The sequence below is a fragment of the Bubalus bubalis genome, chromosome 22 (genome assembly GCF_019923935.1).
Source record: "Bubalus bubalis isolate 160015118507 breed Murrah chromosome 22, NDDB_SH_1, whole genome shotgun sequence".
Classification (NCBI taxonomy): Eukaryota; Metazoa; Chordata; class Mammalia; order Artiodactyla; family Bovidae; genus Bubalus; species Bubalus bubalis.
Window position 1 is genome coordinate 40,005,664 of NC_059178.1, and position 285,594 is coordinate 40,291,257.

The 285,594-nt window shown below is 42.6% G+C and overlaps 3 protein-coding genes and 1 long non-coding RNA gene across 12 annotated transcripts; 3 read left to right on the forward strand and 1 right to left on the reverse strand.

Annotated features, from left to right (window-relative positions):
- The first annotated feature begins 337 nt into the window (after positions 1 to 337).
- MAPRE2 (microtubule associated protein RP/EB family member 2) lies at positions 338 to 189,063 on the forward strand. Of its 4 annotated transcripts, none has more exons than XM_006059136.4 (8): positions 338 to 390; positions 31,346 to 31,407; positions 106,624 to 106,751; positions 141,932 to 142,077; positions 144,836 to 145,049; positions 169,664 to 169,803; positions 177,809 to 177,967; positions 186,028 to 189,063. In XM_006059136.4, the coding sequence occupies exons 3-8, from the start codon at positions 106,631 to 106,633 to the stop codon at positions 186,100 to 186,102; spliced, it is 855 nt and encodes a 284-aa protein (XP_006059198.1). In that variant the 5' UTR covers positions 338 to 390; positions 31,346 to 31,407; positions 106,624 to 106,630; the 3' UTR covers positions 186,103 to 189,063. The 4 variants fall into 4 exon arrangements, with proteins under 4 accessions (XP_006059198.1, XP_006059197.1, XP_044790611.1 ...); XM_006059135.4 differs by lacking the exon at positions 338 to 390 and adding an exon at positions 1,754 to 1,925; XM_044934676.2 differs by lacking the exon at positions 338 to 390 and adding an exon at positions 13,185 to 13,515.
- A 54,791-nt stretch (positions 189,064 to 243,854) lies between these two features.
- LOC102391753 (high mobility group protein B3-like) lies at positions 243,855 to 246,726 on the forward strand. Its single transcript, XM_044934677.2, has one exon. It carries the CDS (start codon positions 245,078 to 245,080, stop codon positions 245,756 to 245,758), a length of 681 nt encoding a protein of 226 aa, XP_044790612.2. The 5' UTR covers positions 243,855 to 245,077; the 3' UTR covers positions 245,759 to 246,726.
- Positions 246,727 to 268,255: 21,529 nt separating this feature from the next.
- Positions 268,256 to 275,522, reverse strand: LOC123331226. The gene is made up of 3 exons (XR_006547764.2): positions 275,364 to 275,522; positions 273,931 to 274,013; positions 268,256 to 268,412 (listed from the first exon to the last, which is right to left on the reverse strand). It is a non-coding gene; the product is annotated as an uncharacterized LOC123331226 (long non-coding RNA).
- Positions 275,523 to 277,316: 1,794 nt separating this feature from the next.
- ZNF397 (zinc finger protein 397) lies at positions 277,317 to 284,160 on the forward strand. Of its 6 annotated transcripts, none has more exons than XM_044934678.2 (6): positions 277,319 to 277,454; positions 278,538 to 278,582; positions 278,737 to 279,309; positions 279,500 to 279,641; positions 280,896 to 280,961; positions 282,127 to 284,160. In XM_044934678.2, exons 3-6 carry the CDS (start codon positions 278,818 to 278,820, stop codon positions 283,176 to 283,178), a joined length of 1,752 nt encoding a protein of 583 aa, XP_044790613.2. In that variant the 5' UTR covers positions 277,319 to 277,454; positions 278,538 to 278,582; positions 278,737 to 278,817; the 3' UTR covers positions 283,179 to 284,160. The 6 variants fall into 6 exon arrangements, with proteins under 6 accessions (XP_006059208.3, XP_044790616.2, XP_044790615.2 ...); XM_044934679.2 differs by lacking the exon at positions 277,319 to 277,454 and adding an exon at positions 277,566 to 277,699; XM_006059146.4 differs by lacking the exon at positions 278,538 to 278,582 and having other exon boundaries at positions 277,317 to 277,454.
- Positions 284,161 to 285,594: the final 1,434 nt, after the last annotated feature.

Sequence of the window (285,594 nt, forward strand, 5' to 3'; positions counted from 1 at the left end):
CGGCGTCGCCTCTTAAACCGCCCTTCGGAGCCGCGCCGGCCTCCGCCCTCTTGGGTGCGGCCCAAAGCTCTGCGCGTTTCACCCGCTGCCACTTTATTCCTTGTCACCAACTCACCCTGGCCCTAACCCGCATGCCACCTTCCAACTGACAAACCGGCGAGTGGCCTCCGGCCTGCCCGGGGCCTCTCGAGGGCGGCGGTCCCCAACTGCACCCCGCACCCCGGGAAGGGGTGGCCCAGGCCGGGGTGCCCCGGGTGGCCCCGCCGGCGGCCGCAGTGGCAGACGGCGAGTCACGTGTGGCGGTGGGGGCGGAGCGCGGCCGCCTGGGTGGGTGGAGAAAACAAAGCCCCCAGCTGTCAGTAGAGGAAGGAGGCGACAGCGCCGGAGCAGGTGAGTCAAGTGCATTTAAAGCGGTACCGCCCTGGCGCACCCCGACACCCCCAGTCCTGGCTCAGTCCTTCCCCGGCCGGGTGCTGGCCGCGCATCCTCCCGCCTCCGGGGGGCTGCAGTCCGCCCGTCGCGCAGCCTGCGGGACCCGGGGTCTCTGAGCCCGGCAAGAAGTTGTGCTGGTGTCGGCGTCGCGCCCCCTAAGTGTGCACCCGCCGCTCTCCCGCGGGCCACATCCCTCCTTCGGGGCCCCAGAGCCGCGCACCCCGGGAAAGGGGGGGTGAATCAGGGCTGCCACGCTGGCAGAGGCAAAGTGGACCGGCTCGAGGCTGAGGGCCGGGCTGGCTAGGACAGGGACACTTGGCGCTGGTGAAGGAGGGTGTCTTGGGACTACGCGCCAGAGCGCGCGGACCTCTAGGAGCCAGAGTTGGGGGGAAGCAGGGACCGAAACTAGGGGCGCTGGCAGGGACTGCGCGCTACGGGGCAGACCTGGAAGTGGAGCGCGCAGGGTCCCGCCCGCTGGGGACCAAACACTGGACCCCCGGCCCAGCTGCCGCCCGCCACCTCCCCGCCCCCCCACCGGGGCTTCTCCTCCCGCGGAGACCAGCCCCATCTCTCTCCACTCCCACTCCGGCTCCCGCTGGGGTTCCCGGGCCCCCAGGATGCGGGAACTGGATGGATGCGAAAGAGAGCGGGTTATTATTATGATCCCAAGAGGTTTTCTGCAAGGAGCACCCTGAGCGCAAGGCGGGGGCTACTCAGCGACTCCTCACTCTGTTTGCTTAAAAAATTCTTCAGTCCACTCTTCGAAGGGCCGGGCCGTGACCAGAAATCCCACAAAGGGCGGGCAGGGTGGAGTGGCACAGAAAGACCCTTCCCTCTGAAGCCGGAGCGCTCGGTCACGCAGACTTTCAGACCCCGAAAGGCCCAGTGGACTCAGTCACCCCCTTGAGTCACTTTGCCAGTCCCGTGCCAAGAGCCGCCCAGTGCAGACAGAAGGCCGAGCTGTAACCTCGGAGGCAGGGGAGCTGCAGCCGTTTGATCAGGAGGAGTCTTTGTCTTAACCCCCGGTCCCCTTCTGCTAGTCCTCGCCGGGTCAGCAGCGCGTAGAGTAATTAATATTCCGAGCATTAGCCGTCCCTTCACCCGGGCGCCAGCCAACGCTGCTGTCCCCTCCCTGCGGGCTTTCTCCATCACTTGCGCACGTCTTCTCCTTTTCCAAAAACATGGAACATGGTCCAGACCCGCCAAGCAAAAGGCGGTCACTAAACACACTATAGCGCAGTCACGTAAGACCAAGGGTTAAGTGTTCAAACCTGCACCCGCCCGCCCGCGAGGAGACGGAAGAACTTTCTTGATTAGCATAGTATCTGCCCTGCGGCCTCACTGCAAGGCGGCCGGTCCCGGCGAGGTGAAGCGTGCAGTCGCGTCTCGATTGAGGTTTGACTCAGCAGTACCAGCTTCTAATCCGAAGGACCCGAGCCTTCCAGCTTTGCCGAACAAGACACTGTGGAATGAAACAGAACAGAGATCAAAAGGTAACAGAAAGAATAACAGCGTTTGAGATACTTCGGGGAACCGCCAAATTTAGCTAAGTTTTTAGCAAGGAAAGGAGCGGGGAGGGGGTCGTCTAGCCAGCGTCCCTTCTGAAAATGCTCCTTGGTTTGCCAGCCTTCTTTGCTGCCAAATTGAGATACTGGTTAGGGGCTGTTAGAAGATCACCAAGATAGGAGGTTTGGGGAGCCCAGCCGGTGGTCGTTGGGTAAGCCTAACTGACAGGTTTCACTTGCATAGGAAGAGCAATGCTCCCAAAATTTGCGCTTGAGGAGCTCTGAAAAATCCTCATGCAAGTATCTCATCCTAACCCACTTGAATTAGGCAAGTTTGGAGATGACAGCAAGGCATCGGTTTGGGGTTTGTTGATGTGGGGGGTGTGTGTATGTGTGTCCACATGTGTTTATCTCCAAGTGATTCCATTGTGCAGCCAAACCTGAGAACCAGTGAGGCAAGGGCAGAGTTCAGTGATCTGGCAGCTGGTAGCTGCCAGACAAGATACGAGTTTAACTACCTGGGTGGGAGAAACCAAGCTGAAACTGAGGGGCTAGTGACAAGGAGTGGGGGGGCGGTCTGTCATCTGGCGGCTTGGCTAGCGTTGGTACCTGCCACATCATTTTTCACCCTCTTAGCCCAGAGTCTGGCTCTTACTGGAAAGATTGAAGTTCACTGTCGGTGCCTGGTTTGTGCACGGTTGTTAAGGATACGGTAGAAACTTCATTCCAGCGTGATTCACGTGTAGCAGGCAGTGGGAAAACCCAGCAGAAACTAACTCGGAGCAGCTTCGTGAGTCAGCAGGCTGTACTCCAAGGCGGAGCCCAGAGTAGGAAGTAGTTACATCCAGTAGCTTATTGACACGCACTATTCCACTCCTTCGAAAGCTCATTTGAATGTCTGATCAGGATCTGTCTGCTTGTACCAGGCTCTCGCTTTTCCATCACCTTGTTCCACCTGCTTCCTATAATGCCGTCTTCTGTTAGAAGAGGAAACATATAGCCAACTAGATAGAAGTCTTGTAATTTTCTTGGTGGGAGGCATTAAAAAAAAAGTTGCAAAGTGGTTTGGGTTATTTCAATTATGCAAAACAGAGAGGATGAATTTGCAGTACATACATTTTGAATACAAAAAAAATCAAATAACTGATGACACATTCAGGAGTACATTAAAGGGTCTGTTTAAATAGAAATGATTACATCTAACATTTTATGTCATGCTAGATTACGTTAGATTTTATGTTACTATCCAAAAGTTTCTTGTTTTTTAAAAAATCATCCTCAAAGCATGATCCTAGTAAGATAGCCTATTTAAAGATGTACACGGTTTATGAAATACTTATTTTTATTACTATTAACTTCAATTTTTATACCTCTCTTTTCCTCATTATTCTTTATATCATATCATCATAACTCTTGCCTAAATGCTTTCTTCCCCATTCTCAGCTTCTTTATGGGGGAACAACCATGCCTAGCATGTAGCAACCATTCAATATCATCAGCTATTGAACTTTTTTTGACCCTATGTACCCTGCTTGGTATTCTATTAACTGGAAGGGGCCTTTAATGTCTACAACTCCTATAGCACAGAACACAGACCTTTTGTAAATATTCATACTGAACATTATCAGACTGTGTGGAAGATATTTTTAAGCAAAGCATCCTGAGTACATTCATTTTTATTTTTTTTCCAAGACAGATATTCTGGATATGTAGGAGCCAAAGTTCTGTTACGGTTCTTAAGAACCTTAAGATGGTAGCGCTTTGTTCACTTACATCTTTATATAAAGCAATTTCACATCAGGACTTCCCTAGTGATCCAGTGGTTAAGACTGTGCTTCCACTACAGGGGGCGTGAGTTTGATCCCTGGTCGAGGAACTAAGATCCCTCATGCCCCGTGGTGTGGCCAAAAACTGAAAATAAAATTAATGCCCTAAGTATACCTAATAATTGTCCTGTTACTTAACTATACATTCACGGATCAAAGATTCACTTCACAAAAATTTCACTCTCTACCACTTATTATCAGAAACACACACACACACACACACACACACACACACACACACACACATTTAACCATGTGGATGCCAAAAGGAACTAATTAAGTTAGGAGAGTTATTTCAGAGTAGGATAAATGGTAGGTTAATAGTTAGACAGCTTTAATAAAAACCTTCTAGGCTTCCACCTACATTAAAAAGAGTACAAAAACATCTATATAGCCAGAATATTTAAAAGTGGAAATTTGGGTGTATTCCTTGCTGGATGCCAGCAACATAAATGTTAATAAGAATTTCCAAAGGTCAGATGACATAAATGCACCCATTCTCATTCCAGCGTAGTGGAGAAAAGTCACTGAGAATACACTTCTGTTATTTCAATTCCTTTGGGGGAAGCTGTAAGATACTGAAAGGCTGAAATGCAATCTAGAAAAATGAAACTAATCCAGATTTGTCAGAAACTGCTCATCAGAGAATGCTAAAAACCTAGCTCTGTGATAGTCACAAGTAGGCCAAAGAGGGTGAGGTGCAAAGAAAGGGTGTCACTTCAACTTCAGAAGCTCTGAAGTTTCTGAGAACAGATGAGAACCACCCAGTCTTATTATCTTAAATATACACAGCCCATTGATCTTATTAACCTAAACACAATTGGGTAGATAGTTTTCCCATGTGCCAAATAGCACAGGTTGTTAAATGATCTGGCAAAGTGGGGAGAAACCTGGAATCCTGACTTCTTTCCGAGGGTCTATTCTACCACCCTGCTGTTTCTTGACTAGGGATTTTTGTTTTGTTTTGTTTTAATATTTATTTATTTGGCTGCACCAGGTCTTAGTTGCAGCACACAGGATCTTTAGTTGTGCAAACTCTTAATTGAGGCCGGTGGGATCTAGTTCCCTGACCAGGGATTGAACCCGGACACCCTGCATTGGAAGCACAGAGTCTTCCACTGGACCACCGGGAAGTCCCTTGACTAGGTTTTGATGTAATCTTGCCTGGAGGTTCTGGGTAGGCAAGCTCAATTCTAATTATCTCCTCCCTCCTAGAAAAAGGAGAGACTCTCACATATATCATGCTCTCATTTATTCTCATATTATCCACCTTTGGCCTAGGCCAACTTGAAACAGTTGGAGCCATCGTTAGCTTCTTATCCAGATAAGCAAAGCAAGAATGTTTAACTTGTATGGTGATGGTAGTGGTTTAGTTGGTAAATTGTGTCCAACTCTTTGCGACCCCATGGACTGTAGCCTGTCAGGCTCCTCTGTCCATGGGATTTTCCAGGCAAGAATATGGAGTGGGTTGCCATTTCCTTCTCTATTTAACTTGTATAAGGGCCCTTAAATGTTAGTCACATCATTCAGCAAATGTTAAATGCACTGGGACTTCCCTGGTGGTCCAGTGGCTCCAAAATCACTGTGGATGGTGATAACAGCCAGGAAATTAAAAGACACTTGCTCCTTTGGAAGGAAAGCTATGACAAACCTGGACAGCATATTGAAAAGCAGAGACATCACTTTGCTGACAAAGGTCCATGTAGTCAAAACTATGATTTTTCCAGTAGTCATGTACAGATGTGAGAGCTAGACCATAAAGAAGGCACAGTGCCAAAGAACTGATGCTTTTGAATGGTGATGCTCGAGAAGACTCTTGAGAGTCTCTTGGGCTGCCAGGAGATCAAACCAGTCAATCCTAAAGGAAATCAACCCTGAATATTCTTTGGAAGGACTGTTGCTGAAGCAGAAGCTCCAGCTCCAATAGTTTAACCACCTGACTTGAAGAGCCCTCTCATTGGAAAAGACCCTGATGCCAGGAAAGATTGAAGGCAAAAGGAGAATAGGGTGGAAAAAGATGAGATGATTAGATGGAATCACCAACTCAATGGATGTGAATTTGAGCAAACTCTGGGAGATAATGGAAGACGGAGGAGGCTAGAAGACAGAGGATCCCATCCATGGGATCACAAAGAGTCAGACATGACTTATCGACTGACCAATGAACAATTCCCCTATTGAGAGTATTTTCAGAAGCAGGAAAATTTTTTAAAAAGGAATTTTAGTGATGTGGTAAACCATAAAACTTCTGACCCTAAACCATCCAAACAGTGAAATACTAACTTAGATTGAGCTGTCACTGTTTCCAGAGGTCTAGAAAATGCAAACATACACCCTTGACAGCAAGTCCAGGGTCACACTTGCTTCAGCTCTTTAGCCATAGAAACTTTGCTATGCCACCCTATGAGGGCATTTCCAGTCTTACTTGTTTTAGTATATGAATGCATAATTTGAGGATCTATACAGATTTTGACATTTTTCATTGGCTGTCACGTCATACACTTAAAGCTTGATGCAGAAACTTGCTTCTTTGGGAAACTGCACCACTCTTCTAAAGTATACATTTAAGATATTAATAAATTGCTTGCTACTTACCAAGGCAATGGTCATTAGATAATAAGCAAATATACATATAATCAGGCTACCCTGGTGGCTCAGACAGTAAAGAATCTGCCAGCAATGCAGGAGATGCAGGTTCGATCCCTGGGTCGGGAAGACCCCCTAGAGAAGAGAATGACTACTCCCTCCAGTACTCTTGCCTGGAGAATACCGTGGACAGAGAAGCCTGATGGGCTACAATCCATGGGGTTGCAAAGAGTTGGACATGACTGAGGGACTAACACTTCACTCCCACTTCATACATATAATCACTTATATCACTAATGACTGACAGTATGCTGTGAACAATTTAGTTTGAAATTTCCAAATTGAAAAATAGAACAGATTAGGATCCAGAAATTCAAATTATATGCCTTCTTCTCAAAGTTGAATAGATTACTCCTGAGTCCAGAAGAAATATTTGAAAGGACAGCTACGTTGATAGGAACTTGCTGTAATTTTTTACTGTAAATGTTACCTCTCATAAAATTTCCTTCAGTTAAGAGAACTTCCTCTTTCTGATGACTTGTTCATACCACAGACCATTTCCAAGTGAGTTTCACTTAGATTACTAGAGCAACCTTAAAGGTTATGTGTAATAACTCTTGTCCTCTTCATCTCTTGCAGAATCAGTACACCTGAAATTTAGAGATAAAAAATCGAACACTGCACTATAAATAATGTGTATTTTGAAGTATCTGAAATCAGCTAAATCATTTCTAAAAACAAAAACAAGTTGTAAATGTATTTAATCCCATCCTAGGACTATGGGTAGTAATGGCTTGTTGATAACTAACTTCCAAGGTAACTTAACCCACTAGTGTTCCTGATGGAATAATTGGGGAAGAGGAGGAGGGGACAATGGAAGATATTAATAGATTGTATAACTCCTATGCTGACTGGGTGAGGAACTAGTTCAAGTGAAATTAGCTTTCCTACCTTATCATACTTTAGCTTTCACTAATTTTTTTTTTTACTAAATACATTTTGTTTGATAAGTATCTGCCATACATATATATATATATATGGGCTTCCCAGGTGGTGCTAGCAATAAAGAACCCACCTGCCAATGCAGGAGGCATTGGAGACTTGGGTTCAGTCCCTGGGTCGGGAAGATCCCCTGGAGGAGGGCATGGCAACCCACTCCTGTATTCTTGACTGGAGAATCCCTTGGATAGAGGAGCCTGGCAGACTGCAATCCACACAGAGTTGACCACGACTGAAGTGACTTAGCATGCATACATATATCACTAGTAGTTCTCTCCATGGAGAAGGCAATGGCACCCCACTCCAGTACTCTTGCCTGGAAAATCCCACGGACGGAGGAGCCTGGTAGGCTGCAGTCCATGGGCTCACGAAGAGTCGGACACGACTGAGCGTCTTCACTTTCACTTTTCACTTTCATGCATTGGAGAAGGAAATGGCAACCCACTCCAGTGTTCTTGCCTGGAGAATCCCAGGAATGGGGGAGCCTGGTGGGCTGCCGTCTATGGGGTTGCACAGAGTCGGACACGACTGAAGCGACTTAGCAGCAGCAGCAGCAGCAGCAGCAGTTCTCTCCAAAGTAATTCCTAAAAGTAGGAATTAATTGGATTTACTGTATTTTTACCAGAATAGGGAATTCATAATTGTCAAATGCTTAAGCAGGATCAAAACTGATACCTTGCCAGGGCCCTGTGGGGCTCCTGAGCCCAAGGCCCTTCTGTGTCCCCATCTCTTTGATTATAGGAAGCAACTTTCATTCAGCTTCTGTAACCTCCCCTGAGTTCAATGGGTGAATTCAAGTAGTTGTTAATTAGAGAAGGGAGGGGATGTGAGACCAGGGAGAAACAGTCAAGGGCAGCCTTGGGGCAAGATCCTGTTTCCCCATCAATGGATACACACAATATGTTTGAGCTGTTTTGCAGATACTGAAACCCCTCCAGGTGGAGAAGTTAACAATTAACAATGATATGCTGCCCACAAGCATGTAGACCCCAGACCAGTTGGACCTGAAGGTTGCCAACTTACCTCACCACCAACCCATTAGAAGAATGTCTAGAAGCTGATCACACCCTCCTTTGAGCAATTACTATAAAACCTCCCACTACCTTCCCCAAGTTGGGACACACAGCTTGGAAGACATTAGCTCTCTGTGGCCCCCTTTGCCTGACTAAGCAATAGAGCTGTTCTTCTCTACTTCACTGAAACCTATCTCCAAGATTCGATTTGGCACCAGTGTACGGAGAAGCTGAGCTTTCAGCATCAAAACACTCAAAAATATTCTGGTGATGGGCAGACCTTGGTTCTTAGAGATGATTATAAACATCATGGCAGGAATGACTGTTGGTATTTGAAGTCAGTAGAAGGGAAAATAAGCAAGAAAAAGCAACTGGAAAATGAGGCAATTCCTGGGTTTTTTGCTAAAATTGTTGAGACTTTTTATTGGCTTGCATACACAAAAGTGAAATCAGAAGACTAAATTACCCTCTTTAAAAGCTAGTCGAGTCAGCTTTCACCAACCAATAAGCAAGAGTGTCGAGAGTGCCTGCAACCACCTTATACCTCCTTCCTTCAAAGATAATCTTAAATCCAATCAACCTGCCAAAATGTGGTGTATTAAGAATCACCTCTCATGAGTCTAAGGAACCACAATTTTCACTTTCCCACTGAACATCTCCACAAAAAGAAAAGATCGGGAACTAGAAGAAAAACCTTCCTGCTTTGTGCCACCTCGTTCTTCTCCAGAAAGGAAGCTATTGATACAAGACTCCTGTTAGCTTTACTTCCAACTTACCCTATATCATAATTTTTTTAAAGGGTGGTCTTCGGGGCACAAATCTCCCAGAAGAAGTTTCCATAAATCAAGGCAGTAATAGCCAAGTGCTCCATCTGGTACTGGCAAGTCCAGAAAGCAATTCCGTGTGCAGCTGGGATGTTTAAACAACACTGTCAGTGGGTCTGTTAATTCTCCACCCCAGCATCTGCTCTCCTAGCACTTACGTGTAAGTTAAAATCTAGGGTATGGTTTTAGCAATGGTTGCCAGATAAAATACAGGAACCCCAGTTAGGTCTGATTTTCAGATGAACAAGGTTGTCTTTTGTTTTTAGCCTAAGTATATATATTGTATGGGATATACTCATACTGAAAACATTAATCTTTTATGTAAAATTCAGATTTAACTGGGTATCCCATCTTTTTGATGGTGGTTGATTGAAGTTTTGTTTTATTTCTTTTCTTTTTTGCTAAATTTTACAATCTTACTTTTATCCCATAATCTCAATATCATTAGCTTTCCTGGTCTGTAAAATATGTGATCTGCAACTATATTTCTGAGGATAATAAAATATCTGAGTTGCCTTCACCTACTAAAGAGAAAAATCAAGCCACTATCAGAAGTTTTGTGCACATTTTGCTTACTTAAGAAGGGAAATAAAAAGGAAAGCCAGGTCTAGAAAATTAGAAACTTTTTAATAATTTTATTCATTTCTTTAATGTTTGGCTGTGCTGGATCTTCACTGCAGTGCCCGTGCTTCTCACTGTGGTGGCGTCTCTTGCTGCAGAGCGCCAGCTCTCGGTGCTTGGGCTTTTGTGGTTGCAGCATGCGGGGTAGAACGCAGGCTCAGTAGCTGTGGCTCCTGGGCTCCGTTGCTCCTTGGCTTGTGGGATCTTCCCAGGCCAGGAATCAAACCAGTGTCCCCAGCATTAGTAGGTGAACTCCTATTTACTTTGCCACCAGGAAAGTCAGCAACATTTTTTATTTGTAAAATATCTTATGGTACATTCTATTCTTTCACAAACCTCTTAATAGATACTTTAACAGGTACATGCGGTAACGTGAAAAAACCCATCAACCACGTCCACAGGACACTGCTGGTCGAAGTTTACCCTTGGGTGATTCCAATGATGCCTTGCTAAAGTGAGGGCCCAGGTCCTGTATCATCAGCATCACCTGGGATATCTTGAAAGGCCGAGTTTTGGGCTCCACCCCAGACATTCTCAATCAGAATCTTCACTTTAACAAGAGCCATAAGTGATTCATATACATATTAAAGTTTGAGAAGTCCTAAAGGATACATTTTTTCACCATAATTGATCTTTATGTTTAATATCCCGTTGCAGTAATCCTTAACAAACTGTCTCTTTTAACACATTAGGAATAGTTTCCTTTGATCCAGTATCTTCAAGATAGGGAACTACTGTATTTCTATTTTATTCATATGAAAACCCTAAATGACCATTTCTAATATTGTTTTATAATGAGCAGATGTAACAAAATAAGATAAATGTAAGTTTAAAAAAGTCTCTCACTAAAACTAATTCAACAACCTATTATAACATTCTGGGTTGTCCTTAAGAACCTACAAATCACCAGCAAATCTTTTTGTGCCTTTTTACTTCATATATTACAACTTACATAAGAATATTTCAGTTCAGTTTGGTGCTCGGTGATAAACTAGGCGGGTGAGATGGGGATAAGGTGGGAGGCAGGTTCGAGAGGGAGGGGATATATGTATACATATTGCTGATTCACTTTTACTTTAGTGAAACTAACACAACAGTATAAAACAATTATACTCCGATTTAAAATTTTTTAAGAATATTTATATGCCAATACCATACATTCATAGTATTCCTGCTGCTGCTAAGTCGCTTTAGTCGTGTCCAACTCTGTGTGACCCCATAGCCGGCAGCCCACCAGGCTCCCCCGTCCCTGGGATTCTCCACGCAAGAACACTGGAGTGGGTTGCCATTTCCTTCTCCAATGCATTAAAGTGAAAGTGAAAGTGAAGTCGCTCAGTCATGTCCGACTCTTAGCGACCCCATGGACTGCAGCCTACCAGTTTCCTCCATCCATGGGATTTTCCAGGCAAGAGTACTGGAGTGGGGTGCCATTGCCTTCTCCAACAGTATTCCTAGGTTCCTCTAAAACTGAACAAAGGACATGCAGTTTGGGCCTATGGCAAATTCCAAACTACTCTCATGAAAATCTAAGTTTTAAAAAGTTATTTAAAAGGTTTCATAGATCTTAATGCCTCTTGAGTTCAAAAACCTCCCTTTATAGTTGCCTGCTTGTTTTTTAGAAGTTACAGGGTTGTATGCTAGAAGGAATTCTGGAATTGGGGTGAGAACATCAGAAGGCCTGATGCGTACAACCAGTTCTGCAGCTGACCGACTAGGTGATTCGGGAGACTTTAACATCCTTCATCACCATCCCTGAAGTGGAGTTTTCTCAGCTGCCAGATAGAGAGAGTGGAGTCTGAGATTGTCTCACAAGATTCTTATAAGAATCTTGAAAGATATCTTATTTGTAAGATATCTTAAGGTACTTTCTATTCTTTCACAGACCTTTCAATAAAATAGATACTTTAACAGGTAAACTGTTAGCTCAAGTATAGTAACGGGAGAAACCCATCAACCAAGTCCACAGGACACTGATGATATGATTGAAGTTCAGTCTCAGGTGGTTCCAGTGATGCCTTGTTGGTCAAGTGAGGGCCAAGACCTGTAGCATTAGCATCACCTGGGATGTGTGTTTACCCCAGTAATGTGTGGGGGGAGGGTCTCTGTGATGACTGTGTTGTGTATGGCGATGTGGTCTTAAGATTTGTTTTGTGTCCTGCTTCAGCTAGGGCTGGCAGTTGACTGACGATTACATGATGTGGTTTCCCACAACATGCCTGATTTGGAATAAAGTGAAAGTTGCTCAGTCATGTCCGACTCTTTGCAACCCCATGGACTATGCAGCATGTGGAATTTTCCAGGCCAGCATACTGGAGTGGGTAGCCATTCTCTTCTCCAGGGGATCTTCCCAACCTAGGGATCAAACCAGGTCTCCCGCATTGCAGGCAGATTTACCCGCTGAGCCACAAGGGAAGCCCATTTGATTTGGAACAAAGATGACGGTAATTTTAACAGTCCCGTCTACGGAGCCATTGCACACACACCTCATAGACATGCAACCTGAGGCTCTATGACCTTGACAACCATAACTTTCCCCTCTGCATCAGAAACTAAAAGGTTTCCTCCTGGCTGGGGTCAGCAATGTGTCCTGGGGGCACCGAACAAAGAATTCCTCATCAGGTTACCACTCGCGGCTCTGTGAAGTCAAATGATCTGAGGCTTTTTCCTGCCTGAATTCTATACAATCCTCTTGCACTTTTTCCCAGGAAAAATTTATTAATGGGTTATAAAAGACGTGCTTTAATATTTTTAGTTTTTTAAATAAAATGCTATTCCTTCAAAAACATGTTTTTATGTCATTATTAGCACATTCATTCTATAATTGGGGTTATCAGTTATTAAGTAGCTTTGTATCTGGAACAATCACATAATCCCAGATAGAAAGAAGCTTCACGGTCATTTTGTTAAGACACCCCAGGGCAGAATTCTCCCCTCTACCCAGCCCATGGAGGAGAAATTCAGTTGTTTTGTTGTTTTAATAAATTCATTACTGAGAGTCTGAAAAAGATGAGGGAGGGGCGTTAGGGAAAACACTCCTCATCTAACCACCTTCATGCAACTCTCACAAATCTATTTGTATGTTTGCATGGAGCTCTTACTGTCTGCATTTGCATTTAACAATATTTCACATAAAAATTTCCCTTAGCATGTTGAATGCCACTTCCCATATTCAACAGTGTTTCTAGCTTCAGTATCTTTGCACTGCCCTCTGCCTAGGATGACAGTTATTTATGCTTAGCCTTTGTCTTAGCTCAGCTGTTAATCCTTTTAGGGCCCCACCCCTCCAAGTGTGCTCCACGGACCAGTGAAACATCTTATAAGTGGAGCTCAAGCTCCACCCCGGACATTCTCCATCAAAATCTGTCCTTTAATGAGATCCACAGGTGTCAGTTGTTATGAGTGAGCATTGTTCAAGAAAGGCCTTTCCTAATCTGCTAACCACCCCTTCCCACCACCTCCCACTGGCCCACCCATCCAGGATAGGATAGGATAGGTGGATCCTTGTGATTGCCTTTTCGTTCCCCCCACATCGTCTCTGGTTGGAGATGGTGGTGGGCTTGTAGTCATCACCAGTCCCTGGGTCCTCAAGCAGCTCTTGATACATAAGAGCTTTCTATTTGGAATTTTCATCGTTTTCCAGCCCCCTGCTTTCATAGATGAAGAAATGCAGAAGACAAGTTTTTTTCCTGCTGGGAAACGGGGTGCTCAGGTAGGACTCTCTCGTTCATTGACTTGCAGTTCAGTTTTTTGATTGTTTCTGCTGCAAGTTTTTATGATGGAAAACTCATGGGGCAGGTGATGCTTCTCTGCAAGTACTTTCTAAAAGTCTACTGCTGGAACTTTCTTTTGCCTAAAATATTGATATCTTTTAAACACCAACATCTCTGAAAGGAATTGTGCTTTACACTCTGTGTGAAGGTGGAGCAGCCAGCAGGTTTGGGTCAGTGTTTAGTGCGAGACAGAAATAGTCATTATCTGCTGGAAGGAGATACAAAACACTTGTAGGTGATGTGCTCTGTGTGTGTGCGCTAAGTCACTTCAGTCATGCTTGACTCTCTGCAACCCTGTGGACCATAGCCCGCCAGGCTCCTCTGTGGGATTTTCGAGCAAGAATACTAGAGTGGGTTGCTATTTCCTTCTCCAGGGGACCTTCCCAACCCTGGGATCGAACCCGTATCTTTTATGTCTCCTGCATTAGCAAGCATGTTCTTTACCAATGGCACCCCACACCAGTACTCTTGCCTGGAAAATCCCATGGATGGAGGAGCCTGGTAGGCTGCAGTCCATGGGGTCACTAAGAGTCGGACACGACTGAGCGACTTCCCTTTCACTTCCACTTTCTTTACCACTAGCGCCATCTGGGAAGCCCACAGTATGTGATAGGAAAGACAAATAGTGGAACGCTGCAAACCTGCTTCTGGTTCTGACTGGGTTCTGTTACAATAGCTTAGTCTTGACTCATACCATGGGTCATTTTTCCATTTAAAAAACATTCACATTTTTTTGATCTGTAAGAATCTCAGGATGGGGCTTCCCTGGTTGCCCAGTGGTTAAGACTCGACGTTTCCACTGCAGGGGCGGGGTTTCTATCCCTGGTCAGGGAACTAGTTACACATACTGCAAGGTGTGGCCAAAAAAAAAAAACCTCAGGATGGACTTTTCTCCCCCATCCTGCGTCTCATCTGTGACAAATTTCATCCACCTGCTACTGATTTTTCTTTTCAAATATGTGTTTTTAAATTGTAGACAAAGTGCAGGTACATCAATACTGATGTTTTTAAACTCACCTTAAAACTAAGCAACACCTGAACCACGGGGAACTTCCACTGTATTCAAGAACCACCAAGTCTTTTCACTGTGAAAGGAGTGTTTTGTAAACTCGGGGACAGACTATCTGCTGGAGGGAGGCTGAGCCCTGGAGGCTGCTGTTTTGCAGTCGTGGGAGATTGATTCAGGCTTTGGAATCAGATTGTACCCAGAAACAAGAAACATCTGTCCTGCAGGGCTATTGTTCCTCATATCTGAAAAGAACAAGAGGCTCCTGGTACTGCTTACCAACAGCTCCTACAATTAGCTACACAGATCACAAGAGTATAATTATATTCAAGAGCGTGTGGCTCCCCGGCCCCGGGAGTGTACCACTGTACTTCCCCGTCACCATGGACACCAACTCCAGAGGAATCCTAAGTCTAAGTCAGGTCTGTCCCTTGGGGAAGCGTGTACAAGGCTGTCCTAAACTGCTTATCTGAGTGTCTGTGATACGATTCATGGTAGTTTGCCCAGACTTTGGACCTTGGGTGGAGTTTGCAAGTCATTTGACGCCTTCAGAGTGTACCCTGTTGAGCAGCCTGACGCAGGTGAGGTTGACTAGAATGATGGTGTGCTCTGCATGCTGTGACATCAAGCTTTAAGTCCATTTGAGTCATACTTTCCCTTGGGGTTGTGGCCCATCCCAGTGAAAAGAGATTTTTCACAATATATTCTTAGGAGACTTAGGGGTGTTCTAAGAGTTGTTCTTAGAATCTGAAAGCATTTTTGTGGTTTGTTTTTCACATTTGGGGTGTTTGTTTTAAAAAGTTTAAAAAAAAAAAAACTTTGTTACTAGCCTTGGATACTTTTTTTCCTACCATATTAATAATTTTGTAGGAATTTGGTTGAGTTTTACACCTTGATTTCTCCATCAGGAAGAACTATGCAGATGTTTGTTACTAATGCTCATGGGTAGAGGTTCTAGAGACGAAAATGTTAAAATAGTCAGTTAAAATTATTCCAGATGTGATGAGTTGGAGAGATGATAAAGAGTCTGCAGCAACATCTCCCAAAACATTCAAAAGAAAAGTAAATGAGTTAAGACAAAAAAAAAAAAAAAGGTGAAACTGTTAGTTGCTCAGTCATGTCTGACTCTTTGCGACCCCATGGACTGTACCCCACCAGGATTGTCTGTCTATGGGATTCTCCAGGCAAGAATACTGGAGTGGGTAACCATTCCTTTCTCTAGGGGATATTCCTGACCCAGGGATCAAAGCCGGGTCTTGTGCATTGCAGGCAGATTCTTTACAATCTGAGCCACCAGGCAAAAAAAAAAATTGTCTCTAATTAGCCTCCTATTCAAATAAGGATCTTCTCTTAAAACTTTGCAAGTTAGGCATGCTGCTGCTGCTGCTGCTAAGTCGCTTCCGTCGTGTCTGACTCTGTGCGACCCCATAGACGGCAGCCCACCGGGCTCCCCCGTCCCTGGGATTCTCCAGGCAAGAACACTGGAGTGGGTTGCCATTTCCTCCTCCAATGCATGAAAGTGAAAAAATAAAGTGAAGTCGCTCAGTCGTGTCAGACTCCTAGCGACCCCATGGACTGCAGTCCACCAGGCCCCTCCGTCCACGGGATTTTCCAGGCAAGAGTACTGGAGTGGGTTGCCATTTAACTTCATCCTTATTGTTTTTATTAATAATAAGTCATTTACTTTTAAATTTTTGTTTATTTATCTACTTCTGGGCAAGCATTGGGTCTTCGTTGCTGCGTGCAGACTCTCTAGTTTCAGTGAGCAGGAGTTGGAGTTAGTCTCTAGTTGCGGCGCTCAGGTTTCTCTTGTTGTGGAGCACGGGCTCTCGGCACATGGGCTTTTGTTACTGTGGCTCCCGGGCTTAGTTGCCCTGTGGCCTGTGGAATCCTCCCAAATCAGAAATCAAACCTGTGCCCCCTACATTGGCAGGCAAACACCCAACTAATGGACCACCAGAGAAGTCCCAATGATCAGTCATGTGAAATATTATCCAGGGAGCAGGTTCTCATCCCAGTTCTGCTCAAGGAACGATTGAAACGGTTCCACTCACCTGTGGCCCCTACTCATCAATAAAGAAGGGATTTTTATTTTTAACTTATCCTTTTCCCACAGGACATCCTAGTGTGCTGAAAAGTGGTTGTTAATCCAGCTTTCTCAGAATAAAGTACAATAGAAAATGCACTGAGAACTGTATTTCTCCTCCTCTGGAGAATTCACACATTCTTTAAAACATGAGGAAAATATATAGTTTTGATGACCCACTAGCACATCAAATTAATTGAGTTAGATTGTAAGACAGAAGCGGTGGTAAGATTCACACTTCCAGTTAATATGTGGAGAATGCCATTGCAGCTGGTCAAAATAGGAAAGCAGAGGGATTTCTAGCAGAGCAGATGCATTTTATAAAGGATGCACTCAGAAACCCTTCTCACTTTCCCCTGTGCCTGTGGTTGGCGCTGAGTCATCTCTCCACCAATCAGCTCGGGCTGAGACGCAGAGATGTCATATACTGCATCCTGTTAGAAGCGAAGACATGGGAAAAGCAGAACCTCTGACCCAGTCCAGCAGTGAGTTGTACTGTGCTGCCCATACAGACAGTACAGGCAAGACAAGCAAGCCTGCATCCCATGGTGCAAAGGGCGTTCCCTTTTACAAGACGAGCTGAGTGCTAGAAAACGCGAAAAGGCCAAACATCAACACTTGTGTCCAGGGCTAAGAATCATTGCTGTTTTTATCATGTGGCCCTGGTAACATCGTTAATGCAGATGGTGCTTGCAGAGGGGCTTATGATGAACAGAGCCTTCCCCTGACTGGGCCATAGTGTCACTGCATCTGGACTCTGGAGACAGGGCCCTGAGATGCCTTCCTGCTCCTGGTGGGAGCAAACACAGGCAGGTGTGTTCTACACATCCTTCAGTCTGGCGTCATCCGTGTGTTCTAGCAGAGATCGTCTCACAAAATTAGTGCCTAACTACTTGCTGTATGCTTTTCTTTACGCCAAGTAGTATCATAGTGCAATTGATCCTCGATCAATGTAGGTTTGAACTGCATGGGTCCACTTGCTCTTGCAGATTTTTTAATAGTAAATACTGCAGTACTGCATGGGCCCTGGTTGGTTGAATCCTTGAATGCAGAAGAACCTTGGCTGTGGAGGGCCAACTGTCAATTTTACTTGGATTAACCTCCACCTTGTTCAAGGGTCAACTGTGTTTTTAGAGCCACATGCAGCCTTGGAGGTCATCTCATTGAATCCCATTTTTTCTAGATGAAAAACTGAGGCCTGGAAACTTTTCCTACTAAAACCATAGTAATTTTAGAGTCCTAAAGGGTTTTTTTTTTCCAGCTCATTGTTTGCATTTGGCAGTGCTTGTTGGGTCATCTAAGCAACCTCCTGGTTTTCAAGCACCTGGTGCTCCTGTGTGCTCAGCTGACAGCTCAACCTTGGCTGTCCCCTCGAGCAGAAAGGAAGGACTCTGTGGGATGGGGAGGAAGATGGCAGAAAAATAAGTGTCTCTAGGACTCAAAAGACTTGAAAGACTTCAGACTGTTACACACTGCATTAAATGAAGTGATATCTACAAAGCCTGAAATCCCTCCACCTCCTGTGACGGTGAGGGTTCTACGCTAACAGGAGAAGTTCCACTTGTGGTCAAAAGAGTAAGATTATTTTTTGCGTTTTTCCCCTTGGCCGCCAACTTTAGGTGGTGGTCAAAATGTGGGGTTTGTTGAAATCACAGACTACAGCCCCTCCCCCAAAAGGCAGTGGAATAGTTTCAGAAGGGCCAGCAAGTGCCCTGCTCAAAGGATTCCGTCACATCCCTTTCATGGAGACCACATCGACAAGATCCCTTTCATTCAGTCATGCTCCTCCATTCCATTTAAGCTACTGAGTTTCCCTAGAGTTGATTTTATTTTTATATTTCCTGGCTATCTCATTAATACTCAGACCTAGTTGATGAGGGATATGTGTTCAAATTCAGTTATTTAATAGTGATAAATGATAAACATAAGTATTTTCCATTCACCTAGAAATTTACAGTTGGTAAAGAATTTTTACACATAGCAGTCGCACTCTAAGTAGCTGCTGCTGCTGCTAAGTCACTTCAGTCGTGTCCGACTCTGTGCGACCCCAGAGACGGAAGCCCATCAGGCTCCCCCGTCCCTGGGATTCTCCAGGCAAGAACACTGGAGTGTGTTGCCATTTCTCTCTCCAATGCAGGAAAGTGAAAAGTTAAAGTGAGGTCACTCAGTCGTGTCTGACTCTTAGCTACCCCAGTGGCACCCCACTCCAGTACTCTTGCCGGGAAAACCCCATGGACGGAGGAGCCTGGTAGGCTGCAGTTCATGGGGTCGCTAAGAGTCGGGAACGACTGAGCGACTTCACTTTCACTTTTCACTTTCATGCATTGGAGAAGGAAATGGCAACCCACTCCAGTGTTCTTGCCTGGAGAATCCCAGGGACGGGGGAGCCTGGTGGGCTGCCGTCTATGGGGTTGCACAGAGTTGGACACGACTGAAGCGACTTAGCAGCAGCAGCAGCAGGACTGCAGTCTACCAGGCTCCTCCATCCATGGGATTTTCCAGGCAAGAGTACTGGAGTGGGGTGCCATTGCCTTCTCCCTAAGTAGCTGCAGTTTACAGAAAACCATAAAATTAGGGCCCAAGTTTAAATGTCATGCCCAAAGTCACTCTACCGGGAAAACCTCAAGCTCAGAAGTGGAGAGACCACCTGCGTTGCAACTCAGAGTGTGGTCCCCGAATTGGCAGCATCAGCATCACCTAGTGTTTGTTTACTTATTTTGGTTGCACTGGGTCTCCGTTGCTGCACATGGTGTTGCTCTAGTTGCAGTGAGTGCGGGCTGTTCTTTGTTGCAGTGCACGAGCTTCTCATTGCAAGTGGCTTCTCTTGTTGTGGAGCATGGGCTCTAGGGTGCACGGGCTTCAGTAGTCGCAGCACGTAGGTTTGGTAGATGTGGCACATGGGCTTAGTTGCTCCCCCGCCTATGGACTCTTCCTGGACCCGGGATCGAACCCTGCATTGGCAGGAGGATTCTTATCCACTGAACCACCAGGAAAGACCATCTAGAAGTTTTAGAAAGATAGACTCTCAGACCTTACCCAAGATCTATCAAAGCATAGTCTGAATTTTAACAAGATTCCAAGGTGACTCTTGAAAAACTCTTTCAAACTCCACATAGTATCCAAGAGGACAGCAGTCATAAGATTTTCCCATTTGCATTCACAGCTCCATGATATTAATTTGTGTGTCTGTAAGCAGGGGGCTGCACTGTGTATTAGAGCCCCCTTGATGCCTGGGATTAAATAGATGTACAGTGGCACTCAAGAGGTCCAGCTTTGAAGTCCAAACATCTGAGTTTGAACTCCAGCCCTGCCCAAACCTCAGTTCATATACCTATAAGATAGGAATAAAAAGAGCCCTCCTCATAGTGTTATTGGGAATAAATGACCTGATACATGTAATAAACGTGGCCAGCACCTGATGCCCAGAATAGCATGCCTTAGCTGCGTGTAAGTGGTAGATGTTAGGGGCTCAATAAATGTTGAGCAAATGAATGAATAGAAACTTTTAAAAAAACTTTTACAAATTTCAAAACTTGGTGCCCTATTGCTCCAAATATATGAAAATGAATTTTAAAATAATATGCAGAGGAAGCCTGATATAAGAGAAGAAAAAGTAGAATGGGTCATAATGGATCCACAGGAAAGCAAAAGATTCAGAATCAGGAGACCAGAGTTTGGATACCAGCTCTGTCCTTTGCTACCTGTGTGTTAGCACAGGAGCCTATAACACACAAGTTCCTAAGCCTCAGTTTCTTCACCTGGAGAATGGGATCAATGATCCTTTTTTTTTTCTCAAGTTCTGGAAAAAAAAAAAGGTTTTGTAACTGACAGAGTATCCCTACTACTCAGCACAGCCCTGGCACCTAGGAGATACTCCATAATAGATGTTTCCTCAATTGAAGTAGAGTGTACCATGTCATGGAGAAGGCAATGGCACCCCACTCCAGTACTCTTGCCTGGAAACTCCCATGGATGGAAGAGCCTGGTTGGCTGCAGTCCATGGGGTGGCTAAGGGTCGGACACGACTGAGCGACTTCACTTTCACTTTTCACTTTCATGCATTGGAGAAGGAAATGGCAACCCACTCCAGTGTTCTTGCCTGGAGAATCCCAGGGATAGGGGAGCCTGGTGGGCTGCCGTCTATGGGGTCACACAGAGTCGGACACGACTGAAGCAACTTAGCAGCAGCAGCAGAATCATGTCAACAGGATGAAAACTGGACGTTAGAATGGTCTGTGGCCCTCCAAAACACAACCCTAACAAAATCCTGTTCCTTAGTATTTCATTTGACATCATTTTGCCAATGAAGGTCCGTATAGTCAAAGCTATGGTTTTTCCAGTAATCATGTACAATTGTGAGAGCTGGACCATAAAGAAGACTGGGCGCCGAGGAATTGATGCCTTTGAATTGTGGCACTATAGAAGACTCTTGAGAGTCCCTTGAACTACAAGGAGATCAAACCAGTCAATCCTAAAGGAAATCAACCCTGAATATTCATTGGAAGGACTGATGCTAAAGCTGAAGCTCCAATCCTTTGGCCACCTGATGAGAAGAGCTGACTCATTAGAAAAGACCCTGATCCTGGGAAAGATTGAGGGCAGAAGGAGAAGGGGGTGACAGAGGATGAGATGGTTGTATGGCATCATTGATTCAATGGACATGAGTTTGAGCAAACTCTGGGAGACAGTGAAGGACAGGGAAGCCTGGTGTGCTGCAGCCCATGGGGTTGCAAAGAATCAAACACAACCTAGTGACTGAACAACAGCAATAAGTATTTAGTTTCTTGAGGGTAGAAAACGTCTTTAAAAGCTCCCTGTGGGCAGGTATTGAGGGAGGGAGGTGACAATGAAAAAACTCTGAATTAGAAGTTTGGCTCTGCGACTCAGTACCAGGTGGGAGTACCAGGGAAGATATAAAGGAGAGAAAAGCAAAGGCAAGCAGAGAGAACCTCTAGTTGTAAGAGAACTATTTCAAGATCTAGGTGTGATGTCATATGTGAAAGAACATTGCAAAATTAAGAGCTGTAGACACATATAATTATGGAAAGAAAAGACTCTAAGGAACAGTCCTCTAGATCAAATTCATTCCGCAGATCATTGGATCCATGGATGCCGAACTCGATGATACAGAAGGCTGACTGTGCCATTTTATATAAGGGACTTGAGCACCTGTGGATTTTTTGGTATCCATGGATGATCCTGGAACTGTGTGGTAAATATTTTCAAGCTGCATATTTTACCTGGATTTATTTCCCATAATAGATTGATTAGGGGAAAAAACAATTATGAAGAAAATTAGCTTCTTCTCTAGAATTTCACTAGGTTATTTTCCAGGTGAGTGGAATTCAGCATGAATTTCTCCATCAAGGAATCTCTTTACTAATACAACCCCGAAACTTTTCGTAAGTAGCTGCTGCTGCTAAGTCGCTTCAGTCATGTCCGACTCGGTGTGACCCCATAGACGGCAGCCCACCAGGCTCCCCCATCCCTGGGATTCTCCAGGCAAGAACACTGGAGTGGGTTGCCATTTCCTTCTCCAATGCATGAAAGTGAAAAGTGAAAGTGAAGTCGCTCAGTCGTGTCCAACTCTTAGCGACCCCATGGACTCCAGCTTACCAGGCTCCTCCGTCCATGGGATTTTCCAGGCAAGAGTACTGGAGTGGGGTGCCATTCTCCTTAGTAAATCAAACCCCATGAGCAGTGTTGGTTGGTGCCACATCACGTTCTAGGGTCCACATGACCCCAACAGAAAACTTACAGGCAGAGGCCATACAAACATACCTACACTTGTTTCTTTTTTTCAGAAATCTAGTTTATTTTCCCCACCTCTTTCAGAAATATTCCTCTTACATCAAAAACAATGCAGTGACTTAAGAAGTACACATGGGGTTTGGAGTCAAAGAGAACTGCATTCAAATCTTACCTCCCTTACTTATTAACTATGTGACTCAGAGTAATAGTGTTACTAGTGTCTGTTTTCCCACTTGTAAAATGGGGGGGAGGGGCGGATAACAAAACTGGATCATTGTAAAACTGAAGATAATGCTTACAAGGTTCTTAATCGATTGGCTGGTTCAGTTCAGTGGCTCAGTCGTGTCTGACTCTTTGCAACCCTATGGACTGCAGCACGCCAGACCTCCCTGTCTGTACTTGCGCATTTTAAAAAGTTCTGTCCACTTACCAACACTTCTAACAGACTCTGCTGGAAATGTCAGAGTTTGAAAAGATTTCCACATAGCGCAAGTTGGACAATGGTTATTCATCTTTTGAGAGAGATCATAGCAACCCTCTTGCTATTGCCAAAGTCTTAGATTTCACATCATCTTTCTTACACTGTTAATATGTTAGTGGGTTCCTTCTCTGGGTGGTCGAAGGAATGACAAGCTATAGATAGGATACATGTAAAGCAGGGTTCTAGTTTTCACTATGATCTGAGCCATAAACTTGAACCCTGGACTGTAAGTGAACCTGATGCTGTTCTCTGTGCTGCTTTTCTGCTTTTCGAACATTCTGCTACATTTCCTTATTAATCACACTTACGAGCAAAGAGGCTGTTCTATTCCAACCCCTCTTTTAAAAGGATGAGTGAAAGATAATTATTAATATTCACAGAAATACAGTGAAGGTGGTATTTCTCATACTTAGTTTGTCTCATCATTTTTACAGATTTCTTGTATACATTAGTGGTTTAGTTGCTAAGTCATAATCCAACTCTTGTGACCCCTTGGACTGTAGCCCACCAGGCTCCTCTGTCCATGGGATTTCCTGGGCAAGAATACTGGAGTGGGTAGCCAATCCCTCCTCCAGGGAATCTTTCCAACCCAGGAATTAAACCCAAGTCTCCTGCATTACAGGCAGATTCTTTACAGACTGAGCTACAAGGGAAGCCCCCTTTTATATATTGGCACGTGAATATTCTAGAATAAAAAGGTCAATCTGTCTACTTCTAGGGCTAGTAGCAGATGGATAAAGGAGGATTCTAGAAGAGGGGGTCAGTCTCAGTTTGTATAAAAGAACTGAATTTTTTATTTAATTATAAAATGGTCTCTTCAGATTATCTTTTATTTTTACAGAAGCCCAGATCACATGACCATAAGAAGTTTATAGCATCATTACCATGCTTAATCCCTCCCACTCAAATCCCTTTATCAACCAGCTACAATTTTTCAAAAGCCTTTTAATATGCAATATGGGATATTTGCGGTCTGCTTTTCTTAAGGAGAAGAATGCATTGTACCAAACTCAATACCAAAAATTCAGTGTAATTTGACCCTTTCTTGCCAGATAACTTCATTTGGGTTTGGTTTCCCAAAGAGCTCAGCTCTTTGCTTCCCGGCAGTCATGCCTCTGGTCCCCTGAGAGAGCTGAACTGGGCAGTCTCTGGGCTTCCTCCTGGTGCCCTGGGAGGGCCCTGAGCCCAACTGGAGGCCACTAACTGAGGCAGTGGTCAGTGGAGACACGGCGCTCAGAAAGGCTGACATGAAGGAGGCTCTGAGGATCTGTGACCTTTCGCTCATGCTTACAAACTGCATGATTCCTAGAAAGCCATGGGCCTCCCACACTAAAGAATGTAATCTACAACTGCAGTATCTCCAAGCAGCTTCGGGGAATTTGGAATTCAGGATACAGCTCATTCTGAAGATGCAGATAGCTGAGTCAAGTCCTGGGAAGAAAACCTGGGTTCAGGTCCCAGCAGTGTTCTGTTCTCGGAAAAGCTGGGAGCAGCTGGGGAGGCAGGAATAACTGCTTATTTGTAGGAGGAGGGTGCTTTAACTTTGCCTTGAGCAGAAGCCTCGCCGGCTAGATATGTATTGTGTATGTAGTCACTTCAGTCATATCTGATTCTGCAACTCTGTGGACTGTAGCCCGCCAGGCTCCTATGTCCATGGGATTCTCCAGGCAAGAATACTGGAGTGGGTTGCCCTGCCCTCCTCCAAGGAATCTTCCTGACCCAGGGTTTGAACCCAAGTCACTTATGTCCCCTGCCAACCCTAGGGGTTAGGTGGGCAGGTGGGTTATTTACTGCTGAGCCACCAGGAAAGCCCCCACTGGCATGGGTAGCCATTCCCTTCTCCCGGGATCTTCCCGACTCAGAGATTGAACCCATATCTCTCTGTCTCCTGCATTGGTAGGCAGATTCTTTACCATTAGCACCACCTGAGAAGCCACAGGTATATTGGGTTAGCCAAAAAGTTCATTGGGTTTTCCCATAACATCTTATAAAAAACTTGAAGTTTTTGGCCAACCCAATAGCACTGAAAAAAAGAACTCCTCCTTTCAATATGGCACACTTGGCAATATTTTTACAACCCTTTTTCATTCTGACATATCGCTTATGTACCTGTGGTTTTATGGTTAGACAAGGAAGCAGTGTTTTGGACGGATTTGGAACAAGGATGGAAGTTGTGCTGTGCCCCACCCAAGAGATGCCAGAATTCTGAGTTTGTTCAAAGAAAGAGGATTTGAAATTTCCAGAGGTTGGGGGAAAACAAAATGTGCTTTGTTAAGAGTTTGACCGTGTCATGACTCTCTTCCGAACAAAGACATTTGGTCTTTTCAAGTAAAACAAATCCAACAGACAGACCAGGAGAAAGTAACTGGTTTACAGCCACTCATTTCTGGGGTGGCTGATAGTGCTCAAAATGAGAAGAGTCAACAGGGTTTCTCCTAAGGTGAAGAGAAAGCCCACCAGCTCCTCTCTGTGGGGTGATTACATGTGTGTGTGCTAAGTCACTTCAGTCGTGTCCTGCTGTTTGTGACCTTGTGGACTGTAGCCCTCCAGGCTCCTCTGCCCATGGGATTCTCCAGGCAAGAATACTGCAGTGGGTTGCCATGCCCTCCTCCAAGGGATCTTCCCAACCCAGGGATCGAACCCACGTCTCTTATGCCTCCTGCATTGGCAGGTGGGTGCTTTACCCCTAGTGCCATCTGGGAAGCCCAGGGCAATTACAGTTAGATCCTTATTTAGTGTGTGGTGCAGGTTAGAACACAGAACACCGGCCTTGTCATCAACAAACCACAAAGGATGAAATTCTATTCCTGTGCAAATAAGATGTGGGAAGTTTGGAACTTTGTGGAAAGCATGAACTCGAAAGTATGAGAGATCGTTTCTAAAATGCAGAGTGTATCACACTGTCATTTACAAGTCATTTGTTTTATACATCAACTTCCCATTAGCTATCTATTTTACATATAGTAATGTATGATGTTTCAATGCTACTCTCTCAATTCCTCCCAACACAGGGAGCTCAACCCAGTGCTCTGTGACAACCTAGAGGGGTGGGCTGGGGTGGAGGGTGGCAGGGAGGTTCCGGAGGGAGGGCACACATGTAAATTTATGGTTGATTCATGTAGTTGTACGGCAGAAATCAGTACATCATGAAGCAATTATCCTCCAATTAAAAATAAATTTTTAAAAAGTCATTTCTGGTTTGCGGTGTGTGTATTTGTGTCAGCATTTTGGCTGGGAAGGTAAATGTAAGAGAAAGAGGAGATAACAGCAGAGAAAATTCCAAGACAGGCAAGATTGGACAGTGAATGCTTGGCAGTGGGTTCTGAATGCTAAAACTGTGGGTGAAGATTATTTTTCTTGGATCTGCGCAACATGGAGCAAATTCCTGACCCCATCTGGCCTGCTGCCTTGGGGCTTTTGTTCTTCTCTGAAAAGGTGGGGGGAGAAAAAAAGAAGAGGTATCTTGCTCGATTCTACTTGCTGTCCAAGCTCCTGATTTTGTTAAGTTAAACTTTATTTTGAGACAATTGTACATTAATATGTAGCTGTAACAAACAATATAGAGAGATCTGCTCAGTTTCCCCATCAGTGGTAACATCTTGAAGTTCTGTGTACAAGGTTACAACCAGGTTATGGACATGGATACATGTTTAAGGTACATAACATTTCCGTTCCCACAAAGGTACCTAATTTTGCCCTTTTATAATCATACCCTTATGGCAGAAAGTGAAGACGAACTAAAAAGCCTCTTGATGAAAGTGAAACTGGAGAGTGAAAAAGTTGGCTTAAAGCTCAACATTCAGAAAACTAAATCATGGCATCCAGTCCCATCACTACATGGCAAATAGATGGGGAAACAGTGGAAACAGTGTCAGACTTTATTTTTCGGGGCTCCAAAATCACTGCAGATGGTGACTGCAGCCATGAAATTAAGAGACGCTTACTCCTTGGAAGGAAAGTTATGACCAACCTAGATAGCATATTCAAAAGCAGAGACATTACTTTGCTAACAAAGGTCTGTCTAGCCAAGGCTATGATTTTTCCTGTGGTCATGTATGGATGTGAGAGTTGGACTGTGAAGAAGGCTGAGTGCTGAAGAATTGATGCTTCTGAACTGTGGTGTTGGAGAAGACTCTTGAGAGTCCCTTGGACTGCAAGGAGATCCAACCAGTCCATTCTGAAGGAGATCAGCCCTGGGATTTCTTTGGAAGGAATGATGCTAAAGCTGAAACTCCAGTACTTGGGCCACCTCATGTGAAGAGTTGACTCATTGGAAAAGTCTCTGATGCTGGGAGGGATTGGGGGAAGGAGGAGAAGGGGACGACAGAGGATGAGATGGCTGGATGGCATCACTGACTTGATGGACATGAGTCTGAGTGAACTCCGGGAGTTGGTGTTGGACAGGGAAGGCCTGGCAAGCTGTGATTCATGGGGTTGCAAAGAGTCAGATATGAGTGAGCGACTGAACTGAACTGAATCATACCCTCTTCCCTCCAGCCCTCACTTTTTCCTCAACCCCTGACAACTGCTAACCTGTGCTCTCTTTTTGTAGTCTTCTAATTTTAAAAATATTAGATAAATGGAATCATCCAGTATCTAACTTATGGATTGACTTCTTTCACTCAGCATAATTCTCTATAGATCCAACCAAGTTTTGCAGTAGTCTTTTTTTTTTTCTTGATGTGTAATATTCCATGGAATGGGTATATCAGTTTGTTTAACTGCTAACCTGTCAAAGGACATCTGGGTTGTCTTGATTTTGGCTACTATGAATAAATCCACTAATAAAAAGTTTTAACTTTCCTGGAAAAATGCCAGGAGTACCTTGGGTGGGTTGTGTGGTGGCTGCATGTTTCATTTTTGGTTTGGTTTCGTTTCTTATGACAGTCGAATATTTTCTAGAGTAGCTGAGCCATTTTACATTCTCATAGGCAATATATGAGTGATCTAGTTTCTTCTCATCTTCATCAGAATTTCAGTCAGTTCAGTCACTCATTCATGTCTCTTTGTGACCCCATGGACTGCACCACGCCAGGTTTCTCTATCCATCACCAATTCCTGCTCAAACTCATGTGCATCAAGTTGGAGATGCCATCCAACCATCTCATCCTCTGTCATCCCCTCTCTCCCTGCCTTCAATCTTTCCCAGCATCAGGGTCTTTTCCAGGGAGTCAGTTCTTCACGTCAGGTGGCCAAAGTATTGGAGTTTCAGCATCAGTCCTTCTAATGAATATTCAGGACTGATTTCCTTTAGGATTGACTGGTTTGATCTCCTTTAAGTCCAAGGCAAGTTCAGTTCAGCTCAAGTTGCTCAGTCATGTCCGACTCTTTGTGACCCCATGGACTGCAACACACCAGGCTTCCCTGTCCATCACCAACTCCTGGAGCTTGCTCAAACTCATGTCTGTCGAATCAGTGATGCCGTCCAACCATCTCATCCTCTGTTGTCCCCTTCTCCTCCTGCTTTCAATCTGGGAAATATTGAAGTAAAGGCAAACCACTTTAGTATTCTTGCCTTGAGAACCCCATGAACAGTGTCAGAATTTCAGAATGTTACTATTTCTTATTCTGGTCATTCTGATACGCGTCTGGTGATATCACATTACAGCTTTCTTCTTTTCACAGGCCTCGTGGCTGACAATGTTCACGTTTCACGTGCTCGTCTGTATATCCTCCCCAGTGAACTGTCTGTCAGTGTCTTTTGCCCTTTTCCTAATTGTTTTCTGAGTTTGGAGAGTTCTTATTCTAGATACATGTCCTCTGTCAGATGAGTGGTCTGCAAATACTTTCTCCCCTTATATTTGTATCTGCTTCACATGAACAACAGTTCTTAATTTTGGTGAAGTCCGGTTTGTCAATTTTTCTCTTGTGTGGATCATGTTTTCCATTGTCAAAAACATAAAACTCTTCGTCAGGCGCTAGATCCCAAAGCTTTTCTCTTATTTTAGGGTTTGTCTGAAAGTTTGATAGTTCTGCATTTCACATTTACACAGTGATCTATTTTGAGATCATCTTTTTAAAAATGTGAAATTTATAGGCAATAACTTGTCTACATGTGCCAGACAGCCCAGAGAAAAACATTCACCTGACCAGCCATGCCCACCTAGATCTCCACCCTCACAAGGCCATATCTTACTGAGCATCTTCTATATCCTAGGAGTGTACCAGGCGCTCTCCAGGAGTTTCGCATCAGTGGCAAAGCCTGGCTTTTACAATGATGCCATGTGGACTTAACAGCAGAGTCTGTCAGACTCAATTAGGACTTGTTACTCTAGTTGCGTCATACTGAGAGACTGCTCCGCTGCTCCTAGCCTCAGTCTTTCCATTTTAATAATATGGATTTGAGGTTTGAATTAGATAAAATATGTCCAATGACTTGTGCAGGGGTATTCAATAAATGGTCTCATTCTTCCCCAAACTGATCCATTGCAGCTGTTGAAAAATTCGCAATGGGCTATTGTAGTCAGAACAGAAAAAGGCCAATTGTGTACAGCTGACCTTGACTTTTCTAAGGGCTAATTATCTGGTTTATAGAAAAACTAGGAATCTTACACTCTTGCTTCCTAGCTTCATAGCCAGCATTTTGCCTAGTAACATAGCTACTGGTACTAGCTAAATAAAGATAGCAACTGAAAAATTTTTTTCTGATTCAGTTAAAATATCTTAAAGATGGGAGGACTTAGGAAAAGGAACTGATGTGGATGGGAACAGATTTTTTTAAACCAGACTTTTTTAGTTTTATTAACTCTTGTTAAATTATGGGAAAGATATGAAACACTCATAAAATTAAATTCTATGAAGTATGTGAGGAATTTCTATTAAGGGGGAAAAAAGTAGCTTACCTGACGTCAGTTCTTGAAACCATTCACATTAAATTTTCTGATTTTTATGCAAGCCAAATTATATAAATGACTTTTGAACTCTCTTATTGAATGGTGTAACACGGACAATTCAGCTGTTGCCATTGCTTGTCATCTCAGCACCTACCATTTTGTTGTTTGCTTTTTTTTTTCCCCCTTTTCACCATCTACTCTTTCCCTTATTTAAAAAAAAAATTGTAAAATGTCAAATGCCTCTCTTTTTTTAAAAAAATTGATTATTTATTTCTGGCTGTGCTGGGTCTCCATTGCTACAGGCAGACTGTCTCTAGTTACGGTGGGTGTGGGCTCCTCTTTAACTCCAGTGTGCGGGCTTCTCAGGATGGTGGCTTCTCTTGATGCAGAGCTCAGGCTGTCAGGTGCACAGGCTTCAGTAGTTGTGGTTCATGGGCTCAGTAGTCTTGGTGCCCAGGCTTAGTTGCTCTGTGGCATGTGGAATCTTCCTGGACCAGAGATCGAACCCATGTCCCTTGAATCGGCAGGCACATGCCCAACCACTGAGCCACCAGGGAAGTCCCTCTTTTCTCTTGCTTAAAATCTTTCTCCCAGGGACATCTGCAGAACTATGTCTGGGATTAATCACATTGTGTTGGATCTGTCACAAATATTTTATTTTTGTACAGTTGATTTTAAACTAAACAAGCACCAAAGGCTTTTACGAAATGGCCACATACAGAAAACATAGACAAGCGATGTGCAGGGCGAAGGCTTAGGTGGCAGGTGGAGAGGGGTGATTTTTAATTGGGGGTGGCAGGAAGACCCCTGCGGCTCCCACGAATCTGTACCTCGGGTCCTTTTTAGTAGCATCTACTTAAGCCACAAGCAGCTGCCCCAGGTCCCATTCACCCCCAACTTGGGACCCCCAAAACCCAGAGCTCACAAACATTTCTCAGCCTCTGGGATCAGATCTGTCCTTCATCAATTTACTTTATCATTTAGTCAAAGCAGATTTGAATATAAATAGCAAACTCATATAAAAGAAAGTAATTCCTTGGCGGTGTGTATATATATGTGTGTGTGTGTGTATATATATACACACACACACACATACAAGTTTGATCCTGGCATTGTTTATAATGCTTATCCTGTTAAAATTAAACACATCTTTTAACTAGAAGAATAAGCCTATGTTGATACTAGATATAAAATCTGCAAATTAACCCAACTTTGGGAAAGTCAGTACTTTAATTGATATTGGTATTTGATACCTCACTGGGGGCCCTGGTTCCTCAGATTATATGCTAACACATGATTCCCATCACACCAGGCTATCAGGTTGGGGGAAGGTAAAAAAATTCCCTTTATAGGACTGTTATTATATAAATACTCTCAAACTATAATTGATCAACCCAAGGATTGATATAATAATGTAGCTGAGAAACCTAGTGTTTGGCTGACTTTCTCTCATATGATACAATCAATTGAATGTGGATATTTTGTGCACTTTTTGATTTTCTCTTCCATTGCTGGCCACACCCAATGAACTAAATTATAACTCTCTGCTCCTATGTTTTCATCAGATTAAATGCTTTTTTCTGTGTTTTTTTTTTCATTTGTTCTATGCCAGTATCCCATTTCTCAGAGGAATATTTCATCTCGACAGCCAGGGAGAGAGCCTGGATGCTCAAGGTAAGGTTTAAACATAAATTATGTTGCACGACTCCCTGTTTACAGATTAATTTGGAGTGTGTATTATTGATGCCTTTGTAACAAATTTATTTTCAAAATTCCATTATACAGTTAAAGCGAGTATTCCAGTAAACATGCTTCACTCGAACATTATTTTTCAAGCAACATTCCATTTCCCATGTGTACCAAGAGCTAATTAGCTGTTATCAGCAATTCCTCTAAAAATGCTCACGCCAGTTAAAGTTTAATTTTGGAGATTTTCCTGGTGAGAAGTGAAGTGAGAAAATACCAAGATACCTCAGGATATTTCTAATTATGAAGAAGGGATTATTTGTTAAAAATCCAGGCCACTGCTCCATTGACTTTAAAAAAGAGATGGGTGTCTTAAAGGAGACGAAAGCTCAGAAAGCATCATTTTTTTTTTTTTTTTTTTCAGTTTGGGATTTGTGTTTGAGACACAATCATTTGACCTTCTGTTATTTCCCACTGGTGAGCTATCTAATATTCCAGGAGCTCACTAGAACAAAGGAGCAATTAACTGAAATTCCACCAGATGGCAATATTTGGAAAGCCATCCTGAGAGATTTCAAAGCTGTGAGACACTTTTGTTCACACAGGGAATAGTCTCACCAAGTGTAACATCCTGGATTTCATTCAGAGTGCTCTAAAGATCTTTGGTTTTATTTATCTGCCCATAGCATTGAAACTTTTACAGCGAGTAGGGGACAGATGTACGTGTTTGGGGGTGGGAGGGGTGGAGTATGTGCTGTTTTATTTTGTATCATTCTGAAAGGATAAAATTAGCAACTTCATTCTTCAGTAATTTTCCAAACAGTATTGGTGAGTACTAAAAGCTCAAATCAATGGGTAATATACCGTGTTTGTCTTGGGATCTCTTTGGGATAAAATGCTATGGTTGATGGTCATTTTAAAATAAATTATTTGATAAGAGAAACTGAAAATTCTTAACAGTAGAATTTTAAGGAGTTGCCTAGATATTAAACCAAGTGATTACAGGTACAAAATTCTTATTTGCAATGATTAAGGCTTATTTAAATAGGATGAGTAAATTTGCCCTTTTACTCTAATGAAAATAGAGATGCTGTGTGTACCCTGAGTGGTGCCCAAACAGCTAGACTCTTCAAGAACCAGAGCTGAACCTTGGACAGAGCTGAGACGGAGGGAAGTAGAAAGGCATCTGAGAGCAACTGAAATAGAAGAACCACTAAGAGGAGCCACCTGAGCTTTCTGTATGCACGTACAAGCAGCCCCTAACACAACCCTTCTCTACTGTTGGTGGGAATGTAAGTGGCTACACTATGGAAAACAGTACGAAGGTTCCTCAGAAAACTAAAAATAGAATTACCATGCAATCCATCAATTCCATTTCTGGCATATATCCAGACCAAACTATAATTCAAAAAGATATATGCACCTCCATGTTCATAGCAGCACTGTTGACCATAGCCAAGACATGGAAGCAACCTAAGTGACCATCAGCAGAGAAATGGATAAAGATGATGGGGTAGACAACAGAATAATACTCAGCCGTGAAAAGAATGAAATAATGCCATTCGCAGTAACATGGATGCAACTAGAGATTACCAAACTAAGGGAAATAAGTCATGAAGAGAAAGATAAATACTATATGATATCACTTATGTGTGGAATCTAAAATATGACACAAATGAACCTATCTGTGAAACGGAAACAGGCTCATGAAGATAGGGAGCAGACCTGTGGATGCCGAGGAGGAGGCGGGTGACGAGGACTGGAATGAGAGGCTGGGGTTGGCAGATGTAAGCTATTATACAGAGAATGGATAAACAAGGTGCTGCTGGATAGCACAAGGGACTACATCCAATATCCTATGATAAACCATAATAGAAAATAATATTTTTTAAAAAGAACGTATAGATAGGTGGAAAACTGAATCACTTTGCTGTACAGCATTATAAATCAACTATCAGTTCAGTTCAGTCACTCAGTTGTGCCCAACTCTTTGTGACCCCATGGACTGTAGCACGCCAGGCTTCTCTGTCCATCATCAACTCCCAGAGCTTGCTCAAACTCATGTCCATCGAATCGGTGATAACAACCATCTCATCCTCTGTTGTCCCCTTCTCCTCCTGCCTTCAATCTTTCCCAGCATCAGGGTCATTTCCAAAGAGTCAGTTCTTCCCATCAGGTGGCCAAAGTACTGGAGTTTCAGCTTCAGCATCAGTCCTGCCAATGAATATTCAGGACTGATCTCCTTTAAGATGGACTGGCTGGATCTCCTTGCAGTCCAAGGGACTCTCGAGTCTTCTCCAACACTACAGTTCAAAAGCATCAGTTCTTCAGCACTCAGCTTTCTTTATGGTCCAACTCTCACATCCATACATGACTACTGGAAAAACTGTAGCTTTGACTAGATGGACTTTTGTTGGCAAAGTAAATGTCTCTGCTTTTTAATATGCTATCTAGGTTGGTCATAGCTTTTCTTCCAAGGAGCAAGCATCTTTTAATTTCATGGCTGCAGTCACCATCTGCAGTGATTTTGGAGCCCCAAAAAATAAAGTCTGTCACTGTTTCCATTGTTTCCCCATCTATTTGCCATGAAGTGATGGGACCGGATGCCATGATCTTCGTTTTCTGAATGTTGAGTTTTAAGCCAGCTTTTTCACTCTCCTCTTTCACTTTCATCAAGAGGCTCTTCAGTTCCTCTTCACTTTCTGCCATAAGGGTGGTATCATCTGCTTATCTGAGGTTATTGATATTTCTCCCTGCAATCTTGATTCCAGCTTGTGCTTCATCCAGTCTGGCATTTCGCATGATGTACTTTGCACATAAGTTAAATAAGCAGGATGACAATATACAGCCTTGACGTACTCCTTTCCCAACTTGGAACCAGTCCGTTGTTCCACGTCCAGTTCTAACTGTTGTTTCTTGACCTGCATAGATTTCTTAGGAGGCAGGTAAGGTGGTCTGGCTATACTTCATTCAAAAAAAAGAAAAGTAGTCTCTGGACAGGCATTGAATACCCTTTGAAATCTGCTCTTCGCTCAATGGATAAAGAATCAGCCTGCAATGCAGGAGGCATGGAGACTTGGGTTCAACCCCTGCATCAGGAAGTTTCCCTGGAGGAAGAAAATGGCAACTCACTCCAGTATTTTGCCAGGAAAATCCTATGGACAGAGGAACGTGGCAGGCTATAGTCCAAAGTGTCACAAAAGGGTCAAAGATGACTAAGCAACCAAGAACACACATACACTTATGCCCCGGGAGGGTGCCCATAGATCTGGTGTCCCGGACTGTCCTACGTAATTTCTGTTGTCCTGGAATAGTATCCACTTAGCACTCCCTTTCACCCTCAAAATTCTGCTTGGTTAATAAGGTGATTGTATAATTTATCTTCTAAGCTGGCATGTTTGAAGAAGAAAGTAATAGAAAAAGTTGACCCTAAACTGGGCATCTGTGTATAAACCTCCTTATATAGCTTATATAACAAATTATTTTTCTGTAAAGAACTACATTGTAAATACTTTCCTGCTTTGTGGGTTGATCATACAGTCTCGGTCACAAGTATCCAACTCGTTGTAGAATGAAAACATAATGAACGTAAGTGAATGGACCTGGTTGGGTTCCAATAAAACTTTATTGGCAAACACAGGCAGACGGTGGCATTAGGCTGGCAGGTTTACAGCTTTAATGTGAGATAATACATGGTCAGGGGACAGGAGATGGTGGTGATTCAAGCAGACAGCCATCCTTCACGCCTCTGCCTTCTCTTCATACCCCTGCTGGGTGGCAGCCTCCTCAGTTAACCCCCTGACAAACCAGTATGAATAGTTTCCTTGAGTGAGTGGTCTCGTCCTCATTTGTGTGGTTCCTGAGATTCCCGTTCCGGGTCTAATTTCTTGCTTCTCATCCAAACTTGTTTCTGTGTCTGCACACCATGCCTATGCTTTGTATTCATGACACAGAATAGCATCCTTACTCAGGACCACTTGAGTACTAGAGTTAAATACGGGAGTGATAGCTATTAGCAGACATTTTAATTTATGCTTTGATGATGTCTGCTCAGTCGCTCACTCATGTTCTAGTCTTTGAGACCCCATGGACTGTAGCCTGCCAGTCTCCTCTGTGCATGGAATTCTCCAGGCAATAATACTGGAGTGGCTTGCCACTTTGACCCTCACTAAATAGCTGTCTATGAGAAATATAGCCACATTAGAGATGGGTTAATGTTGACTCTACCAAAATTTTTTTTTATTATAAAAACAATAAATTTAAAGGAAACTTTGAGTAAAAAATATATCTACCAACACCATTCTAAAATAATTATTTTTCTTTTTTGTGCATATTTGCTATTCCCATAAGTATTTCTGTTTTTCTACAGTGGGTAACAGTGCATGTGAACTCTGTGTTTTATTTAGCCTTAGTCACAAGAATCTTTCATGAGTAATCGGAAAGGTCATTAGGACAAAATAGTATTATATTGCATCAATGTCCCATAATAGTTGCTAATTTTTCACTAAAAAATGCTGTACTAACATTTTTTTGTACATTTTGTTATTGTTTTGGTTGGTTTGGTTTGTTTTTTTCCTTAGGACAATATCCCAGAAGTAATATTATACAAGGATGTGACCAGTTTTATAACTTTTAGTCTAGTTTACAATATCTTTTCTTAAAAGTTTTGGAGTATTCTACAAGTGTTTGCAATTTGAGGGTATTAGCCTCACCACAACTTTATAAGAAACAGTACTTAATAGTAATTAATGTCTTCTATATTTAAAGAACTGGGACAGTTACTTTGTGTATGTGAATGTATGTTTGTATGTATATATATGACATTCTACTTCCACAAGTATTTATTGAGTGCCTACTATGAACTATCACTGGGAAAGACTGAAGGCAGCTGGATGGCATCACTGATACAAAGGACATGAAATCAGGCAAACTCCAGGAGATGGTGGGGGACAGGGAGGCCTGGCATGCGGCAGTCCATGGGGTCGCTAAGAGTCAGACATAACTAGGCAACTGAAGAACAGCAAATATGAACTATGTATTACAAGGTTTTAATGGTGAGCAGAGGATAGCTTCTGTGTGACTTTGATCTTACTAGGGAGTTATGATATACACATAAAGAATTAATAAAATTTAGAAGATGAGACACATCATGGAAGAAACATAGAGACAATACAATGGGCATTTGGGAGGGATGAGGGGAGGTTGAGATGGTGTCTGAGCTGAACTTTGAACATGAGTTGCATTGGGATGCTTGGAGGTGGTAAGATTTGCCTTTCATTCCATAAGCATGTCTTGATTGCCAACTACATGCCAAGTCCCCTGCTACAAGCTAGGAATATAAAGGGGAAAAGACAGAGCTCTTAAAGTTTACTCTCTAGTGGGATAAACAGCCTTTAAAAAAAAAAAAGTTGTATGCTCAGGGGGCATGGAGGGATGGGATGAGGTAGGAGACGGAATTGACATATACACTATTGATGCTGTGTATAAAATACGTATATATATGTATTTATATAATATATATTATATATATATAATATATTATATATATATATAAAATAGATACCTAAGGAGAACCCACTGTGTAGCACAGGGAACTCTACTCAGTTCTCTGTGATGACCTAAATGAGAAGGAAATCCAAAAAAGAGGGTATATATGTAAACATGTAGCCAATTCACTTTGCTGTACAGCAGAAACTAACATAACATTGTAAAGCAAGTATACTTCAATAAAAATGAATAAAAAATAAATACATAAAATTTTCTGTACCCCCCCCCAAATAAGTGTAATCAGTGGATTGGCTCAACTAGCAGAGGGTACAAGTGGTAGGGATGAAACTAGGGTTTTTCTGGCACCGTCTTCATCTGCAGGTATCATGTTAGAATCTGTGGGGGATATGCTTCTGGAAGTCTGAAGTTATTCTGCCTGTACTGACCAACATTCAAGCTGACACTGGCCTCCATTTACAGTTCATTGCCCCAGGGAGCACATTCACTGAGTGTACAAAACCTGGGGCTGGGATCAGGAAGACCTCCAAACAACCCTCACCAGCTGATGACTGAGGCAAAGCACTAAGAAGCACAGAGTTTCCTGTGTGTTTTGTTTTGTAACAGCTGGAAGGAACCTCATCCAGCTCAATCGTTTGGCAGGTGAACATTGTTGGGTGCACAGAGCTGGGTGACTAGCCTAGTGTCAGACATTTGGTGACAAAGCCAGGGCACCAGGTCCCTGGCTTCTGATCTCACATGCTGCTTGTTCTAGTTCACCGTTGTCGTTTTCTCTGACTCATCTATACCACGAAGGGGTGTGTATGTGTGTGCTCAGTCACATCCAACTCTTTGCAACTGCATAAATGATAGCCTGTCAGGCTCCTCTGTCCATGGGATTTTCCAGGCAAGAATACTGGAGTAGGTTGCCATTTCCTCCTCCAGGGGATCTTCCTGACCCAGGAATCAAACCTGTGTCTCCTATGTCTCCTGTATGGGAGGCAGATTCTTTACCACTGAGCCACCTGGGAAGCCCACTATACCACAGGGCTAGAAAGAACTAAAAAGTTAGCCTAGGCATTCCTTGTGCCTGTAGAAGCAATAATAGGTATTTTAGTCATCTTGGACCACAGCAAAAAAATAAATATATATATATATATATATTTCATATATTTTAAATTGTAATTTAAATAGTAATGAATAGTGGTGGAAAGAGAGGGAAACCTGGAACAAATTCCTACATCTGCCATTTTCCTCCTTTAGGTTCTGGGCCAATAACTTGACCTCACTGAATTTTTACATCTTGAGTTTGTTGTGAGAGTAATTGGCAGTAACGTAAGTGTTGGATACATCATGGGCGCTCAGCAAATGTTTATTTTCTTTCTCCTTCCCTCCTAGAGCTACAGGGTCTTGACAGAGTTCCTTTTGTTTATTAATGAGGTGACCTTGTAAGGCTCATGAGAATTAAATGATGGAGTCAGAGTACATTTATAAAAGTATCTGATGCACGGCTTAACATTCTCATTTCTGAATTTCACTTAGCTGCAGTTAGGTAGAGATTTAAAGGTTTCTATTCCTATTTCTTTATCCTTTTCTTCAGTAGTTTATTTTCTATGGTCTGTGGACATGTTGGTAAGACTGAAGAATTCATTCATTTTCTCTATGATTTGCTTTAAAATGATTTGTCAAATAGAGTAAGATGATTAGATGAAGAAAATATGGTTAAATGTTAACTACAGAATATAGCTTGTGAATATGGTGTATGTTATTGCTGTTATACAATTTTTTTCTACTTTCCTGGATGTTTGAAATGTCCCAGGCTGAATTATTTTTGGAGGATTTCATGTTAAATATTAAGCTTCTACCATGGCCCCATCTCTGTGCAAGGTGCAGAGGGTATGTTCGGGTAAGAAAGAGTCTCAGCTCTGATGGAGCTATGGCTCACCATCAGTTCAGTTCAGTTCAGCCGCTCAGTTGTGTCCAACTCTTTGTGACCCCATGAATCACAGCACGCCAGGCCTCCCTGTCCATCACCAGCTCCCAGAGTTCACTCAGACTCACGTCCATCGAGTCAGTGATGCCATCCAGCCATCTCATCCTCTGTCGTCCCCTTCTCCTCCTGCCCCCAATCCCTCCCAGCATCAGAGTCTTTTCCAATGAGTCAACTCTTCACATGAGGTGGCCAAAGCACTGGAGTTTCAGCTTTAGCATCATTCCTTCCAAAGAAATCCCAGGGCTGATCTCCTTCAGAATGGACTGGTTGGATCTCCTTGCAGTCCAAGGGACTCTCAAGAGTCTTCTCCAACACCACAGTTCAGAAGCATCAATTCCTCGGCGCTCAGCCTTCTTCACAGTCCAACTCTCACATCCATACATGACCACTGGAAAAACCATAGCCTTGACTAGACGGACCTTTGTTGGCAAAGTAATGTCTCTGCTTTTCAATATGCTATCTAGGTTGGTCATAACTTTCCTTTCAATGAGTAAGTGGCTGCAGTCACCATCTGCAGTGATTTTGGAGCCCAAAAAAATAAAGTCTGACACTGTGTCCACTGTTTTCCCCATCTATTTCCCATGAAGTGATGGGACCGGATGCCGTGATCTTCGTTTTCTAAATGTTGAGCTTTAAGCCAACTTTTTCACTCTCCTCTTTCACTTTCATCAAGAGGCTTTTTAGTTCCTCTTCACTTTCTGCCATAAGGGTGGTGTCATCTGCATATCTGAGGTTATTGATATTTCTCCCGGCAATCTTGATTCCAGCTTGTGCTTCTTCCAGCCCAGCATTTCTCATGATGTACTCTGCATATAAGTTAAATAAGCAGGGTGACAGTATACAGCCTTGATGCACTCCTTTTCCTATTTAGAACCAGTCTGTTGTTCCATGTCCGGGGACACTAATAAAACGGGCAGCTTCTTCTTCAGGGTGCTGAGTACTATGGTAGGGGTCCCCATGGCATCCTGTGATCCTCCTAGCAGTGACAGCAAAGCCACGACTGGAACAGGGAGGTTGGATGAGACTTCCAAGAGGCAGTGACATCTTATCTAAGACCTGAAGGAAAAGGAGGAGCTAGCAGGTGTTGATCAGAGGGGGACTGTGGAGAACGAGGGATTGTTTGGGCAGAAAGAGTAGCATCTTCAAAGACCTGGAAAGAAAATATGAGAAGCATATGGTGTGTTAGTGAAATTGAAAGAAGTTCAGTAATGAGCTGCAGCATCAGAGTGATAGTGAGAGGGAGGGCTGGATGGACAAGCAGATCAGGAAGGGCCTTGGGAGGCCAATGATGAACTTTGGGTTGTATCCTCAAAGGGATGGTTGAGGTGTTTAAGTAGAGGAGTAAAACTTCTATCATTTTTATCTAAGGATGGTCACTCTGTATGGAAAGTGATCAGGAGAGGATGAGATTAGAAGTAGAGACATAAAGTGAAAGATGTTGATGAGCATCTGGATTAGGTGACGGTGACAGTGGGGGTTCCCAGGTGGCTCTAGTGGTAAAGAACCCACCTGCCAATTCAGGAGACATAAGAGCCAAGGATTCGATCCCCAGGCCAGGAAGATGCCCTGGCAGAGGGCATGGCAACCCACTCCAGTATTCTTGCCTGAAAAATCCCCATGGAGAGAGGAGCCTGGGGGTTAGAGTCAGACACCACTGAAGCGACTTAGCACGCAGAAGGTAGAGAGAAGTTTGAGCACAGTTTAGGAAGCAAAATAGACAGGGTTGGGTAAGTGAGAGGTCAAGGTCTAATTCATTCATTCAGCACATCTATTGAGTGCTTGCCATGTGGTAACCCTATTTCAGTGTTGAGAAGAAAAAGTCAAGTAAGGGCTATAGGGAATACAAGGTGTATCAAGATGGGATTAATGGAGAAGCATCTTCTGCAGGAGCACAAATTGATCCTTGGGGACCCCCTTCAGGGATGCCAAAGTAAAAAGTAGTCATCCAAGAGGATATATGTTCCTATTAGGACCTGAATCCCAAAACAGAAAAATTGAACCAGGGTATAGTTTTGAGAGTCACTAGTCGGACACGACTGAGCAACTTCACTTTCAATTTTCACTTTCATGCATTGGAGAAAGAAATGGCAACCCACTCCAGTATTCTTGCCTGGAGAATCCCAGGGATGGGGGAGCCTGGTTGGCTGCCATCTATAGGATCGCACCGAGTCGGACATGACTGAAGCGACTTAGCAGCAGCATGTAAACAATAAACCATGAATACAGGTAAAACTGCCCAAGGAGGATACAACCTTGAAGATCACCAATATTTAAAAGGTAGATTAAGGGGAAAAAAGAGTACACTCATGTTTATAGTAGTATTATTCACAATACCCAAAGGCAACCAAAGTGCCCATCAGCAGGTGAATGGATAAACAAAATACGGTATATACATACAATGGAATGTTATTCAGCCTAAATAAGGAAGGTAATTCTATTACATGCTACAGCATAGATGAACCTCAAGGATGGTAAGTGAAATATCTGTCACAGAAAAGCTCCATTTACATGAGAATACAATTCCACTTACGTGAGATACCTAGAGCAGCCAAATTCATAAAGCAGAAACAAGCATCATGCTTGTCAAGGTTCTTGGGAGGAGGAGAAACTGAGAAGTTATTGTTTTTTTTGTTTTTTGAATCTTTATTGGAGTATAGTTGCTTTACAATGTTGTGCTAGTTTCTGCTGGACAGCAAAGTGAATCAGGTATACATATATATGGGCTTCCCTGGTGACTCAGTGGTAAAGACTCTGCCTGCCAGTGTGGGAGATGTGAGCTCAGTCCCTGGGTTGGGAAGATCCCCTGGAGGAGGGCATGGCAACCCACTCCAGTATTCTTGCCTGAGAATCCCATGGACAGAGGAGCGTGGCAGGCTACAGTTCATGGGGTCGCAAAAGAGTTGAACACAACTTAGCAACTAAACAACAGAAACACGTATACATATATCCCCTCTTTTTTAGATTTCCTTCCTATTTAGGTCGCCACAGAGCATTAAGTAGAGTTCCCTGTGCTATCCAGTAGGTTCTCATTAGTTATCTATTTTATACATAGCAATGTATATTTGTCAATTGCAATCTCCCAATTCATTCCACCCGCTCTTTCCTCCTTGGTACCCATAAGTTTGTTCTCTACTTCTGTGTATCTATTTCTGCTTTGTAAATAAGTTCATCTGTATAAGTTTTCTAGATTCCACATATAAGCAATATTACTATATTTGTTTTTTGAAAGTTGTTGTTTAATGGGTATAGCGTTCTGGTTTTGTGAGATGAAAAGAGTTCTAGAGAAGGATGCTGATGATGGCTGCACGGCAGTGTGAATGTACTGCTGGCTTAAATGGTTAAAATGGTAAGTTCTCTGTGTGTTTCATTACAATGAGAGAGAGAGATTGATAGTGAGTAACCAGAAACATGGGAGAGAGACCAGCTGTGTATGCTCTCATGGAAGCCAGGGGAAGATAACATTTGAGACTGAGTAAGTCTACAGCCACCCCACCATGAATGCACGTGGTCTTGCTGATCTCGGAAGCTAAGCAGGAGGCCTGGTTAGCAGTTGGATGGGAGACTAAGCAAAAAGCCAAGGATTGATAAACCCAAATGCCTCACAGAGGTTAAGGGAGATAATGCCTAAAAAGTGCCTACTGATTCAGCAGCAGAACGGTTGCTGGTAATCTTGATGATGATTTCAATCTCATGGTGGAAGTGGGATCCAGCATGGAAGTTGAGGAGAGGGGGGGACATGGAGAGGGCAGCTTTAGATAAGCCTTGAGATATTTGGCTCTAAGGATGAGGAGAGAAAGAGGGACCTATAGGGCAGAAGGGTTGATTGAGAGTGAATGGAAGAGACTTGACCACTTCAAATACCGCTGGGAATGAGCCAGTAGAAGCGGCATGTAAGGGTCTGGAGGAAGGAAGGAAGGGTCTGGTAGAAGGTTACAGAGCAGGAGGCAGCTAGCCAGGACATGCCTCTTCATTGCAACAAACAAGAAACAGAATAAGATGGCTGCCTTGCAGGTAAATGTGCAGGTTTGGGGGCAGGAAGTTAAATGCTGGTCTAGTGGCTTCAATTACCCTCTGAAGTCCCAGACAAGACCATCTGCTGAGGGAGGAAAGGTGGAAGGGTCAGAGATCTAAAGAAACTGGCAAAGTATTGAAATGACTGGTTCACGAATAATGACAGACCTCCGCCTAGGAAGCGGAGGGCGCTCTGGAAGCACTAACATCCACTGGGGTTTGGAGGCCATGAACTTACAGCTGTGCTCATCTTCTAGGCAGAGCGCCTACCCCCCACCCCCGCACCCCAAAAGGGTTCAGAAGTTCAAATGAAGCGTATGTACCTGGGTAGATGAAAACTTCATAAGGGCTCCTTTTGAGGGAAACATGAAATTGATCTCAAGGACAGTAGGGTTACGTTAAGTGGGGCAAATGCTGTATTCTTTTGAAAATGTTGCAGGCGCCCGGTGACTGGGTTAAGAGCTGCAGATACGGTTCGGTTTATGAGTTTGACCTTTGTACAGTGATTGTAACTAACTCACCAGGGCCCCCTGTTGACAGAATAGGTTATTGGGTGCCACCCTTAATTAGCAATTGATTCAGAATGAAACTTTGGACTGTGTACCAAGTCGTTGGGTGTCTCATCTCCCATTCACAAACTTGTGTTGCCTTTGTGTGAAAAAATAAAACTTCCGAACTGCTTGGCAAGCCTTTAACAAATTGTATATCCCTATAGATTTCTGCCTTATGCACAGACTACCAGGATCTGCTTAAGAGTGCTCATTTCTGCTAGCAAAAATGTCACTTAAGTTACTGAAGTTGACGTATCTTATCACAGTTTTTTTGCAAGTGGCTTGTGGTATGTGGAGAGAATGCTATTGATGTCTCTCATGGGCTCGTGCCTAGAATGCTTGTGTATATTGACTCCCCCTAATCAAGAAATGTGTTTTTCTTCTACCCTGCTTCACTATCTGAGTTTATCTTCTTGGGCTGAACGTCATTAAAAAACAAGGTGAAAAAACAACCCTCAGAATGGGAGAAGATAGTAGCAAATGAAACAACTGACAAAGGATTCATTTCCAAAATATACAAGCCTATGACATTTCTTATTCCCACTGATACCCCCAGAACCCAGAGTGGAGTTATAATTGTTCTTCAGTGATCAAAATGTTCTCTCTATGCCAGATAATTCGGTAGCCACTAGCCATATGTGCCCAATGATTATTTGAGATGTTTGATGGAGGAACATTTTTATGCATTTTTAACTTTATTTCATTTTAATTCAGTGTAAGTAGCCACATGCAGCCAGTGGCTACTGTATTGGACAGTTCAGTTTCAGTTCAGTCGCTCTGTCGTGTCCAACTCTTTGTGACCCCATGAATAGCAGCACGCCAGGCCTCCCTGTCCATCACCAACTCCCGGAGTTCACTCAGACTCATGTCCATCGAGTGAGTGATGCCATCCAGCCATCTCATCCTCTGTTGTCCCCTTCTCCTCCTGCCCCCAATCTCTCCCAGCATCAGAGTCTTTTCCAATGAGTCAACTCTTCACATGAGGTGGCCAAAGTACTGGAGTTTCAGCTTTAGCATCATTCCTTCCAAAGAATACCCAGGACTGATCTCTTTAGGGAGGACTGGTTGGATCTCCCTGCAGTCAAAGGGACTCTCAAGAGTCTTCTCCAACACCACTGTTTAAAAGCATCAATTCTTTGGCACTCAGCCTTCTTCACAGTCCAACTCTCATATCCATACATGGCTACTGGAAAAACCATAGCCTTGACTAGACGGACCTTTGTTGGCAAAGTAATGTCTCTGCTTTTGAATATGCTATCTAGGTTGGTCATAACTTTCCTTGCAAGGAGTAAGCATCTTTTATTTCATGGCTGCAGTCACCATCTGCAGTGATTTTGGAGCCCCAAAAAAATAAAGTCTGACACTGTTTCCACTGTTTCCCCATCTATTTGCCATGAAGTGATGGGACCAGATGCCATGATCTTTGTTTTCTGAATGTTGAGCTTTAAGCCAATTTTTTCACTCTCCTCTTTCACTTTCATCAAGAGGCTTTTTAGTTCGTCTTCACTTTCTGCCATAAGGGTGGTGCCATCTGTATATCCGATGTTATTGATATTTCTCCCGGCAATCTTGATTCCAGCTTGTGCTTCCTCCAGCCCAGCATTTCTCATGATGTACTCTGCATATAAGTTAAATAAGCAGGGTGACAATATACAGCCTTGACGTACTCCTTTTCCTATTTGGAACCAGTCTGTTGTTCCATGTCCAGTTCTAACTGTTGCTTCCTGACCTGCATATAGGTTTCTCAAGAGGCAGGTCAGGTGGTCTGGTATTCCCATCTCTTTCAGAATTTTCCCCAGTTTATTGTGATCCACACAGTCAAAGGCTTTGGCATAGTCAATAAAGCAGAAATAGATGTTTTTCTGGAACTCTCTTGCTTTTTCCATGATCCAGCGGATGTTGGCCATTTGATCTCTGGTTCCTCTGCCTTTTCTAAAACCAGCTTGAACACCTGGAAATTCACGGTTCACATATTGCTGAAGCCTGGCTTGGAGAATTTTGAGCATTACTTTACTAGCATGTGAGATGAGTGCAATTGTGTGGTAGTTTGAGCATTCTTTGGCATTGCCTTTCTTTGGGATTGGAATGAAAACTGACCTGTTCCAGTCCTGTGGCCACTGCTGAGTTTTCCAAATTTGCTGGCATTATTGAGTGCAGCACTTTCACAGCATCATCTTTCAGGATTTGAAAGAGCTCAACTGGAATTCCATCACCTCCACTAGCTTTGTTCATAGTGATGCTTTCTAAGGCCCACTTGACTTCACATTCCAGGATGTCTGGCTCTAAGTGAGTGATCACAGCATCGTGATTATCTGGGTCATGAAGATCTTTTTTGTACAGTTCTTCTGTGTATTCTTGCCACCTCTTCTTAATATTTTCTGTTTCTGTTAGGTCCATACCATTTCTGTCCTTTATCAAGCCCATCTTTGCATGAAATGTTCCCTTGGTATCTCTAATTTTCTTGAAGAGATCTGCTGCTAAGTCACTTCAGTAGTGTCCAACTCTGTGTGACCCCATAGATGGCAGCCCACTAGGCTCTTCTGTCCCTGGGATTCTCCAGGCAAGAATACTGGAGTGGGTTGCCATTTCCTTCTCCAGTGCATGAAAGTGAAAAGTGAAAGTGAAGTCGCTCAGTCACGTCCAACTCTTAGCGACCCCATGGACTGCAGCCCACCAGGCTCCTCTGTCCATGGGATTTTCCAGGCAAGAGTACTGGAGTGGGTTGCCATTGCCTTCTCCGTGAAGAGATCTAGCCAGTTCTAAAAGGCAGATTAGGGACTTGCCTGGTGGCCCAGTGGTTAAGACTGTGTGCCTCCAACACAGAAAACCCAACACAGAGGATGTGGGTTCTATCCCTGGCCAGGAAACTAAGATCCCACATGCCTCATGGCAAAACAAACAAATAAATAAAAGCCAGATTAGACAGGACCAAAGTTTTAAATACAGTTTATAAATAGAGCCAACCCAGGAAATTCACTCTGATCTTTAATGTCCAAGCAAGTCTGGCCTAATCTCATCCTGCCATCAAGTCGGGATGCTAATGCATGGGAGGCGAAGCATAGGGGAGGGAGCAAGCTCTGCAAACAACCTACTGCTAAGGGGGAGTCACCTTCATTTCTGCCTGAATTCTGCCTCTGATACCTGAACACCAGAGTCCTGTGTACAAAGGAAAATGGTGGGGAGAGAACAAACTTAATGCCAAGTGGGTACAAATACTCTGCCAGCAGCTTCACACTCATTACCATCTTGTTCATCTTTAGATGTCTGCCATGAAACTTGCTTATGCTTTTTTAGAAAGGAGGAAATGGAGTTTCAAAGTGATGACGAGCTTGTTCAAGGCACAGAGCTGGTCAGTGGTAGAGGCAAGATGAGAATCCCGGCAGGTGTGAATCCAAAGTCATTTCCACAAGCAGTACTCACAGCCGGATGCTCATGCTAAGAACTACCCCAGCAGCAGAACACCTCAGGGTGGGACTGGAAGTAGAGTGGAGGCAATAGGAGGCAAATGACTTTAAGTGTGTGTGTGTGGTCCGATTATCTCAGAAGTTGTACCTGTATTCCACCTCTCTTGCCCAGCTTGCACCCTGCCACTTCAGTTGTGTTAATTGTAGGTACCTCGCCATGGAAATACAACTATTAGTGTCATAGATGTACGATCATCTGGACAAAAATGACAAGAAATAAAGACAGGTCCCAGCATCTTGGTCACCATCGTGGCAAAGTCTCAAACTTCCTGATACTTGCATAACTTAAGATGTATCTTGGGCTTCCCTGGTGGCTCAGATGGTAAAGAAGCCACCTGCAATGTGGGAGACCTGGGTTCAATCCCTGGTTTGGGAACATGCCCTGGAGAAGGGAATGGCAACCCACGCCAGTATTCTGGCCTTGAGAATTCCATGGACAGAGGAGCCTGGCAAGCTACCGTCCATGGTGTTGCAAAGAGTCAGACACAACTGAGCAACTTTCACTTTCTTTCATGATATGTTTTATGAGACGTATGTTAGATCACTTACTATCATCTAATCAAACATTTCCTGGAGTTCAAATGCTGCCTGCCTGCTAACCTGTCTATTTGTATATTTTCTTCTATAGCATTTCTAAAATTTCTGCTATTGAAAATAATAATAATAGTGGAAATCATAAAAAGCAAACACCTATAATCCTACCTATATCCTACAAATGCCCTCCTTCATGTAATTTGACATAGTTGTAAGCATACCTTGTGCAGTACTTTTGTTTGTTTTGTTTAGTCACTAAATCATGTCTGACTCTTTTGAGATCCATGGACTGTAGCCCGCCAGGCTCCTATGTCCATGGAATTCTCCAGGCAAGAATACTGGAGTAGGTTGCCATTTCCTTCTCCAGGGAATCTTCCTGATCCAGGGACCAAACTTGCATCTCCTGCACTGATCAGGTGGATTCTTGATGGCTGAGCCACCAGGGAACCCCTATGCATACTTTGGGATACTGCCTTTTATTTCACTTTGTCATGATCAGTTTCCATGCTGCCACACATCCTCTCATGATTGCAGTATTAATATCTATGCAAGTCTTTAAAGTCAGCTTACCATTATTATTCCAACCCTCCTGTTTGATGTGTGGAGTCTGTTTCAAAACTAACTTTAGAAGGTTTTACACTTGTAGATCATAACTGGTTGGTTGATACCCCTAACTGGAAGTCTCATTCTTCTGTGTTTTCACATCCCTTGTGAATACTAGTTATAATACTATGGAATTTCTGATTGGATAGTATCTTGGATTTTAAATAAATGTTTCATGTATGGGCTTCCCTTGTGGCTCAGCTGGTAAAGAATCTGCCTGCAGTGTGGGAGACTGGGTTTGATCCCTGGTTTGGGAAGATCCCCTGGAGAAGGGAAAGGCTACCCACTCCAGTATTCTGGCCTGGAGGATTCCATGGACTGTATAGTCATTGGGGTCGCAGAGAGTCGGACATGACTGAGTGACTTTCACCTCACATATGTATTTTTAACTTCCAAACATTATATTCTCAAGAGCAGTAGACAATGCATTATATCTTAACTATCATCCCCTCTCCCAGACTTTGGGGGCTTCCCAGGTGGTACAGTGGTAAAGAATCCGCCTGCCAATGCAGGAGATGCATTCTGCTGGGTTGGGAAGATTCCCTGGAGTAGGAAGTGGCAACCTGCTCCAGTATTCTTGCCTGGAAAATTCCATAGATAGAGGAGCCTGGTGGATTAGAGTCCACAAGGTCACAAAGAGTCAAGACATGACTGAGCAGACTCCTAGACATTACTTACTTAATATATGCTTCTTGTGGAGAAGAGCACAGCAACCCATTCCAGTATTCTTGCCTGGAGAATCCCATGGACAGAGGAGCCTTGCGGGTTACAGTCCATGGGGTCACAAGGAGTTGGATATGACTGAAACGACTTAGCATGCATGCATATGCTTCTTGAATTCTGTACAGACTATAAAACTGGCTTGGGATCAGGCTGCCCAGTGACTTGTAGATGACAAATTTTCAGCATATCTTACTTCAAATATCATTCTGCTTAAAATGCATGCACTGACGTGTTTGTCTCTGTTCTCAAGTTAGTCACGTTTGAGTCTTCAAGAAAGCCATTCAAATGAATCACAGATTATCAGGTTGATGTCAACCATATTAGGGAACATGAACAGCCAAGGTAGTAATAAGCCTCAGAGTGCCTGCCTAAAGGACTTAACCCTGGGACATGAGGATATTTTATTTTCCAATACTTCATACGTCTGCTTTGGGATATGGTGTCAAGCCTTAACTGGACCATGATGTTTCCAAATACTGATGTGTCATTCTGTTATTTCTCAAGGCAATGACTAAGCTATAGAATATCTGCCTGGTAGAGTTTCTCTCATGGGATTCTGGTCGCTAATTTTATTTTCGCTCTTGGGGAGAGAGATCTTTCAGATCTGTGTGAGGTAATGCTACTCACGAAACATTACTTTGGCTTCTAAGTTGGACTGAACCATAAGCACATCTTTTTCCAGTGTCTGGCTTAGAAACTTTGCTTGGTCTGTCAAAAAATATGAATTGAGCGCTTGGAACATTGTGTAATGATATTGTTGCCTCCATCCAGGCATAACAATTCTACACAGCTTTCTTGAAATAAGAATGTCTAACCACTCTTGTGTCCTGATCAAGACAATCTATAATGAAAATTGCCTAACTCAGGCAGACTATTTTTTTAAGCTGCATCTCATCAACAGTTTGATATGTTTATTGTTTAGTAGGGCTTGCCAGGTGGCACTAGCGGTAAAGAATCTACCTCCCAATGCAGGAGACTTGAGATTACTCTGGTATTCTTGCTTGGAGAATCCCGTGGACAGAGGAGCCTGACAGGCTATGGTCCATAGGGTTGCAGAGTAGGACACAACTGAAGCAGCTTAGCATGAATTGTTTAGTAAGATATCAAAACATGAAACATTTGCCTTTAAAAGTTTATCCTACTTGAAAGTGAACATTAAAGTGAAAGTCGCTCATTCGTGTCCAACTCTTTGTAACCCCATGGACTATCCAGTCCATGGAATTCTCCAGGCCAGAATACTTGGTGGGCAGCCTTTCCTTTCTCCAGGGGATCTTCCAAACCCAGGGATCAAACCCAGGTCTCCCACATCGTAGGCAGATTCTTTACCAGCTGAGCCACAAGGGAAGCCCAAGAATACTGGAATGGGTAGCCTATCCCTTCTCCAGGGGATCTTCTTGACCCAGGAATTGAACTGGGATCCCCTGCCTTGCAGGCGGATTCACTTAGGTAAAATTATTTTTGGTTTCAGAATAAATATGGCAGATAAAATTTTGGTTGAAAAAAACTGACATTGCTGACTCAAAAAACAATCATTTACACAGAACTCAAATGTTTTTAAGTAATGCAGATTTTGGCCATCTTAGGATGCTCATAAAGACTTCAGAAAGGCAACTTTGAGCCCAACCTACCTTTGTAAAATGTGAGTAGATTTAAAAAAAAGGAAAAGGACATTACAGGCACGAGTCAGAAGATGCAGGGAAACAGAGCATAACCCCGCTCAGTGGGGCAGGGGAATGACTGATTCTTAAATATGATAAATGGAGGATTAAGAAGAAAGACAAGCTGAGATCTAACTGCATCCAGTCCCAAATACCAGACTAAATTATGTAAGTTTGACATTTTAGATAGTAGGAAATATTGAAGACAATGCAAATACTCTATAAGAAAGTGAGTTTTTAAGATGGTAGTCTCTATAGTTGTTTCTCCTCTCTCCACATCTTCAACTGAAATATTAAGTAGGCAAAAAAAGTTTGTTTGCGTTCTTCCATACCATCTTACAGAAAAACCCGAACAAATTTTTGGCTAACTGAATACAATTTTGAAAGAATAAAGGCATGCCCATTCTGGAAACATGAATGAGGACCAGAAATTGACAAACATCTACAAGATGAAAAGAAATAGGATTATATTGCTTGCTAATTTTTTTAATCTAAATAAAAATAAAAAACAGATGAAATGATTCACAGAATTATTATAATCCAAATAAAATAATTCTGAGAATAGAAGAAGACAATGAAAAAATCTAATTACTCTCCTTAGACACTATGAAAAGTATTGCATCCATTAAACTTCACTACCATCTTTTCAAAAGAAGAGCAGTTATGGACACAAAGCAGTTAGAAAACATGAGTTCTTACAAACTGAAAGTCAAGAGAAAGACTTCCTAAATGTAGCTAAAGACTATTCCAGAGTATAGAGCCAAACATGAGAAGATAGAAAAGGTAAAAAACAGTATTGGTGATATGGAAAGATGATCCTAAAGTTCCACCATTGTTTAAAAAGAGTCCTTAAAGGAAAAATAAAGACATTGGAGAGGAAAAAAGACATAACAATTCAGATTAGGAGAGGCCACTGACTGTTGAGTAAAATAAAAATCCCAAACCCACATTGGTGAAATTTCAGGATAAAAGAGACTTAGAGCATCTGAGTTTAGACACTGAGAATGTCAGACCTTGAGAGGATTACCCACAGAAGAGTGATCGCCTATATGGCATGAACTCTGATACCTGATACTACAGGTTGGGAGACAGTGGACCCATGCATTCAATGTTCAGAGGGGACTGAGTTTGGAACTATGGTTCTGTACTCAGCCCAACTATGAATAAAGTATGAAAGCAAATAGACATTTTCTTACTTTAAAACTTCTCTTAGCCTCTCAACAAAACAACTTGAAGATGTAGTCTAGGAAAATAAGAGAATAAAATAAAGACTACATTAACAGCCAAAAAACTATGGAACTAATATTGGAAGAGTCCAGTTACAAGAAATGTCAAGATGCCAGCAGTAATATTAAAGCAATTGGTGCAAATTAGATAGTGGATTCCATGATGAATGTCTTGCAGGAAAAAAAAAAGGTCATTCTATTATATGTATTTAGGCTTAGAATCTGAGTATTTTTTTTATAAGATATATGTTTATTCTGATCCCCAAAAATAGTTAAAATCTCTAGGAAAAACAACTATATAGGTATAGAAATATAGAGATATAGAGAACATATCTACATATTTAACTTATCTGTTAAAAATTCAAGTTCACTCTCAATATGAGGCATATTTTGGAATAATTAATAGCCTGTAGAAAGAAAAGATTCATTTGATCTTGATATTATATTATTATTGTGATTGCAAGATATAATGACATTTATTTCTCTACGAAAGGTAATACCACTTGAGTTTGGAGAGAATAAGAAATTGCATAATCATAAATGCCATTTCCTAGATTTCAAATTTAAAAGCAAATCTATAGTCAAAACAAGGGAGCCTTAACTACAGTCATAGAACATAATGCAAATATAAAGGACAAAGGAGACATAATGGTAAAACGATGCAAATTAAAAGAGGAAAGCTGAGAAGAAATGTAAAACGAAGAATCAATAGGTGACATTCCTTAGAGTGAGTCAAGAAATTTCAAGACTAGGGCTTGAAGTTATAAAGGTAACCACTGGAATAACTAAATATTAACAGTAATTGAGAGAAGAAAATTAATAGAAGTATGTTGAATTTCTTTTATAGTAGAAAATAGATACTATGTTGATATAATTGTGACCTTACAAGAATTAAGTATAGTTTTTAAAAAATTAACTGCACATTTAATATTATATATTCTGTAGTCCTCAGATTCTAAACATGTATATACTACTTTTATAAACTACAATTACCTACATATATATATAGAGAGAGAGAGAGAGAGAGAGAGAGAGAATGGTTTGGAAAGAAAGTACTTAGCCAGGAAGACTCCCAGAAGCTATTACTTTTCTCTACCTCTCAGGTGATATGAATTTGGTGGAAACAACAACAACAAAAAAAAACCCAAACAAACAAAAAGTTGAGGCAATCTGAGAAGAATTGATAGGATTTGATGGTTGGGTGGTTATTTGAACAGGACAGGTTTTTAAAAAGGAGTTGAAGCAAAGATATATAATATTTTCACCCTTCACAAGGTAATATATACTGAAGCTACTAACAAAATGGTACCCAGGATAATATACTTATTTTAAACTTACTGTTACCTTGCTGTTTCTCACCCAGTTGTATGTCTCCAGGCTAGCTGAAAAGTGAAAATGTAGCATTTTGTTTGGTGATATTTATAATCTGGTGAAATATTTATCATAAGAATATAACTCAAATATTTTTATTTAATCATAAATGTCAAATATATTATACTAAAGAGCCAAAATAGGCTGCAGTAGTGAATAATAACATCACTTTTTGGTCAAAACTTTCCTATGGACAACCAAGAATTGATGTGTCAGGTGGAGTGTGTACTGGCTCTATCATATTTCTTTCAGTGATTTGATTTGTGGCAGAAAGAAAGTGCTCGCATTTTGTTACATTAGAAGCTCTCAGAGTCCCAGGACTCAGAATATTTGTTCAGTTTTCAACAAGTTTCTAATCCTGCTCTGCTATCATGAACTGGGATTTTAGCATCTGCCTGGGCTTGGTCCTATTTACTAAAGGTTTTTAAACCCTTACTTAATGTCAAGCTGGGAAGGACAGAGATCTTTTCAAATCACTTTGTAAATTATGAACTCTCCAGGTCTCTCTTTCTTCATTCACATTCTGACCTCACCCCTCACGTGTGGAGTATCCACTGCAATTATTTACTGAAAGCTTTTGACTATAATTGCCACATTTTTCAGACTGCAGTAGAACAAAGCATTGTATACAAATAAACATACTTCAGTTCTACCGATAACCACGTAACTTGCTTTTCTTTAGCAAATGGAAACAAGAAGCTCGAGATTAATGAAATTTACTAAGTAAGATCTGTGAGGCAGGATCCAAAAGTTCACTTAACCTCCATTTCCCGTTTTAGAGAGAATTATAATCATGTGCAAAACCATGCAGAAAATCTGGCTCTTACATTTGCCTGACTGACACTCGAAAGGAATCAGGAAAAGGTCTCTTCAGCAAGTTTTGTATCTTTCTTTATATTGTTGTTAGTCGCTAAGTCATGTCTTTTGCAACCCCATGGACTATTGCCTGTCAGGCTCCTCTGTCCATGGGTTTTCTCAGGCAAGAATACTGGAGTGGGTTGCCATTCCTTCTCCAGGGGATCTTCCCAACCCAGGGATCCAACCCTCATCTCTTGCATTGCAGGCAGACTCTTTACCACTGAGTCACCTAGGAAGGCCAAGGTGGTGTATTGCTTTATACGACAGGCAATATTATGGACAGCAGCATCACTTACCACTATCAGGCACTGTCTTTTTCCAGATAAAATCAGTGTGAAGAAGCTCTGAGAGTTTGGACAGCTTCTTTTTGTTTTGGGTTGCAGTTGGGTTTTTTCACTCCATCTTGTAAATGGCTAAGGTGATGAATTTAAAGGATGGAAGGAAATGATTCTTTGGCTTGGAGGAGGGAAAATGGAGAAAATAAAAGTAATCCAGATTAATAATACATTTTAGAACCACATAATTAGGAGACATTGGAGGTTATTCTTAAAAGCCTTCTGAGTTGAAATCAAGCATCTCGCTTTAACACTAGCAAAGCCATATTTCTTCTCTTGATCTGAGTGTCCTTAATGTAGTATTTGTACAAAGCATGACATAAGCATGGATTTGCAGCTGTTTCATAACCGCTGTGAAGTTTACTGGCTCTGCTCCACAACTCTCTGTCCAAACTTCAGGAACTCTCCCCAAGTATTGCAAATGTGGGAGGAGGCCATTTGTGGAAGGATTTACTTCGCCCTGAGTTGAATGTTTTGCGTGCAGAATATGAGACTGCTATTCAACAGGTTGTGTCCAAATGTAAGTGACCAGCCAGAGAGACCTTTTTTGGACCTGTCATCTAGCCTCAGAACTTATCCTCCGAGGAACTGAAACTGTTCTCACCAGTGGTAGGAAACAGCAACGCCACGATTCTTTATTTCTTCTCAGCAATAATGGCCTCATGAATTTTTTAAGCTGATATTTTGATTTGCTGAAAGCCATGATTTGGATGTTGGTGATGTAATCTGAATAGTCAGAGCAGTTGTGAGGGTGAGATGGCGGTAGCTGAATGTTCCTGGCTCTCTCTCCTTGCCTTGGATGGATAGGGACTCTGCAAGGACAGCTCAGATATGGTTACATTGACATCATAATTCATCTGACCAAGCTTCTCTCCTCTTCTGAGCTCTGTGATGAAGCCAGCTGAGTTGTTTTAAAGTGGTAGCTTCAAGGTCTCGCAGTCGCACTGAACCTAGTCCAATACGATAATCAGATGGAAAAATCTGTTTCTATAGGAACATTTGTAAAGGATTCACCATCAGAACATTTACATGCTTCTATGCTAATTTCATGCAGAGGAAGTCTTTTTTCTGCTGATACCAGAAGGCAGAACTAGCATTTCCAGTTAAAGTTAACCAGGTTAAATTCCACTCTCATCGTATGTGGTGGTGGACATATTTCCAAGGATAACAGTCAGAGCCTTAAGTAATAAAAGTAAAACGTGGAATTTTCATCCTGAAAGCGATAAGGAGCCACTGAAGGTTTTTGAAAAAGAAGGGCGGAAAGATAGATCTCATGGCGATTTGTCAGAAGCACGGAGAGGAGCATCAGGAAGCAAGACAACGTGTACAGAGTCTCGAGCCAGGCGTGATGTCTGCAGTAGGGTGTCAGGAGTGGGAGAGGAGAGGGAGGGGCACATGCAACATGTTGTGAAATGAACAGGTAAATGACTACATCCGAGAGACGGGGCAAGAAGGTGGGCAGATGCTGAGAACTCAGAACTCAGTGTTAGATTTGGGTCCAGTTCAAGCAGAAGATGTGGAAAGAGAGGGAGCGCAGTAGGGGAGAATCTTCCTGGTTAAACGCGCTGTAAATTGTCCAAACCAGTGGCACCAACCTAATTTCTGCTTCTGCCTTCTGGAGTAAGTGAGAGAATGCAGCGAGGACTGTAGACACCACACCACAGTTTTACGAGGTTCTTCTGGAAACCTGAGGGGAGATTTGATGTTTTTTGAGTTGTTCTCATGGCAGCTGTCCTCAGGGAAACTGGCTGGTCAGTACACAGGCCTGTTCTTTTCTGCTGATCTTTCCGTCCCTACCCGCATGGGGTCAGATATGTTCTCCCTTCCTCCCCAGAAATATTTGGCAGCTGTGCAGAAATATTGGTGTCACCCCAAACCCTTCACCGGCATCTGTCCCCTCCTGTCCTTGTGTTGTAGTGAGTCAGGAACCTCTGTGTGGCTTTGTCATCCCTCAAGCCTCCGGGTATGAAAAAGGACAGTTTGGGAACTTCCCTGGAGGTACAGTGGATATGACTCCTCATGTCTGATGCAAGAGGCATGTGTTCAATCCCTGATCAGGGAACTAAGATACCACATGCCTTGTTCAGTTCAGTTCAGTGCATTTCAGTCGCTCAGTCATGTCTGACTCTTTGCAACCCCATGAGCCACAGCACACCAGTCCTCCCTATCTATCACCAACTGCCGGAGTCTACCCAAACCCATGTCCATCGAGTTGGTGATGCCATCCAACCATCTCATCCTCCGTCATCCCCTTCTCCTCCTGCCCTCAATCTTTCCCAGCATCAGGGTCTTTTCAAATGAGTCAGCTCTTAGTATTAGGTGGCCAAAGTATTGGAGTTTCAGCTTCAACATCAGTCTTTCCAATAAACACCCAGGACTGGTCTCCTTTAGGATGGACTGGTTGGATCTCTTGCAGTCCAAGGGACTCTCAAAGAGTCTTCTGCAACATCACAGTTTAAAAGCATCAATTCTTCGGTGCTCAGCTTTCTTTATAGTCCAACTCTCACATCCATACATGACCACTGAAAAAACCATAGCCTTGACTAGATGGACCTTTGTTGGCAAAGTAATGTCTCTGCTTTTTAATATGCTGTCTAGGTTGGTCATAACTTTCCTTCCAAGGAGTAAGCGTCTTTTAATTTCATGGCTGCAGTCACCATCTGCAGTGATTTTGGAGCCCCAAAAAATCAAGTCAGCCACTGTTTCCGCATCCATTTGCCATGAAATGATGGGACCGGATGCCATGATCTTAGTTTTCTGAATGCTGAGCTTTAAGCCAATTTTTTCATTTTCCTCTTTCACTTTCATCAAGAGGCTCTTTAGTTCTTCACTTTCTGCCATAAGGGTGGTGTCACCTGAATATCTGAGGTTATTGATATTTCTCCCGGCAATCTTGATTCCAGCTTGTGCTTCTTCTAGCCCAGCATTTCTCATGATGTACTCTGCATATAAGTTAAATACACAGGGTGACAATATACAGCCTTGATGTACTCCTTTTCCTATTTGGAACCAGTCTGTTGTTCCATGTCCAGTTCTAACTGTTGTTTCCTGACCTGCATATAGGTTTCTCAAGAGGCAGGTCAGGTGGTCTGGTATTCCCATCTCTTTCAGAATTTTGCAGTTTATTGTGACCCACACAGTCAAAGGCTTTGACATAGTCAATAAAGCAGAAATAGATGTTTTTCTGAAACTCTCATGCCTTGTGGTGTAGCCAAAAAAATTTTTTTAACTTAAAAAAACATTTTTTTTTTAAGGAAATGGATAATTTCCCTCTATTTATAAATCCCCAACCTGGCTTGGGGTAAGGCTGGGGAAAGGAGAGAGGACAGGATTTCTCTTAGGGATGCTCACCAGCCTCCACCTCAGATGTTTCCAACTAGTCACAGGGTCTGATGGCTAATGGCATGAACTTTAGGCTCTGAGTTATTCAAGGGTCTTGAAATTTTGATCGTTGAAAATCAGACTTTTGTGCTTCATGAACTTCTTCAGTTTGTGTTATCCTGTCTGCCATAGGATTAAAAGTCTATTTTGAAACTGAGTACTTGAGCCCTGATTCTTTTCTTCCCTGGAATTTCTGCTGTAACAACCCCATACTGAGGAAACAGGGGGTAAGAAAGTGAAGCACGGTCTGTGTGGCCGAACGCCTTTCCCAAGGCTGGCTGCCACACTATATCCACGTGTTTCCCTATGGTGTGATATTGACATTTCTCCCATTGAGTGTATCAGTGAAATCAACATCCCTTCTTCTTGAATCTTGATTGACTTAACTGGTTGCCTTGACCAGAGAAGTCTGACCAAGTTATGGTCTGTGACAAGACGAAAAACTGCCATCACCTTCTGCCTTGCTGCCGTGTTGTGAGGGAGCCCAGCCCACATGAAGAGTCTGTGTGGGTATTCAGCCAGACCTCCAGCTGAGGTCCCAACCAAAACAAAGCTCCAGCTGAGGTCCCAACTGAAACATCAACCTCCAATCGTGAGACCGAGGAAGTACTAAGATGACTTCAGTAGTCAGCCACTTCTAATTACAACTGTATGAGAGAGACTGGAAACCACCTAGCTGAGCCCAGTCCATCTCCAGAATAACAGGAGATAATAAAATGATTGCTGTTGTTTTAACCAGCTGAGTTTTGGGGTGACTCCTTATGCAGAAATAGAGAATCAACAGGATGGTGTTAGCTATTACTTTGTAACAGACTACCCCCAAACTTCATTAACTTAACCATTTTTGTTACAGCTCATGGTTTTATGAATCAGGAATTAAGGAAGGTCTTGCTGGGCAGCTTATCTCTGATCCACATAGTGGATCAGCCTTAGCTGACGTGGCTGGATCTGAAGGAGGCATGGGACTCTGCAGGTTCACTGTCACTCTCCTCCCTCCTCCCCATGGTCTCTTCTGGGGCCTCTCCACAGGGCTTGTCCTTCCCACAGCATGGTAGTCCCAGTGTAGCCAAACTTCCTTCCTACAGGGCATCTGGCTTCCAAGAGACCAAGACAGCAGCTGCCTGTCATTATAAGGTCTAGACTATGAACTGGTTGGCATAATTTTTACCAAAATCTATTGCTCAAAGCTGCCACAGGGCCTGTCCAGATTCAAGGGGAAAAGAAATAGATCCAACCTCTGGAAGGGAAGAATGTCAAAAATTATAGTCCCAGCGGACAAAGTGGGAACTTTTAGAGCTTTATATCTCAAAATATTGCTTTGTAAATCTTAGTACCCCAATTTATGGATGAAGAAACTGAGGCTAGGAAAAGTGATTGTTCAAGGCTACTCAACTTGTAACTGGATCAACCTGATCTGATTTCAAATCCAGGTCTATATTAATCCAAACCATGACTACTTTTCACTTCTGTGCAAAATCTAGTAAATGTAAAATTTATGCTACACTTTATTTTAAAATTGAGATATAGTTGATATAACATACTAGTTTCAAGTGTACAACATAGCAGTTCAATATTTGTACATATTATGACATGATTTAGTTAGCATTCATCACCACACAGTTGCAAACTTTTTTAGTGTGATGAGAACTTTTAAGATATACTCCCTTAGCAACTTTCAAATATACAATGCAGTATTATTAACTATGTGCATCGTTATTACACATAAAATAAGTCCTATATTACATCCCCAGGACTTATTTATTTTGCAACTGAAAGTTTGTGCCTTTTGACACCCTACACCCATTTTACAGACCCCTTACCCCCCACCTCTGGCAACCACTAATCTGTTCTTTGTGTCTATGAGTTTGGATTTGTGGTTGTTATTTTTTGATTCCATAGATAATTGAGATTAAATGGCATTTGTCTTTCTGTGTCTGACTTATTTCACTTAGCATAATGCCCACAGGTCTATCCATGTTGTAGATGGCAAAGTTTCCTCCTCCTTTATGGCTAATGTGTGTGTGTGTGCATGCCAGTTTTCTTTATCCATTCATCTGTTGATGAGTCCTTAGGTTACTTCCATATTTTGGCAACTGTAAATAATGCTTCAGTAAACATGGAGATGCACATATCTTTGGGGTTAGTTTTTTTGTGTCCTTCAGATAAATATCCAGAGTGTAATTGCTAGATCACATGGTGGTTCTGGGGCTTTCCCAGTGGTTCAGCAGTAAAGAATCTGTCTGTGAGGCAGGAGCGGAAAGAGATGTGGGTTCTGTCCCTGCTTCAGGAAGATCCCCTGGAGGAGGGCATGGCAAACCACTCCAGTATTCTTGCCTGGAGAACCCCATGGACAGAGGATTCCAGTGGGCTATGGTCCAAGGGGTGACAAAGAGTAGGACACAACTGAAGCGACTTAGCATGCACGAAATATGGTGGTTCTATTTTGAACTTTTTGAGGAAACTCCATACTGTCTATAATAGCGGCTGCACCAGTTTTACTTTTCCCCCAGTAGTGCACGTGGGTTCCCATTTCTCCAAATTCTCACCAACACTTTCTTATTTTTATGACAGCCATTCTAACAAGAGTGAGGTGATATCTTATTGTGGTTTTGATTTGCACTCTCTAATGATTAGTGATGTCAAGCATTGTGTCATGTACCTCTTGGTCATCTGTATGTCTTCTTTGGAAAAATGTCTTTTCCGATCCTCTGCCCATTTTTTAAACCCATACTGCTTGTTTTTTTCCTGTTGAGCTGTGTGAGTTCTGTATACATTTTGGATATTGATTTATAAGTGTTTTCTCCCATTCGGTAGGTTGCCTTTCCATTTTGTTGATGGTTTCCTCGCCTGTGCAGAAGTCTTTTAGGTTGATGCAGTCTCACTTACTTGTACTTTTGTTGCCATTGTTTTTGGAGTCAAATTCAAAAAAATCACCGCCAAGAATAATGTCACGGAGCTTACTGCCTATGTTTTCTTCTAAGAGTTTTATAGTTTCAGGCCTTAGGTTCAAGTCTTTAATTCATTTTAAGTTAATTTTAATTTATAGCATAAGATAATGATGTAGTTCCATTCTCTTGCATGTAGCTACTTAGTTTCCCCAAGACTGTTCATTGAAGAGAGTCTGTCTTTCCCTATTGTGTATTTTTGGCTCCTTTGTGTAAGTTAATTGACTGTATATGTATGTGTTTATTTCTGGGCTATATGTTCTCTTCCACTGATCTTTGAATCTGTTTTTATGCCAATACTGTACTGTCTTGATTACTATTTGTTGTTGTTCAGTATCTAAGTCATGTCTGACTCTTAGCAACCCCATGGACTGTAGCATGCCATGATTATTATAGCTTTGGGATATTATTTGAAGTTGGGAAGCATGTCTCCAGCTTTGTTCTTCTTTCTCAAGATTGCTTTGGTTATTTTGAATCTTTTGTGGTTTCATACAAATTTTAGGATTGTTTATTTCTGTGAAAAATGTCACTGGAATTTTGACAGGGATTGCATTGCATCTGCAGATTGCTTTGGGTAGTATGGACATTTTAATATACTCTTCCAATCCATGAGCCTGGAATATCTTTACATTTATTTGTGTATTCTTTAATTCTTTCTATTTCTTTTATCATACTTTTTGATGTACACATCTTTCACTTCCCTGACTAAATGTATTCATTTATTTATTATTTTTGATGCAATTATAGTAGGCTTGTATTTTTAAACAGTTTGTTATTAATGTATAGAAATGCAGCAGGCTTTTGTATATTGATTTTACATCCTGCAACTTTACTGAATTTATTAGTTCTAACAGTTTTTTGGTGGTCAAGTATCATGCTATCATGCAGATAACAATATCATGCTATCTGCAAATAGTGACAATTTTACTTCTTCCCTTCTGATTTGGATGCCTGTTATTTTTATTGCCTAACAATATACCGTATTAATTCTCAAGTGCTCTCTTCAGTAAGGAAGATACCATCTCTTAACTCCTCCTCAAACGCATACACACTGCAGCTCTAATTTTTTTTAAATCCTAGAGATCTATTCAGTGGCCTGGCTTGGGTCACAGACCTAATTCTGAACCAATCTTTAGGTCCAGGAGGATGGAATATTATAATTGGCAAGCTCTACTAGAATCACAAGGTTTGAAGGAGTAGTTCCCAGAAGAAGGAGAGGAAGACAGAAATAATAAAAATGCACTAGACATGCTTTTTGCACACCGTACCATTATGTCTCATTCACATTGATTCCATTGCCGCCTCTTTGAAGGCTGATACCATCCTCACCGGACAGACTGGAGATGCGGCTTTGGGGGAGGGTGTGAAAAGTAGGCTATGTGAGCAATTAATTGCAAGAATCGATCTAGCTCTCTCAGCTGACTGTTAACTCATTGTGGCTCCCTGTCTGTTAAGAGTAGGACCCGTTTGGATTTGCTAAGGGTCTGGGTCCTTCACATAGAAATTAAATAGACTCTACTTGAAGGCGATCCTTTATGCTTTCATGTACTATCTTCTGTCACTTGACCCCTCATGCTCATATCCAATAGTGAGCGTGAATTGAGGATATGAAGATATGTGGCATTATGAGCTCTGGAGTAAACAGAACGTAAGTGCTAATTAAAACATTTCTGATGGAACCTTAATTATTTTTTCATGATTTCCAGTTGCATTCTCTCTCTGTCTTTTAATGAAGCAAGCTTCTTTAATTTTCTTTTTAAAAATTTTACTTGGATGAGGTCAGAAATGGGGAAATTTCTCTTCCATTACTCACACTGCTTCCCAGCTGTTGGCCTCATGTTCCCTTGACACGCTGTTGAGGAGCCACCCGTAAGCCATGGTTCGCCCCCGTGTGCACCCGCCTTGATGGAGAAGGCCCAGACTCAGGAAGACCCTCCCTCCCCATGCCCCTGTCATTGGTGGCCTGGGTCCCGAGTGGCTGTGAAATTCTGTAGGCCAATGGTTTGAACTCCTGTCTTCCCATCCTTCCAACTTGGCTTTGTATTTATATTAAGGAGTCTCTTTATTCTGTTGCTGCTTGTTAATATCAAAGTCAGAAATAAAGCCCTGTGGGTCCATTGACTTTTGAGAGCCCTAAGCAAATCATCTCTTGAAAGCTCGTGACCCTTCTGGAAGATAATTTATTTGCTAAATGACTGCCTTTCCTTTGCCACTCAACTGAGCCCGAGAAGGTTTTTATCCCTTTTCAGTTGTGCTACCCAGTCAGTTCAACAAGATGTGTTTTGTTCAAACGTGGAAATAAAATAGGGGCAGGAAATAAAGGAATTGCATGAACTTGAGCATAGACACATTTCAGTGAGAACATTCAAAGAGGCTTGTCTAGAGCTGGACCGTTGAATTATCACAGTCTTAGCCTAATGAAAATGAAAACAGATTTTAGCTTTGGAAACAAAAGCAAAAAATGCCTATGGTCTCCTCTCCCATCCAAAGATATGAGAGAAGTGTATATTGATAGCTGAGGCTTACTCAGGAAAAAAAAGTTAGTTGCTATAAAAAAGGGGAAGAAAATTCATTTCCCCTATTAATCACACACACTGTTAACCCCTAATCTTCAGGTCTCTCTCCCTCCCCTTCCCTCTTCCTTTTCCTAACCATAATTTACAACTCCTTTCCTTCCACATGTCTCAACCCATGAATACTGCTCTCCAGTCCTGTCTCTCATCCCGGCCCCACCCCCCGAGCTGTTTTCTCTGCCTCTGCACTTTTCCACCATTACCTCCTTGCTCCCTAGACTGAACTGCCTTCAGCACAGCTATCTACCTTCTCTTGCTTCTACATCCTTCTGCTGCCTCATCCCTAGATGCTGCATTTTTGCACCCAGATTTTATCAGACCCTAGTGGAAGGCAGCCTGAGTTCGTGAATAAGAATGCTGGCTTGGACACCTGGCAGGTGGGTCCACGTCCAGCTTTGCCACTTCCTAGCTGATGATCTGGATAAATTATTTAACTGGCTGCCTCCTCCAACAAACGAGATGTACAATTGCCCCTTCTTCATAAGTTTCTGTGAGGATTGCACTTGGTCCTTAAAAAGTACCCAATAAACATTAGATATTGCTGTTTTTGTTGTGATTGTTGTTGGAGAGAATTCCAGGTCTGTGTCAATAGACATTGCGAACCTTACTACTAAGTAATGGCTTCTAAATTTGGTGTTTAAGCCAAAGTCTTCACAATGGCTGTTCAAAGCTCTGTACAAGCTAGTCCCTCTGTGATCTTTCTGACCTCATCTACAACTACCCTCCCACCCCACAAAATACACTCAAGTATAAGATTCACAAGGGCAGAGAATTTTGCTAACTTTTGTTAATTTCTGTCTCTCAAGCACCTGTCATTCTTAGCGCACAGTAGGTTCTCAGTAAATGTGTTGACTGACTGACTGAGCCCCAATACCAATATCACTACCTTGGTGAAGCTTGCCCTGTCTCTCTAGGCAAGGTTGCTTTCTTTTCTATATTCTGGTGATACTTAATACATTCTTCAATTATAACATTTCTCACATTGTATTTTTATATAAAACATATTTAAAGCTCTTAAATTTAACCAGATGGTATAATTCAAAAGCACATTTTTATTTAATAGACTGAAACCTCACATTGCACAGATTTGATTGATTGATTACAGAAATCATAATGTTCTGCAAGTTTGTAAATTGAGTTCCCATCATGTTCTATGAGTTATTCTGTAAAAATTAAGTCCAACCTTGAGAAAATCCAAGGAAAAGCAAATTAGAAAGCAATTCCAACACACAGAAAATCTTCTCTTAAGCAGCAGCACCTTCTGTGTTTTGACATTACAGAAACCGCACTATTTTACTAGCAAAGAGGAAAGAGACTTGTAAAATTCTGCCTTGTGAGCACATTGGCATAGCTATCAGTGTGGCTGATAAATAACCTGCAAAGACACGTAACTTCCACGGTCAGTCCTGGAGGAGCCTACCTGTTCAGGTTTGTGTTGAAGGAGGACTTTCTTCATCTGGGGGGGTGGGAAACAGTTACCAACTTTTCTTAAAATGCTATGTATGACTAAAAGTCAGGAGGCATAGGCATATTATAGAATTCTCATCAGATCTAAAGGAAGAATGAATAAAATCTTCTATGCTTCAGGGTTAAAGTAACAAGCAAGAACCACTCTCTATGCCACCAATGTAATTCAGGGCCAGCACCACTGGCTAGCCAATCATGTATTTACTCACTACTGCCATTTGGGTGTGGAATATGTTTTAAGCTACCGATTGATAACCTGTCCCTGCCATTCCCTACTGGAAAATCCCAAGACATACACATAGGAGAAATTACTTGTCCCAGGGCAGCAGTGGTGACTGCTAAGTGGAATCTTCTGTCTGTATTCAGGGGTGATAACAATCTAAGGAAGCCCCCCCATCGAAGGTGGTGTGACATCTGTGAATGCCTTTGACAGCAGTGATTATCAGCTTCAGTGAACACATTTGAACTTAGAAAAGGCATTTGTGATGAGTAGGGGATGGAATTGGGATTCCTGGTTAATGATTTCATATCTTCTCTCCTGGTGGATTTCTCAAAACCAAGGCAATGCAAAGTCCCTGTTTTAGATGAATCTCACATGTTGGAGAAGTAGAGAGACAATGATTTCTGCCAAGATGCAATTATTGGGGCTTGCTGGCCTAACTCTCAAGAGAAATGGGGCTGTGCTATAACCCAGGAGCTCGGAAAATTAAAATCTGGGTTGGTGCCCAGCTCCATCTTCCTTGATTGGGCCTGTGGACTGGGACAGCGGCTGGTTTCCTTTTTTGCTCATTGCTCTGGCTCTGTGTCTGCTGGATCCGCCTTAGTAATCCTGCTCTCCAAACATGCATCTGAAATATTTGTTTGCCTTTTGGAGGGGAGGGTGCGTCAAGGCAGGATCGGTTCATCTGGTGCCTAACAAGTGCTCATTAATGAACACATCAGCCCCTCTAATATTAATGAGAGCTTTTTAGTGCAAATACTTGCTGATGCTAGTTAGTTGCTGATATTATGATCCTTAATGTAATATCACCTCATTATCGATCTTGCTAACAATGAAGGTTTCTCTATTTGTTGAAGATTTCTTTATTTTCTTCAGTAATCCTTGATGGGTCTGATCTGAAATTCAACCTCTTTAAAAAAATTACCTGAGAATGCCTTATCAGATCCAGTCAACACTTCTCTGCTCTTATCTGATTCAAACTTCCTGTGATGTTCAGCCCTAGAGTCACCTCCTTATCTCTGATACCCACTTCTCCCCTAGGCTCAGTGAAACCACTGCCTCTTAGGATTGGCTCCATCAGGCAAAACCCTTTCCCATCTCTTTGCAGGCTGCTTCTTCACCACTCAGCTTTTATAGAGTGCCATCCGAGGCCTTGTCTCTCTCCCTGAGTGAAGGGCATCCACATCTTCAGCTTCAGTGATCACCCATAAGATCATTTCCTGCAGATCATCTGTATCTCCAAGTCGAACATATACATCAAAGGCCCACATGTTCCCTTGTTCAAGAATATGTAGTGTACCCTGAGGAAACCAGGATTGAAAAAGATACATGTATCCCATTGTTCATTGTAGCACTATTTACAATAGCTAGAACATGGAAGCAACCTAGATGCCCATCGACAGATGAATGGATAAAGAAGCTATGGTACATATACACAATGGAGTATTACTCAGCCATAAAAAGGAACATATTTGAGTTGGTTCTAATAGGTGGATGAACCTAAAACCTATTATACAGAGTGAAGTGAGTCAGAAAGAGGAAGATAAATATTGTATTATAATGCACATATATGGAATCTAGAAAAATGGTTCTGAAGAAATTATTTACAGGGCAGCAATGGAGAAGCAGACATAGAGAATAGACTTAACAGACATTGGGAAAGGGGAAGAGAAGGTAAGATGTATGGAAAGAGTAACATGGAAACTTACATTACCATATGTAAAATAGATAGCCAATGGGCATTTGCTGTATAGCTAAGGAAACTCAGGGAGAAGGCAATGGCACCCCACTCCAGTACTCTTGCCTGGAAAATCCCATGGACGGAGGAGCCTGATAGGCTGCAGTCCATGGGGTTGCTAGGAGTCGGACACGACTGAGCGACTTCACTTTCACTTTTTACTTTCATGCATTGGAAAAGGAAATGGCAACCCACTCCAGTGTTCTTGCCTAGAGAATCCCAGGGACGGGGGAGCCTGGTGGGCTGCCATCTATGGGGTTGCACAGAGTCGGACACGACTGACGCGACTTAGCAGTAGCAGCAGCAAGGAAACTCAAACAGGGGCTCTGTATCAGCCTACAGTGGTGGGATGGGGAGTGGGGTGGGAAGGAGGGTCAAAAGGGAGGGGATATATGTATACCTATGGCTGATTCATGTTGAGGTTTGACAGAAGACAACAAAATTCTGTAAAGCAATTATCCTTCAATAAAAATTTAAAAAAGAATACATAGTGAACACCCGCTGTGTGTGAAGCCGGGTGACCCCTCGTTGTCACCACTCAGATGTCCTGTCGGCACTTCTCTAGGTCCAAAACACACTAGGAGACTCTTTCTTCCAGAGGACAATTCAATCTGTTATTTTCCATCTTGGTGAATGGTAACCATTATCCACTTGGTCACCTAAGCCATTAGCTTAGGATTCACTTGAAATATCTTTCTCCTTCACAGCCCACCCTTAATCCTTATCAACATCCATGCCTGCAATCAGTTAGTCCGGCAAATCATGGCAGTTATTCCCTCTGAATATCTCAAATCTGGGCTTGGTTCTGCAGCCCCTTGGCTCCTAAGTTTAGGCCTTGGTCACTGTTTGAGGCATTTTCATCTCCAATGTGTCTTCTGTACTACTGTAACATCAGACTTTCTTGATATGCAAATATCACCATGAAGTTCCTTCCTCAAGCACTTTTTTGTTCCAAAACATCTTCAAAGTGAAGGTCAAGCTTCTTAGCTTGGCCACAGCCCCTCCTGCATCCCACCTTGGCCCCTGCCACCGTATACTCTGTTCTCCATCCCCACTAAACAACTTGCTGTCTCCCTGAGACATCACACCCTTTCCTACCTGTGAATCTAACCATATCTGCTTGAGGAGCCCTTAGTCTCCCCCTCTACACTACCAGTCCTCTTTTAATTTTTAAAAATTAAAAAAAAAAATTTTTTTTTTGGCTGTGCTGGGTCTTCGTTGCAGTGCATGGGCTCTTCTCGTGGCTCATGGGTTTAGTTGCCCCTAGGCATGTGGGATCTTAGTTCCTTGACCAGGGATTGAACCTGCATCCCCCACATTGGAAGGTGGATTCTTAACCACTGGACCACCAGGGAAGTCCTGCCATTCCTGTTTTAAGTGACAGTACAGCCTAGTGGAGAAGCATGTCAACTTTGGGGCCAAGATATCCTGGATAAGTTGCATTTACTATTTGAGCCTCAACTTTACCTCTAGGGTTATTGTGAGAATCAAATCAGATGTTTGTTGAATAAATGAATTATGTATTCATGTAGTGTCTACTGCATGCTAGGCCTTATTCTAAGCACTGAAGATATAGTAGTGAACAAAACAGTTGAAGAACGCTCCCTAAGGGATCTTATATTCTGTTTTGGAAAAAGAAATGGCAAGCCACTCCAGTATTCTTGCCTGGGAAATCCCATGGACAGAGGAGTCTGGCAGGCTACAGTCTTTGGGGTCGCAAAGAGTTGGACACAACTGAGCACATATATGTATTCTGTCTAGCACAGAGAAAGTGAACAAAAAAGGCCATGATTATTACTCATCCAAGGCTTAGGTAATAGCTCCTTGGGGAAACTTTTTGGGCCTATTTCAATTTCCATTCTGAATGGAATGGAATTCCATTCCCTCATCTTCTGTGGCCCTTTATCAGCCTGTCTGATACCATTATCAGGGCATCATGTTGTATCATAATTGTAAATATTTTTATCTTGCTCCCCCACAACTCTGAGTTCCCTGAGTACAGAGCCTGGGACTTTTCTTTTTGTTTTACCAGCTTCTAGTACGCAAGAAATCCAGTCATAAGTGTTAAGTGAATGAACATTTTAGAGTATGCTTAACTTATTATTTAAAAATAGCATCTACCACTAAAGAGCATTTGTTACAGGCCCAACACTGTGTCCGTTGCTTCAGATATAATGTATTATGTAATGTAACCTTCACAGCAACACTGTGAAACCAGTATTATTACACCTACTTCACAGATGAGGAAACTAAACCTTAGAGATGCAGAGTAACTTGTTAGTGTCAAATAGCCAGCAGGTGGTGAAACCAAGCTGGGGACCCAGGTCTGTCAAAGCCCCAGCTTCAGTCCACAGGGCTTGGTAAGAGGAGCCATTTCTCCATGGGGCAGCTGGAGATTTAGGTCTGCACATACTTTATTTTTGGTATACCTGTGTTCCTAAAACCTCAACCACAGTTAGATGCACACAGACATTTTAGTTTACTTTTTTCTATAATCTGTATGACTCTCTTTTCCCTGCTGAGGGAGACGGGAAACGAAAGGTTTTACTTAAAATTGTCAGTTCACAGTATAGCCTCTTCCGGTTCAGTCCATCTTTGGAGCACTCCATCTCTTGGGTGGCTATTCCGTCTTCTAGATGTCCTCCTCTTTCCTAGGTCCTACCTCACCATACCAAACCACTGACTTTTCTAGTGTGATGAGGCTGCAGCTTGATTGGGAAGGAAGGTGTTGGGGAGACCCTCTTTAAAAGCCATCTCTTCCCAGGGTCCCAAATGGGACGTTTGCCTCTTTAGGCACAAGAAAGTCCCTTAGGCTGAGAACAAAGCCAAAAGCTCTCTAACACTCCCTTCAGGGAGCTGCAAATGGGAGATGCTGCTTTTGCTCACTTTCACCTGCTGCTTTTCAGCCTTGGGGTGGGGGTACTCTCCCCTCCCTCTTCCTGCCGAGTCTGTGCTTCCCGTGTATCCTAGCATTCTCCCTCCCAAAGTGGAATGTGCCCTCCCCTTCTTCCTGGGGCTAAACAAGAGGATGGCTGCCAGGTAACCTGATTTATGGGGAGGGGAATGAAAACACATCTGTTCAATATTTTCAAATTATTACCCCTGTTACCCCTGCATCTTGGAGGGTAATCACAAATCTCTGGGGCCTCTCTGGGGCCCTTTACAGTGCTGTGGTTCAGAGCTGCCCCGGTGGAAGAATTACAAGGGTTCTTAGGTACCTCCTCCACCTGCCTGACTACTACTCCCCATTCAGCCCATCCCCCCAAATTCCTGGTCATAGTCCTCTCCTTCAAGAACAGCCTCGGAACAGTGGGAGAGTTCTCAACATGAAATTACCTGGTGGAATGAGTAATAATAATACATTCAAATTCTGACAAACATAGTCCTTATGATAATACCAATTATGTGACCTGTTACTCAAACATGGGATCATAGAAAAGTAAGCTATCCTCTAGAGCCCCAAGTGAGAGGGCTGAAAACATTAAATATTTGATTTGTAGACTCTGCCTTTTAACTTCAGCCTGTCCCCAAAGAAAGGGGACGCTTTTGCAAAGGGGAATTAATTAGTAGGGAAATTGACAGCTGTGGGTCAAGTAACAGAAATAGGAGGAGGAAGTGTTTGTCTTTGTAGCAGTAACTACACTCTCATGCCCTTTTGGTTCATTGTGCAATGTGAGGCTTGTACTTGTATCTCTTGTACTTAGATATTTATCTGATGTACCTTGTTAAGACTTAGGTCAGAACTGGATCCTTATTATATATTAAAAAAAATAATCATGTAAGCTGAGATATGGATGAAGGAATCAACTTGTACACTGTGCATTCACTGGAAAAATTAGAAAATAAAATTATTAAAATATAGTTCAAAAGGAGACTATAGAATAGGAAAAATGCCCCCCTTATTTGAGATTATCCTTACCATCTGTGTTGTAAACCATTTGATTCTAATTCTAGAAGCTTGATGCCAGAAATAACTTATTACCAGGGAAATATGCTAGAGAATTGTCAGGAATGACAGCATTTTTACTTGTTTTAATATCTGTATCACAAAATAATAAAGCTGGTAAGTAGTACAATGATGTGAAGGCATGAGCCTAGTACTTTCTGCTACATATATTTATTTTGACTTTTACTCACCCCAGGAAACATCAGAGACCACTTCTGATAAGCAGAGAACCACTTCTGATAAGAGTTGAAGGCAAACTCTTCTTCTCTCTGAAGGAAAGCACTGGACACATCTGGAATCTGTTCAGAATTTATAATCTAATCCATAGACTTTGCACCGTACTAGCAATTCTATTCACAGTTGTCCTTTCACCGTTGAGAGTATATAAGGTACTTGATTGTTACCTTGATCTACAACATTTATGAGTTCACATTAAACAGACATCACCACTGTCCAATCACATTGATAAAAAGCATGTCAGCTTGAAGTTCCAGCTCAGTGCTTCCCGACTGTGTGACCTTGAGCCACCGCGCCAGTTACTTCATCTCACTAGTATACTCATCTCTAAATTAGGGATGATAATAACAATAGGACCTGTCTCATAGTCAATGTATGTGAAAGATGCATAGCAATGATGCAGAGCCGCTTGATGTTGAGAGTTTCCATCCAAATACTAAATTGGATGTTCACTTGTTTAATTCAAAGAAAATAAAAAACATGCAAGGATTTAATTATCTGTATCAGGAGGCAGTGTAAGAATTTGAATTGAGAGGTTTTGGGTAACCTTGATGTTCTAAAATGGTGGGTCTTTAAAAAAAAAAACCTCCCTTTGGGGATTCTTTTGTGCAGAAAATCTTTATTTGCAATTCTTGATTTTCTCATTATTAATGTAAAGGTATATTGATTAGAAGGAAATGGAGCTTCCTATTCGGTTTTCAAGTTTGGGGTTGCTTTGGGGGAGGCGGTTGCTGCTGTTTGGAGAATAGGCAGGAACCTGGAAATTTTAACCCTTTAGTCTGATAAATTTTCTTGAAGCAGGCTACCAGGTCGTCTTATATATTTCTGAAACCAGACCGAGTTTAATTTTCATGGAACAAGAACTTGGTATGGAAGGAGTTAAAGGGTCTCCCACACCCCTCTGCCTGAATCGTTCTTTTGTGTACACAGCTGCAGTGGGAGCTCGGGCTGGAAAGGAAACGGTTAGAGGAAGAGCTGGTTTTCAGACCCAGGCGAGTCAGTGAGGGGGGCCAAGGGTGGCCTGGGGTTTTACATGCCAGATGTAGGCCGGCCCGGGTGCCTGCCTGAAGCCGCCGGCGTGGTCGCGCAGCGGCCCAGCGCGATTCCAGGCGAGGAGATGAGTTAGCGGGTTGCTATGGGGACAGGCCGGGGCACGTGACCAGGGTGCTGCTGCCGGCGCTTTGACGTCAACAGCCGGGAGGGCGGGCCGCGAGAGGGCGGGGCGGGAGCCGAGCGCCGAGCTGGGAGCAGCGAGCTGCGAGCAGGCGGCAGACGCGGTCTGCGCGAGGAGCGGGCGAGCGGGAAGGCGAGACACAGCCACCTTCCTCCCCAGCCAGCCCACAGCGGTTTGTTCCCATCCTCGGGAGTGCGCCAATGCCCGGGCCGACCCAAACCCTGTCCCCAAATGGCGAGAACAACAACGACATCATCCAGGATAACGGGACCATCATTCCTTTCCGGAAGCACACAGTGCGCGGCGAGCGTTCCTACAGGTAATGGGGCTGGCCGGGGAGCGGCGGCGGACGGGCGGGCGCGCGGAAACCCGCCCGTTATATAATGGAGCAGACGCTGCCCCCGGTCCCGGCTGCAGACGGCCGTTTGTAAAGGCGGTTATGGTTATTTGCTGTTTGTTTCCATGTGTCATGTTGGGTGTGCACGGAGGCTGCCCGATTGCAGATGGAAAGCATTTTGTGAATAGGTTTGCTGCCTGCAAGGGGTCTCCCTCCATCTCTTTGCTTCCACGTTGATTTCAAAATGCAAGCAAAATTTCCCCTCCTCTCCAAAGGGAGACAAGCCGGAGCACTTCCTTTCCTCTTTCCTTTTTAGATTTTAAAGGAACCATGAGGTAGGCTGTGCCTAAAGACCAGGAGGAGGGCGAGGAAAAGGTTTGCGCTTGCCCTGGTGTGTGTGCGTGTGTGTGTGTGCATGCAGGAAAGATGGAATCCTCTAGATTAAGCTGCAGTCTGTGATGTTGAACCGCCAGATTGATGGAGCTTTGTAAGAATTCTGCTCGCTGATTGGTGCAAGGATTGACAGCAGAGGTCACGGTGTCAGACATTCACCAAAATTTTCTCCATAGAACCCAAGGTTTATTAGAAAGAGATTGGACTGCAATGGACCTGAAAGGAACTAGGTGCACTTATGCATTTTCTTAGGAGTTTATGGCCTCCGCATGGGTGGGGGAGCCCGCCCTTCTTATTTACAGTAGGAAGGTAATTCCTGGTATTTTGCTGAGGTCTGATGTGGGGATGAGACTGGTCTTGGTCATTGTATTGTGAGCTTTTTGATTAATGAGTCGGCCTGTACGGTTGGCATCGTTTTTACATTAGCATATCTGGCAATATGTTCTAGGAGATAAGCTCATTAAAATTGTTTGCATTGTTTGATAAGGATAACAATGTAATGGAGAATGCAGCTCGAGTCTAAGGCAGCTCATGGCCAGACTTGAAGGGAGACTGATAGCTTCGCTCATATTTCCTCTGAAGTTCTTTTGTACTGGGGTAGTTATTTTTAAATGCTACCTTGATAACTGCTAACAATGCTTTTGCTCTGAGGCAGAGCACACATACCCCTAAAACGCATCCTTTCAGCTAGGGAGCAACAGGAAATAACTCTTTTTTTTTTAATGCCTTCATCTAAACATTCAGATGGTGTTATGGGCAGAATAGTCTATGTATATAAATGTTGCATGTTTAAAAAATAGAGCCGAAAGTACCCCCACTTCCTCTCTCTTTGACCAAAGAAACACTATTAGCTGACTCAAAAAAAAAAAAAAAAATTATAAGCGATCTTTGCCCTGTCATCCCTGGCAGTTACATAAATACTGGGAGTTAATTTTGGCTGTGCCCATGAGGTCACTAAAATCTCATGCCTATGCTTCCAAGTGATATGTTGACATGACATCCTCAGAGATTCCAAGTGCTTGTTGTTCTCTTAATATAAACCAAAATTGGTCCACAACCTCTGGGACTCTGCTTTTGGAGACCCATGTGATTGGAACATTGGGTCCCTTCTCTCCCTTCCTCCTTCACCTTTCTCTGTGAACATTCCAAAGCTTAAAATAGAATTTAAAAACAAAAACCCGGACATGTTGGTTTTAAATCTTCACTATTTAAACTGCTGTTATAGGTAATACATTTGAAGCCCTTATTTATTTTTTTCAGTGATTTCATCTCTGCCACGTAGGTAGCAGCTGCTTTTAAGCAGAGTTCAAATTTTACCACATGGGCTGAAGGCAGTTGCCTGGTTGGGTTTTATTAGTCATGTGAACTAACTTACAATGGCAATGGAAAGATCACTTGGGGGGAAAGGTTAAATGCTACCTTTTGTTGATGAATTATTGTTTTACAGTAAAAATTTATTCACCTTTTAAATTCAGTCCAGGTTGTTTTTTCCATTTCCTGAACTATTTCCAGTTTGCTGTCCGAGTCCTGGTATGGTACCCGAAATGATGTGAGAAACAAAATTGAATTTGAATAAAGATCTGATGGAGCAAAATCTTAAGTCACTAAGAGCATCGTGGCCTTTGTATTTTATATAATAGGATTATTGGTCCCTATAGTGAGAGATGCCATAGGTTAAATGAAGAAAGAAGACTCCAAAATTGCTTTTGAATTGTGTTATAGAAAAGATGCCCAAGGAGACAGACACACTTGTTTTCCTTGGTCTGCTTTTCTTTCAAAGTGGATGACCAGTGCAGTATAACTGCCACTTATTTTGGGGGGGAAAGGAAAGGAAGGAAAGGAAAAATGTGACACATTTTTCTACCCAGTAAGTGTTCCATAATTATTTTGGCATCCTGAGGCTGGAATAATATTGCCATTTAATTGCTGAGGAAACTTGGAAGGCAGTTTGAAAGCCAGAGTAGAGATTCAACCACATAAGTTTTACTTTGACTGTAGGTTAAGTCTGGTCCCCATGATTGAGGTGTGTCAGAGAGTTCTGATGGAGTGCCATGGAGGGGCCTGGGTAAGCCCAGAGCCCTGGGGTGATCTCTTTCTGGGAATTTCCAAGGGAATCCTCTTTCTGGTTCCTTTACTGACTTCTAGGTGGTCCCAGCAGGTCCTTCAGCTTTGGCTTTGTTTTCTACATTTGCTCATTGCATATAGACTCTTTCGTTGCTTTCTTATAAAAATCTTTGTAAGGCTAACTGAAATATTTAAAACAAAAAGCATCTTCAAAGACGTATGTAAATATAAGAAGAATGCTATTGTTACTGAAAGGGGCCTATTCAGGCACTCCAGGATAAGAACACCCCTCACCTGGCTGGGAGCACAGGTGAGAAGGAAGGAACCCAGAGAACAAGGCCATTCTTTCTAGCACCGTCAGGGGGCAAGCGGTCACTCTTCCCAGCAGGAGACATTATTGTCATAACGTTTGCACCAGATTGTTTATAAATAAGGATCAAATGTGGTTCACGATCCAGATATCTTGATCCAGGTATCTCCTGGTATAAACAGAACCTGTTTTTACAGCCTGGACCAGAAGGAGTGGTAAATCATTATTGAAACAGAGTGCCCTTTGATTAGAAGAGCAAGTTTCCTTTAGAAAATTACCCTTCCATTAGCAATTTCAGTTGAAATGAGCAAGTGCAAAGATGGCTCAGCAGAGCTGTGTGGATGTGTTTGTGTGGCTCACGTCCACCACTCCTGTGTGATTGCCTTCTCAGCCCTAGCTTCCTCATTGCATTTATGAACACTAGAAATCCATATATTTTAAGAGCTGCCTAAAAAATAAATGTCGTGTGGGCCATCTGAGGTGACACTGTTTAATTCACAGAGAGAATAGTCGTGCTCTGCCCTCCCTGGAGAGGCGACTCCCTATAGCGCCGTTTCATGCAGATGCTCATAGATGAGATTTATTAACTGGCCCTCTGCCCACCGCATCGCATCTTTGTTTGCATACTCCAGGCTTTTAAGAATGAATGTATAAGTCCAGAGGACTAGTTCCACATGGGCATTTGAACATGCAACTACAGTAGCATATGTTTCTGAATTCTTAAAAAAGAAAAATTACTCGACGCGAGGCAATGGACTGTAAAGAAAAGCACAGCGAAAACTTAAGCCTAAGACCTTGACTCTGACATCCAGCTTTGCTGGTTTTGAAAAATGAGCTCGTGGTAGGGCACACAAAAAGAAATATATGTGTATGTGCCCACAAACACGTGTGCAAAAGATAGTTGCGAAAGCATGTTCTGTTTAATAGAAGCTATTGTAACATGCCTCACTTTAACCAGAATGTAGATTTCAGATCACATTCCCCAAACGGCGACTGCAGAAGTCTCCTTCATGCATCTCCATTAGGTATTTGTTAGCATCATCTGGGTTTACTCCTGTCTTAGGAGGTTTTTGAAAATACTGATTTTCGTCCTTAACGTTTTTCTTAGTATTTTTAAAGGGTTACTAGATACCTTGACTGTAGCCCACCAGGCTCCTCTATCCCTGGAATTTCCTAGGCAATACTGGAGTGGTTTGCCATTTCCTTCTTCAGGGATCTTCCCAACCCAGGGATTGAACTCAGGTCTCTTGCATTGCAGGCGGTCTCTTGCTTTGCAGGCAGATTCTTTACTGACTGAGCCACCAGGGAAACTGCCTTAATTGTTAGGTGCCCACTGTATTTATTTTCTTTTTGGCTGTGTTGAGTCTCTAGTTGCAACGAGCGTGGGGGTGGGGGTGGGGCTACTCTCTAGTTGCAGCACTCGGGCTCTCTTTGAGTTGACTTGTCTTGTTGCGCAGCACGGGCTCTAGGGCACACAGGCTTCAGTGGTTGTGGCAGGCACGGACTTAGTTGCCGAGGCATGTGGGATCTTCCCGGACCAGGAATCGAACTGGTGTCCCTTGCATTGCAAGGGGGATTCTTAACCACTGGGCCACCAGGGAAGCCCTAGGCGCCCAATTTTTGAACTTCTTTTCAGGGTCCTTTATTGGAGAGCCTGTTAAAGGAGATGGTCCTCCGGGTGCCCTGGTCAGAGGCTCACCCCTGCTCAGCAGGGGTTGCCACTGGTCTCATGTGTTTACGGGAGCATCGTCTTAGCAGAACAATGGTTTGAGATGATCCTCTGAATTTAGGAGGTTGATTTCCATATTCAGTATCTTTCCTGTATATATAGAGACCTCTTGAAGCTGCAGGGAATAATCCCTCAGATTAGTGGACTAATCTAAATATTCTGTGTGGTTTGGAGGATTAATTTGACAAATGCTTGAGAATCTCACTCTGGCCATGCTCTCTGCCAGATGCCCCTTGAAGGACCTGCAGTTGTAGCAAAGTCAGATGTCTGAGCTGCTCATTCTGTAACAGGTTTACTTTGTTGCGAATATTTGGCTGGGTCTGATAGCGGAAGTGGTTTGCGCTTTCTGAGCTCACAGTGACTCAAAGTAGAAAAAGATACCCACAAGGCCAGTAGGTTGTAGGAAGCTAAAAGACCCTGTTGGAGACCAGCTATTCGGGTGAAAGGAGTGGAGGCTGTAGAATTAGAATTTTCATTGGATAGAATTTTCCCATGGGATAGGAGCATAGGAAGGCAGGCAGGGTGACCGGAACTTGAAAATTGAAAGCATGTTGATTGAAAGACAGCATAATAAGAACGGAAGTGCATGCTGGAATCGAGCTCCTGTTTTGCAGTGAGAGTTGAAGGGAAAATGGAATCCTCCAGTGCCCCACCCTACAGCGTCCAGAATTCTTAGGGAACACTTCATTTGCTCTAATGGAGAGACCTCTCTGGCTCTGTTGTAGGGCTCAGGACAAGGGAGGTAGATGTTCCTGGCTCAAGGCATTTTCCCTCAGTAGAAGCAATCAGTGCAACTTCTTCCCATAACAGCGTTGGTACTTAGGTCAGATGGTGGCTTCTTGATATACAGATGCCAACTTCACAGTTACCAGGCCAAAAGGGTGGCTGCTGTATAGAATTTACACTCTTTGAATCCTCCCAAACTCAGAAGCAGAGTGTCTGGTGTTTCACTGTGAAGGATCCTCAGGAGTCATTTAATGCCAGCTGATGACACTGCTCAGAATGCCCCTCAGGGCTCCGGTGCCATTTCTCTTACAGCTGGAAAGTGATCCCTTCGATGGCAGGTTCTGGAAGGGGTGGACTGAGAGTGGACTGAGAGTTTAACCCAGATGGTGTGGATTGCTTTACTTTCGAATTTTGTCAATTTCACTTTAAAGGAATTGATTTACTCCTCTCCTGTGAACAGTGTCTTTTCCACAATGAAATTTGTTAGGATATGTCTGTTAGAATAATTCCATCCTTCTTGACTTGGGGCTGTCTTTCAGATACCAACCTCTGGAATTCTAAAGTGGATGTGTCATACTCATCTAGTCTCCTTTTTTATTGAAGTATATTTGCTGTACAATATTATATATGTTACAGGTAGATAATATAGTGATTCACAATTTTTTAAGGTTATACTCCATTTATAGTTATTATAAAACATTGGCTATATTTCCTGTGTTGTACAATCTATCCTTGAGCAAATTTTGTACCTAACAGATTGTGCCTCTCAGCCCCCTGCCCCTATATTGCCCCTCCTCCTCCCCTCTCCCTAGTGGCAACTACTGGTTTGTTTTCAGTATCTATTAATTTGCTTCTTTTTTATATTCACTGGTTTATTTTTTTAGAGTGCACAGATAAGTGATACCATACAGTATTTTGCACTTAGCATAATACTCTCCAAGTCCATCCATGTGGCTGCAGATGGCAAAATGCCATTCCTTTTCATGACTGAGTAGTGTTCCATTGTATGTGTATACCTCATCTTCTTTATCCATTCCTCTGTCAATGGACAGGTTGTTTCCAAGTCTTGGCAGTTGTGCATAATGCTGCTATGAAACTAGGATGCCTGTACCTTTTTGAATTAGTGTTTGTTTTTTCCTGATGCATACCCAGGAGTGTTTATGTCTCTCATCTAGTATCTTAAGCACTCTTCCAGCAACTTTTTGTCTTGGAACACTCCACGCACCCACCCTGCATTGGTATCACAGGAACCTCATTTCATAGCTCACTTTAAAATTCTGATTGTTCATCTCCTAGTTTTTGACCTTTGGAATTTATATTATGTTGAGAGAATGCAAAATGGAAGCCTACAGTTCACATAAGCAAAAACTGAAATTATGCGCTTTTGCCTTATAGCATGTATCAGAGACATGGCTCCTAAACATGTTTTTGTTAGATGCATCCCCAAGGATAACTTATTTTAATGGAAATAACTCATTACTGCGGTAAAGATGAAACAGGGTTTTATAGGCCACCAAGAAATAATTTCTTAGTAGGTTACTGAGAAGAAGAAAAAATACTTGTACATTTTCAGTGTCATGTCTCCCCAGCCTAATTAGGATCTTACTTGAACCAGGACGCGCTTATTTAAAGCATTATTTTTTTTTTCTAAAGGATCCAAAGGTGGTGATAGGTGCATAGGATGGTCAACCTGATGACTGCTTTTCGTGATAGATGCTTTTGTGTAATTATCTCATAAAGGAAATGTAATGAGAGCTCAGTCTTTTTGACTGAGACCTCATTTGCTTTGAGCAGGTAAATGTGCCAAAGAGCCAGGTTTGTGCCATGACTTGAAACAGAAGAGGAATAGGGTGAGAGGCCTGAAAATGAAGAGTACGCGTTGTAAGTATTTAGTGTACATTGGCACAAGTCTGTGAACCGTGGGATCTTGCGCACAGAGTTGGTCCTGAGGTTTATGGCCGGCGCTTGGTGTTAAGTCATTCTTAAAATGACAGTCCTCTTCCTATGAGGCACACCTTAGGTTTCTGTGATCCGTTTTATTTTTTCCTAGAAGTTGTGTTTGATTTTCTTTTTTAACATTAATTTTTCATTCTTAAGAGTCAGCCTGCCCTGGCAAAGCCCTGAGAGATAATTTGTCTAAAATCACAGCAGCAATGACATCTCAGGGAGGCGTTCTTAGTGTCACAGTTCTACTTTGATTACAAACAGTAGTATCCCCTCATCCGGGAGCCCTCCCGCGTGGTTCCTTGCAAGGTTCGAATTTGGTAGCTCTGACGGTAAAGAATCTGCCTGCAATGCAGGAGACCCAGGATCAGGAAGATCCTCTGGAGAAGGGAATGGCAACTCACTCCAGTATTCTTGCCTGGAGAAACCCATGGACAGAGGAGCCTGGTGGGCTACAGTCCATGGGGTCGCAGAGAGTCACACACAACACGACTTGGCGACTAACACTTTCGCTTTCAAATCAGGAGAAATCTCTCCCCTCCCCAGTCGACTTCCTTTTTGTCAGTTTAGAAAGCCAGAGCATGTTTTCAGATTGCCGATAATAAAATCTTTTAAATTTCCACTCTGTAAATATACAGTTGCAGCTTTATTAAAATTTAAGCCAGAATTCCAGTCATCTAAGAAACTGTTCTTTCAGCAGACTCACCAGGTTCCTCCTGTATGTCATACTCTGAGCTGAGCACTTGAATTCAAAAACAAGTCACACAGGGGACCTACCTGGTGCTCCAGTGGTCAAGACTCCATGCTTCCACTGAAGGGGGTGCAGGTTCAATCCCTGGTCAGGGAACTAAGGTCCCACATGGCGTGGCCAAAAAAAAAAATACATAAATCATGCATAGCCCTTTCTTGAAAAACCTCTAAATCTTGGGGACAGCAGGCAGGAAGGCAGTGTTTGGAGGAATCTGAGGTGGAGAGGTACCACCGACCCCAGAAAAGTAATTCTGTGACTCTTCTGCTGATAACTTAGCAAGGGCAAATTAGTTCATTTAGTAAAGAATCTGCCTGTAGTGCAGGAGACCTGGGTTTGAGTCCTGGCTCGGGAAGATCCTCTGGAGAAGGAAATAGCAACCCACTCCAGTATCCTTGCCTGGAGAATCCCATGGACAGAGGAGCCTGCAGGCTACAGTCCATGGGGTCCCAAGGAGTCAGACACGATTTAGCAACTAAACCACCACCATAGCTCTCAGGAGCTTTCAGTAATGGCACCTGTAGATAAAAACCATGTTTGAGTGTGTGTGTTCCCTACTATGACCTCTGTGTATAAGTTTTAATACAGCCCCGTGGCATAGATTTGAGCATTGTTGAATGATATACATGGTGGTGGTGGGGAGGTTACTTCTCATTTACAGAAAGTCACTTGAGGAAAAATAAAATGCTTATCTCTTTTTATCCTTCAAATTTTATGGTATTTTTATTGAGCATCACTATGTTAAAATTAGTACAGTAGACTAACTTTTATATAAAGAAAATGTATATATTCATATTTCCTTAATGGGCATGGAGAAACTGGAAGAATGTTAACACATGTGGAACCGGACACGTGTCACAATGGGACTGGACAGATGATGGGTCCCTGGGTTGAAAAAAATCGGAAAACTATGTAAAATGCACTCCCTGATCAAACGGTGGTGTTTCACTTAACCCCTTAGTGGCAGTTTGAAAATTAAATGAGTTTTGATTTTTCACAGTGAGTTTTACGTGTGGAAAGGTGTTGGGAAGCGTCTCAAAATATCTTTGCTGAAATCACATGGATGATGTTAAAGATTTGCCTGACCCAAGAACCATTCTTACAGGCGGCCCGAGGCATCCGCCTCTTGAGGTTTCACACGGAGCGAATGCACAGTCCATATTTTGTTTCGTTTTCTCCAGAGTCCATCAGAGCTGCAGTCGGTGTTTTTTGTGATGCGGCCAGCCTGCTTAGTATGCTTCATGAATCTTGCTCTGACTGCAAAATAATCCTCTGTGAAGATCGTTGTCAATATGCTCTTTGGATGTTTTCCTCCTCATTTACTGAGCACCTGGTGTGTCTCAGGTATTGTGCAGGGGCCCTAGAGTGTGCAATTGCAGGTTTTGGCCATTCTTTTTAGGCATTCTGCTGCTGTCCTCTGCACACCGCCCCCACCCTGCCCCCACTTCTGAGTCTGACTCCCCACCTTATGGAAGTTATTGAGTGATATCTGGCCTTGATGTCCGCCCCCTTCTCCAACCCTTGATGGTGCTAGATGGTGCTAGACGCCAGCCAGGAAGCAGGCCATCTGCATTCACAAGCCCTCCCTGCCCCCTGCCCCTCCCCCTCCCGTCTGGGTGAAGGCTGAGTGGATGGCAGGGAGACTGACCAATTAAGAATAAAACAAAAGGAGAGCTTTGAATACATTATCTCAGCTCTCGGGACCTGCTGCTCACCAGCAGTAACCGTGAAATAGAAAGCTTGTGGAGCCTGTGCTCTGCTAGAGAAGGAGGAAGCGGAAGAGGGCGCGATTGGTGGATGCTGTGTGGGTGGAGGAGGGGAGCGCAGGATGAGGGCTTCTTGGGGGGGACGTGTCAGCCCCTCCCCCGCCCCCTGGCCCCCTGGCTCTTTCTGTTTCTGGGGACCTAGTACATCTGTCCCTCGATCACGTCTTCTCCAGGGAGAAGGAAAGAGAGATGAGCATCATCAGCCACCCAGGCAATGAGGCTGAGGACAGGAGGAGTCAGCCTTTCCAACATCCCTTAGCGGGGCTGGCAACACAACAGTAAATGCAAAAGCAGGTTCGGTGTTTGGAAAGCTGGTATCCCTCTCCCTGGAATTTCTCACAGGCAGATAGCATTGTCGGGTCACCGACTGTAAGATGTCAGCGTGAGTAACAGTTGAACACACTCCAGCCTGTGTGATGAGGGTCATGGCCTCCTCACCTCCCGTTCAGAACGTGGTCTGCCTTCCATTAGGACCAACTGGGGCCCCCAGAGTCCCAGATAGCTGCTCAGAGAAGCAGGAAGGGGTAGCAGGCAAAGCTTGGGCTCTGGCCTCAGACTTATTCTCTATCCCAGCTCCACCCTTTTCAAACTGTGTCATCCAGGGCAAATTTTTTAGCCTCCCTAAGCCTCATTTTCCTAATGTGCAAATGGAAATAATAATAGCATCAACTTCACAGTTTTTAATGAGGACTTAAATGAGATGCAGAATATAAAGTATACCAAGCAGTTGAATGGTGCAAAGTAAAACGCCTTTCAGAATATTAGCTAGTATTGTTGCTTGTCATTTCACTCTACTCTTTTACCCTGTCTTTATAATAAACTACGGTCTTTGTGTCCTTACTACCTCTTACACTACCTGACACATAGCAGTTGTTCATTAAAAGTCCAACTTCAGTCTGGAAAAAATTCAGACAAATTATACTGTGATCTCCCCACCTTACCAACTTGATTAAGAATTAATTTTACATACAGTGAACTACATCTGTTTAAGGTATAATGATTCATTGAGTATTGGTGGTATGTATGCCCTTGAATCCATCACTCCCAAAAGATTCCTGGTATCCTTTGCAGTTCATAGTGCAGGTAACCACTGCTCTGCTTTCTTTCACGCTAGATTAGATTACCTTTTGTATAAATGGAATCATATGGATTGTACTCTTTAGTGTCTGACTTCTTTTACTTGGCATAATGATTTTGAGATTGACCAGCATGGATGAATACAACTCGGCCACAAAGCTCATTGCTCTTTGTGGCTGAGTGGTATTCTGTTGTATGGCTTTGTTGTTGTTCAGTTGCTCAGGCATGTCTGACTGTTCGCGACCCCATGGACTGCCTCACACCAGGCTTCCCTGTTTTTCACTGTCTCCTAGAGTTTACTCAAACTCTTGTCTATTGAGTCAGTGATACCATGCAACCATCTCATCTTCTGTCGTCCCCTTCTCCTCCTGACTTTAATGTTTCCCAGCATCAGGGTCTTTTCCAACGAATTGGCTCTTTGCATCAGGTCGCCAGAGTATTGGAGCTTCAGCATCAGTCCTTCCAATGAATATTCAGGGTTGATATCCTTTAGGATTGACTGGTTTGATCTCCTTGCTGTCCAAGAGACTTTCAAGAGTCTTCTCTAGCACTACAGTTCGAAAGCATCAATTCTTTGGCACTCAGCCTCTTTTATTGTCCAACTCGCATATCTGTACACGACTACTGGAAAAACCATAGCTTTGACTATACAGACCTTTGTAGGCAAAGTAATATGGCTATAACCATATTTTATCAGTTACCAGCTTGTGAACATTTAGGTTAGTTTCGGTTCTTAGCAATTATGGATACAACTTCTATGAATATTCATGTATAAATCTTTGTGGAACAAATGTTTTCATTTTTCTGAAATAAATATCTAGGAGTGGAATGGTTGGGCAATATAATTGCTGTTTAAGAGACTTAAGGAACTTAAGGAGACTTAAGGAATACTTGTCCAAAGTGGTTGTACCATTTCACATTCCTATCAGAAGTGTAGGAGAGTTCCAGTTGCTTCACATCCTTGTCAACACTTGATATTGTTAGTCTTTTAAACTTGGCCATCCTTACAGATGTGGACAAGTATCCTGCTGAGATTTTAATTTATATTTTTATTATTAATGATATTCAGTGTCTTTTATGTGTTTTATTAGTCATTTGTGTACATTCTTTAGTGGAGTGTGTGTTCAGATCTTTTGTCTATTTTAATAAAAAAGATTAGGTGGTTTATTTTACTATAATATGGTCTTAACTTAGATTTCAGTGAGTTTGAGTCCTGTGTTCTTAACCTGAATCTAAACCTCTTAAGAAAAGGAGTCAGTGTTTCTATCTGTTCTTTTTTTTTTTTTTTTTTCCACGTGAATACAACTTTAATACACTCACAGGAATAGCAGCATCAAATACATCTCCATACTGCTAAGTCACTTCAGTCATGTCCGACTCTGTGTGACCCCATAGACGGCAGCCCACCAGGCTCCCCCATCCCTGGGATTCTGGCAAGAACACTGGAGTGGGTTGCCATTTCTTTCTCCAATGCATGAAAGTGAAAAGTGAAGGTGAAGTCGCTCAGTCGTGTCTGACTCTTAGCGACCCCATGGACTGCAGCCTACTAGGCTCCTCTGTCCATGGGATTTTCCAGGCAAGAGTACTGGAGTGGCATGCCATTGCCTTCTCCGTTCTACCTGTTCTTTATCCACAACGCCTTTTCTGGAAATTAGGTCCAGTTCTCAGTAAGTACATACTAAATGATTATAGTAAAATAAACTTCAAAATAATAACTGGATCGTTATTTTTAACTCAGGGGAAAACTACTAAAGCCACTTTAAAAGTGTATATGAAAGAGTTAAATTTTGGAGCTATATTTGCTTTGAAATCTTGACATATATGAGATACTCTTTTAATTCTGTGAACACTATAGTTCTGTAGATAGTCTTTTCTTTGTACTTAACACCATATCAGATTTTACACCATTGAATTTAAAAGGAAAATGTGGGTAGAAATGTCTTCCTCTTTAAAGGTAGCAAGGAACCATTTCCATATTTCAGAAATTTTGCCCAGAATAATCGAAGTATTACATGCCATTCCCTGCCCCCTTTTTTAAATTCTTAGGCTAACATTACCCCAACTCGTGCTCACTCCTCATTCTACCTCATTTGATATTTTTTGTTCTTGTTGTCCAGACTGGCTCCTGACTTCTTAAAACCCTTAAAGAGAAGTTGGTTCAGTAAAGTCACTCAGTCGTGTCTGATTCTTTTTGACCCTATAGACTATAGCCCACCAGGTTTCTCTGTCCATGGAATTCTCCAGATAAGAATACTTGAGTGGATAGTCATTCCCTTCTCCAGGGGATCTTCCCAGCTCAGAGACTGAACCAGGGTCTTTTTCATTGCAGGTGGATTCTTTACCATCTGAGTCACCAGGTAAGCCCCATAAGCTCAGTAAGGTCCTAGATTTACCTGAAAGGATCAGCTGAGGACTCTTGTGATTTTTAAAAGGGAATGCTTGGCTTCCCGAATCTTTGCAGCCAAAAACCAAATTTCTTAACCACATATGTTTCAAAATCCGAATATACTATGAACTAAAGGTCACTTATTATTTCACAAATGCCCTAGGTCTTATAGTAAATTTTGAGTGCAACATCTTTCATCTATCACTTACTCATTTTATTGCAAAACCATGAGGCCAGATTTCAAATGAGTTACAGCTTCCATAATGGCAGTAATCTCTTGCTCTTTTGCTCATAGATAACTGTTTTCTGTGTTCTGTTTAGGACTGAGCAAGTTATAAGCCACTGGAGTATCAGTTGAGAGTTTGAGAGTGTTCTTTTTTGCTTTCATTGAGGTTGTTCCGTGAAAGGAAGCCAAATACCATTCGACAGGACATCCTGTGATTCCCTTAGTTTACGATGGCCAAGGACATGCCTTTTTTTTTTTTTTTTATTTTTAAGAGATGATTGCTTGCTTCCTTTCCTGTTAACAAGGGAACCCAGAACTGATGCTGTCCATTCGGCTTTAAGAACAATAAACTAGCAAATAGCTAAAGCTCACTCCAGAATCACCCGAAGACTTTTAGGACATGGAAGAACTTCCAGGTCTTTTTACGTGAGCCAACAATGATTTGATCATGGTTAGCATTTAACTGCCCATCAGTTCTGTTGTCTTGAAATAATAATAAACTGAAGAAGAGAGGAAACGACCAAACTAGAAGTTCAATAAATTAAATATGTTAACAGAAAATCTGAACTTAGGTATATTATGAGATATCTGAACAATGACATCTAAGTGCGGATGCTACACACAGAGAAGACATGGAAAATGCTCACAATGTGTTAAGAGAAACAAGCTGATGAGTACAAAAGTGTGTAAGTATTGTATTAATATCCTAGGGCTGCCCTAATGAAGGGCCACACACTGGTGGCTTGAAATGCATTCCCTCACAGTTGTGGAGGCTGGAAGCCTGAAATGAAGGTGCTGGCCGAGCTGTGCTCCCTTCCGAAGACCCTGGGGGGGAATCAGTCTTTGCCTATTCCTGCCAGGTTGCCTTCTGCGTTCCTTGGCTTGTAGCCGCGTGGCTTCAGTTATCACATGACCTCCTTCCCTGTGTGTCTGTGTCTTTCTGTGTCTCCACACAATGTTCTCATAAGAATACAAGTCATTGCATGCCCTTGAAGGGAGTTCGGGGTCGAGAATGACACACTTTGTACTCCAGGGAAACTGGTGGAACAGGTCTTCAGAAAGTCAGATATTTTCAGGAATTGATTTCATGTTCCCAGTCCTCCCATCTCCTCATATCTAGAAAAGGACTCATTCCCTTCATGGTGACATCAGCTCCTCTTGACTGGCAGAAAATCTTTTGTAAAATAAGTGCTTGATTACACTGACGTCCCCCTTCACCAAAGTCACATATATTAACCTTCCTCCCCTACTTCTTTGTGGCAGTTTCTCAGAGCTATCTGAGGTGCTGTCTCCCAGGCTGAAGTCCTCATTTTGCCCCGGATAAAACTTAATTCGCAAAAAGGAAAGAATGCAAGTCATTGAATTGAAGACTCTAACGTTATCTCAGCTAATTAAATCTGCAAAGTGTATTTCCTAATAAGATCATGTTCTGAGGTTTTGAGTGGGCATGATTTCTAGGGGAGAGGGTGACGCTGTTCAATCTAGTGTATATATGTGTGCTCAGTCACTCAGTTGTGTCCGACTCTTTGCAAGTCTGTGGACTATAGCCTGCCAGGCTCCTCTGTCCATGGGCAAAAATACTGGAGTGGCTTACCATTTCCTCTTCCAGGGGATCTTTCTGACCCAGGGATCAAACCTGAGTCTCATGTATTACAGGTGAATTCTTTACTGCTGAGCATATGCACACACACACATGTGCATGTGTAATCATTTTTATAAATGTACATGTATAAAATACACACTCTTTCTCTCATATAAAAGATCTTTAATTTTTATCTTAATTTTCTACTTTTTCTCTACTAAAAGCATGCTGATTTTCAATATAAAAATATTTTTAAAAATAACACGTTGACATCTACTTTTTAAAAATAGGGTTTTTTTTTAATAAGCATTCTACCTTGAATTTGTTTTCTTTGTTTCATCAAACTATTATGATTTTTTAAACTGTAATTTAAAATAGGGATTATTCCTTTGTAGTGTATATACACACAGAAATATATGGAGTCAATATTTTTATGATATTAATTATGTTTGTTGTGCTTGTTACATTATAACAATAGCTAAAACTGAAGTAATGTAAAGTAAACCAGTCTTTGAGACATTGGGTCAACCAGTATAGTATCAAGTCTTTGGTTTAAGTCTGCCATCTGCCGTGCTCGGGTGTGTCTGACTCTTTGGGACTCCATGGACTGTGGCCCACCAGGCTCTTCTGTCCATGGGATTTTCAGGCAAGAATACTGGAGTGCATTGCCATTTCCTACTCCAGGGGATCTTCCTGACCCAAGTATTGAACCTGTGTCTCCTGCATTTGCAGGTGGTTTCTGTACCGTTGAGTTGCCTGGGGAACCCCCCGCCCCCTGCAAAAGTGATAATTATACTCAATTGCTGATTCAGATTAATTTTTAAAATGTGTTTCAAAGTCTCTAAGTTAAATTAATCTTAGGAACCTAGAAACTAGGGTTTGGGACAGATGAGGAGGCACTTTGCAAATCTCACGTTGACTCATATACTGGGTAACTTTGAACACACATTCACTCTAGCATAAATGTCATCTACTTACCGAAGGCCTTTAGACTTTCCTGTCTCCAGTAACATCTCTGGTTATTTCGTCAAGTAGTTTATATGGTCTGGGAAGTAATTTCCTTTTCCTTAATTATTTCTGAATGCTCATTAATCAGCTGTTACTTTTCCATTTTTATCCCAGGTTTAACAAAACATTCCAAATTCAGCAGAGACCATAATCCCACACATTTATTAAACTACAACAGTACGTTAAATTTTGTCCTTTGCTCCCGTGAGTCCTCATAGCGTAATACTACAGAGTCAGAAAAGGCAGCTCCAGTTCAAGAGACTGCTATGCATCCTCTGTTCCCAGACCCAGACGTCTGACCATGGCTGTCCCTCTGGTATCTCTGTACCTGATTCAGTTTGAACATGGCACACTTGTTAGCCACTTTTTACCCACATGCTCAGTGTTTTGTACTTCCTTTTGAGAATTACAATGTTTCTGCACTGATGCTGGAAATGTTTTCACCTTCGACCTGGGTCAAGACAGCAGACAGGAAAGCGGAGAGATACTGCAAATGAAGTGTGTGTGTGTGTGTGTGTGTGTGTGTGTGTGCACGCGCGCGCGCACACACACGCACGAACTGATTTTTGTCAGAGGCTTCTGGGTCTTTTGATGCAAGTCTATCAACCCTTTCTTCATTCCCATAAATAAATGGTAAATGACTTTATTGCCTTAAAAAAAAAAAAGAAAAAAACCCTCTTTTACTGCATGCAGTACAAGGCAGACAGAATTGGTGTCTGGTTGCCCAGACAAGAGTAAGCAGGAAACTGGGGCGGGGGAAGAAGGATGAACGCTGACTCTGGGGTGGAATTGTGGACAGATTAGAGGGAAATCTATTCTCTGGCCTAAATGAATCATTTCACCTGGGAAGGGAAGTTTCGGGAATGATGGCTTGGGGAACTGGTGATGAAATAGTGTTCCTAGTTTTGATGGTATTTCCCCACCACTACACCAGTTTGGCTGAACTTTACTAATCTTGGACCAAAATTTCCATTTCCTGTGCTCATGACCTGCAGCCGTCTTGGACGTAATTCACAGGATGTCCTCTGGGGTTGTGGAGTGGGTTTGAGGTAGAAGCCGATTGTACCTTGTCAACCAAAGGTCATATTTAAGAAACTTAAGGAAAGAATTAAGAGTGGGTGGCGTGAAGAAGGCTGGGGTTATGTGAGTGTCCATCACCCATCTTAGAATTAAATTCACCAGGACCTATTGGAACAGTGGCCTGTGCTTCCCTCCTCCTTTTAAGCTTAATTTTATTGGTACCTCACTTCCCATTTCAGAATGTTCGCATGAGTTTAAAAACAAATGTTGCCACAGTGTAAATATAGACCTTTGGATAGGCACCAATCTCTAGGAGTGAGATACCAAGAGCTTTGTCGTTTTTGTTTCTTTTTAAGAGATTGATTTTTCTAAACACGTAGTCAGGACATCCATCTGAAGTCTTTTATTAGTTGAAAAAAATTATAAGCAGCAATCATGTATGTGGCCTCTATCCATTTTATCTAAGCTACCACAGAAAGCAAATTGAGAGACCTGAGTCCAAGATGTGCAGTAAGTAGAAATGTAAAAGATGGTGATTCCTCAAGTATTAGCATGCCTTATATGTTACAGCTGGTAGGCTTTTGAACCAAAAACTATTCCCAGCATTAAACTCAGTAAGCTAGTCACCAAATCTCTCCATTTCAAGCTCTTCTTTGGGGAAACCTATGTTAAGAAATCATCTTGGTTAAAGGGAAAATGTGATGCCTTGGTAACACTAAAAAAGGGAAAAAATGGTTTTATTCAAGGCCACAATTGCATCTGGGAAAAAGGTACTGATGAACCTATTTGTAGGGCAGGAGTAGAGATGCAGACATAGAGAATGAATTTGTGGACACAGCGGGGGAAGGAAAGGGTGGGATGAGCCGAGAGAGGAGCATTGACGTATATACGCTGCCGTGTGTGAAATAGGCAGCTGGGGGGAAGCTGCTGCATAGTGCAGGGAGCTCAGCTCGGTGCCCTGTGATGACCCAGAGGGTTGGGATGGGGGAGTGGTGGGAAAGAGGCTCCAGAGGGAAGGGGATATGTGTAAACTTACAGCTGATTCAGGTTGTTGTAAGCAGAAACCAGCACAACATTGTAAAGCAATTAACCTCCAATTAAAAATATACATAAAATCAGGAATGGCGGCGGGGAAAGACCACAATTGTGTTCTCATTTGGAGGTCTATTGTCTTCTCACCCAACTCTCGTGACATCATAAAACCCGAGAGCAGAAAGGGACTTGGTTGAGGGCAGGAATCCTAGAATCATCCCTCGGCCCAGATCCCAGCTGCTGCGTTTGATAATTGTGACCAGGGGAGTGACTGACCCTGCCTCCCCGGTCTGTGGACCTTCACATCGCGGCGTAAGCTCTGTGCCTGTCACATAGCGTTGTCGTGAAGACCAAACGAGAAGGTGAGTGTTGGCTGTGTACTCCTGGGAAGGAAAGGAGAGCCTAAGAAGTGAGGCACCTGTGCCCAAGTTCACCTGACTGGTCGGTGGCGGCTCTGGGGCTGGCAGCCAGTGCCCCTGATCAGGGCTCTCATGAAGCTGAAACGTACACATAGTGAGTGCGCAGTTCATACTGGAGACGTGAAGAATGGCACGCTTCTCTGTTGCCTTCCTTCTTTAGACATCAGACAACAGGGTCCTGTAATCCACTCAACCCTGATCTCTCCTCTCCTGACCATGTCCACACAGCACTAGAGACATGTATGAACAGTGGGTTTACCGGGTATGGTATCAGGAACCCTGTAACTTTCTCCTCCCCACGAAATCCTCCTCACGTGCATCCACTCAGGTTTTACTTCCTGTGTACCCACTATGTGCTTGGCACGCCTCGAGACATAGGAGACTATGGCTCAGATGGTGAAGAATCTGCCTGCAATGCAGGAGACGCGGGTTCAATCCCTGGGTCGGGAAGATCCCCTGGAGAAGGAAATGGCAACCCACTTCAATATTCTTGCCTGGAGAATCCCATGGACAGAGGAGCCTGGTGGGCTATGGTCCATGGGGTCACAAAGTGTTGGACTTGACTGAGCGACAAATGCTTTCACTTTCACTATGTGCCGGGCACTCCTCTAGACGTAGAAGGCACGCAGTAACAAAATAGATTCTATAAAGAACCTGCCTTCAGAAGTAACCTTATAGGGGCACGAGGTAGTGGAGAGACAGTAAACCACCAGAAGAATCAACAGATCGTGTTAGTATCGTGGAGGAAAGAGCAGTGTGGCAGAAGGGTCCCTGGAGGAGGCCACTCAGAGGAGGTCAGGGAAGGCTCACCGAGGAGGGGACGTTTGAGCTGAACCTGAAGCATGGATGCAGCCCAGCGTGCCAGGTGCTGGGAATGGCCTCTTCTTTCAAGTAAGATCTTAAGCGCAGTTATCCCAGAGGATTAGGGACGATGTGAAGCTGTCGCCCTTCATTTGTTTTTGTTTTTGTTTTTATATGAGAAGGTTTATGGAAGTCAGGCACCTGAGAATGGAAGTACCCGAGGAGGAGCCAGTACAACCAAGAACACAAAATAGTTCAGAACCAGGAGGTGGGGGTCACTTCTAACAAAATTTGCCCGACACGCGACTTTTCTTGGCATTGATGGCGTGTTCATGTGGTCACCGCACATTCTTCTGCTACGTCTTTTTTAAAAAATTTATTTATTTTGGAGGCTAATTACTTTACAATATTGTAGTGGTTTTTGCCATACATTGACATGAATCAGCCATGGGTGTACATGTGTCCCCCATCCTGAACCCCCCTCCCACCTCCTTCCCCATCCCATCCCTCAGGGTCGTCCCAGTGCACCAGCCCTGAGTACCCTGTCTCGTGCATGGAACCTGGACTGGAGATCTGTTTCACATATGATAATATACATGTTTCAGTGCTATTCTCTCAAATCATCCCACCCTCGCCTTCTCCCACAGAGTCCAAAAGTCTGTTCTTTACATCTTGTGTCTCTTCTGCTCTCTCGCATATAGGGTCATTGTTACCATCTTTCTGAATTTCATATATATGCGTTAATATACTGTATTGGTGTTTTTCTTTCTGACTTCTACTTCTTACTTACTGCTTCTACTACATCTTATGCACCCGGTTTTATGCGGGGGTTGGGGGGAGTGTTAACAGATGAACGTGACTGCCCCCCCTGCCCCATGGTGGCAGCAACTCGGGTGGACCCAGGGTCGTGCTGGGTGGGCAGGCTAGGACCTGACTGGAAATGGTTAGGATCATGGGAGAGAGCTAAGGTCAGGGGGAGAGGGAACAGGGCCAAGTAGGGCTGGGAAAGTAAACAGAAGGCATATGGTCAAGACCAAGTGGATGTACCAAGAGCCAAGTTGAGGGGGAGGCGGGGGGACTGGGCAAAAGTTGGTGCCCTGCAGAGGCCAGCCAAGCCTGTGGCATGGGAATGAGCTGCAGGTCATGGAAGTTATTTTCAGAGCAGGGACCAAGCCACCCACTGTTTGAAACAGATGGACATTTAGGCAAATGTAATCCCTTATAATCAGTTGCATTTCTGACCATATGAAGAAATATATGCTGTGTGTGTATGTGTGTGTATGTGTAAGGCCTTAGACTGTTGCAGTTATGTTTCATTCATGGCCATGAATATGAATGCCACGAAGAACTTTTTTAAGAATTCCCAAATTTCTTCATTCTTTGGGTAAGAGCCAAGTTTCCAAGTCATTTCAAGTCCATAGCTATTGACTGTTAATTATGAATTTAAAAACATGTATGTGCTTTTTAAAAAAAAAAAAAAATCAAAATTTTAGTTAGCATGCAATTTTCACACTTTGACTGAATAAAGAAACATGAATGCTTTCTGTCTTTCATCGTTCAGCATGACCTCAAAGTCTCCGTCAAGCTAAACAGTCACTCTCTGGACTTCAGGGGCTGGAGCCAAGGAGGAGTGGGTTTGGGGTTGTTTTTGTTTTAATTATTGAGCTATGGTTGATTTACAGTGTTGTGTTAGTTTCAGATACACAGCACAGTGCTTCGGTTATGCGTATATGTATATGCTATTTTGAAAGTTGCATTTCTGTTTCATTTTTTTTTTTACAGTTATTGGGGGTAGCCAAACTAAGAACCCACTTACTGAATAGTACCTGACGGGGTTCACCCAGGTAAAGACAAGGCTGTTAAAATGGAGGTTGATTTTCAAGGCTAGTAGAAAATCTCATTTTGCAGACAATTAGAGAAATCTGGGTGTTTTAATCATATCCTAGTTTTTAAAAATTGTCCTTGGAATACTTAGTGATATGGCAGGAAGGAGCTTAATCTCTGTTTTAAAAAGGAACAGTTAGCAGTAAATGGGATGGACACCCTGAAAAAAGAGTAGTATTCTCTGTTCCATTGTTGCTGAGAGAGATGGCAGTTATTAGCTGGAGTAGGACTTCCGATTGTGTGATGACATGGAGCTTTGTGCCCACGTGTAAAGCATCATCAAGCAGTGAATGATAATGAAGGGCACGTTAATAATCGCAGTGGTAGGGCATCTAACAGAACCTGACATAAAGAGCAGGCTCTTGGGCCTTCTGATAAAACTCATGTTTTTGCCAATGTTTCTCTAAGCAGCTTAGTATTAAAATTCTTTTACACTGGTTTTCTTCACTAGCTCTAAATTGTACTGAAATATACCGATTTTTCCTCAAAATTAGGCTATTCACAATTAAAAAAAAAAGCTCAAAATTGTGAATAGCCTAATTTTGAGGAAAAATCAGTATATTTCAGTATCTGTGTTTTAATACAATCTATGCATCGTATAATTGTGGGCATACCTTGATGTTTCTCCGCCATCCTTGTCTGAAGTCAGAATTGCCCTCAGGCCTCTCCCCAACTCAGGCTTCCCGGGAGGAGGCTTGGTGACTGGAGGAGTTAGTTTTGCATTCTTTGTCTTATCCCATAGACAGTCCTGTAAAAATAAAACATTTACATCCGCCCATGGTGGCTTCAGTGTGTTATTATTACCTGAAGACAATAAAATAAGAAGACAATACACGACCTCTTAAATTCCCCTCCCAGCCCTGGAATCCACGCAGCCATCAATTATTCCACAAATTAAATGGAAGCCTTAATACCCAATCTTCAACGAAACCCAGTACAGTTTCCAGAATGCCTCTTACCATGTCAAGGCTTGTCTTTCAGAGACCCTCTGTGACTCCAGCCTCCCTCCGTCCTGCTCTCCCCCCCCCCAGCCAAATACCGCCCCCGCCCCCCTTCACCATGTTCTTGGGTCACAAATAAAGAGCAAGAGATGAATCGAGAATTATCTGGAGATAGTCTTTCCTTGGTGAAATGTTTAAATCCTCCCCCCCCTGCCCCCCGTGATGGTATTGAATCTGGAGAATGAATTATGCGCAGCTCAAAGGCTGGGAAGTTTCTGGTTCAGGGGACACATTTACAAGTCACTCCTGATGGATGCCCAGTTCATTGTCTGGGGCAGCCTGGGGTGGGGTGGGGGATTCCATATCAGCCTTTTGTGAGGAGGGAGCCAGGAAGCTGGCACTCAGGCAGAGTCTAGGTCTGTTGGTACAAGGTTTTTCAGAGGAAAACACATACATTTAAGTGAATGTCTGCTGCGGGACCCAAGCTGTTCAGCCCCCCTGAGGTTGATGAACAGCTTTTGGAGTTTCTTCCTTTGTCTCAGTATTTGATCAGTGGGTATAAATATGCACTTCTGTTCTTCAGTGTATGTTTTCCGCTTACAGTAAGTCCCCTACACACGAAGGAATTCTGAGAGCGCGTTTATAAGTCCAGTTTATTTGAAAGTCCAACAGAGTTAGCCCAGGTACCATAATGCAAAGAGCCAACTCATTGGAAAAGACCCCGAGGCTGGGAAAGATTGAGGGCAAGAGAAGGAAGGGGGCGACAGAGGATGAGATGGTTGGACGGCTTCACCAAATCAATGGGCATGAGTTTGAGCAAGCTCCGGGAGATGGTGAAGAAGGACAGGGAAGCCTGGTGTGCTGTGCCCCATGGGGGGACAAAGAGTCGGACACGACTGAGCGACTGAACAACAAGTACAACAAAGTTAGCTTAGGTACCCAGCTAACACAACTGTCTATACAGTACTGTACTATAATAGGTTTATAATGCTTCTCACACAATAACATAAAAAGCAAACCAACACAAAAAACGTTTTTAATCTTACAGTACATTGAAAATTACAGCCGTACCAGCTATATATCACTGCTGTTTTTACGCTTGCTTCTGGACATCCTGGGCTTGAAATAAAGATGCTGTAGCACCGTACCCTGTACCGCACTGCACTGTAAAGTACACAAAAGCACAACCACGTGTAGGGGATGCACACACACGACAATGTAAGCCAGACACGAGGACTGACTTACATGATTGGACATGAGAACACGTGTTCGCATCTTTGAAAGTTCACAACTCGAAGGTGTACATGTCAGGAACTTACGGCATTTTAGAAACATGGCCCTTGTAGGAGAAGGAAATACTCATTTTCATATCAGCAGCTGTCTCGATCTACTTGTGGGTACGTAGAAGTGTTTGCAAAATGGCTGTTTTCTGTTAGGATGACGCCAAGAAGATTCTTAGAAAAAAGCCATGATTGATAAGCGTGTTTGAAAGAATGCACCTCCCTTTACCTGGTAGGTTGGAATAGGCCAACCTTGACCATCCTAAAAATGTGAACTAGAGAAGACCTTGTGGAATGGAAATTCAGGGTGAGACCTGAACCTTGACCAGGGTCTTAAGGCCAGTGATTAGTAAAGGAAATGTTCTTGTGACTCACAGGCACTTCTCCCACCTTGACATACATGGAGACTTCAGAGCCGTTTTTGGTCAGTGTGATGTGGCTTCCTATGAAGCATTTGTACCTTATGACTTAAGAAACCACTTGGGTTGTAGATTAGTATACGGACTTGAGAAATCCTTATGTTCCCAAGATCAAAGAAATAGTCCCTAGGTGAAAGGAAAATACCATTATTATTCATTCATCTTTTCCAGTCTGTTCTTTGTTTTGTCAGGCTTCCCTGGTAGCTCAGACTGTAAAGAGTCTGCCTGCAATGCAGGAGACCCAGATTTGATCTGTGGGTCGGGAAGATCCCCTACAGAAGGAAATGGCAACCTGCTCTAGTATTCTTGCCTGGAAAATCCCATGGACAGAGAAGCCTGGTGGGCTACAGTTCACAGCGTTGGAAAGAATCAGGCACAACTGAGCGATTAGCACTTTCACTTCCTTTGCTTTGTCCGTGGGTGAAGGGTGGGTTGTGTGTGTTGGTCTTAGGCTGGTGGAGGTGGATTACTTCCCCCAGTGATGGAGAAGCATGTTGAAAATACAGATTGTTATGAGAGAGTGAAGAAAGACGGTCACAAATATGAGTATAGTTTTCAGTGCAAAATTGTGTGAACAGAGTATATTGCCATGGCAACGGGGAGCTTAGTTTACAGAACATGTTATGTTGAACACGAAGTTTCCAGTTGGGTATAGACTCTCTCAGGGAATGAAATAAAGAAAATAACTTAAGTCAGGGTGGGAGAGGTGGGTGGTTTTTAAAGGTTCAGCTTCAGAATGCATTTGAGGTAAATCTCGGGGCTTCCCTGATGGTTCAATTCGTAAAGAATTTGCCTGCAATGCAGGAGACTGCAGTTCAATTCCTGGGTCAGGAAGATCTGCTGGTGAAGGGATAGGCTACCCACTCCAGTATTCTTGGGCTTCCCTTGTGGCTCAGCTGGTAAAGAATCCGCCTGCAATGTGGGAGACCTGGGTTTGATCCTTGGGTTGAGAAGATCCCCTGGAGAATGGAAAGGATACCCACTCCAGTATTCTGGGCTGGAGAATTCCATGGACTGTATAGTTCATGGGGTCACAAAGAGTTGTATATGACTGAGCGACTTTCACTTTCAAGCCAAACTGGGCCTTCTTACAGAGCAGCAGACAGAAGTCAACCACTTAAGGAAGGCAGTTCTTCTGCAGATGGCCGTGTCTAAACTTGGGAAGCCTGGCATACTCAGATGGTAGATGTGAAAAAAAAAAAAAAAATCAAAATAGGTTCCACATGCCTCAATCCCAAAATTAATTTCTCAAGCCCCCCTCCCTACAGCCACACACCCACAGCAGCGCTAGAGCCAGAATCTTGAGACACCTGGTCTACTGTGAGCCTTGCTGGAAAAACACCACGTTTTCCTCCAACTTGTACACAAGTGGTCTGTTAAGTGCGGGGTGCAGAGACAGAATGAATTATGTAATAAATAATTCCAGTTTTTGTTAGCTGTGACATTTTTATATGTTTGTCACATTTTGAAGAGGCCTTCCTCTGTAGTAATTCACAAACCTTGCCCAGTTTGTTCTTGGGCAGAATTGTGAACTACTTTGTCATTGGTTTGGGAGCCGATGACTGGTGAGGGGGTAGAATCCATGTTTTGGTTTCCATAGTTCGGGGCTTGCCAAATCTTTATCCAGGCTTTGTTCAGGAGGCAAACTCAAGTCCCACTTAGTCACATAAAATTCCTTTTGTTTCAGTAAGCAGAAATGCAGTCTCTGATTTGTATGGCTGAGTGACTGCTGCAGAGCGTGAACTTAGCACACTTGTCCTGCCACCCCCCCCAGTGCCGCACACACGGTGCGTGCGTGCTACGTCGCTTCCCTTGTGTCCCACTCTTTGTAACCCTAAGGACTATAGCCCGCCAGGCTCCTCTGTCCATTGGACTCTCCACCGAGAATACTGGAGTGGGTTGCCATTTCCTTCTCCAGGGGGTCTTCCTGACCCAGGGATCAAGCCCCCATCTCATTATGTGTCCTGCATTGGCAGGCGGGTTCTCGACCACTAGTGCCACCTGGGAAGCCCATGCATACAGGGCTAAGTGGGGCAAAATCAACATACTGGCCCTCAGGCTAAGGCTGGCCTTTTTCCAAAGTCACAAGTGTCGGTGATCACTATCCATGGACAGGCCAGAAATGTGACTTTACCTGCTGGAAGGGATTTTCATTTTTCTGTGTGTTTTTCTTTCTCTCACTTTCAAAATATATGTGTATATATATGTGTGTGTATATATATTATATGTATATATTAGCTACAATATAACATTATAGATGATATGTATATACTTATATATATAGTGCCAGTTTCCCAGAAAGGCATTTGGACATTTCCAGAAAGAGTATATAAACTATACACGGTGTATAAACTATGTGGTGGTTATTGGTTTATTTTCAAGAAAGAACAGTGGATGCAAATTCATTTTTTAAAAATTTATTGTATTGAAATACTGTTGGTTTACAATGTTGTGTTAATTTCTCCTGTGCAAGTTCATTTTAAAATGAAATTTTAATGCCATATCAAAATGTGTGGCCCAGAGACCAGCATGCTAGGAAATTGTCTCTTACTACTTTCAGTGCTGTTGTACTTACCAAGTTTTAAACACATAGTGATCTAGTTAAAGTACCAACTGAAAGCCGCAAATTAGAGGACGGGACTTGGACTTCCTTTTTTACAAGGGTGACACAGAGCGAAATGCACGTCCTAGAGACCAGATGTCAGGTCATCGAAGAATAAACAGTAATTTCTCTGGAACAGGCGTGCTGAAGAGCCAAACAGAATAAACCCTGCACAGTATGTTGGTTCTTTATTCTGTAGTATTCAGTGTTATCTTACCTTTCTTAGCCATTTACTTTGCTTGCCTGAGTCTTTGGAAATTACTCGGTAAAATTTTAAAAATTAATATTTTGAATTGTGCTTCAAAAACACTAGGAGTCCACATTTGTCAGCCAAGAATACAATTCCTGCCCTGCTTCCCTCATAGGATTTATTGTTTCAAGAGTCAAAATGGGAGCAGGGAACCACTTTAACTATAAAATGATAGAAAAATTCCTTTGTGGTCTATACAACATGTCTGATGAATAAGTAGAGACCAGTACTTTCACCTTTATGTTGTAACATGGATTGGCATCTAAGAAATTATAATGAAATTACAATGAAATCTTCAGATTTTAGTGGATGTTCACCTAAGAGCTAAGACTGTTAAACTCCACCAACCTTGAGTTTAACATTTGGAGAAACATAAATTCTCATTTGTGAATTGTTGAGTCAGATGAATAATTTCAGCTTGAATGTATTGAGGTTGCACCTGTAGAAAGTTTTCTTTTTCTGAAGGAATTAGGGGGAGAAAAGAGTGACTGGCAGAGCAGAAATAGAATTCTTTTTCTACTTCAGCTGCCTTCCCTACACAGAGGAAATCTGGACCTCAGGCTCTCCCTTGCAAAATCTGAAGGTGTCACACATTTGGATGGAGGACTAATAGAGGAGGTGAAAGAGAACCACAAACTGAAATGAACTTAGAAGTATCCTGGTAAAATACGGAGGAAGATAGATTATAAGAATATTCTCCTCAGCACAGATGGTAAATAGAAATGAGCTATGTTGATTCCATTGGTATTAATTTGAAGTAGGTATATTGTTGTTCAGTTGTTAAAGTCGGGTCTGACTCTTTGCAACCCCATGGACTGCAGTATGTCAGGCTTTCCTGTCCTTCACTATCTCCCTGAGTTTGCTCAGACTCATGTCCATTGAGTTAGTGATGCTATCTAAACATCTCATCCTCTGTTGCCCCTGCCTCCTCCTGCCCTCAGTCTTTCCCAGCATCAGGATCTTTTCCAGTGAGTCAGCTCTTTGCATCAGGTGACCAAAGTATTGAAGCCTCAGCTTCAGCATCAGTCCTTCCAGTGAATGTTCAGGACTGGTTGCCTTTAGGATTGACTGGTTTGATCTCCTTGCTGTCCAAGTGACTCTCAAGAGTTTTCTCCAGCACCACAGTTTGAAAGCATCAATTCTTCGGTACTCAGCCTTCTTAATGGTCTAGCTCTCACATCCGTACAAGACTATTGGAAAAACCATAGCTTTGACTGTACGGACCTTTGTCGGCAAAGTGATGCATCGTTATTGTTTTATTTTAGAAAATGTCATAAAACATTCCTAACCTTGACTGCTCCACCCTTACTCTTGCTCTGTCCTCTATCTTTGTTTGCCCACAGGTCCCTCAACACATGTATGTTCTTACTTCAGGGTTTCTGGGGACTGCAGTTGTGTCCGGTGGAGATGCGGATGTGGTTGAGGTTAGAGTGTGAGTCTAATAAATAAGCAAAAATCAGCTGCTATTCTGTTGTTTACCTGGTCATCCTAATGAGCTCCTTGAAGGCAGACAATGCTTTACTTGCTCTTGTGCACCAAATGTCTCAGTATAAAAGAATTGTTGTCCTTTGGTGAACGTTGTCAATAAAGATGCAGAAAAGAGTGTGATTCATTGACAGAACCTGCAGCAAATGACTTGCTTCTCCGTTCTTATGGATTTTTTTAAAAGCTATCATAACTCTTCAACCTGTCCTTTTGTTCTGCATTTCTTTCTACTATGTAACCACAGACCATCTTTACTCACTTACTTGTGGATAATCTTTCTAAAACACAGATCTGATTGTGTCTCCCCTGCTTTGCATTTAATTTTGTGTTTAAATCATCTAGAGCAAAAATTTCATCCCAACCTGGCTTTTCACCCTCTGGCACAATTCTGGGCCTTAGTGCCTCGTCCTCCAGTAGTACGTTGCCTCTTAAAGCAAAAGCTTCTCCCTACTGCCTGCAGGCAAAGCCATTAGAAAAATACATGGACTGCCAAGAATTATGCTGGTAAATAAAATTATACCAGACACTCCAAAACATTTTAAATTTTGAATTATTTTTACTGAAGTTTTATATAATTTACATAGTTGATTTTTTTTAATTGACTAGTAATTAAAAGCAAATGCTTTGTATGCTAAATAATAAAACAATGGAAGTTATTAAGCAAAAAATTAAAAGCATTTTTAATAATGTTGTGGAAAGGCAGTAACTGTGGTCACATTTGTGGGGATGCCAGTGTCTTAAGATTTTTCACATCTTCAGGGGAAGAAAATTTAGAGATGAGGGTGCTTCTGAGGATGGGTATATGTTTATTTTTATACTTAACTATAAATAAATAAAATTGTCACTTAGCACTTTAAGTAGAATGTTTTTTGTTGCTTTAGAGTTAATAAGAATTTCAAATACAACTGTTTAATAATGTGTATATTTTTGTGTAAAATCTCTATGTCTATATTTTTCTATTGTATATAGTTGTGCTTAAAAATATTATCTCTAGTATTTGTGACCAAAGGAATAAGGAACTCTTGGAGAAATGACTGGTTTTAGGTCTAAGGCAGCAAATGTACAAGTTAAGCCTGAAGATTTTTCTCATACCAGAAAGCAGGGAAGTTAGCAAAGAGTACTAGAACCTTGTCAGAAAAAACTCAGAAGCCAGTGATTTAAACTGTGTATCAAATGTGTTTAAATCTGTAAGTTCATAATTACAGTTCAGAAATAAAAACCTCATTGGTCATGTTTGGAGACTATTAGGAAACTTACCTCTTTGTTGTGAAAATCTGAAGATATAGGGAAAGAATCAGGCATCTATCTTGCCTTTCTTATATGATCAATATCTCGGGAAATTTGTCTTTGCATAATTATTCAGCTAATAAATCAAGAATAAATAGAATAAAAGGGAGAGAACTCAAACAAAATGAGAAATGAAAGGGAGAAATAACAACCAATACCACAGAAATATAAGAAGTCACAATAGAATACTATGAACAGTTATATGCCAACAAATTGGACAAGCTAGAGGAAATGAACGAGTTTCTAGAAACATGCAGCTCACCAAAACTGAATCAAGAAGAAATAGATAATTTGAATAGACAGAATTCACTAGAAGTGAAATAGAATCTGTAATTACAAAACAAACAAATAAACCTCCCTGCAAACACAAGTCCAGGACTAGGTGTTTTCACTGGGGAATTCTACCAAACATACAAAGAAGAACTCACACCAATCTTTGACAAACTCTTCCAAGAGATTAAAGAGGAGGGAACATTCCTAAAGTCATTCTGTGAAGCCACCATCACCCTGATACCAAAACCAGACAAAGATAGTACCAGAAAGGAAAATTACAGGCCAATATCGTGGATGAATACAGATGCAAAAGTCCTCAACAAAGGATCATACACTATGGTCAAGCTGGATTTACCCCAGGGCCACAATAATGGTAAACATATGCAAAACAATCAATATGATATATCACATCAACAAAAGAAAACACAGAAACCAAATAATCATTTCAGTAGATACAGAAAAAGTATTTGGTAAAATTCAGCATCCATTCACGATAAATACTTTCACTGAAATGAGTATAAAGAGAACAGATCTCAGCATAATAAAAACTGTCAGAAACCCACAGCCAACATAATACTCAACAGTGAAAAGCTGAACCCTTTCCTGCTGAATGCTAGAACACAACAAGGATGTCCACTCTCACTTCTATTCAACATAGTATGGGAAGCCCTAGCCACAGCAATTGGATGAGAAAAAGAAAGAAAAGGTATCCAGGTTGGACGGGAAGCAGTCATGATACTCTCTATAGAAAACCCTAATGACCCCACACAAAAACTATTAGAACCAATAAACAAATTCAGCAAGGTACAAGATTAACATACAGAAATCTGTTGCATTTTTTACACTAACAATAAAATATCAGAAGGGGAAAGTTAAAAAAACAAAACCTTTTAAAATCATGTCAAAGAAAAAACTAAGGAATACACCTGACCAAGGAGGTGAAAGAGTTACATGCTAAAAGCTATAAAACATTGATAAAGGAAATGGAAGATGATTCAAAGAAATGGAAAGATATCTCAGGCTCTTGGATTAAAAAAATTGATATCATTAAAATGACCATACTACTCAAAGCAATTTACAGGTTTAACGCTATCCCTGTCAAATTACCTATGAAAGCTTTCACAGAACTGGAATAAATAATCCTAAAACTTATGTGGAACCAAAGAAGACCCAGAATTGCCAAAGCAATCCTGAAGGGAAAGAGCAAAGCTGGAGACATAACCCTCTCAGACTTCAGACAATACTCCAAAGCTACAGTAATCAAAACAGCATGGCGTTGGCACAAAACCAGACATATGGATCAGTTCAACAGAATAGAGAGCCCAGAGATAAACTGCACACCTGTGGCTAACTAGTCTTCAACAAAGGAGGCAGGAGTACACAATGGGGGGAAGACAGTCTCTTCAGCAGGTGGTGTTGGGAAACCTAAACAGCCACCTGTGAATCAATGAAGTTAGAACACTCTTTACACTGTACACGAAAATAAATTCAAAATGGCTTAAAGACTTAAATATAAGACATGACACTTCAAAATTCCTAGAAGAGGGCATAGGCAAAACATTCTCCTAAATAACATTGTAGCAATACTTAGGTTAGTCTCCCATGGTAGTAGAAATACAAGCGAAAATAAACAGGATCTATTCAAGCTTACAAGCTTTTGTATAGCAAAGAAAATTGTAAACAATACAACCTACAGAATGGAAGAAAAGATTTGCAAACGATGCAACCAACAAGAGCTTAATTTCCTAAATATACAAAGAGTTCATGCAGCTCAATATCAAAAAATAAACAGCCCAATAATAAAAAAAAATAGGCAGAAAATCTAAATAGACATTTCTCCAGAGAAAATATATAGCTGACCAGTGGACATATGAAAAGATACTCCACATCGTTAATTATTAGAGAAATATAAGTAAAAACGATGATGAGTTATCACTTCACACCAGTCAGAATGGCCATCATCAAAAAATCTACAAATAATAAATGCTGGAGAGGCTGTGGAGAAAAGGGAACTAACTCTCCTGTACTGTTGGTGGGAATGTAAATTGGAATAGTCACTATGGAGAACAGTATGAAGGTTCCTTAAAAAAAAAAACAAAACCCAAAATAAGGACTTCTTGGTGGACCTGTGGTTAGGACCTGCTTCCACTGCAGGGGGCACAGATTTGGATCCCTGGTTGGGGGACTAAGGTCCCACAAGCCACACCACCAAAAAAAAAACAAACTAAACTGAAACTATAGTTACCATATGATCCAGCAATACCACTCCAGGGCATATATACAGGAAAGATGAAAACTCTGATTTGATTCAAAAAGGTAGCATGCACCTCATCGTTCATAGCAGCATTACTTGCAGTAGCCAAGACATGGAAGCAACCTAAGTGTCCATTGACACATGAATGGGTGAAGAAGACATGGTAGATACATTATCAGCCATTAAAAAAAAAAAAAGAAATATTGCCATTTGCAACAACGTGGATGAACCTAAAGATTGTCAGGCTAGGTGAAGTAAGTCAAACAGATAAAGACAAATATTATATAGTATCAGTTACATGTGGAATCTTAAAAGAAACAAATGAACTTATTTACAAAACAGAAACAGACTCACAGACACAGAAAACAAATTTATGGTTACCAAAGGAGAAAGTTGGAGGGATAAATCAGAAGTCTGGGATTAATATATACACACTGCTGCTGCTGCTGCTAAGTCGCTTCAGTCGTGTCCGACTCTGTGCGACCCCATAGACGGCAGCCCACCAGGCTCCCCCGCCCCTGGGATTCTCCAGGCAAGAACACTGGAGTGGGTTGCCATTTCCTTCTCCAATGCATGAAGTGAAAAGTGAAAGTGAAGTCGCTCAGTCATGCCCGACTCTTAGCGACCCCACGGAATGCAGCCTACCAGGCTCCTCCGTCCATGGGATTTTCCAGGCAAGAGTACTGGAGTGGGGTGCCATTGCCTTCTCCGTATATACGCACTAGAATATATATAATAAATAAAGACAAGGACCTATTGTATGGCACAAGAAACTATATTCTGTACCTTACAATAACCTATAATGGAAAAGAATCTGAAAAAGAATATATATATCTCTGAATCACTTTAATGTATACAACATTGTAAATCAACTATACTTGAATTTTAAAAAAGAATAATAGAATATCACTTTGAAGTCTCTAAAGAGTTGGGATTTGTTGTTGTTGTTTAGTCACTAAATCACGTTTGACTCTTTTGTGACCCCCGTGGACTACACAGCCCACCAGGCTACTCTGTCCATGGATCCCAGGCAAGAATACTGGAGTGGGTTGCCATTTTCAGTATACACCTATTAGAATGGCCAAAATCCAAAATACTGACACCACCAAGTGTTGGTGGAGACATGGAGCAATAGAAAGTTTTATTCATTGCTGTTGGGAATGCAGCCATTACCAGCCCTGTTGTGAGACAGCTTGGCAGTTTCTTATAAAATTGAACACACTCTTACCATATGACCCAGATCAGTCATGCTCTTTAGTATTTATCCTAATGAATCAAAACTTACAAAAACCTGCACGTGACTATTTATAGTAGCTTTACTCATATTTGCCGGAACTTGGAGGCCACCAAGATGTCTTTCAGTAGGTGAGTGATACACTCAGACAGTGCAGTATTATTCAGTGCAAAAAAAAGTGAGCTCACAAGTCATGAAAAGACATGGAGGAACCTTCAGTGTGCATTAGTGAAAGAAGCCAGTCTGAAAAGGCTTTGTACTGTGTGGTTCCAACTGCATGACCTTCTGGGAAAGGTAAAACTATGGAGACAGTAAGAGGGATCAGTGGTTGCCCGAAACGGTGGGAGGGAAGGATGAATCGACAGAGCAGAGAGGATTTTTTTTTTTTTTTTAGGATTCTGTGTGATACTGCAGTGATGGATACATGTCATTGTTTGTTTGTCACAGCCCAGAGAATATACAACACCAAGAGGGAACCTAATGTAGACTGTAGAACTTGATGAGAGTGCATCAGTGTAGGTTCACTGATCGTAACAAATGTCCCAGCTGGTAGGGAGATTGTTGGACGAGGGGGTATATGCGAAAACTGTACTTTCCACTCGGTTTTGCTGTGAACCTAAAACTGCTCTAAAAACATTGTTTATTAATTAAAAAGAGGAAACCAATCTTACCAAACCATAGCTATCAAAGTATTTTAAGCAAAACAAACCTTTTCTGTTCCTTTTTCTTTGGCCACTGTGTGCCCCTCTGGAGAAAAGTTAGGGGAAGTAGTAGGTGTCATGGAATGGTCAGAAGGTGAACATTAGCAGTCAGAGATGAAGGGAGGACTCATGCAGTCAGTTCCAGGTACCTTCTGTATAATTTTTTTTTTTTTTTTTTTTGCTTTATCCAAAGTTTTTAGGGATAAAGACTATCTGGTGAAGACTTTTTTTTTTCTAATGAAACATGTATGTATCCTGTTTCTGAAGGGAATTTCCTTTTCTCTAAAGCTGATTAAAAAAAAAAAAATTGTTCCCAACTCATCTTCTGAGACACTAAATTACATGAGACATGAGGAATCTCAGAGCCTGAACAACATTTGAACCAAGTTGAAGGAGACGTAAAATGATGATGCATGAACCATATGAGTTTTAACCATATAAGAGTTCTGCCAGGGTTGGATGGATGTCTGTCATCTTTCTGAGTTCATTTTTTTCCTTGTAGGTAAATAAATGTTGTTTGTTTGTTTTTTCTAGTTGGGGAATGGCGGTCAATGTGTATTCTACCTCGATAACCCAAGAGACTATGAGCAGACATGACATCATCGCTTGGGTTAATGACATAGTATCTTTAAACTACACAAAAGTGGAACAGCTTTGTTCAGGTAAGAGCATTCTTTTAAGTATTTACCTAAACGTTTACTCATGTGGAATGTGATTTTATAAACCACAGATGATATATTTGGAATAGTAATATATATATATATATACACACACACAGCTTCAATAGATAACTTAAGGAGAAAACCTCAGGTATAATTAACGAACATATGGGGGAAAATGATGATGTTCACCAAAGAGCATCAAGCTACCCCAAAACATGTTATAAGTGATCTTGCTGAAGCTCTGTAACTGATCTCCCAGCCTTTTCTCTGTCACCGCCCCCAGTAAGCCACCACACATCTCTTCCTAAAAATGCAGATTGGATCCTGCAAAACCCTTTCTTATAAACATTCCGGGCGCCGCGTTGTCCTTCCTATAGGATAAAATTCGCTGTTTTACGTGACTGATAAGGTCCTTTCCCTCTGGCTGCTGTCCATCTCCTCGGTTTCATGGTCCACATCTCCCTGCCCTGCGCCTCTGCCCCACGATACTCTTTGTTCCTAAAGACTCCTTCCCTTTTGCATTGCATGGATTTTTTTCATGCTCCCGTTGCCAAAAAGGTCTTTCCCCTTCTCTTCATTTGCAGTAAAATCGCGTTCACACTTTAAAATCCAGCTCATTGTCATCCCCTCTGAAGGGTTCCCCAGACCTCCCAGGCTTCATGGTGCTCCTGGAGCACCGTGCTCACCACCCTTCCAGAATAATGCCTACCACGCTGTGTTAGAAGGTCCAGCTTTTATTCCCCAGAAGGTTCCCAGAGCCCTTGAGGGCAGGGCTGTGTCTCATTCTTTGTCAAGTGTCTGAGGCAGCACCCTATGAAGTAGGCGGCCTACTATGAAGTAGGTGTGTAAGGAGTGCATATAGAGCTAAATTTAAAAAAAAACAAAAAACATTTGATTTCAGTGATTAAGTGGGGGCTTGTTAAAGAACATGTCACTAGTGAATTCATTCTTAGATTAGAGTATTTAGCAGAGACATAGTCTTCCTTTTGGAACAGGAAGTATTTTCTTCTTATGAACTAATAGGTGAGAGATTTTCTCTCTGCCTCTGACCCAAAATGGTATTAGGGATGAGAAAATATTCCTGAGATGGATTCGTGTGAAATCCCATGAGACATGATTGATACAGAAGCGTCTTCAGGTGTAGCTGGTGTGGCGGTGCTGGGGCCACAGCAGGACATCCTGTGAGTCATGTGTAGACAGATTTCATGCAGGGCCGTCAGCCCTCACCAGTCCAGGCCCACCAGAGAGGACACTCTCGCTTCTCTGCATCTAGGCTGGATCAGAATCAACTAGCGGACAAACTTCCCTTCTACTGACACCTCTTCTCACGTCGTCATTTTCTCGTGAGCAAGACAGTAGGGTGTCCAGAACCTAGACCTTGCCTGACCCACCGGCTCTGTGTCCAGGCTTCAGGCATCAGCCCTCTGATTTGGGAGGTCAGTAGTGGATGCAAACCGAGCAGTTCTTTACCCTTCAGTACGATCTGGAGAAAAGCCGACTTAGACTGTGATGACACCCAGGAAAAATGTGTTGTTTACCTATTGAAATGACTCGAGCAGTGACTGTCAGAAATGGCCTCTGTTGCATCCTGCTCAGCTGCAGATCTGCACTCAGGTTTTCTGGTGCTGTTCTTGCTCTGCGTTCTGGAGTGCCCTGCTATTTTATTTTATTTCTAAAAGAAAGTATTTATGTATGTATTTGGTTGTGCTGGGTCTTTGTTGCTGTGCGTGGGCTTTCTCTAGTTGCAGGGAGCGGGGTTCTGCTCTTCGTCATGCGTGGGCTTCTCGTTGCGGTGGCTTCTCTTGTTGCAGAACACGGGCTCTAAGAACTTGGACTCAGTAGTGTGGCACAGGGGCTTAGTTGCCCGGCCACCTGTGGACTCTTCCCAGACCAGAAATCGAACCCGTGTCCCCTGCGTTGGCAGGCAGGTTCCTATCCACTGTACCACCAAGGAGGGCTTAATATTTTATTTTTAATTTGCTGGAGAAAAAAAAAAAACAGTGTTTTCTGTTATCAGCCATCCCTTTTCTATTAATAACAAATATCACTTTACATTGTAATCGTGGGTTCGTTTCTCCATGGGGCCTGACACACGTTCTTCCCTCAAAAGTGCTCATTTTAGGATGAATGCAAATCAGTTTGAAACTGCTGTGGGGCAAAGACAAAACTGTGTATCTTTCCCATAAAGTGGCTGTGTGTACTTGTGGATAAGGGCCATGGGGCTGGTTATCCAGAAAAAAAGAGACACAGAGAAGGAAGGAGATAAGAAAAAACAGTCAGAGAGAAAATTGCCAGTCATGGGTCTAAAGTGTCCAAGGGGCCCATGAGGAACTTCCTGTTTAACATATTTTGGGAGTTTTTGCAGACAAATGAAATGAGAAGCAAATTAGAATTTTTAGATACAGTAGTAGTAAATGCTGGAGTGTCTGTGTGTGTATCTGTTCTTTGTATATGTATATATAATTTCTTTGCTTATCTTTTCAATTTCTCATAAGGCAAATTCAGTAAAATTTTAGCAGCATTTGTGAAGGGTTCTTGAACAGTTACCTTAAAGAAAGCGTTGGTGTGCATTTTCCAATCATATGTATCTACATTGTCATCCAGTGTGGCTTGATGAAACCTGTGGAAACCATTTTGATCATGAGAACAGGTAATTTTCATTAGGGTAACTCACTGGCTACCAAATACGTTGTATTTTTTCCCTCAAAAAGCAAATAAACAAACATGTTAATCCCCATAGTAGAGAAGCGGGTGTTTTATTTTAGACAGTCATTTCATCAAAGTCTAAACTGGGGACTAAATGCATTTCTAATCTTCTGAGAAGCTGCTTAAGAATGCCAGTTTTTGGGATCCTTGACTTTCTAAATCAGCATCTCTGGATGTGCGAAGCCTCCACTGTGCCAGCCAACAAGCACCCCAAGTACTTCTGGGCTGCAGCCAAGAACTTGCTGTGCATTTTAAAGGAACCCCAAACCACCAACAGTAAAAATATCCAGAATTTACCTGGCACAGTTTCCTAATTCATAATTTAGTCTTTGACTTTTATCTTCAACAGTGGCATTTGGCAAGAAATTCTATCATTTGATTTATTTATGAACTTATTTATTTATACCCTTCTTTGTTCTAGAAGACTTTGCAGGCAGCGAGGACAGTGCCATTAGGATAAGAACAAAACCAGATATTGGTGACCTTAGTGATTTGTCCTCAGCACACTTATAATGAGTAGTCTGATTTCTTGGATAATATCTTTTTCTTTTACTTTCATTTTAATTCCTTTAGTTTACTGTGTATAATTTTATTTTAGTCATAAGCTGTGGGAAAACACACAAAATACCTTCACATATTTAACTGATGTTTTTTTCTTGTTCAGTAAAATTGCTCCTTACTCTTTTTCCTAGACTTAGGTTCCAATACTGTCAGTCCCCCTTCGGCATGTTTTTTCCCCATTTGCATTATTTCCTATTTGTTTCTTTATTTCCAGCTAAGAACTCTCCCTCCAGCTATCATTAAAACTAACATCAGCTTTTCTTTAGCTCATGAATAGCTGACATACTGCTTCACATGTGTGCGTCTTTTTCTGCAGAATTTTCTACCTTTATATCATCTCATTTGTTTCCATCTAAGCATTTTTAAAGCTTTATAAAAGAGAATGGTATGAGGTTTAACATTTTGAAACATGTTGTAAGTTGCAAAAGGATGACAGTGACTTGTTCTTTTTCTGTTATTTCAACCCAGGAATGTAACCTTCTGAAAGTGACTTTGAACATGAAATCTGGGTTATACAGCCATATGCATCTTTAGTTTGCATCCATGTCTTGTGAGCAGCAACCTTTATGTTTCAGGTGAAAAGCTGGACTACATTAATGAAGGCCAGACTGTCAATGGGTGTGAATACTGCCTAGTAATATGACAGTATATGGCTCATCTATGTTTGATTTGAAGACGAATATTTGTGGATTTCCCATGTTGGGATGGGGGATTGAACCATGTGAAATACCAGATTAGTTTGGCCTAAAACAATTTTTTGTTTTAGTTCAACTGCTTTATAAAATTTCTAGGGTTTTTTGCAGAGTGACATGTTTTGGTTTTACTTTAGTACCAGCTCAAACCAGTTTGATAGAATTTTATAAGGGATTTAAGAGAGAATGGGCATATATTTAAGACAGAATATATATATTTTGTTAATTTAAAAAAGAGAAAGATGGATGGTATGGTGCTTAAGAAGCCATGAAATTCATTTAAGTGACTAGAAATACCATTTTGGAGAGGATGGAGGTAGTGAACTGTCTGGAGCAGAAAAGCAAAGAGAAGTGAGGCAGGGAGGTTGGGAGTGAAAAGAATGTACCTTTCCTTTTCCTCTTCACCCTCCCCATCCTCTGCTCTGATACATGAATTTCCTTTGAGGCTTTTTTCTGACAGCCATCTCTCTGTGCCCCAGTCCTGTCTCCTCAACTGGGATGCAGGCAGCCAAGCCGTTGGGTCCACGACTGAGTCACTGGCAGAGCCTGGCCAGCCAGCAGCTGACTAGCGACATCCCCTCGCCCTGGAGGCTGTTGCAGACTGTCCCCTCTTTCTCCCCCATCTCCTTTCTCCTCCCCACTCCCTCCACAGGACGAGCACGCTGCTGATGCTCAGATGCCACGCCTGTCCCCAGGCTGGTTATAACAGCTCAGTTATTTTCCTGAGCATTTTAGTATTTGAATAAATTGTAGTTTGAATTAAATCATTTTTTAGAATGAAAAAATTTTAGGTCTTCTCTTGACTAGCAATTTATTTTTAAAAAAGAGACAGAAAAATGATCAGGATTTGATTCAGTTTCATTTCATGCTCTCGCTCTAGATGGTTTCAGGCTTTGTCTTGGATCAAGTGTTTGGTGTTTACTTCTTCCAGGAAAGCTCCTGAGTCCAGCTGATTGTGTCGTAGTCATACTGACCATTCTGAGTCCTTGATGGCTCCCGGAAAGGACTAGGCTGTACAGCAAGCAGCACTGCCGGATTTAGAAGGGTGGTTGTCAGCCATGCCCAGGACCTGTGCGCTTTCTGACCGTTTTGGGCTGCAGTCTGTGCCTATGAAATAAGTCGATCCCACCCCGGTGTTTCTCCCTCTTGTCCGCAGAGACCTCTGTCAGGAGGACAGGTTGCTGATGAAATCAGCTCAGAGTCTAAATTTAGTAGCCCTCCTCTCGTTGAACCGAAACCAAGTAAGGATATTTTGTCGGTGTCTGGTAGCTCCAGAGCTTACTTAGCTTTATAAAATATCATTGCTTGTTATTTGCTTTCAGAAAGTTAAGTCATCTTGGATTGTGTTACTGTTGTTGCAGATGTCATTGTATTACAGTGGAATATTATTCATATTTGTGATGTATTACATAGAGGTGAGGGTTTAGGGGTTTTGCCCGTAGTTTTTCTCTGATTTTATTTGGCTGAAGATGGTTTTTAAAATCTATTTACTTGGTCTCAGCAAACTAACTAATTGGAGAGCAGGGGGATAAAAAGTGAGTTGAAAAATCAGGGAAAGGAGATTCAGAGTAGGGTTTAGCTGCTGCAGTGGGTAATACACTCCCGTGTCTCCACTAATGTGCCACTTGAAAGGAGTTTATTTTTTGAGTAGAATATGGAAAATAATAGTATTTTTTCCTTCTAAATGTGTTTGTTTATATATATATTTGATCCTTTGTTACCAAAAATAAACCTAAATTGCTGTTTTTGTTGGGCTTTTCTGTTCACTGCATTCTGTAATGCTAAATACCATGGTGGGAAAAAGTGTGTATGCACTCACCTTCATTTATCCAGCTGCCCCATAAGTAGATAGAGGATATATTTGTGTTTATTTGTGTACATACATGCACACATACATATGTATTGATATTGAAAGCAATCAGCCATCTCTTTGTCTCATTACTATATTCAGTTCTGACAATCAATTTTTTTCCAACACCTTTTTTTTTATAGTTGCTTTACAATGTGTGAGTTTCTGTTCTACAGCAGAATGCATCAGCCATGCATATACATGCATCCCCTCCCTTTTGGACTTCCTTTGCACTCAGGTCACCACAGTGCGTTAAGCAGAGTTCCCTGGGCTATACAATGTGACCTCATGGTGTGTGTGCCTGCATGCAGTTGCTCAGTCATGTCCGACTCTTTGTGACCCCATGGACTGTAGCCTGCCAGGCTCCTCTATCCATGGAATGCTCCAAGCAAGAATACTGGAGTGGGTCGCCATTTCCTACTCCAGGGGATCTTCCCGACCCAGGGATGGAACTCGCATCTCTTGTTCCTTCTGCATTGGCAGATGGATTCTTTACCACTGCACCACCTGAGAAGTCCTCATCAGTTATCTATTTTATATATAGTACTGGGCTTCCCTGATAGCTCAGTTGGTAAAGAATCCACCTGTAATGCAGGAGACCCCGGTTCGATTCCTGGGTTGGGAAGATCCGCTAGAGAAGGGATAGGCTACCCACTCCAGTATTCTGGCCTAGAGAATTTCATGAACTGTATAGTCCATGGGGTCACAAAGAGTAGGACACGACTGAGCGACTTTCACTTTCACTTTTATATACAGTATCAGTAGTGTATGTGTGTTAATCCCAGTCTCCCAGTTCCTTCCACTCCCCTCTCCCCCTTGGTATCCTTACATTTGTTCTTTACATCTGTCTCCATTTCTGCAGGTAAGATCCTCACTGCCATTTTTCTAGATTCCACATATGTGTTAATACACGGTATTTGTTTTTCTGTCTCTGAATTACTTCTCTCTGTATGACACTGTCTAGGTCCACTCACGTCTCCACACATGACCCAGTTTCTTTTATTTGACACACACGTTGTGAGCCCTTCTTTGGCCTAGGCCCCGGGGGCCCGGATTAATGAGACGGAATTGTGGTCCGCTAAGAGCTCAGTACCGCAGGGCACTGTCCTGAAAAAAACTAGAAAGCGCACACAGTCGTCCTGTTCTGGAAGAGCTTTGAGCCTGCCGAGGAAAGGTGGGACACAGTCTGTGGAGATGCGTCTTTCTTCAGGTTCTTTAGGAGGAAGTGCGTGCTGCCTGGATGCCTTAGAATGGCCAAACACCTCAGAAATCCTTCTTCTTGAGTCATGTGGAGTGACCAGGATGTAGGATAATGTGTGTTTTATTAGGTCCAGCCCTTAAATACATGAAGGGTGTTGTTTCTCTAAGAGGAATGTAGAGTTTTTCCTGATGATGTCATATGAGTATGTGAAAGTTGTTTTTACTCTATTTCTCTGAAGAAACTGCATACATCTGGGATTTTCTCAGGAAACCGTGGAATTGTTCATTTCTTTGGGAGAAATGCAACAAATATTTTCAGTTCTGGGAAGCCAGTGATCACTGCTCAGATCTTTAACTAGAGAGGTGTCAGGCAGCTCCGTTAGTATTTTCCAGAGGGTCATAGGTACACATATGTCCTCTTGGTTCTTGTCCCTTTCTACTGGAGGCCCTCCTTGGTAGAGATGATCATTATAAACCAGGGAAGGTAAAACAGGGCAGACAGGTCACCTGGGATGAAGGCTGGCAGTTTATATACTAACCAGAAAAACCAAGGAACATGTAAGCACTATGAACTTAATATAGTGCCTTAACTGGAACAAAGCAAAGCAGTGACATGTTATTAGAAATTTTAGCTAATGATTGTCTTCGAGAATTTTCAATAACATCACAAAATTTAATAATTGTAGGAATTTGTATAAAGCAGTACCCTTAATTAAATCCTAGACTTTCATCTCTTAACTGTTTTCCCTTATCTGAGAAAATTCCCAGATGTCAATAGATGAATACAGTCTTCTGGGTTCTTAGTAAGTGTGTTGCTAATTCGCAAACTCTTTATCATGCAATCTCCCCTTGGGTTCAGATGTTTTTCTTTAATCTACTGTAGTTAAGATTCTGCTAGGTTTCACCTGCTCAGAAACCATGAATGGGTCCACAGGTGTGAGTCTAGAGATGAGAATTGTTGTAACATGGGCAGGTGATGAAGTCGTGATACCGATGAGAGTGCTTCAGTTGAGGAATGAACCTCCAAATCCCCAGCACTGACTTCATTAGCTTTAAGCCTGGAGCCCTCAGTATTGAGACCCCAGAAATCTTGGTGAAGGCTGTGGGACTCAGTGCTAGAGCCCAAGAGATGCTGAGTTTTGTGATTCATAACTGCGATTTCAGAAACCTTCAGAGCCCCTTCTCTGATTTTTGTCTTTGCTTTACGATAAGATGCTCAGCATAATGATATGTTTATTTTGAAATCATTCACCAAGATCTATAAAACAAGTATCTTAAGGAAAAATGTATATGTTCTAACGTATTGTAAGTTATGTTGATTTTTCCTAAAGATGGTAATTACTTATATGATGGGTGTAGTCTTTATGAAAGATTATTTCATATTTATATTGCTTTTTTTTTTTCCTTTCCCTTTTCTCCTCTTCAGTTTAAATCATCTAAAGAGTTTAACAGGAAGAGTAGAAAATTGGGGGAAAATAGTCATTTCCTTTTATAAATGAATTTGTGATTACTTAAGCACCTCATATGTTTATCTGGGGAAAGACTTAAGGACTGGAGAAGCCCTTGAATGTTTTTCAGTAGATAAACTTGAGGATCTTAGGAATGTGTTCATCTCCTTACTTTGCTAGGAGGAAGCCAAGGACCTCATTTTGTTCTTTGGTTCTTTGCCCTTTGAGTCTAAAACATGCATTTTGGAGATTCATATTTCATAGCTGAAACAACTCCATTCCATCCTATTCATTTTTATAGCTCCGATTATTTATAACCAGCCACATAATGCATGGTTTTATATGTTAGGGGCAAAATGATGTCATAAGGCCTCAACTTTTATGTATCATTCTTCAGCATTTTCATTGTGCTTTTATATGTATTATCTGTTTTAATTCTTGTAACAACTGTGTGTAGAAAAACAATGGGACTTTTTTATTCCTGTCTTATATAAGAGGATAAAAGCCCAAAGAAGCCAAGTGTTTATGGCGGATGCTAGTTGGAACCTCCCTGGCTCACCGGCTTCCTCTCTTCTTGTTCATGTGTGCGGCCGCTATAGATGTGGGAGAGGGTGTGTGTGTGTGTCTGTAGATGTGGGTGAGGGGGGGGTGTGTGTGTGTGTGCATGCCCACGTTTCTGATTTTTTTTTTTTTTTACATATCCATTTATCAGATGCCCAATGAACGGCTCTAGGAACAGAGTAGCTAGAAGTCCGTATCCCCACCCTTGCAGTTACTCATTGAGAAAATGAGACACAGCTGGTATTCTGTGGGTTTTACACCGTGACCTGGCATCATTATCAAGAACTTTCTTAGCAAAGGTAGTGAGATGCTAGTAGAAACACAAGATTTTGCTCTCAATCTTAGAATTTTTTAAAAATGGTTTGGGTTTTTTTGTTGTTGTTGTTAATATTATTTATTTGGCTGCACCTGAGCTTAGTTGCAGCATATGGGATCTAGTTCCCTGCCCAGGTCCCCGGGTCCCCTGCATTGGGAGTGCAGAGTCTTAGCCACTGGACCACCAGGGAAGTCCCTCAAATTCCTTTTTGCTCTGCCTGCTGAGAGTGGGTGGGGGAGGACGTGCCCCTTTCCCCTACCTGGTCTCCTTTCTTCTCTCCTGCTCTAAACTCTCTTGCCCTCTAAGCAAGGCTAGAGGGATCTGACATGTTGCCACCTGCTCTGATTCAGGTCTCTCGGGATAATCCCTGGTCAGTGGAGCGGTAACCAGAGTCATGGCTCCTTAGAGACACACACATGCACATTTGAAGCCCAGGCATGTAGCCCTTTCCTTATGTTGGACCCAGGCTTGTTTTAATAAACTTGGAGCTGTGAAGACACTTCCTAATAACATCCTCAATTCCTCAGTGAGAAAAAGAACATCTTCTAGAATAATGTTGTTTTATATATACTGGGTCACTCAAGGAATCACTGTTTCCCATGCATTTCATTCTGTTCACCGAGCCTGTATCGCGGTAGCTGTGCTGGGCACCTCTTTCAGTCCTTCTCCAGCTCCTTTCTTATGAAAAGCTGATGTTTGCTTAGCCCTGTACAAAAGGGACATGCTGGTGCAACATTTAGGAATAGTTGTCTGAAACTGTGCCATTTGCCGAGATGTAATAAAGACCTAGAGACTGTCATCCAGGGTGAAATAAGTCAGAGAAAAGCAAATATATTAATGCATATATGCAGAATCTAGGAAAATAGACCACCCTGTTCACGAAGCAGAAATAGAGACACAGATGTAGAGAGCAAACATATGGATACCAAGGGGGGTGGGAGGGAGCAGGGAGATGAATTGGAAGATTGGGATTGACACATACACACCAATATGTATAAAATAGATAACTAATGAGAACCTCCACAGGGAACTCTACTCTGTGCTCTGCGGTGACCTAATTGGGAAGGAAATCCAAAAAAGGGGGGATATATAAAAACATACAGCTGATTCACTTCAGTGTACAGCGGAAACTAACACAACTCTGTAAAGCAACTATACTCTACTAAAAATAAAGGGAAAAAAAAAAATAGTCATCTGTCCCCACCCAGTTCTAGCCTCCTTTCGTATCTGTTTCCCAGTTCCAGCCGGGTTGCAGCCCCTAAACCTCTTCTATAAAGGAAATTCTAGAGCTGCCGGCAGTTTACAGTCACAGCGGACCCTGTGCCAACATAGTAGAAAGATGAATTGGACCCCAGCCCCCATTTTAAAGAGCTGGTAGAGAGTTACCCAGCAGTCAGCTAAGAGAGATGGCTAATTAAAATGCAAGTCCAACTTACTACTTGGCTTTCGTAGCCATTGTAGTGAAACAGCTAATTCCGTACTGGGAATAGAAAAGCTCCATAGAGAAGACGATGCTTGGGCTAAACTTAACGAAAGAGGGATTTCTGCTCAAAGGTAAAAGGTGGCAAAAGGATATTTTAGGCAGAAAATGTCTGACGCCCCTGTCTCCTGCCCTCAGTCTTTCCCAGTATTAGGGTCTTTTCCAGTGAGTTGGCTCTTCGCATCAGGTGGCCAAAGTATTGGAGCCCCAGCATCAGCATCAGTCCTTTCAGTGAATATTCAGGGTATGTCAGCCCAGAAAACCTTCTTGAGTCTTTGGCCAAACAGCCATGTGGATTTAGTGGGTGATTAATAAATGTTTCTGAAATGGAGTTTAATTGAAACGCTCTCTAAGCTAGGTTCAGCTTGAAAAGAGAAATTTGGGGGTTTTGAGTAAATGTACTATTGCTAATGCTGAAACTGAAGCTCCAATACTTTGACCACCAGATGTGAAGAGTCAACTCATTGGAAAAGACCCTGATGCTGGGAACGATTGAGGGCAGGAGGAGAAGGGGGCAACAGAGGATGAGATGGTTGGATGGCATCACCGACTTAATGGACAGGCATTAGCACAAACTCTGGAAGATGGTGAAGGACAGGGAAGCGTGACATGCTGCAGTCCATGGGGTCACAAAGGGTCAGACATGACTTAGCGACTGAACAACCATGACTATTTAGCTATTTTTTGATGTTCTAACATATCGCTTCAGGTATTCCTAAAGTCAGCAGATATTTAGTGAGCGCCTATAGTGTGTCAGACGGCAGGCTGGAATCTGGGGATACAGCCAGATACAAAAAGCAGTAGAGGGACTTACTTTCCGAGTGGTCCAGTGGTTGAGAATCTGCGTTGTAATGCCAGGGATGGGAGGTGGGTTCAATCCCTGGTCTGAGAACTAAGGTCCCATATGCTGAGGAGCACTTAGGCCCATGCACTACAGCTTCTGAATGTGTGTGCCACAACTAGAGTGTCTGTGCATCACAACAAAAGATCCCACATGATACAACTAAGTCTCAGTGCAACCGAAAAAAAAAAGGCAATACAGATGATACCTAGTAAGGACCATTCCTTTACTACCAAAGTTCTGCTTGACACATTGGATTCCAGAGCATTTAAGTTCCTTTTTTCTCAGCTTTTCCTGAGTACAAAGCAAAGGTTAAGCAAGGTCCCTGGACAGAAGTGGTGGCCTTCTGGCCCTTGTCACCATTGGATGGCCTTACAACATGAATGGGCAGTCTGTGCTCTGAATATCCAAAGCAGTGGTAGACCATCCAGTTTCTCCACAGCTGAGATGATCCAGCCATGCATCTTCAAGTTCTACTGTTCTTCAAAGGAAAATATTTTTTCTAACCTAGTTTTTCCCTGAATTGTTTTTAAAATTACAGTTTATCAGCCACGTAGACACTATTAAAAAAAAAAAAGGAGTGTCAGAAGTCATCATCAAATGTTTGGGGATGTTGGGCATGTTAGAATGATACACCTGAAAACAGAAGAATTGCTTGGCAGCTCTTAAAATAAGCATTACTCCACAGATTGGGTCAGGAGTTCCTTCTTATCCGAGTAATAACCATCACTGCCTGCACAGATTGGGTCATATCCAAGAGTTTGGTCTTATCCTAGACCAAATTATTTAACAATAAGAAGCATATAAATGCAAAACTCGTGATGGTAAAATTTCCTACAGTTTCTCCTAGCATTCTCCAAATGAAGACCACTTCTTCACTTTGATTTCTTTTAGATTATGTATTTGTTTGACAATTCATAGTGTATGTCAACTTTAAAATTACACTTAATTACAGTTAAGTGTAACATTTAAAAATTGAATGTTTTTAAAGAAAACTTCTTTCTTGCCTTTTTTGCTTTCTTTTTTTTTTTTAATTTTATTTTATTTTTAAACTTTACATAACTGTATTAGTTTTGCCAAATATCAAAATGAATCTGCCACAGGTATACATGTGTTCCCCATCCTGAACCCTCCTCCCTCCTCCCTCCTCCCTCCCCATTCCATCCCTCTGGGTCGTCCCAGTGCACCAGCCCCAAGCTGCTTTCTTTTTAAAATTAAATTTTATTCTTTCAGTTTCTTCTAGGATTGAATCTCAGAAGTAAATACTTGTACATTCCTCATACTAATTTGGGATCCTCGTAATACTAGAATTGTGCTTAGAAAAGGGTTCAGTTCAGTTCAGTCACTCAGTAGTGTCCAACTCTTTGCGACTCGATGGACTGTAGCACATCAGGCTTCCCTGTCCATCACCAACTCCCAGAGCTTGTTCAAACTCATGTTCATCAAGTTGGTGATGCCATCCAACCATCTCATCCTCTGTCGTCCCCTTCTCCTGCCTTCAATCTTTCACAGCATCAGGGTCTTTTCCAGTGAGTCAGTTCTTTACATCGTGTGGCCAAAGTATTGGAGTTTCAGTTTCAGCATCAGTCCTTCCAATGAACATTCAGGACTGATTTCCTTTAGGATGGACTGGTTGGATCTCCTTGCAGTCCAAGGGACTCTCAAGAGTCTTCTCCAACACCACAGTTCAAAAGCATCAATTCTTCGGTGCTCAGCTTTTTTTATAGTCCAACTCTCACATCCATACATGACTACTGGAAAAACCATAGCTTTGACTATATGGACCTTTGTCAGCAAAGTAATGTTTCTGCTTTTTAATATGCTGTCTAGGTTGGTCATAGCTTTTCTTCCAAGGAGCAAGCATCTTTTAATTTCTTGGCTGCAGTCACCATCTGCAGTGATTTTGGAGCCCAAGAAAATAAAATCTGTCACTGTTTCCATTGTTTCCCCATCTATTTGCCATGAAGTGATGGGACCAGATGCCGAAATCTTTGTTTTCTGAATGTTCAGTTTTAAGCTAACTTTGTCACTCTCCTCTTTCACTTTCATCAAGAGGCTCTTTAGTTTTTCTTCGCTTTCTGCCATAAGGGTGGTGTCATCTGCATATCTGAGGTTATTGATATTTCTCCCGGCAATCTTGATTCCAGCTTGTGCTTCATCCAGCCCAGCATTTCTATTCTGCATATAAGTTAAATAAGCAGGGTGACACTATATAGCCTTCACGTACTCCTTTTCCAATTTGGAACCAGTCTCTTGTTCCATGTCCAGTTCTACCTGTTGCTTCTTGACCAGCATACAGATTTCTCAGGAGGCAGGTATGGTGGTCTGGTATTCCCATCTCTTTCAGAATTTTCCACAGTTTGTTGTGATCCACACAGTCAAAGGCTTTGGCACAGTCAATAAAGCAGAAGTAGAAGTTTTTCTGGAATTCTCTTGCATTTTCTATGATCCTTGGCAATTTGATCTCTGGTTCCTCGCCTAGAAAAGTATTAACCTGGGAAATATGCAGAAAGCAGTGTATTAGAGAAAAATACTGTCTTGTGTATCACGGTCTGCATGAATGTGACATGGAAGTTCCTCTGCATTTGCTGGAGGCTTCCTTTGGTACCACCTTGGCCTTTTGGGCTCTGTCTGGCTTCCAGGCCTCTTCTCAGGGAGCTGTGGGGAAGATTGTCATCTTTGGAAAGAAGGGCGTGGTGTTGGTGTTGATGATGGTTTGGTGTTGGTGAGAGCTTGTGGACTGGATGAGGGGCGGGGGGAGCAGTACGGAATGAACCCGCAGCTGCACACCTTGGAGCGGAGGTAAAATGGCTTTGATCTGGGAAGAACCTTGCAGGTCCCAGTCCCAGAGACAGTGACTTTAGCTGTTAAAAAGCCAAGCTTTCTAACATTGATCCGTAGTGAGTGGTCCCTAGTGTAGAAATGGACTGCGGGTTTGTGCTGGTCTGTTCACGCCTACTAAAAGCCTCTTCATCAACTATGACACCTGGAGGTCACACAGTGGCCTGCATATAGTCCTGTTGATAGAGCGATATGAGGAATAGTCTAATAGAAGTTTGCTGAGAAATTGGGATGGTTTATAACCTTTAGGGATTAAAAAAAATTACTGGAGTATAGTTGGTTTATGGTATTCTGTTGATTTCTGCTGTACAGCAGAGTGATTCAGTTATACATATATATATATAATTTTTCATGTTCTTTTCCATTATGGCTTATCTCAGGATATTGAATATAGTTCTCTATGCTGTAGTAGGCTCCACACTCCCTTCCCCTTGGCAACCACAAATCTGTTCCCTGTGTCTGTGAGTCTGTTTCTGTTTCATAAATAAGTTCATTTCTGTTATATTTTAGATTCCACAATAAGTGATATCCTATTTATCTTTTTGTCACTTAGTATGATAATCTCATTCTTTTTAATGTCTGGATAATATTACATTGTGTGGATATTGTATATACCACATTTTCTTTATCCATTCATCTGTCAATGGACAGCTTTAGGTCATTTATCCTTACTCTCATTTGCCTCTAAAATAGATACATTCTTAAAATTGGAGCTTAAAAATGGCACAGTTTAAGGGACTCTTCTCTAAAGAAACTTGTGCCTAAAATATTGGTTCCCCCACTACCTACCAAATTAACTTAAGTTGCTGCTTTTAAAGCCTTAAATAGTCTGTCTGCAATCCATCTTCCCAGCATCTTCCCCCTTTACTTCCTTCCCTATAGCCTGCATTTGCCCAAACTCAGCTTTCACCAGCTGTTGTAATTCCCTATTTTTGCTTGAAATGCCTCTCTGAGGACCATCCCCAATGCTACCTTCCAGCCTGTTCATTCAGCAAAATGTGTGTGTTCCCTCTTAAAGTCTTAAGGTCATTGAGTACCATTAACCTCAACATTGGAAGTCAAGGTCCTTGAGGTCTAGAAATGACTGTGCAAGTTTGACTTGACTTTATCTGTTTGATAATATTGATTACTTTTTAGGGGAGTTTATTGAGCAGTTTATTCTCTTGGGCTCCAAAATCACTGTAGATGGTGACTACAGCCATGAAATTAGAAGACGCTTGCTCCTTTGAAGAAAAGCTATGACCAACCTAGACAGCAGAGACATTATTACTTTGCCTACAGAGGTCTGTATAATCAAAGCTATGTTTTTTCCACTGGTCATGTATGGATGTGAGAGTTGGACCATAAAGAAGGCTGAGTACTGAAGAATTCACGCTTTTGAACTGTGGTGTTGGAGAAGGCTCTAAGAGTCCCTTGAACTGCAGGGAGATCAAACCAGTCCATCCTAAAGGAAATCAGTCCTGAATATTCTTTGGAGGGACTGATGCTGAGGGTAAAACTCCAGTACTTTGGCCACTTCATGTGAAGAGCTGACTCATTGGAAAAGACCCCAATGCTGGGAAAGATTGAAGGCAGGAGGAGAAGGGGAGGACAGAGGACGAGATGGTTGGATGGCATCACTGACTCGATGGACATGAGTTTGAGTCAGCTCTGAGAGATGGTGAAGGATAGGGACGCCTGGCGTGCTGCAGTCCATAGGGTTGCAAAGAGTCAAACACAACTGAGTGACTGAACAACATCTATTGGACAAAAGTGTGGTATTGGAGAAGACTCTTGAGAGTCCCTTGGACCGCAAGGAGATCCAACCAGTCCATTATAAAGGAGATCAGCCCTGGGTGTTCACTGGAAGGATTGATGCTAAAGCTGAAACTCCAGTACTTTGGCCACCTCATGCGAAGAGTTGACTCATTGGAAAAGACTCTGATGCTGGGAGGGATTAGGGGCAGGAGAAGAAGGGGACGACAGAGGATGAGATGGCTGGATGGCATCACCGACTCGATGGATGTGAGTCTGAGTGAACTTGGGGAGTTGGTGATGGACAGGGAGGCCTGGCATGCTGTGATTCACGGGGTCGCAAAAAGTCGGACACAACTGAGCAACTGAACTGAACTCCTTTAATCCTTGTGTCTCTGCCATATAGTTTAACTCTTAGAGTTGTTTTGTACTTTTGCTAGAATTTCCATGTATGTTTCTCTGGTGTCTCAAAACTAAATTTCTTGGTCCTTTAAGAGTAAAATCATTATCCTCAATAAGTATTTGTTGGTTTATTGGTTTTTTTTCATTAATTAATAAATCAAGCAACATCCGTCTGTACCACCTTCCAGATGGGCATTTCTTTATAACCACAAAAACTTGATAAGAAATCCAGCTTTTCAGACTCTTACCTCCTAAAGCTTTTCTTAATTTAAATCTTGCCTTTTGGACTTCTCTGGTGGGTAAGAATCCACCTGCCAGTGCACGTGGACAGGTTTAATCCCTGGTCCAGGAAGATTCTATATGCCATGGAGCACCAAGCCCCTGCATCACAACTACTGAGCCCGTGTTCCAGAGCCCAGGAGCCGAAGCTCCTGAGCCCACGCGCTACAGCTCTTGCTGCAGCTGCTGATGCCCCTGCTTCCAGAGCATGTACTCTGCAACACGAGAAGCCACCGCCATGAGAAGCCTGTGCACCGCAAGTAGAAAGTTAGCTCCCCACTCTCCGCAACTAGAGAAAGACCCAGCACACCCCCCCAAATAAATTAATTAAAATATTCTGTTGAAAAAAAAATCTTGCCCGTTTACATAGTCACTCATGTAATTTCAGTACTTAAAAAAAAATTTTTTTTGTCCATTAGAGGAGGTAATACAAACAAATGGGTGAAAATACGTGAGTGCACAGTCAGAGAGAAACTGTATCCTCTGATATTACAGCTTTACCAAGCTTTCTATTTTGATTACCCTGGTAAGAAAAGTGACCCCTTCAGAATGGGTTTCCCATGTATCTTTCTCCCTTGTTTTGCATTTGTAATAAAAGCTTTTCCTGCTGCCTCTCCTCCTCTGACTGGAAAGCCAGAATTCTAACTCCAGCACTATTCTCGGACTTCGGCCTCAGGGGCGTCGCGCTGCCAGTTTCAGTATCTGGGAGCCAGTGATATTTTGTCCTGCCGCCATCCTGCCTGCGCTCCGAGGGCCTCTCCCGTTCCTGCATTCCTGATTCCCATGTAGAGGCCAGAGCTTATGGCATGAAGCTGCTTATGTCAGACAGCTTGTTTTGATAAAATTCGATGAGTGCATTACCCTAAAGGAAGTCACTGGTGTTAGAAACGAGAAATGAAACCAAGCACCCAACTCGTCATAAAAAGAAACCTTTCATACCAACACGATGATTCTTCACCTGCCGTTTCTTTCTTGTGTCAGTCGACTGAATCTTTGTCTGCATCAGTAGGCAGATTTGAAGTTTTGTGTCTTTCCCTAAGGCATTCGAATGCAAGATGGTAAGTTGCACGGTAATTATGATTTCATTGAACAAAACAACTGGAAACGGTCCAGTTAGACTTGAGCGTTCTTTGCATCCAGTTTTCAACTCAGAGTTAATGTCTATGAAAATTATTTTCATGATTTTATTTTACCACTCTTAAAATACCAGCTCTATTCTAAGTATTACATGTTTCTATCTGTCATAATCTAATTATTTCTCTAAAATATACTTTTAAATACAAATATTGGTACCTAAAGCTTAATCAAGGGCTATTTGGTGTGTAGATTTTTGTGCTGTGGTCAGTGGTTCATTCATGCTGACTCTTTGGGACCCCATGGACTGTAGCCTACCAGGCTCCTCTGTCCGTGGGATTTTCCAGGTAAGAATACTGGAGTGGGTAGCCATTTCCTACTCCAGGGGATCTTCCCAACCCAGGGATTGAACTCCAGTCTCCTGAATGGGCAGGCGGATTCTTTACCACTAGCGCCACCTGGGAAGCCCAATGTAAATTTTTACTGTATTGAAATTTCCTACTGTAAGAAGAAAATAGTCTTCATTCTCCATGATTTTTTGATGAAGAACCACTTTTAAATCAACTCACTGCATTGATCTTGGGGGATTCCCTGGTGGCTCAGATGGTCTGTCTGCCTGTAACACAGAAGACCCAGGTTTGATCCCTGGGTCGGGAAGATCCCCTGGAGAAGGGAATAGCTATCCACTCCAGTATCCTCGCCCGGAGAATTCCACGGACAGAGGAGCCTGATGGGCTACAGTCCATGAGAAGGCAAAGAGTTGGACAAGACTGAGCAACTAAATACACACATACACATTGATCTAATATCTGATCGATTATCTCTATGAGAGTGTTGCTTTTAACATTGTTCTGTAAGTTTCTTAATAAAAATCTGATTTAAAGGCAACTTCACTTTTAAAGGGGCTCAAATGGTAAAGAATTTGCCTGCAATGCAGGAGACCCAGGTTTGATTCCTAGGTCAGCTATCCACTGCAGCATTCCTGACTGGAGAATCCCATGGTCAGAGGAACCTGGCAAGCTACCATCCATGGGGTCACAAAGAGTTGGACGTGACTGAGCGACTAATACAACACTTACTTTGTAAAAAGTACTCCTGGTTTTTGAAGGCAGGTTGTGAACAGAGAGCTTTGGTATCTTTAAATGCAATTTGCTGCAGCTTATAAGATTCTTAAAAAGGTTTTATATCATAGGAATCAGTAAAACTTCAGGACATGTATCAGATGAAAGCCCAATGACATGGTTTGACAAGGATTTTTAATATATCTGATGATACTCTTAAAAATCCATCTGTTGGCATAATGATTGCTGGCTTATTTCTTTTTCTGTAAAAGAAAGATGAAAATATCCTTTGACAGCTTCCTGAGTGGGAGAAGGGCATGGACGGAGTGCTTTTAGCATCCAGTATAAGTCACAGAAGCCTTCTCCATCTATGTCTGCAAGAGTTGAAGTCTTCCTGCTGGTTCCAACTCCTTTTCCTCTTCAAGGAGTCAGTTTGAAATCGATCTGTCTTTGAGACTTGTTTAAAATATGAATTAAAAGCTTCTGACATAACTCCAAGCAAAAGGAAGAAGCAGGAAGCTCAGTTGAGGACCCTGAGAATTCCAGGGAGCAAACTCAGTTGAAACCAAGTTGCTCAATTCCTGATCTCTGTGAATCTGTGACTCGGGGCAGGTGAAGTAGACAGAGTCCTAAGTTCACTTTCACAGAGTTAAATAAGACCATGTAACTGAAGCTATGAAGCTGCTGCTCATGCCAGGAATGCGAAAGACGCCTATGAAAACAGCACGGGGCTACTACCGATTTCAGCACATTTTTGTTGGATTAGAAAAATGCAGTTGAAATTGGGAGCTTTAAATTCCTTTAAAACGTTCACGTTTCAAAGCATTGTGTCATAGTTGCCATTAAAGTCTTCAAGCCTTGTGTTTGTGTAGGTAGCGTGGTTTCTGCTGATGTGGTGGAAATCTGTAACCCTGTGTTTTGAAGCCTCACTTTGCTCATTAGAAAGCCCCGATTTCCCAAAGGGAATACTGCCTCCAGCATGAGGTTTGGGCTTTGGTAACCGATGCAGTTCTGCGGTGAGATCAGTTCAAGGAAAGATGGGCTGAATGCAAAAACAGAGCGCGAATGATTTTGTGATTATTGTGTAAAAACAGTATTCTAATGGGAAAGATACATAATAGTCAGCTGCAGAAGATGACAGAAAATATGATTATGTTGCTGAGTGTATCGATATCAAGAGCTCAAAGAAGGGTACCTGGATGCGAAGGACATGAGTGGGTGCTCCTGGGAGCATCTTGCAGATGCAGCTACATACTCCTGTCTCCTATAGCAACGGAGCAAAAGATGGCAATGGCTACAAGCAGGCATGCTGGCAAAAGTCTTAGTCATATGATGAAACACATTGTTGTCTCCTAATTAGCAGAAATATCAAGTGTCCCTTAAAAGACAAGTTGGTGATGGACTGCGAATTAGAGAATCATCTGATTTTAGGGCTTAGAGATCTGTCCAGACCAGACATTTTGCAGCTAGGAATACTATTGACTTAGAAGGGTGTGATGACATGTCACAGTCCATTCAAGATGATTGAGGCTTTGATCCAAGGGCCTGTAGTCTGGTTTTCTATCCTTCCCACCCTCTCCTCAGTCTTCACTGATAGTAATTTGAGGAAATAAGCTTTTTTAAAACGTTGTATGATTTCTGTAATTAAAGGTATAATTGCACAGATGTGTCCATTAAATAGATGTCATTTTTTTTGCTTCCGACCCTTCATCAGTACCAAGTAAGATTGTGGAAAGTGATAATTGAATACCTCAGTGACGTAGGCTTTTCTATAGAAGGGTTCCCTGGCCTGGGAGAAAATCAGATGGGCAATTTGAGTAGCTGTTAATGGCCAAACCAAATATAGCTTGATGTCTTCTCCACAGATTGTGTCCCATTTCTGGAAAAGTACTGTGAAATCTTGACAGCAGTAATGTATTATTTTTTTCAAAGACTATATAAATTTATTTATTTATTTTAATTTTTGTTGGAGAATAGTTGACTTACAATGTTGTGTTACAGATGTGCAGAAAAGTGAATAGTAATATATTATTGGGAGAGGCTATGCTTTATGTATATATATATACACACACATATATACACACTATATATGTAAAATAAAGTTATTAGGAGTATGTATACTAAAATATAAAATCATGACTTTGGGGCAGATTAATGAGCTATGTGTCAAGCCCAATCCTCCAAGATTATGAGGAGCAAACAGCTGACACCCCTCCTATCAGTCTGAAAGGTTCGTATGTTCTCTTTCCTTTGTGACTCCTTATAAAATTATAATCTAGCAAGTTTTCTAAGCTCTCTTTGAACCTTTAAATTTTATAAATCTTAGAAGCAGCATAGAGAAGGAGAAAAAAAAAAACTTTTTAATTGGAGTTCAGAACAGAGTGTAAATTCCTCTTGTGTTACTTTTATTAGCAGAATGACTTTCTGAGCTTGTTCCCAAATCTGTAAAATAGGGTGAAGACAATTTAAAATACTTACCTCCATGGGATTCAGAAGGTTTTGAATAGATAGGAAAGCTTTACAGATTTTACACAAATAGGTGTTTTCTTTTCATCTATTTCTTGGCATAATACAACCCATAAACTTATTGAGTAATATTTCCTTTCTCTTTTGTTATGTGAAATTTTCCTTTTCAAAAAATGTCAGTTTATTCTGATATTCTGCTGGGGTCCTGGGATGGGATATGGTAAAAATGAGATCATTTGTCTTCTCATGCTCTTCATGATTTCGTAGACTTAAATCATACATCCTCAAGTCTTTTGAGTCTGAATATTCATTCTTGAGTTCTGCCTTCATACCGTGCCCCAGCTGTTCATTTTGAATTCCTGTCCCCCAATTTTTCAGCTCCATTATGTCATTTTTGATATATTGCAACTGAAATTATCCTCAGGGCTATAGGCGCAGGCATAGCATGGTACTGTACAAAGGCAGAATATTTTCCTTGTTTTCTGCTTATTTCCTGATTATTTCCAGAGTCTCGTTGACCTTCATAAAACTGCAGTAGCACGTTGAGCCAATGGGCTTAGAGCACAGCCCATCATAATTGATGTCTTGGTAAGCACAACATCCTACAATTTGTACTGCTTTTACCTTGGTGTGATAGCTAGTATTTAGCCTTTTAAAGCTTAATTTTCACTTTTCTGAAGACTGATTTCCAGAGTAGCTCTTGTTTTGGTTAGGTTTTTTTTTTTTTGTCTTTAATGTATTTATACCCTATCAATTCTTAAAAAAACAGACGGCAACTCTTTAAGTAATGCCTCTTACCTGGGGCTTTGGTAACATTAGAATTTTATTGTTTACCAGCCCTTGTCGTGGTTCAGCTGTCACAACCCGTAAAGCTTCATTCATGAACCAGGTGTTTATTGACGCTCACATTGTGCGAGTTACCGCTTTAAAGGCTTGGATACAGAGGGGACCCAGCCAGATTAATGTGCAGACTCTCTTGAAACCTGCATTCCACAAACCAACATATGAGTTAACCATAAAATACCAGACCTAAAACTAAATGAGGCGGTCAAGTAACTCAGGGGTCACTTCACATGGTGTGGTCAGGGATGGCCTCTGAGGGGGTGACCTCTATAAGCCTTGCCATGATTAGCAAGAACGTGGAGTAACAAGTAAGCCAGTGTGAAAGGAGCTTCCAGGGAGCAGTAGACAGAGGCCTGGTCCCCGGCAGTGTGGGTCAGGGAAGGAGTTTGGATTTTGTAATAGTTTCACAGGAACCACTGGTATATCCTTAATAAGGGGCGGTACATGAGTCATGGCAGCCTTGGCATAATTTGATGAAAGTGGGATCTGTGTAAAATGTAGGCCACATAATTGTGAAATGAATGAAACGACCTGCAAATCTCTACACCTGTCAATGAGGTGAGCAATATGCTAAATTGTGGCTGGCTAGACTTTTAGGACAATGGCAGTGATTTTCAAGTTAGTTGAATTTTCAAGTTAGTTGGTACCTGTTTTGTCTAATTAAGGAACAAAATGCAGACTTTCAAGATGGAGGTACTGGTCACCAGAGCCCAATACTATTCAGAGGTTGAGCTGGATGAAGGAAAAAAGGTGACTATTAGACTCAGTAACAGAGAGGCTATTGATGATAACCTTGTAACCTCAATAGTAAGATTGGAAGACAATTGAATTGGTTTGAGTGGTAGAGTAAACATTGAAAATAGAGACAATTTTGTCAAGTTTTGCTGTGTATAGGAGGAAATAAATAGCATAGTAGCTAAAAGGTTGGGGCTTCCGTGGTGGCTCAGTGGTAAAGAATCTGTCTGCAATGCTGGAGACACAGGTTTGATCCCTGGGTGGGGAAGATGCCATGGAGATGGAAATGGCAATACACTTCAGTATTCTTGCCTGGGAAATCCCATGGACAGAGGAGCTTGGCAAGCTGCAGTTCATGGGATTGCAAAAGAGTTGGACACAGATTAGGGACTAAATAACAACAAACTAACAGATTATATGGAGTTAAGGAGGTTTTTAAAATCTTATTTTGTCAAAATCATATGACACCAGAGCATGTTTGCATACATTAAGAATAGTCAGGGGACTTTGCTGGTGTTCTAGTGGTGTGCCCAGCCCAGGCGCCTCAGGGCCAAAAAATCAGCACATTCAACAGAAGCAATATTGGAACAAATTCAATAAAGACATAGCTCAGTTGGTAAAGAATCTCCCAACAGTGCAGGAGACCCAGGTTCGACCCCTGGGTCAGGAAGATGCACTGGAGGAGGGAATGGCAATCCACTCCAGTATTCTTGCCTCGAGAATCCCATGGACAGAGGAGCCTGGTAGGCTACAGTCCATGGTGTCACAAGAGTTGGACATGACTTTAAAATGGTCCCCATCAAAAAAAAAAACAAACACCAAGACCATATGGAGAGAAATTGACATCGCAGGAGAGTGAGGAAAGTGCAATAGTGACATCCATGAGAAGGTGAGGGGAGGTGGGATCCAGAGCACAGATGCAGGGGTGACCTTTGATGGGAATCAGAACATGACAGCCTTGTTTAGGTTATGCCTGAGTGTGGTTTCCTGCCCCACAAGAACCACTGATGCTCTTCTTAGTAGCAACAGTTAATGTCAAGGTATCCTTTTCATGATGTCTCTTTTAAGCACTAGAGATTTGAGGAATGGAAGCTGAAATATCCAAATGGACATACCCAGAGGCAGTAGCAACAATTCTTTAGTAACATTTTCAAAGTCAGTAAGATATTTTTTAAAAATTCCCAAGGCCTCTTTTGACTCTAGAAAATGACATACAATATTATACCTAAATGATCATATAACATAACTTACTGCAAATGCTAATGTAACCCACCCTTTAATTCATTGTTTATTGAAGGAATTAGTCAGCTTCTTTGCTGTTCACATGAAATGAGTAGGGAAGGTGTCAAAAGCCCAGGACATACCGGTAGCTGATGTGCAATAAGGATTCTGCTGCTGCTGCTAAGTCACTTCAGTCATGTCCGACTCTGTGCGACCCCCATAGACAGCAGCCCACCAGGCTCAGCCATCCCTGGGATTCTCCAGGCAAGAACACTGGAGTGGGTTGCCATTTCCTTCTCCAATGCATGAAAGTGAAAAATGAAAGTGAAGTTGCACAGTCGTGCCCAACTCTTCGCAACCCCATGGACTGCAGCCTACCAGGCTCCTCCGCCCATGGGATTTTCCAGGCAAGAGTACTGGAGTGGGTTGCCATTGCCTTCTCCAGTAGGATTCTAACCAGATCTTTTTTTTTTTTTAACTTTAGCTCTCAAGCTTTTAGACCCTCAAAAATGTGGACGGTTTCCCATAGTTATAAGTTATTTCTTTAAACTTAAAAGAACCTTAAGAAAAGACAAAACCACACAAAAAATGTTACTCAGCCATTAAAAAGAATGCATTTGAGTCAGTTCTAATGAGGTGGATGAAACTGGAGCCTATTATACAGAGTGAAGTAAGCCAGAAAGAAAAACACCAATACAGTATACTAACGCATATATATGGAATTTAGAAAGATGGTAACAATAACCCTGTATACGAGACAGCAAAAGAGACACTGATGTATAGAACAGTCTTTTGGACTCTGTGGGAGAGGGAGAGGGTGGGATGATTTGGGAGAATGGCATTGAAACATGTATAATATCATATATGAAACGAGTCGCCAGTCCAGGTTCGATGCATGATTCTAGATGCTTGGGGCTGGTGCGCTGGGACGACCCAGAGGGATGGTATGGGGCGGGGGTGAGGGGGGGTTCAGGATGGGGAACACATGTATACCTGTGGCGGATTCATTCTGATATATGCCAAAACCAATACAATATTGTAAAGTTAAAAAATTAAATTAAATTAAAAAAAAAATGTTTGTGAATCTAAGCCAGCAGTGTAATGAAAATTTTGTGACCACCACCAAGTAGGACTTAGTTCAAGGAATGCAAAGATGATTTAACATTAGGAAATCAGTGACGATGATTGAGGAAATTTAATGTTAATCAAAGGAGGAAAACATTTTTGTAATCTCTATGGTAGTTGAAAAGGTAGTGGGTATATATTCTTTGTATACTTTATGTATATATACATATATACATGGTACAACAAATGCATCATTTTATGCATTGATTTCTCCCAATAAAACCACAGAGAACTAATGAAAATTTATTAGAACTCATGAATAATAACTATAGCAATAAAAGTAAATGTTTAACATCAGTAATTTTCAATCTAGATAAAATGGACAAATAACCTAAAAAGGCATAAACTACTAAAACTTAAAAAATAGAAATTGTGAATAGTCCTATGTAACAAGAGATTGCATTTGCAATTAAAAAAGAAATAATTTCCACAAAGAAAAACCCAGACCCAAATAACTTAACATTGAATTCTACCAACATTTAAAGAACATCTAACACCAATCCTTTAAAAACTCTTCCAAAAAATAAAAGAGAGGGAATGCTTTACAGTTTATTCTCTGAGATCAGTATCACCCTGATATCAAAACCAAAAAAAAAAAAAAAAAAACAATCACACAAAAACTATGGATCAGTATCTCGTACGAATATAGACACAAAAATCCTCAACAAATACTAGCAGAATAAATCCAGCAACATACAAAAAGGATTATATACTAGGATCAAGTGGGGTTAATGCAAGGTTGTCTTAACATATGAAAAGCAATGTTGTACTCAGTATTAATAAAGGACAAAGGCCACGTGATAGTCTCAGTGAATATTAAAAAAGGAATTTGATAAAATTTAATACCCTTTAAAACCACTAAAACTAGGAATAGAAAGGAACTTTTCAATCTGATAATGTCATCTATGAAAAACCCATGGTTATTATCATATTGGGCTTCCCAGGTGGTGGTGTTCATGGTTAAGAACCTGCCTGCCAATGCAGGAGACATAAGAGATGCAAGTTCAATCCCTGGGTTGGGAAGATTCCCTGGAGGAGGGCATGGCAACCCACTCCAGTATTCTTGCCTGGAAAATCCCATGGGCAGAGGAGCCTGGTGGGCTACAGCCCATAGGGTTGCAAAGATTATCATACTTAGAATGAATAACTAGATGCTTCTCCCACAAAGACCAAGAATAAGACAGGAGGCCCACTCTTAGCACTTTTATTCAACATTTTTTAGAGGTTCCAGCCAGGCCAGTTGGGAAAGAAAAAGAAATGAGGTATTCAGCTTGGAAAGAAAGAAGTAAAACTAGTCATGATCTTGTATGTAGAAAACCCTAAGGGACCAACAAAAAACTATTAAAACTAATAAGCAGGATTGAAGGATACAAGATCAGTATCCCCAAATCAACCTTATTAGTGTTATCTGAAAATAAAATGAAGAGTACAGTTCCATGTAAAATAGAATTAAAGAGAATACAATAGGAAGAAATTTAACGAAGAATTGTAAGGCACACTAAAAACTTTGAAACATCATTGGAGGAACTTAAGTGGAAAGATATCTCCTGTTTGTGGATTGGAAAACCTAATGTTGTTAAGATGGCATTGCTCCCCAAATTAATCTTTAGATTCAGTTAAGTCCCTGTCAGAATCTCAACTACCTTTTTACAGGAATTGAGCTGATTCTAAGATTAATAGGTAAATTCATGGAACTCAGAACAGCTGAAGGAATCTTGAAAAGGAAAAACAAGGTTTGAAGACTTCTACTTTTGATTTGAAAACTGATTACAAACCTGTAGTAATCAGGACAGTGTTACTGACCCAAGAATGGGTATATAGATGGAATAGAATTGAAAGCTCAGGAATAAACCATATATATATATATATCATTAATTGATTTCAACAAGAGTGCCAAGATAATTAAATGGTGCTGGGACAGCTGAATGGTCATGTGCAAAATAATGACATTTGGATCCAAACTTCACAGCATATAGAAGAAATAATTGAAAATGCATCATTGACCTAAATGTAAGAACTAAAACTAAACAACTTTTAGAAGAAAAGTAAGTGAAATCATTATGCATTTGGATTAAGCAATGGTTTCTTAGATATGACGGAAGCCAAGTAATTACCAAAAGAAACAATGGATGAATTGTGCTTCATCAAAGTTAAAAAATTTTGTGCTTCAAAGGATATCATCAAGAAAAAGACTTATCAGGGACTTCCCTTGACTGTTCAGTGACTAAGACTTTGCACTCCCAATGCAGGGGGCCCAGGTTCAATCCCTGATCAGGGATCTAGATCCCACATGCAGCAACTAAAGATTCTCCATACCACAACTAAAGATCCTGCATGTTACAAGGATGGAAGATCCCACTGGATCCTGTGTGCCACAACTAAGACCTGATGCAGCCTAAAGAAATAAATATTTTTAAAAGAAGAAGAAGACAATCCACAGGGAAAAATATTTGCAAAGCAAATATCTGATAAAAGATTTGTTTCTGAAATGTAGAAAAAACTCTTAAATTCACCAATAAGAAGATATTTAACCCCATTTAAAAATGAGCAAGGGATTAGCATTGGAGAAGGAAATAGCAACCTACTCCAGTATTCTTGCATGGAAAATTCCATGGACAGAGGAGTCCGGTGGGCTACACAGTCCATGGGGTCTCAAAGAGTTGGACATGACTGAGCAACTAACCCCCTGCAAAGGATTTGCATAAACATTTCTCCAAAGAAGATATACAAATAGTCAAAAAGCATATGGAAGAGATGTTTAATGTCATTTGTCTTTAGGGAAATCAAAAATTTACATGCACTAGGATGGCTGGAATCAAAAAGACAGTAAATGTTGGTGAAGATCTGGAGAACCTGGAACCCTCATACATTGCTGGTGGGATTGTGAAATGGAGCACCTGCTTTGGAAAACAGTCTGGCTGTCCCTCAAAATGTTAAACACAAAGGTGCCATTTTCCACTCCTAGGTATATCTCAGGAGAATAGAAAACTTATGTTCATGTAAAATCTTGTACATGAATGTTTGTAGCAGCCTTGCTCATAATAACCCCAAAGTGAAAACAACTCAAATGTTGATCAGCTGATGATTGAATCAATAAAATATGTTGTATTCATACAATGGAGTATTATTCAGCCATAAAAAAAGAACATGACGTTCTGAGACATGCCACAACCTGGATGAACCTGGGAAAGATTTTGCTAAGTGAGTGAAACCGGATACAAAGGCCACATACTTTGTGATTCCATTTATATGAAATGTCCAGAGTAAGCAAGTCCATAGCAACCGAAAACTGATTTAGTGCTTAATTACCATGGCCTTGGGGGAGGAGAGAGTCAAGAGTCTCAGCTAACATGACTGGGATTTTTTTGGCAGGTGAAAATCTTGAAAATCTTCTGGAATTAGAAAGTGGATAGAGGCATGATTCTGTGACTGTATTAAAAACCTCTGGATTATAAACTTGAGAAGGTTGAACTTCATGGTATATGAATTATATTTCAATAGAGCTCTGTCATTACATAGTAAATGACTACTTTTAAAAGAAAATCTGTTTTCTTCATGCTGTGAATGACAAATTCAAAAATATTATAGAAAGAATAAGTGCATAATAGAATTTGAGAAATTTTTGAGGAAAGGGAGAGGAGAAATTATACTCCATGTTGTAATACATGTGATTGTTGTTTAGTCAGTAAGTCTGACTCTTGTGAACCCACGGACTGTGACCCGCGGCTCTGTCCATGGGGCTTCCCAGACAAGAATACTGGGAATTTCATTCTCCAGGGAATCTTTGCAACCCAAGGATCAAACTCAGGTCTCCTGCATTGGCAGGCAGATTGGTAGCACTCTTTACCACTGAGCCACCAGGAAGAGTGTGCAAATATCACAGGGACAGGACCCTCCCCACCTCCGCCCCGCAAAAAAAAAAAAAAAAAAAAAAAAACTAAGAAGAGACTTTAAGAGCATGTATTAGAAAAGTCATAGAGAGTAAAAACAATTATTCCTTGGTGGAAAGAGTATAGATTATTTATGAAACGATGGTGTTCATCACCTCCCTAACTTTATCAATCAGCGTTTGGGGTTGGAACATAGCAGAAAATAATTGTGGCAAGTTGAAGCAGAGACAGATTTATAGAAACGATACTGGGTAGCTCAGAGTCTTTGGGGAAGCAAGCTCAGAAGATGACAGCAAGCAAAAAATGCTAAGAAACTAGAAAGAGAGCCTCGCTCAAGCCACTGGCTTGGGATGGTTAGGGTGATGCTGGGCTGCTCCAGCTTCTGCTAGATCCCGCCGTAGCCATCATGACCAAATTCTAATGGTCCCTGCATGTTTCACTCCTTCCCTCAAGATTTGGAAACCCAGGCAACAGCATGCAAAGACAGAGCCTAAGTCACAGGCTGGGTGTGGGGAAAGGACTGTCCACCCACCTTCGGTGCTGTGGTGGGAGGCAGGACCCTCTTGCATCAAGTCAGATGGGAAGGTGTCCAATTGCTGGGGAGCCAAAAATGCCATTTTCACTAACATTTGGAATAACTAAAATTAGAACCATCCTTTACATCATAGACTAAAATAAATTCCACATGGATTCAGAATGTAAATGTAAAAGTGGAGACCATAAAAGTACTTAAAGAAAATACACAAGCATATTTATGTAATCTTGGCTTGGGAAAGTTGCTAAGCATGATATAAAAATCAGAAGGCCATTAAAAATGTCAGTAGAGAATATTTAATGATCCGGAAAGGGAATCACGGTCTGTTAAATTAAAAAAAAAAAAAAAAAAAGAATGGGTTGTGCCAGAATATTAACAGTGGTTTTCTCTGGATGATGAGATGGAGATGACTTTTTGTTCCTTGCTTCACATACTGTAAGATTTTTTTTTTTCCTCAAAAGCTGCTATTACTTTTCAAATTTGGAAAATGAGTGATTTGCTTGGTAGGTTTGTAAGAATGCGTAGATACTGGTGTCTCCATAAGTAAACTTTATGCTAAACACTACAGAAGTGAAAATAACTCTTTAAATGGCAGGTAATAAGACACTTGTGTTTAGACATCCCCTTTTCTATAAAAATTATGTTGAATGGCTATTGGTATTGGCTCTATCTGGTGGCACGTCAAAAGGAAGACCCAGATAATGGATGACAGCTGTAAGAACACGCCCCCAGGGTCCTGATGCTTATTTCCTCCAGTGTATTTTGCTTTGGTTTGTTTTATGTTGTCTTGTTTTTAAGAGAACCCATCTGCTTGACTACAAAATCCCAGTTTTGTACTCAGGGTATTGGCGTCTAAAGGAGGCATCACAGATGTAAAGATCCTGGAGGTGATAACTTATTGTGGCCTTTATTTTATCACCTTATCAGTTCAGTTGCTCAGTCATGTCCGACTCTTCAGGACCCCATGAACCACTGCACACCAGGCCTCCCTGTCCATCACCAACTCCCGGATTTTACCCAAACTCATGTCCATTGAATCGGTGATGCCATCCAACCATCTCATCCTCTGTCGTCCCTTTCTCCTGCCTTCAAACTTTCCCAGCATCAGGGTCTTTTCAAATGAGTCAGCTATTCACATCAGGTGGCCAAAATATTGGAGTTTCAGCTTCAACATCAGTCCTTCCAATGAATACCCAGGGCTGATCTCCTTTAGGATGGACTGGTTGGATCTCCTTGCAGTCCAAGGGACTCTCAGGAGTCTTCTCCAACACCACAGTTCAAAAGCATCAATTCTTTGGCATTCAGTTTTCTTTGTAGTCCAACTCTCACATCCATACATGACCACTGGAAAAACCATAGCCTTGACTAGATGGACCTTTGTTGGCAAAGTAATGTCTCTGCTTTTGAATATGCTGTCTAGGTTGGTCATAACTTTCCTTACCAAGGAGTAAGCGTCTTTTAATTTCATGGCTGCCGTCACCATCTGCAGTGATTTTGGAGCCCCAAAAAATAAAGTCAGCCACTGTTTCCACTGTTTCCCCGTTTATTTGCCATGAAGTAATGGAACAGGCTGCCATGGTCTTAGTTTTCTGAATGTTGAGCTTTAAGCCAACTTTTTCACTCTCCTCTTTCACTTTCATCAAGAGTCTCTTTAGTTCTTCACTTTCTGCCATAACGGTGGTGTCATCTGCATATCTGAAGTAATTGGTTTTTCTCTGAGCAGTCTTGATTCCAGCTTGTGCTTCATCCAGCCCAGCATTTCTACTCTACATATAAGTTAAATAAGCAGGGTGACAATATACAGCCTTGATATACTCCTTCTCCTATTTGGAACCAGTCTGTTCCATGTCAAGTTCTAACTGTTGCTTCCTGACCTGCATACAGGTTTCTCAAGAGGCAGGTCAGGTGGTCTGGTATTTCCATCTCTTTCAGAATTTTCCACAGTTTATTGTCATCCACACAGTCAAAGGCTTTGGCATAGTCAATAAAGCAGAAATAGATGTTTTTCTGGAACTCTCTTGCTTTTTCCATGATCCAGCAGATGTTGGCAATTTGATCTCTCATTCCTCTGCCTTTTCTAAAACCAGCGTGAACATCTGGAAGTTCTTGGTTCACATATTGCTGAAGCCTGGCTTGGAGAATTTTGAGCATTACTTTACTAGCATGTGAGATGAGTGCAATTGTGCGGTAGTTTGAGCATTCTTCGGCATTGCCTTTCTTTGGGATTGGAATGAAAACTGACCTTTTCCAGTCCTGTGGCCACTGCTGAGTTTTCCAAATTTGCTGGCATATTGAGTGTGGCACTTTCACAGCATCATCTTTCAGGATTTGAAAGAGCTCAACTGGAATTCCATCACCTCCACCAGCTTTGTTCATAGTGATGCTTCCTAAGGCCCACTTGACTTCACGTTCCAGGATATCTGGCTCTAGGTGAGTGATTACACCATCGTGATTATCTGGGTCGTGAAGATCTTTTTTGTACAGTTCTTCTGTGTATTTATTCTTGCCACCTCTTCTTAATATCTTCTGCTTCTGTTAAGTGACGTCACTCAGTCCTGTCTGACTCTTTGTGATCCCATGGACTGTAACCTACCAGGCTCCTTTTTCCATGGGATTTTCTAAGCAAGAGTACTGGAGTGGGTTGCCATTTCCTTCTGCAGGAGATCTTCCCGACCCAGAGATCGAACCCAGGTCTCCCGCATGGTAGGCAGACGCTTTACTGTCTGAGCCACCAGGGAAGTGCTAACCATTTCTGTCCTTTATTGAGCCCATCTTTGTATGAAATATTCCCTTGGTATCTAATTTTCTTGAGGAGCTCTCTAGTCTTTCCCATTCTATTGTTTTCCTCTATTTCTTTGCATTGATCGCTGCGGAAGGCTTTCTTATCTCTCCTCTGGATTCTCTGGAACTCTGTATTCAAATGCTTATATTCAGATCCTTTTCTCCTCTGCTTTTTGCTTGTCTTCTTTTCACAGCTATTTGTAAGGCCTCCTCAGACAGCTATTTCTTTGCATTGATCGCTGCGGAAGGCTTTCTTATCTCTCCTCCGTATTCTCTGGAACTCTGTATTCAGATGCTTATATTCAGATCCTTTTCTCCTTTGCTTTTTGCTTCTCTTCTTTTCACAGCTATTTGTAAGGCCTCCTCAGACAGCCAGTTTGCTTTTTTGCATTTCTTTTCCATGGGGATGGTCTTGATCTCTGTCTCCTGTACAATGTCACGAACCTCCGTCCATAGTTCATCAGGCATTCTATCTATCAGATCTAGACCCTTAAATCTATTTCTCACTTCCACTGTATAATCATAAGGGATTTGATTTAGATCATACCTGAATGATCTAGTGGTTTTCCCCACTTTCTTTAATTTAAGTCTGATTTTGGCAATAAGGAGTTCATGATCTGAGCCACAGTCAGCTCCTGGTCTTGTTTTTGTTGACTGTATAGAGCTTCTCCATCTTTGACTGCAAAGAATATAATCAATCTGATTTCAGTGTTGACCATCTGGTGATGTCCACGTGTAGAGTCTTCTCTTGTGTTGTTGGAAGAGGGTGTTTGCTATGACCAGTGCATTTTCCTGGCAAAACTCTATTAGCCTTTGCCCTGCTTCATTCTGTACTCCAAGGGCAAATTTGCCTGTTACTCCAGGTGTTTCTTGACTTCCTACTTTTGCATTCCAGTCCCCTATAATGAAAAGGACATCTTTTTTGGGTGTTAGTTCTAAAATGTCTTGTAGGTCTTCATGGAACCATTCAACTTTAGCTTCTTCAGCATTACTGGTTGGGGCATAGACTTGGATTACCGTGATATCGAATGGTTTGCCTTGGAAACGAACAGAGATCATTCTGTCATTTTTGAGATTGCATCTAAGTACTGCATTTTGGACTCTTTTGTTGACTATGGTGGCTTCTCTATATGGCTACTCTATACTTTAAGGGGCTTCCCCGGTGGCTCAGAGGTTAAAGCGTCTGCCTCCAATGCAGGAGACCTGAGTTCGATCCCTGGGTCGGGAAGATCCCCTGGAGAAGGGAGTGGCAACCCACTCCAGTATCTATCCTGAAAAATCTCATGGACAGAGGAGCTTGGTAGGCTAGCCCATGGGACCACAAAGAGCTGTACACGATTAAGCAACTAACATTTTCTGCTTCCCTCTTTTCTTGGATTCCTATCTCAGTAAAGGATGCTCAGCCTCCCTTTGACATAAGAGACCAAGTAGTCTCTTCCTATGTAAGGGAGAGTTTCTCAAACAGAATGAAAGGCTTCTTACAAAACCTTGATACCAGTGGATGGAGTGGAGCCCTTTATGTTCAAAAAGGCATATTACTGGCATATTATAGAAACAGACTGAGAGATCTGGAGAAGTGCAGAAGCAAAAAGAACTCACAAATGGCCATTTGTTCCCATTCTCACCACTCAATTTCTTTTCCTACTTGTAAAAGAAAGATAATCTTTCTGACTTGGATTACTAAGTGCCTTTAGCCTTTACTGTTAAGAAGGTATGAATTAGTATGTGTGATCCCTCTGCAATTTTCTAGTTGAAATTGTTCTAAGAGTTCTTCATAAAAATGTCCATACAGATGTATATGAAAGACCTACTAATGAACCCTTTTTTCTATGACTATTTCCTCAAGGGACTTATCGGACATGTCTATTATTTTCATTTCTCAGTCATAAACAGCATGACTCTGAACTTGTGTAAGTTTCAGCCTCCATGTCTCCGTCCTTCATGTTAATATAGGAACCCCATTGCTCTGGACTGGAATTAAATCGGTACACAACTATTTTTGGTATTAGATGGCTTAGTTAAACAGTTTCACCTCAGCCATTTTACAGGGTGGATTTAAAACAGCTTGGGCGTCGTATACATATTCTTTTTCTGAGCTCCATATTTCCTGTAGTTTGCTCATGTAGACATTTTCGGCTGTTTTTCTCTTATATATGTTAATGATTTGGAGCCGGTAGCAGCTCGATGGAAGGAAAAATATGCTCCTTTTTTTTCTGAGAGAAGCTAAGAAGAGTTGCTGTCACGCTGATTTCCTTACGTGTTAAAGAATGAAGTTCTGTTCATTGTTCATGGAATCCGGTGATGCTGTTGTGAAGAGCGTCTGTACCACAGTGGTTAGGGGTGAGGAAGTGGAGGAGCTGCATCCAGCTGCACCCCTGCCCTCCAGCACCCAGCCCTGGTGGACCAGGAGGTGTGGGTGCAGTGAGGAGAGGAGCACACACAGGAGGGCTGAGGACGTGGGGCTCCCTCCTGCCCAGCACCGCTCAGTCACACGTGGTACCTTCAGACTCACACCTGTCCTGTCCTTGTCTCTTTTCAGGAGCAGCCTACTGCCAGTTCATGGACATGCTCTTCCCAGGCTGCATTAGTTTGAAGAAGGTAAAATTTCAGGCGAAGTTGGAGCATGAATACATTCACAATTTTAAGCTTCTGCAAGCATCGTTCAAGCGAATGAATGTTGATAAGGTAGGAGACAGATTTGTACCTCTGTAAAAGGCATCGTCTTTGCTTAACCTTCTTTTTGTGCAGAAATCCAAAAACATGTCAAGGGGCTATATCTTTATCAGTAGGCTGAGTTCTGTACGTACAGCATAAAGCACAACCCTCACTTCTCATACCTGGTTGAGGTTTTTATCTAAGATTTCTAAACTTGTAGCCATTCAACTAAAAATTCTAACAGAAATCATGAATGCTAAAATGTTCTTATTCTGTATTAGCAATGCAGGTGAGAAATTTTCATGTTTGCCAGATGCCACTGTGGCTCTTCGTATGTTTCGTTTCTTTAAAGAAATCACGAAATCCCGAACAAATGGCATGGCTTTGAATCGTAGCACCATGACTTGAGCAAGTTATTTAAATTCTTTGAGTATACCCATCTGTAAAATGGGATTGGCACCCAGGTCCCTGTGGTTATGAAGTTAAAGTGAGGGACTACCTGTCCCGAGTGTCCCGTGTATATTCTCAGATTCTCACTCATTGTCCATAAAATGTTCTTTTACCCCCTTTGAGCTTTAAAATTTTGTTCTAGCGTGATACAAATGAAGTTAGGCTGGAGTCCTTTTTCCTCCCATAAGGACTATTGCTGAAGCCCATTCAGTTCATATACGTACTAAATTCATAGTCTTTATTTAGGATATAGCTCTTGGAGGGAATAAGTTGGAAAGAAATGAATTTTAAATAAGGAAAAAAAGAAAGGCAAGGGAGAAATGGAAAACTTTTCTTTGCATAGTAATAAATAGTCTATGAAAATAAAAAAATTAAATATTGGGTTATAAGAGGTTAAAAGAAAACAGAAAAGTTTGCTGAATTGTATATATTTTTAATTTAATGCAGTTAGTGTCTTCAAAGCATATAATTAAAGCATTCTTATCAAAACATTAAGAAAATTTTGGCTTCTCGTTATTTGTATTGCAAAACATATAATCTCTTACACGTTTCAACCTCTTGAATCATTTTCAAGTTTATGAGCTTTGCTGTGGTTAATTTGCATCTTGGCTCCTTGTGTATTTATTCAAAACTAAAGCGTAGAGTGTACCTAGAACTATCACAACCTTGTTAATCGACTATAATCCAGTATAACATAGCAAGTTAAATAAAGAGTTGTGCAGGGTCTCCTTCCTCATTAGCAGTATTTCTCTGTACATTTCTGTACTATTTCTGTGTACGTGTTTCTAGACAGAATAGAGAAGAGACACCCATTCGTGGGTTTATTGACGGAACTTGCTATGTAACAAAATTGCAGCTTCATCTCTGTATAAGTGTTCACACAGAGGGCGGGTTAGCCATTGGTAAGAATGTTGAAGATTAAAAAGAAAAGAATGTTGAAGATAAAATTCTGGTGCTGTCACTGGAGGGACAGTGACCTTGATGACCTTCATTGGCCTCTCCAGCTTAATATGCTACGATTCTACCCAAGGGTCCTGGTGTGGAGACCGTGTCCCTGTCCGTGTTGTTCTAGCCTGTGGCAGCGCAGGAGAAGCACCTGTACAGATATTTACTTGTCACCTCTGATTTTGGACTTATGACCTCGGGACTTTCATTTTGATAGGAAATGCAAAATTAGGTCAACAGAAGTAAGTACCTGCTTTGACTGGCTAATGCAGCAGCAGCATCTAAAACTGTTGATACGTGTTCATGTTTGGCAGAAAGCAGAATACAGTAGCATGTTAATGAAAGGCCCTTGTGCTCCAAGAAGGCTCTTTCTAAAATAATCACAGTATTAGCATAAACAAAAGTTACAAAATATTTAGAAATAGTACAATGTTTCTTTTTAATAGTACAATATTTATTTTTAACAGAAAATATTTATAAATAGTACCATGAAAAGACCTCTGAAGGTAATACTGATTGGCTTTTTAGGTTACCAATAGGAAAGTACTCCATGAAAAGCTAGCTTCGTCCCAGAAATTGACATAAATGCTAAGTGTCTCCTCCTCCAGGAGAAGACCCCCCTCCCTTCTGTGACTTCAGTCCCTTCTATGACTCCCCTCACCTGAATCCATTTCTTTTTTCCTCTGCACCCCCATCCACCCATGGCACATTAACTGTGTTTCTGTGTAGCTCATGAATTACTGTGCCCTGTATTGTGGTTAGTTGCTTTTATTTTATGCTTGTGTCTCTACATTGTAAATAAGTTCCATGAAAGCTCATTTTGTTTCAGAAGAACCATTAGATTAGTGTGTGTTTTCATTGACTTGAGTTCCTATTCATTGGTACTCTCTAACAGTTACAGTCAGTTTAAGAGCTTATTCCAACACAACTGGACCAAGTGTTATAAGGAAATAAGGAAAACCCATCGAGCTGTGTGTGTTGGAACAGCACAACATCCCAGACGCACATGTTTTTAAGGGGAGATGCTCTGGCAATAAACATTCTATGAAGAGGCTCCGCCCTTCTTGACAGTTCAGGGTATTCCTTATTTTGGAAGGTTTGTTCAGATGTGTTAAATATTCCAGGCAAATTAGCTGCAACCTTTTAATTTTCCTTATGGTTTGTTCGGATGTATTAAACATCCTAGGAGAATCAGCTACACCATTTTAATTTTTCTTTAGTATAATGAAGAATTCTATGGATTTTGGGATACCGCTGGCTAAGACACTAGGGGAGAGGCCAGGAGGCATGAATTGCAGACACAGGGAAATAGTTCTGTTTCGGGAGCTCTTCAATTGTGTTAAATACAAACCAGCCTGGGGGTTGTGACTCACCCGGTGCTTTTATACTGCAGGTAATTCCCGTGGAGAAGCTAGTGAAAGGGCGTTTCCAGGACAACCTGGATTTTATCCAGTGGTTTAAGAAGTTCTACGATGCTAACTACGATGGGAAGGAGTATGACCCCGTAGAGGCACGACAAGGGCAAGACGCAATCCCTCCTCCCGACCCGGGTGAACAGATCTTCAACCTGCCCAAGAAGTCCCACCATGCCAACTCCCCCACAGCAGGTACTGGAGTAGTGTCATTCTGGAGTCACTTTCGTGTTGGGAAATGCCTCCGGCCCCCCTGTGCTATCCTGTGTTTGCTTGGTTCTTCCCAGTAGTCAGTATTTTCACACCTCTGGATGATTTTTATTGTTGTCTGTTTGACCACATTTATCTTCCTAGTAATAAGTCTAACAATCAGAATTTAAACTATTAAAAAGGCAGAACTATTCACTGGGTGTCACTGAAGCTGTACAACTTCAGGGATAGATTGCATTTTCCTTTTTCTTTTTTTGAGAAATTTCAAGTAATGTGATTAGATTTCAACATATTTTTATTGTTTAATTGCGGCCAGTAGAATCTAGAATATGAACTTGTTAACACTTTTAAATATGGATCATATTCTGTAATCCTTCAGAGGAAATTCATGAAAAATCCATCCTGTCTCCTGTGTGGGCAGTGCCAGTTTTTATGGGACCACGTTCAGCAAGACCTCACTTAGCCAACTTTGTCCAAAAGTGAAGTCACTAATGATAAATACCTGGAACTTTAAAAAATGTTTAACTCTTCTAGAGAAGAATCTTTGTAAGATATGTTACAAACATTCTTTCCTTAAAAAAAAAAAAAAAAACAGACTTTACCAAGCAGAATGTGTTCCTGTTAAATGAGGGTCATTATTATAAACACCAGCTGTGGTACTGGACAGTTAAACAATGAAATCCTCAGAAACCATGTGTTTCCATTTGAAAACCAGCATTTACACTTGTTAATTCAGTAACCTTCATTTTATCAGAATACAAATTCCTTATTTATGCCCAATCTCTAATCAGAATGATTAAAAATGGTTATAATAAGACTTCCCAGATGGCCCAGTGGTAAAGAATCTGCCTGCCAATTCATGAGACACAGGTTCAACCCCTGGGTCGGGAAGATCTCCTAGACAAGAAAACGGCAACCCGCTCCAATATTCTTGCCTGGAAAATCCCATGGACAGAGGAATCTGGCGGGCTGTAGTCCATGATGTCACAAAGATTTTGACACAACTGAGCATGCATGCGTGCAGTAGTAAACAATGAGTACAGGTATCTGGAACTCAAGAAAGTGTCAGCTAGAGATAAACATTTGGTGAGTCTCCCACATCCAGGTAATTGAGGCTGGAAGTTAGTCCTGAGTAAGAAAGGGGGAGTCCCCAAGGAACTTAATGTTTGGGTAGAAAAGGAGGGACTCACCTGGGAGCAGGGAAGATGCCAGAAAGATGGAAAGAAATGAGGGAATAACGTGTCAGGGGAGCAGAACAATTATCAGTGTCTAAACCTGTTGAGGAGTCCAGTACACTGAGGACTGGGAGGGTCCGTTGGATGTTTCAACTTGGGGGTCTCTTAGTGGAGTGATGGGTCCAGGAATGGGTTAAAGGAATTGGAGGAAGGAAACTCAGACAGCATAAAAATCCCAACTTTGAAGCCATAGAATTAAATAAGCTTAAAAAAAAAAAAAAAAAGACAAGAGACTTCCCTGGTGGTCCGGTGGTTAAGAATCCACCTGTCAGGGCAGGAGACATGGATTCAATCCCTAGTCCAGGAAGATCCCACATGCCTCCAAGCACCTAAGCCTGTGCTCCACAGCTAGAGCCCATGTGCCCACAGCCTGTGCTCTGCAGCAAGAGAAAAGTGAAAGTGAAGTCGCTCAGTCGTGTCCGACTCTTTTCGACCCCATGGACTGTAGGCTGTAGCCTATCACGCTCCTCTATCCATGGGATTTTCCAGGCAAGAATACTGGAGTGGGTTGCCATTTCCTTCTCCAGAGGATCCTCCTGACCCAGGGATCAAAGCCGGGTCTCCCGCATTGTAGGCAGACGCTTTACCGTCTGAGCCCGCAATGGGAAACCTGAGCACACAACGAAGAGTAACCCTTGCTCACCACACCAACAAAGACCCAACGCAGCTGTAAATAAATAAACGAAGCACAGATCTTTGGGAACACATACACTTAAGGGCAAGAAGAAAACCCTTGCTAAACTGAGAAAAGGAGGAACATCAGGGAAAAAAACAGCTCAGTAGCAGAGTAGGACGTTTCTAGCAAGAGGGTCCACCAAAAGCACCAAGTATTAATTGTGGAGAGCTCAAGTAGGATGAAGCCTGAAAATAGGCTGAGGAAATCTGGCTCCTGGGAGGTAATTAATTGTCCTTGAGCAAAATTGGTCTGTTGAAATGCTGAATCCATCCACCTCGATGGCAGCGGCCTAACAAGGGTGTTATACACAGCTGTGAAAGTGATGTGGGGAGAGGAGATTCTGCCTTCACCAAAAGGTCAGGAAAAAGGTGGAGGAAAATAAAAACATTTTGATGGTATGTTTCCCCATTTTGATGGGGAAGAGCTGACAGATGCTTTAGAAAGTTAGACTAGAGGGGGACAATGGTATTGTCCTGGATTTGACTTTGTTTGCTTTTCGGACAAGGCACAAGGAGCTGGTTTGTAAGATGGGAGAAAGATTCTGAGAAGGACTATAGCAGGACTCAAGAGGGGAAACTGGTGGAGCATGACCCTGAGGCTGCAGGGGAAAAAAACGGGGTCAGGGCCATCAAAAGAGGTTTGGAGAGGAAAGGGAATGTGTTTACCTTTTGGGGGGACAGAGGTGCTGGAAGAGGTTGGGTAAAAATGAAGCTACAGGGAAACTGGGGAACCAAAACATACGGCAGTTTAAATTGGCCTTCAGCTTTGATCAGAGGCTGTCATTCTTCTTGGACCAGAATCAAGAAGGGGAGTGCTGTGCCTCCTCCGGAGCCAGGGAGATACAGGCAGATGGAGGTGGGGGGACAAGATCGGCTGGTAGCGCTGGCCTCCGGCTTTTTTTCTGCAACTGCTAATGATGTCCCGATTCATCTTGAATCGCAGCTGCCACTTTTTCAAGTTTCAGCAGTAGACCTGGACAGGCCTCAAAACATTTTTCTTCTGCGATCATAATGTGTCCTTAAACTGGCACCATCCCCCCACCCCCAACACACACACAAAAGAACTGTCCATGTGCTGCCTTGGCCTTGCTTTCCAGGAACTCCCTCATCTGTCTTTCACAAAAGCCACAGAGGACCTTGTGCCATTTTGATAGAAAGAATGTCCATGAACCTGGAAGAGAAATAATACTGTTTCCAGAGCTTAACTTCTCGGGTGACAAAGCTCGGGAAACAGATGATAAATTTGGTTTCTTGTGTTCGGGAAGGCAGTATTCCTCAGGCTTGTGTTCCTGATGCCTTGACCGCGTTTACCTCACTGGTCCTAATCAAAGACAAAGGATATTTCCAGGAGTCAGACCAGCCGTCAGTCCCCTTTTCTATGAACCATGTCCTGACTGTTGGACATGGTGGAGTAGTAAAACTACATTGAGAAAATGGTAGCCCAGGTATGCGTCACATGTATACATCACCATGACAGGTAGAACATGGTTTTAAAAGCTATCATAGGAGAAAGACTCCTATATTTTTTCCCCCTAGGGGTCATGTATCCAACTCTTGGGAAAGCAGCCAAGAAAACATAAGCCAGAATATTCTAAAAGTCAGAATAGGTATAGAATCTGCGCTATCAAATTCATATACTTTAGAAAGGGCGAGTTCCTAGAATACTTATCCAGAGCCTATTTGCTCTTTCTTTTACATTTATTTATTTGATTTTTTTTTTAATTGACATACAAGTCTATATTAGTTTCAGGTGTATAATATAGAGACTTGTCATTTGTATACATTGCAAAGTGATCACCACAGTGATTCTAATTACCATCTGAACCGTACAAAGTTAATACAATATTCATGACTATATTCTGTGTTTTATAACCTCATGCCTTATTTACTTTATAACTGGAAATGTGTGTTTCTTGATCCACTTTATTTGCTCTTTCTTAATTTGGATAGAACTATAACAAACATGGGGGTATGGTTTCTCAGCAGGTACCTTATTAGGCAAGGAGTGCAGTGATAGCTATAGAAAGTATGAGTATCAGTAAAAGAAGAGACAGAAAAACCCCAAATGTTATCAGTGGTCCAGCAGCCTGAGATATTTATTGCTGAATCACAGAGTGCCATATGTTTGTCCTCAGGATCCACACGATACCAGCATGTACTGGTTGATACACTCAGAGTTCCCTTCTAATTCTTAAGATTTTAATTTTCTCTTGATAATCATCTCTCCCATAAACTGTTTTACAATCTCTAAACTGGCCTCTCTGCCTCTTGTCTAAAACCATTCAAAGCCATCCTCATACACAAGTCTGATTTTGTCCATCCAAAATGTAAGACAATGAGTTCCCTGGTGGCCTAGTGGTTGGGATTCTGGGCTTTCAATACCATAACCTATGTTCAGTCCCTGGTCAGAGAGCTGAGATCCCACAAGCTGTGCTGCATGGCCAGAAAGAAAAAAAAATTAAGACAAATTAAACTGCTTGATGAGCTGAGGGCCCCCAGCTGTCTGGGAAGTTCACCTACCTATTCAGTTATTTCACAGTGATGCCTGGTTAGTAACACTCGGAAGTAATTTGTTTCCACCTCTAAGCCTTGGTCATTTCTTAATTATCTGCATTAGTGAAAACAAGCAACGTCTGGTATAATTGAAAATAGGAGATGGTCTTTATTTTTTTTTTCCACTTTGGCTTTGAAATATTTGGTCCATTCTGCAGTGGCTTTATCTCTCTCTAAATACTTCTGTAAGCTAATATCAAAGCTAACATGCAGGTCCTGGCTATCATACATGAAGAGCAGTATGCGGGAGCCAGTGTGCCTCGTGGCAAAGAGGCCATGTTAAAACTGGGAAAAGTGATCATGGGATGGATTATCCACATTGATAATTAAGAATGGACTGTCTACATGGGAAGAAAAAAATTGTGTCTTTACATCACACAGAGTACTTATACAGCCACACACCATGGGTTATTTGCTTGTGTACAAAATAGATGCACTACAGATGCTTGGTGCATTCTGTCTCTGTGAGAATGTGCCAGATTTTTTGCCATTTCAGTACAGACAACAGGATAGTCTGTGGATTCAGAGAAGCTATAGAGCTTGTTGATGTGTGTGTGTATATGGGTGACTTAGCTAGGCTATAGAAAGCTTCAGCATGGCACAGGCTTTTGCTAAAGATGAATGGCTGCCTGGCAAAGTTTTATTCTATCTGCATCCTGAGAAACTGCATCTTGAATTGCTTTTGATCTACCAACTAGGAACATGTATTAAAATGCACGTTTTCATAATGACAGATATCTATTAAGTGCATATATCATCGTGAGTCATGTTTATAAATTTATTGCTGCCAGCCATATCTGCAACTTGAGATATCTGTCAGGGGGATCAGTTCTTATGTCTGAGCACTTACTAAACTTAAAAGGAAATTTGAAGTTGCGGTTCCTATAGCAACCACAGCTTAGACATGTTGCAAATCCACATATATTAATGTACTGAAATCAAACTCCCATATACAAATATAGTGTGGTGGATTTAGAGTTGCTATGGAAATTGATTCTGAGCTTTCTCTTTTCCTTAGGGACTTGAGCATTCTGGCCTCAAAATAAGATTAAACAGAAATACTAGAAAATGATTTCAAAAAGGAAGCAACCTAAGACATAGAATAGAATAAAGCATTTGAATGATCATAATTAAATTCCTAAATGGAGATTTAAATAAATCCGAACAGCATTTTTCAGAAACTGTATTGAGTATATGAATACTCTCACTCTCAATTATCTTTAATTTGGGGTTCTTGAAGGCTGTTGATACAACCTTAACAAAGTGATTGTGTTTATTTACCAGTGTTTGCATATTTTTTGAGTACCTGTAATCTAAGCAAGCATCACCGATCACCACTGGGTAAAGAAGAGTTGCTTTTACTTTCCCACCAAGTTTAATTTGTTTTATGTCTTTTAGGAGGAACAGTGAAATGTGGCAGTTTACAGTGGTTTTTTAAAATCCTTGTTCTGATCTTGATTTTCTGGCCCAGGATGTGGTCTGTCTTGGTCATTGTCACTTGAAAAGAATATGCATTCTGCAGTTGTTGGTTGTATGGTGTTTTAGAAATACCAATATCAAGGTAGAAGACGGTGTTATTCAGATCATCTATGTTTTTACTGCTTTTTCTTTTTAGTAGTTATCAAGTTCTAACAGTTGCTGCAGAGAGCGTTAACATTAATTATGGAATTATTGATGTGTCCTTTTAATTCTGGGCTTCCCAGGTGGCTCAGTGGTAAAGAATTCAGTTACCAATGCAGGAGACGCAGGTTCAATCCCTGGATTGGAAGATCCCCCGAAAGAGGAACTGGAAAGCTACTCCAGTGTTCTTGCCTGGGAAATCCCATAGACAGAGGAGCCTGGAGGCTATAGCCCATAGGTTCACAGTCAGACACAACTTAGCTACTAAACAGCAGCAGCTCTTTAATTCTAGTAATTTTTGTTTCCTGTGTTTAGGGCTCTGTGGTTAGGTTCATAGAAATTTCTGATTGTTGAGTCATCCTGATGAATTGACCTTTCTATTTTATGAGGTGCCCCTCTTTATCTTTGGTAAAAGGTATCTCTGTCTTAAAGTCTATTTTATCTGATATTAATGTAGCCACTCCAACTTTCTTATGCTTACTGTTTGCATGGTGTATCTTTCTCCATATAGGGAAATTTCCACCTATCTTTGGCTTGATATTTAAAGTATGTTTCTTATAAACAGCATGTAATTGGGTCTTGCATTTTCTATTCATTCTGATACTCTGTGGACATTGGAGTGTCCAGTTCATTGTTAATTTACTTATTGATTTGGCTAGAGTTAGAGCTACCATATTATCATTTGTTTTCTGCTTGTCCCCTCTGTTTTTTTACATTTCTCTTTCCCTGTTGTCTTCTGAAGTAAAAAAAAAATTTAGTATTTCATCTTATTTTATCTATTGCCTTTTTAACAGTATCTCTTTGCATTAATTGTTTTCAGTAGTTGCTTTAAGGATTACCATATATATTACATTCTTGCCTTTTCACAGTGTACTTTATACCATTTCATGTAAAATGGAACCCTGACAACCCTTCCCTCCAGTGTTCTTTGCTTTGCCTATCATATGTATTATACTATAAACATATATACATTATAAAGGCCACAAAACAATGTTATAACTTTTGTTTTAAATCAGTGCTATATTATATGGTGGCTTTTGAGCACTTGCAGTGTGCTTATTACTCCGCATTGAAATGTGCTGTATGTATAAAATGCATGCTGAATTTAGAAGACTTAATATGGGAAAAATATAAAACTAGCTTAATAATTTTTATATTTATTACATGTAGAAATGATAATTTGCATATATTGTATATATTTGGCATGTATAAAAAATTAATTTCAAGATTTTTTTAATGTGGCTACTAGAAGCAGTTTATTTACATGGCTCCTATTATATTCCTGTTAGGCAGTGCTGCTTTAAATAGTCATATGAATTTTAAAGACATTAAGAGAAAAATTTATTTTTCATATTTTTACTATTTCCAGTGTTCTTCATTCATTCCTGAGCATCTGAGTTCCTTACTAATTTCATTTCTCTTCAGACCCAATAACTTTAAAAGAGAAAAAGAAGTTATCTCTTGTAAAGCAGGTGCAGTGACAGCAGATTCTTTTAGTGTCCTTTTTCTGTGAATGCCTTTATTTCACCCTCATTCTTGAAGGATATTCCCTAGATAAAGAATTCAGACGGCTCTTGTATTCTTCCCTCTCTCCCATTAGGGCTTCCCCGGTGGCTCAGTAGGAATCTGCCTGCAATGCAGGAGATGTGGGTTCAGTCCCTGGGTGGGGAAGACCCCCTGGAGCACCAATGGCAACCCACTCCGGTAGTCTTGCCTGGAGAATCCCATGGACAGAGGAGCCTGGAGGGCTTTGGTTTATTGGGTCGCAAAGAGTCGGACACAACTGCAGTGACTGCGCATGCTCTCCCATTAAAGAAGTCTTTCCACTTTCTGTGGCCAGAAACACGTGCTCACACTAATCAGCTTCCCTTGCAGTGGATAGGCTGTTTTCTCTGGATGCAGTTAAGATTTCTTTCTCTGTGGGTTTCAGTAGTGTGACTGTGATGTGCCTGATTTACTCAAAGTTCTCTTTTGAATCTATCTTATTTTGGAGTTCATAAAACTTTTTAAGTCTCTAAGCAAATGTCTTTTACCATATTGGGGAGATTTTCAGCATTTTTTTTTGAGTATTTTTTCAGCTTCATTCTCTGTAACCTATATTTCTGGAACTTCATTTTTCCATATATTAGAGCTTTAGATATTATCCCTCAGCTCCCTGAGGCTCTGTTCATTTTTTCCCAATATTCTCTGTATTCTTTAGATGGTTTCTATTAATGTATCTTCAGGTTGACCCTCTTCTTTCTCTGTCATCTCCATTTACTGCTGAGCATTTTTTATATTTCAACTATTTCTTTCAGTGTTAATTTTTTTTTTATTTCCCTGTTGAGAGTGCCTATCTTTCATTTATTATAAGCATACTTTACTTGACGGGAATGGTCATGATGGCTGCTTTAAACTTCTTGTCTGCTATATCCACCATTTCTTGACTCTTCATATGGTGAGTAATTTTGGATCGTATCCTAGACGTTGTGATGTTATGTCATGGAGACTCTGCATTTTGTTTTATTGCTCTGGTGAGTATTGATGTTTCTTATTTAACAGGCTTTAGTTCAAGAGTCCAAGTAAAAAGTACTCAAGAAGCTAAATTCCACTCAGGAGTTCTAACCTTGACCTTAGGGCTGTACCTTTATACCAGACCTTTGTCCTTATTATTGCCACGATGTAAGGCTTCATTTACCTTTTGAGAAACTCCACTCTAAATACAAATGTTGGTCTCAACCCCAAAGTCATCATTCACTCCAAGAAATGCATGTTTTTCATATCTTCTCTTTAGACTAAAACAGCCCATAATGACATTTACTCCCGAGAACCCCAGTAGGATGAGCACAGGCAGCGTCACCTTTCTTGTCCCTTCATAGTCTCTCCCTCAAAAGGAGTCATGCCTGTTTATTCTTACAACTTCCCCGTGTGCATCTGCCTGGTGCTGCTGTCCCGCAGTCCCCAGTCACTAACCACATACTCTGTTATCCACATACCTACTTCAAGGATCAAATGTTAATGTTAAAAAATCATGCAATATCAACTCATAACAAGGAAGAAATACATTTTTCTTACCAGTCTCATAATTAACAAGACTCCTTTTTAAATGGGTGTTCAATGGCACCCCACTCCAGTACTCTTGCCTGGAAAATCCCATGGACGGAGGAGCCTGGTAGGCTGGAGTCCATGGGGTCGCTAAGGGTCGGACACGACTGAGCAACTTCTCTTTCACTTTTCACTTTCATGCATTGGAGAAGGAAATGGCAACCCACTCCAGTATTCTTGCCTGGAGAATCCCAGGGACGGCAGAGCCTGGTGGGTTGCAGTCTATGGGGTCACTGAGAGTTGGACACGACTGAACCGACTTCACTTCACTTTAGCACTTCTCCTTATTATATGAACAATGTATCTTTCACTCAATCCCTGCCCTCCATCAGCGTGGCACACCCTTGGCCTGTTTGTATTGAGGAATCATCCCCTAAGATGCACACCAATGGCTGTTCCTTTACCTACATTTAGGCCTGGAGAAAATGGGGGGGGGGTGGATTATAGTGGTCCAATAACTTAGATTCTTAAAGGACATTCCCTACTCCTTGGAAGGAGAGTGGGGGTAATGGTGGCTTTGTTCCTCCAGTTACACATCTGTCATATGTGAAATATATAAGCTAGATGTCAGGATACTTTTCTCCTCAAAGTATAGTTAAAACTGTGTTCCTCTATCTGTAATGATCATAAAACCACAGCGTAAAATACGAGCAGCACTCTGCCTTGCAGGATACTGAATATCTGTGAGTTTGGAATATTGGGCACAAAGGGAAACAAAGAGTTGTGAAGAATTGAGGAGCCTCAGAGAGGACTCTTCTGGCAGTGTCTGTGGAAGAGGCCGGGACTTCTTCCTGGGAAGAGACATGCGTCTTCCATTTCTATCCTAATGTGTTTGTTTCAGGAGACAGCACCTTTGACAGCACCTTTGACACCTTTGACCTACTAATTCGGTTTATAAGTTTTAATTATTTTGGCTTCTTAGAATCAAAGTGTGTCACAGGTTGGGGTTTTTGAAATTTACTATGCATTTTTAATGGAAGTTAAGGAAAGGGAAAACGTGTAAAATTCTATTGTTGTTCGGTCACTAAGTCTGACTCTGTGACCCCATGGACTGCAGCGCACCAGGCTTCCCTGTCCTTCTCTATCTCTCGGAGTTTGCTCAAATTGAGATCCATTGAGTCAGACACGATATCTAACCATCTCACCCTCTGCCTCCCCCTCCTCCTCTTGCCTTCAGTCTTTCCCCGCATCAGTGTTTTCCAATGAATTGGCTCTTCGCATCAGATATAGAGGGAGTAAGTACTGAATACATACTGAATGCCGGCTATTGTTCTAAATGCTTAACCTGTTTGAGCTCAGTTGAACTTCACAGCAGTCCTAAATGGTAGACAGTCCCCATCCCACCCCTATTTTAGAGTCAAAGAAACGGAGGCACAGAGATGTTCAATAACTTGTCAGAGTCACACACTGGAAACTGGGAGCCCTGTGGTTCCAGAGTCTAGTGCTCTTTTAACTACTGTGTTGTTATATTGCCTCTCAAATATCCTTCTCTGATGGCTTAGATGGTAAAGAATCTGCCTGCAGTGTAGGAGACCCGCGTTCAGTCCTTGGGTTGGGAAGATCCCCTGGAGAAGGGAATGGCTACCCACTCCAATATTCTTAGTGGCTTCCCAGGTGGCGCTAGTGGTAAAGAACCCACCTGACAATGTAGGAGACATAAGAGATGCGAGTTCGATCCCTGGGTCAGGAAGATCCCCTGGAGGAGGGCATGGCAACCCAATCCAATATTCTTGCCTGGAGAATCCCATGGATAGAGGAGCTTGGCAGGCTGTGGTCCATGGGATCACAAAGAGTTGGACATGACTGAAGTGACCTAGCACATGCGCACTCAAATATCATGGATATGGTCTTGTCTTATGTTCTTCTCTTCTTCCCACACGAACTGAACTGCAGTAAAATTTCACAAACCAAATTGAAATTGCATAGTTAGTGAAGGAAATAAAAGGCCTTCCAGTGTTGTAAAGGCTTGAAACAGAGCACGTGCCGTTCTATTTGAATGGCGTTTATGTTTTTAAACAGCTATAATTTTTAGAAGTTCAAAAACATTTGCATTTATCCTTGGAATAAGCTCTGAGGTGAGAGTCACTATATTTTATATATGTTTGTAAATGCAGGAAACAAACATTCAGCTACTTGTTCCAGGCCTCCTATCAACTCCAAAGCAGAAATGTGTATAAAGTCCAGAAAATCGAGCCCTAGGTTCATGGGAATACTAATCTCTGATTTCTTAATCCTTCAATTCAGATCATTCTCTGACTAGATGATCTGGGTCATTTCAAAGTGAAGGGTAAGCCCCTTGGACAAAACCGGCACGAATTTCAGCACACCACACTCTGTGCCCTTACATGGGACTTGGCAGGAGGAGGTGAGGGCCTCCATTGTTGCCCTGTCTTCATCCGGAAAGCAGATCATCCTGGCTCTTTCCTGTTTTCGGCTGTGCAACACGGCATGTGGGATCTTAGTTCCCCGACCAGGAATCAAACCCATGCCCCCTGCAGTGGAGGCACAAAGTCTTAACCACTGGACCACCAGGGGGATCTGTCCTGGCCCCATTTTAAACAGTACTGGGTCCTTTAATCACCAGCATTGGGTCATTCTTACACAGCTGCTCCCTGTACATGTTGAAATATTCATCAGTTCTGGAACTCAGACCCACGCGTTTCTGTGATGGATCATCCCTTTTCTCTCCTCAGGTATAATAACTTGGTGCTTTGCTTCTTAGCCTCACAGGAAAGCTTGTCAAACCTCAAAAGGCAGTGACTTAGCATTTATTTGTTTCCATGAGCAGACTATCACGAGTCACCAATGAGCCTATTTTTCTTCATCACTGGTGCCTTTCTTTGTCCTTTGGTATGTTGGGTGGAAACTGAAGACAGTTTTGACCTGCAGAATTCTCTCGATCCCCCTGGAATTGGGTGAACCAAACTGTCAACCAGTTCTGTCTTGTTCATTCATTGTTTCCACGTTGCTTGACACACAGAAGGTTCTCACGTAGTATTTGTTGAATTGATTTAAACTGAATCACTCCAGTGTCCCTGTGGATCAAGGAGAATGCAGCATTTACGCCAGCACGTGGCTGTTTGGACGTCTTCGCCAATCGTCTCCATCACTTGAGGAGCCCCTGACGCCCTAGCTCAGAAAACGGCATAGTGCGCTGCACAGGAGCTCAGAAAATAGTTCTTAAACAAGTTTCTTTTTGTTGGCTTCCTTGGCCTTTTGTGAAAGCTTTACTTGAATTCTCGTTCAGTCTTTCAACAGCTATTTAAGGCACTGTGAGAGGTTCTGGAAATAGACAGGGAATCAGGAAGTTACAGCCTATGAGGAAGTCTGGCACTAAATAGACAACAGCATTAAAGTGAGGTAAGTGCAGTGAGGATATGTAGGAAGAAGACCACGTGAGCTGACCTAGCGTACTCTAGGAAAGCTTCTTGGACGACATGAGGTTTGACTAAGACTTAGCGAATGAGTAGGAGTTAGCCAGGTGAAGAGTATGGACAAGAGCCTTGCAAACAGAATAGAATGTTGCAGTCAAAAGAGAGCATGCTCAGACTTCCCTGTTGGCTCAGTGGTTAAGAATCCGCCTGCTAGTGCAGGGGACGTGAGTTCGATCCCTGGTCCAAGAAGATCCCACAAGCTACAGGGCAGCTAAAGCCCCTGCGCCACAACTACTGAGCCTGTGCACCCTAGAGCTTCCCAGCAAGAGAAGCCACTGCAGTGAGAAGCTGGAGCACTGCACCTAGAGAGTAGCCCACGCTCATTGCAACTAGAGAAAGCCCACGGGCAGCCAGTACCAAAGACACAGCACAGCCAAAAATAAATAATAATTTTTTTAAAAGAAAGAACATGCAGTATTCAGTGAAATGCATGTCGTTCCATATAGACATTGAGATGTGAGGCTGGCTGCAGAGGTGAGCCAGGGCCCTTGTATCATGTGTGAAGAGGCAGTATTCATGTCCTGTTGCTGCAGAACTACTACCAACTTAGCAGCCTAAAACAACACTCATGTAGTGTGTCACAGCCTCTAAAGTCCAGGCACAGCTTCGTTTTGTTCTCTGCCTTCGGTTCTCACCAGGCTGCAATCCAGGCATCTGCTGGGGGTGTGGTCTAATCATAGGCTCGACCGGGGGAAACTCCCTTGTGTTGTTGGCAGCTTCCCTGAGGCTGCAGGACTGAGGCTTCAGTTCCTTGCTGGCAGCTACTCCTAGTTCCCATAGGCCACCTGCGATTCCTTACCCCGTGGGCTTCAACATGGGTGCTTGTGGTGGAGGTCGACGTCTTCAAGGCCAGGAGGGCGAGTCTCTAGTGTGCCTGCCAGCAAACAGAGTCAGAGAGAGAATCCTATAGGATTCCATGTGATGGGAGTGACATTCCATCACCTTTCCCATATTCTGTTGGTTGGAAGCAAGCCACAGGTCCCACCCATGCTCTCGGGGAGAGTGGATACTCCAGGAGGTAAAGAGCACAGTGGGGCAGTTGCCTGAAGTTCTGTAGTCACAGATGTTTACAATTTGTTATGAGGATTCTGGGGAGTCATTGAAAGGTTTTAAGTACAACAGCAAAGAAGCTGGTACAGCCAACCATGTAGGAAAGGAAGGTGGCCTGAACAGAAGTCACAGCCATGTGGGTTATAGAGACTTTAAGGAGGTTTAATCAACAAAACTTGATGGTAATATGATATGAGACGTAAAGGACAGGGAAAGCCAAGGATAAATGATGCACAGGTTTCTGGCTTGGTCATTGGGTGGTGAAAGCAGAAAACTGGTTGTTGTCGTTGTTCATTCACGTCCAACTCTTTGCGACCCCATGGACCGCAGCCCGCCAGGCTTCCCTGTCCTTCACTGTCCTTAGGAGTTTGCTCAAACTCATGTCCATCAAGTCAGTGATGTCATCCAACCATCTCATCCTCTGTCACCGCCTTCTCCTCTTGCCCTCAATCTTGCCCAACATCAGGGTCTTTTCCAATGAATTGGCTCTTCACATCAGGTGGCCAAAGTAATGAAGCTTTAGCTTCAGCCCTTCCGATGAAAATTCAGGCTTGATTTCCTTTAGGATTAACCTGGAGTGGGAGTCAACTGGAATGGAGGAGAGTAGGTGATTAGAGTGGGGCTCAGCCCTGGTTCTCACCTCCCGGAGCTCCTGTAGCTCTGTGGCTTCAGCCTGTTTCTGTCTTTGCAAGAGAGTCCCAGTAAGATAGTGTTAATGGAGCACAGGGAACTTAACCACCATCATCAAGACAACCTGAAACGCTTGGTCTTGTCAGTGGAACCAGTAGGTCTCTGACTGAACATCATAAAGGATGAACATAAGTAGTTGTGTTCCCCAGAATGGCCATCTTAGTCTCTAAGCTTCTGGCTTAAATGATGGCTGTATGCCAGGAGTGCATGTGACACTGATGTTGTCATGGTGATGCCCGTGTGTCTTTACTCTCAGTGGGCTGACTGGGGTTGCTGGGCTCGTTCAGCCACCAGCGTTCCTTATAGCTGCAGTAAACAAGCAAAGGAGTGTTCCCCTCATTATTATCAGAATGCTGGTGCATGTTATTTTCACAGGGGTAAGGCAGCTTCTCTACTTCTAAAGAGAAATTGCTCTGAGAACAATTTCAAAACAAGAATTTGAACTTGTTAGAATAAGATAGTAATTGGTTGACACCTTATGCGTTGCAAAGCACACTGAATTCTCTACCAGGATGTGAGGGATGTGAAAAGTCAGCTTATCAAAAGAAATACATACCATGCTCAAATAACTATGTAAAGTCAGAATCTTTACTATGTAAGCCGCTTCAAGAAGAGGCGTTCCTGCATTTCCACCCCCCAGCTCTGAAAATTTCTCTGAAACCGGAGTGACTCAAACATAGCCTGGAAAACACTGGAGAATCACATGATGGCTAAAAATAAGCACATCCTCTCCAGCAGGGACAGTAACCAGGGCAGAAGTAACTCGGTTTGTGAATGCTCACACTGGCTGGACATGCCCGGCCGAGTCAGGCCACTCGCCCCTCTCGGTGACCGCTGGTCGGGGAGGCCTCGGGCACTGGGGCTTGGGGCCGGGCTGTCGGCATTGTCCCCTGGCGTGTTCTCCCAGGGCAGAGCTGGTTAGCACACTGTGGGATGGCTCCAAGCAGCGGGCCAGGAGGGACCCCGGCTGACTCATGGCTCTTGTCACCGCCGCCTCGTCCTTCTCCCCTCCCCGTGGAGCCAGTAGCAGATGCTGTTGATCCCAGAAGACCTTCTAGTTGTTGTTAACGATGAAGGCGGGAGGAGAAGGGGACGACAGAGGATGGGATGGTTGGATGGCATCACCGACTCAATGGGCATGCGTTTGAGTAAACTCCGGGAGTTGGTGACAGACGGGGAGGCCTGGCGTGCTGCTGTCCATGGGGTCGCAAAGAGTTGGACACGACTGAGCGACTGAACTAAACAACGCAAAACCTAAGTTGAGATCAATGGCCAGATGTTTGGTGCTTTGGGATGTATCATAGGGTTTTCTAAACTGTAGCGTTGTGAACGCTTTCCCAAAGCCACACTCATCTTGGGCACTCACCACTCACACCAGGGGTGGCCGCAGTAACCGCCCAGCTGGCCTCTGCACCCTCAGCCCCGCTAGTCTGTTGTCCACCCGGCAGGTGGAGAGAGCCGCCTGCGACGCACGTCACGGCCAGGACCCTGCCATGGCTGCCCGTCTCCCTCAGAACAAAAGCCGGCCTCCTGCCCGTAACCTCTGAGGTCCGTGGCGGCCGCCCTCCAGTCCTTCTTGAGCTCCCTCCTCCCACAGCATCCCCAACTCCCTCCGTTCCAGGTGAGGCTGGGTCTTTCCTCTGCCTGGAATGTTCTGTTCCTGGCTATCTGGAAGGCTAACTTCACCTGTCTCGGGTCTTTGCTCAGCTTGCACTTTCCCACTGGGGCTTTGAAGAAGTCAGGGTGACTCCTGCAAGTGGCATGTCCCTTCTAGGGATCCTGGAAGCTGGAACCAAGGGGCTGTTCTAAACACGTCGGCTTTGGTGAGGAGGGAGGCTTTGAGCCCGGGTGAGCCCCCCCCACCCCCACGCATGCCCAGGGTGGATCTCACCTCGTGGCATCCCTACTGGGCTGCCACCCAGGGGGCTGGGGTTGTGACCCCTGTCCTTCTGGAGGGACTCGGGGAGGTCCTCTGGGTCTGAGCAAGGGCTTGAGACTGGAGGGGACTACACGATGGATAATCCTGAACTTCAAGCCTTCTCTGAAGTTTCTGTTCAGAACTGCCACACTCCCAGCCCCACCCGGCACTCCCTACTCTTGCCTGGCCCTGCCTCTGCCATGGCATTTACTTTCTGGTTTATCATGTCACTTACTAATTTATTAACATTATTGTCTGTTATCGAATTCCCCCCGTTAGAACGTGAATTCCACACAGACCGGCATCTTTGTGTTTCATTCCCTGTTTTATCCCAAGTGCCTGTAGCTTGCCAGATATGCAGTCAGGGTTCAGTAAATATTTGTGACAGGAATGCATGAATCGGGGTGATTTCAGAAGGAGCACAGAGACTTGGGCTCTGGTCTACTGATTCTCAAGACAGAGTACAGAATGGGGGAACCTAGGCCTGGGAGCCCACCGGTGGGTTATGGGTTAAACCCGTTTTCATAAAGATTTCCTTTAGATAAAATGAGTCTCATTTCCTTATCATGTCAGCAGTTTAGTTTTTATCTTGCTGGCATCTAGAAGTGGGAAGCCTGTGTGCTTTCTCGTCATTAGTTGAATCAGGCCTCATTTGCTGAGTAATAATAATAACAGGGTGTGCTGATTTACTGCATGCCAGGCTCCTGGGTAGGAACTTTCCACGGCTTAACCCAGGTACTCTCCCCAGCTCTGGGAAGGACGGACTGCTACTGACTGTGTAGGACAGAAAGAAGTCCAGATGGCAGCAAAAGTCCTGCCAGTGAGCTGGCAGCGGGGCCAGGGCTGTTCCGAAGGCTGTAGGGCCCCCGTCCCTGCTCCTCACCACCACCTCCCTGGGCAAGAGGAAGGACACGGTGTTCCTAGCAGGTCTTCCTTCTGCAGGACTGACATGGTTCAGGCTCAGCTCTGTGGAACCCCGCCCCAAGCTGCTTAGAGGTGGAGCCACCCAGCTTTCAGAAGCCGACACCAAAGTGGCCAAAAGGAAACGCCCAGTTTTGCCACTGGATGCCCTGGTGGGACAGAAGCCAGTGAGGCCTCTGAACTACTCACTGGAGAGTAAAAGAACCAACCTGTCAATGATCTCGTGAATCAGGGCACCCCAGAACCCTTATTAAGGTTCCATTTGGACAAAACATTGGCCACTGAGGTGCTTTTTTTTTCCCCACCCTCAAGGCCGAGCAGATTACAGAACATACAAAGTGGAGGTGTAGAGGCATTTTCGAAGGAAAGTGTTAGCTCTTGTTTGCGATGGTCAGGCTTGCATGGGAGCTTGTCGTTCTGCAGTGTGACCGCGCTGGTGTCACTTTAGTCCCCTGGGAGATCCTCTTCCTGTGGGAATTCTCTCTTCAATCAGTCCCACCCCGTACCATCTCCCCCAGCAGTGGCCCAATTATTTATTTTAGCCAGGTTCATTAAACAATAACACCTGTTTGCCAAAGTTAACGGGTGATAAGGAAGTGATGCCAGGTTCATCCACAAACGATTAATCAGTGTAGGTTCGAGATAGCTTCGGTCATGTTTGAGTTGTTCTGTGGGGTTTGGGTTTGTTTTTATTGTGGCATATTTGACATATAACATTTTATTAGTTTCACATGACTCAATGTTTGTGTATATTGTGAAATGTAGCCTAGCTAACAGCCATCACTGCACAGAGTTACAAGTTGTTTTCCTCTTGTGATGAGAACTTTTCAGTTCGATTCCCTTCTCATCTTTCAAATATGCAATACAGTATTATTAACTGTAGTATTAATAACTGTAGTTAATGCTGTACATTACATCCCGGGGACTTATTTATTTTATAACTGGAAGCTTGTACCTTTTGACTCCCTGCACCCATTGCATCCCCACCCCTCCTCCATGGGCTTTTTAATTAAGTGAGAAGGAAGCGGATGTGTTTGTGTGTGTTGGGCGGTGCTCACAAAGTAGGGAAGAAGTTGGGGACAACCAGGAGAGTGGTTGCTTCCTGAGTGACTGTGTGTTTCTTTACTGTCTCTGTGGTTCTTGTCAACAGTATTAATGTCATATTTTTAGCTCCTCTGTTTAGGATTTTGGCAGAAAGAATATGGCAGATTATGTGAGAAGAATTTCTAAATTCCACCAGAGCCCCAGCCACAGAGAATAAAAGCCAAGTATAAAGAAGGATAAAGTGCTTTTATTTGCTTCTTAGTTAAGAATTCATTGGGCTTCATAGGCCTAAAATGGTGGAGCATTTTTCTGTAAACGTTAAGCAAGCTACTAATTACTGACATTTAGACACGGCAATGCTCTGGCTTCACTAAGACAGTGAATCAGGCTACTCTTTGTTTTTTACAACTATGGTTTAAAATGTCTTAGAATCATATTTATACCCCCAACTCCTGAAGGCATTAATTAAGACACAACTGCTCAAAGACTAGCATTGTAAATCATGTCCGTATCCAGTGGGTCAAATCAGAGAATTATAGGGACTTGTACAGAATTTATGTCTAGTTTCCTCCGCTTCTGAAACTCCTTTTTACTTTGAAGGGGGAAGTTAGGGAGAGAGAGAAAAACTTGAGGGAAAAATGATTCTTGTAAGACGGGGCTACAGCTCATTATATTTTCAGGACATCATCAAATGCAGCCTTGCTATCAAAAAAAAATTGAAATGTCTGATAGCTGCAAGAAAAAAAGAATCTGTATCTGTGTTCTTGCAGAAGTAGCTGTACTCTCTTTAAAAGCTATTATGTAAATATTTTCCGTGTGAGCATCACTGAGCAGAGAGGCATGGGAAGGTACAGAAGCAAAGTCAGCAGTGGACTTGGGGGCATTTGAGGAAGCATGAAGGCAGCGTTTGAGAACCCTTGTGTTTCAAGCCACGATTGGATGCCATCAGGGACATCCTTGAGTCACTTCACAAAAACGGAATATGAATGTTAGCTTACATAAAAGTACTGTATCAGTGTTAAATTTAATATCAGTGATAGCAGTACAGTTTTCTGGTAGCATCCTTATTGCAGCCCAGGAAAAGAATATCTGTCACCCCACAAGCTGGGTACACCCCCAGAAGATGATAGAAGGTAGCAAGACTTTAAAATAAACAAAAACCTTGTTCTTAACTGTCTAATGAGTACGATACAACATGGGATATTGTCTACTACTATTCTAAAAAGTTAACCCATGAAAGCATTAGACACAGCAAACACAAGGTTTGGTTTTCATCTTTATAAACTTTAGCATTTTAGCCTTTGGTGTCTCTTGGTGTGTGTTGATCATGTGGTAGCCATGAGGGGTCAGTTACGTCCATATCAGATTGCAGCCTGCGCGGATTTAAAGAGCTCAGTTTACATTCTTTTGAAAATGAGCTTTAATTGTGTGGTTTTCTAAAAAAACTTTTAACCTCTGAAGATACTAAGATCTTCCCGACGTCCTTCCCGTTCTTTCATGTCTTTGCCTTTATTGACTGGAAGGTAGAAAATATACAGTCAACTGGTGTATCCTCATCCATCAGACGTTTATTTCTATTATCAGTTTCTTTCCAAACAACTTAAATCAGAATTCAAAACCCCTCTAATTTTAAATTTCAAGTATTAATTACTTAATTGAGCTTTTCACGTTTTTCGAATTTGTTTTCCCTTCTTTGCTTTGTCCTGCCTGTGGAGGCAGAAGCTTTGCTCCCATCCCCCGTGTAGCACGTATAGCGAGTGGGGTGTGGACCAAGCCCCTCTTCTCCACTGCCCCCTCCCCGCCCAGCAGCAGGGGGATGCCAAGGCTGACTCTCACTGCCTTCATCTTTCTCATCTCAGAGACCTCCAGGCTGCATGCATGGTGCCAGTTTATAGGGTCTGTGAATTACAGCTGGCACTTGAGTGCCAAGACCTGTGAACCACAGTCGAGTTGGACTCTGTCAGCAGCAAGGGATGTGTTTCCTCAGGAAGAAGCTGGAACTGGGACAGCGCCAGTGACGGCCGCCGCTCTGGCCTCTGCCGTGAGCCGCCCGCATCTCCCATGACCCCATTTCCCTCCCAGCCTGCTCCCTCTACTTATTTTTAGTTTTTCTTCCCTGATAACTTGGTCTTCCATGGGGCTCTGGCTTACCCTGATGTCTTCTACTTTAACTTCTTATCAGACACTTCAGGGGTTTTTTTTGCAAGCTGCATTTGATGATGTCCTGAAAATATATTCTTGCTGGGAGATCCCATGGACAGAGGAGCCTGGCCAGCTATAGTCTAATAGGGTTGCAAAGAGTCAGACACGACTGAGCAACTAAGCACGCAAGCACACACAACCTTGTTTTACAAGCAACCGGCTTCTATGCCTTTCATGCTTTTCTTTTAAAATTTACATGAGACTGGGTAAGGTGGAGTAGAAGAAGGTGTGTCCAATAGATCTCACTAGGCTCCTGCAACCAGGCGCATCCCAGGTGCTGACCTGCTGAGGCACGCCTGCCTGGCAGGGGGAGGGCGGGGGGTGGTCAGTCGCCCTCTAGGGAAACCCCTTCCGCAGGGCTGTTCTCTTCAGGAGAGGTATGGACGAGAACAAGGCAGACTTGGACAGCCCAGCACAAACCACCTTGCTCCTCCCTACTCAGGTCAGAGTTAACTGTTTACCGACTGAATTTACCCAGGTGAACTGCTATCCTGATTCCATCTCTAAAGGGCCTAAGTGATGATGTAAGGTGACCTTGAAACCCAGTCAGAGATTCTCTCTCTGGGAGGCTGGTGGGTTTTGTTTGGTTTCCTTCAGATAGTGCCGGCTCTTGCTGTCGGTGATTTTGAAGTTGCCATCAGATCCTTGAGCTTCTCCTGGGACCTGTGCCCTGGATACCTGCCTCTCCCAGGAGTTCTGTCATGAGTCACAAAAGCGTAACTATCAAGTGTCTCCTCTGGATCAGGCATTGTGGTTGGCCCTGAGAACACAAAGCAGACACAACTCCTACCTTGTTGGAGTTTAAGTCTAATAGGAGTGCTCAGTCGCTTAGAGTCATATCCGACTCTTTGCAGCCCCATGGACTGTAGCCCACTGGGCTACTCTGTCCATGAAATTTTCCAGGCAAGAATACCAGAGTGGGGTACCACTTCCTATTCCAGGGGAATCGTCCCATCCCAAGGATCTCCTGCATTGGCAGGTGGATTCTTTACCACTAGCGCCACCTAGGAAGCCCTCTAATAGGAGAAGCAGTCATTAAATAAATCACTCGATACCGCTCCAGTTGATGGGTGCTGTGTGGAGGGTGTTTGGGTCCTGTCGCCTCCCTGCACGGCCACATTTAAGCTGAGACCTAAAGAATGTTAGACTCAGTCACTCAAAGGAGAAGGGGGAGGAGTTTCAGCAGAGGGAATGCCGCCCAATCACGCTCTGTGGTAATGTCTAGAACACTGCCTTGTTCCTGAGAATGTTGAGAGTGGCCATGCCTGGGCAGTTTTTTGGGTTTTTTTTTTCATATATTTATACAGTCATTTGCTTTACTTTTTAGATTCCACGTGTCAGCAATGACATAGACTATTTGTCTTTCTGTCTGTGAGCATTCTTAAATGATCACTCCCGTGCGATCATGAGCTCCTCTAGAGCAGGGACCTCCAGTGCAGGGCTTATCACTCTCGTGTTCAGTTGCTCAGTCGGGTCTGACTCTTTGCGACCCCATGGACTGTAGCCTGCCAGGCTCCTCTGTTCATGGGATTCTCCAGGCAGGAACACTGGAGTGGGTTGCCATTTCCTCCTCCAGGGATCTTCCCGACCCAGGGATCGAACCCGGGTCTCCTGTGTCTTCTGAATTGCAGGTGAATTCTCCACCCACTGAGACATCCAGGAAGCAACAGGGCTCATGGTAGGCACTTAGTAAGTCTGTATCTAGTAATAAAAGGGGTTGGTCATGGACAGTCTTTGAGCTACTTTCTGTTAGACCTTCTTTATATTAAAATATGACACACAGCTCATGAAAATATCTGCAGTGACTTGATTTATCGACAGCAGCTTCCCCAGCGAGACTGGCTGGTGGTCGCCCTTGGAGAAGGCTCTTTGCCAGGCCCACACATCCTCGCCCTGCCTTCCCTGCTGTTCTCTGCACTGTGTTCCTTACCCTGTTGGCTTGGCCTGGAGTTAGAGAACCTGGTCAGTGGGACGCGGAAGCCGTGTCCAGGAGTGTTTTATCTGGGCTTCTACAAAGATGAAGGCTCCTCGCAGCTTTGGTGAATCACAAAGCAGGCCATCCACTCTCTATACTTGGGAGGGTCTTGTGCATAAGTGAGGTTTCCAGGTAACTAAAGGTGTGCATACTCAAACTTCTTCAGTCATACCTAATTTAAGCATTCTGATTTTCAGCATATTAGGCATTTCCGTGTATTTCTAGAAGAAAATTCTTTTTTTTCTCCTTTATAACAGGCTTAAAAGGTATGTTGCCATCAAGGCCTCTTGAGTGTGTGTATGACTTGGTACCTCTCGCTGATGACTTCCGGCACCCAAAGACAGACAGACAGAAATTTTATAGTCTTCCCTGTTTGCTACTTTGTAATTAGGAGATTGGTTGAAACTTGTTGCTGTTAGCTTGCCTGTATAACCCCTTGCCTTTTTCTCACCTCTTGGTCCCAATAAAATGTAAAGTTGGAAACCATATAACCAGGTTTTATTTACTTGTTCCTGTATTTGTTTAAACAGTTGTTCCTTCCCCAAATACATGTTCTGCCAAGTATTGTGCTAAGCGCAGAGCTTACAGAGCAGAGAGTGATGAGTTCTTGCCCCCCAGGAGCCAGGGGATGGGGGGACTGCGGTGGAGAATTGGGCCAGCGGGAGCACCTGCACCAGACGAGCTGTTCAGAGGAAGAGGGCATGGCTGGGCCTCAGCAGTGGCTCTGAATTTCTAAACCCGTGAAGTGTGTAAACTTCATTGCTTACACCTTGTGCCTTCTGTTTTGGCTGCAGAAGTCCTTTTCTATGTCTGTCAAGTTCTAGATAGGGAGAGCCTATTTTAAGCTGGACTTCAGGTAGATGAGGTCTTGCCGGACATCTGTGGTCTTTTAGTTTTGCCAGTTTCTGTCATTATTAGTGATGCTGCTGAATAACTTGGTTACTGTCTTAATCCCCAGGCTTCCCTGTTGTAAAGGCATATCTTCCTCCCATTAAAAGCAACTTACGGAATAACGACTTGACATGTGTTGCTATCTGCTTCTCCAAAAACCTCTCAATGTCTTAGAGTCAGTTGATGAAACTTCCCTGGATCAGTTAAGTGTACTACAAAACAGTGATTTTTTTCTATAGCATTTCTTTAGCAATTTCCTAGCTGTCAGTGTTCTGTAAAGATCTTTAGATCCTTCCTCTCTACTCCCCTCATCGTGGACTAGATTTTTGTTTATTCAGTGCATTGTAATACAATTACAGCCATTATTCTTTTTGGTTAGCAAAATGGTCTGAGTGTGGCTAGGTGGGAGCCCCTTCAGTCTGACCCCTGTCTCCTTGACCTTAATTCTTGAGCACATCCTTGCTCTTTGACATAAGATGTTCCAGGCCCACCCCTGGAGTCAGCCGTATCTCAAGAAGCCCTCTTATTGCAGAATAACATTTAGAAGCCAGACTTGGGCACCAAGAGTGCCCATTGCTACAGAGATGTCATGGCTCCTAGAGTCTTTTAATGGCTGAAACTAGGGTATTAAAAGAGGAAAAAATAGACATTTTCATCGATATTTCTCCTAAGGGATTACTTTGTTATAAGAGCGGTATTAGAAATTCAATTATGATGATGCTTGGAGCTTATCAGAGAACCTTTCCTTCTTAAAAAAAAAAAGAAAAGAAACAAGTTAAAATCCCTTTGTGTCTGCTATTCTCATCTCTCTGGAGGAAGAAAGGACAACTGCATTAATCTCATGTCACTTGAGGGAAAAACTGCTCAGAAGGGTTAAGTTGTCCAGGACGCTCTCATTTTATCACATGCACTCTTCCTAAGTGTGTTTGTGCTACTTCTGTGCTGGGAGGGATTTCCCAGGTGGCATGAGTGGTAAAGAGCCCACCTGCCAATGCAGAAGATGTAAGAGTCGAGGGTTCCATCCCTGGGTCGGGAAGATACCCTGGAGAAAGAAGTGGCAATCCACTCCAGTATTCTTGCCTGGAAAATCCCATGGACAGAGGAGCCCGGTGGGCTACCGTCCATAGGATCGCACAGAGTCAGACACAACCAGTGCAACTTAATCCACACACTGTGCTGGGAAAGGGTAGCTGGCAGTTATCTCTTATATGTTTTAGTAAATTCCTTTTGTTATCATAGTTTTGCTGTCAACCAAAAAAGCATTTCTCATGTTGCCAGTGCTCATAATTTATTCTGGTTACTTTCAGGTGCGGCTAAATCCAGTCCAGCATCTAAACCAGGATCCACACCTTCTCGTCCCTCATCAGCCAAAAGGGCTTCGTCCAGCGGCTCAGCATCCAAATCTGATAAAGACTTAGAAACGCAGGTCATACAGCTTAATGAACAGGTAACTCAGCATCCGCTGCCCAGTCTGTGGCAGCAGTGACGGGTGTGAGGGCGAGGTGAGCAGACCTCTCTGGGCCTGGGATAGGGGAGGGGAGGGAGCCAGCGGCTTCAGTCGAGTCAGAATGAAAGGAACTAGTGGGCCAGATAAAATCAGGGGCCCGTTGTCAATAAAAGATGTTAAGTCACCAATCTCACAGCTGCCCATTGAAAGAACAGCTTCCCAGGTGGCTCAGTGGTAAAGAATCCACCTGCCAAGCAGGGGATGTGGATTCAGTCCTTGGGTTGGGAAGATCCCCTGGAGAAGGAAATGGCAACCCCCTCTAGTATTCTGGCTTGGGAAATCCTATGGACAGAGGAACCTGGCGGGCTACAGTCTATAGGGTCGCAAAGAGTCAGACACAACTGAGCGACTACCAACAACAAAAATACATTGAGACAGGAGGACAGATGAGAAGGCCTCAGGTAAATGCAAGCGGGCAGGCTAACCGCCCTCCATCCGCACCCCACAGACACACACCTCAGTGCTGTTAGGAGCTCCAGGTTGGACCACGGCCACTTTGAGCCAGTCTAGATTGTGTTACAGGCATCAAGGGTTAGTCTCCCTCCCTTCCTCCTTTCTTTCAGCAACTATCGGTTAAGCCTGTTTGATGTGACAGACACTGTGCTCGATGCTGATCGTATACTGGCAGCAAGACAGAGAACTTCCCTTCCCTCGCTGAACCTACAGACAGACACACAGACAGACACCACCAGCTGTTTCACCAGCAAAAGCCAAACACCGAGCCCTTCCCACAGGAGTGAAAGTAGACAGGAGCACTGAACCCAGGAGCGGGGGGATCAGAAAGGCCACAGTGAATTAGGACTTTTCTTTTTTATCTAATATCCCTGGGATTGCAGTAATCTATCTCTGCTGTCTTTGAAATATTCAATATGAAAGCTTACATATGCTTCCTAACCAACAATAGCTAACTTTGCCTAAGTGTATACATAGCTTAAGGGGCTTTCCAGATGGCGCTAGTGGTAAAGAACCTGCCTGCCAACGCAGGAGAGACACTGGTTCAATCCCTCGGTCAGGAAGATCCCATGGAGGAGGGCATGGCAACCCACTCCAGTATTCTTGCCTGGACAATCCCATGGACAGAGGAGCCTGGCAGGCTTCAGTCCATAGCGTTTCAAATAGCTGGACATGACTGAAGCTACTTAGCACAGCACAGCATGCATAGTTTAAAAGTTATGATGTACATCAAACTCTCACTGAGGGCACCCAAAGCCAGTGCTCTCTAATAGTCTGGAGGGATGCAGTTGGGAGGGAAATGGTGGGGAGAGGGTGGGGACACATGTATGCCTGTGGCTGATTCATGTTGATGTAGGACAAAAATCATCACACTATTGTAAAGTATATCCTCCAATTTAAAGAAAGAAAAAAAAAAGCTTACTCTAATTGCAAACTTCAAAACAAAAAAGTAATATGACAACTGGGAGCTCAGGACCCAGTGTAAAAAACACCCATCCTTGCCCTGAGTTGGGAGGAGAGTCTTTTATCCCAGCTACCCTGACCCCTGGGCTTTCCTGGTTGCTCAGCTGGTAAAAAATCTGCCTGCAAGGCTGGAGACCCCAGTTTGATTCCTGGGTTGGGAAGAGCCCCTGGAGAAGGGATAGGCTACCCACTCCAGTATTCTAGCCCGGAAATCCCCATGGACAGAGAAGCCTGGTGGGCTACATTTCATGGGATCGCAAAGAGTTGGACAAACTGAGCGATTAAGCACACAAGCACACCCCCACCGCTGGGACTGGAACCTTTATTCCAGGTCCTTGGGCTGTTCCCAGCCACTCACTGGGCCAGTCCTGGTGATTAATCTGATTCTTGATGAGCCAGCAAGAGTCTGGAAACAGTTTTTGAGATAATTGTATATTTGCAAACAAGGACCTGGTTAAACAGCCAGCAGTTGCCTAACGAGGGTGTTTCCTTACAATTCTGAACACTTTAATGAAAAAGGTAAAACCTTAAGTCATCCGGTGGGTAGGACTTTGGTTTTGAAACTGTGGAAAGTTCTAATTACCTGCTGATTCTTAGTGTGAGCCCTTATACCATGTCCCTAATGAGTTCTTCCTGGATAGGAGGTGGTTAGGCCAGCGCTAATTAGCCTGGGGCCACGTGCCTGAGGCTCTACCGAAGAGGGTCAGGCGTGGGTCTGTAATACCTTAGATTTATACCCCTTTCTCCTTCAGTTCAGTTCAGTTCAGTTGCTCAGTCGTGTCCAACTCTTTGCGACCCCATGAATCGCAGCACGCCAGACCTCCCTGTCCATCACCAACTCCCAGAGTTCACTCAAACTCACGTCCATCGAGTCAGTGATGCCATCCAGCCATCTCATCCTCTGTCGTCCCCTTCTCCTCCTGCCCCCAATCTCTCCCAGCATCAGAGTCTTTTCCAATGAGTCAACTCTTCGCATGAAGTAGCCAAACTATTGGAGTTTCAGCTTTAGCATCAGTCCTTCCAAAGAAATCCCAGGGCTGATCTCCTTTAGAATGGACTGGTTGGATCTCCTTGCAGTCCAAGGGACTCTCAAGAGTCTTCTCCAACACCACGGTTCAAAAGCATCAATTCTTCGGCTCTCAGCTTTCTTCACAGTCCAATTCTCACACCCATACATGACCACTGGAAAAACCATAGCCTTGACTAGACGAACCTTTGTTGGCAAAGTAATGTCTCTGCTTTTGACTATGCTATCTAGGTTGGTCATAACTTTCCTTCTAAGGAGTAAGCGTCTTTTAATTTCATGGCTGCAGTCACCATCTGCAGTGATTTTGGAGCCCCCCAAAAAATAAAGTCTGACACTGTTTCCACTGTTTCCCCATCTATTTCCCATGAAGTGATAGGACCAGATGCCATGATCTCAGTTTTCTGAATGTTGAGCTTTAAGCCAACTTTTTCACTCTCCTCTTTCACTTTCATCAAGAGGCTTTTTAGTTCCTCTTCACTTTCTGCCATAAGGGTGGTGTCATCTGCATATCTGAGGTTCTTGATATTTCTCCTAGCAGTCTTGATTCCAGTTTGTGCTTTATCTAGCCTGGCATTTTGCATAATGTACTCTGCATATAAGTTAAATAAGCAGGGTGACAGTATGCAGCCTTGACGTACTCCTTTTCCTATTTGGAACCAGTCTGTTGTTCCATGTCCAGTTCTAACTGTGGCTTCCTGACCTGCATATAGGTTTCTCAAGAGGCAGTTCAGGTGGTCTGGTATTTCCTCTCTCAGAATTTTCCACAGTTTATTGTGATCCACACAGTCACAGGCTTTGGCATAGTCAATAAAGCAGAAATAGATGTTTTTCTGGAACTCTCTTGCTTTTTCCATGATCCAGCAGATGTTGGCAATTTGATCTCTCATTCCTCTGCCTTTTCTAAAACCAGCTTGAACATCAGGAAGTTCTTGGTTCACATATTGCTGAAGCCTGGCTTGGAGAATTTTGAGCATTACTTTACTAGCATGTGAGATGAGTGCAATTGTGCAGTAGTTTGAGCATTCTTTGGCATTGCCTTTCTTTGGGATTGGAATGAAAACTGACCTTTTCCAGTCCTGTGGCCACTGCTGAGTTTTCCAAATTTGTTGGCATATTGAGTGCAGCACTTTCACAGCATCATCTTTCAGGATTTGAAATACCTCAACTGGAATTCCATCACCTCCACTAACTTTATTCGTAGTGATGCTTTCTAAGGCCCACTTGACTTCACATTCCAGGATGTCTGGCTGTAGGTGAGTGATCACACCATCATGATTATCTGGGTCGTGAAGATCTTTTTTTGTACAGTTCTTCTGTGTATTCTTGCCACCTCTTCTTAATATCTTCTGCTTCTGTTAGGTCCATACCATTTCTGTCCTTTATTGAGCCCATCTTTGCATTAAATGTTCCCTTGGTATCTCTGATTTTCTTGACGAGATCTCTAGTCTTTCCCATTCTGTTGTTTTCCTCTATTTCTTTGCATTGATCGCTGAGGAAAGCTTTCTTATCTCTTCTTGCTATTCTTTGGAACTCTGCATTCAGATGCTTATATCTTTCCTTTTCTCCTTTGCTTTTCACTTCTCTTCACAGCTATTTGTAAGGCCTCCCCAGACAGCCATTTTGCTTTTTTGCATTTCTTTTCCATGGGGATGGTCTTGATCCCTGTCTCCTGTACAATGTCATGAACCTCAGTCCATAGTTCATCAGGCACTCTATCAGATCTAGTCCCTTAAATCTATTTCTCACTTCCACTGTATAATCATAAGGGATTTGATTTAGGTCATACCTGAATGGTCTAGTGGTTTTCCCTACTTTCTTCAATTTAAGTCTGAATTTGGCAATAAAGGATTCATGATCTTAGCAACAGTCAGCTCCCAGTCTTGTTTTTGCTGACTGTATAGAGCTTATCCATCTTTGGCTGCAAAGAATATAATCAGTCTGATTTCGGTGTTAGTCATCTGGTGATGTCCATTTGTAGAGTCTTCTCTTGTTTTGTTGGAAGAGGATGTTTGCTATGACCAGTGCATTCTCTTGGCAAAACTCTATTAGCCTTTGCCCTGCTTCATTCCGTTTTCCAAGGCCAAATTTGCCTGTTACCCCAGGTGTTTCTTGACTTCCTACTTTTGCATTCCAGTCCCCTATAATGAAAAGGACATCTTTCTTGGGTGTTAGTTCTAAAAGGTCTTGTAGGTCTTCATAGAACCGTTCGACCTTTCTCCTTAGAAACTCAGATTCTCTTAATAGCTTTATTATCTCATGCTTCTTCATCATCCTCTACGTCTACCACACCTAGGTTCCCAACCCTCTAACCCAAAGTAAAAGCGCCTGGAAACCTTGGATCCCACCTGCCCCTCTGGCTGTACAGCCTGCGCCTACCAGCCCCACTTCTTCTCCTGAGGCTGGTTCTAGGCTCCCAAGAGCGCACCCAGAGCCCCAGAGCCCTGAGGGCCCATGCTCTCTGCAATGCTTCAGCTAAACCATGCATGCTCAGTCACTAAGTTGTGTCTAGCTCTTTTGCAACTCCATAGTCTATAGCCACCAGCCTCCTCTGTCCATGGGATTTCCCAAGCAAGAATACTGGAGTGGGTAGCCATTTCCTACTCTAGGGGATCTTCCCGACCCAGAGATCAAACCCACATTTCCTGCATTGGCAGGTGGATTCTTTACCACTGAGCCACCAGGGAAACTAAACTGTCCTTCTATTCATAACACCACTCTCAAGAAGACAGAACAGAGAGAAGTATGTTTCAGTGGTCTTCCTCCCCCTGGCTGTAATTCCTCCATTCAGAGGCCTCACCCCCGGGCTGCCCCCAGTGCCCACACATGGAGGAGCATTGTGCCCATACCTCCGTCTGTCCCTGTACCTCCGTCTATCCCCCAGTGGGAAGGTTGGATACCTCCTACCTTGTGAGCCTTCATTCACCAACTGCTTACTGAGCACCTGTACTTCCAAGGCTGTGTTAGTGCTCCCTCCATTTTCTGTCCCCAGAGCCTACAAGGTGCCCCCCTGAAGCTGGTGGGGAGCCTCACACAGGCATCGCTGTGTTGGAACTGAGGACAGGAAGACAAGGAAGGGCCGAGTGACAGTGCCCAAGCCAAAGAGCGAATAGCAGTGGTAATAGACAAGGTGACAAGTGCCATGGACTTTAAGAATTCTCACGTACTTGGTCTCGTGCCTTGACGTGGGCAGTCTCCCATGATGCTCTGAAAGCACCGCTGTGCCAGACGGTGTCAGTGATAGAGATGAATCAGGGGAGGAAAAGACATGACTGAAATAATCAGGGGCTGCGGGGTGGGGTCCCTGCCATGCTCGGGGACCACGGGGCGAGGAGAGTGGGCCTGGTTAGCCCTCGCAGACCCTATCTGTGGCTCAGACAGGAAGGCTGGGCAGATCTCCACCAGGGTGGTGGAGAATCGGGAGAAGAGAACTTGACTCTCCTCCAGGCTGCATCCCTAGCATTTGCCCCCCTACCGTTCAGGCTCCTGCTCTGACACATTGGAGTGGGACTGTGAAAATGGCGTCCCCTTCGCCAACTGATCTTTCACCGGGTAATTTAGCTCCTGTTGTTTTTACCAAGGAATGTTTATAGCTGCACATATTACTTGATGCACCTGGAATAGCCGCACGGGCCGACCTGGGCTGGGTGTTTCTATGGAGCCTCAGCTCTTGATTCACTGCACAGACCACACCAGGCAAGAGGCAGACGAGCCTGTGGTTTCCATGGGGTAGAGGCATCCAGAGCCCTTTCTTGCCTGGTCCAGGGGAAGGGGACCTGGCAGCCAGCAGATTCCTGAATGCCACAGAGCCGTCCACTGGCAGCAGTGCAGGCTTGAGATGGACCTGTGGTCACGTCTGGGGAGGAGGATGCCAGAGTCAAGAGGGTTTTCTTTTTTTTTTTTTCTGGAATTCAGGGAACTGGGTTACCTTCAGTTTTTACAAATGTCCATGGACAGAGGAGCCTGGTGGGCTACAGTCCATGGGGTCACAAAGAGTCGGACATGACTGAGCACAAGCCACAGTGCCACAGTATTATCAGAAAGAAGAGTTATAGTCAGAAGCTGGTGATCCTCCGTTGCCTTTTTGGTTTTTGTTATTTATTTATTTGGCTGCACTGGGTGTTCGTTGCCGCGTGCAGCGTCTTTAGTTGCAGCATTTAAACTCTTAGTTGCGGCCTGTGCAGCCTAGTTCCCTGACCAGGGATCAAACTCTGGCCCCCTGCATTGGGAGCATGGACTGTTAGCCACTGGACCCACCAGGGAAGTCCCTCCTCCTCTGCTTTGTGAGCAGCTGCATGAGGGCGTCAGTGGGGTTAACTCGGAGGAAAACCCCTACCCTTGAGTCTTGCTGGATGGATTCAGGTTTGCCGGGTGCATAAGGAGAGGGCCACTTTCAATGAAATCAGTAATTCCAAACAGCTAAATAGCACATGCAAAGGCCTGGTGTTACTAGAAACAGAGAGATTTTCCACTCCAAGTATTATCTTTGGAAACCTGTTGAGGGTAATTTTCATATACTGAGAGAGAGGTTACACCTGAGGAGGACCGTGAAAGACCTAGTTTACTTTTACAAATGTTCTTTGCATAAATGTATAACTGCTCAAAGGGTTTAAAAAAAATTGAGGGATTCTCCGAGAATAGGAAGGGGTGATAGTTTGGGCCTGTGTGGGGTTGCTGGCCCTGCAGCCTGGAATTTGAGACCAGGTCTGTCTACACGCCCTTCCGGGTTTCTTCAGCCCAGGCGATGGCTCTGTCGGACTCAGCCTTATAACTTGCCCCCTTCCCTTTACCAGTGTGAGAAGCTGGGAGGCCCCTGAACCAAGGGAGAAAAAAGGAAATGGGGACTGTTCTGCTGAGGGAACGGGCTTCCACACTATCTCCTTTCCTGTGATGAGCTCAAAGCAAGACCTAGAGGAATTGAGGCAGCTCCACTCGGCCTGCTGTTAGCCTGACCCAGTTTTCCCTGTGCAGCCAAGCCCCTGGCTCCCCGTAGAAGCATTTGTCCAGTTTGGGTCAGGAGCTGGGGCTCCAAAGCTGAGGGCAGCTCTCCATGCAAGTGACGTGAAGAAAGAAAGGAGGGTCCACAGCCGCCCCCTGATGCTACCCCCTCCCCATGCCCTCTAATCCCCCTCCCTGTAGAGGACCAACGAGTTGGGGGGGATGGTGTGCCCCAGCCCATGTCAATGGGAAAGGAAAGCTGACTTGGAGCCCAGGTGGAACTGTCTCCTGACGAAGGATCCCCAGGCCTGACGTTATTATAAATGTTCAGCTGACAGGAGTGACAGACATACTGCTGCAGTTGGGTTCCCGGCCCCAGGCTCAGGCTCCAAACAGCCCCTTGTCTCTCTCCCCGGACTTGCCCATCCATTACTGTTGCACATCTGTCATTTCTGCACGTCTGTCTTTTCACGTTTCGCATCCTTATACACAGGCATGCTTGGTCACTTACTTCTTAATGCTGTATTTTTTGAGGGTTTTCTTTTCCACCTTCCCCACCCTCGCCAGGTACATTCGTTAAAACTTGCCCTCGAAGGCGTGGAAAAAGAAAGGGATTTCTACTTCGGAAAGTTGAGAGAGATTGAGCTCCTGTGCCAGGAACACGGGCAGGAAAACGACGACCTCGTGCAGCGACTAATGGAAGTCCTCTACGCTTCGGATGAACACGTGAGTGTGAGCAGAGCTCGGATGCTCATGGTCTAGAGTGATGCTCTTGGTCACGGCACAGTGATGGCTGTACCTTCAGAGACTGCCCCGGGGGCTCAGTGAGCTCGGCCGGGGCTCGCGATGTTTCCAGAGAGTTCAGCATGACCCTCACCCGCTGACCCTGCTGAGGGGACTTGCATTCCTAAATCCTGGAAGAGAGGCGTGGACGTCCCCAGTCGTGGGGGGGCAGGGCCTTGGGTTGAGAGAAACAGGCTTGCACAGCCTAAGTGGTTTTCAGCTCCCCGAGCAAATGAGCAGTAAGAGTATGTGTAGAAATTCTTCTCTCTTCATGATGGAGCAGGGCGTGGTGAAAGGAAGCAGTAATGTAGATGATGCTCTTCCTATCCCCATCAGCCCCAGGGCCGTCTGGTTTTGCCTTCCTGGCTGGTTGTCTTGGTTACTCATTGCCAGCACAGAGTAGCATCATGGGACAGCCTTCTGTGGGCAGATACTCCCGGATGGCCTCCTTCGCGGGGAGGCCCGGGGTTGCTCCCCATGAGTGAATGTGCTGATGGAGCCACCCAGGCGGTGGCTCCATCTGGGGATGGGAAGCAGGCGTGTGAAGTAGTGGAGGAGCAGGAGTCTTGGGAACAAGGCAGGGAAGGGGCAGGATGAACGGCAGAGCCCAAGGCAGGAAAAGCCCCCCGGCGGCGGGACTGGGAGCCCAGTGGGGCTTCGCCTTCTGGAGGGCGGCGGCGTGGACCACAGGGAAGACGGGCCCCCTGGCTGTGGTGGACGGCAGGGGAGCCGGACCCCCCGGGGGCGGCGTGGACGGCAGAGGAGCCAGGCCCCCCGGGGGCTCTGTGCGGGGCTGGGGAGCCGGGCCCCCCGGACAGTGTGGACGGCAGGGGAGCTGGGCCCCCTGGGTGCCGTGGACAACAGGGGAGCCAGGCGGGTGGTAGGGGTCCTTCTGCCAGTGTCTCTGCACCACCCAGAGTCACGTTTCCATGACATTCTGTGTGTATAGATTGCTTTGTCATCCATCAGGCACTAGATGAATTATGGTTATTGTCTTCACAAGCTTGTTTGAGGCAGAACCTGATGAGGTCTGTGTGGTTCTGTGAGCCAGAGTGAACCGTGTGCTGCCATCCAGGGTGGTGCCTGCTCACGGGAGCAGGGCATCTTGCACGATGGAACCTTCCTTCCATGCCGCCAGAAGGAGGAAAAGCCTTCTGCTCCTGACCTCCAGCCAGATCTTGTCCTAAGAAGGAGTCCTTGTGTAAGAGAACCAACAAGCAAACTCCAAATGAAGGCTTGGCAGGGCCTCCGACTTCCTGGCTAATAATATTAGGGCTGGCCGTGGGCAGGAGCTCTTTGCTCCATGGGCAGGAACTCTCTCTCAGGGGAGAGAGTTCAGGGGTGTCTTCCTCCATGACTACACTCTCAGCTTCTGTTAGACCATTTCTACCACCACCACCCCCTGCCCCCAGCACACACACCAGCACCAGCTTGCTGAGGTCTGGCTTCAGCGAGCCATTCTGCAGAGTATAGGCAATGAACACACACCCTGCCTCCCCGCAAAGAAGTAATATTTCAATACATCATCAGTCATTGGGGCTAATGGGTTTATTAGCAAGGCCTTTCCACAGGCTCTTGGGATGGGATATAAGGGGGAAGAGCCAAGGGCTTTACATGTGTCAGCTCCTTTAATTCTCCAGAGAATTAAGCAGATACAGGTGTTATCCCATTTTACAGATGAGAGAAACTAAGGCAGCAGAGAGATTAAAGAACATTCCCAAGCAAATAAGGATCATAATTTGCTTTTGAACTTGAGCGCTGGGTTCATGCCCTCCCTTCTGCAAGCCTGAGCCACTTTTTAAACAGGGAATATTTTAAATAGGAAAGCCTTTTAAATAGGAACAGTTGTGATAGCTGACATTGCACATTTAGTACGTGCTAGATACTACATTCGTGTTCTAAATACATTTCTCACCACATCCTTTTACGTCGTGTGAGTACTATTACTTACCTCTGTATCACAGATATAAAATTACTTGTCCAGTGATCCACCCTTAATATGCTCCGTCACTACCCAGGTTTCTCTAACTCAAAGCCCCAAAATCTTAAGGATTGTGTTCCCACTTCTCAGTGTATTGGGTGCCATGGGCAAGGGCAGAAGTAAAGGCAGTACCACGTAGGGGAACTACAGGATAGGCTTTGTCTAATTGACAATATTGAGTGGCCCGTGTTCTGTATGTGAAGCAGGAATTAGTCAAAGTCCTCCCTGGGTTTTCTCAAACAACTCCCATCATCTCGTTTTGTTGTTTGGCACCTTCAAAAGTATCATTCTGGCCGCTGGGCTTCCTGTTAATTCAGCATCCATCGAGAACGTCCATTTTCTTCTGGCTGGCAGCATCCAGACCCACCTTTGTTGTTCTGGTGTCATCAGAGAGGAAGAAACGTGGTCGGGAGGAGAGAGAGATGGCAGCCTTGCTGCCGGGTGTGTGTTGGGAAGCATCTGAAGTCCAGGAAGAGATTTAGAGGCAGTAACCAGGCCGCTGGAATCTAGAAGATAGACAATACAAAGTACGTGTGTGGGTGACCAGAGCAAAATCTTCAAACCCAGTTGCTGCCGTCATTTTTCTCATTCCAGGATAACTTCTCATGCAACTCTGGGTCTGGACAGCTCCAAAAGAAAAACTTAAGGCTTTGCTGAGTGTTCCATAGAGGATCAGCTGGAATATGCCAGGTGTCCTTGTTTAAAATATGACAGGACCCATTTTTTTTTAAACTTTGATTTCTGTATAGAAAGATGGGGGTGACTGCTGTGTGCCCGGACATTGCAGGGGATTCTCCTTACTGCACACACGTGTACACATGACACTTCCTAGCAGTGGATGGTGAGGGGCTCAGGAGTGGTCATCCTGCTCTGCTCCCTGCTTGTCTTCCTAGAGGTTCACAGAACCATCCTGGACACCCTAGACCCACCGAGGTTTGCCTCCCTCCCTGAGCATAACGAATCCTATTTTTGTGGCCACCTCCCAGCTTATCCAGGTTCTACCATTAAGGGAGTGAGCCTTTAAAAAGCATCCACTTGGGCTTCCGTGGTGGCTCAGTGGTAAAGAAATCTGCCTGTCAATGCAGGAGACATGGGTTCGATCCCTGATCTGGGAAGACCCCACATGTCTCACAGCAACTAAACCCGTGCATCGCAACTATTGAGCCTGTGCTCTAGAGCCCCTGCTCCACAGCAAGAGAAGTCGCCAGTATGAGCAGCCTGTGCACCTCAGCTAGGGAGCTTGCACATAGCAGCCAAGTCCCAGTGCAGCCAGAAACAAAAAAATTTTTTTTTTAAAAAAAGCTTCCACCCTTGCCCAGGAAAGGTGTCAGTTGGGGAACAATGTGCTCAGCACCTTCAAACGCAGTTGCTGCCTTAATTTTTCTCATTCCAGGATAACTTCTCATGCAACTCTGGGTCTGGACGGCTCCAAAAGAAACAGTTCAGGCTGTGCTGAGTGTTCTGTAGAGGATCTGTTGGAATATGCCAGGTGCCCTTGTTTAGAATGTGACAGTATACTGCACCCGCCCCGAAAGCTCCAGAAGCCTCTTTCCCCCCACTGTGCTTCACCCTGACAGTGCGTCCTGTTCTCAGGCCATTCACACACTTGAGTCCTGGCTGGACGTGCAGCCATGGTGCATATGTGTCTGGGAAAAAAATGCCAGCACTTTATTCCTGTCGCTGCTGGCCTGACTTCTGTGCACCCCCAAGAGGCGGAGATTTGTGGTTGCCTTCCTCCTGGAAGTGGGAGAGGTGCTGAGGAATCCGAGGCCGCGCCGAGGGTCTGCTCGGCAGTTAACCACGGACAGACCCTGCATCGGCACTGCAGGCGGAGAGGTCTCCTCCCTCAGCCTTTATTTCACCTTGGCTGGTCTTTGACTCTTATAGTCCAGCCGATCCTAGAATAACATGTTTGGAAGATGTAGACATGCAGATGAGTTTGGAGTGTAAAAGTAAACAGAGGCAGTTCACTTTGCAGTCATAGAAACCTCAGGGAAGTTTCCAGAGCAGATGGCCAGCTTGCTGTCCAGTTCCTGTCTTGATGATTCTCATCATCTTTAATACTTGGCTTGGGGCCACAGGTGTCTGGGCTTAGTCCTTGCGTAGCTGCTGCCCCGCGCTTCTGTCAGCAGAGGGTCACCTGCTAATACAGAGGCGCGTGTTTCCTGCGGTCCTGTCCTGGAAGCCACTTTGGGTGGAATGGCTTAAGCTACCTCCCCAGCTCCGCCCACGTCTTTTGGATTCAGCCTGCATTTCTGTCACTGGACTCAGCATTGGGTGTGTAGAAGGCAGACACAGCCCCTGCCTTCGCAGAGCTTGCCGCCCTGGCGAGAGGGAGAGAGAGAGAACGTGGACACCGCCGACTGGAATATGTCAGGCTGTGATAAATGCGGTGATGGAGACATAAATAAACTTGTGTGGGGCGCACATAAAGGCAGCCTGGAGGGACAGGCCGGGACTTCACAGAGAAGATGACATTTGTGTTGGACGTTGAAAGATGACGAGGAATGTGACCAGTTGCAGAGCTCAGGACGGGGGAGTGCTTTTTCTGCAGAGGAAACAGTACGAACAAAGCGGAGGAAAGAACAGCCGGATGCGCTGGTGTAGGAGCAGCAGATGAGCCTCCATCTAGGAAGGTGGGAGCCGCCCACAGTAGCCCGGAGCCCCCTCCAAGGCTGACTTCCGGCTCGCTTCTCCTTCTGTTGATCATTGAAAGAATGAGGAACTCCAAAGCAGCCACTGACAGCTAATCATTTAGGAAGTGGTGATGGACTGACATCCAAATATTAGACTTAATTAAGCAGGTGGCGCCCCAGTGCTTGAGTCACGTATTTGACCTTGGTTTCGCCTGGCTACCTCCTCTCCTGTGTGTTTGAGTTCCTCCCTCTTGCATGGGGCAGAAGAGAAAGATCATCTTTGAGCGTGAGTGCCTCCATGGCACAGCGGGCTGGGAGCTCCCCATGGTGTCGTGTGATGGGTGTGTCCTGCCAGGCCTTCAGGGCACCTTCATTTGCACCCAAGGTGTTAGCAATCCTTTGGTAGTGCAGGACGTTTGTTCTTTACACCCGCGTTACCCAGTAAGAAGAGTGCTCTGGGGTCCGAGGCTCCTGCCGATGAGATGTGTGACCTCACAGGGGCGCCCTGTGAGTGAGGGGCTGCCCTCGGCCAGCTGGAGACCCGAGGCCTAGGCCAGGACACCACACCTACCCCCTTGGTCAGCAAGTGTGGAAAGCAGGCCTGGGGAGGGGCCTAACCCAGTGAGTGGGTTTCTGGGCCCGCCACTGGTGTGACAGGCCCATGGTTCCTTGAATCCACCTCTTCCGACTTCCAGTCCGGGATTAAATCTGTCATCCCACAGTTGAGGGATTAAATCTGTCATCTCACAGTTGACTCCCAGTCCTGGTGTGAGCAGACAGGATTTTCTGTAAACTGTCAAATAGAGCCTCATTTCTGCGATCTTCCCACCAACTGCCTAACATTCACAAAAACAGTTGTGTAAGAAAAGCACACTTGAAACCAGCTGAAGTCCGGGTGATGTGACATGGAAGCAGCTAACTCTTTAAAGTTAGGATGATGAATCAAACAAGATCTCTAACCCCTGGGGGACTCAGAGGCTCAGAGTCCAGCTGGAGCCGTCGAGTAGAGTCAGCTTGAGTCTGCATGTCAGCCTTGTAGCCAGACAGTGGAGGCAGACACACAGAGACACACACACACACAGACACCCAGAGAGCTGCATTGTGCACCCTGATGGAAGCATGAGTCATGGATGTAAAGCTCAGAGGAGCGACCCGTTCTGGGGTGAAGGCAGTAAGAGAGGCGTGGGGAGGAGTGTGCAGCAGAGCAGACACGGGGGTCCCTGGTCCACCACCCCCGGTCACCTCCCAGGAGCAGGACTTCCCTTCTTTACTCCCGGACTGGAGGCGGCCAGTGGCTCCTCCTCCCTGTCTGATCCCAGCAGGGGTGCTCTTCTGCTCCCGGGAGGGTGGGAGGGTGGGAGGGTGCCTCTGTCCGTGAGGCCCTAACTCTATGCAGAGCAGGGGAGTACAGAGGTATGAGGAGCATGCTGCGGGGCAGGCCTGGGGAGGAACTGGCAGGGCCTGGAGTAAAGGAGGGCTCAGGGCTCGGAGGTCAAAGGACACGGCGGCTAAGGGATTAAGGAGCAAGGGGTCCCAAAGGACAGCAGATGTGGGCAGAGAGGAGGATTGGGGTCTTCATGCTTCAGAGGTGGAGCCGAGTTGGGTGTAATGATAGGTGTGGTTGTAGGGAGACTGAATATTTTATGTGTTATCTTGACCCCAGTCCAGCCAGGGATGGTGCTAGATTTGAACCTAAGTCTTGAGTATGGCATCATTTTCTCTTCCTATTGTAGAAAAGATTACTTTTTTAAAAATCTTTTTTACTTCTAAAATATATTCCAATGAGTTTTCTCCTTTCAAGAAAAAAATAATCACAGCTCACACTTCTGTGCCAAACACTGTTCTAGGCACTTGACCTATGCTAACTCAGAGCCCTCTGTCGAATTCAGTGACTCCATTGATTAACTGATCAGTGACACCCATTGAAAACTCTATTCAATGGGCACTTTTGGTCTGTTGCCCATTTTACAGAGGAGAAAACCAAGGCACCCAGCAGTTAAGTCACCCGAAGTCACTCAGCTTGTAAATAATGGATCTGGGATATGAACTCCAGGTCCATGCTTATAACCTTGACATTAATGCTGCCTCTCAGAAGACAAGTGGCACGTGACCTTGGCTGATAGTCTGGGTCATCTGTTGTGGCACCCTATCTGATGTCCTCCTCCTGACACATGTGCACAAAAGTTGTACACATGTGCGGTCTGACACAGATGGATGAGGCCCTGTCCCAATTTCTGGAGCCTCAGGATCCACAAGGCTCAAGACAAGCAAGATTACAAATCAAAGTTTTACAGCCAAGGCATAATAAGCAAAACATTGCAGGAAGAAGGAAAGAGAATCCTGCCTCTGGGGTCTGTGGACATGATCCTGCTGTATTTGAGTTGGATCTTGAGAGATATGTCCTGGGCTAAAGGGAATAGGGCCAGACAGGAAGGAAGTGGGCAAAGTGTGAGAACACGAGTGTGTGTGTGTGTCCCAGCGGGTGCTCCCGACTGCATTGCAAGGCGTTGTGCATTCTGGAGGCAGCAGTTGGCCTTGCTGATCAGCAGCACTCCCTCTGTTTGAGTAACAAAGAGCTGATTATTATTTGAGAGGTCGGAAAATTAAAAGATTTACAGGTGTGATTGACCAAGGTTGGTATTCCCCCGGGTTGGTATTCACAATGTATTTCCCTGGGTTAAAGGCAAGTAGTAAATAGGTCCTTTGGAACCGAGTGGAGGAACACCTCAACCATCAAAAGTAAGCAAAAAATGCCTCACGTACCCAAAATAGATGGCCGGAAGGAGCTCAACTCCTGCGCTCCCTTGATGGAGAAACTGCCTGGCCGGGGGCAGCCCGGAACCGTGGCTGTCACCCTTTTCTTTAACCACTCTTGACAAGCTGCTGCTCCACATCAGAGGAGTAACAGGTTATAACAAAGGGTCTGCTTCAAGCAGACAGGCTACCAGGTGAGGAGGAAGACAGAGCAGGGCAGGAGACAGGAAGCCCTCAGTCACCCTCGGGGTCCTGGGGCTCAGCGCCCTGACACAGCAGGCTCACCCCTGGTTATCATAACACTCCTGGGTCCTTTGGTTTACTCTCTTACGGAGGGTGGGAAAGTATGTCATACGTTCTGTGAGGCTGTGCTTCCAAAGTGGACAGAAGGAAAATGCGGTGCACAAAGCCTACTGGCAGTGTTCTAGAAGGATCCGATTTTTGAAGGGGCTGGGGACGGGAAGGCGTCCCTCTGTGTGCCTTGGCTCCTGGGAGCAGGGAGGCTCGGCGTGACTCACTCCATGGAGACGCCGTGCTGTGCAGTCACAGCGGGGCCGGGGACACGGCGGGGCCGCCGGCCATCAGCTCCATCAGTTGAAACCTCCCCCTGGCCCCTCTCCCCTCCCCTGCAGGAGGGCCACCCAGAGGAGCCGGAAGCAGAGGAGCAAGTCCACGAACAGCAGCCCCAGCAGCAGGAAGAGTACTGAACCGTCCCGGCAGCTCTCCACACTTCCGTTTTGGTGGGAACGTCTCTTCCGGAGAATTGGAACACGTGTGGCCTCAAGCTCATCAGAAACCAGTTGTTCCCAGTCTGCTGTTACATCATCGCGCCAGTGCCCACGCCAGCACCGCCCTCGGTTCCCATTTCCTTTGCCAAGACACACTAGCCGCGGCCATGGGCGGCCTCCCCAAGACATCCCGGGGGCCACACACCTTCAACTTCCCCACTTGGCTGCTTGAGATTGGTTCTGCTCTTTGCATTTCTTTCCAGAACAACTTCTCCCCAACCCTACCACCACCACCACCACCACCACCATTCCCTTTTTATCCTGGTGTGAAACAATGGTAATTTGATATATGGTATTTATATTGGCATTTCTCAACTCAGTGTCACTAGATGTCACACACATTTGTGGTGCTTTGATGTTTGCAAGTCTAACCTCTGTGAACATAAATTTGGTCAAATAATAAATTGGAACAAAGGGAAAGAGATAACTTGATATGAAAGCCATATGACAGTGACTTGTTTCATGGGGAAAAACAGAGTCAGTTTCTCCCTCCACTCACAAACGAAAGGGAAGAAAAAAGGAATCAAAACTAGGACTTCAGGGCCTAGCAGTGTTCATCCATCAGCATGTTAGACAGCCACACAGTATGTTGTTAGTTTTGGAAGACATTCACTCAAGGAGAACAGCATCGCGACTTGGCCCTCCTACTGCGTGCCCCTGCCCCTGCCCTACCCAGGTTCTCATGCTGTTTTCTTTCTCAGGGTCCTCTTTGGTGGGCAGCTACTCTCCCCAAAAGCTGTCATCGGGGGTCTGCAGTCAGAGGGGGTCTGCACAGGCACAGGTCCTTCCTGCCTCTTCATGTGGGTTTTAGCCCCAACCCTGTCATCCACGCTAGGGGGTTCCTCCTAAAGCATGACTTCAGGGTGTGCAGCCCTGGGCGTGCCACACAATTGCTGGAAGGCCTGGAGTGACGACCTTATGATAGGAGTGTAAGCCCAAGGGAGAACCCTGCTTCTGAAGTCTGGTGTTGACACTGGAAAGACAGCACAGAAAAATCTGACTCCCAATGCCTTCTGGAATAAGGAATTCCCCCTCTTCAGTATGATGGCCCTGCTTGTCATCGACCTTCGCTAAACCGTGGCAATTCATAAATAGAGGAAACATGAATGAATTAAAAGCATTCCTTATTTTTTTTAAACTAATATTTGCACATTTTCTTAGTATCTTTCCAAATCTTTGCCTCCCCCCCCCCCCTCCCAACCGCCCCTTTGAAAGATGGTTTCCCTCCCTGGATCATTCATTTCACTTGGTTTCTAACTTTAGATTTTCTTTCACTTGTTATTTGACTTAGCAGGTGCAACAAAAAACAAACAAGTGTGGCGCCCCCCCCCCCCCCACTTTCCTCTTAACTGAAAAAGCTTCAAATAAATTTCTGAATTATGTCTCATAAAGCTTTGACATTTCTTTATTAACTGATGAAATATGAATTCTAAATTCTAGCTTTGAAGCTTTCCACCAAAAGGAGTCTTCTCAGATCTTTGGCGGCAGAGTGGTATTTATCGAGTTACACGTGAAAAGGATTGCTTGTATTTTTGAGGTTGTTTCAGACACTGCAGAAGTGGACAGCTGTTCCGTGGGGCTTGGTCTCCCTTTCTTCTCTCTCCTGCTTGCTCTGCACCTCGGCGACAGCCCGATTCTCTCAGGCTGGAATCCGGCCTGGCTCTCTGTGGTGACGTCCTTCCACACCTGGTCGCAGGGCGTGGTCGTGCTATACGCAGCTTCGTGCTTCCCGGCATGTCCCCTCCCAATCGTGTCGCACTCACTGAGTTTCCTTTTTTTCAGACAGCTCTGGTGAAGAGGCACAATAAGTAGTTCCGTGCAGGTGACACGTCAGTGGTTCCCGGGCAGTTCTTTGAATGCCCTGGACACGTCAGTAACACCCGGTGCCAGGTAGGGCAGGACCCCCATGCTCCCATCATGAGGGTGATTACTGGGTAGTGTGCTTAAGCCTCGCCAGTGACCCTCAGCCACTCTGTTCCTCCCTAGATCCCCGACTTTCTTGGCTATTAACATACTGGCCAGACACCTGGCAAAGATAACTTTCGCCAGTCATCCTATTTCCGCTTCCTTCCTGGTGTCTTGGGGCAGACTCTTGGTTTATTTAGAGAGGAGCTATATACTCCCCTTTCTGTCTCCATCTGGGGCATCTTCCACCGCACGGGACATCACTGGTGCCTCGGGGTGTCTTTGACAGCTAACTTTCTCAGTCCTCTCTGGCTGCACCCCAGCCTCTAGTGCAGCTCACCTCTCATTTCCCAGGACTGCTCCTTTCTCCCTGATGACTGTGCCCCATCATTCATCTCAGCAGCCAGTGTGGGCTTTCCTCCATGTCCCCCGCCCTCGTCACACATCCTCATGCTGGGCTGAGAAGCATCTGCTGGACTTGGGTCTTAGGGTCCCCTTCACACCCGCCACAGCTGATTATAGTATGTCCACTGCTCATATCAGGTAGGAAGTGATTGAAGCAGGGAGTAAAGAGGAAAACAGCAGAAAAGCAGAAAAAAGACAAAAGACACACCCCGAGAGAAGTAAACTCCAGAAGGGAACCAGGAACTCCTCCCTTCCCTGGTGAGTATTTCCATTATTCCGTTAAGGTTTAATATGCATTCAGATTACTTTTACTAAATAGTACACCATAAAGCTTTTGTTATATATTAAATGTAAACTGAAAGGAATGTAAACAAATGTATTGTTAATTATAAATATAGATAAGTAATGACATAATAGATGAAAAGGTCTTATTCAGATGTATCACATTCATTTTACATTACCCATCTATTGTCGCATGGTAGAATAGTTTTTTGTCTCTGAATATGTGAATAACTTGACTTGCGTTTATCTTTTTACATATTTAATAAAAAAAAGTATATGTTAAAATCAGCCTGGTTCCATAGAGTCTTAAATTTTTATTCTACAGGTTTCCCTTTGAGTGAGCATGTTTATACTAATAGGTTCTTTACGTAAATTTCACACGAAGTCCACATGGTTTACATAGGGAGGGGGGTGGCTTGTTTTTATTGATGGCAAATGTTTTAGCAGGAATTACAGGTTAATATTTAAATCAAATGTAGCAGCTATACCACCGTTTTAAAATTCTACAATTAAAAAAAAAAAACAAACAGGCTTTTCTGGTGGTTCAGATGGTAAAGAATCCGCCTGCAATGTGGGAGACCTGGGTTCAATCCCTGGGTTGGGAAGATCCCCTGGAGGAGAGCACGGCAACCCACTCCAGTTTGCTTGCCTGGAGAATCCCCATAGAGAGAGGAGCCTGGAAGGCTACAATCCACGGGGTCGCAAAGAGTCAGACACGACTGAGCGACTTTCACTAAGAATCCCCCTTTAGGAAACATTCCACTTGCAAGCCAACGAAGTCTTCACTCCCATCTGGACAACTCAGGGGCTGGGCAAAAGCAGGTAGATGTTTTGAAGTAAAGCTTTGTGGTAAAATGACCTGCAATTGGCAAAAGCTATTTGATTAAGTGTATTTCCTCCAGTTTGCTGACTTTAACAGTGATGACTGACAGACATAAATGGAATACACACCTCGCAGGAATAACTGAAGAAATGTATTCAAACTGGCCTGGTGCCCCCCTGGACACCTTGCAGAACAATTGACAGTCTGTAGAAGACTTTGCCCAGGAGCCTGCAGATTACTGGAGTTCATCCCAAAAGATGCCAGCCTGCCTGAACCTGCTTTCAAGCACCACCTAGAGGCCGGTTTTGTGTCTGTACTGCCCTTGGCAACTCTTTCCCATTCATTTGCCTTTAGGTCCTTGAAGCAGGAAAATCACAGGGCCATCACTGCTGCTCTCCATTCACACATTACTCCACAGGGTACTTCCGTGATGGAAGTCTGAGCCATAGTTACCTGGGTTGGGAAATGGGTTTGTTTGTTTGTGTTCAGTCACTCAGTTGTGTCTAACGCTATGGACAAGTAACCTGCCAGGCTCCTCTGTCCATGAGATTCTCCAGGCAAGAATACTGGAGTGGGTTGCCATTTCCTCCTCCAAGGGATCTTCCGGACCCCAGGAATTGAACCTATGTCTCCTGAGCCTCCTGCCTTGCAGGCGGCTTCTTTACCCACAGAGTCAAGCACATGTTTAGAGCATGTGTGAAAAGTGAAAGTGAAAGTCACTCAGTCGTGTCCAGCTCTGCGACCCCATGGACTATACAGTCCATGGAATTCTCCAGGCCAGAATACTGGAATGGGTAGCGTTTCCCTTCTCCAGGGGATCTTCCCAACCCAGGGATCAAACCCAGGTCTCCCCCATTGCAGGCAGGATTCTTTACCAGCTGAGCCACCAAGGAAGTCCCTAAACAGTTCAAAAGTGGTGAGATAACATATTTGCTCCATTTTATTAAATCTGAGATCATGGATAAAAATTTGAGGTGTTCCTACTTGGTATGATGGGTAAGCCCATGAGTCCAGAGGGAAGGGAAAAGAGTTAATGCACTCCACTAAGTTCGAGTTACAAGATGCTGGTTCTCTAAAATTAGACCTTCACATCTGGCCTTCCTCATTCTTCCTCTGAATGGCTAGAACACAGCCACCATGACTGTTGAGGCTGCTATTACAAATAAATATTCACTGACCCAACTTCTCAGCACTGACAATGTCACCAAACAGTACCAAGTGTAAGAACACCTTCTCCCTGGATGTCCTAACAGCTCCTGTCCGGCTAAACTAGGGACTCATAAGAGACTATTCTCCATTCATTGGAAGAGCTCTGGCTTCACTGCCTAATATGGCAAAGTGTAAAGTCCACTGAACCCCTGGGGACCCTCAGATGGCGCCAAGGCTTCCGGTCACGAGTCTGCTCAAGGGCAGACCCCTCCCCCAAGCTGTGACCTGGACCCCACAGTGATCAGTGGAGTTCACACGGAAGGTGCTTTTGCTAAGGCCTTGTCTCCTCTGTTGGGCTTATGATTGGAACAAAACTGGAAGGCCCAGCTGGAGCCAATTTGTTGAATGCCTTTTTCTGTCTTTCCACTGACAGAAAATGTTGAACCTTTTCTAGCTTGCCACATTTTAAATTTCTTAAACAGGTTTCTCTTTGTATTTTGTAACTATTTTATCAAGACGGACTGTAAATTGACCTTAAAGGGCAATAGCATGTTACTGTGTGCTTCCCAGGTGGCGCAGCAGGTGCAGGGTTTGATCCCCGGGTCAGGAAGATCTCCCGGAGGAGGGAATGGCAACCCAGTCCAGTACTCTTGCCTGGAAAATCCCATGGACAGAGGAGCCTGGCAGGTGTAGTCCTTGGGGTCTCAGAGTCAGACATGACAGAGCACGCACATGTACACACAGCATTATTAATGTACCTTTGAATTTATGCTATTCGTTAGAAACGAGCTAAATGTATTCTTTTTCAGAAAATAAAAAGGTAGACATTTCTTTCCATGTAGCAAGAATCCTTCATGTTTTACACTATGGTATTCCTTTCAGTCTTTTTTGTTGTTGTTGTTGTTTTTGATTTGATTTTATTTTTAAACTTTACATAATTGTATTAGTTTTGCCAAAAAGGTTACCTGTATGTTATAACTTTTTAAAAATTTTTGTAAGATATGTTTATGTTATTCACTAAATGTTTTGGTCAGATCTGATCATTTAAATGAACCTTTAGAAATTACATAAGTAATGAAAAGTTTCCATACCATGTATTCAGAATTTTAGCCTAATCCAAGTTCACAGCTTACTGCTAGAACACTCTCTTCCAATCTGATACATATATATTATATGGATGCAATGTGACCTCCTACCAATAGAACTATTTTTTTTACCAGCATGAAAGTTATGTCAGAGAAAGACCACAGAAAATGAGTTTCAGTTTTGCCTCTTACAGGCTAAGCTCTCTCAGACAGTTCAGGGACCTTCCTGTCCTGTAGACACAGACACCATCGGAAAGCCTTTGGTCATTTGAAGACCTTTGGTCATGAAGACCTTTGGTCACTTGACCTACTAATGTTGGTCCTCTGGAGAAACCATGCCCTGGAAACCAGAGAAGGAAGTGCCTGCTGCTGCACAGAAAGGTGGTTTATTCCTGGTCCCATTTTTTAAATGGAAAGATGTATATGTTCAAAGACTCACTCAACTGTCTCCTCAGGGGAAGGAAAATTTACCGAACACAGCCTCTCTCTAAATGTAAAACATAAATCCAACAAAGCTAATTCTACCTCAGAATTACCCAAAAGAAAATTTTAAGTCAAAAGAAGGCAGTGGGGAGGGAAGAGTTTTTCGTTTTCTTCTCCAATTTAATTGTTTGAAAAAACAGCACTAACCATGGGCAAAATGCAGCAGCCAATAGTGACTTTTTACTACTACAATATCGGGCCATTGTCCCTCAATTACTCTAAAGAGGCATTCTGAATCCACATCTGCCTCAGCCCATAAACAATAAACAGTCCATTTACATATTTTTAAAAACAGTGTATTACTCCCAAGGAAGACATCATGGGGAAGGAGAGAACGATGAAGCCAGAAGGATGTCAGTAGCCTCACACATGCCCCAAGGTCTTCTGGACTTTACTAGGGCCAAGGGGGTAAAATACCTCCGATCTTCCTACTTGCCAACAGAGAGGAAGTAATCATTACTCAGAAGTATCCATATCACTGCAGGGAAAGGAGCGGGTGGGATGAACCGAGAGAGGAGCATTGACATGTGCACACCATGTGGAACACGGACAGTGGAAAGCTGCTGCGTAGCACAGGGAGCTCAGCTCGGTGCTCTGTGATGACCCAGCAGGGCAGGATGGGGGAGGCTCCAGAGGGAGGGGATATATGTGTACATATAGCTGATCCAGGTTGTTGTACAACAGAAACTAATCCAATATGGTAAAGCAATTACCCTCCAATTTTAAAAAAAAGTGTCCATAAGCTGAAAACAAATCAGTTGCTTAGGAGGACAGCTACGTAGGCCTGAGAAATTTCTCCATAGCTCCTCCTCCTAAGAAATTAATGATGCAGGTAACCTGATCTTCACAGCATCTCCCAGCCAGTACAGTAATGGTCTTACTGGACTGTCCCTGTTAGTCATCAGGACTATCCCTAATGACATAAAGCTGAGACTCGGTTCAGTAAAAACTAGTTTACCAAGGACCAAAAACTAGTTTACTGTCTGTATGTGGAAACAGCTCCTGGAGTTTTGGGATTCATCCCAGGATGCAGAATACCAGAGGAACAGGTTGCGGGTGGAGGGTGGAAGGCTACAGGTTCAACTCTTTGCCACGGAGGTTGAGGCAGACACTGCAGGGCAGAGAGCATGACCTAGTGTGACTGACCAGCACTAGACAGGTGAACACTCTATCAGGACTCAGTCCCTTTCCTAACAGCACACTTGGGTGTCACGGTTTTCCCCAGAAGCACTGAGATCTGACACGTGAGTTTCTGTTTTTTCGATTATCCTTGTCAAATTACTGACAAGGCAGTTTTCAGTGTAGACTGCAAATATGAAACGGTTGGCTGTCCCACACTCACATAACCCTCAAAATGATCCTGGAGATAGGAAACATACCATCTGTCTGTGGGCTAAGTCCAAACATAAGTCTGCAGGGAAAAGGGGGATAACATTTTAATAAAAAGCTTAACTGGATCTATAAAACCTTTCACAGGTTGCAAAATAGTTTCACAAATAACCATGTAGAGGAGAAAGAGAACAAGTTTTGAAAATGCTGTGACCTGGAGTCATGTATAAAGTACCTTACACATAGTAGAGAGTTAATCGATAGTGTTACTGATTTTGGCTTTGATAGTCCTGTGAGGGAGGTAACACAGACCTGCAGCACCACTGCCCTGGTTCTAGACGCTTCACTACTGCTCACTGCTCCCACCACCCTTGCAGAGGCAACCCCAGCAGCTGTATGTTAGACCACAGAATCCCACCCCCTCCCAACCTCAGCTCAGGGTTCCCAGAAGACAGCTAACCCAGGGGCAGTCCGCCCATGGTTGCCCGTGACCACATGGCCTGACTATGAGCTAGACCAATCTGGTTCTTAAAAATTCTGATTCCCGGGACTTCCCAGTGGCTCAGACTCTGCACTCCCAATCCAGGGGGCCTGGGTTCAATCCCTGGTCAAGGAACTAGATCTCATGTGCCATAACTAAGAGTTCACATGCCACAATTAAAGATCCTGCATGATGCAACTAAGACCAGGCACAGCCAAATAAATAAGATAATGAATATTTTTTTAAAGTTCTGATTCCCCCAAAATAAGCAAAAATCCATGTCCCTGAAGGGATAGTTCCTGGAGCTAGGTATATCTTTACTACCTTGGAGGCAAGTGGGGAAAAGTCAAATGTGAAATAAAATTCTACTTTCAGAGGCTGCTACCCTCAACTGCTAGTCGGTATCCAAAATATGTTGCTGGCATTAAAATGTCACTTTCATGCATATTCAGACTTAATTTGCTTTTTTCTCACTTGCTTATTTACTCTGAATTCACTTCCTAAGCAACAACATAAGGAAGAGTAAAGAGTCAATGCTTTAATAAAGCATATTAAAAAGCAGAGACATCACTTTGCTGACAAAGGTCCGTACAGTCAAAGCTGTAGTTTTTTCAGTAGCTGTTTATGGATATGAGAGTTGGACCATAAAGAAGGCTGAGCGCTGAAGAATTGATGCTTTTGAACTGTGGTGTTGGAGAAGACTGTTGAGAGTGCCTTGAACTGCAAGGAGATCAAACCAGTCAATCCTAAAGGAAATTAGTCCTAAATATTCATTGGAAGGACTGATACTGAAGTTGAAACTCCAATACTTTGGCCACCTGATGCAAAGAACTGACTCATTAGAAAAGACCCCAATGCTGGAAAAGATTGCAGGCAGGTGGAGAAGGAAGTAATAGAGAATAAGATGGTGGGATGGCATCACCGACTCAATGGACATGAGTTTGAGCAAGCTCTGGGAGATAGTGAAGGACAGGGAAGACTGGCGTGCTGCAGTCCATGGGATTGCAGGGAATTGGACGTGACTTAGCGACTGAACAACAACAGAGAAGAAAATGGCAATCCACTCTAGTACTATTGCCTGGAAAATCCCATGGACAGAGGAACCTGGTAGGCTACAGTCCATGGGGTCGCAAAGAGTCAGACATGACTGAGCAACTTCATTTTCACTTTCACGACTGAACAACAACAAAATGCATACAGGTTCAAAGTGAATTTTCAACACACAGTAAACAATGATCTCTGTTTCCTTCCTGCACTCTCCTTTATTAGTTTTCCAGCCAATGGGCATGTCTACCCACCCTGCCACCACTTAGGGTCTCCCTCCGAGGGCAAGTGAGCAAGTAGAGGCCATACAATACCCAACTTTCATAAAAACCCCCTCTCAACAATAATGGCATGGCCTCACCACCTCCACCTCACTACTGGCATCTCTTTTCACTCCTAAGAAAGAAATGATCAAATACTCACCCCACCTTCTGCAGTGGACATAGTCACCACTTTTTGTTTGTTTAATAGGTATTTATTCTTTGGCTGCGCCTGGTCTTAGTTGAGGCACTCAGGATCTTTAATCTTAGTTGTGGCATGAGGAATCTTTAGTTGTAGCATGCAAACCCTTAGTTGTGACATGTAGGATCCAGTTCTCTGACTAGGGATCAAACCCAGGCCCTCTGCGTTGGGAGTGCAGAGTCTTAGCCCTGGACCCCCAGGGAAGTCCCATGACAGTTTCTGACATTGTGAACAGGACAAGTGTCAATTCCTATGGGCTTTCTGGAAGCCCTGGAACGCACAGAGGACCATGGGGTCAGGAGAAACAGAGCCAGAGAAAGGTACACCATCACAGTGAAGTGATGGTCACTCTCCACTGTCGAAATTAACAAATGAGCACGTGTCCAGGTAAGCAGGCAGGCAGCTGTTAAAAGTCACCATTATCTCATAAGTTTCCTATTCTTGTGCTGCTCTCTCCCCCAAACTTCCTTTTCCTGAAACTGCCTTCCTTACACTGAGAAAACCTGGGCTATTTCCAAAGGAAGGTTTATGGGAAATGCTTTGGATACAGTTTTAGAAATAGCTCAAAGATAATTTTAAAAACATATCTCACTGGACTCACTCTTGGCTTTCAACATAGAAATCATACTATCTAGCTTTCTCCATGTTCCCAACTTCTGAATGTCCAGGGAGAAATCCTAGCCTTGCCACGTTCCTCAGGATCTTAGCTTCCAACTGCCTGGTGAGACCCACCAGCACATTCTGCCTTAGCCCCCCCGATGACACCATGGCAAAGATGGGGACCCCACTGGTGGTCCATTCCCTGACACCCCCACATGCCTCAGTGCCTCAGCTACCAGTGCAGTGTGCGAGAACCCATCTTTGAAGTCTGGTAAGTTCTCCAGCTATTAATATTTATTGAAACTTACTCAGTTTGCTCAGGGTCTTTTCCAATGAGTCATTGGACCCTGATGCTGGGAAAGATTGAAGGCAGGAGGAGAAGGGGACCACAGAAGATGAGAAGGTTGGATGGCATCACCAACTCGATGGACATGAGTTTGAGCAAGCTCCAGGAGTTGGTGATGGACAGGGAAGCCTGGCATACTGTGATCCATGGGTTGACAGAGTTGGACACGGCTAAGTGACTGAACTGAACTATCTCGGTTTGCTCATCTAGAACAGGGATAATGATGGTAGCCCTGTTGTATGCCCACAGCCTAGCACACCATAGCTGCTCAGTAAATAATAGTTACATACGTAAGCATTCAGCACAGTGTATAACCACCTCTGTATATTTATCAGTGAAATTATTTGGCTAATTTCTAATCTTGTCACTACTAAACTCCATGTACCATGACCATATAGACTTACATCTGTATGACTCAACATTTCAGCCCTAACATCTAGCCCCCTGAACTGATACATAGAAGGTATCAGATCAGATCAGCCGCTCAGTCATGTCCGACTCTTTGCAACCCCATGAATCGCAACACGCCAGGCCTCCCTGTCCATCACCAACTCCCAGAGTTCACTCAGACTCACGTCCATCGAGTCAGCGATGCCATCCAGCCATCTCATCCTCTGTTGTCCCCTTCTCCTCCTGCCCCCAATCCCTCCCAGCATCAGGGTCCTTTCCAATGAATCAACTCTTCGCATGAGGTGGCCAAAGTACTGGAGTTTCAGCTTTAGCATCATTCCTTCCAAAGAAATCCCAGGGCTGATCTCCTTCAGAATCGACTGGTTGGATCTCCTTGCAGTCCAAGGGGCTCTCAAGAGTCTTCTCCAACACCACAGTTCAAAAGCATCAATTCTTCGGCACTCAGCCTTCTTCACAGTCCAACTCTCACATCCATACATGACCACAGGAAAAACCATAGCCTTGACTAGACGAACCTTTGTTGGCAAAGTAATGTCTCTGCTTTTGAACATGCTATCTAGGTTGGTCATAACTTTCCTTCCAAGGAGTAAGCGTCTTTTAATTTCATGACTGCAGTCACCATCTGTAGTGATTTTGGAGCCCAGAAAAATAAAGTCTGACACTGTTTCCACTGTTTCCCCATCTACTTCCCATGAAGTGGTGGGACCAGACGCCATGATCTTCATTTTCTGAATGTTGAGCTTTAAGCCAACTTTTTCACTCTCCACTTTCACTTTCATCAAGAGGCTTTTGAGTTCCTCTTCACTTTCTGCCATAAGGGTGGTGTCATCTGCATATCTGAGGTTATTGATATTTCTCCCAGCAGTCTTGATTCCAGTTTGTGCTTTATCTAGCCTGGCATTTTGCATGATGTACTCTGCATATAAGTTAAATAAGCAGGGTGACAATATACAGCCTTGACGAACTCCTTTTCCTATTTGGAACCAGTCTGTTGTTCCATGTCCAGTTCTAACTGTTGCTTCCTGATCTGCATACAAATTTCTCAAGAGGCAGATCAGGTGGTCTGGTATTCCCATCTCTTTCAGAATTTTCCACAGTTGATTGTGATCCACACAGTCAAAGGCTTTGGCATAGTCAATAAAGCACAAATAGATGTTTTTCTGGAACTCTCTTGCTTACAGTACACTTATTGGTGAGTGAAAATTGCCTCTACAGAGGGTTGTTATAAAGATTTAATAAAATAATGCATGACAATGAGGTACCACCTCACACCAGCCAGAATGGCCATCATTAAAAAGTCTACAGATAATAAATACTGGAGAGGGTACAGAGAAAAGGGAACCCTCCTACACTGTTGGTGGGAATGTAAGTTGGTGCAGCCACTGTGGGAAATAGCATTGAGGTTCCTCAAAAAAGTAAAAAGAGGATCCAGCAATCCCATTCCTGGGCATATATCTGGACAAAAATATAATTAAGAAAAATACACGTACCTCTGTGTTCATAGCAGCATTACTCACAAGTACCAAGTCATGGAAACCACCTAACTGCCCATTGATAGATGAATGGATAAAGCAGATATACACAATGAAATATGCATATATATGTAAACATATAGACAATGGAACATTACTCAACTGTGAAAAAGAATGAAATAATTCCATTTACAGCAACATGGATGGATCTAGAGATTATCATACAAAGTGAAGTTGGAGAAAGACAAAAACTGTATGATATCACTTATATGTGGGATCTAAAACACGACACAAATGAACCTATCTACAAAACAGACTCACAGACACAGATATCAGACTTGTGGTTGCCAAGGGGGAAAAGGTGTAGGGGAGGGATGGATTGGGAGTTAGGGATTAGCAGATCCAGACTGTCATACATAGAATGAGTAAATGACAAGGTCCTACTGAACAGCACAGGAAACTACATTCAGCATTCTATGATAAATCATAATGGGAAAAAAATAGCAAAGAATAATACATACACATAACTGAATCACTTTACTGTAGAGCAGAAGTTAATACAACACTGTATATAAACCATACTTCAATCAATCACTAAAATAATACATGCAAATAGCTTAGCATTGTGCCTGGCACATAATCAGTACGGGCATACCTCATTTTATTGTGCTTCAATTTATTGCACTTTGCAGATAATTGAGTTTTTAACAAATTCAAGGTTTGTGGCAACCTTGTCAGATGATGGTAAGCATTTTTTAGCAACAAAATATTTTTAATTAAAGCATGTACATTACTTAAGACATACTTCTATTGCACACTTAATAGACTACAGTGTACTATAAACTTAACTTTTACATATACTGAGAAGCCAAAAAATGTGTGTGATTCACCTTATTGCTGTAGCTACTTTATTTTGATGGTCTGGAAGCAAACCCAAAATACGTATAAGGCATGCCTGTACTCAGTACATTGTTGACTGCTGAAATTTGTAGTAGAAGTAACAGCCGTGGTGGTGGTGGTGGTATTTCTCTCAATCCATGCCTGAACTGTGGTGTGAAAAGGAGATACTCTCTGTTCTCCTGAGAAGGAGGCAGTCATCGAGACAGTACCTACACTACTGCTTTTTTTCAGATCCCCTTCATCACCATTTTTGCTTCTAGATCTAAATTCCTTCCTCTCCTGTCCACAGTCCACCCACAACTATATACTGTTCTGGCTTATGTTCAGCCTCCAGAAGAGTAGACGTTTCCACAGTCAGCTGATAGCTGATAAGCTTTCCGCTCAACACCAAACACTGGAAACCTTTGGATCTATGTGTTCCAACTGGTCTCTTTTGACAGAAAGGGGACTGGAGATCATTGCTCATCTAGCAATGATGAGCAATGCTCACCTCTCTAAAAGAGAGAAAGACCTTGCCCTGTGTCCCCACAGGTTTCTCTCGAAGGAGTTAGGTCTTTTCTTTTAATACATTACACTGTGATCACTGGTGTTTAAGCTTGTGTTCATATCATATGAATTCAGGGATGGGACCATTGTGTCTATAAATTTAATATCCCAGCATCTAACAGTCTGAGCACAGAGCAAAATTGAAGGCATGGTTGGTTACCAAATAAAGAAGGGGAAAGGTGCAGTAGTACAGTTTAGAATTATTTCCTATATACCCATTTTGATCTCCATTAACACAAATAACAAAAATTTAGCTTTATATTAAAATTACAATCCAGGTGGTCATAAGGACTAGAGAGATGAGAACACAGAATTGGAGAAGACAATGAAATGTGACCTGTTGGTCACGAGCATGGAAATTTAACATCATGAGTTTTAAAAAACTACAACTTCATAATATAATGTGTTTTCAAGCTTTCAGAGGTTGACTTTCTCAATATATATTAGATGCTAGTTATGTGATTGTGTTTGACTTTGAATTTTTTTATATAAACCTCAAAACCAAAATGGAAATGTCATGAAAAGAACAAGAAAATGTTGAGTCAGAAAAAGACTTAGCAAATCTCTAGGCCAGTGATTCTCAAAATGTGGTTGTGAGACACCTGGAGATCCCCAAGACCATTTCAGGGAGTCCTTGAGATCAAAATCATTTCTATCATGAGATTAAGACATTATCTGCCTTTCTCACCCCCATCGTTTCATCAGTCAGTATACAGCGAGCAGGGTATTACAGAATGTATGATGTCATAGAAGAAGCAGGTTTAACAGTCCAATTGTCTTCTACTAAGTCAGACCTTAAGAAGATTTGGGGAAAAAAACGTAAAATACCACTTTTCTCACTGTTTTTGTTCTGAAAAAAAAAAGTGTTTTTTTAATATAAAATATTCCACATTCATATGTAATGCTTATTATTGCTTTTTTAAAAGAATTGGGATTTTTAACTTCCCAATTTTAAGTTTCAAATATGATAAATATTGATCACTATAACCCATATAAATAAAAGTGTTTTGGAGTCTTCAATATTTTTGAGTCTAGTGAGGGTCTGAAACCATTAAGTGTGAGGACCACTGTTCTAGACCCTTGGTTTGCAACCAGGGATTTGTATTCGAATCAGAAAATCAGGTCTCAGCTTTTCTATGTGGTCACTGACAAAGAGGGCAAGTACGCTAAGCTCCATGGCCTCACCTATAATATTAGAAGGTGACAGTAAAAATAGAACCTGGGATCAGAAATGTATTGTTAAGTAGTTAGCAGTGGCAATTCATATGAAACTGAATATAGGAAATGAAAAAGACGAAAGATTTAAAGGCTTTAGGCTTGGCAACTGGCAGGAGAGTAGTGCCCCTGGTAGCTGAGAATAGCCATGTTGGAACTGGGGGAGAAGGTATGAACCCAGTGTGAGATGGCAGGTCCTGAAAGTGGAGCAGTCTTGCACTGTCTCCACTGCTCTTTGGAAACAGAGAACTGCAGTGGAGGTGAGTGGTCCAAACCAGTGATATGGGTTTCAGGGTTAGCCCTCTCTAGTAACAAGTGGCACCCAGAGGGTTAATAAGCCCACCCAGGTAGTGAATGTGACACTTGGAGCTATTCACCCAGGAAGTGAATGTGGAACCTGGAGCTGTTCAAGGCAGACCCTGGGATGAGGGGCTCCTTTTGGAACAGGAACTAAAGAAGAGCTTAGGAGATGTTGGGAAAGGCCCAACCAGATAACAGAACAATTCACGACCCTGCATATCTAGGCATGACATAGGTATTGGATGCATGGGAAAATGGAAGGACAAAAAAGAGAGGAAAAAAAAAGAAAACAGAGGGGACAGCTTCAAGGAGGACTGACTGGTCAACATTATCAAATCAACAGAAATGATACATATAGTAAATTCTGAGAAGCTAATGGATTAGATAAGAATTGGGTCATTGCCTGTTTCAAACAAGATTTTCTAATAAAAAAATTTTAGTGGAATCAAAACAATACATGAAAACTGAATGGAAAAAAATCTGAAAACATAAGGAAGGAAATAAAAACAATGGGAGAAAGAAAAGGGAACAAAATCCAGCAAATATTTTTGGTATTTAACCAGGACCACCTGTGTACAGCCATGATCAGAATACCCAATGGCTTCAGAGCCGCTGAAGATGCTAAAAAGCAAAGGGAAGAATGGTGGGTACCATGACTCACAGCCTTTCATTGTCTTCAAAGCACCCTATCCAGGGGACTATTTTTTGCTCCATCAAAAGAGAATCCTAAGAAATCCTATAATTCAGAGGTCTAAAAGACATTAAGGATAATGATATGAAGGTTAAAAGATCTATTCTGATTATTTAAAAGAAAATATTTAGATTACACTGCTATAGATCTTGACTTGCTGCTGCTGCTGCTGCTAAATCGCTTCAGTCGTGTCTGACTCTGTGCGACCCCATAGACGGCGGCCCACCAGGCTCCCCCTTCCCTAGGATTCTCCAGGCAAGAACACTGGAGTGGGTTGCCATTTCCTTCTCCAATGCATGAAAGGGAAAAGTGAAAGTGAAGTCGCTCAGTCGTGTCCGATTCTTCGCAACCCCATGGTCTGCAGCCTACCAGGCTCCTCCGTCCATGGGATTTTCCAGGCAAGAGTACTGGAGTGGGGTGGCAAATAATAAAAATCATAATGTCAGTTTCATATAGAAAAAAGGAATTGCTATGACAACCACAAATTGGCCTTCACAGGAAATATAAATAGGAATCAGAATGAAAAAATTATAGAGAATTATGACTTTGTCTGATTAGGAAACCATTTGAACTAGTGGTATTCTTTAATGTTTTGGTCATTTGGCTCTGATATGAGAACATGAAAACATTCCTCTGCTTCAATAGCTCCTTTGTATTACAAATTAAAATGAGCAGACTATCATTTAATGAAATGAGACTGGAAACCAAGACCACCTAATGACTTATTCCACTAAAATGCCCCTGTCCTCTTCACTGTTAACTTCTAATAGAGGCCCTCACCAAAATTCAAGAGTAGACATGCATTAAATGCATTATATTGCAGGCCAAATAGTAAAAGCAGATAACAGGGAATGTAGATTCAATGCTTCTTTAGCTGCCAGATTGTAAAGCTTCAAACCAGTTGTAAAGGACCAAAGTTTCCTATATCTTTTCCAGCATTTTCCATTAACCATGACAATCCCTGAGACCTGCTACAAGGTATGCTATTTATTTGGGTGGTGAGGGAAGGTAGAGTCGAGAAGGGTCAGACTTTCCCAGCTTCTTTGGGGCTAAGCCAGGGCAACCCACTCTAGTGTTCTTGCCTGGAGAATCCCAGGGACGGGGGAGCCTGGCGGGCTGCCGTCTATGGGGTTGCACAGAGTCGGACACAACCGAAGCAACTTAGCAGCAGCAGCAGCAGCAGCAGGGCTTATCACTTTTCAGGGCTCATTCTCCCAAAATCAGCCCAGGAATCCCAAGGATTCGAGGTTAGGGCATCCAGTGATTCGACCTTCTGCACAGTGCATTTGCCTTGTTGTTCAGTCGCTAAGTTGTGTCCAACTCCCCACGACCCCATGGACTGCAGCACGCCAGGCTTCCCTGTCCTTCACGGTCTCCCAGAGTGTGCTCAAGCTCATGTCCATTGGGTCAGTGATACCATCCAAACATCTCATCCTCCGTCACCCCCTTCTCCCCTTGCCCTCAATCTTTCCCAGCATTAGGGTCTTTTCCAGTGAGTTGGCTCTTCACATCAGGTATCCAAAGAATTGGAGCTTCAGCTTCAGCATTAGTCCTTCCAATGAATATTCAGGGTTGATTTCTTTTAGGATTGACTGGTTTGATCTCCTTGCTGTCCAAGGCATTCTCAAGAGTCTTCTCCATCACAATTCAAAAGCATCAATTTTCTGGCATTTGCCTTAAGACGTGTTCATTGTCAAGGGGGTAAGCTGGCTACACACAGCTGTCCAATTAGCTCGGTTGTCGGACCCCGACCAGGGTCCTTGTGATCCGTGCTCTGCCTCCTACCTGCCTGGTATCCCCACTTGCTTAGTTCAGTGGCCTCAGGTAGATACCTTGCTGTAGCCTCATGCCCAGTTTTCCTCTCTCTCCTCTGGTTTGCTCCTTCACCTAGTCTGGCACCCCACCTGAACTCTGGTCTAGATGCTGTCCTTCAATCTCCTAAGGCTCTGTGCACTTCAGCCCAAGGGCCAGGCCAGCCCTGCCCTTCCTCTGAATCCACCTCCAGCCCCAGGATCCCCTGGGAGACTTTGCAACTCCGAGCCACTTGCCCATCAAGTGGAATGGTTTGAATACAGATCAGTTTTAACCACAGGCCTTCTCCAACAGCACTGAGCTTCCCACTGTGTCACCAAAGAATTCACTAGCTCAGTGTGTCTGACAAAAAACAATCGCATTCATAAGGGTCCTTCTGATGCTGCTAGTGAATTGTATGACTTATGGGCTTCCTTGGTGGCTCAGATGGTAAAGAATCTGCCTGCAATGTGGACGACCTGAGTTCAATCCCTGGGTTGGGAAGATCCCCTGGAAGAGGGCATGGCAACCCACTCCAGTATTCTTGCCTGGAGAATCTCCATGGACAGAGAAGCCTGGCTGGCTGTAGTCCATGGGGTTGCAAAGAGTCGGACACAACTGAGCAACTAACACTTTCACTTTCATATTATACCATGATAAACTAATTATAAATTAGAACAGCAACATCACATGATTCAGAGTATATTTTGCTAGGTCCTCCATAAGTAAACTTACACAACAATTTGTGATCATTAGTAGGCATGAATGTCAAAACACATAAGCCACATGATTTAAAATCAAGCTCCTTGCATCCAGGAGCTTTCGTTTTGAGAATTTTCTATATATAAATCCATAGCAACTCCAAGTCTTAATATAGGATTATCAAATATGGGAAGGGCATCCTGAAAAACCTTTGGCCATTCTCAGCACCTGAAGCCTGAAGTTATTTTTTCGAAAGATGGGCAGTTACTAAATGTGCAGTATATGTATAACTGACTTGGTCAGAGCAAGCTTGGTTCAAGAACTCACACCTCCACCTTGGAAGAGCCCTTGCAGGGAAACACACTAGTGAGGCCTTGAGATGCTACAGACACAATGGAGAAGGCAACACCAGATGTGAATGTATGGAGTCTGGGCTGTCTGGTCAAAATGTCACATGGAGTAAGGCTGCCCTTGGAGTAAGGAAGAAAATGAGGCAGGAGACACCCAGAGGAGCAAAGCTTCAAAAAAAAAAAAAAAACATCTTTCTCAGGGGTTTTCTTGAGATATAAAGAAAAACAAATTTCTATGAGAAAACTTTCTGGTCATCACAAAAATTCTCAGAATTCTAATATGCTTTAATCTTTGCCACACAGAAGTATTTGAGCTAAATACTATTTTTAAAGAATGTGAGGATCTGTGTTGTTGAGCACACACTGGTTTCTCTTCCACCTTTGATCTCTTACCAAACACTGAACAAGGGACAGAACTATAACACAGATGCCAAAGGATGTGTGGCCTCTCAAAGACTTTGTTGCGCCTTGTTCTCGCTAATGACCCCCAGGCCCAGCTGGGAACATCAGTCCCTCTTATGAAAGATGTCTCTCTGGACGTATATCAAGCAGAATCTCACAAAGCCCAGAGTCTTTTCCTCAAGCATCTAAGAAGACGTTGGCAACTATGTACATAGCTGATGAGCATCACAGCAGAGTTTCAAACTCAGAACAGTCTGAGTCAACAGTCCTGGACTCTCCTCTAGTGCCTACGAGTTCCCCTTTTAAGGCTTAAATTTACATATAAATGTTATGCAAAGTCTATGAAAAGCAAGGAACACATGGCAGGATCAGGAGGAGGGAAAAAAATTAAGATATAATTCCATAATGATAAGGTGTACCATAGTGACAATAATAAAAATATTGTACTGTCTTATTAGAAGATAATGTAGTTCTTGACCAGATACACCAAACTGCATTCTGCCACGGTAGTGGTACTGCTGACATGACCGTTGGTTTTATTATTGTAGTCATATATTGGGTGGGCCCAAAAGTCCACTCGGGTTTGTTTGTTTGTTTGTTTCCATAACATCTTATGGAAAACCCCAAATGGAGACTTCCCTGGTGGTCCAATGGTTAAGACTCGGAGCTCCGATGCAGGGGGCCCAGATTGGATCCCTAGGCGGGAACTAGATCCCACCTGCAGCAACTAAAGATCCTACACGCTGCAACTAAGACCCCGTGCAGTCAAATACATACTTTTTAAAAGAAAGAAAACCCCAAATGAACTTTTTGGCTAACCCAATATTTATAAACTTCTATTACTTTAGAAGTGCCAGCTAACACGGGTTGTTTCGGGATTTTCTAAACCAGATGCCCAGCCTTTCTAATGAGTACATGATAGAAAATTTAAATCTCAAAGAAAATGTCAACGCCAAAGCAAAAAGTGATTATAAATATTCCTCCCACAGAAAACTGATTCCGCACACCACAGCCAAGTGCACACATGTAACTGTTAGCGGGTTCACTGGCTCCTAATGGGCCAGATGCAAACATGACCCCAAAGTGTTCATTTAATAACCAGAGATTGTCAGTCCTCAAAGGACTGAATCAAATACACTGATCAAAGCACCTGAGAGTGAGAGGGAACACAGAAGTCAGCTAGACCAACTGCTCCTTCAGTCATGAGTCTCTTTCTAAGACCTCTGCTGTGAGCTCACCTGGCTGCATGCCAAAGTCACATCTGTCACCTGGCTACACCAACCGAGAGCTCACTATATCCCAGGAAAGACCACCCTTCTGTCTTTGGACAGCTCTGTTTCATGATTCATTGTAACTGTCAGAGTAATAAACCAGCAACTGGTCTGAGGATGTGGCTACATGCTTATTTTCCTCCGTAACACAAGTCAACAAGAAAGCCTGTAATTGAGTACATCCAAATTGGGTATAAGCATAATTGTGACACATGTTTAGACTAGATGAGGCAGCTCAGGTCACTGGGCCACTGAAGAAATCATTCCTAAACCATATAAATGACCTCACATTACACATCCACACTATGAAGTTTTGTTTTGTTTTTTTCTTCTTAAATACATTTGCCACCAAGAACCCACCTGGCAATGCAGGAGATGCAGGTTTGATCCCTGGGTCAGGAAGACCCCTCTGGAGAAGGAAATGGCAACCCAGTCCAGTATTCTTGCCCGGGAAATCTCACGGACAGAGGAGCCTGATGGGCTACAATCCGTGGCATCACAAAAGAGTTAGACAGGACTTAGCAACTAAACAACTAAACAATGAAGTAATTTTTCCCTCTTAAATATGTTTGCCACCAACCTGAAAAAAATATTCAGCTTGTCGGATCAGTACTATAGATAAGTATAGTACTATGGCCAAAGGAACAGGGTCTCATGTCCATACCACAGTCACTGGATATGTTTGGCTCTTCTCTGCCCAGCTGACTTACAGAGGGTATATGCTGCAGAGAGCTGAGGTGGTCACCTCAAAGTTGCTGAAATGTTCAGACAGGCTGTGCAATTTTCTGGAACAGCGCAATTTGGGAGAACTAACTTCATAGATAGAAAATACAGACATCGTCACCCTAGAATGTAGAGTGTTCAAAAAGGCATCTCATCACATGACAGACTGTCTAGGTACTGAACTGACACTCATCCAAGCCAAAGAAGAGTATTTTGGAGGGCCACTTTTTCAGTTCTTAAACAAATACTTTTTCAGCCTTTAACATTGTTCTTTGTTTCTCAGTGTCTTTTTCTTGGACGGGAGATTTTTTCCTCAAATAGTGAGGCAGCTTAAGGCTTTATAATCTAAGTAAATAACCTGAATGTATCTTCTCTCCATGTACATTCTCAAGATTACAACTTGGATTCTCTGAGTTTAATGAGGGCTGGAGTTAGACTGTTTCCCATTAGAAAGAGAAAGGAGTAAGGCAGAAATTCAATAAGTGTTCACGTAAAATGCAGCCATCCTCACATCTGTATTATATTAGAGGAGACACAAGACAAAACATTGCCTCTTGAGGTTAAATCTAAATTTCCTGCTTCAGTTCTGAAAGAGTTTGAGAGTTTAGATCAAAAAAGCAACAGAGAAATAGGACCAAAAAACATCTAAAAACAAGTTTCAAAGGCTATTAAACGCCAACACTTAGTTACTTCTTTGCTGCACCAATGCAGTCAGCAATTACCCAAGTGAAGTGTTAGTCGCTCAGTCACATCTGACTCTTTGCAACCCCATGGACTGGGGCTCGCCAGGCTCATCTGTCCATGGGATTCTACAGGCAGGAATTCTTGTGTGGGTTGCCATTTCCTTCTGCAAATTATCCAAGAGCCACAAACAAAAATCAGTGAAAGTTCTACTCTAGGCTCAGGTCTTTTTCCAAGTTCAGGATAACCCACCTGAGATCTGTGTGCCAAAGGAGGTGCCAACCTACCACCTCTGAGTCTTCATCTCTCTTGAGGGACTTGTTGAATTTCCATGTCTTCCTCTGTCACATCACACTTGAATTTCTGAAGATATTTCAGTCTCCTTTGGAATCTACTGGCCTTTAATTTTGTACTGCAAAATGAAAACCCCAAGTCCTGAGTCAAAGGTCGGCAAACAACACAAAGTATCTCAACAAAAAACAAAATGCATGAGATCAGGAACAGTATTCAGGGAATTCTTTCCTTAAGTCTGGCTTTCAAGCCTGCAGCCATTCCTTTATCAAGCTGATGAGTAAAACTATGTTTGAAGAAAGTAATACTGACCTGTTATCTTTGGTGGCTCTGTGGAAGCTTTGCTAAAATGCCATTGATCAGAAACACACACACAGAGAATGGATGAAGAATCTGTTATTCTGAACTACTCAGGATGGAATCTCTCCTACCAGATTCCATGGTAGAGTGAGACGCATCTCTCTAAACCCTGCACATTATGAAATTTTTCTCAACCATGAAGATTCTGATTGAATCAAGGGACTGGGATTAGCAGGAGATAATGGTAAAATGAAGTCATTTTAGACAAATCTTTTATCAAGCTATGCCTCAGTTTCAACATCTAAAAAAAAAATCCAGGTTCTGGGCTTGGTCTTCAACATCTTTTATCACTTTATCCATTGTCCTGTCTCCACAGATTATTTATTAACCCTCAGATAGTCAAACAAATCCTATTGCTGTTCCTCCTCCTCACTGGTTGCTCGTCCTCAGCCTCTGTTTCTGCTCTCTCCCTTTGACTTTGGAAGGTCCCAGGACTGAGTCCTTGGATGTGTTTTTCATCATTGTTCACATCCTTGGAGAGCTCATCCAATCTATATATTCCAGTGACTCTCGAATTTATTATTTGCAGCTCCACCTTCTCTGCTGAATTCCAGACTTCTATACACCACTGTCTATTTGATATCTCCATTTGGATGCCTATAGACATCTCAAGCTTCTGTGTCCCAGATGGAAGCCCCAGTTTCTCCCAACCTCACTCCCACAAACATCCTGCCCCTACAAGGCTTCCTGTTCTCAGCTAATGACAACTCCATCCTTCCAGTTGCTCAACACAAGTCTCAGTGTCACACTTGTCCCTCACTCGCCACATTCAATCTGTCAGAAAATCCTACTGGCTGTGAGAAAGCCATCAAGAAACAGCATATCCAGACACCAGTCTGCTTCCTCATCACTTTAGAGCTGCTAATCCGGGCTCCATTATTTCTTCCCTGGGTTACCTAATGGCCTCCTAAATTCTCTCTCTGCTTCTAACCTTGCCTCCTGGAGGGCCAAGGAGGTCCTCCATAAACATCAGTCATATCATTTCATTCCTCCACTTTAACCCTGTAAGGACTACCCAGACTTCCCATGTCAATCAGATAAAAACAGAAGCCCTCACAATGGACAGGTTTCCTTCTTCTCCCCCTTTGCACAACCTTCTCCAATCACAGTGGCCACCTGGCTGTTCCTTAAACATCTCAGGCACATTCCTCCCCGAGGTCCTTTGCACTGATGCTTCTCTCTTTCTAGAACGTTCCTCCCTCAGAGAGCCACAAGGTTCCCTCATCTGGTTCAAGAATTTGCTCAACAGTTCCCTTCTTAGTGAGGCCTGAATGCCTGCTTAAAATTGCAACCACCTCCTCCCCAAACTCCCAGTCTGCTTTCCCCTTTCATGCATTTCTTTTCTTTCTCTAAAGTACTTATCACCTTCTAATATTTACTCACTTGTTTATTTTGTGTCCTCCCACAACACACACACGCACACACAAACACACACCCAAGAATATAAACTCCATGAGGGCAGTGATTTTTGTATTTTATTCACTGAGATATTCATTCTAAGTGCCTAGATTATAGACACACAGGGCAAATATTTATTGACTAAAATCCACTACATGGTTCCCTTTTTTAGACTGATTTTCCCCAATCTCTCTAACAATGTAAATACCTCTTTTCGTCACGTCAAGTTCCAATTTAAATCCTCCTCCTCTTAAATCTTTTCTACATTAGCTCTGCTCTATTGATCATGGATTTTTATGAACTTAGTCAACAAAAGAATTTGCATTAGCATCTTCACATCTGCCAGCTTCATAAATTTTAAGTCATGCATCACTTTAGTTGTGTGACTCTTTGCAACCCCATGGATTGGAGCCCGCCACTCTCTGTCCCAGAGAAGGCAACAGCAACCCACTCCAGTACTCTTGCCTGGAAAATCCCATGGACAGAGAAGCCTGGTAGGCTGCAGTCCATGGGGTCACGAAGAGTCAGACATGACTGAGTGACTTCACTTTCACTTTTCACTTTCATGCATTGTTGAAGGAAATGGCAACCCACTCCAGTGTTCTTGTCTGAAGAATCCCAGGGACAGGGAAGCCTGGTGGGCTGCCATCTATGGGGTCACACAGAGTCGGACATGACTGAAGCAACTTAGCAGCAGCAGCAGTCTCTGTCCATCGGATTCTCCAGACAAGAATACTGGAGTGGGTTGCCATGCCCTCCCTCTAGGGGATCTTCTCAACCCAGGGATCGAACCCATGGTTCCTGCATTGGCAGGCAGATTCTTTATTGCTGAGCCATCATGGAAGCCCAAATTTTAAGTCATATATGCATGCATACAACTAAACTCTCTGTTATTTTACCAAAAATTCTGTAAGAACCATAGCCTGTGGAATTTGTGAGTGTTTCATGCCTTCAAAAGATGCATCTGATGAAGAGGGAAAGATTATTAGAGAGCCTCTTGGTCACAGGATAAACAGCGAAAAGTTCATGAGCTTTCTTTGGTAAGAAACCTAAGCCCATTGGTAAGGGTTGAATCGTGTCTCCCAAAAAAGAGATGTCAAAGTCTTTACCCCCAGTATCTCAGAATGTGGCTTTCCACCACCCCCCCCCCCTCCGCAAAATAGGGTCTTTCCCAGGGCTAATCAAATTAAAGGCATTAGGGTGGGCCCTAATCCAACATGAATGGCGCTGTTATATAAAGGGGAAATTTGGACACAGAAACGGGTGTACACAGAGGGGAATGTGCAGACACAAAGGGCAAACACCACGAGAGGACAGCGGACTGGAGTGATCTGGGAGCCAACGGACGCCCGAGGCGGCAAGAAGGAAAGAGACAGGCCCTGAACAACCCTTCCCCAGGGCCTTCAGACAGAACAGGATCCCACCAACACTGTAATTTGTGTCCTCCTGAACTGTGAGGCAGCAAGTCTCTGTTTTTGAATTGAGGCTTTTGAACTGTGGTGCTAGAGAAGACTCTTGAGAGTCCCTTGGACTGCAAGGAGATAGGAGATCAACCAGTCCACCCTAAAGGAAATCAGTCCTGAATATTCACTGGAAAGACTGATGCTGAAGCTGAAGCTCCAATACTTTGGCCACCTGATAGGAAGAACTGACTCACTGGAAAAGACCCTGATGCTGGGAAAGATTGAAGGTGGGAGGAGAAGGGGACGACAGAGGATGAGATGGTTGGATGGTATCACTGACTCGATAGACATGAGTTTGAGCAAGCTCCAGGAGTTGGTGATGGACAGGGAAGCCTGGCATCCTGCAATCCACAGGGTTGCAAAGGGCTGGACCCGACTGAGCAACTGAACTGAACTGAAGTCTCTGTTATTTTAAGCCACCTGGTTTATGGTATGTTGTGACAGCAACCCTAAGAAACAAATGACCCATTACTTGGGCACAGTAAATTGAGCTGAGATCTTGTTAAATATTCACATGTTCAAATAATTCAGGTTGCAAGGATGTGTCCTGAAACTTAGAGTTTTTAACTGATTGTCTTGATTCCAGAGGAACTTTGTAATTATCACTTTACAATCATTTCACTGATAAGATAGTCAGTTGGGGACAAAAGAACTGTCTTTCTACTCAGGTATCAGAAAGATCCTCTGTTATGAGTACAAGGGAGGGTCACACAGTGGCCTTATATTGAATAATTTCCACAGGCAAACTGGCCTACAAAGCTGAAAGTCAGAAAACATTCTGCACTATTAACAGGCAATTATATGTTTGAATTGGATCTCCACAGGGAGAAAAACAGTTTGGAAAACCATTAAAATTATATGACTAAATTCAATCTTATTGGCTCAGATTTCAGACAAATGTCTGGTTTGAGTTACCTGGACCCACTGTCTAGCTTTCTGGCTCAATACACAATTAATCTTTTCTTTTTTTTAAGCCACGCCACATAGCTTTTGGGATCTTAGTTCCCCAACAGGGATCAAACCCAAGCCCTCGGCAGTGAAAGTGCAGAATCCTAACCACTGGACCACCAGGGAATTCCCCCAAACCATATTCTAAAAGGGAAAAAATAAGAGCCACTCTTTTAAAGCTTATACTTCAGATATCCATCATCACTCACTTCAGTTGTCTCTGACTCTTTGTGACCCTATGAACCATAGCCTGCCAGGCTCCTCTGTCCATGGGATTTCCCAGAAAAGAATACTGGAGTAGGCTGCCATTTCCTTTTCCAGAAGATCTTCCTGATCCAGGGATCAAACCTCATCTCTTATGTCTCCTGTACTGGCAGGCGGGTTCTTTACCGCTAGTGCCACCTGGGAAGCCCCATACTTCAAATATAAACTCAGCTTAATTCCTTCTAGGTTACTGGACCTTAGATCTGAGGGTGAGGACAGAGCCCACTGTCACATGAGCTCAAAAACCTTTGAGTTGTTCCCCCCGCCACTGCGCCCCCAGATCAGAGGCCATCTCCTGGCCTCCTTGAGCTAAATGTCAAGAACTCGCTTTTTCCATTGCTGTAGTGCTCACAGGTCCAGAAAGAGAAGAGTTAAAGTTTAGACTTTCCTGTCAGTTACTGGATATTTTCCAGTAAAGCAAGAATGCCAATTAGCAAACAAGACCCCAGTGATTTCCTTACACTGCATATTACAGTAATAATCCTAGCATCTACTGAGCAATTTTACCAAAGAGCCAGGCATTTTCTATGCATTATCTCTAATCGTCACAAAAGCTATGCTGGGAAGATGTTATCCCCATTTCTCTAAGAGGAAAATATAGTCCAAATGGGCTAAGTGGCAGAATTAAAGTTTAAACCCAGGTTCTTCTGGCTGCAAACTCAGCCACTGAACAAGTAGCATTACAAAGCCAGTTCCCACCACTTCCCAGAACTTTAATTTCATTATCTGTAATTTTCAGAATAACCCTGGTAGAAGGAATTGCTGGGATCCCCTTGTCACATCTGAGTGGACTGGTACTCAGGAGGGTTAAATGACTTGCCCACTAGCCCACAGCTGGATTCAAATTCCAAAGCCTTTCCTCTTAATAATAATGATAAAATAACATTCCTGTACTGAGTACTGTCCTAAGCTATTCATACCCATTATGAACCACCCTAAAAAGCAGAAGGGTATTATCCTCACTTCCCATGTGAGGAAGGTGAGGTTCAGACAGGTCACCTGACTTTTCATGTCACAAAGCTATCAACGGGCAGAGCCAGGATTCAAAGCCAGGTCTGATGACTCCAAACCCGTGCTCCAGCCACTGTGCCAGTATCAACTACAAATTGGCATTTGCCATTGGCACTTGCCATCTACTTCTATACGGATTAAATCATGTGCTGTTTCAGCTGCTGACCTTCAACATCCTCTGAAAGGCGTTCAGGGTGGAGAGCAGAAATGAGGCCCTCTGTGCGCAGGGAAAAACTAGCAGAGTAAGTCTTCAGCTAGTTAGATATTTTCATGAGCTGATTTTATGAGCCCAATTCTTGTTTCTCTTCATACCTAGAAAAACACTAAAATCTTTCATGCTGACAACTATTGCTCATGCCTAGCAGAAAGCTTCGCTAGACTAGCAGAAAACTTCTGGAAAAGTATGTGCTTAATCGCATGTATTCTCCCTTCACCAAAATCACATACATACTGACCTTACCCTCCTGCCTCTTCGGAGCAGTTCTCAAAGCTATCTGAGGTGCTGTATCCTGGTCTGCAGTCCTCATTTTGCCCCAAATAAAACTTAACTCACAGCTCTCACATTGTGCATTTTTTTTTAATAAGTCAATACCAAGTCACCTTTCCCAGGTCCTTTTAGTAATTAAGTCAAATTGGGCTTCCTAGGTGGTGCTAATGGTAAAGAACCTGCCTGCCAATGCAGGAGACATAAGAGATGCAGTTTTCATCCCTGGGTCAAGAAGATTCCCTGGAGGGGGGCATGGCAACCCACTCCAGTATTCTAGTCTGGAGCATCCCACGGATGGAGAAGCCTGGCGGGCTAGACTCCATAGGGTTGCAAAGAGTCAGAAACGACTGAAGTAACTTAGCATGCACAGTGTCAATGAAACTCTAAGCTACCTTTCCAAGGGCTTATTATAACAAGGAGAGCCCTTGGAATAAAATACTTTGACAACATAATACAGGAAGAAAAAACTATGATCTGGGCTTACAATAGCCAAATTTGCCCATTCAGTGCACAGAGCAACAAGCATTCTCTATTTTCCAAACAAGGACACTCTTAATTTGATTTATATAAATGGAAATTTAGGAAATCAGTCCTGAATATTCATTGGAAGGACTGATGCTGAAGCTGAAACTCCAACATTTTGGCCACCTGATGTGAAGAACTGACTCATTGGAAAAGACCCTAATGCTGGGAAAGATTGAAGGCGGAAGGAGAAGGAGACAATAGAGGATGAGATGACTGGATGGAATCACCGACTTGATCGACATGAGTTTGAGTAAACTCCGGAAGTTGGTGATGGACAAGGAGGCCTGGCACGCTGCCTTCCATGGGGTTGCAAAGAGTTGGACATGACTGAGCGACTGAGCTGAACTGAAATGAAAATTTTAAAATTTACGTAAATGAAATCCCCAGCAGGTGGAGGGAAGTAGGTATACTCTGCGAGGAATGAGCTAGGTCTCAAATGAGAAAGGGGAAAATAGGGTACTTCTGTGTGCTTTATTCATTTTACTTCGTTTTTAAAGGCCCCTCCCTGCTTATTGTCTCCCCACTGCTTCCGGTGATAGGATTCCCTTGCGTCTAAGCAAAAAGCTGCTTTGGTAGGATGAGGGGAAGGAGTCTCCTATGGAATGCAGGCTATTACCCTGTGATTAACTCTTTTCCCTTGGACCAAAACCCCGGGTCTCTTTGCCAAAAAGACAAAGAGAAGAATCAGTTTACAAAACCATGTCACTTCTGCGGCATATTAAGAGTGTTACAAAATGCTTCCACATAAATTCCCTCATTTGATCTTCATACCAGTCCTGGGAGGTAGACAAAGTCTACATCGTAATCCTCATTTTACTGACAATAAAAATAAATCTGATTAAGTGACTTGTTCAAGATCATACAACTGGTAAAACTCGGGCTGGAAGCCAGGTATTCTGTTACTGAGTCTCAGGCTCTTTCCACAGCAGCATCATGTCCTAAATTATTTGAGAAATAATCTGTTTTACCATACAATGCTGACTACCTCTATAGCTGCTATTGCACTTACCACATCATCATATTTTTCTTCTTACTTTTTTATAGACTTTAGTTTTTTAAGAGCAGTTTTAGGTTTACAGCAAAATTGAGCAGAAAGTCTAGAGATTGCCCTTACACCCTCTCTCCCCACAGACGCATAGCCTCCCTCGTTACCAAAATCCCCCACCAGAGCAATATATTTGTTACAATTCATCATCATTTTTTAACCTATAAGAATCTTCCAATGATCATTCTTTTAGCATGTTCTTATCCGGCCCACCCACCTAGAGCTGATGCTCTGCAATGAGAAGAGTAGCCTCTGCAATGAGAAGAGTAGCCTCTGCTTGCTGCAACTATAGAAAGCCCAGGCGCAGCAACGATGACCTAGCACAGTAAAAAAAAAAATTTTAATAAATAAAAATTTTCTTAAAAAAGAAAGCATACAGATAATATAGCTCCTTTTTACAGGGCATATGCTATGCAGTGGCGAGTATATTAGGTGTTTGCACATTTTTGGACAATTAACCCTCACAACTCTAAGGAAGCTGGTTTGTTTGGTTTTTAAAATTATTTATTTACTTCATCTCACTAGATCTTAGTTGCAGATCTTCAGTGTGGCAGGCAGGTTCTTTAGCTGAGACATGTGGGATCCAATTCCCTGACCAGGGATCAAACCTGGGGCCCCAGCGTTGGGAGCACGGACTTGTAGCCACTGGACCAGCAGGGAAGTCCCTGTTGTTCTTTTCATCATTATGTCTCATGAAAGAGAGGCTCAGAGAGGTTAAATGACTTGCCCACACTTAACAAATGAGGAGACAGGATTCAAAATACTCCAAAGTCTATGACATTTCCAAGGTACTGGGTATCAAGGGAAAGACTTCAAAAACCATCTTACCCTAATCAAGGCAAGATGACTCCTAGACAAATAGCAAATCTACTGGTTTCCTTAGGAACCTACCTTAACCTAGCAACCCCCACATCGGTCAGTTGCTCATTACCTAAACCCAGGAAAGAAAAGTAAAACAAAGTGCTACTGAATCAATAAATGACTGAAATGTAACTGGAAAGCTGTGTTAGCATCAACACGCTGAAGCAGTTTGTCTCACCTTCCCCAGGACAGGCTCTAATGAATGCTCTCTTTACTCAGCGGATCAAAAACCCTCTATTCAAGGCTTCTACCTCCCACCTATGAACCTCAACTTCTAGCCCATGGTTGAAGCAACTTCCTTTGTCTATGAGATGATAGTCACAAGACTGAGTCAATGAAGGAGAAGGGAAAAGGGAAGGAAGAGGAGGAAAAAGACAGTTTCCAGTACTGGTGGAACCAATGCTACCTAGGGCACCTCCACTTCTTGCACTTATCACCAGCCTCTCTGTTTCATCCCCCGGTTAACGTATGAAAGACCTCAAAGAATGGGCCTCCCAGTCCCTTTGTTTCTATTTAAACCATCCCTAAAACATCATCCACAGTTTCAATCAGACCTGAGGGATCAAGGAAACTGGGTAGTGTTTCTAACAGGCCTTGACTTTTACAGCCTTGAAATAATTACTACTACTACCCTACTGCAACATTATCCTACTAACAATATTGATGCAATGAATATCAATGGTGTTATTAATTGGCGGCTTCCCTGGTGGCTCAGATGGTAAAGAATCTGCCTGCACTGCAAGAGACCCAGGATCCAATCCTGGGTTGGGAAGATCCCCTGGATAAGGAAATGGCGACCCACTCAAGTATTCTTGCCTAGGAGAATCCCATGGACAAAGGAGCTCGGCAGGCTGCAGTCCATAGGGTCGCACAGTTGGACACAAATTGAGTTCCTATTTCAGGTGCTTTATATACTTAATCCTCACCCAAATTTTAAGATGAAAGGTCCACAATTCTAAAATTATAAAGATCTGAAAACCCAAATGCATTTTCCTAAGTTTACAGGAAACTCTTTTGGTGGCAAAACTTAATCTGAACCAAAACTGGGTTTTTGGTTGTTTGTTTTTTTTTTTATTATTACAATCTTTATTTGTCCACTTGGTGTGAGCATTCATACATTCTGCTGCAAAATAAGTTAATGTGTTTGATTTGAGGGCACTACCCCAGGCTCCACTGGGATGTAAAATACTATGTGTTATAAAAGATATATGCAACTTTTTCTTTATAAAATCTAAAAATAACTGAATTCTAAAACATACCTGGACACCAGAATCTCAGATGTCTCCAGTTTTCTGATAAGAAACCAAGAGTCACAAAGAACACAAGTTTATTGCATACTTCCTTTACGTCATCAGAGCTCCTTTACTCATAGTCAATTTTTTTTAATTCAGAAAAGGATAGCTGTTACATCTGCGTGTAATCTAATAGTGTATTTAAGCGGATCATTCCAGGGCACACCTGATGTACTGGCTTGTGGTTGGCCTGAGACAGCTGAGCTTGTATTTATCATTTCCTGTTACCTGTCCAATCTCCAGTGGGAACTATTCCATGACATCTCTAAGAACAATGACTGACTATATTCCATGCGCTGTTCTGAATGCCATACATAACACTTAATCCTCTGAACAACACATGGAGCTAGGCACTATGTTTCCCATTTTATATGAATGTGAAGTAGAGAAAGGCTACGTATATTGTCCAGCTAGTAAAAGTGGCAAAGCAAGAAACTGACTCTCAGTAGAAACCAGACAAAACTCCTTTCCAGCACTTGTTGGGAGGGGGAAGGACAGAAACAAATAAATACAAATTATATAGTATATCAGAAGGTGGCTATGTCCCATGAAAAGAAATAAAAAAATCTGAGCTCTTAACTACAACACTCCAGTATCTTAGTGAAAGCAATGTCAGGTCTGGTGTCTGAAGGGGAAAAAAGAAGATAAATTTTAGGATAAGTAAACTGAATACTGAACTCCACAATCAAAGGCCTGTAAATGAATTTTTTATAATTTTATTGTTGGTTGTTTTTGGTTGTGCTGGGTCTCCGTTGCTGGGTGGGCTTTCCCTAGTTGAGCACATGGAGGCTACTCTCCCACTCTCTAGATGCGTGCGTGGGCTTCTCGCTGCAGCGGCTTCCCTGTTGTGGAGCACAGGCTCCAGAGCACGCCTCACTAGTTGTGGCTCATGGACTTCGTTGCTCTGTGGCGTGTGGGGATCTTCCTGGATCAGGGACTGAACCTGTGTCTCCTGCATTGGCAGGTGGATGCTTTACCACTGAGCCAGAAGGGAAGCCCTGAAAATGATTTTTTTTTACTTATGAGAACATCCATATCAAGTCATCATGGAGTAACAGGGATTGGATTTACCCTTCCACCTGAAAGGTTCAAAAATAAAAGCAAAAAACAGAATACATGAGAAAATGGTTTTCAAGATACTGGATATCAGACAGTTGGAGGACAGTGATTCCTGACAAACAGGAAACGAATGAGGTGAGCCCTGTTATTTACCTCACTTACTGACTTGAGGGGAATCCTAGGCCATGGCACAGGGGGAGGTGGGGAAGGGGAACTGAAGGAGAAGCCACCCATGGGATACCCCAGGGGATTCTGGTCAGGTTAATACAGCAAAAAGAGAAATGGCATCTGGCTTAATAAGGAAGAAGGAAAAGTGTCTTCATTTGCATATGATAGAATTTTCCATGTACAAAATCCTAGAAAATTTTTTTAAGCTACTAAAATTAATAAGTGAATTTAACAATATGAAGGATATAAGCGATATATAAAATCAGTTATATTTCTATGTGCCTATAGACTAGTGATGAATCACTGAAAGTCAAAATAAAATATAATTTACAGAGCATCAAAAATATGAAAAAAATCTAGAAAAAGATGGGCAAGATATGTACACTGAAACTATAAAACATTACTGGAAAAATTTAAAGACTGCTTAAATTACTGGAGGTCTGCTCATTGTTTATAGGTCAAAAGAGTCAATTATTCAGAAGGCAGTTCTCCCCAAATTGATCTATAGATTCAGCACAATTCCTATCAAAATCCCAGCTGGATTTCTGCAGACAAGGACAGGATGAGTCTAAAATTCATATGGAACTGAAAAGGATTTAGAATAACAACAGAAAAAAGTGTTTTTACCCAGCAAAGTTAGAGGACTAACACTACTTGATTTTAAGAGTTCTAAATCTACAGTAAAAAAGATGGTGTGGGGAATTCTCTGGTGGTCCAGTGGTTAGGACTCCACACTTTCACTGCCAAGGTCCAGGGTTCAATCCCTGGTCAGGGAACTAAGATCCCATGAGCCTCGTGGCATAGCCAAAAAAAAAAGAAGATGGTGCACAAATGCTAATAGCAGTTCTATTGTGTAATAAACAAAAACTAGAAACGACACAGATGCCCACTCACAGGTGAATGGTCAAACAAATTGTGACATATCCATACAATGGAATATTCCTGAGCAATAAAAAAGAATGAAGCAATGATACACATAACAAAGGGGGAATCTTAATTGTGTTAAATGAACAGAGACAAATATGTGTGTGATTCCATTTATATGAAATGCTAGAAGATGCAAACTAAACTACAGGGATAGAAAGCAGATCAATATGGCTGTCTCATCTCTCAGGAGGGAGAGCCTACAAAATGTCATAAGGAAACTTTGGGGACGTGATAAATATGTTCATTATCTTGACTGTAATGATGATTTCACCAGTGTGTACATATGTCAAAATGTATCGATACTACCTGCACATGCAGTACTTTAACCATGTACAGTTTATTGAATGTCAATTTTACCTCCAAAAGCTATTTAAAAAAAAAATGTAAGAAACTAGAAGCTCCTTATGCCCAAACGTACTGAGATTATGTCACTTTTACAGGGAGGTATGACTAACTGCAAATAGACAAGTCAGTTCTATACAAAAGTTGAGAGGGTTTGGTTCTTCAAAAGAATGTTATACAAATTGACAGAGTAGTATTGAAACATACACATTATCACATATAAAATGGATTGGTGGGGGAAGCTGCTATATAATACAGGGCGCTCAACCTGGTGCTCCGTGACAACCTAGAGGGGTGGGGTGGGGTTGGGAGCAAGGTTCAAGAGGGAGGGGACACAAGCATACTCAGAGCTGATTCACACTGCTGTATGGCAGAAGCCGACACAACACTGTAAAGCAACTTTCCTCCAACTAAAAATAACTTTTGAAAGAAAGCAAAAAATGGTAAGTAAATAATAATAAAATAAATAAAAATTTAAATAATAAAAACAAAGCAAGGAATGTTATAAATGTGTGTCATTCATAGAGGATCAACCAATTCTAGTCCAAGAAGCAACAGTTTTGCTTTCTTTGCCTTATTTATGCAAAATGAAAGTTTCAGATATCTTACAAATAACAAGGTCAGTAATTTTGTTTATTATGAGTTTTGATAATCTACTTTTTAGTAGTTTATTTTTATTTATTTTTAACAGTGCTGGTTCTTTGTCACAGGCTCTTCATTGCCAAGTGTGGGCTTTCTCTAATTGCGGCAAGTCGGGACTGTCTGGGTTCCAGAGTGCGTGGCACAGCAGCTCAGTAGTTGCAGCTCGTGGACTTAGTTGCCCCGCAGCATGTGGGATCTAAGCTCCTGGATCAGGGATCAAACCTGTGTTCCCTGCGTTGGCAGGTGGATTCTTAACCACTGGGCCTCCAGGGAAGTCCCCTGATGATCTACTGCTACATCAAAAACCATTGCAAAATCTAGTGTCTTAAATACAATTTGATCAGGACTCAACAGGAACAGCTCATTTCTGCTTCACTCAGAGCCTTCTCAGATGGTACAAAGGCTGAGAGATGCAAGCATTTGAAGGCTCATTGATCACAAGTCCAGTGGCTGAAGTTAGCTGTCAGCTGGGACCTTAGTTGGGCTACAGCCACACAGGCTCTCTGTGTGGCCTGGGCTTCCTCACAACATGGCATCTGGATCCTACACACCAACATCCTAAGAAAGAGCCAGTGATAAGCTATGTCACCTCTTCTAACCTAGCCTTTTAAGTCACACTGCCACTCTACCACATTCTGTTCTCTAAAATCAAATGAGAAATGGCAGGGGATTAGATTTCATCTTTTGATGGGACGAATGTCAAAGAATTTGCAGATTTTTTTTTAAATCACCATACTGTGTTTATTAAAAATGCAGGTTCCTCATCATCCTTTCAAATATGTGGCCAGATGCTTTCATGGAAGGAGCTCTTATGCAGGGACTCCAGGACACTGGATGCAAATCCTGATGGAGATCTGAGACTCTTTGTTGCTGTTGTTGTTCAGTCACCTAGTCGTGTCCGACTCTGTGGCCCCATGGACTGCAGCATGCCAGGCCTCCCTGCCCCTGATTATCTCTCCAAGTTTTTCCAAGTTGATGTCCATTGCATTGATGATGCCATCCAGCCATCTCGTGCTCTGTCACCATCTTCTCCTTCTGCCCTCAATCTTCCCCAGCATCAGGGACTTTTCCAGTGAGTCAGCTTCTTGCATCAGATGACCAAACTACTGGAGCTTCAGCTTCAGCATCAGTCCTTCCAACAAGTATTCAGGCTTGATTTCCCTTAAGATTGACTGGTTTGATCTCCTTGCTGTCCAAGGGACTTTCAGGAGTCTTCTCCAGCACCACAGTTTGAAGGCATCAAATCTTTGGTGTTCTGCCTGCTTTATGGTCCAGCTCTCACAACTGTACCTGCCCACTGGGAAGACCATAGCCTTGACTCTTACATGGGCTAATTTTCCATGTTAAGAATGGGGACTAGGAAGTAGTGTACAGATGAGGTCAGAGTGAGATGAGAGGGTGCACAGGGAAGGGATGCAGGCTGCACAGTTTAAATCCTCAGCAGAGAAAGGCAGTGGAGGCACTAGACAAAACACAGCAGCCAGACTTCTAAAAGAATACTTCGGGCCACTGATGGGTCAGTCCTGTAAAAGCAGAGTGAAGAATAGTGGTGGGCAGGCCAGCAGCTCAAGGGAGAAATCTTGCAGCAGGTACTTGTGGTTTTGAGTCCAGAAATGGGTTTTGGTACCCCTGTTCATGGCCTCCAGTCCCATCACTTCATGGCAAATAGATGGGGAAACAGTGGCTGACTTTATTTTTTTCAGCTCCAAAATCACCGCAGATGGTGACTGCAGCCATGAAATTAAAAGACACTTACTCCTTGGAAGGAAAGTTATGACCAGCCTAGAGAGCACATTAAAAAGCAGAGACATTACTTTGCCAACAAAGGTCCATCTAGTCAAGGCTATGGTTTTTCCAGTAGTCATGTATGGATGTGAGAGTTGGACTATAAAGAAAGCAGAGCTCTGAAGAATTGATGCTTTTGAACTGTGATGTTGGAGAAGACTCTTGACAGTCCCTAGGACTGCAAGGAGATCCAACCAGTACATCCTAAAGGAGATCAGTCCTGGGTGTTCATTGGAAGGACTGATGCTGAAGCTGAAACTCCAATACTTGGGCTACCTGATGGGAAGAGCTGACTCATTTGAAAAGACCCTGATGCTGGGAAAGATTGAAGGCAGAAGGAGAAGGGGACGACAGAGGATGGGATGGTTGGATGGCATCACCGACTCAATGGACATGAGTTTGAGTAAACTCTGGGAGTTGGTGATGGACAGGGAGGCCTGGCGTGCTGCAATCCATGGGGTTGCAAAGAGTTGGACACGACTGAGCGACTGAACTGAACCCCTGTTTCTGAGCAGAACCGTGTTTCTGCTAGACAGCAAACAGCCTGCTATTACTGTACCAAATCATATAGAATCCTCATTTCAGGTTCATATGACCAGCTGTCCTACTAGACTAAATGCTCCATCAGGGCAGGCAACATGTTTAATTGTTGGGGGGGGGGTGTGGGTGCCACACCATGCGGCAGGCATGTGGGATCTTAATTTCCCCACCAGGGACTGAACCCATACCCTTTGCATTAGAAGTTCTGAGTCATAACCACTGGACTGCCAGGGTAGTCTCTTTTTTCTTTTTTGTTTGTTTTTTTGCTGTTGTCTACTTAATTCGTTTTTGAATCTCAGTACCTTGCATGGTTCCTTTGGAGCCCAATACTCAGCAAGTGCTCAGGAATAAATGGAACTGAACTATCAAGGTCAGAGGGAGACTATCTTAAGGGAGTAGGAATCTAAGGCTGGATATCAGGACAGGATTTAGAATCCAGGAAAATCAAGGCTCAGTTATTAAATTGTATAGTGGTGGAGGTCCTAGGCAGATTCTGAGGTTCTGAGTATAACTGGCTACGAGGCTGAACTGCCTGAGCTCTTAAACAAAGGTTCCTTCATTTCCCCCCAAAGATTAATCCTAAAGCATGGGCGTAGGATCACAGAATGGGAACAAGTGGCAGGAACAGAAAGATCTGTGGCCCACATAAAGAATGTACCAGGAAGCCTGTGAGACCCCTTTCTGCTTCTAAGTCAACCTGCACAGAAAGGAGCTGTGCCTATGAGATGATGTGTTTTAAACAACATGCCAGGAATCCCTGACTGCACCACGTGGCTTCTCCAGGCCAGACTTCTGTGCTGTGAGCTCATCTATCCAACTGCCCCAGATTCCCACAGGCATCAAACAAAGCTCATCACCAGGCCCAGACCTCAATGTTCCTCCTGCATTCCCTGACTCCACAGGACAGAACCACCACCACCCAGCTGGCCACACAGGAATGGGGCCTTGTCCTGGTCGCCTCGCCTCAGTCATCCCCAACTTGCAATGATGTCCTATCAATTCCAACTCCTTATTATCACTCAATCCTGACTCCTCAAAATACAGATCAAAACTATAGCGAGGTACCACACCACACCAGTCAGAATGGCCATCACCAAAAGTCTACAAATTAATAAATGCTGAAGAGGATGTGGAGAAGAGGGAACCCTCCTGTTGGTGGGAATGTAAAGTGGTGTAGCCACTATGGAGAACAGTATGGAGGTTCCTTCAAAAATTAACAATAGAATTATTATATGATCCAGCAGTCCAAATCCTAGGCATATAACTCTAAAGGGCAAAAATTCTAATTCAAAAAGATACATGCCCCTCAATGTTCAGAGCAGCACGATTTACAATAATCAAGACATAAAACAGCCTAAATGTTCTTCAACAGATGACTGAATAAAGAAGATGTGGTACATGTGTGTGTGTGTGTGTGTGTGTGTGTGTGTGTGTGTGTGTGTGAGGAGGACGTGGCAACCCACTTCAGTATTCTTGCCTGGAGAATCCCATGGACAGAGGAGCCTGGTGGGCTACAGTCCATAGGGTCGCAAAGAGTGGGACGCGACTGAAGCAACCATGCATGCACATATATATATATATATGTATATATAATGAAATATTACTCAGCCATTAAAAAAAAAAAGAATGAAATCATGCCATATGGAACAACATGGATAGAACTAGAAATTATTGTACTCAGAGAGGTGAAAGTCAAAGTCACTCAGTCATGTCCGACTCTTTGCAACCCCACAGAATTCTCCAGGCCAGAATACTGGAGTGGGTAGCCTTTCCCTTCTCCAGGGCATCTTCCCAACCCAGGGATTAAACCCAGGTTTCCTGCATTGCAGGCAGATTCTTTACTAGCTGAGCCACAAGGGAAGCCCAAGAATACTGGAGAGGGTAGCCTATCCCTTCTCCAGCAGATCTTCCTGACCCAGGAATCAAACTGGAGTCTCCTGCATTGCAGGCAGATTCTTTACCAACTGAGCTATCAGGGAAGCCCACTCAGTGAAGTAGACAAAGACAAATATTATATGATATCACTTATACGTGAAATCTAAAAAAATAACAAAAATGAATTTATATATAAAATGGAAATAGATGCACAGACATAGAAAACAAACTTATAGTTACCAAAAAGGAAAGAAGAAAGGGATATATTGGGAATTTTGGATTAATAGATACGTGCTACTATACTAGATAACTAACAAGGACCTACTGTATAGCACAGGGATCTGTATTTAACACTTTGTAATAACTTATAATGGAAAAGAATCCAAAAATGAATATATATATATATAACTAAATCACTTTGCTGTATACCTGAATCACTGTAAATCATCTATACTTCAATTTTTTTTTTTTTTTCAAAAAAGTCTCCTCTCTAAGAAATCCCCTCAACCCTAAAAAGTTGAAATGCCTTAAGTAACTTCAGATCCTGAACTACAGGATCAGTACTTACACTGATCAGTAGCTACACTACTCCAATGGCCCAGATGACTTGGTTGTTCAACAGATGTTCACTGAATAAATGGACAAACAAATAAAGCCATAGCCATTGTAAACCATGCCCCCACCTAGCACTTCCTAACCTCTTCCCTCCTTTCTTTTTCCCCTCCATAACACCTATTGCCTCCTATTGCTGTACATTTACTTGTTTCTTTTACTCATGATCTCTTCATCGCCACACACCCGCTGAGTGTAACCTCCATGACAAAGGAATTTTTTACTTGTTCATTCCTGAACCCCAAGTTCATAGAAGAGCACCTGGCATTCAGTAAATGCTTAATGAACACAAATGGATGACAGGCTTCCACTGCTTAGCTGGGTCCACACAGCCTGGGCATTTTCTCAGCAGGGATCCTCCAGGGTCCCTGGCAATCATGCCTCACTGATGTGCCATCCTCTCCTGCCCTGGGGCATTCTTTCCTCATCTGCCTGCCCTTATTTTAGGGCAGCAGCTGCTGCAGAACAACCAGCTACCAAAGGAAACACTTCTCATCCCAACATCTGGAGAACTCACTGAGAAAGTCTTTCAACCCTCATGCGCCAGGAAAAATCACTTTGTCACTCTTAACAAAGTAGCCAAGTGACCATAAAGTATTAGTTTTAAAAATGCATTTAATGAAGAACTAGTTGGTATTTTAAATTTTAAATATTTGTGAAATTTTAACATTAAAAAAAAAACTTAGACTCAGGAAATACTAAATAAGGGATTATTTTTCTAAACCAGTAATAGAGAAAATCAGCTTTATTTTTATAGTAACAAAATCAAGGTTAGGGACTACCTGTTACTGTTGTTGTTTAGTCACTAAGTCTGACTCTTTTTGCAACCCCCCTGGACTGTAGCCCACCAGGCTCCTCTGTCTATGGGATTTTCCCGGAAAGAATACTAGAGTAGGTTGCCATTTTCTTCTCTGAGGTATCTTCCCAACCCAGGGATCGAACCGAAGTCTCCTGTATTAGGCAGGCGGATTCTTTACCACTGAGCAACAAGAAAAGCCCTAGAGATTGCGTAGAGTTAGCAAAATTATGTTGTCTTAAAAAAAATTCATATTAAGTTTCTAAAAAGCCACTAAAGTGATTTATTTATGATTGTCAACATAAGAACGCTAATGTGTTTAAGCACATAAAATATGGCAGACACTTTAGGTATGTCATGCTGTTTAATTCTCACAACTCTGTGACAGAAATATAATTAGACTCATTTCAGAGTAAAAGAAACCCCAAGTCAAACCAACTACGTAATTGCTATAACATTTTATTTCCTAACAAAGGAAGGGAAATTAATACCGTATGGCACAATGATAAAATCTGACAAAGTCACAATGGTGGCTAAACATGTTATTGTATACACAGCTTTCTGAACTTCAAATACTTCATAATTAAAAAGATAATAATGCTGGTAATAATTTGCCCATGTTACAGTGCTAATTAAGGACAGAACCGAAATTTAAATTCGCATCTAACTCTGAAGTCCATGCTTTCCCCCATAATATTGTGCTGCCTTGCCTCTCCAAAATAGAAACTATGACATTTGCTTGAACCAGTATATACCCAAGTTGGAAGGCTGAAAGTAGGTGTAACTCATCATTACATAGTTACTATTAGCAGAAATTATAATCCAAGTGTGGCAAATATGTGGGATGCATGCCACATTTTTCTACTGTCTTTGAGATGGTTTAGTAATCCTAGACCAAGAGATTGTGAAAATTATCCCCTATTCTCAAATGGCCTCTTAGGATAGAGCCCACAAGCTAGAACCAGCATCTCTTTCTTAGAGTACAAGACATAATTAAAAATAAGGAGCACTCTTATGGACAAAGAAAGGAAAAGGAGTAAACCAAAGATAGTAGGTGAGCGGGGCTAACTGTGAGTGAGTTCTGGAGAAGGAATGGGAAAGAATCCTGAGGTTTAAAGAATAAGAAGAGGAGAAAGTAGGAGAGGAAGGATTATATATAAAGGAGGCATAAAGAGAACTAGGAGATGAGGTGAAGTCTGAAGACAGAGAAAGGTAAGAGTTAGAGAAAGTGAAAGGAATATAGAACAAGAAAAAGTTAAAAATTAGAGGAAAACAGTGGGACAGAGAAGCAGGGGGCATAAAATGAATGACATTAAGGAGACGGCAGAGGCAGCCCTCCATCAGTTCATAAATTAGTTCCACGTCCTGCCATGTGGGTTTTCCCCTCCCTTTCCTGACATTAACAGGATCAGCAACTTTGAGTGCTACATTTTGCAAGAGGAGGGTGATAAATTGAAAGCATCAGTGAGCAAACAGACCCTTGCAATGAAAATTAAGCACTGAGGAATGCAGATTAAATTCCGACATGACATAATACTTAGAAATGCACTGAAACATGATGTTGTTCTGGAACCATTTCCAGGTCTGCAGCAAGCCTCCAGACCACAGGCTGCTGTTACAGATTTTATTTCTCCCCCCACCCCAGTCCACCACTGTAGACTGGAATCTGACGCCATCTTTACTACTGAACAAGCAGGGCGAAGCTTCACAAACACACCCCCAACCACACCCACACCTGCCAACACCTTTATTTATCCAGCAGGTTGAAGGGTGAGTGGCAAGCAGCCAAAACACACACCAGGGGAAACACACACTCTTTCGAATGTTTTTTTTTTTTTTTCTCTCTCTCTCCCCCTTTCAAGGAACTTTAAAAATTACATCCAGAATGTGCAAAAATGTCAGAGTTTTTAAAAACCTGTAGCTGCAATCAATTTTCTTCCAGGTTCATCAGGTTTGTTTTTATAGGTAAATATTTCTTTCTAAAAAGATAGAGGCTAAAAATCCATAAAGCTGCAGAGGCAGACTTAGTAAACGTATTATTTTATATTGCCCAAATAAGCACTTGTTCTTTAAAGGGAGGTTAGTTTCTGGTGGTGTTTTTTGTTGTTTTTTTTTAAGCACTTCGTAGCCATTTCATCTGTTTATAAACAAGTTTTACATTAATTCCAGTTAGATTAATTCAATAAGGATTTACATTAAATCCTTAACAAGTGCCTACTTATATCAAGGTCCTATGCCCTAATCCACACAACCTGAAAAAATTAAACTGTCAGCTGGATGATATATTAAAGGTCAGGCTTCCCAGGTGGCACTAGTGGTAAAGAACCCGCCTGCCAATGCAGGAGATGTAAGAGGCGTGGGTTCAATCCCTGGATCAGGATGATCCCCTGGAGGAGGGAATGGCAACCCAATCTAGTGTTCTGGCCTGGAGAATCCTCATGGACAGAGGAGCTTGGCGAGCTACAGTGCATAGGGTTACAAAGAGTCGGACACGACTGAAGCAACCTAGCATGCACGCACACATATTAATGGCCATCTTTACATACAGGCAGTTCCTAAGGGAAAGCAAGCAGATCAACAAGCACAACTCAGCCACTCATTTCAACCTCCAGCCACCAAGGACCACCTATGTTCCCCCACGGCACTGGGAACCACTCTGAGCTACACAACTACCACACGTGGTCACGTGTAGATGTGAGGGCGGGACCATAAGGAGAGCGGAGTGCCGAAGAATTGATGCTTTTGAACTGTGGTGTTGGAGAAGACTCTTGAGAGTCCCTTGGACTGCAAGAAGATCCAACCAGTCCATCCTAAAGGAGATCAGTTGAATATTCATTGGAAAAACTGATGCTGAAGCTGAAACTCCAATACTTTGGCCACCCGATGCGAAGAACTGACTCATTGAAAGGACCCTGATGCTGGGAAAGATTGAAGGTGGGAGGAGAAGGGGATGACAGAGGATGAGATGGTTGGATGGCATCACCAACTTGATAGACATGAGTTTGAGCAAGCTCTGGGAGTGGTGATGGACAGGGAAGCCTGGCGTGCTGCAGTCCATGGGAGCACAACTGAGAGTTAGACACAACTGAGCAACTGAACTGAACTGATAAAACCACCAGAGCCCTTGGCCTCCCCTCCCATTCCCTTTCCTCCTCTCTACTGCCGTATCAACCCTGCAGCCTCCCTTGGCAGGTGCCCCTCAGCTCCAGGACATTCCCTGCTCAGAACAACTTTTGGACAAGCAAACCCTGGGCCAAACTCCTGCCACAACATCAATAGAGGAGCAGACACTGGCCTCAGACTCAGAAAACTTTGAGTGCCAAGTCCTCCACTTGCTAATTGTGTGTCAAAAGACAATTTATTTCACCTCTTTGAGCTTCCATGTCTTTACCCTTAAAATGGGAAGATGATCTGCTTTACCATCTTCACAGGATTGTGGTGAAGATTTTGTGAGTCTGTGAGGGAGAGCACTTTCTAAGTGCTCTAGTAATATATATTTATTCAGAAGTAACCTGTTTAGAGCTATATGGAGGTAAGTAGTGGCCTAATTTTATAAATTATAGGATACTGGAAGGTCACAGCTTGGAAGTCAGATGTGGATCCAGTCCTGACTGTTGGATAAACCCAAACAAGTCACTTTTCTCCTCCCACCCTTTGTATGAGTTCATGTTTTTATTCAACTTGACGATCTCTGAAGACCCTTCAGGGACTGATAATCTGGAAGTCTAGAGCTGCAGTGTTTAACTGCACATGTGTTGCATAAGCTTTCAGGAATCAGCCCGGGAACGGAACTAACAGGATGATATTGCTTATATGGAAAAATGAGTTCTGAGCGATGACAACTGCCTTTCAAGTGAACTTTTGGAACAAAAGCAATTTGTGATTTGGAGACTGTATTAATCATTACTATAGATTTCCATAACAAAAAAAAAAAAAAACCAAAAACACCCTTTGGTGACGTTAGGAACTATCTCCCATGCTTTCCTGGAGTTGATTTTCCACAGAATTTCAGTTTTGCCACTGTATGTACTTGAGACCTGAGATGTACTTGGGTTTTTAGTTAATCAAACCACCACCATTTCTAAGGACAATGACTGGTTTTCCTTTGGGCACATGAGCTATATGTATTTGTGTGTGTGTGTGTGTGGAGTGAGTTCAGTTCAGTTCAGTCGCTCAGTCGCGTCCGACTCTTTGCGACCCCATGAGTCGCAGCACGCCAGGCGTCCCTGTCCATCACCAACTCCTGGAGTTCACTCAGACTCACGTCCATCGAGTCAGTGATGCCATCCAACCATCTCATCCTCTGTCGTCCCCTTCTCCTCTTGCCCCCAATCCCTCCCAGCATCAGAGTCTTTTCCAATGAGTCAACTCTTCGCATGAGGTGGCCAAAGTACTGGAGTTTCAGTTTTAGCATCATTCCTTCCAAAGAAAGCCCAGGGCTGATCTCCTTCAGAATGGACTGGTTGGATCTCCTTGCAGTCCAAGGGACTCTCAACAGTCTTCTCCAACACCACAGTTCAAAAGCATCAGTTCTTTGGCACTCAGCCTTCTTCACAGTCCAACTCTCACATCTATACTTGACCACTGGGAAAACCATAGCCTTGACTAGACGAACCTTTGTTGGCAAAGTAATGTCTCTGCTTTTGAATATGCTATCTAGGTTGGTCATAACTTTCCTTCCAAGGAGTAAGCCTCTCTTAATTTTATGGCTGCAGTCACCATCTGCAGTGATTTTGGAGCCCCCCAAAAAATAAAGTCTGACACTGTTTCCACTGTTTCCCCATCTATTTCCCATGAAGTGATGGGACCGGATGCCATGATCTTCGTTTTCTGAATGTTGAGCTTTAAGTCAACTTTTTCACTCTCCACTTTCACTTTCATCAAGAGGCTTTTGAGTTCCTCTTCACTTTCTGCCATAAGGGTGGTGTCATCTGCATATCTGAGGTTATTGATATTTCTCCGGGCAATCTTGATTTCAGCTTGTGTTTCTTCCAGTCCAGCATTTCTCATGATGTACTCTGCATATAAGTGAAATAAACAGGGTGACAATACACAGCCTTGACGTACTCCTTTTCCTATTTGGAACCAGTCTGTTGTTCCATGTCCAGTTCTAACTGTTGCTTCCTGACCTGCATACAAATTTCTCAAGAGGCGGATCAGGCAGTCTGGTATTCCCATCTCTTTCAGAATTTTCCACAGTTTATTGTGATCCACACAGTCAAAGGCTTTGGCATAGTCAATAAAGCAGAAATAGATGTTTTTCTGGAACTCTCTTGCTTTTTCCATGATCCAGCGGATGTTGGCAATTTGATCTCTGGTTCCTCTGCCTTTTCTAAAACCAGCTTGAACATCAGGAAGTTCACGGTTCACATATTGCTGAAGCCTGGCTTGGAGAATTTTGAGCATTACTTTACTAGCGTGTGAGATGAGTGCAATTGTGCGGTAGTTTGAGCATTCTTTGGCATTGCCTTTCTTTGGGATTTCACTTTAAACCTGATATTATATGAAATTATTACATATTATGAAAAGCATTTTGAATTTTTAGAAGAATAAATATGCAATATTGACATACACTTCCATTTTTCACCTTTACTTTCTTACTTATATCACTCTGCCATTAACTGTCTAAAGTGAAAAAGGAAAGGACAGTATATCCCTCAGCAGTTCTAACAAAGGCAGTGGGACAACTAGTACTCTCTCAAATTAAAAAATGAAAAGACTTTCTTCTCAATTGACCTTCCTAAAGGCAATGGCACCCCACTCCAGTACTCTTGCTTGGAAAATCCCATGGACAGAGGAGCCCGTTAGGCTGCAGTCCATGGGGTCGCTAAGAGTAGGACACGACTGAGCGACTTCACTTTCACTTTTCACTTTCATGCATTGGAGAAGGAAATGGCAACCCACTCCAGTGTTCTTGCCTGGAGAATCCCAGGGACGGAGGAGCCTGGTGGGCTGCCGTCTATGGGGTCGCACAGAGTCAGACACGACTGAAGTGACTTAGCATAGCATTAGCATAAAGCAGGGAAGTCTTGGACACATATTACCCCCAGGTCCCCCGGTGCAACATGTTATAGTAAACTCCTGATGCTATGAGGGAACAGGGAGAGATCATGGGATGCTGCTACTATGGAAGCTTGGGGTTATGTAACAAGAACTTGAGTTGCCAGTCTCTGAAAGGAGGACAGCTCAGTTGGAGGCTCAGAAACCTGATTTTTCACTGGCTCATCTCACATGGTTCAATATATGGTTGTTATGATAAAAGTAACCACAATCCAAGAAATCATAATTATGAAGACATGTTGTTCTAAAAAATTCTCTCACATACCTTCCCTCTGTGATGACTGAAGCTCTACTCACTGTCAAGAAGGTAATGTTTTCCCATTACATGAAATGTACATATTCTACTCACTTCAAGTTTTATTGTGAGATGCACAGACACCTTTTCTAAAGACAAGTTTAAAAATCACATTTTTAAACAAAAATAAAGTCACTTGCACAACAGGCTCCACAAAAAAAGTTCACACACAGTTTTTCAGAAACTATTCCAAGAACTGCGGTAGTTAATGTGTTAAAGTGATCATCCTTTTCTTAACTATAGGGACATTTTGCATCTGATGGACTTGCCGAATTTATTACCAGACAGTAGACATTGTCACACTCTGAAACATTATGTATTTGTGTAAGAAAAATTAAAAAACAAAAAGAGTTAAGGGGGGTCAAGAGATATAAATTTCCAGTTATAAAATAAACAAGTCCTGGGGTGACTTGTAATGTGCAGCATGACAACTATAGTTAACACCACATTGCACATTTGAAAATTGCTAAGAGAATAGATCTTACAGGTTCTCGTCACAAGAAAAAACTTAACTTTTTATATATCTAAAACATCAGATCATTTTGACAATAAATCTGTTGCCCTGGCTTAAGAGGAAATAAAAATCTTTTTTGTGAAAGGCTTCTATGTGCTCTGCTGAGAGTCTTAGAAATCCTGCTGCTAAGCTGCTAAGTTCTTTCAGTCGTGTCCGACCCTGTGCAACCCCATAGACGGCAGCCCACCAGGCTCCCCTGTCCCTGGGATTCTCAAGGCAAGAACACTGGAGTGGGTTGCCATTTCCTTCTCCAATGTATGAAAGTGAAAAGTGAAAGGGAAGTCACTCAGTTGTGTCCGACTCCTAGAGACCCCACGGACTGCAGCCCACCAGGCTCCTCCATCCATGGGATTTGCCAGGCAAGAATACTGGTTCTCCTCTAATTATTAAAAAAAAAAATGTGAGCAATATCATTTTGTGATAGGATCATTGTGATAGATTCCTGATAGGAATCAAATTGGGGTTCCCAAATATACTATAAGCAATTTTACATATTATTAAGTAGGGCTTCCCTGATAGCTCATGGAATACTGAATACTGGGTTCCAGTATTCTTGGGCTTCCCTGGTGGCTCAGATGTTAAAAAATCTGCCTGCAGTGTGGGAGACCTGGGTTCGATCCCTGGGTTGGGAAGATCCCCTGGAGAAGGGAAAGGCTACCCACTCCAGTATTCTGGCCTGGAGAAGTCCATGGACTGTATAGTCCATGAGATCACAAAGAGTCAGACACGACTGAGCAACTTTTACTTTCAGGTATTTTACAAGATTTGTAATGACTGTATAGCCTTTTGGCTTTGGAGTGTCGTGTCCTTTGTTTCATCAGTCCTCTGTGTTTTATTTGTTTCCCTTCGCTCCACTGATGAGGGAAGGATTCCTGCCTTAAGGTGACAGGGATGGTGGGATACATGACACCTGACACTGGACAGATGAGATGGACAGCAATTTTACAGCCCCATACACTCACAGCCTCAGGGAACACGTGCACACCATGCACAACTGCCTGGGGGCTACCCCCAGAAACAGAGTGAATAAGCAGGGTCTGTGGGACACAAGCTCCATAGAAACAAGAGGGTGAGGTGACCCCTGGCTTCTGCAGGGAGGTGTCACTGACTTGTCTGAATAATTCTGCACACTGGCAAGGAACTGAAGAAGCCCACTGTTCAGGGATAAGCAGCACTGTGCCTGGCCCTGTGATAAGGAAGGGCTTGGGCCAGTGTACCTTATCCCAGGGAACAGAATTTGTGGGGGAGGGGACCTGCAATTAAGCCATCAAGCCCCTCCCCCCATCCAGTTTCAGATGTCAAGGCAGCACATATTCTTGAACCCTAACCCTAGGTCTTATACCACACCTTGCTGTTTAAATTCCCAATATTTCATTCTCTTAAACAAAACCACAGTGGGCACCTTAGGACACCTATCATTTTACCTATCTCTGGTCACTCCCTTAGGATAAATTCTTTGATGCCAAACTTCAGTGGGAAAAAAACAACAATAAAACAAACACTATTCTGAACTATGTACATTGGTGGAAGGTCTGTACTCCATCCCTCATTTGTCAGATAATATTCATATTCTAGGCAGAATGCTGTTTTGCTTTTATTTTAACTAGATGCTTTATTATGAAACCTATAAGCTCTTATAAAAATATTCAAACAGTTGAAAATGGTATATAATGAAAGCTAAAAGCCTCTCTCACCAAGCCCCACTAGGAGGCCTTTCCCCCAAAACAACTACAAAATGCTTATGGATATATAAGCATATAATGTGTGTGTGTGTTAGTTACTCAGTCATATCTGACTCTTTGCAATCACGTGGACTGTAGCCACCCAGGCTCCTCTGTCCATGGAATTCTCAGAGAATACTGGAGTGGGTAGCCATTCTCTTCTCCAGACAAGCATACCATAGTGTATCTTTTTTAAAAAAAAGTTTGAATCCAATAAATGGGAGGGCAATATGCTTTATGTTGGAACTGCATAGTACTTCATTAGATGGATGCTGCATTCATTTGCAAGGATTGCCATAAAAAAATAACACTGACTGGGTGGCTTAAAACAACAGAAATTTATTTCCCCACAGTTCTGGAGGCTAGACGTCCAAGATCAAGGTGCCTGCAAGTCTGGCTCCTTCTGAGGCCTCTCTTCTTACCTTGCAGACGGCTGCCTTCTCACTGTGTCCTCACACGGCCCTTCCTCTCTGTGCGTGCCCCTGGTCTGTCTCGTCTTCCAAGGGCATCAGTCATGAATTAGGGCTCCCCCACCCGTATGATCTGTTAAGGGACTGCATGCAATATGTCAGCAAAATTGGAAAACTCAGCAGTGGTCACAGGACTGGAAAAGGTCAGTTTTCTTTCCAATCCCAAAGAAGGATGATGTCAAAGAATATTCAAACTACTGTACAATTGCATTCATTTCACATACCAGTAAGGTTAGGCTCAAAATCCTTCAAGCTAGGCTTCAGCAGTACGTGAACTTCTAAATGCACAAGCTGGATTTAGAAAAGGCAGAGGAACGAGAGACCAAATTGCCAACATTCATTGGATCATAGAGAAAGCAAGGGAATTCCAGAAAAACACCTACTTCTGCTTCATTAATTATGCTAAAGCCACTGACTGTGTGGATCACAACAAACTGTGGAAATTCTTAAAGAGATGGGAATACCAGACCACCTTACTTGTCTCCTGAGAAACCTATATGTGGGTCGAAAAGCAATGGTTAGAACCGGACATGGAACAACAGACTGGTTCCAAACTGAGAAAGTACAACAAGTCTATATATTGTCACCCTGCTTATTTAACTTATTACTATAACAATAATATATGCAGAGTACATCATGTGAAATGATGGATGAATTACAAGCTGGGATCAAGATTTCTGGGAAAAGTATCAACAAACTCAGATATGCAGCTGATATACCACTCCAGTGGCAGAAAGTAAAGAGGAACTAAAGAGCCTCCTGATGAAGGTGAAAGAGGAAAGTGAAAAAGCTGGCTTAAAACTCAATATTAAAAAAAACTAAGATCATGGCATCTGATTCCATCACTTCATGGCAAATAGATGGGGAAAAAGAGGAAACTGAAATATTTTACTTTCTTGGGCTCCAAAATTACTGTGGATGGTGACTTCAGCCACAAAATTAAAAGGCACTTGCTCCAAGGAAGGAAAGTTATGACAAACATAGACCAAATATTAAAAAGCAAAGACATCACTCTGCTGACAAAGGTCCATCTACTCAAAGCTATGGTTCTTCCAATAGTCATGTACAGATGTGAAAGTTAGACCATAAAGAAGGCTGTGCATCGAAGAACTGATGCTTTCAAACTGATGCTGGAGAAGATTCTTGAGAGTTTTTTGGACTGCAAGGAGATCAAACCAGTCATTCCTAAAGAAAATCAACCCTGAATATTCATTGGAAGGCCTGATGCTGATGCTGAAGGTCCAATACTCTGGTCACTAGATGTGAAGAGCCAACTCATCAGAAAAGACCCTGAAGCTGGGAAAGACTGAAGGCAAAATGAGAAGGGGGTGGCAGATGATGAGATGGTTAGATAGCATCAATGACTCAGTGGACACGAATTTGAACAAACTCCAGGAGATAGTGAAGGACAGGGAAGCCTGGCGTGCTGTAGTTCATGGGGTCATAAAGAGTCAGACACGACTTAGCGACTGAACAACAACTTAGAATCTCATTTCAACTTAATCCATTCTTTAAAGGCCCTTTTTCCAAATAGAGTCACATTCTAAGATACTAGGGGTTAGAACTTCAACATAGGAATTTGAGGGAATCATAATTCAGTCCAGAAGAGACACACCATAAACTTTGTTGCTTTCAGCTTTTTTTTTTACTATTATAACAATGCTGGAGTGAATATCATTGTCCATATTTTTGAACATGTAGGTATATCTGTAGAATAAACTCCTAGAAGCAGAACTGCTGAGTCAAAAAAATAAATTTTTGTACCTGTTGCCAAACTGCCCTCCATAAAGATCTGTCAAATTTAAACTCCCACCAACAGTGTGTGTGAATAGTCATTTCCCCTCACACCCAACACACAGGATATGATTAGACATTTTCATCTTTGCCAAACTGTCAGTAAAAAAAAAAAAAAAAAAAAAAAAATCTTATTTTGGTCTGGTTCTTTTAATTATCAGTGAGGTTTTATACAGTATGCATTTTTAATAAGATGACTATTACCCTTTTTTCATACATGCTATTACATTTACAGTGATTAAGTGCTTCAGTTCAGTTCAGTTCAGTTGCTCAGTCATGTCCGACTCTTTGTAACCCCGTGAATCACAGCACGCCAGGCCTCCTTGTCCATCACCAACTCCCAGAGTTCACTCAGACTTACGTCCATCGAGTCAGTGATGCCATCCAGCCATCTCATCCTCTGTCGTCCCCTTCTCCTCCTACCCCCAATCCCTCCCAGCATCAGAGTCTTTTCCAATAAGTCAACTCTTCTCATGAGGTAGCCAAAGTACTGGAGTTTCAGCTTTAGCATCATTGCTTCCAAAGAAATCCCAGGGCTGATCTCCTTCAGAATGGACTGGTTGGATCTCCTTGCAGTCCAAGGGACTCTCAAGAGTCTTCTCCAACACCACAGTTCAAAAGCATCAATTCTTCAGTGCTCAGCTTTCTTCACAGTCCAACCCTCACATCCATACATGACCACTGGAAAAACTATAGCCTTGACCAGATGGATTTTTTTTGGTAAAGTAATGTCTCTGCTTTTCAATATGCTATCTAGGTTGGTCATAACTTGTCTTCCAAGGAGTAAGCGTCTTTTAATTAAGTGCTTTTATATATATATATATATATATATATATATATATATATATATAAATCAATGCTGTTAAAATGTCTTTATTCAAACCCATAGTCAGGTAATTGAAACACTGGTTCCAGTATAACAGATTTAGAGAAGTATGGGACTTCTGTGGTGATCCAGTGGTTAAGAGTCCACATTCCAATGTGGAGAACGCGGGTTCAATCCCTGGTCTGGCATGATTCCACATGCCACAGGACAACCAAGCCCACATACTGTAGCTACTGAGTCTGTGAGCTCTGGAACCCATGCCGCAACTAGAGAGAAGCCCCTCGCCACAAGGAAAGATCCAGCATGCCATAACTAAGACCCGCTGCAGCCAAAAATAAATAAATAATAAAATATCTTTAAAAAGAAGTATGGCCACACAAGCTTTGCATAGAATCTGTTCTAAACAAGTACTTGCTGAATGAAACTGATCACTGGTGGAATTTGCTGTATATCAGCAAAGGTAATAAACCCAGCCCCTTAAAAAAAAAATGAACCTAGCTCCTAATCACCAGTGCATCTCTAAATAACTTTGAATTAATTTAAACATATTTTCCTCTACCAGTACTTCTCCCATTGACAAAGAGGCATGACTGAGCCTGGTGTTTTCAAATTGGATTGAAAGGAAAAAAAGGTTGTTTTTAATTTGAAAGTTACCTGAAAATCTTGGTAAATAAACCAAATCTAATTTTTAACCCAGTACCAGTACAAACAAATTTTCTTGTATATTACTGTGCTTCGGGAGCCTCTGGAAGACACAGCACCAGGGCAGCCTCGAGTTCAGGACTTCCTGGTGGTCCAGTGGTTGGGAATCCACCTGCCACTCCAGGGGACACAGGTTCGATCCCTGGTCCAAGAAGATTCCACATGCCCTAGTGCAACTAAACTCATGAGCGGCAACTACCAGGCCCATACACAGCAACAACCAAAGCCTGTGCTCCCTAGAGCCCATGCTCCACAAGAGAAGCCACTCCAGTGAGAAGCCCGTGCACCGCAACAGAGAGGAGCCCCCGCTGCCAACACTACAGAAAAGCCCGCGCACAGCAACGAAGACCTAGTGCAACCAAAAATTAATTAATTAACAACAACAACAAAAAGAAGACAGGATTTCCTATCAGAATGAGCAGACAGCATAAGTAAGATCAGGTACAAATGAATAGGCAAGATGCTGAAAAAAGACGAGTATACTTGCTATGGAACATAAAAATTTTAAACAGAAAAATTGCCTGCAGGGTTTTGGTATGAGTGTATTTATGGGGAGGGGGCCCCCCAGGGAGGGAAGAAATCATGTTCATATTGACTAGAACTATCCATGTTTCCCAAGTGCCTCCCAATAGCAGCAGGAATATTTATGAACAGATACACTACTCAATTCTGTTTGCCACATGTAAATCTAAAAGTGCACATTAAGTTTGCCATGTTTCAGGATTTCATCATGTTTTTGGCAAGAGTACGTACACATAAGGAGACCTTTTGTTAAACCACATAACTCTGATCTTGTTTATGAGCTCTAAAATTAAATTATCTCACATAAATACTCAGAAGGTAATTGTCATATTAGTCTCAATGGTCCACAGTACCACCACAAAAGAGCCAGTCACAATTCATTCTGTGACATGGGCGGCCTGGCGGCTTGGTATAATGTGCTGCTTCGTGGGAGTTTCATGACCTACAGACTCTCACGCATTTGGAGAGGGGAAGAGGGGCTGGAAGCACTTTTGCTGGATCTGTGGCGAAAGTATTTACTATTGAATAAGGGAAATGCACTAATGTGAAAGAATGAAGACCGTAGTTCGGAGCCTGCAAACTATCTCTGTGAAGGGACAAATAGTAAATATTTTAGATTTTGCAGGCCATTAAGTCTCTGTCACAACTACTAGGCTCTGCAGGTGTATCATGAAAACCACCATAGACAACACATAAACAAACAGCTATAGCAGTGTTCCAATAAAACTTTATTGATCAAAAAAGGTAGACAGGGCAGATTTGGCCTATGGGTCATAATTTACCACCTCTTGCTCTAGACTACATTGATCTTCCCCTTCTCTGGTATTTTCTTTTCTAAACACGCACCATTACTATGTCCCAGGTCCTATTCAACTTTCTAAAAAGTATTTTATTTAATCCTGGAAACAACTCTGCTTTTATTACCTTCCCATTTTATAGATAGGCTTGCCAGGTGGCACAGTGATAAAGAATCTGCCTGCCAATGCAGAAGACATGAGAGATGCAGGTTCAATCCCTGGGTCAGGAAGATCCCCTGGAGTAGGAAATGGCAACCCACTCCAGTATTCTTGGCCCAGAAACTTCCATGGACAGAGCAGCCTGAAGGGTTACAGTCCGTGGGGTCACAAAGAGTCAGGCACAACTGAGCGCGCACACACACACACACACTTTATAGATGAGGAAACTAAGGCCCAGAGATGTTGAGCAACTTTCCCAGGGTTGTACAACCAGACAACTAGAACTTGAACCCAGGCAGTCTGACCACAGAAACCACAGCTTGCCACCCACTCCTGTGAGGTTTTAACTGTCCTAAGAACTCTTTAAAAAAAAATCCATCCACCCTTCCAGGGACTCCCGAAGCTCCGCAAGTCTGACTGGCACCCAGAGCAGATTATTTTTGCTAGTCTTCATCCAAGTGGATCCTAGTTCATTCTAGTCCTATGTGAGACTTCTAACAAGGGAACCACAGGGAGACGCTGAGGGTCCCGACTCCATGCCGGCATTGGATGTTCTCAGACACCTCATGAAGTTTTCTGGATATTTATCCAGCATCTTTTCCCAATTTGCTATAAGCCTAGAAGTTACTGTGTCCCCTAAGGGATAATTTGTGACAATACTGTGCTACCAAAATTTGCTGTTTAAAAAAACAAGAGAAAACACTAGAAAATTATCATATTTCATATAAAATTAATGACTACAGAAATAAAAATTTACCCCAAAGTTCTCTTAGAACACAAAATTACAGGTTCACTGGATGAAAAATGATGATGTTTGTCACTATAAGAAATAGGATACTACTATGAGGTTTGGAATTTACCTCTTTAAATCTGAATGAAGTAAACACATCCTGGCTGTTGGGGTTCTGATACCACCAAGGATGGGAGGGCAAGTTTAACTTGCTGCTTGCCAAAAAGTCTTCAGGATTTGCTTCTCCCTCATCCTCCCATCATATTTTCTAGATTTCCTTTCAATCAAAACTTACCTCTTTTGATAGAGTTAAAACCACATAATTAAATAAGAAAGTAAACTGAACATTCCCTTTCAGAACATGGAAACTTCCTGTGGTTGCCAAAAAGAACTTGAAATGCTTTAAGACTGAGATTATACATTCAGTCAAATCAGCAAATATAAATTAATAGCTTTGTGTAAGGATTTAGAACGTAAGTATTGTAGAATGAGAAAAGAGGTTTTCTCTGAAATGGCTATTGGGAAAGGGAAGTGGGTATTTTCACATCCCATTCATAAAAGCGAAGGACAAGTCCATAAACTTTTCTATGGCCTTTACTGCAGAGGAAAAAAATCCTATTTCTATTTGTTAAAAGATTTCATACCCTGGAAAAACAAAGAATGTTTAGCTCTGAAGAGGACACACAAATCTTAGGCAGGATATATTTGTGAGTTTAAAAAATATATATTTTATTACATAAAACACCATTGTGGCATTGTGACTGGGGTCCTTAACAGCTTTGAAGTTTTCATTGAACAGGAAAGATATGAAAAGACAGAGGAGAAGAAAAACATGTGAAGCCTACTATATACCAAGCTCCATGCTAGGAAGTTTAATATAAATTACTATATCAAGGAAATAACTAATTTAAAATATTAATTGCTTAATTGCTAAGTCGTATCAGACTCTTTTGCAACCCCATGGACTGCAGCCCACCAGGCTCCTCTGTCCAAGGGATTCTCCAGGCAAGAATTCTGGAGTCAGTTGCCATTTCCTTCTCCAGGGGATCTTCCCCACCCAGGGATAGAACCCACGGCTCCTGCGGCCCTCCTGCTTTGCAGGTGGGTTTTTTACCACTGAGTCACAGGGGTAGCAAAATCTTAGTTACATCTTCAAGTTTTGTAGATTGCTAATTGTCATTAAAAATATTTTCTTTTATTTCAATTTCTGTTGGGAAATTTTAAATTTTATTGTGCAGGCACTTTTCTTTTAAACTAACATCTCTTTTTAAAAGCAGGCTGAGGGAGGAGGGAGGAGGGTTCAGGATAGGGAACATGTGTATACCTGTGGCGGATTCATGTTGATATATGGCAAAACCAATACAATATTGTAAAGTTAAAAAATAATAAATAAATTTATATTAAAAAAATAAAAGCAGGCTGAGGAAAACTGACCTGCGAAGGAGCCTCATTCCTGCTTTCAGGATTGCGCCTGCCTGTCTTAAAACTGTTGCAAGAGCAATGGAACCTCTGGAGCATTTTCAGCTACCAAGGCCTTCATTTCCATCGCCCACCCCACCTCCCAATTATAAACTAATATATTTTTCAACATGAGGATTCGTGTGTCTTCATGACTATAATAAATGAGGCAAGGCTTTGCAAGCAGTTGGGATATCTCCTCGAGAAGTTGTCTACATAATTAAACCCTGAAGCAGCTGAACATGGTTACTGTGCTGTGCGACCCACTCTTGCATCTGAAGTAACTGCAAAGCTGCATCACGTATTTCCAGCAACTGCTCAATCAGATGACTCCTAAATCCTCCACCCAGCCTTCCCATGGTAACCTGGAGATTTGCTTCAAGCACAACAACCTGGCTGCCTTCTCTCACACCTCCTGTCTCAGTTTTGCTGAAAACTCACTTCCCTTGACTTAAACTAAGTTACTCTTATTGTTCTGTTTTCTGTCTTTTGGACATTGGCTGCTGCTGCTGCTGCTGCTAAATCGCTTCAGTCGTGTCCGACTCTGTGCGACCCCATAGACAGCAGCCCACCAGGCTCCGCCGTCCCTGGGATTCTCCAGGCAAGAACACTGGAGTGGGTTGCCATTTCCTTCTCCAATGCATGAAAATGAAAAGTGAAAGTGAAGTCACTCAGTCGTGTCCGACTCTTCGCAACCCCATGGACTGCAGCCTACCAGGCTCCTCCATCCATGGGATTTTCCAGGCAAGAGTACAGGAGTGGGTTGCCATTGCCTTCTCCTAGATTCACTAAATTGTTTTAAGTTTTAAAATAAAAGCTGTGGGGCTCTGACTATAATCATTTACTGAATATCTATGAACCTATATAGAACCTGTTTGCTCTATTTAGATAATTTATACTTTTCTTTGCATAGATAATCCAAATTTCCTCATGTAATACCCATAACAACTCACTGATATATATATATACACACACAAATACACACATATATATATCACTTTTAAATACATATATTAAAAAATAAATAAATAAATACATATATTACTATTCCCACTTTACAGATGAGGAAGTTGAGCCTAAGAAGTTAAAAATGGCTAGGACAGTGATAATGATTCAAACCCACTCACTGATTTCCAAAACTTACTGCTCTTAAACGTTAGGCAATATTGCCTAATTTAGCTCTTTATCTGGAGTGGTGAATGTAAAATCATACATAATTACATCCCCAGAAAGTATGTTCAATTCCATCTTTATATCTTTTTAAAAATTACTTTTGTAAGGCTAAATTTAGATGAGCTAACTCTTAGCAGTATTTTGATTATGAATACCATAGAGAATTTGACAGTGCTGCCGGACCCTTTGCCCAGGAAAAAAAGCACATACCACACGTACAACAGTCTAGATGGCTGTCAACTTTAAATGTGTCTCCATTGAGAGATTAGACTCCTTCTCCATCACAGGCTCACGTGGCCAGGTCATCTCTCTTCAGCTATTACCAGCAAGCCCTCCCATTCTTTGATTTTATTTTCTACTGAGTGTGAAAAGTACCCTTTCCATTACTACATTCTGGCCTTAACAAAGGGAAATGACTCACAGTGGACTTTCCACACTGTTGAGTACCTTTGTCTTCAACAGTAATGTTAAAGATGGTGTGGCCTTTGTACCCATCAGCTCAGAGATGTGGCATGGCATTGCTCCTTGCCAGTACATTTTCCCTCCTGCTGAAATAGTCCTTTTGACTTGCATATGAGAACATATAATCAGCTCAGTCACTCAGTCATGTCCGACTCTGTGGCCCCATGGACAGCAGCACACCAGGCCTCCCTGTCCATCGCCAGCTCCCAGAGTTTACTCAACTCATGTCCATTGTGTTGGTGATGCCATCCAATCATCTCATCCTCTGTCATCCCCTTCTCTTCCTGCCTTCAATCTTTCCCAGCATCAGGGTCTTTCACATAATAATTCATTTCTTCACAATTCATTTTCCTACGCATAATCATTCAGAGAATGGGGCTTGACCACAAGGCATAAGAAAAAGACAGAGGAGAAGCCAGTTATAAAAGGCAGTCTGGAGTTCCATGGAGGTTAAGAGCCCAAGCTTTGGAATAAAGTGGCTCAGTAAGACAGCTGTAGGTTCAAGTCTGTTCTGCCACTCACTTCCTGTGTGACCTTAAACAATTTGTTTAACCTCTCCGACTTTCTTGATCTGTGAAATTGTCCAATACTACACATCTCTTGTGGTCCAAGTTAATGCCAAGATTAGATGCTGAGATCAGATTAAGAAACATGCAAAACTTTGGGCTCTCATGGAGGCAGCTAGCGCGAGGCTGTGGAGTACCGAGCCATGTGTCCTGCCCTGCACGGCACTGCCCAGACTGGCAAACAATACAGTCAAGATGGCTATAAGTGATCCCAAGAAACCAAAGGGCAAGATGTGTGCTTATGCCTTTTTTGTGCAGATGTGCAGAGAGGAACATAAGAAGAAAAACCCAGAAGTCCCTGTCAATTCTGCTGAATTTTCCAAGAAATGCTCTGAGAGGTGGAAGACCATGTCCAGGAAAGAGAAGTCTAAATTCGATGAAATGGCAAAGGCGTATAAAATGCACTGTGATCAGGAAATGAAGGATTACGGACCAGCTAGGGGAGGCAAGAAGAAGGACCCGAAGGGCCCCAAGAGACTACCGTCTGGATTTCTCCTATTCTGCTCTGAATTCCACCCCAAGATCAAGTCTGCACACCCTGGCATCTCTATCAGAGATGTGGCAAAGAAGCTGGGCGAGATGTGGAATAATTTAAGCGACAGTGAGAAGCAGCCATACATCAATAAGGCAGCAAAGCTGAAGAAGTATGAGAAGGATGTTGCAGACCATAAGTCGAGAGGGAAGTTTGATGGCACCAAGGGTCCTGCTAAAGTTGCCGGGAAAAAGGTGGAAGAGGAAGACAAAGAGGAGGAGGAGGAAGAGGAGGGGAGGAGGAGGATGAATTAAAAAACTGTTGACCTGTCTCCTTGTGAATACCTTAGGGTAGGGAGTGCCCTGACTGACACACCTCTCACCCGAGATGTGTCTGTTGCCCTCATTAGGTTTAATTACCCAATTGGATCATGATCATATGGCAGTCTCTCAAAGCACTCCAGCAATTGTCAGTGGTTTACAGGAAGTGGCCATGGAAAACCGTATCACCCGGAAACTGTATCAAAGCTGTACATATTTCCAAACATTTTTAAAACGAAAAGGGTCTTGTGTTCTCCTCACTCTGTGCACTTTGCTGTTGGTGTGACAAGGCTTTTAAAGATGTTTCTGGCATTTTTTAAATCTGTAAGGTGGTGTGTTAATTCTATGGTCATTGGCTAGAAGTCCCGAGTTCTCAACTGTACATATCTATAGTTTGTAAAAAGAACAAAGCAACCGAGACACACTCTTGATGCTCCTTGCTTGGCGTGGAGGCTGTGGGGGCGATGCCTTCTGGAGGGGCCATAGCTCGGGGCATGTGCTGCGGGGCTGGGCCTGTGGACACGGCGGTGGGCATCCATTCAGCTTCGGGTTGTCTGTTGTTTGTATATAGCGACATAGCATCCCACTGCCATTCTTAGCTGTGGCAAAGGGGGGATGGGGTCAGCTGGCATGAGAAGTGTACTGGATCCTTTTTAGTTGAAGTGCGGTAGTTTTAAACTGTTTTGTTTTTTAAAAAACAAACCATAGAACTCTTCCTTGTCAGCAAAGCCAAGAGCCACTGCACCAGTCAAAGTTCAAGAACCTTCTGCACTAAACACGATCTGCAACGTTCTGTTTATTTTTATTTTTTTGGTATGTTTAGAATGCTGAAATGTTTTTGAAGTTAAATAAACAATCAATTCAGTTCAGTCACTGAGTTGTGTCTGACTCTTTGCAACCGCATGAATCACAGCATGCCAGGCCTCCCTGTCCATCACCAACTCCCAGAGTTTACTCAAACTCATGTCCATCGAGTCAGTGATACCATCCAGCCATCTCATCCTCTGTTGTCCCCTTCTCCTCCTGCCCCCAATTCCTCCCAGCATTAGGGTCTTTTCCAAAGAGTCAACTCTTCACATGAGGTGGCCAAAGTATTGGAGTTTCAGCTTCAGCATCAGTCCTTCCAATGAACACCCAGGACTGATCTCCTTTAGGATGGACTGGTTGGATCTCCTTGCAGTCCAAGGGACTCTCAAGAGTCTTCTCCAACACCACAGTTCAAAAGCAAACAATATTACATTAAAAAAAAAAAAAAGAAACATGCAAGACTTTGGCATATAGTAAGTACTGGATAATGGGTGGTATTACTATATTATTCTTAGTATTTTTCAATACACTGGTTAGCGAAGAGTTGGACACGACTAAGCGACTTCACTTTCACTTTTCACTTTCACACACTGGAGAAGGAAATGGCAACCCACTCCAGTGTTCTTGCCTGGAGAATCCCAGGGACAGGGGAGCCTGGTGGTCTGCTGTCTATAGGGTCGCACAGAGTCAGACACGACTGAAGGGACTTAGCAGCAGCAGCAGCAGCAGCACAATTATGGAAGTTTATATTCTAATCAACAGATAGTTTTCAAATATGTATTTATTATTGTTGAAATATGCAGTATTAAACCATGGAATTTTTGCCTGAAACCAAAAGGAAACCCAATCAACTGGATTACTTATTTTTAAGGAATTGGAATATAGTGAAAATGCTTAAAGAGGAAATCATGTGAAGTCCCTATTTTAATAATTTGGGAGGATCCTCTAGACTCAGGGTTACACAAATAACCATTAATCATCATTATTATATAATAGATATGCAGAAATACAGAATAAGAGAGGGTTTTAGATGATAAAATATCAATTATTCTGTGATGTAGCCTTTTATTAAGAAGTCATCAAGTGGAATTCCCTGGCAGTTCAGTGTTTAGAATCTCTCCACTTCCACTGCAGGGGGCATGGGTTTGATCCCCAGGTAGGGAAATAAGATCTTGCATGCAGCAGTGGAGCAGTAAGAAATAAATTAATAAGAAGTCATCAAGAAGATTTATTTTTAAGAGATATTGAGAATGTAGTTTGTATTTATTGAATGAAGGCCAACTTGAAAATCGCAGATGCCAGAGTTTCATGTATTCTCTTATTATATCTCATAATTTCCTAGCATGACAAAGATTATAAGCCTACTCTATATTTGAAGCAATTGTGTGTTAGGAAGCTTTAATTTGCCAGTGTACACATCCAGTAACTTGTGTGAAAGTAACTAGTAATTAGTATATTAGCATTCCAACCTTGGCCTAACTTCAAACCCCTGTTGTTTTCTCACCATACTCTGCTGCCTGCCAAATTTTACAAGGGAAAAGGCATAATTTTCAAACCGGTCAGGAACTCTGCTTATAAAATTGTCTTACTCTCTCCATTATCAATCAGACAGCCTCCTGGAAGGGAGAAATGGCAAAGTTTGCAAAATAAATATACAGCATGTACTGTTTCTAGAATAGAAAGATTTCAAATTCAAAAAATAAAAGGTAAAAAAGGCAACAGAATTCTGGTCTGAGACAACAATTCAATTCAAAAATATAACACCCTTTTTCCAGTTTATTATCTGGATTCATATGAAGGAGCTGCCATCCCAAACTAATTAGAACACCGTTCTAATTAGTAAGCATAAGTTAGCAATTTGATTACTTGCTAATTTGAATGAAGCATCGGCAAAAAGCACATGAAACCTGGATGCATAAATCAAGGGAATTTCTCCAATTTTAATGAATCATATCTTTTAAGAGATAAAAGCCACAGTTGAAAGTTAGTTTATGTGCCAATTAAGGAAGCTATAATCATAAACAATTTGTCTGGGCCTGGAATAAAATTTAATCAATCTAAGATCATTTCCTTTTCATCTGTGCATAAAAAGTAATTTATGTAATTATTATCAAGAATTTGGAAAAAATAAAAAACACTGAAATGCAAGAACTAGGAGAAATTCAAACTGGATATCTAACATGGACTAATAATTTGGTACTTCCATAAGTGCTACTAATAAGAAATGGTACAAGCTGAGCCCTTGAAATGCCCTACATAGCCCAGCAGACCAATGGATTTATGAGTCTGCTGAATCTTGCAGAACACAGAGAATGAAGAAACTCAGAAGATTCAATTGATTTTATCCCCTCAATATCCCAGGATTTTCAGAATAATCCCAGATCCTTTTGTTTTAGGAATCATCTGCCTTAATTTTTCTATTAGGACCAAATAGTCATCAAGAGTCAGAAAGGTTGGTATAAAAGGGAGAATAATATCAATAGGTAAAACACTGTAAGCTAAGGCTCAGTTAGAAAAGCCAAAAAAAGCATCCAGGTGCCTTATTTTTTTTATAAGACTGTGCCAGAAATCATTAACAGAAATGAATCATTTGGGAAATCTTAGCCAAAGCCCGAGATTTCACTACAATTCAGTCTTCTCTCTTGAGTCTAGCTATATCATGCAATCCAATAATGAGGTTCAGAAACCATATTTTTCATCATTTGATAATGTACAGACATGGTCAATGTTTAAATGACTGTATTCATAGAAGCCAAATCATAGCACTCGGCCTCTGAACATAACAGGGACAATGAACTCTTGTGATATGAACAAGTGTGGTGAAATTTAAGGAGTGCCAGAATTCAATAACATAAGAAGAGGTGGTTAGGGATTATGAAACCTCCCCGCAGTGCTGCTTAGGCATTCATTTTCCTCAGTCTTCCTTTTTAAGTTACAAAAGCACTAAAGAATGTTAGGAAAAATGAAGAAAAATCATCACACATAACCCTGACACCTTGCTTTTTTTTTTTTACCTAAAATATTTCTTGGCGATGCATTCATATTGGTATTTAAAGCTGTCTCATTCTTTTAATGACTGCATGTTACTTCAGTGTATGGATGTAGCATAATTTATTTACCTAGTCCCTATAAAATACCAAGTCACTTGTTTGCATTTTTTTTTGTTACTACAAACTGCCACAACAAACATTTTGGTATCAACTTTATGTAGATATGAAAGTATATTCATGGGATAAATTCCTAGAATGGATATTCTTGATGTTTCATGTAGTTAAAGTCATAGCGTCCATTCAATTTTACAGTCTGAACACATCACTTTGGATTTTATACACAATAAATATTTTCCATGTTGCTATATAGCCTCCAAGATTAAACTTTTCAGTGGCTTACAGCTTCTTATTAAGGGGAGACACTTAACCTTCCCTCTATTGTTATGCAGCTCAACATTTCTCATTACTTGCTTCAATAAGTAATACAATGCCCTTCCTGATGCACCGTATCATGCCCTGAGCCCCAACTCTGGTCCTCCTCTCCACTTACCTTCACACAAGGCATCCTCATTCTAGAATAATTCCAGGTCCCCATGACCCTAGAATTCCTTTCCTAAATGGCATAACATATACTACAATATGGATAGACCTTGAAAACTCTATGCTTAGTGAAGTTAACCTTCAATTGTTTTGAAAACTATAAACAGTTTCCCAAACTGGTTACCGTCTTCAGAAATTTCAACTTTTAATGTAGCTCAAATCTGACTATAAGCTTCCAGGTTTTCCACCTTGCCTTCGAAGTTCCCCTTCTTCACTCCCATATTCCATCCCAACACATTCTAGAAACATTCCCCTAGAGCTTCATCTGTTACTTTTAAATTCTGAGTTCATCTTATACTCATATTTGTATACATATAGTAAAAGGGTGAAAATCAAACTCTTCACCAGTTATCTAAATTTTGCCTTTATACCATATAACTAGATCCCTTGTGATACACATGCATTATTTAATAAACTTAATAAACATCAAAGAATACTATCTAGCTCAAAAAAAAAATGTAAACACAACCATTTTACTGCCAAGCTGAGAAAAGGAATAAAGCAATTCATTTGGGAGTATTCAAATGGACTCAGCAAAAGTGAACTATCAACCCAGATTCTAAATAACCGGTCTTTGTAAACTTTAGAGTAACAACAGTTTTTTAACATTTTCCCTCAAATGGTTAAACCAAATGGAAGAATAATTAAACCCATATTCCATTCAGGATAAAATGAACCTGTGGTTCACCTAATGATCAAGCTTCAGCTAATTAGTAAAAGTGGTCAGACCAGACAATGATAACCCACCCAAAGGAAAAAAGAAGCCCATGATTAAGCAAGCAGATGGCCACCTGCAATTTACTGCTTGATTTGGATTGATGGCCCCACTAGGGAAGGCCTTTAGCTTAAGCGTTTCCCTTGAGAGCCCTGGATGGCTGCACTCCAGTGATTTGTTCAGGTCATAGTCCTTCTCCTCCCAGGATTGCTTCCCTAATTCATAAAATGTCTAACGTGTATATCAAACAAGCACAAACCAGGAGTCCACACTCCTTCAACATGGCATGCTAACTAACTCTTTCCATCAGCCTCAGGCAGGCAGAGTCAAAGAGGAAAAGCATCTTTTTATCTTCCAAAGACTCTGTTTAAGAAGCAAAAAAGATTGGGAGGACTCATACCCTACTTAAATCATTTTGTATATATACCTTAAGCCAATGTTAGCAAAACTCTGTTGACTACCATGTGAAAGTAGACCCAGGCCTCAGGACAGGTAGAAATGGTGAACTCAGGGAAGAGAAAGGGTACTGATGTAAGATGGAGCCAAAAGCACGTTTCTATGTATTTCTCAACTTTGTTTGGAATAAGCACATCCTGCACCACTCATGATCAGCTCTGAAACGTCTTCCCTAATAGGAACTGTCCAACTAAGTAAAAAGTATCTATTTACTAGGCTGCAGGTGGCTATAAAACAGAAAAAGATCTCAAACACCACCACCTATAGTTCCCACAAGGTTTAAGTAGAACATATACATTTTTTTTATTTTAGAACATATACATCTTTAAGTGTTTCCTTTTTCATGGAAATATATATTTCTAAAAAACTGAAGAAAGAGACATGGATGGGGGAGGGGGGTTATGGCTTAGTTTTCAACTCAAAAAACATTTAAATATATAAAAATTGATAGCTCTTAAAGTCAGCTCTTAAAGAGGTAGCGACCTCTTTATTCTTTATTCTTTATTCTCTTTATTCGACCATTATGTCTTGGGGTTTCATTCTTATGTTTTCTTTTTCTAACTAAAGAGACAGAGGGATAGAGAGAGAAATCTGTATTAATCCTTTATAAGCCAGTTTTCCAATTACTATATCTTGCGGATTCAGTATCCTTTTCCTTAGCAGGAAATTTTTTTTTTGCATTTCCTTTGCATTAAATTCCTTTGCAAACTTTTCCTTTGCATTAAATTGAAGGTTTACAAATTAAAACTCAAATCTTTTTATTTTTTCCTAAATAACTCCATAAAGACGTTAAACAGGAAAAGGAAGTTGGGAGTTACGAACTGGGAGGCTATAAGAATTTTTTGTTTCTAAAGGATTGGCTGCGACTGCCAACAATTCCGTGGTTTCAGATGCTTTCAAAAGGAAGAATGTGATAATAGCTTCTGGGTGGAATAATTTTGGCTGTACTTGATTAAATCTAAGCTTAAAACTTAGAGAACAGCTTGGACTGCATTTTTTTTTTAAGAAACAGCTATGCATTTCATCTTACTGTGGCCTTGCCAAGTTCAGGGACGTTGGGGAGTCTGGCACTAGATTAGACACTAACAAAGCAAGCTAAATACCCTGGGTAATATGAGTTACATAACTGCAATCAACACTAATGACTGTGTGTCTCACTAAAACCCTGCACGTGTAATTTTGGAAAGGAGTGCTTTCCTTTCACAAAGGGCTATTTCATTAAGCTCCCAGAAAGTACTCAGTCTAAAAGAGAATGAGTGACGAACGCTGGACATATTCGGCTGGCATTTTTATTTGTACTCTAGTGTCTTTTTCTGTTGGTAAATAAATTATTTTACACTTCCTAGAAATGCATCTAGAGTTTGCATCCAATATCTTAAGCTTTGTTCTCAACATCATTTTCTGGTGGCTTCAGGAGATACAACTTTAGGATCACTGACAATAATTCTAGAATACTTAAAAAAAATCAACTACATGTTGGGTAACTCCTGGAGTCTTAATTTTTGAAATTCAAATACAAACAATATTAAATACTAAAAACTGTCCCATGGGTTTCTGGTTGTGGACAAGATGGCATAAATGTACCTCTCCCTATTCTTTCTGCTAAGTACTGCTAAAATCCTGGGCCATTTTATATATATTTATATATATATATATATATACACACACACACACACACACACACATACATACACATAAAAAGATGCTAAATAGTTTTGAAGTAGTGAAAGAAAAGAATTCTATATCCATGAAAATATCCTTCAAGGATAAAGGGAAAATCAGACATTCTCAGATGAAAGAAAAGTCAGATAATTTTGCCAGCAGGCCCACCCTAAAGAATGGCTAAAAAAAGTTCTTAAAATCAGAAAGGAAATGATAAAGGAAGGAAACTTGGACCATCAGGAAGGAAGAACAAAAAAGTATAAAAACTTAGGTAAATACAATAGATGTGCCTTCACCTCTTGAGATTTCTAAGTTGCGTTTAATGGTCAAAGCAAAAAAAATATTATTTGATGTGGTTCTTAATGTAAGTAGAGGAAATAGTTGACAATTACATTATAATGGAGGAGGTAAGGTTTCAAACTACAAAGACCAGTAAGAGTAGATCATGATAGGTTACGTATATGTAATATAAAGCCTAGAGCAAGCACTCAGAAAGCTATACCAACACATACACTCAAAATACCATAGATAAATTAAAATGGAATTCCAAAGAATGTTTTAGTAACCCAAAGCAAAACAGAACAGAAAGCAAAACAGAGAAACAGAGAACAAACAGAAAATGAGAAGTAAATGGAATGCTTAAGCTCTAACATATCAACAATTACATTAATGAAAAGTCTAAATTCACCACTTAAATAGAGATTGGCAGAGTGGATAAAAACGATGACCAAAACTGCATACAATTTGGATGGCACTCAAGATCATGATGCTGGGTGAAAAAAATGTCCTCAGAAGTCCACATACTGTATCTTTCCACTTATATAACACTCTCAAAATTACAAAATTAAAAATACGAAGAACAGACTAGCAGTTACCAGGGTTAGGGTTGGGGTGGGTGTGACTCTAAAGGAATGCTACCCCACGGACTGTAGCCAGCCAGGCTCCTCTGTCCATGGGATTTTCCAGACAAGAATACTGGAGTGGGTTGCCATTTCCTTCTCCAGGGGATCTTCCCTGTAAAGGGACAGTATGAGGGAAGTCTTTATGGCAAAGTAATAGTTCTGTATCTTAACTGTAGTGCTGGTTACACAAATTTATACCTGTTATAGAATGCTATAGAACTGTACACACACATTGTACCATTGTCAGTTTTCTAGTTTTAATACCGTATTACGGTTACCTAAACCCACCAGTAGTTTCTGCAATTTCCGATCAATCCTAGCTTTTGAGGCTTTCCTCATAGCTAAGTCGGCAAAGAATCTGCCTGCAATGCAGAAGATCCGGGTTCGATCCCTGGGTTGGAAAGATCCTCTGGAGAAGGAAATGGCAACCCACGCTGGTATTCTTGCCTGGAGAATCCCATGGACAGAGGAGCCTGGCAGGCTGTAGTCCATGGGGTCATAAGAGTTGGACATGACTTAGCGACTAAACCACCACCATGGTTACATAATCCTTTCACAGGCATACTTCAGAGATAATGCAGGTTCAGTTCAGATCACTGAATAAAATACTGGCAACAAAGACAGTCGCAAAATTTTTAGTTTCCCAGTACATATAAAAGGTGTGTTTATGCCATACTGTGGTCTATTAAGTGTGCAATAGCATTGTTTTTTAATGTACACCTTAATTTAAAAATACTTTATTGTTTACAAAAACAGAAATATGGATCAATGGAGTAGAATAAATAGCTCAGAAATAAATCCACACATTTATGGTCAATTAATCTTCAACAAAGAAGGCAAGAATATACAATGAAGAAAAGAGTTTCTTCAGCAACTGATGTGGAGAAAGCTGGACAGCCACATGTAAATCAATGAATTCAGAACACACCCTCACACCATTCACAAAAATAAACTCAAAATGGCTTAAAGACTTAAATATGAGACATGACACTGTACAACTCCTAGATGAGAATACAGGCAAAACATTCTTTGACATAAATCAAACCAATGTTTTTTTAGGTCAGTCTCTCAAAATAATAGAACTAAAAGCAAAAATAAACAATGGTACCTAATCAAACTTATAAGCTTTTGCACAACAAAGGAAACCATAGACAAAACACAAAACAACCTATAAACTAGGAGAAAATATTTTCAACCAATGATACTGACAAGGGCTCACTTAATTTTCAAAATATACAAACAGCTCATACAACTCAATAATAAAAAACCAAATTTCCAAAATATACAAACAGCTCATACAACTCAATAATAAAAAAACAAAAAATCCATCAAAAAATGGGCAGAAAACCTAAGCAGACATTTCTCCAAAGAAGACAGATGGTTTTCTACAAAAAATACTCAACTTTGCTAATTATTAGAGAAATGCATATCAAAACTACAATAAGGTACCATCTCATACCAGTCAGAATGGCTATCATTAAAAAGTTTACAAATAACACATGTTGGAGAGGGCATAGAAAAAAGGACTCCTCCAGCACTGTTGGTGGGAATGTAAACTGGTGTAGCCTGTATGGAGCTTCCTTAAAAAATGGAAAATAAAAGTTTCGATATGATCCAGCAAATCTACTCCTGGGCATATATCCAAAGATAACTATAATTTAAAAAGATGCATCACCCCAACATTCATAGGAGCACTATTCACAACAGCCAAGACATGGAGATAGTCTAAATATCCATCAACAGATGAGTGGACAAGCATACGGTACATATATACAATGGAATATTACTTGGCCAAAAAAAAAGAATGAAATAATGCCATTTGCAGCAACATGGATATTCCTGGAGATTATCATACCAAGTGAAGTAAGTCAAAGACAAATACCATATGATGTCACATATATAGAATCTAAAATATGACACAAATGAACTTATTTATGAAACAGAAACAGACTCACAGACATAGAAAGCAAGCTTATGGCTACCAAAGGGGAAAGAGGGCAGGGTGGACATAAATTAGGAGTTTGGGATTAGCAGATACAAACTATTATGTATAAAATATATAAACAACAAGGTACTATAGTATAGCATGGGGAACTATATTCAACATTCTATAATAAACCATAAGAGAAAAGAATATGAAAAAGAATATGTGTATATATGTATAACTGAATCACTTTGCTGTATACCAGAAACTAACACATTGTAAATCAACTATACTTCAATTTAAAAAATACTTTATTGCTTAATAATGCTAAACATCATCTGAACCTTCAACGAGTTGTAGCATTTTTTTGCCACAGTAACATCAAGATCACTGATCACAGATCACCACAAAAAATACAGTAATACTGAAAAGTTTGAAGTATTGCAAGAATTACCAAAATGTGATGCAAAGACACCAAGTGAGCAAATGCTGTTGGGAAAATGGCGCCAATAGACCTGCTCAATTTAAGGTTGCCACAAACCTTCAATTTGTTTCAAAAATATATATATGTAAAACATAATATATGTATCTAGCTTCCCCAGTGGTTATGTTACATCTTATGTAATCATTGGAGGGAACTGGGTAAAAGGTACACAGGTCCTCTCTGTATGATTTAGCAGCTTCCTGTGCATCTAGTTATCTCAAAAGCAAAACAAAGAAAAAGCTCTACCTAAACTCAAATCCAGGCTCCACCACTCCCTGTATGAATCTGAGCTCATCTGACTAATCTGTGCCTTGGGTTTGTTCATCCATAAAATGCAACAACAGCATCTACCAAGTTACGGCAAGAAATAACTGAAACAATACATTTTAAGAAAAATTACTGTATGAGTACTAAGTGATTATTCACATATTTCTGATTTTTCCTTTGTTGTAGAGCTAGGCAAGAGCAAGTCCTCTTTTTATCTTTGATTATTTACATGATCTATTTCATGTCCAAATCATACAGCTATTATGAAGAAGCCATTATGACTAATAAAATAAATGTTTTAAGCATCGCATCAACACATCTAAGAAAACATTGGCCTGCAGGATGAAAGCAAAAGAACTGGACAACTAAGCATGGGCAGATCTACCCTCTGACTTTATTCATGGTCTATTCTGGAGAATCGAAATACACCACCCAAAGCACAAGATGTTTACTGTCCATATTATTCATTGAACAAAAGAAAAAAATCTTATTTCAGGTGGCACTAGTGGTAAAGAATCCACCTACTGATGCAAGGGATGCAGGTTCGATCCCTGGATCGGGAAGATCCCCTGGAGAAGGAACTGCTAACCCACTCTAGTATTCTTGCCTGGAAAAATCCATGGACAGAGGAGCCTGGCAGGCTACAGTCCATGGGGCTACAAAGAATTGGATACAACTGAGCGACTGAACACAACAGCAGAGCACATTATTCATTGAACAAAAGGAAAAAACATATTGTTTAATTAATTAAAAGCCAATTAGAAAACCTGACACATATATAGCCAGACAAATCCAGAGAAACAGAATAGGGAGTCAAGAAATAAATCAAATACACATGAAAATTTAGTATATGAACAGGATGTTATCTGAAATTGGTCAGGGAAAGATGGACTATTCAATAAATTGTGCTGTAGCTATTGGACAGCCATCTGGAAATAAAAGGTTACATTCACACTTTATATCAGGAAAATTCTAAATGGATAAAAGACTTAGATGTGAAAATAAAGCAGTGTGAGTACTAGAAGAAAACAGAAACTTCTTTTTAACCTCAAAGTGTGGAAGGTTTTCCTTACCATGATGCCAAAGAAGCCACAGAAGAAACATTGACAAAGCTGACTATATAAAATCAAAAAGTTCTGCATGGCAAAAACAAAATCAAAAAAACTCAAAAAAAAAAAAAAAGAGTAAATGAGGGAAAATATTCACAGAAAACAGTAAGATCAAAAATCATATTTAAAAATATATCTGGTTATTCCTATAGCACAGTTTGTAAGAGCAAAAAAATTGGGAACATCAGTAGAAAGCTGATTAAGTTGTTCAGTACATTTTTACATGACAGAATATTATGCAGTTGGAAAAAAGGAAAAGGTTCTTTAGTTAAATAATATGGGAAAATCTCTATTATTAAAACTAGTATTAGTTTTTTTTTAAGCAAAGTGAAAACAGAATATACAGTATGTTTCCTTTTGAGTAAAAAGGGTAAAATAAGAAATATATTGCTTATATGCATGAAGAAACTCTGTAATGAGACACTGCTGTTGTTTCTCAGTCACTCAGTCATGTCCGACTCTTTGCAACCCACCCCATGGACTGCAGCACGCCAGGCTTCCCTGTCCTTCACCATCTCCCAGAGTTTGCACAAACTCATGTCCATTGAGTCAGTGATGCCATCCAACCATCTGAACCTCTGTTGTCCACTTCTCCTCTCACCTTCAATATTTCCCAGGATCATATAACAAATCACTTATGTTGGCTATCCAGAAGGTAGGCAGATAGGTTAGAACTGAGAAGATAAGGAAAAATTTTCATTTTATACTTTTTGCTACTGTTTTGAATCACTCAAAAATTAATCTGCTCAAAATATTGGATTAAAAACAACTCTTAAGCAGACTCAGAAAGGATTGTTTTATTCATTTTAACCTCCATTAAAAACTCATATAGACTGAAAATATTCTGATAAACACCTAATCAGAGACTGGGAGTCTTAAGATACTACCAAGAGCCCCTGGATCAAAGTGCCAAAAGATGATGTCACACTCATTTCTCACTCAGTCTAAGAAATTAAATTTACTTTAAAATAGGGGCAACAGGGACTTCCCTGGTGGTCCAGTGGCTAAGGCTCCCTGCTCCCAGTGCAGGAGGCCTGGGTTTGATCCCTGGTCGGGGAACTCGATCCCACATGCTGCAACTAAGACCTGGCGCAGTCAAATAAATAAATAAATATTTAAAAATATATAATATTAAAAATAAATAATAAAATATTAAATAAATAAAATATTAAAAATAAATAATAAAAGTATTTAGCAAATTTTAAAGACATGAACAACTGAATTTTATAAAATTCTGAACTCTAGAAACGTCACACTATTTAAAGAGACAAATTTTTTTAAAAAGACAACAATGAAGGTAGGCAATTGGCAGAGGGGGTAAGCAGCTTTTGCAATAGAAAATAAGGAGTGGGAAATACCAAAGAGTTGCAGTTCATTACAGCAGCAAACTCAAATTTGAGAGAAATATTCCAATTTTTTGTCTATATACATCATATGTACTGTGTGGGATTATTTATCTATTTATTCATTTACTTATTTAGTCATTCATTTAGTCACTCATTCAGTCATTCACTTGTCCACTCATTTTGGACTGGCAAAACTTGTCCTTTTATTCTATACAAAACAAATTTAAAAGCTGAAGGGAGGGAATTCCCTGGCAGTCCTGTGGTTAGGACTCCTTGCTTTCACTGCTGAGGGCCCAGGTTCAATCCCTGGTTGGAGAACCAAGATCCTGCAAGCTGCATGAGGCAGCCACATAGATAAAAAGGCTGAAGGACATGACATTCTAAAAGCTTACAGACATATAGAGCTAAAAATCAATTTAAAGAAGGGGTTTTTTACAGAACAGTAACCTAAATTATAAAATGGAAGGGCAGCATGATTACAGTATTGGTAAGTGATCACAAAAAAGCGATCATTCCTAAAACACTAAATATTAAAGCAAGTGAGATTATAGGGCTTTCCTGGTAGCTCAGCAGTAAAGAATCTGCCTACAATGCAGAAGACTTACAGGAGATGTGGGTTTGATCTCTAGGTCAGGAATATCCCCTGGAGAAGGAAATGGCAAACTACACCAGTATTCTTGCCTGGGAAATCCCACAGACAGAGGAGCCTGGAGGGCTACAGTCCACGGGGTTGCAAAGAGTCGGGCATGCCTGAGTGACTAAAACAACAGAGAGATTATAAGCGTACAGCACTCTCATAGCTTCTAGTCATTTCTGGCTAAGTGTTAGTTATTAAATGACTTACTCTTAACTATGGAAAGAGTACACAACTTTTCCAAATTTAAATATTTTCCTTGAGAGAAGAAAATGAAGGAAAATTTACAGTGAATAACATACAATTTGGATAGAATTCTGATCATATATTAAAACTGGGGGTTAAACCATTTTTGTTATGCAGACATAAATTTAAGCCTGTATTTGTCAGCTGCAAACTAGCACATTGATAAAAGAATATTTACATTAATCTGCTTTGTCTGTTATATCCCATAATCCAAGTTGGAGTTTAGAGTTCCTCCTCCTTGCTCCCAAAATACTCTATGCTTACTGCATTTTACTGTGTTCTAGAATTCTGTTGATGTTTCCACATCAGTCTCTAGACAGATTTCCAGAAGCAGGACCCTGTGTCTTCTATTCATTATAGTAGTTACACAGAATCTAGTAAAGTGTTTAGTTTGCTGATGATTAATAAACATTGTTCATTAAATATAAAAAAATTAGGTGTTGTAGCACATATTCACTGTATTAATGATGTTGTTACAAAGCCCACCTTTTCATTTAGGTCAAAGTTATTTGGGTTTATGTATCCATGACTTTTAAAAAGAGATTAAAAACTTATAAAACTAAACAAGCATAACACAAATTGAAGCTTAAGAGTTTCACTGTAAAATTCTCCAAGGCTAATTCTCTATCTTTTCATATAACTCATAGAGTTTACTCTTTTACAGCATCCTTGTATAACTCCATGCAAAGCATTTCAGATTATTTGGTTCCTTTGGATGTTATAAGATTTTTCTTTATAATTTAAATATTTGATGAATCCTCTACATGTTGAAAATCCAAATTACTACGTTCTGAAAATGTTAAAAGTTAGTGGGAATGAGGAATTTCACAGCAGACTCCTCTGTGATCCTACAAAAGCTGCCCTACTTTATCTGGCCGAGAGGTGGCAGCATGCAACAGGACAGTGTCTCAAAAATCCCGTGCCTATTTCTCCTGAGTATTTAGAACCACGGAAGACCTTTACAAATAGCTAGGAAAAGAAGAGATGCGAAAGGCAAAGGAGAAAAGGAAAGATATATCCATTTGAATGCAGAGTTCCAAAGAATAGCAAGGAGAGATAAGAAAGCCTTCCTCAGTGATCAATGCAAAGCAATACAGGAAAATAATAGAATGGGAAAAACTAGAGATCTTTTCATGAAAATTAGAGATACCAAGGAAACATTTCACGCAAAGATGGGCTCAGTAAAGGACAAAAATGGTATGGACCTAAAAGAAGCAGAAGATATTAAGAAGTGATGGCAAGAATACACAGAAGAACTGTACAAAAAAGATCTTCACGATCCAGATAATCAGGATGGTGTCATCACTGACCTAGAGCCAGACATCCTGGAATGTGAAGTCAAGTGGGCCTTAGGAAGCATCACTACAAACAAAGCTAGTGGAGGTGATGGAATTCCAGTTGAGCTCTTTCAAGTCCTGAAAGATGATGCTGTGAAAGTGCTGCACTCAATATGCCAGCAAATCTGGAAAACTCAGCAGTGGTCACAGGACTGGAAAAGGTCAGTTTTCATTCCAATCCCAAAGAAAGGCAATGCCAAAGAATATTTAAACTACCACACAATTGCACTCACCTCACACACTAGCAAAGTAATGCTTAAAATTCTCCAAGCCAGGCTTCAACAATACATGAACTGTGAACTTCCAGATGTTCAGGCTGGTTTTAGAAAAGGCAGAGGAACCAGAGATTAAACTTCAAACATCCATTGGATCCTCGAAAAAGCAAGAGAGTTCCAGAAAATATCTATTTCTGCTTTATTGACTATGCCAAAGCCTTTGACTGTGTGGATCACAACAAACTGAAAAATTCTTAAAGAGATGGGAATACTAGACCACTTGGCCTGCCTCCTGAGAAACCTGTATGCAGGTCAAGAAGCAACAGTTAGAACTGAACATGGAGCAACAGACTGGTTCCAAATCAGGAAAGGAATATATCAAGGCTGTATATTGTCACCCTGCTTATTTAACTTATATGCAGATTACATCATGAGAAACGCTGGACTGGATGAAGCACAAGCTGGAATCAAAATTGCTGGGAGAAATATCAATAACCTCAGATATGCAGATGACACCGCAGTTACGGCAGAAAGCAAAGAAGAACTAAAGAGCCTCTTGATGAAAGGGAAACAGGAGAGTGAAAAAGTTGGCTTAAAACTCAATATTCAGAAAATTAAGATCATGGCATCTGGTCCCATCACTTCATGGCAAAAAAATGGAGAAACAATGATAGACTTTATTTTGGGGGGCTCCAAAAATCACTGCAGACGGTGGCTGCAGCCATGAAATTAAAAGATGCTTACTCCTTGGAAGAAAAGCTATGACCAACCTAGACAGCATAGTAAAAAGCAGAGACATTACTTTGCCAACAAAGGTCCATCTAGTCAAAGCTATGGTTTTTCCTGTGGTCATGTATGGATTTGAGAGTTGGACTATAAAGAAAGCTGAGCGCCGAAGAATTGATGCTTTGAACTGTGGTGTTGGAGAAGACTCTTGAGAGGCCCTTGGACTGCAAGGAGATTCTATTGTAAAGGAAATCAGTCCTGAATATTCACTGGAAGGACTGATGCTGAAGCTGAAACTCCAATACTTTGGCCACCTGATGCTAAGAACTGACTCATTTGAAAAGACCCTGATGCTGGGAAAGATTGAAGATGGGAAGAGAAGAGGATGACAGAGGATGAGATGGTTGGATGGCCTCACTGACTGGACAGACATGAATTTGAGCAAGCTCCAAGAGTTGGTGATGGACAGGGAAGCCTGGTGTGCTGCCGTCCATGGGGTCGCAAAGAGTCAGACACAACTGAGGGACCGAACTGATTAACTGAAGAACTTTACGGGAGACAGAGTAAACAAAGATTTAGCTACTTTATTAGTTCCAGCCAACTGGATGCCCAAAACAGCAGAGGTCATTGGATGGTTTCAACCATGTTACAGCCACATCCAGTGCCGCCACTGTTGCTAACTATCAGCTGCTTGTTAATTCACATTAGGTGTAACACAACATCAACTAGCAAGGTTCTTGCTAAGCCAGAGAGGAAAGAGGTAAAGGAACAAGGGAGCTTGGGAAAGAAATTGAAATAAAAGAAAGTGAAAAATGCTTGAGTATTCTGGAACACCTCTTATAAACACTTATGATGACTTTTCAGTCTGTAATAATAAACATGATTAATATGTGATAAATTTTTACAGTTTATGATACTAACCCTTTTTATATAACCATATCGTTAACATAGAGACTAACAATAATAATATGATCAAACAACTGCAAACAACTAGTGAGGGTTTTAAGGTTGATTAATGTACTACTCATTTTTTGTACAAGTATATGATTTGGTAAAAACAGAAGAATTTATCCCATAGCATAAGACCTGTTTGACATTCAACATTTTCATATATTTTATTATACCTGTAGGATGTTACTAGCATATGACCCTTTTATAGAAGAATAAAATTATGATAAAATATTGGGCAAGTTGGATAATAAGGATAAACAATTACTTGTTTGGGTTTGTTTGGTTTGGTGTGGTTAGAGTCAGTCATCAGCAGACTATTTCATTCTGCCATGTCATCATCATGCTTACCTACATAAGGTGTTAATTAAGTGTCCTTGCTTTTAAAGATTTAAGAGATTCTGACATGCTCTCTATTTAAAGGGTTATTATTTGAGTTCCTAGTTACCACCCAGTTTCCTAGGAGACTAAGAAATCTGTTGCTATTTAAACACAAAGCTAAACTGACTATACTTGTTTAACTGCAAAATTGACTTGAGACCTGTTTAAAACTGTATAAGAGGGTAGCCACTAAGCTTAGAAATGTGGCAAGTGTGAGGCAGGTTAGAACCTGAATCTCATCTGAAACATGGAGATTTCTGTGGCACATTATCTTCCCGTGTGCAGTTTCAGTTCGGACTCACCGTGGACTGTATGGTAGCCCAGAACTGGAAGAAGTACAATCACACACATCACTCCAGGGCTACTACACAGCTGCCTGAGTCAGTGAGTGCAGGACCAACTGTTAAATCTTCCTGCACCCTAATTGTGTGCAAGCAGCCTAGACATGTTACATGTTTGTCAAAGTGATGATGACAATAGTGATGATGTTAGTTTAGCTTGCTAAAAAAAAAAAAAAAGGAAATTTAACTTTTAAAATAAAATAAAGGGTAATAAAAATCCCCTTTTAAGGATCGTTTCTAAAAATAAGGACTTTTAATTTTAAAAAGAAATTAAGAGGATGATTACATCATCAGATTCATGTTGAGTCTGGCAGCAACCTGCAAGATGCATGGGAATAGAGGGCAGATGTGAGTCAAGAAGATCAATTAAGAAGCTATTACTAGAAAGATAATAAAGGCTTGAATTAAAACAGTAAAAAGGAAAAGATGACAAATCTGAGCTATTTCAAATGATGAGTCAATATGACCAAAGTTTTTATTTTTTTATTTTTTATTTTGCTTGTATATGTTCATGTAACATTTCAGCCGGGTAATGTTAGGCTTTAACTTATGCACATCTGTGGGATAAAGGAATCTCTCAAAGAATGAAGAGGCTTTATTCAAAAGTATACAGTGGAAAGTAGTCCTCAAGTGGGCTACCTTTAGGGAAAACCACTGGGTTAACAGTATGTTTTCCATCACACATGAATTTCTAGGGTTTGAGTCAGCTGGTCCAAGAAAGAATAACAATTAGACCACTGTGCAATAATAATTGCTTGCTGTGGCACTAACCACCTACTGTGGACCGACTTTTCCCAATCCCTTCCACTGACCCTAAAATTTCTACTTACTCATGATATGTGAGGGTAAAAAATGCAAGAAGTAATTATTCTACTATAAAAATTCCACAATGTATTAATTAATTTTAATAAGAGTAAAAATGGAGGAAGGAAGTCCAATTTGCTTTGGCTGTATGAATGTAGAAGCATTGGTGAACTGTCCATGACAGACGTCCTCACACCTCACAGGTTGGAAATTAAGATTTGGGGCTTGGGACTTTCCTGCTGGTCCAGTGGCTGAGACTCTGTGCTTCCCATGCAGGGGAGCTCAGGTTCAATTCCTGGTCATGGAACTAGATCCTACATGAAACAACTAAGAGTTCACACTATGCAAGTAAGAGAGATCCCATTTGCCACAAGTAAGACCCAACGTAGCCAAATAAATAAATATTAAAAAAAATTGGGGGGCTTGGTAGATACAATATTGGGGCTACCCTGATGGCTCAGATCATAAAGAATCTGCCTGCAATGTACGAGACCTGGGTTTGATCCCTGGGTTGGGAAGATCCCCTGGAGGAGGACATGGCAACCCATTCCAGTATTCTGGTCTGGAGAATCCCATGGACAGAGGAGCCTAGCGGGCTACAGTCCTTGGGGTTGCAAAGAGTCGGATATGACTGAGCGACTAAGCACAGCACATATACAATTTTGTGATATAATAAGAAATACATGTTTGGTCTTCATCCCCAGTTTCTGGCAGAAAACGCCTAAATCCCCTGGAATTTCCCAAGTGGTGGGGTGAGAAGAGTGCCTTTTGTTACATAATAAGCCCTTTCAACTATACCTGAGTTTATGCTAATTCCAACCACATGATCAGAGGATTGGAATTTTCAGCCTCACCCAGTGACCTCCAGGGAGAGGAGAGGAACTAGGGATTAAGTTACTAATAACTGTCAGTGGTCAATAACTTAATCAGTTGTGCCTATTAACAGAAGCTCCAATACTTTGGCGACCTGATGTGAAGAACTGACTCATTGGAAAAGACCCTGATGCTGGAAAAGATTTAAGGTGTGAGGAGAAGGGGATGACAGAGGATGAAATGGTTGGATGGTGTGGGGAGCTGCCCGTGAGAACGGGGTCCTTTGTCCGAAGGACACAGCTCTGGGAGCTGCCTCAGTCCTTGAGGGTTTGCTTGCAAACATAGCTCTCTGTCCCGCCACCCCAGAGATTAGGTGCTTATTTACTGCAGGCACCTGGAGTTCTGTGCAAACTTCTCACACACAGAGAAATGTTATCTGGTGTAAGAAATAATAACAGGGTGCCATTCCCATGCTCTCAAGATTTCTTGTGACTGTTTGTAAGATGTGTAGGTCAAACAAAGAAAATGTTAACTGTCTTGTCTTTCTCACACTCTTCTGTATAAATATGAGATGCTGAATAAAGTTGGTGTCAGACTGCGTCCCTTCGTGGAGACGTGTCTGAACCTCTCGACCCCATCTTTGTTGTAGATTTCTCTTGCTTTAGTTTCCTTTCTCAGCCCCACCGTGCACGATCTCGAGACCTGATCGACTTTGCCAGCTGGCACCGGCAGGATGGCATCACTGACTCGATGGACACGAGTTTGAGCAAGCTCCAGGAATTGGTGATGGACAGGGAAGCCCGGCGTGCTGCAGTCCATGGGGTCGCAGAGAGCCAGACAAGACTGAGTGACTGAACTGACTGATGTAACAGCAGTTCCATAAACACCCTAAACGATGGGTTCAGAGAGCTACTGGCAGGTGACACAACCCAAGCTCTATGGGGACAGCAGCTCCCACACTCAAGACCCTTCCTGACTTCCTTTAAAGACCTCTTCATCTGGCTGGTCACTTGTATTCTTTATAATAAACCAGTATCTCCCTGAGTTCTGTGAGCCTTTAGAGCAAATTATTAAACCTGAGGGGAAGCTGTGCAAACCTCCAATTTATAGCCAAGTCAGACAGAAATGTGGATAAGCTGGGAACCCACTACTTACAATTCTTGTCTCAAGTTGGGGGCAGTCTTGTGGGACTTAACCTTAACCTGTGGGGTCTGTGCCAACTGGGTAGTTAGGGTCAGAACTGAATTAGATTGTATTAAGTTGTTAATAACTAATGTTCGCAGAGAACTGGAGAAGTGCTTGGTGTGGGAAACCCACACATTTGGTGTTGAAGATGTCATGAATGGAGAAACCATTTTCCTTTAGTAAACAAGATAGGAATGAAGATACAAATCAGGGGATCATTTATGTACAAGAAGAATGAAATCAGCCTCCCGACAGATGGGATATACATGGAAAGTGATGAAGAGGAGCTCAACAGAAGCCTGAGGCAGGAAGCAGGCAGTGAAGAGGAGCCAGCCAGGCACAATGTGGCTGGAGCAGGAGAGAAAAAATAGTGTCCTAGAAACTAAAAAAAAATAAAATAAAAAAGGATAGACTGTCAGTGACAAAAATACTAGAGTTCAGGAAGGATAAGGATTGAGAAGTCACTGAATTTGGTGATTATAAGATCACTATCTTCTAAGATTCAACTTCATTGGAATGGTAAGAGAAAACTGGATTAATAAATAAGAATGTATCCTTATCTCCATGCTTCCATAATTCCTCCAAATTGTACTTAAATATTAATATTTTAAATATAAAAGTAAATTACAGCTTTAAAATTCTTCAGTATGCCCTCTTTCCATGGTTATGGTAATGTGCAATTCATTTTGGGATGTGTAAAAATGTGGTAACTTCGGCTCTTGAAGAGGTAAGCATTAGCTGTCTTAAATGTCACTGGAAAGAATGCCCCCATTGCCCCAATAGTAATGTCCAAAACATATTTTTGCTTTCAGTGTTTGTTTTTTGTACTGTACATAAAGCATAAATACAAAAAGTAGAAAGAAAAGTAAGCCACTTCGTCCAGTGCAGGATAAATGCCAAATGTGAAAATCAAGGGATAAAAGCAGAGACACTCAAGAGATTCAAAGAAAGCAATACTTCACCTTTAATATGTGTGTTTTTTTTAAACAGAAGTAAATAGCATTTTTACATGAGTCATAACCCTAGTTTTAATTTTACTGAAAAACAGACTAAACAAAAGAGAGTCCCTGCTTCTGCCCTGATGCTAAAGGGAAACAGGCCACCAGCTGTGTTAAATCGAGCTCCAGTTCAAACCACTGACAAGTACTTTTTGGTATCCCCTGACATGAGAACAGCAGAACTATTTTCAAGGATAAATATGTCCTCTTACAAGAAGCCATCAACAAAAAGAAAATATTCCTGGGTTTGATCATACTGTCCTAGGGAAAGAGAAAACTCAGATTCAGCTGCCATTATTTTCCTTTCAAAGGGCAATTTTGAAGGTATTTGTCAACCTATTAGGCTTGGGAACTAACCAACCAGACAATACACACAGAAGCCCAAAACCAAAGGAAACTCAATCTGGTCATAATTGCTTTTCTGTGTTTAACTGGCTCAATTTCCCATTTAAAGGTAAGACCACTTGGTCATCTTCACCACCACCAAACCACCAATGCCACCATTCTTGTTTTTTCCATTCTAAATTCTTTTACATAATATGAACATCAGGCCCCTGCACAGCTCAAGATTTCCCTTTCCAACATGAGTTCACTGGACTACGGTTTATAATTTCTGATTTATTTTTTCCTTTAATGAACTCATAATGCTTTTGTGACAAGGGACAGAAAAGCTTTTATTGTTTAAATTGTTCATTCAAGTTACTCAGTCAGGCCTCCGGTTGACATTTTACAGTAGAAGTCCCAATAGACTCTAGGATCTAAGAGAACAAAAATCAGAGAGATTTTCATTGGTTTTAGCCTCTGCTATACACCCAGAAACTAAAATAGTTCCTGGTGGAAATCTAGACACAGTTTAATTAACGGATCAGAATCCACATCTGTCTGACTCTGAAGTCTACACTCTTATCTGCCACATCACAGCTTCCCAACCTAATTTGATAATGAGAATCATTTGTCGTATTTGTCAAAAATATAAATTCATTGAATCATCCCTATGCATGTGTGCTCAGTCACTAAGTCATGTTCAACTCTTTTGTGACCCCATGGGCTGCAGCTCGCTAGGTTCCCCTGTCTGTGGGATTTTCCAGGATTTTCCAACCCACTGGAGTGGGTTGCCATTTCCTCCTCCAGGAGATCTTCCCCCTGAAATTGAACCTATGTCTCCTGCATCTGCTGCATTAGCAGGCATATTCTTTACCACTGAGCCACCTGGGAATCCAAACAAGGTTTAGCACCCTGAATCATCCCAGGGTATTCTAATTGAAGGCCTAGTAATATGTATTTTTAACAAAGACCCTAAATAATTATTACCAGCAGGCATATCTAGGGACTGCCCTGGCAATCCAATGGTTAAGACTTTGCCTTCAAAGCAGAGGGTTCTGGCTTGATCCTGGTCAGGGAGCTAAGATCCCTCATGCCTCATGGTCAAAAAAACCAAAACATAAAACAGGCAATTCCAGACCCACAGAAATGTTTCTTCTGCCAACTTCGACACTGCTTTTATCAAGTCAATCTCTCCTTCCCCAAATACCAACAATACACATTTATTGAGCACTGTTCTACATGTATTCCAACAGCCTTATGAGGTAGGTAATTTAAGTACACCCATTTTTCAGAAAAGGAAATGGAGGCATAGAAAATTTAAGAAGCTTGTACAAGGTCACTGAGTTAATCACTGAGAGAGCAGGGATTTGAACCCAGTCTTACTCCAGAAGCTGAATTCATAACCATTACATTATTCTGCATATACCCACTTGTCCCAACCTCCTCAAAGTGCTGGTTTCCTTTGGGTAACACTTCCACATCTGGTAATGAAAGTCAACTTGTAGCCTCTGTATGTGCATGGGCTAAATTGCTCCAGTCGTGTCCTACTCTTTGCAGTCCCGTGGACTGCAACCTGCCAGGCTCCTGCATCCATGGGATTCTCCAGGCAAAAATACTGGAGTGAGTTGCCAAGCTCTCCTCCAGGGGATCTTCCCAACCCAGGGAGCAAACCCAGGTCTCCTGCGTCCCCTGCCCTGGCAGGCAGGTGCTTTATCATTGCGCCACAAATCTCAAACTGATAGATTATAAAAATAAAAATAGTTCCACCAAAAGGCACTCAATTGGCTTTTTTAGTATAACCAAAAGAAATAGCCATTTATAAGGAAAGGGTTATTATCTGCAGTGATATAATCCCAGGCACAAAAACACAAATTGAATTGGGCCTCCTGAAGATGTTTTAAACAAAAAAGTGTATTTTGGCGTTCAGAAAGCCTGGGGGTAATGTGTGTGTGTGTGTGTGTGTGTGTGTGTGTGTGTGTGTGTGTGTGTGTGCGCGTGCCCCTGTGCTCAGTTGTATCAGATTCTTTGCAACCCCATGAACTGGAGCTGCCAGGCTCCTCCGTCCATGGGATATTCCAGGCAACAATACTGGAGTGGGTTGCCATTTTCTGCTCCAGGAGATCTTCCTGACCCAGGGATTGAACCCTCATCTCTGCATCTCCTGCATTAGCGGTGTATTCTTTACCACTGAGCCACCTGGGAAGCCTCCCCAGAGGTAGTATATAAATCAGTCATTTCCCGTCATGCTGCCTAACAAGATTAAAAGAAATGAACTTATCATTAGATGTTACCACAAAAAAAATGAATATTCAATAAGTTCACTGTTTTGTAAAAAAAATTCAATTAAACCCTCAATTTCTTTCTAATAATGATTACTACAACAACAAAAGAATTTAGGCAAATAATACAAGTTCAAGACAACCAAATTAGATTTTTAAACACATGCAGTTTAACACAGATAATGGTTATAATGAAATGACATGAATGTCTTTTAACACCCAAGACTTACAGCTTTAAAAAAGAAAAGCTTCCCTTTCACTCTAAAGTTTCCTATCCACAAAACCATTAGAAAACATTTCATTCAGCTTCTTTAGCAGAGTTGTCCTTTTAGTTACTCCCTGAACTTCCAGATGTTCAAGCTGGATTTAGAAAAGGCAGAGATCAAATTGCCAACATCCGTTGGATCCTCAAAAAAGCAAGAGAAGTCCAGAAAAACATCTACTTCTGCTTTATTGACTATGCCAAAGCCTTTGACTCCAAAGTCACAACAAACTGTGGAAAATTCTTCAAATAGATGGGAATACCAGACCACCTGACCTGCCTCCTGAGAAATCTGTACACAGGTCAAGAAGCAACTGGACATGGAACAACAGACTGGTTCCCAGTCAGGAGAGAAGTATGTCAAGGCTGTATATTGTCACCCTGCTTATTTAACTTATATGCAAGGTGAAAAGAAAAGGAAAGTGAAGTTGCTCAGTCATGTCCGACTCTTTGCGACCCCATGGACTGTAGCCCACCAGGCTCCTCTGTCCATGGGATTTTCCAGGCAATAGTACTGGAGTGGATTGCCATTTCCTTCTCCAGGGGATCTTCCTGACCCAGGGATCAAACCCAGGTCTCCCGCATTATAGACAGATGCTTTACCATCTGAGCCACCAGGGAAGTCACATCATGAGAAATGCTGGACTGGATGAAGCACAAGCTGGAATCAAGATTGCCAGGAGAAATATCAATAACCTCAGATATGCAGATGACACCACCCTTATGGCAGAAAGTGAAGAACTAAAGAGCTTCTTGATGAAAGTGAGGAGAGTCAAAAAGTTGGCTTAAAACTCAACATTCAGAAAACGAAGATCGTGGCATCTGGTCCCATCACTTCATGACAAATAGATGGGGAAACAGTGGAAACAGTGACAGACTATTTTTGGGGGATCCAATATCAGTGCAGATGGTGACTGTAGCCATGAAATTCAAAGACACTTGCTCCTTGGAAGAAAAGTTATGACCAACCTAGACAGCATATTAAAAAGCAGAGACTTACTTTACCAACAAAGATCCATCTAGTCAAAGCTATGGTTTTTCCAGTAGTCATGTATGGATGTGACAGTTGGACTACAAAGAAAGCTGAGCACCAAAGAATTGATGCTTTTGAACTGTGGTGTTGGAGAAGACTCTTGAGGGTCCCTTGGACTTCAAGGAGATGCAACCAGTCCATCCTAAAGGAATTCAGTCCTGAATATTCACAGGAAAGATTGATACTGAAGCTGAAACGCCAATACTTTGGCCCCCTGATGTGAAGAACTGACTCATTTGAAAAGACCCTGACACTGGGAAAGATTGAAGGTGGGAAGAGAAGGGGACGACAGAGGATAAGATGGTTGGATGACATCACTGAGTCAATGGACATGAGTTTGAGTAAACTCCAGGAGTGGGTGATGGACAGGGAGGCCTGGTGTGCTGTAGTCCATGTCAGTCACAAAGAGTCAGACACAACTGAGCGACTGAACTGAACTGAATCCACTCATTTATAAAGTCATTGCACTTTTTCTTTCCTAATCTTAGAACGTATCTCTCTTTGTTGAATCACCCCTAAGGCAGAATAGAATCCTGGTGGAAGATCCTTCTGAAGTGGCTGGCAGGATTAAGAGCTAGGATGAGATTTGTCTTTGTGGATAATTCATAAAGGGAAATAAACATAAAACAACAGGAAGAGCCTGTCTATGGCTTTAACTCTGTTCTGGGCATGGTAAATGTAAGAATGTGCAACCTCAAGGGCTCTGACATTGAGGCAAAGAGAAACAACTCAGTAAATAAGGCTTTTGTTTACTGTCTTGGGTGCTACAAATAAGCACTGTCTTGTTCTGTTAATCCATATCTGTCTCTAAAAAACACTCAATGCAATGCTAAGTTGGTGATATAATAGTAACAGTAATAGAATTTAATAGTGTAACAATTATTCTGAATATTCTGTATTAATGATTTGGCATCTTGGAGTCATGGAGCCACACTAATAACCCAAAGTTTTAACAAACACCTCCACCATCAGGCACTCGGAAATCTATCACCAATTCTGCAATCACAAGCTTCGGCTGTGTGTTCTGTTTCCCACTCCCACTTTCAATAGGAGACATCCCCACCTAGCTGGCTGCTTTTCAGCACTATAACAAGGTTTAGTCCCAGCTCTACTTCTCCCTGTAAGTGACCCCATGTGGCCCCCTGTGGGATGTGACGCCTCCCATCCTCTGGGTATCTGAGCAGTAAACTTCTTTCAACAGTTGCTGTCTGTGTGCCTGTCAAAACTTGATTAAAATAAATCTTGGATTCAATAGTCCAAGTATATTATTCAAAATGTTCCTCTCTGAATGTGTCCTTGAATCCTTCCATCACTATCACTAGTTGTGGTATTGTTAAAAGGTAAACTGAGTGAGGTTCATGAAAATTTTGAAGAGTTTCGCTGAGCAAGTGAAGTGAAAGTCGCTCAGTCATGTCTGACTCTTTGCAACCCCATGGACTACACAGTCCATAGAATTCTCCAGGCCCGAATACTGGAGTGGGTAGCCTTTCCCTTCTCCAAGGGATCTTCCCAAGCCAGCGATTGAACCCAGTTCTCCTGCATTTCAGGCAGATTCTTTATCAGTTGAGCCACGAGATAAGCCCAAGAATACTGGAGTGGGTAGCCTATCCTTTCTCAAGGGGATCTTACTGACCCAGGAATCGATTCAGGGTCTCCTGCATTGCAGGCAGATTCTTTACCAACTGAGCTCTCAGGGAAGCATTTCTTTGTGCAAACATCGAAGCAAATCAGGCAGCATCAAACTGAAAATGGCTGGGAGCTTTAGAGCAGATGTGGAAGCAACTCATGGAAATTGATGCTTAAGCTTAAGTGATGGCCTCATTTGAGAAAGCCTAGTTGGCTGGCTGTGATTAGTTAAGTTTGTTTCTTAATCTTGAGGCATTTACAAAAATAAACTCTGGCTTAGGTTTTAGTTTGCCTATATAGGCTACCAAGGCGTTAGAGCCACCTCAACCAAACACCACCTAAACAAATTTAAAAATCCCTGTTTAATTACTTTAACCAGCACCAATATTCTCGCTTGCATATTTCTATACTAGTCATTACTGATGAGACAACAATGGAAAAACAAAACCCCTGCCCTCACTGAGTTTATACTCTAAGAGTTACCGTTATAAGTGAAGTGAGGAAGCTTATCTTTTATTTCATTTGAATCTCTCACTTGTCTTACCAGTGTTTCACATATAATAATATTCAATAATTATTTGCTAAATGAATGATCTGTTTTCCTTTAAGCATCAGAAGCCATTTTCTCCATCTTTATGACTGAAGAGTGGTTTGCAGTTAAGTTTATCTCACTTGATGAAGACCATGAAGTATAGCACTGTTAAATGACACATAATTCAAGCAGTTGGACTTTATTGAATAGCTTTACTCACCAATCACCAGTTTATGAACAAGTGGGTCTTCACAGGACACTGAATCTGATGATGCTGCAGCCATAACTTTCCAACCTCCAGAACTGTAAGAAGTACATTTTTGTTGTTTATAAGCCACTGAGTCTATGGTATTTTTGTTACAGCAAAATTGACTAAGACACCATGTAAGTGGAGATTGTCAATCGAAGCTCTTAAAATGATCAGTTGCCATCCCACTGGGCATTTAAAACAAGTCCTGGGAATTTCTTATAAATCCTTAGCCTACATCTCTTGCAACTAAGTCATTGGTTTTTATTTTAAATGTTTGTGCCATCTTGTAAGAAATGATAGGGATTTGAATTTTTTTTCCTAGGGTCTCACTTTCTTACCAATAAAGGCCCATTACTTATCATAAGATTATCTACTGAAGTAGATGTTCTTGTTGCATTCATCACTCATCTATCTGTCCCCTTTTTCTGTTTTGTAACATAAACCTAGTCTCACTCACCTTCCCCAGACTGTATCTCTCAGGAGAGGCTGGCCTTTCCTCAGCTCTAGGACATGAATCTCAATTGGCTAAGCCTATTTTGGAGGGCTCAAGCTGCAGATGTTGCTGGTGGTTAAGAACCCGCCTGCCAATGCAAGAGACATAAAGGACATGGGTTTTATCCCTGGGTTAGGAGGATCCCCTGGAGGAGGGCATAGCAACCCACCGCAGTATTCTTGCCTGGAGAATCCCATGGACAGAGGAGCCTGGTGGGCTACAGTCCATAGGGTCACAAAGAGTCAGACACAACTCAGCAACTTAGCATGTATATACTCACCTTGGAGGCCTCACTCCCTTGTTAGTGATAGGCATAGACAGGTGAAGCAATTTTAACTAATGTGACATGAGCAAAAATCTGCTGGTGGGGGGGAAGGTTTTCCTTAGTCTTAAAAAGAGAAAATATAAGGGTGACCCCTTTTCCTGCCCCTGGATGTCTTCTATAATCTGGAACAGAGACCACTTTAGGGCCATAAGGGAAGCCAGACTGGAGAGCATGCCAACATGCTTAAACATGGAGGAGCAAAAAGAAGAAAGGGACCTTGTCCTTGACAATGTTGTCAAGCCATTGAATTAACCAACCCTGTGGATGACCTGACCTCCACATACCTATCTATGTTAGGTAATAAAAAGGCTTAAACATTAAGGACATTTAGTAAGGTTTTCTGTCACTGCAACTAAGAGTATTTCTTCTCTCTCAATAGTTGTCCTCCTAAATAGTAGGCTTCTCAGGTATGCATAACAATGCAATGATAACTGCCTATATTTTCTCCTAGGTTCAAGCTACTCTTCCTCTTAAAATGCAGAGTCTATTTCAAGAGCCTTCCCATGAGTCTAGTCCTGCCAACAGAATACATAAGTAATATAATATCAGTTCCAGACCTAGGTCTTAAGAGAGCAACCATCTTACCTTCTTCCTTCACACTGTTGGAAACCAGGACCCCTGTCTCACTGTTCCTTGAACACACAGTATACAAGGCAAGAGCGGGGAACCTGGAAGAAGATTCGAGGAATCGTAGGAACTGCAGATAGGTTTATTCTCTCCTGACTGGCATGGCAGCAGCAGACATGTTGCAATCGCTCATGGTTAACCCAGCGGACACAGCCATAACGTATGCCAAGGGCTTTTCAGGTGGTGCTTATATAGGCATGATGCACACATGCAGTGCTACAAACAATTTCAGCTGTTACATAAACATGCAAAGTTATTATTTACAAAACGTGGGGCGAGAGAGCCTGATCACTGCCATCTTGGCTAATTTGCTCCTTCCCTACAACCAGGTAAGAAAGTCTAGGCTAACTCCCAAATGACGGGCCACTAGGAGGAAACTTTATGGAGGAGACTCAATTGACTCCAGCCAAAAGGCAGCAGCACCAAGACCACAACAAGGCGAGCGACATCATCCTGGGCCTTCCAGTCCCAATTAAGCTAAGTGGGCTGACACCTCATAAAGCATCTCTGCTAAGCCCCGTCTGCAGTCCCAACCACAGAATTGTGAGCAATAAAACACCTGCTATTTCAGTCACGAAGTATTGGAGTGGTTTGTTAGGCAGCAACAGCTGAAGTATAAAGTTGTATTATTTGTTCTCTTGCTTTGTAAAATTGTTCTAGTCTGTGCACTATGATTAAGAATTATTTAGCGAGCCACTCTGAAAGCTGCTGCTGCTGCTGCTAAGTCGCTTCAGTCGTGTCCAACTCTGTGCGACCCCATAGACAGCAGCCCACCAGGCTCCCCCGTCCCTGGGATTCTCCAGGCAAGAACATTGGAGTGGGTTGCCATTTCCTTCTCCAATGCATGAAGTGAAAAGTGAGAGTGAAGTCGCTCAGTCCTAGCAACCCCATGGACTGCAGCCTACCAGGCTCCTCCGTCCATGGAATTTTCCGGCAAGAGTACTGGAGTGGGGTGCCATTGCCTACTCTGAAAGCTAATGAGTATTTTTTCTTCAAATATGTGTTTCATCTTAGCTCACAAAAGAGTTGTTTCTCTCCATGTACCACCTTGTACTAACATTTACAAAACAAATACAAATAAAAGGGGAAATATTTGTGACAAATGAGTTGATATCCTTCTCTCACAAATACAAAAGAAAAATAGCAACACCTCAGTTTTAAAAATGGGAAAAGCCATTTCTTCGAAGAAACATTAAATGGTCAGTACACATGAGGAAAATACATTAACTCAAGCTCACTAATTTAAAAGAAATGCAAATGAAATCAACATTAGGTATCTTTTTTAAAATTTATTTTTAATTGAAGGATAATTGCTTTACAGTGTTGTGCTGGTTTCTACCAAACATCAACAAGGAGACATCGTTTGTTAATCTACTGCATGGCCAAAGAAAAACTTAAACACTTAAGACTTAAAAACCAGTGAAAAATGGAAAAAATTCCTTATTAGAGGCGCCAAGTCGGGGACCCCTGTCCTGGAAATAAGGCGACTTCGGCGTCTCTGGCCATCAGTTCCCTGACTCAGGGCAGAGTGTGGGCATAAACAGCTACCGCACAAAGCAGTTGTAAGGCTCACACGATACGCACAGGGAAGAGCACAAAAATGGTTGTTACTTTTTGTTCAGCTCAGTTCATTCACACGTTCACTTCTATTGGCAGTACTGGAAATGCACAGGAATTACAGGAAAATTCTAACTATTTTCTGAAAAACTGGAGGTAAGATGACTCGGGAGTAACAAGACATCAAGTACGGAGGTGACCGGGTCGGTGAGCGGTGCCCTCGGGCAGTGGCGACTTCCCACCGGGACCCCCGCCCCCCGCCGCTTGAGCATCCTTGATCAGGTGTCGACGTTCCTCGGATCCCGAGGCCACCACGGGAAGGCGGTGGGAGGACCAGATCCACGCGTTGATTGGCTGTCTGTGAGCACGGGGCGGGGCGGACGGAGGCTCAGGAGGACGCGCGAGCGGAAGGCCGCGGGCGGGTACTTCCGGTCTTTGTGGCTCGCTGCTGCAGGTCCGCGGCCCGCGCCCTGGCCGCTCGTGGGCTTCGCGGTGAGGGACGTGGGACTCGAGGCGGAGGGAGGGTGGGGAGGGCACTTGGCCCGGGCGGCAGGCGCGGGGTGGAGGATTCCCGCTGCTTCGCCTGTCCATCCCTGGGTCTCGGCACCTTGTCGTGGCGGCATCTCCGAGTGTCCTGGGGACGCAGGGGAGGCCAGCAATCTAGCCTCTGCTCTCCGGCAGAAAGGGCAATTATTCCTCCTCCACTGTGACTTTTAAGATACTGCGATTTAAGCGAGGTATAAAAATAGAAAGGCTAGTGCGACGGGGCTGGTAAATAAACTACAGATTTGTAGGCTAAATAGTCTGTTCTCTAAAGTTAACTATAGGTTAGGTTAGGGTTAAATTGTACTGATCTGTCCTAACTATTCAAGGGCATACTGTTCCATCGAAATTTTCCCATCCAAAAATCAGATCATGATCGATGTACATTATGAAATTTAAAACACAAATTATTAGTTGCCATATTTCACTTTTTTAAATGTTTACTCCCCTATGAGTTCTAAACATTTTGAGAGTTTAGATTAACGGTTTTGCTTTTGTGTCTCATAGTATCTGACTTGTTTTTGAACACGTGGTAAGCATTTAACAAATACTTCTTGGTTAATTCCTGGGTAAACTCTTATTCAGGACTAAAAACCTTTGTATCCCAAAACCTGGCTCAGGACAGAGCCCATAATAAGTGCCTCAGTGTTTGTTGAGGAAGTGCATCAGATACTAAATTTGATCAAATGGCAAATGTCCAACGATGTTTTCATTAAACTCAACTCATGTTTAATATGAATTTTTTGAAATGTTTTATTACTACCTTAGATGAAAAGTACCATAATTTGCCATAAGTAAAAGGTAACTAAAATAAATTTTTAAAAAGCGTATCAAATCCTAGCTAGATACGGTTACCCATGGAAATCTGAAGCCTATATTTTAAAGAGAATTTTGCAAGTTTTACAGATGATGTTAAAGACAGGCTGTTCTCCCTGATGCAAACAGGATTGAAAGAGAATTGAAGAGTACATTTCCCAATATATGATTCAAGTTAATGCTGCTTTCTTTTGTCTCTAAAATAATTCCTCATAGTATAAATGTGGTAGGAATTCTACAGAATGAGAGACATTGAATGAGGTGAGTGATTTTTAGTTTTGTCGCTTGTTTATTAGTTACGATCTCCACCCTGACCCCACTCCATATGTTATTCCAGTGACTGATCTTTATTATTACAAGTTCTTAGAGGTTTTTTTTCATCACTGTAAGTTAACAGTGCTTTTATATCCTTCAGGAAAGAAGAGATTACCCAAAGAAACTCTGAAGTACAGGACCCAGTTTTAGTGAGCTTCACGCTAAGCCGTTTCAGCCCAGAATGGCTGTGGAATCCAGAGCAGTTTCAACCCCAGTACCTCAGAATTCTCAGGAACAAGAGCTGATACTCGTGAAAGTAGAAGAAAGCCGTTCTTGGGGTCAAAAACTTAAGCAGAGTGGGAGTGCCCGATCCTGCCAAGAATTGTTTCGCCAGCAGTTCAGAAAGTTCTGCTACCAGGAGACACCGGGGCCCCGGGAAGCGCTGGGCCGACTCCAGGAGCTTTGCTATCAGTGGCTCAGGCCTGAGTTGCACACGAAGGAGCAGATTCTGGAGCTGCTGGTGCTGGAGCAGTTCCTGAGTATCCTGCCAGAGGAGCTGCAGATCTGGGTTCAGCAGCATAGTCCAAAGAATGGCGAGGAAGCTGTGACTCTGTTGGAGGATCTGGAGAGGGAATTCGATGATCCCGGGCAGCAGGTGGGAACAGGGAGATGTGATATGTTATGGGAAAAGGAATGTACAGACTCGAGCATGTGGCATCATCATAAGAATGGGGTGAGAATTTATCTCCACTGAACCATAACCCTGAAGTGACTACTAGGGCCCTACCCATCTCTGTCTTTCATAGTTCTTTTGTCCCTATCCCTCATCTCGGGAGATGTCTTTGTTAACCCCTGAGAGATTTTTACTAAGCATTTTCCCTAGGGGTTTTCTCACAGAGCTAACCATATTTTACTGATTTCAGGTCCCAGCTAGTCCACAGGGACCACCAGTGCCTTGGAAGGATTTGACCTGTCTTGGAGCAGCCCAGGAGTTTACACATATTCAACGCCAGCCTTTAAAGAAACAGCTGAAACCTTGGGAACCTTGCCTTTCCCTCAAGAGTGGTAAGAAATAGAAACTCATCTGGAAACTTATCAGGCCTCTGGTCTCAAGGATAGGGAATTAGCTACATTTTACAGCACACTCCAGGTGAACCTCATCTTTATTATTCTAGAAAGGAGGTGCTCACTTTTGCAGCTTTGTATTCAGCAGTCCTGGTGAATTGCGGTCAGCCCTCCTTGTGTCAGTTTGCCTGTCCTTTATTCATTCATTCCTTCATTACATAACTTAATAGGGTGCTAATACATGTTGTATTGTGGTGGGCAGTGGTTCTCTGTTTTCAGGAATGTTTGGGTCTAGATGGGGTGGTTGGCAAGCACAAGGGCAATTATAATACAGTGCCAGGTAGTAAATTATAGAATAAATGTAGATACTGGGTCCTACTACATATAAAGACACCCAAGTCAACTTTAGAGGTTCACTAAGTACTTCCTGGAAGGAGAGACATCTCAGCTAAGACATGAACCATGAGCAGAGGTAAGCTGGGTAAATAAGGGGGAGGAGGAGCTTCCACACTAAAGGGAAAAACTATTTCTCTGTTCACAACACTTCTGACAATGGATATGTGGAGTCTTCCCTCCTGTTAAGCTCTTCTGACACTAACTACCCAGAACCAGTACAGACCCCACAGGTTAAGGTTTCAGTCCCAAGAAACTGCCCCTTCCCCTGCCCTCCGTCAGATACTAGTCTCACATGTAGTGAGTCCCCTGATTACCCACACTTCTGTCCAGTTTGGCTGCAGATTGGAGGTTCCACAACTGCATCCTGAGGTTTCATAATTTGCTGTAATGGCTCCTAGAACTCAGGAAACACCTTCTTCACCGTTTCCTGTTCATTGTAAGGATACTGATGACCACCCAGATGAAGAGGCCCACAGGGCAAGGTCCAGAAGGGGCCTGAGCACAGGAGCTTCTCTTTCTGGAGTTCGGGATGCGTCACTGTCCCTGAAGCTCTCTGAACCCCTTTATTTAATGTGTTATGGAGGTTTTGTTAGGCATGATTAATTACATCATTGGCCATTGGTGATTAACTCAATCTCCAGCCCCTCTCTCTGGCATTCAGGGTGGGACTGAAAGTTCTGACCCTCCAGCCGAACTGGAAAATCTTTGGGAACCAGCCCTCCCTGCCCTCTAAGAGTCAACTCATTAGCATAAGCTCCAGTATCCTCTCCTCTCCACCACAGACGAAACTGCAGGGGTTTTAAAAGCTTTGTGCCAGGAACTGGGGGTGAGGTCAAATACATGTTTTCCACATTACAGTGTCACATAAGCAAGGGCCACAAAGTCCTAAAGATGAGAGAAGACAACCCATTCTGGAAATTCCAGGTAATTCGATTTAAATTGAAGAGAGAATTCCTGGGGAAGAGAGAGAAACTAGAGGGGAAATTGGCACACAGGTTGTGAAAATGTGTCTGTCATCCTAACTGGTTTGTACAGTGCAGTGGGGTTCAGCTGAAGGGTTTTAGACAAGGGAGTGACATGATCAGATCTGTGTTTTAAGACTCAGTTGCAGAGAGGAGAATGGATTTGAGAAAGGCAGTACAGAGTCTGGTTAGAGACAGTTGTATCCAAGTGGCCACAGGGAATAAATCAGGATGGGGTGAGAGATGGGGAAGATCACAGCTGAAAAAACACATCTGATGATTTAATTTAGTTCTGGACATTTTGGTGTTTGTCAGTTATTTATAGTAACGTGGCCAACTCACATTGGATATGAGAGTCTGGAGCTTAAGAGAACTGGGTTAGAATTGGTGATCTGGGGAGATATTAATATGTAGCCTAAGTAGTGACTAATGAGGAGGTAGTTGGTGGACTGAGGACAGTGAGAGCTCAGAACAGAACTCTGAGGAACTCGTGTTCAAGTGACTGACCTTGAATCTGAGAAGGAACAGCCATAGAAATCAGGCTAACGTGTTTAGAAGAGAGTGTCTCTGGAAGAAAGGTGTAGTCCGCAGTATCAGTGCTACAGAGAGGCCAGCTGAGGAAGATCCAGATAGTAGCCATTGGATTTAGCAGCTATGAAGTTGGTGATTTTGACAAGGGCAAGGTGGAGGGTGCAGGCAGACAGCAGATTAAAGAATGGGAACCAGTACAGACTGCTGTTTGAAGAAGCTTTACTCTGAGTGGGAGTGAGGTTGCATGAGGGAGATGTATAGGCAAGGAGCTTGATTTAAAAAGATGAAGAGACTTGAATTTATTTAAGTGCTGATGAACAGGAGTCAGCGGAGAAAGATCAAAACAGTAGGCATGAGATAGTGGATAATTGATTTACTGAAGTCTCAGAGGAGGCAAGAAAGGATAAATTTCAAACTGTGGATGTAGGCCTTAGTATTAGAATGGAGGAGGGACCCTATCTTGACCAGTTAAAGAAAAGGTGCATGCAGACAGCTATATCTTTGTAGGCAGGAGCATCTATTTTCTCTAACCTAGAAAGGGAGTATTGAAAGTGACTGGAGAAATAAAACATTATTTTTTGTTATTACCATTTCAGGTTGTGAGAATAATGAATCAGCAACAAAGAAGGACATTTCAGGAGAGAAATCACAGAGACTTTCCCAGGAGCCTTCATTTGGAGGATTCAGTGAACACAAAAGCAGTTTAGAGTGGCAGCAAGGGAGTGCTCCAGGGGAGACATTGAGAAGATCCTCTTCCCAGGGGGCCAGTTTTAGTCCAGTAATCTTCACACACAAATCGCTAGCAAACAGAGACCACCACCCTGAGCCCCAGAGAAACTTGATTCTAAGCACAAACTCTGTAACGTATCAGAAAGTTCCTACAGAAGAGAGACCTTACAGGTGTGACATCTGCGGGCACAGCTTCAAACAGCATTCTTCTCTAACACAACACCAGAGAATCCATACTGGAGAAAAGCCCTACAAATGTAACCAGTGTGGGAAGGCCTTTAGTTTGAGGTCCTATCTTATTATTCATCAGAGAATCCATAGCGGTGAGAAAGCCTATGAATGTAGCGAATGCGGGAAGGCCTTCAACCAGAGCTCAGCCCTCATTAGACATCGGAAAATCCACACTGGTGAGAAAGCTTGTAAATGTAACGAGTGTGGCAAAGCATTCAGTCAGAGTTCCTATCTCATTATCCATCAAAGAATTCACACTGGTGAGAAACCCTATGAGTGTAATGAGTGTGGGAAAACCTTTAGCCAAAGCTCAAAGCTTATCAGACACCAGCGAATTCATACAGGAGAAAGACCTTACGAATGTAACGAGTGTGGAAAAGCTTTCAGGCAGAGCTCAGAGCTGATAACCCATCAGAGAATACATAGTGGAGAGAAACCCTATGAGTGTAATGAGTGTGGAAAAGCCTTCAGCCTGAGCTCAAACCTCATCAGACATCAAAGAATTCACAGTGGAGAGGAACCTTATCAGTGTAACGAATGCGGCAAAACCTTCAAAAGGAGCTCAGCCCTTGTGCAGCATCAGAGAATCCATTCCGGGGAAGAGGCTTACATATGTAGTGAGTGCGGCAAGGCCTTCAGGCACAGATCAGTCCTCACGCGCCATCAGAGAGTCCACACTGTAAAGTGACTTGTGAATACATTGAATACTGTAAATATTTCAGTCAGGCTTCTATCTTTGTCAGAAGGGTTTCATTTACTTTGGAGTAAAACTCCACAGAGGTGGTTATAAAGTACCAGGTCTCAAGTCATCTGACTATACAGCACTTCCCAGTGCTCATGCACATTGTCCCCTGAAAGCTTTTCCTGTGACTAATCAGAACAGCAGGCAGAAGAATTGTTGCTTCCAGCTTTTCTATTAACGTTAGGAATCCTCAGGAGATGGCGGAAGATGGGATTATAACATTTAAATCTCATTTTCCATGAGACTGTCACAAAGAGGGCACAGCATCTTGTCAATGCATCTAATGATCCATGGGTCAGACTTGGGGGATGGCATGGAGGGTATGAGGGACATTTTCTCAGGAATGCAAAAGGTTTTACTGACCAGTTAAGACCAGTGGCAGGGCAGCAAGACATGGGGAACAGTTTCATCAGTGACTTATTGAGCCCAGGGCAGGCTAGAAGTGAGACATTGAAGAGAAAATACAAATTAAGTTATCCCAGCAGTTATTTTTTGAGTGGCTGCAATCAGGCACAAGGGGTACAGTGGACAGTAAGCCCATCTCTGCAGTTTCATGGACAAGGCAAACAGGCAGTGATACTGGTTCCTTCAGTGCTTGTGTGACGTTAAGGAGTACCTGACCCAACCTTGGGTCAGGGAAGGCCTCTGAGAAAAATTACCTGAAGGATAAGTGGGAGTTAGCCAGGGAGGTAGGCCACCAGGAAGAAAGTCTGGCACATCTGAGAAAAGGAAAAGGCTGTGTTACATAGAGCACGGCTGTTGAGTTCCTTCTGAAGTATAAAAGAAGTATATAGTCCTCCTGACTATAAAAGAAACATGGATGTAGGCAGTCTTGTCTACTACAGTGCCTGTAGTTAAAACCTGAACCAGTGGAAAAGTCTGTCAATAAACAAAACCTGGAGTGTTTGGAACGCAGGGTGGTAAGGAGCTTTGTCTTGGTTTGTGTGATCCCGGGTAAGGGTTAATAGGTCGTTTCCTTGTCTATCCTGGAGGCTAGATCTTCCATGTGGGGGAGGGTGGGGATGGGGGGGGGGGGGGGTTGGCAGAAAGAGCCCAGTCTAGCAGAGTCCTAGAGTTTCAGCTCTCTCCCTTGCAGGTGTAAGGACTCCTTTGGTTCTTTGGTCAGACCTCAGCTTCTAGTTCCCAAGGCTCGGGGTCAGAAGCTGCCATGCTGCCCCGTTGTCTCTGGGGCTGTGCCTCCACAACAGTGTGCACACCCGCCTCAGGTGCTAAAAAATATTTGTCCATTGCTGGGTCGCTTTTTCTTCTCCAAGCACCTCACATGTGTTCAGTTCCGTCTTTTTATCAGAAGTATCTCAGCCTTGGGAAGTTTGTCAAAGACCACATTAAAGGGAAGTAACAGTACCAGTCATAGTCCATCCAGAGACTGCCCTCTTTTGAGGGATCCAGCAGGAAATGTCTCCTCAGACAGGTGCTTCTCAGTGCAATGCAGAAGGGTATAGAGTTTAGTCAGCCACAGGAAGACATGTTGCTTAAAGCTTCTAATAGGTTGGAGGTATAACACACCTTCCCAGGTGGCACTAGTGGTAGAGAACCTGCCTGCTAGTGCAGGAGACAGATGCAGATTCAATCCCTGGGTCAGGGAAGATTCCCTGAAGGAGGGCATGACAACCCACTCCAGAATTGCCTGGAGCATCCCATGGACAGTGGAGCCTGGTGGGCTACAGTCCATAGGGTCACAGAGTCGGACACAACTGATGTGACTTAGCACATCACACACCTTAACCAAAGATACAAACCTTTGGGAATCTCGTGTCCTGTACATAGGAAAGAGAAGGGTTTTCATGAGGATAGATAGAGACGTAATGCTCCTACTGGGGCGTGAGCTTGTACTAACCAACAAGAATGGTGGGAGGGCTACAGCTCAGGCTTGGAAAGAGAATGTAAAAAATGATCAGTTACATGTAACAGAATAGCATGGTAAAGCCATTCAACTCCTGTTCCTCTTCCACAGAGGCAGACCCAATCAAACTGAAACTGGTAGAACAAATGCTAAGTAGGAATTGCTACAACATACATTACAAAAGGCAGATACTCTCCATAGAGTTCTTAATGTATATTGGTAAGAAACATAATAGGTACGTGCAAAGGCTTTGTATAGATGTGTTATTTCTCAGACAGCCCATATTTTAGAGATGAGGTGAATGAAGGCTTAGGGTCATGGCTTACTCAAGATCATGTAGCTACGGAGTGGTGAGGTCAGACTGGAAAGCCAGGCAGTAGGAATCCAGAACATGTCCATGGAGCCACTTCTCTGTACCATCTCCCCATGAAAAGGTCCCGGTAGAAGAAATAGTACTTAAATAGGCAAGTCACAAAAGTATAAATGCCAACGGACAAT

Bases quoted from the DNA above. Each gene is read 5' to 3' on its own strand.
- LOC102391753 (XM_044934677.2), top strand. From the start codon at position 245,078: ATGGAGGCAGCTAGCGCGAGGCTGTGGAGTACCGAGCCATGTGTCCTG.
- ZNF397 (XM_006059146.4), top strand. From the start codon at position 278,818: ATGGCTGTGGAATCCAGAGCAGTTTCAACCCCAGTACCTCAGAATTCT. The intron at 279,642-280,895 runs GTAAGAAATAGA...TCCACATTACAG, and splicing joins TTGCCTTTCCCTCAAGAGTG to TGTCACATAAGCAAGGGCCA. The intron at 280,962-282,126 runs GTAATTCGATTT...TTACCATTTCAG, and splicing joins ACCCATTCTGGAAATTCCAG to GTTGTGAGAATAATGAATCA.
- MAPRE2 (XM_006059139.4), top strand. From the start codon at position 72,112: ATGCCCGGGCCGACCCAAACCCTGTCCCCAAATGGCGAGAACAACAAC. The intron at 145,050-169,663 runs GTACTGGAGTAG...GGTTACTTTCAG, and splicing joins TGCCAACTCCCCCACAGCAG to GTGCGGCTAAATCCAGTCCA. The intron at 177,968-186,027 runs GTGAGTGTGAGC...CCTCCCCTGCAG, and splicing joins TCTACGCTTCGGATGAACAC to GAGGGCCACCCAGAGGAGCC.